The sequence below is a fragment of the Neoarius graeffei genome, chromosome 25 (genome assembly GCF_027579695.1).
Source record: "Neoarius graeffei isolate fNeoGra1 chromosome 25, fNeoGra1.pri, whole genome shotgun sequence".
NCBI lineage: Eukaryota > Metazoa > Chordata > Actinopteri > Siluriformes > Ariidae > Neoarius > Neoarius graeffei.
The window spans coordinates 41,797,459-42,070,361 of NC_083593.1; the positions used below are offsets into that span (position 1 = coordinate 41,797,459).

The following is a 272,903-nucleotide window of genomic DNA, read 5'->3' on the forward strand; positions in this document are numbered from 1 at the left end:
TTGGACAGCTTTGAGGAAAAAAAAGTGTAAGGAGCCAAAAGAGTCAGCTCTTATGAGTGAGCTGAGCTGATTGAACTGACTCATTGAAAAAAGCCATCACAAAGTCAAGCATGCTTCCTTGGTAGGACGGGTCTTTTGGAAGCTAGGCAAGACTCCTTCCTAATACTGGAACTATAGAGTGAGTACACAGGTGTGCATCATGAAAAAGGCCCCACCTTCAATAGTTTCAAAAACTATGGAAATAACAGACATGGTATTGCTGTTTGTGCTCTTCAACTATTTTGTTGAACTGGAGAGTGAAATTGAAATGGAGCATCAGCGTCAGTCACTCTTGCAGGAGAAGGAGCTTGCTGTACTTGTACTGTCAGCACATTCACCAATGACGTGGTCATGAAGTAAAAATATTAATGTTTTATTGTTAAATGTAGGGCGAATGGGTACAATAACAGGCCAGTTAAATATCTTCTATTTGCGATTCCTGCTATTCCCTGCACAATTTAGCAAATCGGAGCTTTTATTCTCCCATGTCAATAAATGAAATTAAGTATTCATAATTAGTTTGTAAGAGTTCATGGGGTGTTTCTCAAAGACAATGATGCTTCCTTGGTAAAACAGGACCTTCTAGCCAAGACTCCTGCCTAGCATTCAAAGAACACATAATGGAACAGTCAAGAACTTGTAGGTGGAAAAATGTCTTTTTTGTAGGGTGGACAGGGAAGTTTCATGACTATTCATGATGCAAGTCCTACCTGATTGGCCCCCGATGAGGTAAGACCTACCTGATTGGCCAGTGAACGTCATAATGTTTCACCCGTTGTGTAGACTTGGGAACCCCATCTCAGAGAACACATCTATGGCAATAAGGTTCAGGTTCGGGTTGATAAACTCTACGATTTTACTGAATTTTCCAACAGAACAACATGGTGAAACAAAAGCCATTCACTGGCTAATCAGGTAGCATGTTCCTCATGAATATTCATGACTTTTCCACTGCAACCCTGCCAAAACAAAATTTGCATGCAGGTGTGCATCATTGAAACGGTTATGCCTTGTACCTGCGCATAGAATTCTGGGTGCTTTAAGAATGCCACAGGCATCATTGAAAATTCTCTGAATGAATGACTTGCTCCTTGATCGAATTTGAAGGAAACTAGACATCAGAACAGTCCTTTGGTGGGACATGATGATGTGGCATCTTTGAATTGCAGCCAGGTAAGGATCCTTCCTTGATGCTGAGAAACACCTCATGTTTCTAGTTGTCAGACTACTTACTGGTGTGGAGAAAAGTTTACCAATGCTGCCTAGTGAAACAGGAAAGGAAGCAGGTTTAAAACCCCCTTTGTAGGCACCCCATCTCTACCTTTTAAAAGGCCACCATGAAGTGCCTGATGGGCGTCTGAATTAGCATCAGATTTGGGTCGGGAAATGTAATAATGTAAATGGACACACGAATTAAGCAAAGGAAACAAGTAACAAATTAAAATCAGACTTAAACCTTCCATATTCTTTATGTTGTGCAGGCCTGTCATTACTGTGCCATCAACCCCACTGTCCCTATGCCCTAGCGGTACTTTGGTAATAAAGACACTCACAGAGACTTCAGGCTGGACAGGGAGGTAATATAGCACCTCCTGGTGACCCTGAAGATGGAGAAACAGCATGGATGGGGCCCAACTTTGGAGACTCTAATGTTCCTGTTCTGGCTGGCCAGTGGCTTTACTTGCGGGGTTGTCTCCAGGGTTTCCGATATGCCTCTTCCGACTGTCCACAGGGTTGTTCATAGGATGGTGGATGAGTGGATGAGTTGGTGGCTGTCCTTCCCCAGTTTGTCTGCTTCCCACGCACACAGGAAGCAGTCCAGGTGGTTGGGGAGGGGGAGGGTTTTGCCTGGTCAGCTTAGCGCCGTGCATTTGTCAAAGGAGCTGGGGTAATAGATGGCTGTCACATTAAAATTAAATGTCCCAATGGCTCTGATGGCCATGACTACCAGAAGAAGAAGCTGTTCTCCTCAGTGGTGCTCCAGGGAATCTGTGACCACCAGAGTCACTTCATTGACAGTCTTGTAGGTGACCCCAAAAAAATCCATGATGCGTACATCTTGAAGAACAGCCCCATCTTGAAGAACAGCTCCATCTATACCTCCACCTGGGCATTTCATCCTTGCTGATCGTGGTTACCCATGTTTACAATAACCCCTTGCCCTTTTCACACCATATAGGTCCATGAGGGTGCTGCTGTTGGTTTTGCATCTTCCATGCCTTGTCCATGGCAGGATACTCATATTCCAAAACAATAAAGACCAAACTTGGCTTGTTATGGCAAAACAGAATTTCTATTTTACTACTATTGCACTTCAGTGGGGCGGCACAGTGGTTTAATGGTTAGCACTGTTGCCTCACAGCAAGAAGGTTCTGGGTTCAACCTCCCTCCTTCATTCTGTTCTAATATTTCAAAATAAGCATTAAAAATATATATACAGTGACACCACTGTCGCCTCACAGCAAGAAGGTCCTGGGTTCGAGCCCAGTGGCCAACGAGGGCCTTTCTGTGCAGAGTTTGCATGTTCTCCCCGTGTCTGCTTGGGTTTCCACCGGGTGCTCCGGTTTCCCCCACAGTCCAAAGACATGCAGGTGAGGCTAATTGGTAGCTCTAAATTGACCGTAGGTGTGAATGTGAGTGTGAATGGTTGTCTGTGTCTATGTGTCAGCCCTGCGATGACCTGGCGACTTGTCCAGGGTGTACCCCGCCTTTCGCCCGTAGTCAGCTGGGATAGGCTCCAGCTTGCCTGCGACCCTGTAGAACAGGATAAAGCGGCTACAGATAATGAGATGAGATGAGAAGATTCTTAGATTTAAATGCATATTGCACCCTCGGCATTACCTTGGTCTTGTTTTGCTCTGTGTGCACAGGATTGTGGTTGCTAAGAACACAGAGGATAGACACAGGCATCCTTGAAAATTCTCTGAATGAAAGACTCAGTCCTTGGAAGAATTCAAAGAAACCTAAACATCAGAACAATCATTTGGTGGGATTTGATGACGTGGCATCCTTGGAATGTGGCCTTTAAAGGACGCATCCTTGACATTGAGGAACACTCTCTTGAAGCCAAGAATGCTTCCTTGGGAGGACGGGGCCCTTCCAAGTCGGGTCCTTCAGAGGCCAAGCAAGGCTCCTTCCGAGCATTCAGAGAATGCATAATGGAACAGTCATTTCAATTCTCAGGCAACGCTGCAACGACTGTAATGATCATGCCAATAAAGTTTGAGTTGAATTGATTACAAAGACACAAAGATAATTGAAATTAATTGTGTAATTTAAACAAAATGAGTGGATATTAAAATTGTATATAACCACGATTTTTCCTTAATTGTTTATTGTTAAAATAACTGTTATAAATAAATTTTATGTTAATAAAAATATAATAGATTTGTTTATTGATCCCACATGGCTGTCTTTAATAACAGATTCTTTTAAACAAGTAACAGATATACACAATAAAAGTCATATATTGACGTACTACGGAAGCCTTCAAGTACCAAACAACTCCACATCCCAGCAAACCCAGTCCAGCTTCTCACTGATCCATGCAGCAGCCGTTGCGGAAACGCAAACTCTCTGATCTTCAAATTATTTACCGGAAGTAGTTTGGGTGCATGACATGTAAATCATCCTAAACCAGTTGTGCTCTGGTAGGCCAGAGCCATTGCTCAGTGTTGCCAGTAACCGATAAAATCCATCCTTGTGCTCTAGAGCACTATATAATTCTATGTACAGGACTGTGCAAAAGTCTTAGCCCCCCTATTTTTTTCATACAAACTTTATTTTTTATTTATTTTATTTTATTAAGCTTCCACCTCAGATACAAGAAATAAACATAATTTTTAAAAAATGGTGAGGGTCACACAACAGAGCTAGGCTTCAATAACAGTGTGCCCTATAATAATAATAATAATAATAATAAAAATATGCATATACATATAAATATAACTAAATAATAAATATAAATACATCATCAAGGTCAATATATGGTGTGAGATGACCTTTTACTTTAAAAAAATAGTAGAATAGTAGAAATCAATACTTTGCTATAGATTTCTATTTTATGACTTCTACATTGGGCGGCACGGTGGTGTAGTGGTTAGCGCTGTCGCCTCACAGCAAGAAGGTCCGGGTTCGAGCCCCGTGGCCGGCGAGGGCCTTTCTGTGTGGAGTTTGCATGTTCTCCCCGTGTCCGCGTGGGTTTCCTCCGGGTGCTCCGGTTTCCCCCACAGTCCAAAGACATGCAGGTTAGGATAATTGGTGACTCTAAATTGAGCGTAGGTGTGAATGTGAGTGTGAATGGTTGTCTGTGTCTATGTGTCAGCCCTGTGATGACCTGGCGACTTGTCCAGGGTGTACCCCGCCTTTCGCCCGTAGTCAGCTGGGATAGGCTCCAGCTTGCTCGCGACCCTGTAGAACAGGATAAAGCGGTTACAGATAATGAGATGAGATGAGAGACTTCTACATTATCGAGTCAGTACAAAAACACTTTCGAGTCCAACCGTTCGTTTTCCAGCACAATATTAAATGTTACAGAAAAACAAAAGTTTGTATCTGAGCAGTATATTACATGACACACCACTTTACAGATTAAAAAAAGAAAACATAATGAAGGCTACTGGGTTTTGGTGCAAAATGAAGAAGCGAGTGTGACAGTCAAAGTGTCCAGAAGAACTGTGGCTGGTTCTGTAAGATGCTCAGTAAAACCTACAGCTCATTTCCGCATAAAACTGCACTCACTGGATCTCATCTCATCTCATCTCATCTCATTATCTGTAGCCGCTTTATCCTGTTCTACAGGGTCGCAGGCAAGCTGGAGCCTATCCCAGCTGACTACGGGCGAAAGGCGGGGTACACCCTGGACAAGTCGCCAGGTCATCACAGGGCTGACACATAGACACAGACAACCATTCACACTCACATTCACACCTACGCTCAATTTAGAGTCACCAGTTAACCTAACCTGCATGTCTTTGGACTGTGGGGGAAACCCACACGGACAACATGCAAACTCCGCACAGAAAGGCCCTCACCGGCCACAGGACTCGAACCCGGACTTTCTTGCTGTGAGGTGACAGCGCTAACCACTACACCACCGTGCCACCCACTATAATTTAATGTAATCAGAATAATACAAAAACAGAGTAGTGGTGCAGTCTCACAGCTCCAGTGTCCCCAGTTTCTCATAACCAGTTACTGTTACTCCAAAGTTTCTGTGCATGTGGTTTTTTTTTAGTTTCCTCCCATCTCTGAAAGACATGCCCAATAAGTGGATTTCCTGAGGAGTGAATGAGTGTGTACGTGCAAGGAGGCCTGTAATAGAATGTCATCCAATCCAGGGTGTATTCCCTCCTGACAGTGGATCCACCATGACCCTGACCTGGATAAAGTGGATCCAGGGGAGAAAAAACAAACAAAAAACCCATGAGGGATAGGTTTAAAAACATTACTCCATGGTAAAATACACAGCAGCACATTGCATTCACAAAAGAAAAACAAATGAGTTACTATCTCATAATTACAGGAAAAGATTTCATGATTAAGAGAACAGATTTCTTCATTATTAGATCAGGATAAGTTGAGGTAGCTTAGTTATCAATCACTGCTAACCTGGGCTACAGGATAAGACAGTAAGCAATGATGGTGCTCTTGCATTTAAAATGTTTTTTATTTCCTTTTCGGTATGAGACACTGGGAAATATTAATGTTACAAAATTTGCATGACATTAATGTCAGTTTGTCAAGCTGAACCCAAACAGGAAATACACGGTTAGCCTGAGCATTCTTTGTCCTTACAAATCAGGAAGTGTTTACATACACAAAGCAAGCATTGTTGCTCAGATATGAAGCAATAAACCAAATGCTTGGTACCTTTCCAGTTTTTCAGAATTATGAAAGATTTTCTTCTAATTTTGTTATAGTAACTCTTAATTATGGGATAAGGTGTTTATTTTTTTTTCTTTTGGGAATGCAACGAGCTTCTGTAAAAAAAAATGTTTGTTATAATAAATGCAATTATTAGGTCAAATTTAAGTCATTTATTTTGTATTGAAGTATTTTAAATTGAGTTAAAATAAATGGAATTCAACTCTATCAATATGACTGATCCTTTGTGGCCAGTAGAGCTTCATCTCATCTCATTATCTCTAGCCGCTTTATCCTGTTCTACAGGGTCGCAGGCAAGCTGGAGCCTATCCCAGCTGACTACGGGCGAAAGGCGGGGTACACCCTGGACAAGTCACCAGGTCATCGCAGGCCTGACACATAGACACAGACAACCATTCACACTCACATTCACACCTACGGTCAATTTAGAGTCACCAGTTAACCTAACCTGCATGTCTTTGGACCGTGGGGGAAACCGGAGCACCCGGAGGAAACCCACGCGGACACGGGGAGAACATGCAAACTCCGCACAGAAAGGCCCTTATCGGCCGCTGGGCTCAAACCCGGACCTTCTTGCTGTGAGGCGACAGCGCTAACCACGACACCACCGTGCCACCATTATTATTATTATCCATCCATCCATTATCTGTAGCCACTTACCCTGTTCTACAGGGTAATGGGCAGGCTGGAGCCTATCCCAGCTGACTATGGGCGAGAGGCGGGGTACACCCTGGACAAGTCGCCAGGTCATCATTAGGGCTGAAACATAGAGACAAACAACCATTCACACTCAATTTAGAGTCACCAGTTAACCTAACCTGCATGTCTTTGGACTGTGGGGGAAACCGGAGCACCCGGAGGAAACCCACACGGACACGGGGAGAACACGCAAACTCCACACAGAAATGCCCTTGTCAGCTGCTGGGCTCGAACCCAGAACCTTCTTGCTAACCACTACACCACCGTGCCACCATTATTATTATCTCATCTCATCTCATTATCTCTAGCCGCTTTATCCTGTTCTACAGGGTCGCAGGCAAGCTGGAGCCTATCCCAGCTGACTACGGGCGAAAGGCGGGGTACACCCTGGACAAGTCGCCAGGTCATCACAGGGCTGACACATAGACACAGACAACCATTCACACTCACATTCACACCTACGGTCAATTTAGAGTCACCAGTTAACCTAACCTGCATGTCTTTGGACTGTGGGGGAAACCGGAGCACCCGGAGGAAACCCACACGGACACGGGGAGAACATGCAAACTCCACACAGAAATGCCCTTGTCGGCTGCTGGGCTCAAACCCAGAACCTTCTTGCTAACCAGTACACCACCGTGCCACTATTATTATTATTATTATTATTATTATTATTGGCGGCACGGTGGTGTCGTGGTTAGCGCTGTTGCCTCACAGTAAGAAGGTCCGGGTTCGAGCCCCGTGGCCGGCGAGGGCCTTTCTGTGCGGAGTTTGCATGTTCTCCCTGTGTCCGCGTGGGTTTCCTCCGGGTGCTCCGGTTTCCCCCACAGTCCAAAGACATGCAGGTTAGGTTAACTGGTGACTCTAAATTGAGCGTAGGTGTGAATGTGAGTGTGAATGGTTGTCTGTGTCTATGTGTCAGCCCTGTGATGACCTGGCGACTTGTCCAGGGTGTACCCCGCCTTTTGCCCGTAGTCAGCTGGGATAGGCTCCAGCTTGCCTGCGACCCTGTAGAACAGGATAAAGCGGCTAGAGATAATGAGATGAGATTATTATTATTATTAAAGGGGATTTTAGTTCAGATTACCTGGCAACCCGTTGACTGAGCCATGTGATAGCACATTGCTAACTGGTTTAGTGTCAGTTCCTCTTATGAATCGGTTTAGCTTCTTTATCTGGCACTAATCGGGTTTATCTAATCTTCCTTTTCATATCCACGGATCTGTGTGTGTAAACTGTCGTTGTCCATTTAGGAAAGAAAATGGCAACGATTCCAGTTCCTGAGAACGTGAGCGTTCTTCTGTTGGACATTGAAGGCACCACGACTCCTATCACGTTTGTAAAGGTAGGGATGATGATGATGATGATGGATCTCTTTGATCAGACCGCTGTCAGTAGTGGAACTGCATGCACATGGGTTGACTGAGGTTCACTTCTCCCTGCAGGATGTTTTATTTCCATACATCAAAGAGAACTTGGAAGAGTACCTGGGTGCACACTGGGAGGAGGATGAGTGCAAACAGGATGTACAGCTCCTGAAGAAACAGGTCATTTACTGCACCATGGACTTCTGTTCACACCTGCTGATTTAGTTACATATTGATTGATTGATTTGTAAACTCACCATAGGAACATGTTTCATGTTCTGTTGCGTTGTACACTTTGTATCAATGCACAATCAAGGGCCATCTGACATTACCTGGTTGGTGGCTCATGCTCTGACATGTTGAGCTTGCACTGGAATTTTAAAGACCCTAATGTTCTTTCCTTCTCTATATACCGCTTATCCGTTGCGGCTGAGCTGGAGACGATCCCAGTGAGAGGTAGGGTACACCCTGGACAGCTAGGTCACCAGTCTGTCATGGACCGACCACGGAGAGAAACAGAGAGCCATTTCACACCTAGAGTAGCCAGTCGACCTAATCCATGTGTCTTCGGCTGCCCTGTGGGAGGAAACCAGCACGCCAGGAAGAAACGCACACACGCACTCATGAGGAAAACATACAAACCTCATACAGGGGCGGTTCTAGCCTTTTTGGGGCCCTAGGCGAAATACAGACATGGGGCCCTCAAAAGTCAGTCTTGAAACACACATACAGAATAATGGTCATCTCTACTTGGCACATGCCATATCTCCTTGCTGTAAATTCAGAAAAAAAGACAGCAAACCGCCACTAACAATGTGCCCCAAATAAGCTCCACAGTGAAACAGGTTTGAGATTACTCCAGCATTTGCCAAAATTCTGACAGTGTTTATTGCTCCGATCAAACCAGAAAGAGAGAGAGTGACAAGGCAAACAACAGAAGAAGAGACAGTAGAGAGAGAGAGAGAGAGAGAGACAATTTTAAGAGTCAATCTCCATATTTTAATAAAACAAGGATATCTGAAATCCAGTTATTATTTTTACTCCACAGATACATATTAGTATCTGTAGCAGACTCGGGCGATTTGAAAAATGTAGTTAGTTTCAGAAGTGCAGCTGCATTGTTTTTGCTTTGTGCCCTTTTTTTCGTTTAGCGCAACCACTCTCATAACTGCGCTTCATCTTGTTTACAGTTCCCTCTGCTTTGGTTTGAATTTCCGTCACGCACCTGTCTACGTCGTCAGATCATGGACTAGTCCAATGTCAAACAACCAGGGTGTGTGTGTGTGCTGGGACAAATACTATATACACATGAATTCGATATTCTGATGCTATTTTGGTGTGTTTTTCCATTTATATCGTTGACTACTTAATATCAGAGACAAATTAAGATTACATATATATTGTTTGGTGTTTACCGTGACGGGGCTGACTGTTAGGGGCCCCCAAATTAGGCAACCGCCTTGGTTTGCCTAATGGTAAGTCCGCCCCTGACTTCATGCATACCCCTTTTCAACCAACAGGGAACAGGTTCTTGAACCGATTCCGTTCAGGGTGTTTTGAACCTTGGTGCTAGCTAGAGAACCAGCCCACGTTTTCACCAGTTTTGATTGGAACTGTTGTAATTATGAATGGAAAGTGTTGTACAATTCACAACGGGAGTAAACAGTAGTTAGAAATGGCGGTGTGCATTGATAACCTGTGGGTCTTTGTTCTGTTATTGCAGATATTTTGTTTTTGTTCCATTTTTTTTTTCTTTTCCGTTGTGTTCTCCATTGCTGTGCTTCACTTCTTTTCCAAACTCATGACATGCCCACTGATGATGTCATGGTTTGCACTGGAAAAACCAGCTATATTTTGGTTCCAGCTGGGAACCAGCATTTCAGGTTCCGAACCAATTTGTTTTTGGTCGAAATGCTCTGAGTAGTTCATAATTTGGTGCGTGAATCAGAACGGGATCCGTTTCCTGTTGGTTGAAATGGAGTAACGGAAAGACCCTGGTCAGCCAGCAGGTTCGAACCTGGATTCTGCTTGCTGTGAAGCAACAGTGCTAACCACTACGCCACTATACCTCTGGGACAGGGACCAATTGATTGGAGGCTCATGGTCTGACCTGACGCTGACTTGGTGCTATGTGGAACTGGTACAGGAATTTTAAAAGCCCTAACATCACTGTTGTCCACAAACCAAAAAATATTCAGCAAACAGCAGCCCTGTGGTCAGTAACTGACACTGATCGATCACAGGTTAAAGGATGAGTAACAAATTGTGCATAAAAATACCAAGGAAAACTGTTTTGCCTGTTAAACAAGCTTTAGGTTGTAATATTTCAGCTAGATTTTGCTGTCACAGACAAAATATCACACATTGTTCAATAATTCTTGTGAGTTGAGGTTGGAAGCCTGAGAACGCATAATGTGACTCGGTCATCACCTTTGGCTGATTGGGTGGCCAAAGGATATCAAGAATAAAGTGCTGGCAGTGTCAGAAATGATTGATTAAAAGCTCAGAATGTGACCACTGCTACAACATGTGTGGAAAAAGCCACCAGTAGAAGAACAGCATAGTATTGGGCAAAACTCAGACTACAGGTGCAAAAACGGTAGTGGCAATGGCGAACCTGAAGTGAAACTAATGCTAATGGGCAGAAAAAAAAAGTCTTTCCCATCCCACAAGGCACCTCGAGCAGCGGTGATCTCAGTTCCTGTAGCTCTCGGCTATTATATAGCCAAGGTTACAGTTACAGTGGGGGGATAGTCCTCTGGTTACCATGAGAGTTTGGTTAGCGTGTCTGCCACTTGACCAGGAGATCATGAGTTCTACTTGTGGTTGGGTTATACCAAAGGCCATCAGAAAAATGGTACAGGGTGCCATCTGGCAAGGCACGCCGCAATACAGATGTCAGCAGGGAGTCGAACTCTCGTGGTAATGGGCAGAAAAAGTCTCTACTAATCATAGGGCTGCTGTTAGATGATCTTTATTGTTGAAGCTAGTATGGAGAACATGATGTCATCCAGTATCCTCCAACATTTAATTGAGATTATCTTGTACAGTGTGATAAGTAAAAATGTTGTGGGGAAAACCAGTTTACCACACACATACAGTACCAACGCCACACACACTGGCACGTCGGAGTCACTGAATGACTCCGCCACCCAAGTAACAAATCTGGCCAGCTGTTGTCCTATGAAGTAAAGGCACGTAGCCAAACATAACTCTGCACCTACGTGGAAGCATCTGCTACGAAACAGCCAATGAGGGTTGATACAACTTAGATCTATCTAATGCATAAACGGCTCTGTATCTTTTATAGGACTTTATTGTTTGTATTTTGGTTCAAAACTGAGCTAACATTAGACTCTTTTAAGACCTCTGTTAGCACACATGTAATTACAGAAAGGTGTTGTTCCTAGTTTTAAGCAAAGCCATAAATGTAATATTCTCCTCCCTATTCAGCATAAATAGATGCTACTGTATTCACTAGGTCTACTAACGACAAACAGGCTGGTTTTTTTTTTTAAAATATAAATCTGCAATAACAAATAACAAACTACTATGTCCTAACTGCTAAATGTGAATCATACAGACCATCAATCATTAAAATGGTACTGCACACTTAAACTTTTTGTGCATGACGGTCCTGTGATGAAACACATCAATGCTGGTGTTAAATTGAATTTCTTACCAAATTTAAAAATCCACATTTATGGGTTGAAAATGGCTCAAAACGCTATCTAGTGTTTAAAATCATCTTGAGCCTTTCAAGGCCCATGCTGACATAGTCAACCATTTGGTACTTCTCTTCGTCATTAAACATTTTTTATGCCTCCGCCACCGTAAGGTGCAGGAAGCATTATGTTTTCGGGTTGTCCGACTGTCCGTGCAGCCGTGCGTGCGGCCGTCCCGAAACCTTGTGAACACGATATCTCAAAGGCTAATGAAAGGAATTTCGCCAAACTTTCACTATTTGTGCGCTTTGGGACAAACATGAACTGATTAGATTTTGAGATCAAAAGGTCTAAGGTCAAGGTCACTGTGAGGTCAAATGTCTGTCCGAGAACCTTGTGAACACAATATCTCCAAGGCAAATCAAAGGAATTTCACCAAACTTTCACCATTTGTGCAATTTGGGACAAAGATAAACTGATTAGATTTTGAGATCAAAAGGTCTAAGGTCGAGGTCAAATGTCTGTCCGCGTGCGTCCGTCCCGAAACCCTGTGAACGCGATATCTCAAAGGCTAATAAATGGAATTTTCACCAAACTTTCACCATTTGTGCAATTTGGGACAAAGATAAACTGATTAGATTTTGAGATCATAAGGTCACTGTGAGGTCAAATGTCTGTCCGCGTGCGTCCGTCCCGAAACCTTGTGAACACGATATCTCAAGGAATTTTGCCAAACTTTCACCATTTGTGCGCTTTGGGACAAACATGAACTGATTAGGGGCGGCACGGTGGTGTAGTGGTTAGCGCTGTCGCCTCACAGCAAGAAGGTCCGGGTTCGAGCCCCGTGGCCGGCGAGGGCCTTTCTGTGTGGAGTTTGCATGTTCTCCCCGTGTCCGCGTGGGTTTCCTCCGGGTGCTCCGGTTTCCCCCACAGTCCAAAGACATGCAGGTTAGGTTAACTGGTGACTCTAAATTGAGCGTAGGTGTGAATGTGAGTGTGAATGGTTGTCTGTGTCTATGTGTCAGCCCTGTGATGACCTGGCGACTTGTCCAGGGTGTACCCCGCCTTTCGCCCGTAGTCAGCTGGGATAGGCTCCAGCTTGCCTGCGACCCTGTAGAAGGATAAAGCGGCTAGAGATAATGAGATGAGATGAACTGATTAGATTTTGAGATCAAAAGGTCTAAGGTCAAGGTCACTGTGGGGTCAAATATCTGTCCGAAAACCTTGTGAGCACAATATCTCCAAGGCGGATGAAAGGAATTTCACCAAACTTTCACCATTTGTGCAATTTGGGACAAAGATAAACTGATTAGATTTTGAGATCAAAAGGTCTAAGTCACTGTGAGGTCAAATGTCTGTCCAAAAACCTTGTGAACACAATATCTCCAAGGCTGATACAAGTAATTTCACCAGGTCAAGATTACTGTGAGGTCAAATGTCCATCCCCAAATCACAACTTAATAAGGCGTGTAGTCTACTGGGCGGAGGCATCCCTATCGACACCGTTAGCGTCGAGTTCTATCTAGTTATATATGAGAGAGAGTACTGTGCAAAAGTCTTAGGCACACATAAAGAGCTGCTGTCGACCCAAAATGGCTTAAAAAAATAATGAAATGTGTTTTTCAACATATAAAAAATTACTATAAACAGCAATCAGCCATAATAAATGAAACAGTCAATATTTGGTGTGAGACGACCCTTTGCGTTGAAAAAGAATAGCAGTCTCGGGTACAGTGAGTGCAGTTTTATGCGGAAATGAGCTGTAGGTTTTACTGAGCATCTTACAGAACCAGCCACAGTTCTTCTGGACACTTTGTCACACTCGCGTCTTCATTTTGCACCAAAACCCAGCAGCCTTCATTATGTTTTCTTTTTTAATCTGAAAAGTGCTCTCTTGTGTAATATGCTGCTCAGATACAAACTTTTTTTCTGTAACGTTTAATTTTGTGCTGGAAAACAAACGTTTGGAACTCAAATGTTTTTGTACTGACTCGATAATGTAGAAGTCAGAAAATAGAAATGTATAGCAAAGTTTGTATGAAAAAGAAATGGGGGGGCTAAGACTTTTGCACAGTACTGTGTTTATATACAGCACCCTTCACAATTATTGGCACCTCTCGTTAAGATATGTTCTTAGGCTTCTAATAAATTCATTTTTTTAAATAATATAGGACAACAATGCAAAAAAAGAGAAAAATCCAACCTTTAATTCAAGTGCATTTATTCAGTGGGAAAAAAATCCCACATTACGAAATAATTCTTTTACATGAAATCATGTGTGCCAAAATTATTGGCACCCCTGATGTTAATACTTTGTACAACCCCCTTTTGCCAATAAGACAGCACTTAATCTTCTCCTATAACATTTCACAAGATGGGAGAATACAGAGAGAGGGATCTTCGACCATTCCTCTTTGCACAATCTCTCTAAATCGTCCTGGGTCCTCTCCGATGCACTCTCCTCTTCAGCTCACCCAACAGGTTTTCAATTGGGTTGAGGTCTGGGGACTGAGATGGCCATGGGAGGAGCTTGATTTTGTGTCTGGTGAACCATTTTTGTGTGGATTTGGCCACATGTTTAGGGTCATTATCTTGCTGAAAGACCCAGTGACGACCCATCTTCAGCTTTCGGGCAGAGGCCACCAGATTTTGATTTAAAATGTCCTGGCATTTCAAAGAGTTCATGATGCCATGCACCCCAACAAGGTTCCCGGGGCCTTTGGAAGAGAAACAGGCCCACAGCATCACCGATCCTCCCCCATACTTCACAGTGGGCATGAGGTGCTTTTCCACATACTCATCTTTTGTGATGTATTAGTGTTTGTTGCCCAAAAGCTCTATCTTGGTCTCATCTGACCAAAGCACACGGTCCCAGTTGAAGTCCCAGTACCGCTTAGCGAACTCCAGACGTTTACGTTTATGCTTGTAAGTGAGAAAAAGCTTTTTCCGTGCATGCCTCCCAAACAGCTTGTTGGCATGTGGATAGCGCCTGATGGTTGTTATGGAGACTTTGTGACCCCAAGATGCTACTCTATGATGCAATTCTCTAACGGTGAGCTTTGGAGAACTTTTACTTCTCTTACCATCCTTCTCACTGTGCGTGGTGGCAAGATAAACTTATATCCTCGTCCAGGCTTGTTTGCCACTGTTCCAGTTGTTTTAAACTTCTTGATGATTCCTCTGACTGTAGATATGGGCCGGTGTAGGCGAGTGGCTATTTTCTTGTAGCCGTTGCCTGACTTGTGAAGGTCGACACACATCTGCCTTACTCGAATGGTGTGTTCTCTTGTCTTTCCCATGTTGAAGAGTGGATAAGAGAAATAGGCCTCTGTGTCACAGCATATTTATACCCCAGAGAAACAGGATGTGAAGAATTATTAATTAAGGTTCCTAGATACTCTGATCAACTTTATAAACTACAGTAGAAATGACAGAAATGCATCAATTACATTTTATCTTCTAGGACTTGTTATGGGTGCCAATAATTGTGGAATAGGTGATTTTATGAAAAATAATTATTTCTTAGTCAAGGATTTTTTTTTTTTTTAATTCACTTGAGTTAAAGGTTACATTTTTCTACAATTTTCAGTGTGAGATTATGCTTCTGGCGGCACAGTGGTGTAGTGGTTAGTGCTGTCACCTCACAGCAAGAAGGTCTGGGTTCGAGCCCCGTGGCTGGCGAGGGCCTTTCTGTGTGGAGTTTGCATGTTCTCCCCGTGTCCGCGTGGGTTTCCTCCGGGTGCTCCGGTTTCCCCCACAGTCCAAAGACATGCAGGTTAGGTTAACTGGTGACTCTAAATTGACCGTAGGTGTGAATGTGAGTGTGAATGGTTGTCTGTGTCTATGTGTCAGCCCTGTGATGACCTGGCGACTTGTCCAGGGTGTACCCCGCCTTTCGCCCGTAGTCAGCTGGGATAGGCTCCAGCTTGCCTGCAACCCTGTAGAACAGGATAAAGCGGCTAGAGATAACGAGATGAGAATGAGATGAGATTATGCTTCTGCGATAAAAATTGAATTTATTTTAAGGCTTTTAACACATCTTAACCAGGGGTGCCAATAATTGTGGAGGGCGCTGTATAAAAGAATGTTAATGCCCCCTGTCAGAAGTGGATAGGCCACTTCCCCCAGTCCCTGCCCTCGAGTGTGAGTCTGTGAAACCGTGCTCATTTTCAAATATATGCTGATCAAAACTAATTCACGAGTTTACACTTTTTTTTTTTGCTAATCCTCTACTTATTGTATTCCAGTTATTTTGGCACAATGGTCCAGACTTGTTCTTTTCACGGCTGTAGATGCACCAAAACTACAGAGTTTAATAAACTTAAAATTAAATACCACAGTTACCATATTTATGATCAAACTAGAGATCAAAACTAGCTGATAGAAATGTCCTAGCATTTATGCACGAGCCTTTAGATACCACAAAAAGACAAAAATGTTTTGTTCTAAATGAGATCCAAGTGTGTGTCTTAAGGAAAATGTCAAGTACTTTTCGAAAGAGAGGAAAAGATTTTGATTGGCTTTCACCCAATTTCGCCTTTTGATAAAGTATCTATTCAACTCAACCCCTTTATTTTGATGCGTTTACACAGCCTTTATCAGGTTACTGCCTGCACTGGGCACACAGCGGGTTTGCGTTTTGAGAACGTGTACAGGGCCCTTGGAGTTCTGAGGTTTAACACGTGCTGCTTATTTGACACTACATAGATTTCTGAAATGTGCCAGCTTAAAAAAAAAGTTCTGTCTGAAAACAAGTTGTGCTAGAAAGATGCCCAAACATCTGTGAAGCCCATGTGGATATCTTCCGTTTAAGAAACTTTCAAAGCACACCACTACCTGCACAATTAGGGGAAGATGGTGAAATGGAGATAAACCAGATGATGATTTTTTTTTTTTGTTTTGTTTTGGTTGGGCACCACCCGAACTGATGATCACATCATTAGCTTTTCTTTGGCTAATCAGACACAAGGTACACCACCATTCTTGCCGGAGCAGTTAGTCCTGCTGATCCAGGGAATCAAACCAGCGACCTTTTGGTCCCAAAGCTGCTTCTCTAACCATTAGGCCATGGCTTCCCCAATAATATCTCATCTCATTATCTCTAGCCGCTTTATCCTGTTCTACAGGGTCACAGGCAAGCTGGAGCCTATCCCAGCTGACTACGGGCGAAAGGCGGGGTACACCCTGGACAAGTCGCCAGGTCATCACAGGGCTGACACATAGACACAGACAACCATTCACACTCACATTCACACCTACGGTCAATTTAGAGTCACCAGTTAACCTAACCTGCATGTCTTTGGACTGTGGGGGAAACCGGAGCACCCGGAGGAAACCCATGGGGATAACATGCAAACTCCGCACAGAAAGGCCCTCGCCGGCCACGGGGCTCGAACCCGGACCTTCTTGCTGTGAGGCGACAGCACTAGCCACTACGCCACCGTGCCGCCCCCAATAATAATAATTTTAAAAAAAATTCTTTATACACAACATATATTTTCTTTAGTGGCCTTATATAAATTTATTTGCTGACAATTTTTCATCTATGCATCCAATTTTACAGTGGTTAAAGCAAAAGGATGTAGGATTTTTGAATTTGTCTCTCTGTAGAAGAAATGGTAGAAAAGAAGAAGCCTTTGTTTGTCACATACACATTACAGCACAGTGAAATTTCTTTTTTTCACATTTCCCAGCTTGTTAGGAAGTTGGGGTTAGAGCACAGGATCAGCCATGATACAGCACCCCTGGAGCAGAGACGGTTAAAGACCTTGCTCAAGGGGCCAGCGGTGGCAGCTTGGCTTGAACCCCCCCCAACCTTGTGATCAGTAACTCCGAGCCTTAACTGTTGAGCCAGCAATGAAATGCTATTGATGTTCTTTTTGTACAGTGGTATGTGGTTTGGGCCGTGGTGCAAGTGTTTATCAGAATTAAAACTTTTACATTGCAGTGTTTACTGTGTATTAGGTCAAATAGCAAAACCTTCTACTTTGAACACAGGTCTGTCTTTTAGCTAAGCTCAGCTCTAAATGTGACTGCTTGTTAAAGCCTGACTGATCATTATAGCTGTGCATTGCAGGTTCTGTGCTTATTCTGTAGCATCATCAACAGCACATATTGTACAGAATGAACAGTGGACTGGAAATAACTGAACTTGTTTTTTCGTAGTCCGGTTTCCATCAAATCCTGCGCTCTGATTGGCTGGCAAGCGGGTCTGTATCCTACGGTATGGACCCCGGTTACGGACCTCTGGCGACTCGCTTGTTCACAACAACAACAAACATGGTGGAATTTTTTGTCAACATTTTTTTTAATAAGGTTTATTTACAAGATTATCAAAAATCTTAAATTTTTGCCAGCATTTCTCAGGAAAATAGCATTAATTTTACAGCATGGATAGCGATAACGACAGTGTTCACAGCGAAAGCGAGTTTTACTACCCTGAGGAAGAAGAAATAAAAGAAAACATTTCAGGAGAAAGCTAAAAACCTGTAACTGTTGCTAACGCCAAGCAAAAACATGGCTGAATCCTGAATGACTCAATGTTGTATAAATAGGGGACTACATAGGTGGCAAAATGTAGTTGTTTTTTTCCTGCCATGGAAGTGCACTTGTATACTGTGGAGGAAGCCGTTTGCATTACAGCCGTGAATGAGGATTCAAAATGGCGGCTAGCCTCGGTTTTCCCTTTCAGGCGTTCTCGTTTTCGGTTAGAATTTGGTAAAGAAAAAAAAATATATTATTTACCAGCTTAAGGTCGGTCCGTATGGTGAAATACCGTGACCTCGGCCTTAAATACTGACCTCGGCCTAGAGGGCCTCGTTCAGTACTTTCAAGACCTCGGTCACGGTATTTGACGATACGGACCTCCCAGCTGGTAAATAACATGTATGTATTTAAAAATAGCTAAAATAAGAAATTCTGGCTAACGGGAACAGCGCGCTGCTTGATGCTGGACCATGTGGTGAATACAAGTATTGTGTGTTGTGTTTTTTTTTTTGTTTTTTTTTTTTCTCCCCAAAGCTACAGGCATCTCCAAGGCTCTGGGTTTTAGCTAGCAACACTGTCAGAAAATCAAGTCCATTACTGTACCTTTATGGATACAATGGTTTGTCACTGAGGCAATACCCTCTAAGGAACTGTGGTATTTGTACCTTTTATACACTGCTTGCGAACATGTACGTACCTTTTTGGCCCTAAAAAGGGACACGCCGTTACCTTGAGGTCCAATAATAAACCCTAGGGGGTCCATGAGTGTAGATTGTACCTTGGTGGACAGAAATGGTCTCTTACTGTAGCCTTATTTCTGACAGTATAGCTAAACAAAAGTGTAGTAAACAACATTCTATCTGGTAGTTAAGACACTGGTGCAGGGGTTAGTACTGTCACCTCACAGCAAGAAGGTTCTGGGTTCAAGCCTTTCTATGTGGAGTTTGCACGTTCTCCCTGTGTCTGTGTGGGTTTGCTCTGGTTTCTCCCCACGATCCAAAGGCAGGTTAACTGGCCATTCTAACTTGTCCATAGGTGTGAATGGTTGTTTCGCAAGTGGGAAATGGAAGGGTTGCGGCAAGAAGGGCATCCGGCGTACAACGGTGTTCCGGTTAATATGATGTGGATCACTTCGCAGCGACCCCACACACAAGTGGGACAAGCTGGAAAAATACATGTACCAATGGGGATATAACCAAGTTTGAGGTTCAGAAATACATGATAACTTGATGTTTAATTCGTACAAATTTCCAGCCAGTTTTGCCTTCATATCCTTGACTGTAAATTACTACTCGGATTGTGAGAATGACTCGGAGCAGCTCAGGAACATCAGATTTCTTTTTATATATTCTTATATCAGAGGATATTTTGTCTCCTGACTCAATCATATTATTCCATTAAAAAAAATGGATGCACTCTAGCTTTAAGTTACATTAGAATGAGGTAGTAATATAATTAGTAGAGGCTGTAATGTTGCAGTTTATCACCTGCATCAGACATACCCTGTGTCTGAAATCACTCACTCGTTCACTACTCACTACATAGAGGACTATATCCTGTAGTAAATTACTATATAGAGGTAAGATGTATAAGACAGTAGTGAGACCATCTGTGATGTATGGATTGGAGACCGTACCCTTAACGAAGAGGCAGGAGGCAAAGTTGGAGGTGGTGGAGTTGAGGATGTTAAGGTTTGCGATGGGAGGTTAGACAGGATAAGGAACGAGCACATCAGAGGGACAGCACATGTGTAGAGCTTGGGAATTAAGCTAAGAGAGATGAGACTGAGATGGTACGGGCACATCCTGAGAAGAGATGCAGAGCATGTTGGAAGGAGAATGTTGAGGATGGAGCTGCCAGGCACACGAAAACGATGAAGGCCAAAGAGGAGATACATGGATGTGGTGAGAGAGGACATGAAAGTGGCAGGTGTAGTAGAGAAGGATGCAGAAGACAGGGAGCAATGGAGACGAAAGATCCGCTGTGGTGACCCCTAATCGGGAGTAGCCAAAAGAAGACGACGACTATATAGTGAGCTCATTGGTTAAAAAAAAAACCTTTCGGACACTACTCTATCGCGCTGTTATTTACATCATTATTGTGGCACAATTAAAACGTGCCAGATCAGTCGGCTGGTGGGTTTTCAAAATAATAAGTACATACTAGTGCATCTCAAAAAATTAGAATATTGTGAAAAAGTTCAATATTTTCCATCAGTTATTTAAGAAAGTGAAAATGTTATATATTATAGACTCATTACACATAAACTAAAATGTTTCAAGCATTTTTCTATTTTAATCAATATGGCATACAGTACAAAAACATAAAAAAAAAAATCTCAAAATATTAGAATATTTCATTTCGAGTTTGAGTAAAACAGTATGAACACAGTGTATCTCTTGGTCTAGTTCGGTACACACAACCACAATCATGGGGAAGACTGCTGACTTGACTGTTGTCCAGAAGATGATCACTGATGCCCTCCACAAGGAGGGTAAGCCACAAAAGGTCATTGCTGAAAAGGGTGGCTGGAAAAGGTGCACAAGCAACAGAGATGGCCGCAGTCTTGAGAGGATTGTCAAGAAAAGTTGATTCAAGAACTTGGGAGAGCTTCACACAAGGAGTGGACTGAAGCTGGTGTCAGTGTATCAAGACCCATCACGAACAGACATCTTCAAGAAAGGGGATACAACTTTCACATTCCTAATATCAAGCTACTCCTGAGCCAGAGACAATGTCAGAAGTGTCTTATCTGGGCTAAGGAGAGAAAGAAATGGACTGTTGCTCAGTGGTCCAAAGTTCTCTTTTCAGATGAAAGTACATTTTGCATTTAATTTGGAAATCACGGTTCTAGAGTCTGGAGGAAGAGTGGAGAGGCACAGAATCCAAGGTGTTTGAAGCCCAGTGTGAAGTTTCCACAGTCTGTGATGATTTGGTCATCTGTCATGTCATCTGCTGGTGTTGTCACCATGTCATCTGCTGGTGTTGGTCCACTGTATTTTATCAAGTCCAAAGTCAACACCGCCATCTACCAGGAGATTTTAGAGCACTTCATGCTTCCATCTGCTGACAAGCTTTTTGGAGATGCTGATTTCCTTTTCCAGCAGGACTTAGCACCTACCCACAGTGCCAAAACTACTACCAAATGGTTTGCTGACCATGATATTACTGTGTTTGATTGGCCAGCCAACTTGCCTGACCTGAACCCCATAGAGAATCTATGGGGTATTGTCGAGGAAGATGAGAAACACCCGACCCAAAAATACAGATACGCTGAAGGCCACTATCAAAGCAATCTGGGCTTCAATAACACCTCAGCAGTGCCACAGACTGATCACCTCCATGCCACACCGCATTGATACAGTAATTTATGGTAAAGTAGCCCCAACCAAGTATTGAATGTATAAATGAATATACTTTTCAGAAGTTGGACATTTTCTGTATTGTAAATCCTTTTTTTTGATTGATCTTAGGGAATATTCTAATAATTTGAGACACTGGATTTCTGATTTTCATGAGCCATAATAATCAAAAGTAAAACAAAAAAGGCTTTAAATATTTCACTTTACATGTAATGAATATAGAATATATGAAAGTTTACCTTTTTGAATTAAATTATGAAAAAAAGGAACTTTTTCATGGTATTCTAATTTTTTGAGATGCACTAGTGTGTATATATGTATATTATTTACCAGCTCTGGGCCTCGGTCAGTATTTTCAAGGCCGAGGTCACGGTATTTCACGATACGGACCAACCTTAAGCTGGTAAATAATATATATATATATATATATATATATATCTTTTTTTTTTTTCTTTACCAAATCCGAACAGAAAATGAGAGCGCCCGAAAGGGAAACCACATTTAGAACAAACTTGCTACAAGCTCGTTTTCGGCTTTCTCCTGAAATGTTTTCTTTTATTTCGTCTTCATCAGGGTAGTAAAACTCGCTTTTGCTGTGAACACTGTTGTTATCGCTATCCATGCTGTAAAATTAATGCTATTATACTGAGAAAATGCAAAAATAAATGTTGACAAAAAATTGCTACTATGTTGTTGTCAAAGAGCGAGTCGCCAAAGGTCCGTAACCGGGGTCCGGATCGTAGGATTCAGGACCGCTCGCAAGCCAATCAGAGCGCACGATTTGATGGAAACCGGACTGCGAAAAAAATAAATGCATGTATTTTTGTGATAAATTCATATTACAGCCCCGATTCCAAAAAAGTTGGGACAAAGTACAAATTGTTAATAAAACCGGAATGCAATAATTTACAAATCTCAAAAACTGATATTGCATTCACAATAGAACATAGACAACATATCAAATGTCGAAAGTGAGACATTTTGAAATTTCATGCCAAATACTGGCTCATTTGAAATTTCATGACAGCAACACATCTCAAAAAAGTTGGGACAGGGGCAATAAGAGACTGGAAAAGTTAAAGGTACAAAAAAGGAACCGCTGGAGGACCAAATTGCAACTCATTAGGTCAATTGGCAGTAGGTCATTAACATGACTGGGTATAAAAAGAGCATCTTGGAGTGGCAGCGGCTCTCAGAAGTGAAGATGGGAAGAGGATCACCAATCCCCCTAATTCTGCATCGACAAATAGTGGAGCAATATCAGAAAGGAGTTCGACAGTGTAAAATTGCAAAGAGTTTGAACATATCATCATCTACAGTGCATAATATCATCAAAAGATTCAGAGAATCTGGAAGAATCTCTGTGCGTAAGGGTCAAGGCCGGAAAACCATACTAGGTGCCCGTGATCTTCGGGCCCTTAGACGGCACTGCATCACATACAGGCATGCTTCTGTATTGGAAATCACAAAATGGGCTCAGGAATATTTCCAGAGAACATTATCTGTGAACACAATTCACCGTGCCATCCGCCGTTGCCAGCTAAAACTCTATAGTTCAAAGAAGAAGCCGTATCTAAACATGATCCAGAAGCGCAGACGTCTTCTCTGGGCCAAGGCTCATTTAAAATGGACTGTGGCAAAGTGGAAAACTGTTCTGTGGTCAGACGAATCAAAATTTGAAGTTCTTTATGGAAATCAGGGACGCTGTGTCATTCGGACTAAAGAGGAGAAGGACGACCCGAGTTGTTATCAGCGCTCAGTTCAGAAGCCTGCATCTCTGATGGTATGGGGTTGCATTAGTGCGTGTGGCATGGGCAGCTTACACATCTGGAAAGACACCATCAATGCTGAAAGGTATATCCAGGTTCTAGAGCAACATATGCTCCCATCCAGACGATGTCTCTTTCAGGGAAGACCTTGCATTTTCCAAGATGACGATGCCAAACCACATACTGCATCAATTACAGCATCATGGCTGCGTAGAAGAAGGGTCCGGGTACTGAACTGGCCAGCCTGCAGTCCAGATCTTTCACCCATAGAAAACATTTGGCGCATCATAAAACGGAAGATACGACAAAAAAGACCTAAGACAGTTGAGCAACTAGAATCCTACATTAGACAAGAATGGGTTAACATTCCTATCCCTAAACTTGAGCAACTTGTCTCCTCAGTCCCCAGACATTTACAGACTGTTGTAAAGAGAAAAGGGGATGTCTCACAGTGGTAAACATGGCCTTGTCCCAACTTTTTTTGAGATGTGTTGTTGTCATGAAATTTAAAATCACCTAATTTTTCTCTTTAAATGATACATTTTCTCAGTTTAAACGTTTGACACGTCATCTATGTTCTATTCTGAATAAAATATGGAATTTTGAAACTTCCACGTCATTGCATTCCGTTTTTATTTACAATTTGTACTTTGTCCCAACTTTTTTGGAATCGGGGTTATACACTGAGCATATTTTCCACATTAATAAATACAAAGTACTTTGTGCCTGCTGCATCTTTCAGTTCTTTTAAATCAAGGCTGAATCCGTTCTTCTTTGCCGCTGCCTTTTATTAAATCAAATTTGAGGCTTCTGATTAATTCCTCGCTCTGCACTCTTTTTTTTTTTTTTTTTTTTTTATTCTTGTATTTTGTCTTATTCCGTTTTAGCTTATTTTCTGTTCTCTTACTATTTTTAATTGTACTTGAATGTCCGTTTTATAATGGGTTTCTTTCAACGTCCATTCACCCCAACACTTTTTTCTAAATTTATTTATTTAAGTGCAACTGCAATGCATGATGGTATATATTGCTTGGTTAGTGACCATCAATTGGACACTACTTTTCATGATGCATTGTGGGATACTTCGAGTGCACTATATAGGGTGTAATAATTCTCACTATACATTCGGACAGCACTACAAAATGGCGAACTCGCTATATAGTGAGTCGTGAGTGATTTCAGACACAGAGATATTTTATCAGAACTTGGCAAAAATTTTTTCCAGACTGAGGAAGACTTAAAGCAGAATAGAGCATGCCCAGTTCATGCCGTAGACCAGACGGTCCACACGGATGAAGAGAAGGCAATCCGAGAGGTGGTGGATAGTGTCCTGTGGCAGATGGCTGCAGACAGAAAGACCACTGCTCTCAAGCAGCTGCAAGGCCACATGTGGAGAGCAGCCTACGTTTCAGGGAAGATTAAAGGCGAGTAAGTATGGAGGAGCTGCCCTTTTTCTTGTGAACCCAGAAAAAGTATTACATCAGGACATTTTTTGCATGTAGACTCATAAGTGGATACAGTTGCCTCTTGTGGACTGATGTGTTTGTGTTCTGACGCAGAGTGTATCAGGATGTGGTTCCTGCTATAAGAAGATGGAGGCAATATGGTCTTAAAGTCTACATTTATTCTTCAGGAAGTATAGAAGCCCAGAAGCTACTCTTTGGCTATTCAGTTGAAGGAGATCTATTAGATGCAAGTTCTAATTTGGCTGCTTTTCATATAATATGTGCTGATTACATTTTAGAAGTTGTAGTATTGAAACATTTTTCTAAATGTCTCTTGCAGCTATTTGACGGTCATTTTGACACCAACATCGGTGCCAAAGTGGAGAGTAAAAGTTATGAAAAGATTGCAGAGAGGATTGGCTGCTCCCCAGAAGACATCATGTTTTTAACGGATGTCACACGAGGTGGGTATAAAGTGTATGTAATTTTGTTTTGTTAGCTTTCAGATGGCTGGTTTCTCCTCAACTCCAAATGAGTTTGGATAAACACCTATATTTGACACAGTTAATCATTCCTTACTTCTGCAGAAATTGGAGCGTTATGGCATAAGAGGTGTTAAGGCCTCTGCATGCTTTTGCGACAAGGCTTTCGCAGATAGCCTTTCGCAGACAGTTGTAATTTATCGTTGAGCGGGGAGTATAGGCGTGCACGATGTTATTCACCGGCACAACGCAAGGGGGCGTGAAGTCGCTAGGAGTAGTTCGTGAGTGTGGTTAGTGGAGTGTTTATCCTCCGGTTACTTATAATGGCTAGAACCGGAGTCGTATAGATGTACGTACTTCCTCAATCAACCGCTCTTCATGCTGCTCCATCTTCGCTCGTGTTTTTAAAAATGCCGGTCGTGAAAACAAAACAAACCGGGAAAGTAGGGAAGCGGAAGTGCGTGTACAGCGGATGTGGAGTGGACCAATCAGAGCCCTCTTGTCTGCGACGCTGTCTGCGAGGCTTCTGCGGTGGTCACAATTTTTGGGAGGTGCGCGCAGAGCGTCTGCGAAGGTGGGGGGGCTACGCAGACGCTGTCTGCGACACCGTCTGCGAGGACTGGGTTGTCAGCATAAATTGGCCTTAATAGGCTTGCGCGATGTTATTCACCGCTACAACGCAAGGGGGCGCGAAGTCGCGAAATCTCTAGGAGTAGTTGGTGGGTGTGGTTAGTGGAGTGTTTATCCTCCGGTTACTTATAATGACTAGAACTGGAGTCGTATAGATGTACGTACTTCCTCAATCAACCGCTCTTCATGCTGCTCCATCTTCGCTCGTGTTTTTAAAAATGCCGGTCGTGAAAACAAACCAAACCAGGAAAGTAGGGAAGCGGAAGTGCGTGTACAGCGGATGTAGAGTGGACCAATCAGAGCCCTCTTGTCTGCGAGGCTTCTGCGGTGGTCACAATTTTTGGGAGGTGCACGCAGAGCGTCTGCGAAGGTGGGGGGGCTACGCAGACGCTATCTGCGACACCGTCTGCGAAGACTGCGTTGTCAGCATAAATTGGCCTTTACACTAAACTGGATAAGAAGTTATTTAAATAACAGATTTCAGTATGCAAAAATTAATAATACTGTGTCACATCTTAGAAAAGTACAGGTAGTCGTCGACTTGCGTACGACCGCGTTTGGTTACGACTGACCGGTCGTAAACCGATCTGGTTGTAAGTCGGCCGATGTTAAATGAATGTAAGTATATTGTGATGTGTAATGATATTGTAATCATCTTAAAGTCTTATTTTATCAACATTTTCTTATTTCATTACCTTGGCTCATTATTTGGTTTAAGTCAAACACTGCATACTACACTGCGTACAGTACAATTCATTTAATATGTGCAAAACAAAAAATACGAAATACAGGTGTGAAAAATAGAAAACATTTTAGTTTTGCCTCGGTCACAACCGGCCGTACGTGCTCCTACAGCCGGTCTACGTGCAAAGAAACACACGGAGGGCGCGCGTGTGACGTGCTGATTTTCGAGCCGTAGACTGGCCGCAGAGGTTCTTTGTCATGTCGAACAAACTCTACGGGCGCTTACGTTTTTTTCAGGTTGCAAGACAAACTTACGGCCTCGTGTGTCTTCCGTACAGCCGACATGCGTCTTTCGTACGATTTGCTGGTGTCAGGTTTGGGCAAAAATGTCAATTTTTTTCGTACGTCGCACTTGCGGACTCCGTATGTGTGTCGTGCGCCCCACATACGTAATTAGTGCGGCCAACGCACGTTCAGATATTTCGTACGTCATCCATGCGTGTCAAGTAAGTTGGCCGTGCATTGGCCATACGGCAAGAGGGCGTCAATTGCACGAAAACTCGGGTATATAAAGCTGCAGGGGTGCCTATGGCCATTTGTACACGTAGGCTTTGATTGAGAGAAAACCCAATTTCATTTAATTTCATTTCATTGCATTGCATCGCTTCAATTCAATATGCCGAAGGCAAAAGGGAAGAGGAGGATAGAAAAGGTGTTGGAGACAGCGGCAGAGAGGGAGGAGAGGGAGACGGCGGCAGAGAGGGAGGAGAGAGAGAGAGGACAAGGAGCAGTGAGGAGGAGGATGAAGACCACGACAGTGGCCAGCAGGCCAGGAGTTTGAGATGAAGTCTTTGCGGAGGGATTGCCATTTTCACAGTGAGAAACCAAAGTATGCCAAAATATATATATATATATATATATATATATATATATATATATATATATATATATATATATACCCCTCTCCAATCGCCGCAGTGCGACAAACGAACGCTGTTGGTACGCACAACATACAGATTGTGCGCAGTTCTTGCAACCTTCATACGAAGCCTGCATGGAACGCACGGTCAGTACGATTAGTGCACGTTTGAAGGTGCGTTGGCTGTACGAATGAAGCGACAGCCGTACGTCCGAGCAGCCTCAGATTTCGTGCGTGGTACGCACGTTCGACTTCCAGGTTGTACGTTGGGTGCGCGGTGATCTTACTCCTTCATGGTCACCACAACTACATTCTCCACAAAAAAAAAAACGCAGCGATTTGGGAAACGCCAAAAATTGCACGGCCAAAAAAAATCGTACGTCTGGTTGTGACCGAGGCTTTTGAAACATACCAAAATACAAATGTAAAACATAGCAAAATACAAAATTTAGTGACCGCTGGCATCACTGTTGCTTGGCTGTGGGTCGTCTACGTCGTCTACGTCGTCATCATCAGCTGTTGCAGCGCCCGGGCTGGCGGGAGGATTTGCTCGTTTCATAAACCAGGAGCTGGGGCGGAAACTGTATGATAGTGTGCGAGGAAGCGCGAGCAGTGTTGCCAGATACTGCTGACATTTTCCAGCCCAAAATGTATTCAAAACCCGCCAAAATGCACTTAAAACCGCCCAAAATGTAAAATGTACTTGATGCCTATCTTGTAAAGTAAAAATATGCAGCTAAAGACCAGTATACTATTTGTAAATCGAACAACAATGCAAACAACTTCTAAATGGCAACATGAGCCCATCAGTGCTGGAGGTGAAAAATCTGCTGTCTGGTACTCGGCTCCGTATGGTTGAATCAGATTATAACTCTGCAGTCATCTGCTGTGTTCTGAATCCTACATGCAGCAGTAGGTGACGCACACGCATAATATTATGTAGGCTATGTTAGGCTACGACGCATATCTAACAACTGCATTGCTGAGGTTATTTATTTTTTATTTGTCTTTTATTTATCTTTTTATTTATCCTGTTTGTTTTATTAATTTTATAGGCCTAGTTATTCTGCTTAATTTATTTTTGTCTACATCCATGTATTTTCTTCATCTGTTATCCTGATTTTTGTGGATTTGTTAGATTGTACCTGTTTTATTTACTTCAATTAAAAAAAAAAAGTTAGGCTATGATGCATGGCTGAATATAACATGAGAAGAGAAAATGGAGAATGGATTGCGTCATTTCTTATTTACTAGTTTGAGTTCAGTTTCTGCACTACATTACACACATTCATATTAATCTTACAGTTATACATTAGTGCTGCATCAAAGTCCTTCTAAGGCTATATAAGTGTCTCTGGCTGCATTCTCACACAGAACGTTGGTGCGAAATATTTATAAACATCTGATAAAAACCCGCCGAACTAACGTCAAACCAGCCCGATTTTTGTCAACCAGCCCAAGCCATTTTTTTGCCCGCAAAATAGAATTCAAAACCGCCCAATCTGGCAACACTGAGCGCGAGAGAGACTGCGCATGTGCCTGGAGCTGGGGCGGAAACCGTTGTACGTGGCGAGAGGCGCTGCTGCGAGCTGGGGCGGAAACTGTCGTACGCTCGGCTAGGAAAAACTTGCCAGTCATAACCAGACGGTCGTAAAGTCGATTGGTCGTAAGTCTCATAGGTTGTAAGTCGACGACTACCTGTAACTTGTGGTGGTCCACAAGGTTCGGTATTGGGACCCAAGTTATTTATACTTTATTTGAATGATATTTGTACAGTATTTAATAAGTTGAAATGTATTGCATTTGCAGATGATACAAATTTATTTTGTTTAGGACCAGATATTAAAGAATTGTTGACAACAGTAGAAAAGGAGTTGATCAGGTTAAAAGAATGGTTTGATATCAATAAGTTAGCATTAAATAAAAATAAAATAGTTTGTGGGGTTAGGGCAAATTGTGAAATTCAATTAATCCTAAATGGAGTCGAAATTGAAAGAGTATATGAAACTAAATTCTTGGGAGTACTTTTAGATCATAAATTCAGTTGGAAGCCACATACAGAATATATAAAACAGAAATTATCTAAAACTATTGGTATTAATTACAAAACAAGCTTTTTTTTTGAGAACAAGAAATGTCTGCGTATATTGTATTTCTCACTTATAATACCATATATGTCATATTGTGTTGAGGTTTGGGGAAGTACATATAGAACATGTATAGACCCTATAATTAAACTCCAGAAAAGAGTTATCAGAATAATAAAGAAAGCGTCCTATCATGAAACCACTAATAAACTATTTATAGAGTCTTGTACCTTTTTTAAAATTCTTAGATATTGTATACTTAAAAACATTAGAAATACTATTTCAAGTAAAGAATAAAAGTCTTCCCACCTGTATTCAAAAAAATTTTAAATTAAGAGAAAATTATAATTTAACAGGGTTGGGTGTCTTTTGAAAGAGGTAATGTGAGAACTAATGTTAAATATCGATGTTTCATTTTTGGGAGTTATATTGTGGAATGGACTTGATGATGATTTGAAATTGTGTAGATCGCTGTTGAGTTTAAAAAAAAAACATTGAAAGGTAAAATAATTAAGGATTACAATGTAAAATGATTGACGTGAAATGAAGAATAATTTAGAGTAAATTTTTTTTTTCTTTGTATTTTGATATTCTGGGTTATTTTATGGATTGTACAGGATAGGCAAAAATAAGCCTCGGCTTCAGTCTATTCCTTTTTCGGTTACGGAGTTTGTTTAAATTTTTTTGTGAGAGAAAATGTTTAGTGCAAGCATCTATAATAATTCTTTGTCAGCTGAGTGCACAAAATTTAAGTTTTGTACTGTAGATTGTAACCGAAATAAACCATTCATTCACACACACATACATACACTACCGTTCAAAAGTTTGGGGTCACCCAGACAATTTTGTGTTTTCCATGAAAAGTCACACTTTTATTTCCCACCATAAGTTGTAAAATGGATAGAAAATATAGTCGAGACATTTTTCTGGCCATTTTGAGCATTTAATCGACCCCACAAATGTGATGAAACTCAATCTGCTCAAAGGAAGGTCAGTTTTATAGCTTCTCTAAAGAGCTAAACTGTTTTCAGCTGTGCTAACATGATTGTACAAGGGTTTTCTAATCATCCATTAGCCTTCTGAGGCAATGAGCAAACACATTGTACCATTAGAACACTGGAGTGAGAGTTGCTGGAAATGGGCCTCTATACACCTATGGAGATATTGCACCAAAAACCAGACATTTGCAGCTAGAATAGTCATTTACCACATTAGCAATGTATAGAGTGTATTTCTGATTAGTTTAAAGTGATCTTCATTGAAAAGAACAGTGCTTTTCTTTCAAAAATAAGGACATTTCAAAGTGACCCCAAACTTTTGAACGGTAGTGTGTGTGTGTGTATATATATATATATATATATATATATATATATATATATATATATATATATATAAATAAATAATATTCGGAGAGTATTTAAAAATGAACCTAAATGCCACTAATATTTTACACAAATTAAATTATATAAAGTGATAAATAATGTATTTTTTTTTGGGGGGGGGTCAACTTGCGATGGCAGTACAGGGGCTTTGAACTGTAACTTCTTGAGCCTTGATCCTATGACCCAGTGATGAAGAGGGTGAAGCTGTGCTCTCTGGTCCGTAAACGCACAGCAGTAAAGACGCTCTTGTAGTCACCAAGTCTTTGTCCAGTAGTGCTGTGTACAACAGCTTAACATGAGCCAAGTCATTCACACAGACGCACACGATGGCGTTCCCACCTTGATTCTGAGTTTAAAGCTTTAAAAAAAAAAATCACAACACTATTTGCAAACACTGTTATGACCAAAGGCTACTCATTCATTTGATGGCCATTCTAACTTATTAGTTGCAACTTCTTACCTCTTAGTGCACGATGATATATTTATCAGTGAAAAAGATTCAATTGAATATAAAAGTTGTGTATATTGCAAATCTTCCTTTTAGCCAACAAAATGGAAAGGTATTACATGCTGCGCGCACACATCCTAAATATATACACTCACCGGCCACTTCAATAGGAACTTGTTCTTGATTCTAAGATTCCTGGTCTTGGCTGGCAGAACTGGAACCCAATGTGGTCTTCTGCTGTTGCATGCTGAGATCCTTTTCTGCTCACCACGGTTGTGAAGAGTTGCTGTATCCTTCGTGGCAGCTCAAACCAATCTGGCCATTTTCCTCAGACCTCTGTTATCAACAAGACGTTTCCACCCACAGAACTGTCGCTCACACTTTTTTTTTTTCTTGCACCATTCTGTGTAAACTCTAGAGGCTGTCGTGTGTGAAAACCCCAAGAGATCAGCAATTTCTAAAATACTTAAACCAGTCCGTCTGGCACCAACACCCATGCCACAGTGAAAGTCATAGAGATCACAATCATTTTTCCCATTCTGATGTTTGACATGAACATTAACTGAAGCTCTTGATTTGTATCTGCATGATTTCATGCAATGTGCTGCTGTCACGGGATTGGCTGATTAGGTAACGGCATAAAACAGCAGGTGGATGGGTGTTGCTAATAACGTGGCCAGTGAGTATTTATACATCCAGTTATACCGTCCGTTCTGAAGGTATTGGAAAGGCAAGGATAGTTGTTTTTTTCTTTCTGTACACTTTAGGCATTTGGGCTTGAGATCAAAAGATGAACAAGAGCTTTCTTTTCCTGATATTTATATCTAGATATATTAAACAATTTAGAATGTCACACCTTTGGTGGTAGACCACCAAATTTGTAGGTGAGCAAAAGTATAGGAACAGATAGCTTTCAAGTAAATGACACTTAATATTTTGGCGCTTGCAATAACCGCATCGAGCCGATGACCCACTGACATCACCGAACTGCTGCAGTCTTCTTTTGCGATGCTTTTCCAGGCTTGTACCACAGCTTCTTTCAGTTGCTGTGTGGTTTGGGCGTTTCTCCATTCAGAAGGTGAAACGCATACAATTGATTTGGCCAGTCTAAAACCTTCCACTTTATTCCCATGATAAAGTCCTTTTGTTGCGCTAGTGGTGTGTTTTGGGTCATTGTCTTGTTGCATGATGAAGTTCCTCCCAATTAGGTTGGATGCATTTCTCTGTAAATTGCCAAGCAGAATGTTTCTGTAGACTTCTGACTTCATTCTTCTGCTATCATCAGGAGTTACATCAGCAATAAAGATTACTTGCCAAATCCATCAAACGACATCCACTGCATGTGATTGATGTTTTGGAACATGAGCAGATCCTTTCTTTCTCCACACTTTGGCCTTCCCATGACTTTAGTAGAGGCTAATCTTGGTTCTAGAGCTTCTGTGGCTCATCTCTGTCTGTATTTTTTTTTTTTGCAAATTCCAGTCTGGCCTTTCGATGTTTACTTCTGATGACTGGGTGCATCTTTTGGTATGGTCTCTACAATTCTGCTCTCAAAGTCTTCTTTGAATGGTGGATTGTGATCCCTTCACGCCTACCCTGTGGAGGTGATGGTTGTTGATGTCCCTGACTGTTGTTTTTGTCATTTGGTTGTCTGTACACCAGTGTTTTTTCTTTTTTAGGACATTCCAAATTGTTGTATTGGCTATGCCCAATTTGCCTCTTTTCTCAGCTTCAAAATGGCTTCCTTTTCTCCCATGGACAGCTCTCTGGTCTTCATGTTGGTTTATCCTTTTCTTTTTAACAACAAATCCAGTCTTCACAAGTGAAACCCTGGGCTCAGACCCAGAGTAGACATTCAGAGTTAGTAATAGTTTCAACAATTAATCTAACAAAGCACACTTGGGCAACGAGAAACATCTGCCAGTCACATCTTCCAATATTTTTGGTCACGTGGAAAACGGATGGGTTCAAACAAAAGGTGCCATGTTCCAAGTTGTTTAACACGACTAGATGTAAATATCAGGAAATGAAAGCCTGATCATTTCAGGTTGATCTTAAACCCGAATATCTTCAATGTATAGCAAAAACAATAGAGTTGGCCTTTCCTGTCCTGCATTACTGTGTATGGTAGCGCAGAGCTACTTTTAGCTCTGCCTACTGCACTGTGTCGTACGAGAGTCTGATACAGCAGTTGTTACACTGAGTGCTTATGTCAGATGTCTAACAGTCAACACTCAATCTTCTCGCCTTGCAGAAGCAAAAGCAGCAGAAGATGCTGGGCTGAATGTGACCGTGGTCGTGCGACCAGGCAACATGGAGCTCACCGAAGAGGAGAGGAACCATTATAGGACCCTCACAACGTTTAGCCAACTGGAACTTCCCAGAAGTGCTTAACAGACAAGGACAGAACAGTGTCGGCACGTCTCAAGTGGACTTTACTGAACGTGGGCTGACACTGAATCACAAAGTTGTAGCTTGTTACTTGTGGGAGGGGAAAGATGTTATGCAGCAAGTGCATTATAGTTGTACCTAATTAAAACTCCAGGTGCTTGCATATGTTTGGTTTTTTTTTTTTTTTAAACAAAACACAATGAAGTTGGTTTATAATCTTGTCATTCTACTTGAATGTTTATTATTATGCTGTAGAATACTGGTGTTAGTAAGTTATGAATTAATTTTCACTGTAATTGTACATCTTCCTCCATCTAGTAAACGTATGTTATGCTCTGATATTTCAAATACCTTTTATTTAAAACTGTTATTGCAGAGAGAGAGACAGAGAAAATGTGAAACGTGGATATGCAACATTTAGGTACACCTAAATGTTTTATGTAGGAACTGTAATGTAGCTCGTCGGCAATTTATAAAGGAACAAAAACCTTAAGGTAAAATCTCATGAATGCATGTGATTTTCAAAAAAAGATACTGATGTGCCCCAGATGACAAGAAGAAAGATAACCGTGCCTACTCTGTGTTTTACAGTAGTTCAGCCCTAGTAAACTAAAGGTCACTGTGCATGGTCATTTGTATGTTTCTTTGGATGAAACGGTCCAGTAAGTGAATAGATTCAGTGTTTTATGAACTTAAACACCTCTGAAGAAAATGTTAAACTGTGATAGAATGTCATTAGGTAAGCTTTTAAATCACAATTAGCTTAATTACAGTATGATTTAAAATCAAAAGATATGCCACACTTTCGGTTGTTACTTTTTATTTTGATCTTGATATAAAATGTGCAAAGAACAAGTGTTTAAAACTGTATACTTAAAACGCCGTTTCAGGCATGGACCTACAGTACGTTTCCATTTATACTTGGTTTCTTGTAGCTGATCTACTATCTGTTCCAAGTAATACAAATGTTGTCTAGTCATATATCTAATATGTACCTACGGTATCTATACACACATTTCTCATGTAAAACACTTCATGGCAACTGCAATACAAAAACTTGCTCTGACTCAGACATGACATCTGTGCTTCTCACAATTTTTCTTCTGTCGTCTACCTGCAAGACACAAACGTGCTCATTTCAGAGAGATTACATTCCACAGACATGCATTATTATTTGACGCTAAGAAATTATGGAAATTGTCGTAATACTGCTATAGAAACAGAACCAGAGGAGTCCTATAGCTGGTCTGATTGGTACTCTGAAACTTCAGAGAAGGTCTCTGAAAGGCTCATTGGAGGCTCCTGGTCATCGCTGCACACAATTTCGAAGTGGTAGTGACGGAACTCGACGGAAAACGTGCCCAGGAAGCCCAAGAAGAACATGACCAGTGCCCACTGTGCCCGGGCGGCGTGCATGTGCAGACGCTGAGCCAGTAGAGCAAAGTCTGGTATTGTGTCAAGATAAAAACAGGTAAATGGATCTGAACTCAAAGTTCATACAGCAAGTGGTGTATTCTCACGCTGGCGCATGCATATAAAATACATTATTCAATCCGCATTCACTGGATAAGAGCAGTCATGCGTGCTGATTGGCTACTCTACTACTAGGCTATCAGCTCATATACCACGAGTAGAGAAAAACACGTTACTGAACCAACCGAGGATGAAATAGAAACTACTTGAAAACAAAACCTCAAATATTTTAAAAAAGCAACAAAATATGGAATAAAAGTATCGATGAGAACTTTTTTTCCAAGGATTATAGAATTTGCAAAAAATAAGAATAAAAATGCTCAGTTTCTCAAAATCCAGTGAATGTGGAGAGAATAAAAGTTATTCCACTCAATCTAGTCATACATGGCTTATAGCCAACTCGATGCTACACGCCTCATCAGCCATCAGCTCATGTACAACTCGATTTCGTGGAATAACAATTATTCTTTAAAAATCTCATTATTATTATAGCATTTTTCACAAATTGCTACTGTCATTTTGCCGGTTTGTTCACATTCTAAGCAGAAATGATTTTGTTGGACGTTTTGTAAAAAAAAGAGTTTATCTCTCCAATTTGCTAAAAATAAAAATGCCCTGTTTCTCAAACTCCAGTAAAGGTGGATAGAATAAAACAGTTATTCCACTCAATCTTGTCATACATGGCTTATAGACGACTCGGTGCTACGTGCCTCGTCGGCTATCAGCTCACGTACGACTCGATTTCGTGGAATAACTTAAATATTCCCAGAAGATATGCAGTAATTCCTATAGTCCTCACTGGTATCTGACTGTACGTAATATATAACCTTTTATGATGAGGCTGCAAGTAAGAAAAAAATGAAACACACCGGGATGTGCTGAAATAGGAATATAATCAATCAATGATGAGGTGGTGTGATGCAGCCACAACACAAAGCAGAGTTACTGCTATCACGTAGAAGTTGATTATTATCCAATAACAACACATCTCAAAGTGTTGTTAATCTTTTTATACAGCAATTAGCCAGTAACTCATCTCATCTCATCTCATTATCTGTAGCCGCTTTATCCTGTTCTACAGGGTCGCAGGCAAGCTGGAGCCTATCCCAGCTGACTACGGGCGAAAGGCGGGGTACACCCTGGACAAGTCGCCAGGTCATCACAGGGCTGACACATAGACACAGACAACCATTCACACTCACATTCACACCTACGCTCAATTTAGAGTCACCAGTTAACCTAACCTGCATGTCTTTGGACTGTGGGGGAAACCGGAGCACCCGGAGGAAACCCACGCGGACACGGGGAGAACATGCAAACTCCGCACAGAAAGGCCCTCGCCGGCCCCGGGGCTCGAACCCAGGACCTTCTTGCTGTGAGGCGACAGCGCTAACCACTACACCACCGTGCCGCCCTAGCCAGTAACTATGATATTAATTTATTTATCAATGACCTCATGCTTTTTAATCACTTACAGGCCCTGCTGAAAATATTGGAACGGAAAGACCCTTTTTTTTTGCGCTAAACACTGAAGATAGCTGGATTTGAGATCATAAGATGTATAGTATGTGATGATAGATCAGAATTTCAGTTTTCATTTCCTGATATAACTATCAAGATGTGTTAACAACTTGGAAATTGAGCAAAAGTAAAGGAACCGACTTTTAAAAAGTCAATAACACTTTATATTTGGTTGCATATCCGTTTCATTAACTGCATTAAACTGGTGACCTACTGATGTCATCAAACTGTTGCATTCTTCTTTTGTGATGCATTTCCAGGCTTGTACCACAGCATCTTTCAGTTGCTGTTTGGGGAGGAGGTGTTCTCCCATCAGTCTCCTCTTCAAGAGGTGAAATGCATGCTCAGGTGATTGACTTGGCCAGCCTAAGGTGGGGTTTACATTAGACCGTATCAGCGGATCATCAGATTAACGTTTTTAAAACGATTAGCGTGCACACAGCAACGCCAATACACAATTCGCGTGCACACAGCAACGCCAATACACGGATACGCTCGGCTCCGCAGGCATCCTGCGCTCCAAATCACTCCGCCCTGAACAGCGAGTGCCCTCTGGAGGGTGCGCACTCCGGCCCTGCGCAGCTCACAGAGCGCGCAAGTGAAGTGCACGAGCAGTGATTCGGGACTGAGCCGCTGTGTGTGAGATCTCAGTGCATATCGGGCATGCGCGTCACTTACCACTTGCAAGTGGAAGGATGGCAAGCCTAAAGACCATCATAACTACACAATGGGCAGTATTTGCATCAGTATTTGCAGTATTTTCATACTTTTATACTCTTTAATGAAAGGTGATACAAGGCGGAAGTCCGCGCCGTTTTTCAGCAGTCGCGTCACATGACCAACGCCAGCGAATCAGGAAGGTGGATGTCACAGTGACGTTGTCCAATGACAACGCCAGCTAGAGCTCAGCACAGCGTATCTGCGTATCTCAATGTTTACACAGCACCGGACCAGACACGATCTGGATTGAATACGTGGACCCTGGCGGATTCCCGTTTCCCGGCGTTTCCAGGCGTTTTAATGTAAACGGACAGTGCATCTGCGAAGAAAACGAGACAGATACGGTCTAATGTAAACTTGGCCTCTAACCCTTCACATGTTTACAAAAAAAAAAAAACCTGCTGTGCTAGCAGTGTGTTTTGAGTCATTGTCTTGCTAAACGATGTTCCTCCCAATTAGATTGGATGCATTTCCACACCAGTTTCTTTTTCAGGACATTCCAAATTATTGTACTGATTATATCCAATTCTTGTGCAATGGCTCTGATCAATTTGCCTCTTTTCTCAGCATCAAAATGGCTTCCTTTTCTCCCATCGACAGCTCTCTGGTCTTCATGTTGGTTTAACCTTTTTAACAATAAATTCCGACTTCACAGGTGAAACTCAGGGCTCAAACCAAGAGTAAACAGCCAGAGCTATTATTTTTTAAAATAATCAATCAATCTTACAGGGCACACCTGGGCAACAAGAAGCACCTGTCTGTTATATGTTTGATCACCTGGAAAATGGGTGGGACCAAACAAAAGGTGCCGTATTGTAAGTTGTTTCACACACCTTGATGTAAGTTTTAGGAAATGTCTGAAATTCTGATCTATTGCCTCATTCAACTTTTGATCTCAAACCCAAAATGTCTTTAGTGTATAGCATAAACAAGAGAATTGGCATTGCCATTCCAATACTTTTGGAGGGGACTGTGGGTTGTAATGCAGATCTACTTTTAGCTCTGCCTTTACATTTAATAACATGGAATGGCTGCATGACAAGTTAACAGCAGCTATAAACAGTGTTTCTTCTCACCAGCCTGTCTTTTAACTCTTTTGTGAAGTTCATAAAATTAAAAAAAATGCAGCTTGTAATGTTGCCGAGTAACCCGTCCTAATGACTCATCCATGGTAAAGAAAATTACTCACTGTTGCGAAGCACTGACACTGGAGACCCCTTCCACATAAATGTTAAATAAATGTCTAGTTTCAGAATTTATAACCACAAAATTCTACAGCTTCTTTTTGTGAAAGTAATACACTTTAAAGGAACAGTCCACCGTACTTCCATAATGAAATATGCTCTTATCTGAATTGAGACGAGCTGCTCCGTACCTCTCCGAGCTTTGCGCGACCTCCCAGTCAGTCAGACGCGTTGTCACTCCTGTTAGCAATGTAGCTAGGCTCAGTATGGCCAATGGTATTTTTTGGGGCTGTAGTTAGATGCGACCAAACTCTTCCGCGTTTTTCCTGTTTACATAGGTTTATATGACCAGTGATATGAAACAAGTTCAGTTACACAAATTGAAACGTAGCGATTTTCTATGCTATGGAAAGTCCGCACTATAATGACAGGCATACTAACACCTTCTGCGCGCTTCGACAGCGCATTGATATCTGAGCTCCGTATCAATGCGCTGCCGAAGCGCGCAGAAGGTGTTAGTACGCCTGTCATAGTGCGGACTTTCCATAGCATAGAAAATCGCTACGTTTCAATTTGTGTAACTGAACTTGTTTCATATCACTGGTCATATAAACCTATGTAAACAGGAAAAACGCGGAAGAGTTTGGTCGCATCTAACTACAGCCCCAAAAAATACCATTGGCCATACTGAGCCTAGCTACATTGCTAACAGGAGTGACAGCGCGTCTGACCGCGTCTGACTGACTGGGAGGTCGCGCAAAGCTCGGAGAGGTACGGAGCAGCTCGTCTCAATTCAGATAAGAGCATATTTCATTATGGAAGTACGGTGGACTGTTCCTTTAAACCTGTTTATCAACAACCTTAGATAATATAAAGCGTCAAATGTCCATGTGAATGAGTTGTCATTCTGGAAACTATAATGTATTAGAATAAGTGTGTTAATATAAAACTTATTTGTACTGTTATCGAAAATTAATTACACTTCATATAAACCTGTGATTTACACGAGGGGAGAACGAGGTTGGTAGTCACACTTTTTACTTTTATTTGAATTCCTCCAAAACTGTATCCTTAATAGTGTCCTTTCTGTAATGGAAGCCTACAGTATCAGGTAGAAATAGAATGCCCTTACTCTTTCAGGTGACAACCATCCCCATTGTGGGGTTATTTTATATTACTTTCATGGGGGAAAAAACAAAAAAGTGGAGTCATTATTAAAAATGAATTTAAAAATGTTTTTCATTGAAATGAAACAACCTAACAATATCCTGGATTGAGGAAACAAACAGTCATTATGTAGTCTGCCAGCTGACTTTCCTGCTCTTCACTGAAAACTAAACGATTTTTCACATAGCCTACTGGGAGGGATGGGCAGATCGCATCTCCAGCAACCTCTGACGGACTTATTTTATTACAGTATCTTGCCAGTGTTCTGTAATTAATCTGAAACTCCTTCACAGTGGCTCTGGTTGTGCAGCTTCACCTCTCTGACTGCCCTTAGCGTTACATCTGGTGGAGTCTGGTCCTGGTTTGTCTTCCTGACAAAATTCCCACCCATTTTTCTATCTAAAAAGAAAAAAAAGGAGTGGATATAAATCACACTAAGCACGTCTATGCCAACAAAGGGGTTGGTTGTCTCATGTGACAACCATCCCCAACTGAGCCGTTTTGCTAATGCTAATGCTAGCATCCATCTGTTGTAACATCCATCCATCACCTGTAGCCACTTATCCTGTTCTACAGGGTCGCGGGCAAGCTGGAGCCTATCCCAGCTGACTACGGACGAAAGGCGGGGTACACCCTGGACAAGTCGCCAGGTCATCACAGGGCTGACACATAGACACAGACAACCATTCACACCTACGGTCAATTTAGAGTCACCAGTTAACCTAACCTGCATGTCTTTGGACTGTGGGGGAAACCGGAGCACCCGGAGGAAACCCACGCGGACACGGGGAGAACATGCAAACTCCGCACAGAAAGACTCTCGCCGGCCACGGGGCTTGAACCCAGGACCTTCTTGCTGTGAGGCGACAGCGCTAACCACTACACCACCGTGCTGCCTTGTTATAACATAGCTAAGAAAAACATATCAAAACTATAGCTCTCCCTTCCGACTATTTAATTGCAATAATTATTTTTTATAAACCCACTGTGTAAAACACTTGAAGAGAAATTCCAGTGTTGAATATTTACATTTTGACATAAAAAACGTTAATATTCCTCTCACCCCAATGGCTCAGCACTTTCTGCAGAAATGTCCTTGTAGGTGACCTCTGACCCCAATTCTGAATTTTTTTTTTCCATCAGTTTAACAGCGCCCTCTAGTGAGTGAGTTTTGATGTGTGGGACAACCAACCCCGTTCTTGCCTACCGTTAACAGCTTGATTCAAAACAAATGTTCCAAGTGCTCACATTCCGTTTGTCTGATTTACTTGCGTGTGTGTGCTTGACATGTGAAGGATACAAAGCAGCATGCAGAAAGTGACTGCTCCAGACAACAGGAAGCGGAGTATACCAGCTCGTCTGCCTTCATTCCTCAAGTTGACCTTTAGAGTCATGAATGACTGGATCCAACAAAACAATGTGCCGAGGCCAAACGTCATGTATGTGCCAATATTGTGGAGCTCCTCATCATTTGACAACTAGATAACAACGAACAAAATTGATCACTTAGCTAAAAATATCATGTAATAAAGCGACTGTTTTATATGAAAACTTCATAAATATTTAACATGACTTAAATACAGTTAGGTCCATATATATTTGGACACTGACAAATTTTGTTTTTTTTTACCTGTTTACTGAAACATATTCAAGGTATAGTTATATAATGGGCATGGACATAAAGTCCAGACTTTCAGCTTTCATTTGAGGGTATCCACATTAAAATTGGATGAAGGGGTTAGGAGTTTCAGCTCCTTAACATGTGCCACCCTGTTTTTAAAGGGACCAAAAGTAATTGGACAGTTGACTCAAAGGCTATTTCATGGGCAGGTGTGGGCAATTCCTTCGTTATGTCATTCTCAATTAAGCAGATAAAAGGCCTGGAGTTGATTTGAGGTGTGGTGCTTGCATTTGGAAGATTTTGCTGTGAAGAAAAAATGCGGTCAAAGGAGCTCTCCATGCAGGTGAAACAAGCCATCCTTAAGCTGCGAAAACAGAAAAAAACCATCCGAGAAATTGCTACAATATTAAGAGTGGCAAAATCTACAGTTTGGTACATCCTGTGAAAGAAAGAAAGAAAGCATTGGTGAACTCATCAATGCAAAAAGACCTGGACGCCCACAGAAGACAACAGTGGTGGATGATCGCAGAATAATTTCCATGGTGAAGAGAAACCCCTTCACAACAGCCATGGTGAAGAGAAACCCCTTCACAACAGCCAACCAAGTGAACAACACTCTCCAGGAGGTAGGCGTATCAATATCCAAATCTACCATAAAGAGAAGACTGTGTGAAAGTAAATACAGAGGGTTCACTGCACGGTGCAAGCCACTCATAAGCCTCAAGAATAAAAAGGCTAGATTGGACTTTGCTAAAAAACATCTAAAAAAGCCAGCACAGTTCTGGAAGAACATTCTTTGGACAGATGAAACCAAGATCAACCTCTACCAGAATGATGGAAAGAAAAAAGTATGGTGAAGGCGTGGTACAGCTCATGATCCAAAGCATACCACATCATCTGTAAAACATGGCGGAGGCAGTGTGATGGCTTGGGCATGCATGGCTGCCAGTGGCACTGGGTCACTAATGTTTATTGATGATGTGACACAGGATAGAAGCAGCCGGATGAATTCTGAGGTATTCAGAGACATACTGTGTGCTCAAATCCAGCCAAATGCAGCCAAACTGATTGGTCGGCGTTTCATAATACAGATGGACAATGACCCAAAACATAAAGCCAAAGCAAGCCAGGAGTTTATTAAAGCAAAGAAGTGGAATATTCTTGAATGGGCAAGTCAGCCACCTGATCTCAACCCAATTGAGCATGCATTTCACTTGTTAAAGACTAAACTTCAGACAGAAAGGCCCACAAACAAACAGCAACTGAAAACCGCTGCAGTAAAGGCCTGGCAGAGCATTAAAAAGGAGGAAACACAGCGTCTGGTGATGTCCATGAGTTCAAGACTTCAGGCAGTCATTGCCAACAAAGGGTTTTCAACCAAGTATTAGAAATGAACGTTTGCACCGTGGGTCAGAGAGGACTGAAATTTCATCTGTGCTGTATGTCGAGCATGTATAGCATATTTGACAATAAAGTTGACTTGACTTTATTTACAATTATTTAATTTGTCCAATTACTTTTGAGCCCCTGAAATGAAGGGATTGTGTTTAAAAAATGCTTTAGTTCCTCACATTTTTATGCAATCATTTTGTTCAACCCACTGAATTAAAGCTGAAAGTCTGAACTTCAACTGCATCTGAATTGTTTTGTTCAAAATTCATTGTGGTAATGTACAGAACCAAAATTAGAAAAATGCTGTCTCTGTCCAAATATTTATGGACCTAACTGTAACCTTAACATATAGACACACACAAAACGGTCCCCAAAATACAAGTGATTGGAAAGATAATCCATACCATACCTGGAAATTCCCAACCAAGGTCATGCCAAAGCAGGCCAGGGACAGAGCTACCAAACTGATAATGTTAAGCCAGGGTTTGGGCACTCTTGGCTTCAGCTGCAAGTATCTGAGGACTCCGAGGATGAAGCCTGGCAACATAAAAGTGGTTATATTAAAACTAAGCTTCTCTGAAAATTGGCAGGGGCATCCTGAAATATAGGCTGCAGTTGAAGGAAGCAGCATTTCTCGCCTTCAGAAGACTGCTCTTTTATGAAGCATCCTTATATATATATATATATATATATATATATATATATATATATATATATATATATATATATATAAATAAAACCTTGCTGAAGTTCAGTGTTCCACATTGTACAAGTGTAGCGACATTAAAATTTCAGTTGCTCAAATCAAAATTGTTCGAGTTTATTTAGCATATATGCTTTATAATAATACACAAACTGGATACGGAAAAAAAATTCTGTATGTACACTATATAGCCAAAGATGTGTGGACAGCTGGCCATTACACTACATTAATGGCATTTAGCAGATGCTCTTATGCAGAGCAACATGCAACATCCCCATAGCAGCCTGGGGAGCAGTTAAGGGTGAGGTGCCTTACTCAAGGGCACTTCAGCCATTCCTGCTGGTCCGGGGAATCAAACCAGTGACATTTTGGTCCCAAAGCTGCTTCTCTAACCATTAGGCTATGGCTTCCCCCTTATATAGACCCATTCCAAAACCATCGGCATTAATACAGATTTAGTCCACCCCTTTGCTGTTATAACAGCCTCCACTCTTCTAGGAAGGTTTTCTATTCGATTTTGGAATGTGACTGCACCAATTTATGCCCATTCATCGACAAGACCATTTGGAGGACCACTGATGTCAGGTGAGAAGGCCGAGCAAACAGTCAGCGCCTGAGTTCTTCTACATCAACCTTGGCAAACCATGTCTTTATGGACCTGGCTTTGTGCACAAGGGCATTGTCATGATGAAATAGGATTGAGCCCTTTAGTTCCACTGAAGGGAATCTTCACACTACAGCATACAAAGAATTACAGACAATTGCATGCTTCCAACTTTGTGGCAACAGTTTGGGGAAAACCCATGTGTGTGTGTGATTGTCAGGCATTCACATACCTTTATACTGTATGTATGCATGTATACATATATCCATTATCTGTAGCCGCTTATCTTGTCCTACAGGGTCGCAGGCAAGCTGGAGCCTATCCCAGCTGACTATGGGCGAGAGGCGGGGTACACCCTGGACAAGTCGCCAGGTTATCGCAGGGCTGACACGGAGACAAACAACCATTCACACTCACATTCACACCTACGGTCAATTTAGAGCCACCAATTAGCCTAACCTGCATGTCTTTGGACTGTGGGGGAAACCGGAGCACCCGGAGGAAACCCACGCGGACACGGGGAGAACATGCAAACTCCACACAGAAAGGCCCTTGCCGGCCACTGGGCTTGAACCCAGGACCTTCTTGCTGTGAGGTGTCAGATCTAACCACTACACCACCGTGCCATCCTATATACAGTGGTGCTTGAAAGTTTGTGAACCCTTTAGAATTTTCTATATTTCTGCATAAATATGACCTAAAACATCATCAGATTTTCACACAAGTCCTAAAAGTAGATAAAGAGAACCCAGTTAACAAATGAGACAAAAATATTATACTCGTCATTTATTTATTGAGGAAAATGATCCAATATTACATATCTGTGAGTGGCAAAAGTATGTGAACCTCTAGGGTTAGCAGTTAATTTGAAGGTGAAATTAGAGTCAGGTGTTTTCAATCAATGGGATGACAATCAGGTGTGAGTGGGCACCCTGTTTTATACAAAGAACAGGGATCTATCAAAGTCTGATCTTCACTACACATGTTTGTGGAAGTGTATCATGGCACGAACAAAGGAGATTTCTGAGGATCTTAGAAAAAGTGTTGTTGATGCTCATCAGGCTGGAAAAGGTTACAAAACCATCTCTAAAGAGTTTGGACTCCACTAATCCAGTCAGACAGATTGTGTACAAATGGAGGAAATTCAAGACCATTGTTACCCTCTCCAGGAGTGGTCAACCAACAAAAATCACTCCAAGAGCAAGGCGTGTAATAGTCGGCAACGTCACAAAGGACCCCAGGGTAACTTCTAAGCAACTGAAGGCCTCTCTCACATTGGCTAATGTTCATGGGTCCACCATCAGGAGGACACTGAACAACAATGGTGTGCATGGCAGGGTTGCAAGGAAAAAGCCACTGCTCTCCAAAAAGAACATTGCTGCTCATCTGCAGTTTGCTAAAGATCACGTGGACAAGCCAGAAGGCTATTGGAAAAATGTTTTGTGGACGGATGAGGCCAAAATAGAACTTTTTGGTTTAAATGAGAAGCGTTATGTTTGGAGAAAGGAAAACACTGCATTCCAGCATAAGAACCTTATCCCATCTGTGAAACATGGTGATGGTAGTATCACGGTTTGGGCCTGTTTTGCTGCATCTGGGCCAGGACGGCTTGCCATCGTTGATGGAACAATGAATTCTGAATTATACCAGCGAATTCTAAAGGAAAATGTCAGGACATCTGTCCATGAACTAAATCTTAAGAGAAGGTCAGTCATGCCGGAGCAGCAGGGGAGTTATGTGCGGATGCTCTTTGTGGATTATAGCTCTGCATTCAACACCATCCTCCCTCACAATCTAGTGGTCAAACTGGGGGACCTGGGGCTTCCACACACTATCTGCATGTGGATCAATAGCTTCCTCTCTGATCGCAGACAGAGGGTTAGAGTGGGCCACTACACATCCACGGCCCCAAGCCTCAGTACCGGCTCCCCCCAGGGCTGTGTGCTGAGTCCCTTGCTCTACTCCCTCTACACACACGACTGCTCCCCTGTCCATCACAGCAACACCATGGTGAAATTTTGAAATTTTCGGATGACACCACAGTGGTAGGGCTTATCCCCGGGGGGGGGCATGAGTGTGCCTACAGAGATGAGGTGGAGCGGCTGTCAACGTGGTGTAGAGCCAACAACCAGCTCCTCAACACCTCAAAGACCAAAGAACTCATCATAGACTTCAGGAGAAAGAAAACAGAGGTACCATCACTAATCATCAACGGGAACTGTGTGGAGAGGGTGGCAGACTTCCGATTCCTGGGAGTCCACATCGAGGAGAGCCTATCCTGGAATGTGAACACCTCTGAGCTGCTGAAAAAGGCCCTGCAGGGACTATATTTCCTGAGAATACTCAGGAGGAACATCACACAAAGACTGCTGGTATCCTTCTACCATGCCTCCATTGAGAGCATCCTAAGATACTGCATGTGTGTATGGTACACCAGCTGCACAGCAGCTCAGAGGAAAGCGCTCCAGAGGGTCAACAACACTACCCAAAAGATCGTCGGCTGCCCTCTTCCCACACTGGAGGAACTACGCAGTTCTCGTTGTCTCAAAAAAGCCCAGAACATTATAAAAAGACACTGACCATCCCAGCCACTCTCCCTGTTTGAATTGCTGCCTTCAGGCAGATGGTACAGATCAATACACGCAAGGACAAATAGACTCAGACACAGTTTTTATCCAACTGCAATAATAACCCTCAATGCTGCTAAATAATGTGCAATACAAAACCTGACTGTGAAACAGACCGATGTAATGACAGAAAGTATGCATGCCTGCAGATGTATGTTCATATGGTTACTGTCTGTCCGTACTGTCTTTTTTTTATGACTGGGTGTGTTCGTAATGACAGGAAGTATGCATGTCTCTAGATGGATGTTCATATGACAACTGTGGGACACTGGGCATACCTAACCACCTGTGTTTTCTTTCCCTCCCCCCCCACCCCAAATCTGTCCCTCTGAGTTACATGGAGTCAACAGGAAATCTTTTGGTGGAGAGGGTGGAGACCTCGACTGGCTATCGTAGCCTGCAGGGAATCGGCCGTCAGACATTCTGTCGCATGTCCCAGACCCGGTGAAATGTAACTGAATTGTCTTGGCCAGCCCTAAGGGTCCCATCTGTATCTCATCATTGCTGAGGAGTGTGCTCCCATCACCCAATCAAGCATCCAGCCAGAGCAGGTCATGATATATTTTACCATATTAACATGCCATTGTTGTGTGTTATGCCTGATGTAAAGACTCTCGTCTCTGCGAGCCTACCACACAGATTTAATACTTGTCATTTTTAGGGCATACCTAACAACGTGTTTTCTTTCTCCCCCCCCAATCTGTCCCTCTGAGTTACATGTTGATCCTGGGATTGAGATGCTGGCCTCTTCTGCCCCTCGGACCTGCTTGATCCATACGTAGTGGATGTTCATTATGTCTAACTATTACAAATATTTTTAAGTTCGTTTCTTAGACAAGGATATTTTTTTAAGCTTGTTACCTTGTTAACAGTTTCGGCGAGAATCTCCCGCCTTCTTCAGAAACAGTCACCAGATGGCGAGTGGTGACGTGCCTTATCAGCTGATGTTGCGTGCAGGAGGCGTGAACGTCCCGCCCAATTTGACAGGTAGTCCACGCCTCCTGCTGTCAGGTCGCTCCTCCAGGACGGCGCTCCAGGTGTGCGACAGTGCGTACGCTCCCTCGTCCCGGTTCATCGTCCTCTGCGCCCGCTTGCGTATCTCCACTGCCTCTAAAATCCAACGCTGGAATCTATTTTCTTCAGCGCGAATGACTCTGGCCTCTTCCCAATTCATTATGTGATTTTGCCGTTTGCAGTGGTCTGAAATGGCTGATTTTAGGTTTTCTTGGTGTGCTTTTTCTTTTTCGGATCTTGTGAGTCTTCTTGTTGTTTCTTTTTCACATTCTATTTTGTGTTCTTTCCTTCAAGTATGGAAGCATCTGCCCGTTTCACCAATATAGACTTTATTACATGAACGGCAAGGGATTTCATAGATGACATTGCATTTATAGTCCAGTTGTATTTTATCTTTGGGGTGAACTAGCAGCTGTCGGAGGTTCTTGTATGGTTTGACCGGGGTGTTGATGTGGTATTTCCTCATGGATCGTTGGATGCGTTCTGTGACTCCTTTTATCACCCCCCGGATATACGGCACACCGAAAATTCATAAACCCGGAGCACCATTAAGACCCATAGTAGACAGTATAGGATCAGTTACTTACAACCTTTCCAAGACGCTGGCAGACATAATCAAACCACTCCTCGGACTTACGGAATACCACTGCAAAAACTCAAAACAACTGGCGAAAGAATTAAAGGAAATCAAGATAAAAAAGGATGAAATGTTTGTATCGCATGACGTCATATCCCTCTTTACAAAAACACCGGTCACAAACACTCTCAACATAGTAGAAAACCGGTTAAAAGCAGACAGAACCCTGAAAAAACGCACAAAACTTACAGTACAGGACATAACAAAACTATTACATTTCATTTCCACTTCCACATTTTTCCAATTTAGAGGCATAATCTATAGACAAAAAGAGGGATTTGCAATGGGGGACCCGCTATCTGCCACTCTATGTAACTTTTTTATGGAGGATCTGGAAACCCGAGCCACAGAAACAGCACCGGATGACTGCAAACCTATCTTCTGGAAAAGATACGTTGATGACATTCTTGAAATAACCAAAACAGGTCACACACAACAACTCACGGATCATTTAAACTCCATAGACAACACAGGCAACATCAAATTCACACACGAAGAGGAAACGGACAAGACAATAGCTTTTTTGGACTTAAAAATACACCACACAGAAGAAGGGAACATTAGAATTACAACATACAGAAAACCTACACACACCGACCAATATCTTCTCTGGACATCTGAACATCCCATCGCACACAAAATGTCAGTAATCAGAACACTATACGACCGAGCACAGAACATCACGGAGGAGAAAGACAGACAGGAGGAGGAACAACACATCCAACAGGCATTAAAAAACTGCCAATATCCACCGTGGGCAATTCGGAAAGGGAAATTACAGACACAAATAAAAGAAAATAAACAAACAAGAAAAAACACCGAAAAAACAAACCGGGGCTTTGTCACACTACCGTACATAAAAGGAGTCACAGAACGCATCCAACGATCCATGAGGAAATACCACATCAACACCCCGGTCAAACCATACAAGAACCTCCGACAGCTGCTAGTTCACCCCAAAGATAAAATACAACTGGACTATAAATGCAATGTCATCTATGAAATCCCTTGCCGTTCATGTAATAAAGTCTATATTGGTGAAACGGGCAGATGCTTCCATACTCAAAGGAAAGAACACAAAATAGAATGTGAAAAAGAAACAACAAGAAGACTCACAAGATCCGAAAAAGAAAAAGCAAACCAAGAAAACCTAAAATCAGCCATTTCAGACCACTGCAAACGGCAAAATCACATAATGAATTGGGAAGAGGCCAGAGTCATTCGCGCTGAAGAAAATAGATTCCAGCATTGGATTTTAGAGGCAGTGGAGATACGCAAGCGGGCGCAGAGGACGATGAACCGGGACGAGGGAGCGTACGCACTGTCGCACACCTGGAGCGCCGTCCTGGAGGAGCGACCTGACAGCAGGAGGCGTGGACTACCTGTCAAATTGGGCGGGACGTTCACGCCTCCTGCACGCAACATCAGCTGATAAGGCACGTCACCACTCGCCATCTGGTGACTGTTTCTGAAGAAGGCGGGAGATTCTCGCCGAAACTGTTAACAAGGTAACGAGCTTAAAAAAATATCCTTGTCTAAGAAACGAACTTCAAAATATCTGCTTGATCCATCCTGGTGCCCTGTGTCTGGTCGGAGTTTTATCGCACCGCTCCTGTGAAGGACGGCCCCATGAGGACAGTTGAGGGTTATACCTGTTAAAACTGTTAATATTATAGTCAGGCTGTCTGTTGTTGCCCAAATGAGGATGGGTTCCCTTTTGAGTCTGGTTCCTCTCGAGGTTTCTTCCTCATGTCGTCTGAGGGAGTTTTTCCTTGCCACCGTCGCCACAGGCTTGCTCATTGGGGATAGATTAGGGATAAAATTAGCTCATGTTTTAAGTCGTTCAAATTCTGTAAAGCTGCTTTGCGACAATGTTTATTGTTAAAAGCGCTATACAAATAAACTTGATTTGATTTGAACTGTGTGTCTGTACTGTCTTTTGTTTTTGCAATGACTGGGTGTGTTTGACTGTGTGTTCATGTATGCTGCTAATACTGTTCTATGTTTTCTATCAGTGGCTTGCACAGACATTTTTGGGGGGCAAGTGCTCTGGGGGGAAAAAAGGGCACTTTTTTGCACATGTGGAACACCTTATTATAAAAGTCTGAGATTTAACTCTCCTCTTGTGTTTGGGTCGCCACTGACCCGTTTTAGTTTTTAAAGGTGTAAAACAACCACTTAATGTTAATTTATTACATCAAGGCTTTTTGACTTTGCCAGGAATCTCTAGTTGAACAAAATAGAAAAAGACATTTTTGTTTTCCTAAATCTGAAAATGGTCTAGCAAAAAATATAATACTTATGTGCAGTTGTTTCTGTATGCGACGGGCTACTTCACGACAAAATAATTACAGCTTGGGCTTAGAGGGCAAACAATACATTTTCACTCGATTCATGTGTTACCTGGCTGGTGGGGCAGGGGAAGAGCTGACTGACTGCCCGATGTGTTGTCTGCGCTACGACAAGGCCGTGGCTTCCAGGACGCTATGCTGCTGCAACCTCACATTGAATGCACTGCACGCTTGTTCACGTGACAGAGCAAGAGAGACAGAGGTCCGGTGTGTGTGCGGAGGGGGCACACATCGGGACATTATTTTCACACATGCTTTTAATGCCGCGGCTTTTCTAAAAGATCATGTCGACATTGGCCTCAGTAAACTGTAAAAAAAAAATAATAATAAAATAATTCAAAAGGGCACTTTTTTGGACAGAGGGCAGAGGGGCAGGTGCTTGAGCACCACCTCGTGTCTATCTGTGCATGCCACTGTTTTCTATGTATTCTTTTTAACTTAAATTATATTTTAGAGATTCAATGAATGAGGCACTGACTGGAGAGCACTTTAAATTTCGTTGTATTTGTGACAGTGACAAAGACCTATTCTATTCTATGCAGCAAGACAACAACCCTAAGCACACAAGTCGTTCTACCAAAGAATGGTTAAAGAATAAAGTTAATGTTTTGGAATGGCCAAGTCAAAGTCCTGACCTTAATCCAATCGAAATGTTGTGGAAGGACCTGAAGCGAGCAGTTCATGTGAGGAAACCCACCAACATCCCAGAGTTGAAGCTGTTCTGTACGGAGGAACGGGCTAAAATTCCTCCAAGCCGGTGTGCAGGACTGATCAACAGTTAGGGCCTCTGCATGCTCTTGCGACAAGGCTTTCGCAGATAGCTTTTCGCAGACAGTTGTAATTTATCGTTGAGCGGGGAGTAATAGGCGTGCGCGATGTTATTCACCGCCACAACGCAAGGGGGCGCGAAGTCGCGAAATCGCTAGGAGTAGTTGGTGGGTGTGGTTAGTGGAGTGTTTATCCTCCGGTTACTTATAATGACTAGAACTGGAGTCGTATAGATGTACGTACCTCCTCACTTCCTCGATCAACCGCTCTTCGTGCTGCTCCATCTTCGCTCGTGTTTTTAAAAATGGCGGTCGTGAAAACAAACCAAACTGGGAAAGTAGGGAAGCAGAAGTGCGTGTACAGCGGATGTAGAGTGGACCAATCAGAGCCCTCTTGTCTGCGACGCTGTCTGCGAGGCTGTCTGCGGTGGTCACAATTTTTGAGAGGTGAGTGCAGAGCGTCTGCAAAGGGGGGGGGGCTTCGCAGACGCCATCTGCGATGCCATCTGCGAGGACTGGGTTGTCAGCATAAATTGGCCCTTAGCGGAAACGTTTAGTTGCAGTTATTGCTGCACAAGGGGGTCACACCAGATACTGAAGGCAAAGGTTCACATACTTTTGTCACTCACAGATATGTAATTTTGGATCATTTTCCTCAATAAATAAATGACCAAGTGTAATATTTTTGTCTCATTTGTTTAACTGGGTTCTCTTTATCTACTTTTAGGACTTGTGTGAAAATCTGATGATGTTTTAAGGTCATATTTATGCAGAAATATAGAAAATTCTGAAGGGTTCACAAACTTTCAAGCACCACTATAAGTACATGATATTTCTACTACATTTTCTTTAATAAAATAACATTGCCAGATAACAATGGTTAGCTGGTTATCTAACTAGCAGATGAAATAACCCTTTACATCAGGACACACTAAACTATTCAACATATTCTTAATACAAGTATCCACGTAGTTTTTTTTTTTTTTTAAATAAGATGATATTGTTAATTCACCTTAAATTATAATAAACAAAGCAACATCTGAATACTACACAGATCGTTGCACTTACCCACAAAAGCTGCCATGTTCGTGACTTGGCTAAAAACGCAGCTGGCAGGTGGAGCATCACCAGCAATGCTAGAAAACAGGAATATATTTTTTAAAAAAAAGTATTAAGGCAGGCTTCCTATTGGAAGGGGATCCAAAACCTAGTCTTGAGAGGATATCATTCATTTATACCTTATATACGGAGGACGCTTTGAAACGGATTTCCTGAGGAAAAACAAATCTATTTGAAGCACATGGACAACACTGGAAAGTGACATTAAGAAATTTTGATACAAGATACAAAAGAAAAACATTAAACTTACTTATATTCAGAGCTTAGTGGTGTGATTTTATCATCCTCCACTGCTATAAAATAGCTGTTTTCAATGTATAAGAAAGATTTACTTCCATCATTCTCTCAAATCTTAAGTCAGTTCTCTTCAGTTCCATTAACACAGATTAGCAGTCAGCAAAAGTACTGAAACATTACAGTGTAACACACATGAAAGTGTAACACGTGGTACAGAATCAACTTCACGGTATACATACATCAAACGGCAGTGCATTGTATGTAACTTTAAAACCAGATACACCATTAGGCCAATAAAGCTACAGACAGAGAGAGCAAACTGGTGTAAATACTCACACAACCCATAAGCCTGCTGCCGTGAAGAATGAAAACATCACAGGAAGAAACGTCCAAGGGCTACACTTTCTCATGGCTCTTAATCAAGCTTGACCTGAAAGAAAACATATACAAAATTCTAGTGAAATAAATTCTCATCTCATCATCTCTAGCTGCTTTATCCTGTTCTACAGGGTCGCTGGAGCCTATCCCAGCTGACTACGGGCGAAAGGCGGGGTACACCCTGGACGAGTCGCCAGGTCATCACAGGGCTGACACATAGACACAGACAACCATTCACACTCACATTCACACCTACGGTCAATTTAGAGTCACCAGTTAAAGGAACAGTCCACTGTACTTCCACAATGAAATATGCTCTTATCTGAATTGAGACGAGCTGCTCCGTACCTCTCCGAGCTTTGCGCGACCTCCCAGTCAGTCAGACGCAGTCAGACGCGCTGTCACTCCTGTTAGCAATGTAGCTAGGCTCAGCATGGCCAATGGTATTTTTTGGGGCTGTAGTTAGATGCGACCAAACTCTTCCGCGTTTTTCCTGTTTACATAGGTTTATATGACCAGTGATATGAAACAAGTTCAGTTACACAAATTGAAACGTAGCGATTTTCTATGCTCTGGAAAGTCCGCACTATAATGACAGGCGTACTAACACCTTCTGCGCGCTTCGGCAGCACATTGATATCTGAGCTCCGTATCAATGCGCTGCCGAAGCGCGCAGAAGGTGTTAGTACGCCTGTCATTATAGTGCGGACTTTCCATAGCATAGAAAATCGCTACGTTTCAATTTGTGTAACTGAACTTGTTTCATGTCACTGGTCATATAAACCTATGTAAACAGGAAAAACGCGGAAGAGTTTGGTCGCATCTAACTACAGCCCCAAAAAATACCATTGGCCATGCTGAGCCTAGCTACATTGCTAACAGGAGTGACAGCGCGTCTGACTGACTGGGAGGTCGCGCAAAGCTCGGAGAGGTACGGAGCAGCTCGTCTCAATTCAGATAAGAGCATATTTCATTATGGAAGTACGGTGGACTGTTCCTTTAACCTAACCTGCATGTCTTTGGACTGTGGGGGAAACCGGAGCACCCAGAGGAAACCCACACGGACACGGGGAGAGCATGCAAACTCCACACAGAAAGGCCCTCGCCGGCCACGGGGCTCGAACCCGGACCTTCTTGTTGTGAGGCGACAGCGCTAACCACTACACCACCGTGCCGCCCCTGAAATAAATTCTAACATTCACAATGCATATGTTCATGAAAATACCTGACCAGCCTCACGGTCCAAGATCAAGGCCTTTCTTCTTTCAGATAAGGCTCAGGGTGAAAAGACAGAAGAAACTGGGAGGATGAACATGTCTAAGAGATTTGCCACCTCTGTACTTTGCACTTGTTATGAAGCTGTTGTTGCATTGCTGTTGTTGTATTTGTGACTTTCTTATTAATAACTGAATGCAAAGTTTTGATAAAGTGTGCCATTCTCATGACCACGACACAAACGATAGAGCCTGTAAAAACAAATTCAGCACCTGAACGGTGGATAGCTCCAACCCCTCAGAATACAACATTTTACCATTGGACTATAGAGATCTTGCAGTCACGTGACCGGAAAGTACACAGCCGCCATCTTGTCGGTCAACAGCACAGCTGAACATTGCTGCACTCGTGTACAGAATGGATCAATTTCAACCGACGGACTACACGGCTCATTTTTCTAATGAACAAATAACTAGATATATGTCTAAAATAAATGATCTACAGATTAGTGACCCTTATGGCTTACCGGACGGAGTTTTCACGACCGTGTCAGTGGATATGGAACTGCCAGAGGTGGAATACCCAGACGTGTATAATTACCTCATTAACTTTCCCTCGCTGTTCAGTGGTGAAGCACTGCGTGCTTATAAATCTCTGGACAGTTATCTTTACAGAAATTCAGGATTTGTCAGCGACTCAGATGTGGCATCTTTGTAAACAAGAAAATGATCCTCACTGGATGGGTAAGTCACTTAAGTATTGAGTATAGCACTGACCAGCCGATTATAGAATAGAATAAGGTAATTCCAGCTGTAATTCCAAATCGTCCGTGTTGTTTACCTGGCGTTGGAGAGGTAGAGGCTTAGCAGTGGAGATTTGAGTGGCTGTTTTCTGAGCTTAGTCAACAGGCCAGCTCTGCAGCCTCGCTTTTGCTTCCTCTCCCGGTGCCGCCTCCTTCGCTTTGCTTCCAATAACAATCTACGGAGACCCCGCTGGTCTCGCTATCTCGTCCGGAATTTTTTTTTTTTTCTCGTCCGGAATGTTGTGCATGCGATGCAAATCGCTACAAACCGTCATTTTCTGCTGGAAACCAATGTCCAGTAAGTCCATACGGTTGTAGTGGATATTGAAGTCCGGTACAGACGAACAACATGCAAAAATACACACAAAATACATAAAAAACGTGCACAGGTAGGGAGAGCTTGTAGCCGCAGCCGTTGTAGTAGAATTGTATATAATAGGGTTTTCCAGAAGAAAAGGTAGAAGTAGAAGCAGAAGTAGAAGGCGGAAATATGGCGTTTGACCGACAAGATGGCGTCTGTCACAATCTGGATCAGCTGTGACATCACAGGCAAGTGCTCCATACCAGGGGTTTTCAAAGTGTGGGAGAGTCAGCCCCCCCTCAGAGAGCAAATAAACAACAGCGCCCCCCCTTACAATTTTTGTTGTTGCTATACTTAACGTTCCATTCGTATTTTTAAAAAAATGGTTGTTGTACACATTTTTATTTTTTTCTTTGACACATTTTAAACATCTGTGCTTTTTGAAAACATCTTTTTTTACACATTTAAACCATATGAGCTTTATTAAAACATCTTTTTTTTACACATTTTAAACATCTGTGCTTTTTGAAAACCTCTTTTTTACACATTTTAAACATCTGTGCTTTTTTAAAACCTTTTTTTTTTACACATTTTAAACATCTGTGCTTTTTTAAAAACATTTTTTTACACATTTTAAACGTGTTTTTTTTAAACCTCTTTTTTTTACACATTTTAAACATCTGTGCTTTTTTAAAACCTTTTTTACACATTTTAAACATCTGTGTTTTTTAAAACATCTTTTTTTACACATTTTAAACATCTGTTTTTTTAAAACCTCTTTTTTATACATTTTAAACATCTGTGTTTTTTAAACATCTTTTTTTACACATTTTAAACATCTGTGCTTTTTTTAAACATCTTGTTTTACACATTTTAAACATCTGTGCTTTTTTTTAAACTTCTTTTTTTTTTTTTTTACACATTTTAAACATCTCATAGCATCGTTAGCTAGCACCTCTTGGCAGACAACACACTGTGGCAGTGGAGCATCTTCAGATCCAGTCCATGAAAATCCAAACTTTAAATAATCGTGGTCATACTTCCTTCTTTTTTTGCTTAGCCCAGACTCTGTCTCCCATGGATTAAAGCAAAAAAAAAAAATCATCTGACTGAAAAAAAAAAGCTCCATGTCGTTGGTCCCTACCACGTCAGCAATGCATCAAATTTTAAATGCCGTGTTGTCCATTATCCCCTCGGCCCCTACTTATAGTACATTTACATAATTTTAACAATGACTAAAGCTAAGGCAAGACTTTGCCATTGTCATTACTGGCTATTCATGATGAAACATCAAGTTTTCAGCGCAAAGTGCAAATTTATTTCAACAATACTTTAGTAATGCACAACAGTGGTTCAGAGAAAAGTGCAAGTGCAGTCGAACTTGAACCATGCTTTCAAAAGAGTGGAACAGAAAGAAAAATAGGAAAATCTGTTGAAATAAAGCCAGGAAACAAGAAAAGTGAAGTGAAAGTTCACTTTTTCTGCTTCTTCGCAGTGAAGCCAAAGGCATCTAGTTTGGCAACACCGGATGCCTGCTTTTGTTTCTTTTTCCTTGGCACAGCAGCAGGAGCTTGCCATTATCGCCCATTTCATTTAGCCAAGCCCATCTCCACTTATTCTTTACCATTTTGTCGATGTCTGACATATCTGTGCCTTCATTTAAAAGAAGCGCGTCCATGCTGGCAAAACCGAAAGTAATTTGACGCGTTCTAGCGATGGAAATCGAAGGGCCTATGTCAGGTGAAATATGGCCTTATACGCAGTACTCGAGTTGAGGGGGGATGCGGGGGGAGGCATCCCCCTTCTGAAATAAAAATCTCAAATCATCCCCCTTAAAAAACGGCCATCCCCATCACATCCCTTGGGCCATTTTACCAATTAATGTGGAAATTAGCCTACTATTATTTTAACAAATATTACTACCATTTCAACATTAGAGGCTTTGCGCAGTGATAGCCTACATATAGCCGGATAAAAAAAACGCATATTTATTTATTCGGTTGCACCTCTCATTCACACCTACAGTACCAGTCAAAAGTTTGGAAACGCCTCTAATTCAGTGGTTTTTCATTATTTTAAAAATTTTCTGAATTGTAGATTAATACTAAAGTCATCGACTTTATGAAGAAATATCTATGGAATTATTTGGTAAACAAAAAAAGTGTTAATCAAACCAGAATATGTTTTATATTTTAGATTCTTCAAAGTAGGCACCTTTTGCTTAGATGACAGCTTTGCACATCTTGGCATTTTCTCAGTCAGCTTTACGAGGTAGTCACCTGGAATGGCTTTCAGTTTAGAGCTGTGCCTTGTCAAGAGTTAATTTCTTGAATTTCTTGACCTCTTAATGTGTTTGAGACCATCAGTTGTGTTGTGAAGAGGTAGAGTTGGTATACAGTGAATGGCCCTATTTGAGTACTGTTCTAATCCATATTATGCCAAGAACTACTCACACTGCAAAAAATAAAAATCTTAGGAAGTTTATTTGTCTATTTTCAAGTCAAAACATCTAGCCACCCTTATTATAAGACATAATTGCCCAACAAGCAAAACCTCATTTAGCTAGAAAGGCTAATTTTTAGACAGTCCATCTTGAAAATCTTGTATAGACGATGGCTACGTTCACACTGCAGGCTGAAGTGACTCAAATCCGATCTTTTCGCCCATATGTGACCTGTATCCGATCTTTTATTGACAATATGAACGACACAGATCCGATTTTTTCAAATCCGACCCAGGCCGTTTGGATATGTGGTGCTAATTCCGATTCCTATCCGCTCTTTTCATATGCGACTTCAGTCTGAACCGCCAGGTCGCATTCATCCGACTTACACGTCATCAACAAGCCACAAACGTCACTATTCTGCGCTGAAGTAGGCGGCGGGTCTCTCAAAAAAGTTACAACAACATGGCGCATAATCACGGGCGCAGATAGAGGGTGGGACGAGTCATATTTAAATTCACCTCGTTCGGTCCCCCCTACTTATAGGGAGGAAAAAACGTCTATGCTGTCTTTCTTTGCATAAGGCAAACCTCACGGAAAAATCAAAAGACTAATTACCATTCGGTTTATTGAGGTGCACAGCAGTGTATACATATAGTTGCAACAACTCACATAAAATAAAACAAAGACTGATATTCGGTTGGTTGAGCTGCGCAGACTGCACAGGTTGCGAGCTCGAGCTTGGTTGCTATGGTTACTAACAACAAGTTTGACAGGCATGTTGGGGTTGGTTTGCTGGCAGCTTTGTCCCCCCCAGTTCAAAAACCGTATCTGCGCCCCTGCGCATGACATCAATGCGAGGGACGCTTCGGGCTGTGAAGGTTCTGAATCTTCTCAATGGAAGGACGCAGAGGTTAGGGAGCTGATTTCCATTTGGGGGGATGCAGCTATTCAAGCTAGATTGGATGAGTCATACCGCAACCGGGCGGTTTTACTTCCGTAAACACTGGCCATGCTCACTGCGTGTGACGTCGTCGTATCCTGCAGTGCGCATGCGGAACACTTTTAGGTCGCTTTTCGTTCATACTGAGGATCACATACAAGTCGCATATATTTGTTAATGTGAACGACCTCACAAAAAAATCGGATTTCACAAAAAAATCGGAATTGAGCATTAAGCCTTGCAGTGTGAACGTAGCGAAAATGTCTTGAAAAAGTCTTATTTGGAGCACCTTTGAAAATAAAAAGTTTTTTTTAAAACAAGTAAGGACATTTTGGACATTTGTCAAATGCAGTTCATCTTGTTTCAAGAAAAAAAAAAAACAAAGCATGCTTGTTTTGGGAATAAATGAACTTTACTGAAATGTTTGAATCTTTCATTACAATTCAACTCCACCTTACAGATCCTAAGTTTACTGCGACTGTTTTCTCAGTCATTCAGAGTGAGCTCCTTCTAGATGCTGTACAGACTCTAGACCAGACAAGTGCCTTCAAAAAGGCTATGAGTGAGTGGAGGGCGTAGGGCTTTTTGGAATGCTGGGAGTTAAGTTCAGTGTTTTTTTTTTTTTGTGCCTGATCTTGTAAACCCCTCGTACACATGAATAGTCAGTGCCCCCAAAATGCACTGTTGCTTTGGCGTTGTGTAAGCACTGTAAGTCAAAATGCGTAGACTTTTTTTTTTTGGTGCCTGAGGTCCTGGGGAAGTGGAATCTTAAGAGATGTTTTAATGTTGAAATGGGAAAAAAAAATAAACTTGTTGCAATGCTACACGTGTCGTCAACTTGATTCAAGATAGTCTCTGGTCTCATATCTAGAGTATTTTACTAATTACAGGTCACAAAAGGAGAATCTTTTAAGCTAGCAATGCTTAGTTGTAGAATTTAACAATCCTAATATTAGTATATTTATCTTAAATTCAGTTTTTACTGCTAAGACTTTGTCATGAATTTAAGTGAAATACCCTTAAAATGAAATAAATAAAAAAAAGACTTGAATGGCTAAATGTAAGAAGTACGATCTTGTTATAAGAACTATTTTGATTATTTTGAGTTAATCAGATCTCGCATGATAAGTTCCCCAATCTTATTTTGGAATTATTTCATCTAAAAACAGGTTAGATTTTTCATCTTACTTTAAGAAATCTTACCAAGTCAAATTTGACTAGTTCCATTGGCAGATTTTTTTCACCTGATTCAAGCAAATATGCTTTGTTTTAATCTTTTATTTCTTATTTTTGAAAGGCCATTTTTTGCAGTGCAACTAAGTAAAGAAAAACGACAGTCCATCATTACTTTAAGAAATGAAGGTCAGTCAGTCTGAAAAGGTTTGGGATGAGTTGGACCGCAGAGTGAAGGCAAAGCAGCCAACGAGTGCTCAGCACCTCTGGGAACTCCTTCGAGACTGTTGGAAAGCCATTTCGAGTGATTACCTCATGAAGCTGATTGAGAGAATGTCAAGAGTGTGCAAAGCTGTAATCAAAGCAAAAGGTGCCTACTTTAAGAATCTAAAACATTTTGGTTTGATTAACATTTTAAAGTTTATTAAATGATTCCTTACGTGTTGCTGCATAGTCTGGATGACTTCAGTATTAATGTACAATGTAGGAAAAAAATGTAAAAATAAAAACATCGAATTTGAAGGTGTTTCCAAACTTTTGACTGGTACTGTATACGGAGGTTTCAGTCACTGAAAACAGCTACTTTTGCAAACTCTGGGCAGAGTGGAGATTTCTGAAAACTCCATCTTCAGACGCGTGTAAATCGGGAAAACGAAGCAGCAGTGGGCGAGAGGGCGCGCGCGAATATAATGAGTCAGAGGTGTGAATCTTTCACCGAATGCCAATTGTCCCGGTTCTTCATGAAATCGCACGTGCACGCGCAAATTCAGCAGGTTAACTTTCAAATAACTGTTCTTGCGCACTTGCGACACCGGAGCCACTTTCCTGAATTTTGAGCTTCGGAGTATTCGCTTCCACTGTTTTCTGACCTTTTGTGCGGAGCGCCGCGGCTCACCTCGGGGTGAATCGCTGGCTGCCAAGTTTGGGGAGGCTGGGACCTCCCCTGGCCGAGTTACGAGCGTGCAAAGTCGGTCTGGAGCCGCCGATAGAAACGAAACTCAAGCCGAGCACCGCGGCTCGCTGCCTACGCCGAGCCTCCCCGGGACTAGACAGTAGCGGAGGCTTTATTTATTTATGCCTATATAGCGCAACAACTTATTCCTTTACATATACTCAAACATAGCACAAGAAAGGGTTCAACAACAGGCAATCACAGCAGCTTGGTGAAGTTCTAAATCACATCGGTGTCAGACATATGGGCCTACCCCCCACTCCATTTTTTTCTTCCTCGGATCTGCATCACTCTCATTATTGACCTTTAGCGCTCCCAGTTGACGGAAATCCGTCGTAGCGACGGAAAACTTTAATCCATGGTCTCCTCACTCACTGTAGCTTTAGGTACTAAAAATTGATCCATTTTGTCTCTGGCAAAGGCTAGCTGAAGTTCGCTAAATGTCCACAATAGTAACTTATTCTGGTTTATTTTTCCTCACGTTGTGCCCCCCCGAAGAACTCTGGCGCCCCCTAGGGGAGGCGCACCCCACACTTTGAAAAGCCCTGGACTATACAATTAAATGCTGCCAATTAAATTTAATTCTAGTCATAATGAAATGGCATTAGCTTTTATTATTATTATTATTTTATAAGGTCAGCTGACTGCAGTCAACTGTTATAAACAGTGTGTCAGGTACGCGCAGAAGTGTTTATATGAACAAAGTGTGATCTATACAAAAAGTGCATGAAACACACAAAGCAAACAGTCCAAATTAGCAGGCAAGGTCATAAACAAGAAAACAGGTAAAGGGTCAATTGAGGCACAAACAGGATGTCGGAGGCAAAACGAGAGTGAGAACTAGAAAATGGAACAGGAGTTGAGAAACCAGGAAAACCACAAACACGGGAAGCAAGGCTCGGTAACGCGCACTGAACGTACACAGCAAATTCAGAAGTGTTAAATTTTGGGTGTTAGTGAAATTTGAGCAAAAGCAGAGTTTATTTTACTCTGACAGAGTTAAATCCATTATATTTGACTTCAGTTGATAAGTAGTTGGTGTCAAAATCGGGTGTAAAAACAAAGCGTCACTAAATCAAACCTGTCAGTGTAATTGTATAAATACTAACTCTGAACTTCTAACTCTCAACTCCGATCCTGGGTTTTACACTTGAAGTGTTCGTGTCACCCCGCCCACTGCATAGACACACATCGATTGGCTGAAGCCAATTACTCTGTCAAACATTACATTTACCGTATTTTCTGGACTATACAGCGCACCTGTATATAAGCCGCATCCGCTCTATTTTTTAAAAAAAATTTAAAAAAAAAAAGATATACAAGCCGCACCGGGCTATAAGCCGCAGATATCTATGTTGAAAAATTAGATATTTACTGCATGTACAGAACGATTTTGTACTGTAAATGTACATGTATGTACCTGAACAGATTCTTTCCGAACAGTGCCTTTTAACACGGCAGCAACTTTGCTGATTAAAACGGAACAGAACCAAGAGAAAATAACCGGTATTTATTTACCTTCATTTCTCCTGTGTTTGAAACCACAAGTCACTTTAATCATCTTCGCTGGATTTGAAAATAATTACCAGTTAGTAATTTGTCGTGCGTGTTCTATCTGCTAAAGATCTGCTAATTCTTCTTTGCATTGATTTTTCGTCTATCTTATTTTTGATTCTACTTCCGGTTAGAGCGCCCCTAGCGGTGGAAGAAAAATCCACAGAATAGCCGCACCTTTGTATAAGCCGCATGGTTCAAAACCTAGGAAAAAAGTAGCGGCTTATAGTCCAGAAAATACGGTAGATCCATTTTCAAATGTTTCAACTGCAAGATGGGTCAGAAATTATGGCACCGAGTATCAGATTGATTTGTTTGTATGCACTGGAACATCCAATGACCTACCTGTATTCAACAAAATCTGTAACATAATATTACATGAACAGCGTGCTTTAATAATAGCCTCTACTGTTGATACACTTTATTTTGATGAACACTTTCATGCATACTGTATACAGGAACAAAGTAATGAACATGCTTCGATTTTTGTGGACCAGTTGACTTACTTTAGACCATTTCAGAAGCAATATTCTAATGAGAGTGAAAGGACATATATTGTTCCATATTGTTACATTTTTTAATGTGACTTCAGTTTTTTGGGGTGCAAACGTTTAAAATAAATGTTGAATTGCAAAACGCAAAATACGTCCACCTTTATTTCAGCAAACTTTAATTTGAAAATCATTTCCAGGAAGAGCTGTATTTACACCTTTTAAGTGTTATGGGGCTAACACTTTTATAGTCAATAAATGATCCTCTGAGAGAGTTAATGTCTAACACTACATATCAGTGTTGAGAAAAACTAACACTGGATGTTGTTAATAAGTGTTAACTTTTAACTCCAAAAAGAGTGAAAAATGACACCAAATTAGTGTTAAGGTACCAACACTGCAAAAAGAGTTAAATTAAGGGTGTTTTCACACTTGGTCCCTTTCAGCCATCTAACCGAACTCAGATCGATGACTCAGCATTTTTTGCGCATATGTGAACACTCCAACCGTACCCAGACCCCTTTAAAGCGAACCAAACTGAGGGCCCGTTTACACAAGGACGCTGTTGGGTAAAAACGACTAAATATTTTATCGGAAGTGCCTTTCGTCTACACGGGGACGGCGTTTCCGAGGCTGAAAAACGGAAAAAATTGAAAACGCCTTCCAGAGTGGATAAGTTAAAAACAGCCCCCGTTGCATATCCGTCTAAACTACCCAATACGCGAAACTCTGCTCGGATCTGCTCACGTCGGGTACGCGTTTACGTCATACATGTGTCATATACTGTACATGCCAGCCCGGGAAGCAAGAAAGTAAGTAAAAAAGTAAGAGCATGTCTGATTACATCGATCCAACGGACCTTCAAGCTGCTCTGGCAGCTTTAATAAACGTCCAGGAGTCCTTCGAACATCTATACCGAATCTGTACATATACTGTTAATGAACAGAGGCGGGTATAGTATGCTCTTACTTTTTTACTTACTTTCTTACTTACCATAGCCAGAGTAGTCAAATGCCGCTTTTCCACTACAAACGCGGCTGAGTCGGGCTGAGCCGTGCCGTGCTGAGTCGAGCTGAGCGGGGCTGTTGGAGTTGCATTTCGACTACAACCGCGCTGAACCGTGCTGGCTGGAAGTGGGTGGACACATTGGGTGGAGTTAGCGAAAGTGGGTGGACGTCAGGTGATGTCATTAAGCAGCGCAAACAGTGACATCAGTGAGCTTTTAAGCGGTAGTCTCACAACCCGGAGAGTAAACAATAAACATGGAGGACATGGAGTCGTTAGTGTTGCTGGTCTTGGTGCTGTGGCTTGTTGTCACCGACAACGCAGACAGATACTGGCAAGAGCGTATAGATGAGGCGAGGCGCATAAGGCTTCAGAAATTCTCGTAATTCGTAATTATTCTCCTTCCGGGTTTGCGGTGTTTACAGATCCCAGCGCGCTCGCGGGGTGTGTGTGGGCATGTGAGGACACTCCTCCTCACCAATCAGTGCACAGGGGAGTGTCTGCTCACGCCCCCAGCCTCACTCGGCACGGCTTGGCTCGCTTCAGCCCTACTCCAAAACGGTGCGAGTTTTAGGGGCTAAGCAGGGCTGAAACGAGCTGAGTCGTGCTGGTTTTTGGTAGTCGAAACGCGAGCCGTGTCGGGCTGAAGTGAGCTGAAGCGAGCTGAAGTGAGCTGAAAAAGGGTAGTGGAAAAGGGCCAATAGTTTTCGCGGCGCAGATGTGCAGATCAGACAAGACGGAAGACGTTGCGCATGCGTGCAGACATAGCGGAGGTCTTTCACAGCACCACCTAGCCGCCCGGCATGCACATCCAATTGAATTCCACACATTTATGCGTCACCATATAGACACAGATTTCCTCCTTGAAAACGGTCGTGTAGACGTGGAAAAAAGTGAGAACGAAAACGGACTTTTGCGTTTTTGTTTCAGACCGTCCCCGTGTAAAGTGGGCCTGAGACCACCTCAGGAGGTGGTCTCAGTACGGTTCGCCTAATCTGCGCATTGTGAACAAAAAGCGCACCGGGTTCACTTCGCCTTTTTCACTGTAGTTTAACCTTCTTCGTTTGACGTAGTTGGTCACGTGACTGTAGCAGGGAAACTCAACTTCCTTTTGGAACTTACCACAGCCGCTGGAATAAATTTATTTTCCTTAATCCGCACTATTTTGATCAAAGAATACAGCAGGGCAAGCATGGCAGCAGACAATTTGATTCAAGAGAAAATTACCCAGAATTCCGTGCACTGGGGGTCTGAGGGCTCTAGAGGACCTGGTGTGAACAGAAAGAGGACTGAGGCCCCATCAAAGTTTAACTGGACCAGAAAGAGAACCCAGTCCTCTTTGTAATAAATTCACAGTGTGAACACAAAAAGAACTGAGTTCTTTTTCTGTTGGTCCACTTTTTGGTCCACTTAAAGAGGACTGAGTCTGGTTCCTTTAAAGGGGACCAGGTGTGAAAACACCCTAACACTCATGGGGTGGACCCATATAGACATTTTAAAAGTGTTGAAATTAAATTTGACAGTGTTAATTTGGGTATGCGGATTTTGCTGTGTAGCATAGTACTTCGCATCGCCTTAGTATCAGCACAGTCCTTAAACAGCCCAACACTTAGTTCACTAAATGAGAACAGGTGCGCCTGTTCACGGCGCGCGTGCTTTTTGGTGCACGCGCCACAGTGCGCAGGACTGACACAGTGCTGTTTATAAGAAATAAGATGGGAGTGTGCATCTCTAACCACTCACATTTGCAATTTAGATCAACATAAACAGTACATAGTAAATGTACCAAAACATGAACTGCTAATAGTCACACTGTATGGATTTCCTTTGGAATGTTGCCAGTGTAAAATGTTTAATTACATAACAATCACTCTTTCAAGGTGGCACAGTGGTTAGCACTATCGCCTCACAACAAGAAGGTTCTGGGTTCGAACCTAGTGGCCGGCGGCGCCCTTTCTGTGTGGAGCTTGCATGTTCTCCCTTTATCTGCATGGATTTCCCCCACAGTCCAAAGACATGCAGTTAGGTTAACCGGCTACACTAAACTGTCCATGACAAAAAGCATGGGTATGAGAGAAATCCATGAGGGATTTCCTCTGGGTTTGCTGGTTTCCTCCCACCTTCCAAAAACATGTCAGTAGGTGACATGTTCCAGCTCTAATTTGTCCCAAGGTGTGAACTGCATGCTTGAACGTATGTGCATGGTGCCTTGTGACGGACTGATGGACAGGCATCCCATCCAGGATGTATTCCCACCTGACACCCCAGTGTTCCCAGGATAGGTTCCAGCTCCACGATGACCCTGACCAGGATGTAGTGGTCAATGAAGCTGAATGAATAATGCATCTTCAAAACTACATAAATATTCTCTTAAATAATGACTTTTACCAACTAAATAGAAAATGGGAGACTGACAGACTGCCAAACGTTTTGGCCTAAATGATTTGATTAAAGGGGCGGCATGATGGTGTAGTGGTTAGCACTGTCACCTCACAGGAAGAAGGTCCTGGGTTCGAGCCCAGTGGCCGGCGAGGGCCTTTCTGTGTGGAGTTTGCATGCTCTCCCCGTGTCTGCGTGGGTTTCCTCCGGGTGCTCCGGTTTCCCCCACAGTCCAAAGACATGCAGGTTAGGCTAATTGGTGGCTCTAAATTGACCGTAGGTGTGAATGTGAATGGTTGTCTGTGTCTATGTGTCAGCCCTGTGATGATCTGGCAACTTGTCCAGGGTGTACCCCGCCTTTCGCCCGTAGTCAGCTGGGATAGGCTCCAGCTTGCCTGCGACCCTGTAGGACAGGACAAGTAGCTACAGATAATGGATGGATTTGATTAAAGGGGCGGCAAGGTGGTGTAGTGCTTAGCACTGTCACCTCACAGCAAGAAGGTCCTGGGTTCGAGCCCCGTGGCCGGCGAGGGCCTTTCTGTGTGGAGTTTGCATGTTCTCCCCGTGTCCGTGTGGGTTTCTTCCAGGTGCTCCGGTTTCCATCAAAAGACATGCAGGTTAGGCTGATTGGTGGCTCTAAATTGACCGTAGGTGTGAATGTGAGTGTGAATGGTTGTCTGTGTCTGTGTGTCAGCCCTGCGATGATCTGGCGACTTGTCCAGGGTGTACCCCGCCTTTCGCCCGTAGTCAGCTGGGATAGGCTCCAGCTTGCCTGCAACCCTGTAGGACAGGATAAGCGGCTACAGATAATAGATGGATGGATGGATTTGATTAAAGGGGCGGCACGGTGGTGTAGTGCTTAGCACTGTCGCCTCATGGCAAGAAGGTCCTGGGTTCGAGCACAGCATCCGACTTTCTGTGTGGAGTTTGCATGTTGTCTGCGTGGGTTTCCCGCACAGTCCAAAGACATGCAAGTTAGGCTAATTGGTGGCTCTAAACTGACCGCGAGTGTGAATGGTTGTTTGTCTCTACTACCCCTTTTCCACCAAATCAGTTCCAGGGCTGGTTCGGGGCTGGTGCTGGTTCACAACTCGTTCAACTTGCGAGCCAGCTGAGAACCAGTTTGCTTTTCCATAGCTTGGGGTGCTAAGGGGAGCCATGTCATTACGTCGCTGTATACATCAGTTACGTTGCTGCGTTTGCATAAACCTTGGCGCGAATATCGAAGCAACAACAACACGGAGAAGAAGCAGCAGCAACAACAACAATAACAGATGACTTTGCGTTTGTACATCTGCTGCTTTTTGTCGCTTAAAAATGGTGACCTTTCGCGGTCTTGCTATTGTTGTCGGTCTTAACTCCTCCACCCCCCGCTGACGTAAGCAGTTCTTTCCTCTGGCCCAGCAAAGAGTTGGTGCTAGCCTGGAACCGGTTTTTCTGGCCCCAGAGCCAGTTCTTTGTCAGTGGAAACAGAAAACCCGGTTCCAAACTAAGCACTGGCCCCGAACCAGCCCTGGAACTGCTTTGGTGGAAAAGGGGCATATGTGTCAGCCCTGCGATGATCTGGCGACTTGTCCAGGGTGTACCCCACCTCTCGCCCATAGTCAGCTGGGCTACAGTTAGGTCCATAAATATTTGGACAGAGACAACATTTTTCTAATTTTGGTTCCGTACATTACCACAATGAATTTTGAGCAAAACAATTCAGATGCAGTTGAAGTTCAGACTTTCAGCTTTAATTCAGTGGGTTGAACAAAATGACTGCATAAAAATGTGAGGAACTAAAGCATTTTTTAAACACAATCCCTTCATTTCAGGGGCTCAAAAGTAATTGGACAAATTAAATAATTGTAAATAAAATGTTCATTTCTAATATTTGGTTGAAAACCCTTTGTTGGCAATGACTGCCTGAAGTCTTGAACTCATGGACATCACCAGACCAGGGGCGTCACTAGACCCAAGACCATACTGGGGCACAAAAGGGGCACAGGAAATGTATGCGAGCGCGCGAAGCGCGCGAGCTAAAAATTTTGCACTATATTTATATTTATATTTATATTTTTTATATAATATATATTACATTTTATGTAATATATATTATATTTTATGTAATATATATTTATATATTGATATTTATATTTAGAAACGGCCTGCTTAAAACTAGTCACTAGAGCTGTAAAACTCAAAATGATTACGAGGACACTGAATCCAGGTCAATCATTTAATAATAACAGTATGAATATTTGCAACATTTGTGATAATAGCAATGTAATACTTATACTGTTGGTAATATTGTAAAAGAACATATTAACATACAATACAACACCGCCGAGTTTTTAAACTCAACCAAGAGTACTTAATGGCCAACAGTATTCACACTTGATACCTTTTAAATCACCAAACATATCTTTGTAAGCACACGCATTTTCAGCATTGAACATCTCTAAACACAATCCAAAAGCCTCTAAAAGCACCACTGTGTGTGTGTGTGTGTGTGTGTTACAAAAATGACAGTGGAATTACTGTCTACTAACCTGTAAACAGTTGAAAAACACGGAGAGATGGTTTCCCCTGCTCTGAATTTCATTGCATCTGAGGGCTGCTGGAGTCTGCGGTCCCCATAGCAACCAAGATGTTACTCATGTCACGCGCACACTTTTTTCACATTGCTTAGTGTGCGCGAGGCCAGCCAAAACTACCAATGTAAAAGCATTGTAGATGGTCTTCTTCGCGCATCGGTTAGCCTACCCCACGTTATGAATTAATTAAATTGCAGCTATTCCCAAGTTTAAAATTCAGAGCGTTTCGTCACTGGATTTTTTTTACTGGGGCACTACAGATCTATACTGGGGCACGTGCCCCAGTAAAATACCCCTGGCGACGCCGATGCACCAGACGCTGTGTTTCCTCCTTTTTAATGCTCTGCCAGGCCTTTACTGCAGCGGTTTTCAGTTGCTGTTTGTTTGTGGGCCTTTCTGTCTGAAGTTTAGTCTTTAACAAGTGAAATGCATGCTCAATTGGGTTGAGATCAGGTGACTGACTTGGCCATTCAAGAATATTCCACTTCTTTGCTTTAATAAACTCCTGGGTTGCTTTGGCTTTATGTTTTGGGTCATTGTCCGTCTGTATTATGAAACGCCGACCAATCAGTTTGGCTGCATTTGGCTGGATTTGAGCACACAGTATGTCTCTGAATACCTCAGAATTCATCCGGCTGCTTCTGTCCTGTGTCACATCATCAATAAACACTAGTGACCCAGTGCCACTGGCAGCCATGCATGCCCAAGCCATCACACTGCCTCTGCCGTGTTTTACAGATGATGTGGTATGCTTTGGATCATAAGCTGTACCACGCCTTCACCATACTTTTTTCTTTCCATCATTCTGGTAGAGGTTGATCTTGGTTTCATCTGTCCAAAGAATGTTCTTCCAGAATTGTGCTGGCTTTTTTAGATGTTTTTTAGCAAAGTCCAATCTAGCCTTTTTATTCTTGAGGCTTATGAGTGGCTCGCACCGTGCAGTGAACCCTCTGTATTTACTTTCATGCAATCTTCTCTTTATGGTAGATTTGGATATTGATACGCCTACTTCCTGGAGAGTGTTGTTCACTTGGTTGGCTGTTGTGAAGGGGTTTCTCTTCACCATGGAAATTATTCTGCGATCATCCACCACTGTTATCTTCTGTGGGCATACAGGTCTTTTTGCATTGATGAGTTCACCAGTGCTTTCTTTCTTTCTTTCTCAGGATGTACCAAACTGTAGATTTTGCCACTCCTAATATTGTAGCAATTTCTCGGATGTTTTTTTTTCTGTTTTCGCAGCTTAAGGATGGCTTGTTTCACCTGCATGGAGAGCTCCTTTGACCGCATGTTTTCTTCACAGCAAAATCTTCCAAATGCAAGCACCACACCTCAAATCAACTCCAGGCCTTTTATCTGCTTAATTGAGAATGACATAACGAAGGAATTACCCACACCTACCCATGAAATAGCCTTTGAGTCAATTGTCCAAATACTTTTGGTCCCTTTAAAAACAGGGTGGCACATGTTAAGAAGCTGAAACTTCTAAACCCTTCATCCAATTTTAATGTGGATACCCTCAAATGAAAGCTGAAAGTCTGGACTTTATGTCCATGTCCATTATATAACTATACCTTGAATATGTTTCAGTAAACAGGTAAAAAAAAACCAAAATTTGTGTCAGTGTCCAAATATATATGGACCTAACTGTAGGTTCCAGTTTGCCTGCGACCCTGTAGGACAGGATAACCAGCTACAGATAATGGATGGATGGATGGATGGATTTGATTAAAGGGGCGGCACAGTGGTGTAGTGCTTAGCACTGTCGCCTCACAGCAAGAAGGTCCTGGGTTCGAGCCCAGCATCCGACGAGGGCCTTTCTGTGTGGAGTTTGCATGTTGTCCGCATAGGTTTCCCCCACAGTCCAAAGACATGCAGGTTAGGTTAACTGGTGACTCTAAATTGACCGTAGGTGTGAATGTGAGTGTGAATGGTTGTCTGTGTCTATGTGTCAGCCCTGTGATGACCTGGCGACTTGTCCAGGGTGTACCCCGCCTTTCGCCCGTAGTCAGCTGGGATAGGCTCCAGCTTGCCTGCGACCCTGTAGAAGGATAAAGCGGCTAGAGATAATGAGATGAGATACCCTCAAATGAAAGCTGAAAGTCTGGACTTTATGTCCATGTCCATTATATAACTATACCTTGAATATGTTTCAGTAAACAGGTAAAAAAAAAAAATTGTGTCAGTGTCCAAATATATATGGACCTAACTGTAGGTTCCAGTTTGCCTGCGACCCTGTAGGACAGGATAACCGGCTACAGATAATGGATGGATGGATGGATTTGATTAAAGGGGCGGCACGGTGGTGTAGTGCTTAGCACTGTCGCCTCACAGCAAGAAGGTCCTGGGTTCGAGCCCAGCATCCGACGAGGGCCTTTCTGTGTGGAGTTTGCATGTTGTCCGCGTAGGTTTCCCGCACAGTCCGAAGACATGCAGGTTAGGCTAACTGGTGGCTCTAAATTGACCGTAGGTGTGAATGGTTGAACGTGTCAGCCCTGCGATAACCTAGCGACTTGTCCAGGGTGTACCCTGCCTCTCGCCCTGGATACGGATACGGATGGATGGATTTGATGAAAGAATGAAGGGAATGTTTTCCTGCACAAACATGTTCCCTATTTCAGGGGACTTCTTTTCCTATCCATTAAGCTTATTATAATGGTGTGTCATGTCTTATACATGATTCTAATTTCGACCTGGAGAACATTTTCCTCTTCCAGACACTGGAACCTGGAGGCTCCCCTGCAACACCTCAAAGTCCTTCTGTGTCCAATGATTCATGATAAAAACAAACAAACACCTTGTTGCTTCGATAATTCGGCTAAACAGTGAGTTCTGGTATTTAGGCTGCAAAATTGTGGAGCGGTGATCATTATTATACCAAACCGAGCATAATGGATGCTGATTAAAACCGGAAGCAGGTCTGTCTGGGTGCCATGCAGATCAGAAAATGGAGGCGAAGCTCGCGCGCTGCATCTTTCAACCCGTATCTAAAGAAATTACTTCCTGGTTAAATTGTACCTTGTGTGAAATCCACTGTAATCCTCGTCTTCTCCTCATTTGATGGAGTCCGGGTCCTTTCTTGTGGTGCCTTGCTGTTCGGGTGGGTGGGTGGGTGGAGGCAGGTGTGTGTGTGTGTGTTAATGGACTAGTGGTTTTCGCATTACAACACAGACAACCTGAGTAGCTACTCCACACCCGTTTTGTGCTTCACAAGTGAAAGTGTTGAATAAACACCTGCAGGCTGAGGAGAGGGCTTATAATCAGGAAATGCTTCCCCTCCCCATTCCGTTCTCTCTCTCTCTCTAGATAGACAGATAGATAAACAAACGAGTTATTTTCGTTGAGTTTGTTCAGTAGGCTAGCACTTCCGGATAAGCTGCAATTCTTTCCTCCGAATCATTCACCTACTGTACGTTTGCGGTTTTTGATTGACATGTCAGCGAGCCAATCAGATTCCTTGGTCGCTTTGATTAGGTTTTCAGTCAGTCGACAGCCAGGGGGCGCGTGCATCTTTAATAGTCATCCCTTCTGGTACCATACATGGTCATCTCATCTCATCTCATTATCTGTAGCCGCTTTATCCTGTTCTACAGCGTCGCAGGCAAGCTGGAGCCTATCCCAGCTGACTACGGGCGAAAGGCGGGGTACACCCTGGACAAGTCACCAGGTCATCACAGGGCTGACACATAGACACAGACAACCATTCACACTCACATTCACACCTACGGTCAATTTAGAGTCACCAGTTAACCTAACCTGCATGTCTTTGGACTGTGGGGGAAACCGGAGCACCCGGAGGAAACCCACGCGGACACGGGGAGAACATGCAAACTCCGCACAGAAAGGACCTCGTCGGCTACGGGGCTCGAACCCGGACCTTCTTGCTGTGAGGCGACAGCGCTAACCACTACACCACCGTGCCACGAGGAGTTGTTATATGTTTTAAATGTACCATTCCATTACTGTAAAATTATCTCATCTCATTATCTGTAGCCGCTTTATCCTGTTCTACAGGGTCGCAGGCAAGCTGGAGCCTATCCCAGCTGACTACGGGCGAAAGGCGGGGTACACCCTGGACAAGTCGCCAGGTCGTCACAGGGCTGACACATAGACACAGACAACCATTCACACTCACATATGTCTTTGGACTGTGGGGGAAACCGGAGCACCCGGAGGAAACCCACGCGGACACGGGGAGAACATGCAAACTCCACACAGAAAGGCCCTCGTCGGCCACGGGGCTCGAACCCGGACCTTCTTGCTGTGAGGCGACAGCGCTAACCACTACACCACCGTGGCACGAGGAGTTGTTATATGTTTTAAATGTACCATTCCATTACTGTAAAATTATGTGAAATAAATATCTCATCTCATCTCATTATCTCTAGCCGCTTTATCCTGTTCTACAGGGTCGCAGGCAAGCTGGAGCCTATCCCAGCTGACTACGGGCGAAAGGTGGGGTATACCCTGGACCAGTCGCCACAGGGCTGACACATAGACACAGACAACCATTCACACATGTCTTTGGACTGTGGAGGAAACCGGAGCACCTGGAGGAAACCCACACAGACACGGGGAGAACATGCAAACTCCGCACAGAAAGGCCCTTGCCAGCCACAGGGCTCGAACCCGGACCTTCTTGCTGTGGGGCAACAGCGCTAACCACTACACCACCGTGCCGCCCTGAAGTAAATATCCAGTACTAAAATAAATTATTGGCCAATGTTCATTCATTCTCTATACCATTGATCCATTGCAGGTCATGGGCGAGCTGGAGCCAATCCCAAATGACATTGGGTGAGAGACGGGGTACACCCTGGGAAGGTCACTAGTCTACCGCAGGGCTAACACAGAAATAGAGAGCCATTCATACTCTTATTCATACATATGGGCAATTTAGACTAGCCAGTTGACCAAATCCACATGTCTTTGGACTGTGGGAGGAAACCAGAGCCCCTGGAGGAAACCCATGCAGGCAAGAAGAAAGCACGGAAACTCCACAAAGAAAGGATCCAGTCAACTAGCAGGTTCAAACCCAGAACCTGCTTGCTGTGGTGCAACAGTGCTAGCCACCGTGCCATCATTCTGCCTTTGGCCAGTGTTAGATATAAAAATAGCCTACAAGTAGCCAGGATTTTTCATAACTACATAATATACAGTTAGGTCCTTATATATATTTGGACACTGACACAAATTGTTTTTTTTTTTTACCTGTTTACTGAAACATATTCAAGGTATAGTTATATAATGGACATGGACATAAAGTCCACACTTTCAGCTTTCATTTGAGGGTATCCACATTAAAATTGGATGAAGGGTTTAGGAGTTTCAGCTCCTTAACATGTGCCACCCTGTTTTTAAAGGGACCAAAAGTAATTGGACAATTGACTCAAAGGCTATTTCATGGGCAGGTGTGGGCAATTCCTTCGTTATGTCATTCTCAATTAAGCAGATAAAAGGCCTGGAGTTTATTTGAGGTGTGGTGCTTGCATTTGGAAGATTTTGCTGTGAAGAAAACATGCGGTCAAAAGAGCTCTCCATGCAGGTGAAACAAGCCATCCTTAAGCTGCCAAAGCAGAAAAAACCCATCCGAGAAATTGCTACAATATTAAGAGTGGCAAAATCTACAGTTTGGTACATCCTGAGAAAGAAAGCAAGCACTGGTGAACTCATCAATGCAAAAAGACCTGGACACTCACAGAAGACAACAGTAGTGGATGATCGCAGAATAATTTCCATGGTGAAGAGAAACCCCTTCACAACAGCCAACCAAGTGAACAACACTCTCCAGGAGGTAGGCGTATCAATATCCAAATCTACCATAAAGAGAAGACTGCATGAAAGTAAATACAGAGGGTTCACTGCACGGTGCGAGCCACTCATAAGCCTCAAGAATAAAAAGGCTAGATTGGACTTTGCTAAAAAACATCTAAAAAAGCCAGCACAGTTCTGGAAGAACATTCTTTGGACAGATGAAACCAAGATCAACCTCTACCAGAATGATGGAAAGAAAAAAGTATGGCGAAGGCGTGGTACAGCTCATGATCCAAAGCATACCACATCATCTGTAAAACACGACGGAGGCAGTGTGATGGCTTGGGCATGCATGGCTGCCAGTGGCACTGGGTCACTAGTGTTTATTGATGATGTGACACAGGACAGAAGCAGCCGGATGAATTCTGAGGTATTCAGAGACGTACTGTGTGCTCAAATCCAGGCAAATGCAGCCAAACTGATTGGTCGGCGTTTCATAATACAGACGGACAATGACCCAAAACATAAAGCCAAAGCAACCCAGGAGTTTATTAAAGCAAAGAAGTGGAATATTCTTGAATGGCCAAATCAGTCACCTGATCTCAACCCAATTGAGCATGCATTTCACTTGTTAAAGACTAAACTTCAGACAGAAAGGCCCAGAAACAAACAGCAACTGAAAACCGCTGCAGTAAAGGCCTGGCAGAGCATTAAAAAGGAGGAAACACAGCGTCTGGTGATGTCCATGAGTTCAAGACTTCAGGCAGTCATTGCCAACAAAGGGTTTTCAACCAAGTATTAGAAATGAACATTTTATTTACAATTATTTAATTTGTCCAATTACTTTTGAGCCCCTGAAATGAAGGGATTGTGTTTAAAAAATGCTTTAGTTCCTCACATTTTTATGGAATCATTTTGTTCAACCCACTGAATTAAAGTTGAAAGTCTGAACTTCAACTGCATCTGAATTCATCTCATCTCATCTCATCTCATTATCTCTAGCCACTTTATCCTTCTACAGGGTCGCAGGCAAGCTGGAGCCTATCCCAGCTGACTACGGGCGAAAGGCGGGGTACACCCTGGACAAGTCGCCAGGTCATCACAGGGCTGACACATAGACACAGACAACCATTCACACTCACATTCACACCTACGGTCAATTTAGAGTCACCAGTTAACCTAACCTGCATGTCTTTGGACTGTGGGGGAAACCGGAGCACCCGGAGGAAACCCACGCGGACACGGGGAGAACATGCAAACTCCACACAGAAAGGCCCCGGGGCTCGAACCCAGGACCTTCTTGCTGTGAGGCGACAGTGCTAACCACTACACCACCGTGCCACCCCGCATCTGAATTGTTTTGTTCAAAATTCATTGTGGTAATGTACGGAACCAAAATTAGAAAAATGTTGTCTCTGTCCAAATATTTATGGACCTAACTGTACCATTGGTGCATTCAAATACGAGAAAATGCTATCTCAGAAGCTAACAGAAGGGTGACGGCAAGGCATCAAGGACTGCTTGAAACTAATCAGGCTTTTGTTTCCTTTCTTGAAAGATGCATTCAAACTGCCCCCAGAGTGTTCTTTTTTTGAAGGCAGCATTGATGTATCCGCGATGCTGTCTATTACCCATAAATCTGTGAATCATCTCCCTCAAGCAACATAAATAAAAAAATAAATGAATGAATGAATGAATGAATGAATGATGGCAGTCCAAATGTCACAGAAAACTTTTATTTGGAAAACTAAGTTTTTGGATTGGTGACCTGCCCCAGGGTGTACCCTGCCTCTCACACAAAATCAACTGGGATTAGCTCCAGTTTTTCCCATAACCCTATTGGGATTGATAAGTGGTATAGATAATAGAAGGATGTAAGCTGTTTGGGCTTTCTTTGCTTTGATTTTTGAAAGGTTACCAAGAAATAAACACTGTGCTGTCTTATATCCCCAAGGCTGTAAGCAACTAAATTTGTTTGATATGATTTGTGATGCATCTGTTAGCCAACTGGCTAACATTAGCTAGCTGTTGTTAGATATATTCTGACATCACACACTCCCAGAAATGTGATCCTAAAATGTCGATCGAAATAATGCCTTCAGTCCAAAGTAAGTCATGCCTAAAAGACGCCTGTTGAGTATGACACTTGTCTTATGAAGACATTTCATAATCTTTATTAATTCAGCTATCCATCCATCCATTATCTGTAGCCGCTTATCTTGTTCTACAGGGTCGCGGGCAAGCTGGAGCCTATCCTAGCTGACTATGGGCGAAAGGCGGGGTACACCCTGGACAAGTCGCAGGGCCAACAGAGACAAACAACCATCCACACTCACATTCACACCTACGGTCAATTTAGAGTCACCAGTTAACCTAACCTGCATGTCTTTGGACTGTGGGGGAAACCGGAGCACCCGGAGGAAACCCACGCGGACACGGGGAGAACATGCAAACTCCACACAGAAAGGCCCTCGCCAGCCGCTGGGCTCGAACCCAGGACCTTCTTGCTGTGAGGCGACAGTGCTAACCACTACACCACTGTGTCGCCCCTTTAATTCAGCTAATTAATGCTAATAATGCACCTAAACTTAATCCGAACCATCATTAACCAAAAGCAACTATTTGGCTCTTTTAGGGTTTTGTGTTTATTTAACTTCTTGTGATCAGTCAAATCTCCCCACAGACATAATGTTACTAAATTGTACTTTTCCATGTTGCTGGATTTGTATCGTTCACTTGGGAATGTGCATTTGGTGCACCGTATTTTTAAAGGTACACTCTATGCGTTCACTCAGATTTGTTGACGGTGGAGTGGCTGCTTTATGTTCCAGGGCGTAGTTAGTCTTGCCTGAGTCCTTGCTTGCACTCTGTAAAAGTGGTCTGGAAAAGTTGTGCAAAAAGAAATGAAATACTTTGCTGGTAGATACAGCAAATGGTTCAAAAATAAATGAAACTTTTCAATTCCAGACTGATGATTGCGATGATCAAGAGAGCAATATTCTAGCTAAGTTAGCTAAATAAGCTCAGGAATGCTAAGGATTTTTAAAATATCAGCCTTTATCTTTCAGAAAAATTGATAACTACCTCAAGGGAAATTTAATACCCCTGTTCCCAAAATGCAAGCTGAGATGGTCAAGGAGATGATCAACAACAACTTGTCTATGTTGTCGCATTAGTAGCTGATGATCTACCAACTTGACCAACCCAACTTATTTCAGCATCTTAGTGGGTGCTTCTGAATTTCTGGTGCTCTTAACTTTCTGAAAAGAGCTTCCTGACAAAATGTAAATCTCGTAAGAGTCTTGCGTTAAAATCAAGTCCGACACATGTCCAAGCTCATGTGTAGGACCAATAACAAGCTGAGATAGATTAAACAAATCAATAAATTGGAAAACCTCTCCAACCAGAGGCTTTGAACAAATCTAATATCGCGGCAAGGTTCAAAATTTGATTAATGCTAGATCTGAGAGAAATCGTGCACAGGGCTAGGCAGTTCCACTTTACGCAGTTGCACTTCAAATCTCGAGGACTATCTGACAGGCTTCATTTGGCATTTAAAGTGCTTTTTTTAACTTTAATTCCCAACATGCATAATAATTGCCAACAGAAATGTTTGAAAGCCAACATTTAGTTGGAAAAAGTAGTTAAAACAGCCCTGTGATGACCTGGCGACTTGTCCAGGGTGTACCCCGCCTTTCGCCCGTAGTCAGCTGGGATAGGCTCCAGCTTGCCTGCGACCCTGTAGAACAGGATAAAGCGGCTAGAGATAATGAGATGAGATGAGAAGTAGTTAAAACGACCTTTCCAATAACCAGAGAAAGTGGAGCCGAGAGACCAGACACACTGTGGAACAGGGCAGCAAGGATAGTCCAAAGCAGGTAATGAAATTCTTCCAAAGAATTTTAAGCGTTAAACAATCCAATGCACAGCTTTTATTCTTCTTCGTATTCATCTTTATATTCAACAGTAAAACACAAACACAGGAGTGTTTGTATGTTGTAAGCTCAGCACACTGCAAAAAATGATATCTTAATATACTTGAAACGATCTAGCATTTCCTATTAGAAGAATAAAGTCAAAGTCCCTCTCATGCCAGAATCTGGCCTTCCCAGGCAGTCTCCTGTTCCAGTACTAACAAACTCTTTAAGGCGTATGGATGTGGTGCCGATTCCGTTTTGATAGCCCTTGGCCTCTCGCCTATACAACTAGGGTTACAGTGGGGGGCTAGTCCTCTGGTAACCGCGAGAGTTTGACTTCCCCACTTGCATCTGTATTGCAGCGTGCCTTGCCAGATGGTAGTAGGTACCATTTTTATGATGGTCTTTGGTATGACCCGACTGCGAGTAGAACTCGTGATCTCTCGGTCAAGAGGCGGACACGCTAACCACTAGGCCAACTCACCGTCTATTAGAAGAATACAAGACACCAATTCTGAGATTATTAAACCTAGTTCTAGATTGCAACCATCTTATTCCAGATGTCTTATCAAGTAAAAATTTATGTTCGTGCGGAAGAATAATTTCACAAGTATTAAGTAATTTTCTCCTTAGATTCAGTTTTCAATTATTTTTTATTTTTTGCAGTGCAGCTGGATAGCACTGGGGGCTACAGTGAATTTTCATCCTGAAAGCATTCAGAAAGCTGCAAGTTCCTCACCACTTGATGTCTTCTCCCATGATTCCACTTCTCTGATTACACCACTGGCTTCCTGCTCAGCAAGAATCAAATTTAATACTGTTGCTCTCACATTACAAACCTCAAAGTGCCATGCATCTTATCTATGTACGATGATTCAGGATGACACACCTGACACATCAGATCTTCAGTGCAGTGTGACTCTCCTAGGTCCTATCCTTACATTTCTGAAGGTACTTTAAAATGTTCTCAGCCTCACCCAGAAACGAGGGGCGTAACTCCTGTTTTGCAGCATAACTGCATACTATACAGCCTTATATCACTGTCTACAAAAACTCAAATGAAAGAAGCAATCAAAGAAAAAAAGGAGAGGAAAGCTTCGAGTTGGCGTGCTGTTGCTCCAGGACAATGTGCCAGTCCACACAGCACAGGTAGCAGTGACAGAAGCAGCCAAATGTGGCTTTGACCTGTTGCCCCATAAACCTTACTCAGCCGACCTGGCACTGTCTGACTTCTGTCTGTTTCCCAAACTGAAATCCCACTCGCATGGTCTCCATTTTCAGAGTGATGATGAAGTCATCCATGCTGTTAAGGAGGATCTGGAGGCTCAAGATGTGACTTTCTTCCATGAAAGGATAGCGAAACGTGAACATTGATGGACCAAGTGCATTCAAGTTAAAGGAGACTATGCTGAAAAATAATGCCAGAACAATCTTTCTCCTGTGACGTTTTCTGGGGGAGGCCGAGAACTTTTTGACGTACCCGCTTAAGCATGCTCATGCTTCATTTTCACTGTTTCAGTTTCTTCCTCCTGTGTTTCCTTTCCTTCTGTAAAGGTAAAAGCTTAAAATCCTTTCCTTTCCAGACATCATCTCATCATTATCTCTAGCCGCTTTATCCTGTTCTACAGGGTCGCAGGCAAGCTGGAGCCTATCCCAGCTGACTACGGGCGAAAGGCGGGGTACACCCTGGACAAGTCGCCAGGTCATCACAGGGCTGACACATAGACACAGACAACCATTCACATTCACACCTACGGTCAATTTAGAGTCACCAGTTAACCTAACCTGCATGTCTTTGGACTGTGGGGGAAACCGGAGCACCAGGAGGAAACCCACGCGGACACGGGGAGAACATGCAAACTCCACACAGAAAGGCCCTCGCCGGCCACGGGGCTCGATCCTTTCCAGACAGTTTCTATGAAAATGATTTTGGCTCTTTTTTCTGCACCCCTTTTGTGTATTGATTGTTCTTTTATTACTTTTTAGGTTTCTGACCTTTGTATGTATACATGTTGTTTATGCACATACTCAATTTGCCACCCAGTTTTGAAACTGACTTTTTTTTTTCTATTGAGTTGAGCACTATTCTGCAGGTACAAACCAACATTAATCTCAAGTCTTGGGGTCATCAACTGGAAGACCTTGGACCTAGATCAAAATAAGTACTTGAATAATACAGGGTTAGTCAAAATTATATTCACACTTAAATGGTAGAAACCATTCATTCACAAAACATGCATCATATGTGCAAGATGATTTACAGGACGGTCTCAACCTGTTCGCCATCATATTCAACACACAAAAACCAGCGAGAAACAAGCCCGGACACACATTTCACGGGGAATAGATGATACCACAGTCCTTGATATCATGACTCATTGATATCATGAACTTTCCTGCTATACACGCGCTCCTTCACCATACCCCATAACCAGAAATCGCAGGGCATCAAATCAGGGGAGTCTGGAGGGCATGGCAATGGTCCACCTCGACCTATCCATCGACCTGGAAATGTGTGGTCGAGATAAGCAAGAACAGTATGGCCAGAATGCAGCGGTGCGCCATCCTGTTGGAAATACCCCGCCAATCAGATCTGTAGTGGAAGTTCACCAATGACGAACTGCTGCACCATCCGTAAGTCTGACGTCACTGTTGGGGTGTCAAAAAAGTAGGGCCCAGTTACGCCAGCAGTGGTAACGGCGCACCACACATTCAGGAGAAAAATAATCCATTAGTGTTAACATAATTTTGACTAACCCTGTACTGTAGCAGAGCTGATAATGGAGTTATAGTTCAGTGACAACGTGTAGTGGCAAATATAGTTCAGCTATATTTTTATATTCACAATAATTTTCGAAACATGATCCGACTTGAGTTCTGTAGCAGATTCTCTTCTGCAGTTTATCAAATGACAGTTAACTTAATTAGTAAATTGAAGCCTGTTCTCAGTTCAGAGACTAGCTACAGGGTTAGTGACATTAGCTCAAAAAAAGTGGAGAGTTTTTACAGACTCATCGATTTTTATCAACCCTTTCTGGTCTGAAGAATGTTTTTGTTCAGAGTCAAAAGTGATGTGAGGCACTTGTATGCAACAAAACCAAACCTCTTTAAATTGTCTTAGCCATAGACTGATCATTAATGGTTAGTTTATGGCTATAACTAAGACAATTTAAAGAGGTTTTGTATAATTCAGTCAAAACAGGATGCAAATCCGCCAAACGACTCGGTGTAAATATAAACAGCGGTATCTCATCTCATCTCATTATCTGTAGCCGCTTTATCCTGTTCCACAGGGTCACAGGCAAGCTGGAGCCTATCCCAGCTGACTACGGGCGAAAGGCGGGGTACACCCTGGACAAGTCGCCAGGTCATCGCAGGGCTGACACATAGACACAGACAACCATTCACACTCACATTCACACCTACGGTCAATTTAGAGTCACCAGTTAACCTAACCTGCATGTCTTTGGACTGTGGGGGAAACCGGAGCACCCGGAGGAAACCCACGTGGACACGGGGAGAACATGCAAACTCCACACAGAAAGGCCCTCGCCGGCCACGGGGCTCGAACCCGGACCCTCTTGCTGTGAGGCGACAGCGCTAACCACTACACCACCGTGGTAAACAGCGGTATGTAAAAGATAATTCGATGCAATAGTTATTACTTCAGTACTTTACAATTCAGCATTCTATTTGCTATTTCGAGGGGATTTAGAAAGTAACATGTGACCTTTACACACACTTTAAGGCCTCAAGATCATCCAGTATCAAGTGAAGAAAATAACCCGACTGAATTGAATCCATTCTTACAGTATTCATTTCCTGATTGTGAGCGATCCTTTATTACATTGACCTCTTAGAATGTGGCTCAGTGCTTACTGCGTGTACTGCACTGTTTCGAGAGGATGTGCCAGTGTTGCACTATTGGACAACCCTGATTCCAAAAAAGTTGGGACAAAGTACAAATTGTAAATAAAAACGGAATGCAATGATGTGGAAGTTTAAAAATTTCATATTTTATTCAGAATAGAACATAGATGACATATCAAATGTTTAAACTGAGAAAATGTATCATTTAAAGAGAGAAATTAGGTGATTTTAAATTTCATGACAACAACACATCTCAAAAAAGTTGGGACAAGGCCATGTTTACCACTGTGAGACATCCCCTTTTCTCTTTACAACAGTCTGTAAACGTCTGGGGACTGAGGAGACAAGTTGCTCAAGTTTAGAGACAGGAATGTTAACCCATTCTTGTCGAATGTAGGATTCTAGTTGCTCAACTGTCTTAGGTCTTTTTTGTCGTATCTTCCGTTTTATGATGTGCCAAATGTTTTCTATGGGTGAAAGATCTGGACTGCAGGCTGGCCAGTTCAGTACCCGGACCCTTCTTCTACACAGCCATGATGCTGTAATTGATGCAGTATGTGGTTTGGCATTGTCACGTTGGAAAATGCAAGGTCTTCCCTGAAAGAGACGTCGTCTGGATGGGAGCATATGTTGCTCTAGAACCTGGATATACCTTTCAGCATTGATGGTGTCTTTCCAGATGTGTAAGCTGCCCATGCCACACGCACTAATGCAACCCCATACCATCAGAGATGCAGGCTTCTGAACTGAGCGCTGATAACAACTTGGGTCGTCCTTCTCCTCTTTAGTCGGAATGACACGGAATCCCTGATTTCCATAAAGAACTTCAAATTTTGATTCATCTGACCACAGAACAGTTTTCCACTTTGCTACAGTCCATTTTAAATGAGCCTTGGCCCAGAGAAGACGTCTGCGCTTCTGGATCATGTTTAGATACGGCTTCTTCTTTGAACTATAGAGTTTTAGCTGGCAATGGCGGATGGCACAGTGAATTGTGTGCACAGATAATGTTCTCTGGAAATATTCCTGAGCCCATTTTGTGATTTCCAATACAGAAGCATGCCCGTATGTGATGCAGTGCCGTCTAAGGGCCCGAAGATCATGGGCACCCAGTATGGTTTTCCGGCCTTGACCCTTACGCACAGAGATTCTTCCAAATTCTCTGAATCTTTTGATGATATTATGCACTGTAGATGATGATATGTTCAAACTCTTTGCAATTTTACACTGTCAAACTCCTTTCTGATATTGCTCCACTATTTGTCGGCGCAGAATTAGGGGGATTGGTGATCCTCTTCCCATCTTTACTTCTGAGAGCCGCTGCCACTCCAAGATGCTCTTTTTATACCCAGTCATGTTAATGACCTATTGCCAGTTGACCTAATGAGTTGCAATTTGGTCCTCCAGCGGTTCCTTTTTTGTACCTTTAACTTTTCCAGCCTCTTATTGCCCCTGTCCCAACTTTTTTGAGATGTGTTGCTGTCATGAAATTTCAAATGAGCCAATATTTGGCATGAAATTTCAAAATGTCTCACTTTCGACATTTGATATGTTGTCTATGTTCTATTGTGAATACAATATCAGTTTTTGAGATTTGTAAATTATTGCATTCCGTTTTTATTTACAATTTGTACTTTGTCCCAACTTTTTTGGAATCGGGGTTGTGTATATATAAGGTTCCCCCCCCCAAAAAAAACCCTGCAAGTTAATCAAAAGAATTTTAATTTTGAACTGGTTTGCCATTTTGACAATGCGTGTCTAGTCAGCGGGAAAACACTAGGAGTGACATTATCGGAGTGAAATATCAGGAAATATTATACATATAGGACACGTTCCATGGAATAAAAACGTATTCTATTCCCTTCTATCAGGTTTCATTCATTTGGTTTGATAGCATGCAATATTGTTATCATATCGCTTATCCTACGTGTATTACATCACTCTACCCAATGGAGAATGAGCGTTGAATATGGTTTACGATATTGCATGGTTGTCAAGACAACATGACATCATACATTGGAACTGACGCGAATATTCAATGAGAAAGTTTTCTGTCGCGCACGAGCAGAAGCATTTCTTTGTTCGCCGGGAAAGAGACAGATGCGTCGAACACCCGAAAGGCTACCAAAACTTCATTATATATTCTTTATGCATGTTTACAAGAGAAAAACATACCAACAGACAATGAAAAACTGGAAGAGAGAATGTGCATGTATGTATAATAATAATAATATTGGCTAGCTATTTTTCGTGGTATATCAGATATATTCCATTCAGCTAGCATGATATTGAACGAGTCAAAGACCCGTTCAATATCATGCTAGCTGAATGGAATATATCTGATATACCACGAAAAATAGCTAGCCAATATTATTTAAATATGTGACTCAGATCCGTGATGCATTTCGTATGAAAAATGCGAGTTTTTCAACACGAGAAGATAAACTTCTTATCTTCAAGCTTATGTGTGTTTTTATTATATAGACACGTTCACAAATAAAGAGTACCCAAATTGATCAAAATGATTCATTGATTTCGTCACGACTGACATATTGAGATTTAGGTCACGGTTTCGGATCGCCATGTCCCGGATGTAGCTCGTATGAAAAATACGAGTGGTGGATTTCCCAGTAAAACACTCCTGTATAAAGCAGTCCTGATAAAACTCTGTCTGATGTGTGTGTTTGGGTGTAACTCCTTCCATACTTGTTTTGAAGTCCTGTTTTGTTTTAACAAGTAGTGCTTAGCAAATTCTAAGCAATACATAGCTACTTGTATTCCTGATTTGTGATTGATCACGATTTCCTGATTAACAATGGACCGATCAGTGATGGGTATTGCATGATGGGATATACACTACCGTTCAAAAGTTTGGGGTCACTTTGAAATGTCCTTATTTTTGAAAGAAAAGCACTGTTCTTTTCAATGAAGATCACTTTAAACTAATCAGAAATCCACTCTATACATTGCTAATGTGGTAAATGACTATTCTAGCTGCAAATGTCTGGTTTTTGGTGCAATATCTCCATAGGTGTATAGAGGCCCATTTCCAGCAACTCTCACTCCAGTGTTCTAATGGTACAATGTGTTTGCTCATTGCCTCAGAAGGCTAATGGATGATTAGAAAACCCTTGTACAATCATGTTAGCACAGCTGAAAACAGTTGAGCTCTTTAGAGAAGCTAGAAAACTGACCTTCCTTTGAGCAGATTGAGTTTCTGGAGCATCACATTTGTGGGGTCGATTAAATGCTCAAAATGGCCAGAAAAATGTCTTGACTGTATTTTCTATTCATTTTACAACTTATGGTGGTAAATGGGGCGGCACGGTGGTGTAGTGGTTAGCGCTGTCGCCTCACAGCAAGAAGGTCCTGGGTTCGAGCCCTGGGGCCGGCGAGGGCCTTTCTGTGCGGAGTTTGCATGTTCTCCCTGTGTCCGCGTGGGTTTCCTCCGGGTGCTCCGGTTTCCCCCACAGTCCAAAGACATGCAGGTTAGGTTAACTGGTGACTCTAAATTGACCGTAGGTGTGAATGTGAGTGTGAATGGTTGTCTGTGTCTATGTGTCAGCCCTGTGATGACCTGGCGACTTGTCCAGGGTGTACCCCGCCTTTCACCCGTAGTCAGCTGGGATAGGCTCCAGCTTGCCTGCGACCCTGTAGAAGGATAAAGCGGCTACAGATAATGAGATGAGATGGTGGTAAATAAAAGTGTGACTTTTCATGGAAAGCACAAAATTGTCTGGGTGACCCCAAACTTTTGAACGGTAGTGTATTATTTGATCTACTGGCCTTCTTGAAACGTTTAATCACAACCCAGGATAAAATTAAAAGTGCAAAAATTAAGTGGTAAACCATAGATCATGTTAATAACAATGAATTAAAAAAAAGCAAATTACACTAGACGTTTAATATCTTGTGACAAAATCCCTTGAAATTATGTTGATCTGTATATTTATGTAGAACTGAATGTGCATTGGGGATCCAGAGCTTTTTTTTTTTTTTCCCTCGAGTATGATGAGTGAGAAAAAGAGATCTTGTTCTTTTATTTACGGGAGCCAACACTGAAATCTGACTATTATACATTGATTTTTTTTCTTGTAAAACAGCACTAGCAATGTACACTTGTGACATCAGCAGAGGAAAAAAACCACACAAAAACTTGTCATAGGACTCCCTCTCTCTCTCTACCTCCCTCCATCCCCAAATCATTCCAAAAGCAATAAAGTCAGAAATGTGTACTCATGCCTTAACGTCAGTAATCTTGTTTATATTTCTATAAGCAGCACTAAAAGTATAAATGCAATTTCGATGACTTAGATGATCACTTTTTATTCATTGTCTGGAAGACCAGCCCAAGGCCCAGTCAGTATAATATATTTTAACAACACTGTGATGAAAATATTGCAAATAATACCTGCAAGAAGAAAAAAAAAAAAAGTCAGTTTGCCAAGAATCTCAAAGTAACTTCATTCTTCTAGCATGTTAAAGACAAAAGTTACATGCACTGATGTACACAGAGCAAAAAGTTACACAGCCACACATTAATGCACTACACATGAAAAACCGTTATGTATGAATGTACATGATGTAATGTATGAAGGAAATCTATAACCTGCTACTCTAAAAATCCTTCATGTCAACTGACGTGAACGAAAGCAAATTATATCTACTCACGTGATGCTTTTTGCAGTATTCTATGCAAAAGGAACCTAAAAATAAGCTAGAAATCAGATATGGAATAAATAATAACCCAGGACTCACCCATGTGACCACCATGTAACAAATATGTATAATCTAGATTTAAAAAGGGGAGACAATACACATTTTCCTTGATTTCCTACAAAATCTGTCTCAACTTTCTTGTAATATGTATTTTAATATTAGAAAAAAAACAAAAACAACCCACCACCTGACTTGGTTTCACTTCAGTTTTTCGTTTTAGTCGTCTTCTGCCATGTTATCTTGCACATAATAGTGAACATATGAGAACATGAGCAGCCATTTAAATCTTAGCATGAACGTGTGTTCAAATAGTGCAAATTTACTCATTATCATTTGGATCAATTCAGCCTCGAGGTCTCGAAAAGCATGAACAACTTGGGCTTTTCTTCTTTAAAGTGCCCGTTTTTCATGAAATTACAAAAAGCAGCAACTTTAAGGCAAAGCCTGCGCATGGCAGAATATAGTGAAAATAAGGTTAAGATATTACTTTATAGGGTAGCACTGGGCAAATATTAACACAACATTAATGTACCGTATTTTAAGTATGCTACAAAATATGTGGATGCATTGGATAATGCTAAAGTTACATGGCTTGCCTAATGAAGGGAAGGAAGGAGAAAAAAAAAAAACCCAAACAAAACACTGGTCACCAATGAATTCTGAAAGATATGCAACAAAAAGATTCACTTTAAAATCTACTCTCCTATGAAACAGCCAAAAAATGTCCACAGGTTCCAACTAAATCTAAGCCATCACAATGGTTCTCTTGTTTATAATTAACTGCTCTGTGACCAATTAGAAGTAAAGACATTTTTAAAGAAAGAACATGACACTCCACTTTTACATTGCTCTTCTGAGATATATATAGATATATATAAGCGGTGCTGAGAGCTCTATGCTGCGTTTGGCTTTCAAGTGCTCCCATCACCTGTCCTTAGCTTCCGAGCTACGATCATCTCTGGTGTGGCTTTCTTCCGGTTGCTGGCGAGGCCGAGCCAGCACATGAGATCGATGAAACACGTGGTGGGGTTGAAGCGAAGGCCAAATTCACTGGCGGCGTAGTCAAAAGGAAACGTGTGATGGAAGTTGTGGAAACCTTCTCCTGTGAGATGAGGAGATACAAAGAGCAATTTAAAAAGAGTCAAGAACAATTTACATAGTCTTGAATCTTAATGAAAAAGACCATTTGTGAATCATTGGCAAAATGGGCAATTTCACAATAGCATGTACAGGGCTCAACATTAAGGACTGCCCGATTGCCCGGGGCAAGTGAAACATGCATTCGGGCAAGTGGGATACTGTATGTCCCTGACATGCCCAACCGGGCAAGTTGAAATGAACATGTATTACGAATTAGCACCACAAAAATGAGGCTTTTTGATATTTTATTTCAGTTCCTAAAAGCGTCCCTCACTACGTATCCGCCATTATGTCTTGGTCGTATTCTTAGTCTCGGTTTCATTTACTGCTTTGCAAGTTATTTTATATCCCCCCGCTGCTGTAGTATGGTACACGTACTGTTTATAGACCCCTTGTGCATGACGTCACGTGATAATTACAGCTGGGGTCAGACAGACACCGTCTTTCATACAAGCAAGGCTTAATCTGTTTTCAATATGGTTAATTTTTGCGCTGTTTTTGCTTGTTCAAACAGAGAAATAGATAAAAGGCATTACCGTCTTCCCGTTATCAAGAAAAACGTGAACAAACAGAAGCAAATGCTTCAAGAACAGCGAGGAAACGAGCGGTTAAAGAATACAAAGAGAGCAGCTCAGCCTGAAAACCAGCGAAATTCACGATTGTATTTAAAATGTATTTTACAAAAACAAAGTCGGAAGTGAGGATGGAAGAGTTTGCTTAAGAATCTTTTTTTTCTGCTGGCGTTCGAGTTAGCTCCTTCATGAAAGTGTTTGATTTTCTTACAGGTGAAGTATGGAATCAATTTTGTGCCAAAATGTTCATACAATACTTTTGAAATATCAAACAAAAACGACAAATCAAAATACAAAAAAAAAAGTCAATTTTTTTAGACTGGCAAACAAATTATTCGTGTAATCATGCAAAATATCAGTCTATTACTCTTCAGAAACCTTTTATTTTTGTTCCGCGTCTTTCTCAGTTTTGTTTGACGTAATTTATTTTGGTTGCGATTCCAGCTTTCTCGTTTGCGCTCCCTGACTTTTTGCTTGCAGTTTTGGCACAAACTTGACGTGTGGGCGGGCTGTCCAGGAATGCATTCCCATTGGCTAACTTGTGTTTGACTGACAGCTACGCTCAGCCATTCCCTACTCGGATTCTGGCGGACTGTTTGATGAGTGACCGATCCATTGACGGTAAACAAGGATGGAGTGGACTTCAGTGGCGACTATGATATTGAATTTACACTTTGTTGAATTAATTCAATATCATAGTCGCCGAAGTCCACTCGATCCTTGTTTACCGTCAATGGATCGGTCACTCGTCAAACAGTGACCGCAACAGCTTCCGGGGGAATGGCTACGCGTAGCTGTCAGTCAAACACAAGTTAGCCAATGGGAATGCATTCCTGGACAGCCCACCCACACATCAAATTTGTGCCAAAACTGCAAGCAAAAAGTCAGGGAGCGCAAACGAGAAGAGCTGGAATTGCAACCAAAATAAATTACGCCAAACAAAACTGAGAAAGACGCGGAACAAAAATAAAAGGTTTCTGAAGAGTAATAGACTGATATTTTGCATGATTACACGAATAATTTGTTTGCCAGTCTAAAAAAAAAAGACTTTTTTTGTTTTTTTGTATTTTGATTTGTCGTTTTTGTTTGATATTTCACAAGTATTGTATGAACATTTTGGCACAAAATTGATTCCATAGTGAAGTCGCTTCCTTATTCGACACAGAAAACCCAGATTGGCTTCAAACAACTTGGACATAAACTCAACATGGAGCGACATGCGCAATAAATCCTGAAAGAACAGAACAGATTAAGAGCAGAGAGCTGGAGGTTTGTTTCTGTTATCAGAGGAACACAGTCCTGTGCCAACTATTTATACATTTTTGTTTTGTTTTTTTGTTTATATCCACCTACCTCTATGTTTAAAAACAAACAAACCCGTGCTGCGTCATGACAGACCGACTGCACTGATTCGGTTACAGGTTACCAGGTCTGTATAAAATCACCCACAACCTCCAAACTGAACAATAATTTTAAACTCAAACATTATCCTGTCTCATGACGCAGCGCGTTTTTTGGTTTTTTTAAACCTAGAGGTGGATGATTAAAAAAAAATTTTAAAAAACAAAAAACCAAGATATATTCTCAAACACAGTACTGTTCAAAAGTCTTGGCACCCTATTGTTTTCTTCACACAAACTTTGTTATAGATTTCCATTTTATGATTTCTACATTATCAATTAATGAACCTACAGTCTGAGAGAGTTCTACACAAACACACTGAACTTTACAACAGCTGCATGCATGTGAAATGGAAATAAACCGACTAAGGCAGGAAAAACTATTTTGGATAAAATTGTTATTGTCCGTTACAAGTAAAAGTAACCAATAACCAAACTTAATAATAAACTTACTCAATAACCAAACTTCAACTCAATGTGTGATCTTCATTTTATGTTGTAATTCACAACTATTCGATGGTTTTCCTAAAAAAAAAAAAAAAGAGTACTCGCAAACTTGGGGCCAAGTGGGTTTAAAAGTTAACGTCGAGCCCTGGTATATTACAACCCCAATTCCGTAAATTTGGGACACTCGGTAAAACGTAAATAAAAAAACAGAATGACGATTTGCAAATCTTGGAAAGCATATATTTCATTAAAAACAGTACAAAGACAACATATCAAATGTTGCAACTAAGAAATTTTATTGTTTTTTGAAAAATATATGCTAATTTTGAATTTGATGTCAGCAATACGTTTCAAAAAATTTGGGACGGGGAAACAAGAGACTGAAAAAGTTGTGTAATGCTAAACAAAACCTAATTTGGTTAATTGGCAACAGCTCAGTAACATGATTGGGTATAAAAAGAGCATCCCAGAGAGGCGGAGTCTCTCAGAAGTAAAGATGGGGAGGGGTTCGCCGCTTTGTGAAAGACTGCGTAGCCAAACAGTGCAACAATTTAAGAATAACGTTCCTCAATATAAAACTGCAAAGAATTTGGGGATCACGTCATCTATGATCCATAATATCATTAAAAGTTTCAAAGATGGCGGGAGCACAGAGTCCGCTATGTTTGCCCAAGTCGACTCGTTTTGGTTAAAAGTAGGTTAAATACGCCCCATGGTGGTCACGTGATATTGTTTCTCATTTGCTTCGGCAATCTCCGGAATCGTAAAATGCAGGATGCGTTTTATCTCAGCAAAACATTTACAACCAGGATATATGGTGTGTGCAGCAGTAAAACATCTTGAAACTCCAACAGCAATAGACATAGAACATTTTGCCCAGAATTCAACTTTGCAGTCAGCATCTTTAACCGTTTTAAAAACCACTGCAATAATGTAAGTAATTTCATGGTAACTATTGTCATTATACTGTTCACTGACTCCACCCCTGTAAATAAGCATGCACAAAAACCCAATCACATCACACTATTAATTGGATGGAAAAATAAATAAATAAATAAATAAATAAATTGTACCAATAGCTCCAAATGTGACGAAGCGGTTTTCTCGAGGGTTGATATTCCTGTTGTAGGGTCGGTTGCCGTACATATGTGCAGCGCTGTTGACTAACCAGGTGATATTGAGAGCAATAGTGTAGCGCAAGACAGAGGCCAGGAAGTAGGAGTTCCACATGCTTTCACCCCAGAAGTACCATGGCACCAGAGTGGGCAGGAAGAAACACATCACCAGCACTGAGATTTTGTAATATCTGGATCAAAGAAAATGCAATAGATAATGTATGATATGGATCTTAATAGTTCATAATGAATTACTTCAGCATAGTTTATTACAAAACAATTATACGGTTAGTTTTTCTCCCCCCTTTTTCTTTAAAGTTTAGCACCTTGCATAAGTATTCCACATTTTGTATTGATACAATCCTGAACTCAAATTGAATGAAGTGTTATATTAGGCATATCAGATGCTTGCCGGCCGTACTGTGTAAACTGTGCATGCAGACGCTCAACTCTTGAATAGTTTCTATCTTTAAAAAGCTGATAATCTCTGCTTTCTAAAGAAATTTATCTCGTTAAGATCTGTTAAGTACTTTGGGAGTAACGGCAAGTTGAAGTTGGTACAACGGAGTGCACTCTCTGCTCATGTGATGTCGGGAAACCACCAGTGATTTTTGAGTCATGGGAAAGTGGTCAGGCTGTCTCTCTCTTCTGATCAGTTTCCAACTGAATTACTTGTGAATAAGATAACTTTTATGGGGATGTTCTCTCACGCTCACTGTTTCTGATGAGGTATTCAGCAAAATTTTCCGTCTGCTAGTTTTGATGTGATGATTCACAGGAGATTTTGAAGCGAGAGTTTTCATAGCTTTACCTACTTATTTTTTTCAAATCAAACTGATTCATGTGAATAAATAACTATTTTAGAATATACAGTGGATATAAAAAGTGTACACACCCCATTAAAATGATATATATATATATATATATTTTTTTTTTGCATCAGAAAAACCTGAGACCATGATAAATAAATTTCAAAACTTTTCCCACTTTTTGTATCGTCACATCTAGACTTGGCAACATTTGCCCACTCTTCCTTGCAAAAGCGCTCCAAATCTGTCAGATTGCAAGGGCATCTCTTGTGCATAGCCCTCTTCAGGTCACCCCACAGATTTTCAATTGGATTTAGGTCTGGGCTCTGGAAGGGCCATTCCAAAACTTTAATTTTCTTCTGGTGAAGCCATTCTTTTGTTGATTTTGATGTATGCTTGGGGTCATTGTCATGCTGAAAGATGAAATTCCTCTTCATAGCAGACACCTGAAGGTTTTGGACTGGTATTTAGAACTGTTCATAATTCCCTCCACCTTGACTAAAGTCCCTGTTCCAGCTGAAGAAAAACAACCCCAAAACATGATGCTACCACCACCATGCTTCACCATGGGGATGGTGTTCTTTTGGTGATGTGCAGTGTTGTTTTTGCGCCAAACATACCTTTTGAAATTGTGGCCAAAAAGTTCAACCTTGGTTTCATCAGACCAGAACACATTTTCCTACATGCTTTTGGGAGAATTGATGTTTTTTTTTTTTTTGCAAAACTTAGCCGGGCCTGGATGGTTTTCTTTGTCAGAAAAGGCTTCCGTCTTGTGACCCTACTCCATAGTCCAGACATATGGAGAATACGGGAGATTGTTGTCACATGTAGTACACAACCAGTACTTGCCAGAAATTCCTGCAGCTCCTTCAGTGTTGCTGTCGGCCTCTCGGCAGCCTCCCTGACCAGTTTTCATCTTGACTTTTCATCAATTTTGGAGGGACATCCAGTTCTCGGTAATGTCACTGTTGTCCCATATTTTCTCCACTTCTTGATGACTGTCTTCACTGTGCTCTATGGTATATCTAATGCCATGGAAATTTTTTGTACCCTTCTCCTGACTGATACCTTTCAACAATGAGATCCCTTTGATGCTTTGTAAGCTCTCTGCGAACCCTGGCTTTTGCTGGAGGATGCAACTGAGTAAATATCTGAATTTTATTTTGGGTTAATCAGAGTCATTTTAGTTGATGGCAGGTGTGAACCCAAAAAGACTGAATGCTGTAATTAAATCAAAAGGTGCTTCAACAAAGTATTAGTTTAAGGGTGTGCACACTTATGCAACCAGCCTACTGTACTTTTTTTTTTTTTTGTGTGTGTGTGTGTGTGTGTGTGTTTTCCCCCTAACAGATTTGTTTGTTTTTCAATTGAATTGTACAGGTTATAGGTCACATTAAAGGTGGGAAAAGTTTTGAAATTATTTATTGTGGTCTCATTTTTTTTTACATCAGAAAAACCTATATCATTTTCACGGGGTGTGGACACTTCATATCCACTGTAACTGTATTGATGAAAAATGTTGAGATCTTAGTGGTCGGAATAATATTTTTAAAAACCGGAAGTCAGAAACGCGAGTGTCAATTTCAATTCAACTAACTGGAATTGTTTATTGGATGCGGATCATACGGTTTTTTCGAGGTTCGCCTTGAAAGCTGTGAACATTAACCGAAATAATCATTTATATTCTTTCATATAAACACTAGTAGGCCCTACTTTTGAGAAATACAAAGGCCTACAGAGCATAAAGAGGGTATTAGAAATATTCTTTTATTACTTTATGTTGATAGAGAATGGTAGATGCGAATGGCATTCAATGCTTATTTACGTATATTTTATAATTGTATTTGTAATTAACGTTGATTTCTCCTTCTTTGTAACGTGTAAATGAGAGTTAAGATCAGCTTTATATTGCACAAATAAAGCCATTTGGTGAAACTTTGGAGGACAGTGTACCGATTTAACGTTTCCCTAATTAGCATACTGAATACTAATTTGCATAATTTGTTTTTACTAATTTTTCAAAAATTTTGTATTCAGTATACATACAGCCGTCTATGTGCCTGCCGATTTCCATGTAAATATCTTGGAAATATAAAAAAGTTATTCAGAAAAAACCATTTGATCTCATTGGTTAACGAGGCCCATTTTGGACCATGTGATCCTCAGACAGAATATTATGGCAGTTTTCTAAAAATTAAGCCATTTTTTCAATCTTTGATTTGTAATATCTCAAGAACGGATAAACATTTTAATTCTGTAAAAATTGTATTTGTTCTGCAACCAATTCTGAATTCAATGAGACCTGTTTCAAGCAATTTGGATTGAATTTGAATTTTCACCTTATATGTCCAGTTATATAATCACCAATCAACCCAAAGTAGCCCACAATATTGAATCAGTAGTTTGCAAAATCATTTACACATATGCAAACATGCACAAATTATGATTGCATAAGTATTCACCCCTGTTACGACTGGGAAAGCTTTTCATCAGCAGGGACTGAAGCAAAATTCAGGGCAATCCCAGTGAAAAAACCTGTTTCTGCCTGGAAGAGACTTGTGACTTGGGTGGACATTCAGCTTCCAACAGGGCAACAACCTTAAAGGAACAGTCCACCGTATTTCCATAATGAAATATGCTCTTATCTGAATTGAGACGAGCTGCTCCGTACCTCTCCGAGCTTTGCGCGACCTCCCAGTCAGTCAGACGCAGTCAGACGCGCGGTCACTCCTGTTAGCAATGTAGCTAGGCTCAGTATGGCCAATGGTATTTTTTGGGGCTGTAGTTAGATGCGACCAAACTCTTCCGCGTTTTTCCTGTTTACATAGGTTTATATGACCAGTGACATGAAACAAGTTCAGTTACACAAATTGAAACGTAGTGATTTTCTATGCTATGGAAAGTCCGCACTATAACGACAGGCGTACTAACACCTTCTGCGCGCTTCGGCAGCGCATTGATACGGAGCTCAGATATCAACGCGCTGCCGAAGGTGTTAGTACGCCTGTCATTATAGTGCGGACTTTCCATAGCATAGAAAATCGCTACGTTTCAATTTGTGTAACTGAACTTGTTTCATGTCACTGGTCATATAAACCTATGTAAACAGGAAAAACGCGGAAGAGTTTGGTCACATCTAACTACAGCCCCAAAAAATACCATTGGCCATGCTGAGCCTAGCTACATTGCTAGCAGGAGTGACAGCGCGTCTGACTGACTGGGAGGTCGCGCAAAGCTCGGAGAGGTACGGAGCAGCTCGTCTCAATTCAGATAAGAGCATATTTCATTATGGAAATACGGTGGACTGTTCCTTTAAAGTGCATATCCTGGACCAATTTCGTGTTGTTGTTTTTTTTTATATGAAAGTCTGTCCCTTTACACACTCATCCAGAAGGGTAATTTTGCACAAGGCCGTCTGTCTACAGCAGAAAAAAATAAAATAAAACGCGTCTAGAAAAATCCCAAGGGAGTCTGGAGCCAGATTCGTGACGTCACCTGCGGAAGCGCCAGCAGGCTGCGCGAGCTTTGCACGGTTTCAGTGCACAGCCTGTGTACACCAAGCGCTCCCATTTCTCTCTCATTGTCCGGTCTTTTGGAAAACGATGAGTACTAATCCCATCAAGCTCGGTGTTGCTACACCCTCCTACGATACATCTGTTAACCATTTTAATAATTACGTGATAACGTTGAAGAAATTTGCAGAAAACCACCAGGTCGTTTTCTCATAAACAAACCAGCGCTGATGTAGGATTCAGAGGGAGGCGTCCCGCACGCGACGTCACGAAAATCAATGTTTGCCGGGAAATCCAAATGCCAAGTTTTTTCAGAGGCGGACCAATTCGCCTCAAATGGCTTGATTTCAACTGAATTTTTCTGGTATTGCGCAAGGTAAAAAAATTGCACAAAATGTGACAGATATTTGACCAAAGTTTAATATAAAATAGGGGAATTACATTGATCTTGCGCCTGAATTTACCCGTGATATGCACTTTAAGCATCCTGCCAAAGCTACACTGGAGTAGTCTAAGAACCTGACACCCAGTCAAATAAGCTCAAACCTCAGTTCAAATGAAAATTTGTGGCAAGACTTGAAAAAAATCACTGTGCACTAATGGTCTCCATCCAATCTGACCAAGCTTGAACAATACAAACTGGCAAAAATATCAGGATCCACATATGCAAAGATGATTGAGACACTTCCGAGAAGCCATGCAGCTCTAATTACAGTCAGGTTCTACCAAGTATTGACCTGGAGGTGTGGTCTACTTAAGTAGTCTGCTTTTTATAAAAAAAAAAAAGTGTCACAATAAAAAAAAAAATCATAATAATCTGCACCTTCAAACGTTTAACTCAAACAGTAAAAATCCCAATTAATTCAAATTTCAATTACAGGTTGTAACAATACAAAACAAAACGTAGAAAAGTTTGAGTCGGTAAATGCTTATGTAGGCATTATCAGTTCTCTTCAGGATTATAGTATAATGGACCTACTTCCTTTGCAACACAACAACAGGGTCAGCCAGCAGATCACTGAGGTCCAGCCGCTTGCCTTTCTCAATCACGTCTTTGTGTTTATGCACCAACAGCCAGCCTACGTGCGAGAAGAAGAAACCTCGCTTTGCATTGTGAGGGTCGGCGTCTGTCTCCGAGTACTTGTGATGGGCCCTGTGATCTCTGGCCCATTCAAAGATATCATTCTGCAAAGAAAATAATGTGTGAAATACACTGAAATCTATTTCACCAACCTTCTGAAGTTTTAGAAGACATCTTGTCAAACAAGTAGCATCTAGATTTAATTGGTGTGGACATAAGAACCATTGAAATGAAATGTTTTTTTTTTTTTTAATAAAATGTTAAACTATAAAATAAGCAGAAAATTCATGATCATCTCTTTTTGCACTTCATTCGACATTAAATACCAAATTATTGGGCATTAAATGTTATGCCAAACAAAATGAAGTTTTCTATACCTTACTGCCAGAAGAGGGAAGGATTGAACATGACTATTCTATTTGGAAGGGTCTAATGGATGGACATAAGTAGTTTTGTCCATTATTTAATCAGACTCTTATGATTTTAATTTCATTTTTTAAGATCTTCACCTTTTTATTTTTCTTAATACATATTAAAAGGAAAGATCATATACATTGTACAGACACTGACTATATAATGGATAAAAAAAAGACCATATAGTTATCAGAAATTAGTATAAATACGGAGGTGATTATAGGAAATCGTGCGCGCTGATTGGTCGAGAGATTCGGATTATTTCTCAATAGTCCGCCAAATCCGAGTAGGGAATGGCTGAGCGTAGCTGTCAGTCAAACGCAAGTTAGCCAATGGGAATGCATTCCTGGACAGCCCACCCACACGTGAAGTTTGTGCCAAAACTGCAAGCAAAAAGTCCGGGAGCGCAAACGAGAAAGCTGGAATCGCAGCCAAAATAAATTACGTCAAACAAAACTGAGAAAGACGCGGAACAAAAATAAAACGTTTCTGAAGAGTAACAGACTGATATTTTGCACGATTACACGAATAATTTGTTTGCCAGTCTAAAAAAAATTGACTTTTTTTTTTTGTATTTTGATTTGTCGTTTTTGTTTGATATTTCAAAAGTATTGTATGAACATTTTGGCACAAAATTGATTCCATACTTATCGGCCTGTTCGGTTTTTAGCCATGTTGAATTTCGTTCGTTTGGTCCACCCACGGCAGGCGTCGCTTATCCGTGCGATCTTCACGAGATTTCGAAACGTGAAGTGTCAGCCAGGTGTCAGTGCCGCCATTTTGAAAACTGTTTTCCAAACGAAATCTTGCACAAAAATGAGTTTAAATGACGATTACTGCCTACTTTTTTCAAACTTTCCTGATTGCTATCAAAACAAACAAAACTTCCGGCTTGATTACATCAGCATTCGAAAGAGCCCGTGCGCATCTTTTGACAACGTCGGCAGATGTCGGTCGCTTTGATTTCCGCTGTACGTTTTACTTCCGTCCTACGAAGTCTCGCACAGGTCTCAGCGAATCTCGTTCACGGCCATTGCTCTGACATATGGACTGATATATTACACGGCATATTTCAAACACTCATAACTTGCTAAAGCAGTGACAAAATAGCTATCAAAAATGCATTTGTATACTTAATAAAATGAGAAACAGAATTTTGATTTAAAAAAAATTGCCTTCAGTTCTCCTTTAAAGCAACATAATATTCATGTTGAAAGGTTTTGCTTGGAGTGTCATATTTCATGCCTGCTTACTCAGTTTTTGCCATTTCCTTACACAAACAGCAGCGTATGTATCATCACACTAAATACTAATCACCTGGAAGGCCATGGAGTTGGCAGCAGCCAGGAAGATCCTTAGAGGCAATTTGGCTTTATAAGACCTGTGACTCCACAAGCGATGAGCTCCAGCTGTAATCCCAAGGGCCGTGATAATGAAACATATATAGGCTGCAAAGGAAAAAACACAAACACGGCAGTCTTCTCATTAAATATCTAAAATATACCTGTCAGTCGAAGACAAAACAGTAATTTAAGGCCACGTTTACGTTAGACCGTATCTGTCTCGTTTTCTTCGCGGATGCACTGTCCGTTTACATTAAACCGCCTGGAAACGCCGGGAAACGGGAATCCGCCAGGGTCCACGTATTCAATCCAGATCGTGTCAGCTCCGGTGCTGTGTAAACATTGAGATACGCGAATACGCTGTGCTGAGCTCTAGCTGGCGTCTCATTGGACAACGTCACTGTGACATCCACCTTCCTGATTCGCTGGCATTGGTCATGTGACGTGACTGCTGAAAAACGGCGCGGACTTCCGCCTTGTATCACCTTTCATTAAAGAGTATAAAAGTATGAAAATACTGCAAATACTGATGCAAATACTGCCCATTGTGTAGTTATGATTGTCTTTAGGCTTGCCATCCTTCCACTTGCAAGTGGTAAGTGATATGCGCTGGGATCACACACACAGCGGCTCAGTCCCGAATCACGGCTTGTGCACTTCACTCGCGCGCTCTGTGAGCTGCGCAGGGCCGGAGTGCGCACCCTCCAGAGGGCACTCGCTGTTCAGGGCGGAGTGATTTGGAGCGCAGGATGCCTGCGGAGCCGAGCGTATCCGTGTATTGGCGTTGCTATGTGCACGCAAATATGTGTATTGGTGTTGCTGTGTGCACGCTAATCGTTTTAAAAACGTTAATCTGATGATCCGCTGATACGGTCTAATGTAAACATGGGCTAAGTAGCCTTCAGTCAGTCTCATCTTGAGCAGGCAACTGGTTAACAACCCCAACGATGTCATCAACCATGAGCACTGACTCCACAACCAATGACTAATATCAAGCTTTTCAGGCTCCGAAGTGTGCTAGACTGATCAAGAGACTGGAACACAAGCTACAGTGATAAGTCAGGTGAATGAGTTTGTCTGGGAGAGGTGGGGTGTGCTCAGTCTCCTCAAGGCCTACGTTTCCATAGAAACTGGACTCTTGCTATTTTTCAGATGTGCAACATTGGATTCAGGGTTGCATACAGACAAATACACACACCCCTGATGGTTTTGACATCTACGACATACACCACACTTTGGTGTGGAATGATGGCCTTGGCGATAGTCGGTCCTTCAGCTAAGAGATACAGATGAAAATGGTTTCGCCCAATACTCGATTCAAAGAATTTTATTTACGGCCAGGACAGCTTGCTTGTTTTATTACCTCCACCAACTGTGTTGGAGAAGGTTATGTTTTCACCACCATTTGTTTGTTTGATTGATTGCCTGTTCCCAATGTAACTCAAAAAGTAGTGAACAAATTTTTTTTTTTTAAGATTTTTTTTGGGGGGGCTTTTTGCACCTTTATTGGATAGGACAGTGTAGAGACAGGAAACGAGCAGGACAGAGAGACAGGGAGGGATCGGGAAATGACCTCGGGCTGGAATCGAACCCGGGTCCCCGGATTTATGGTACGGCGCCTTATCCACCTGAGCCATGACGCCCCCGTAGTGAACACATTTTGAAGAATTTTTTTCAGGAAAGGTGATCCACGGACCAAGGAACCATTTATTTTATTCTATCCACATTCACTGGATAGGAGCAATCGTGCACTCTGATTGGCTACTCTACTACTAGGATATCAGCTCATATACCATGAGTAGAGAAAAACAAAATGGTGGAGCGTGTTATTGAACCAACTGAGGGTGAAATAAAAACCTCTACTCGAAAACAAACACCCCAAAAATACAAAAAAAAGGCAACAAAATATGGAATAAAAGTATTTGATGGTAAGAACATATCTTTTTGTTTTATTTTTCAAGCATTATTAGAGCATTTTTTTTCCACAAACTGCGACTGTCATCTCACCAGTTTGTTTAAATACTAAGCAGAAATTATTTTGTCGGACGTTTTGTATAAAGTTTTTATTTATCGAACTTCTCATCTCATCTCATTATCTCTAGCCGCTTTATCCTTCTACAGGGTCGCAGGCAAGCTGGAGCCTATCCCAGCTGACTATGGGCGAAAGGCGGGGTACACCCTGGACAAGTCGCCAGGTCATCACAGGGCTGACACATAGACACAGACAACCATTCACACTCACATTCACACCTACAGTCAATTTAGAGCCACCAGTTAACCTAACCTGCATGTCTTTGGACTGTGGGGGAAACCGGAGCACCCGGAGGAAACCCACGCGGACACGGGGAGAACATGCAAACTCCACACAAAGGCCCTCGCCAGCCCCGGGGCTCGAACCCAGGACCTTCTTGCTGTGAGACGACAGCGCTAACCACTACACCACCGTGCCGCCTATTTATCGAACTTGCAAAACAAAAACAAACAAGCTCCGTTTCTCAAAATCCAGTGAATGTGGATAGAATAAAACCGTTATTCCACTCAATCTCGTCGTACATGGCTTATAGCCGACTTGATGCTATGCACCTCGTCGGCTATCAGCTCATGTACGACTCGAGTTCGTGGAATAACTTAAATAGTTTGATGCAACTCCAGATACGTACGTAGATCCAGGATTTCTTTTCTGTCTGTTCCCAACGTAACTCAAAAAGCAGTGAACGAATTTTGAAGAATTTTTTCATGAAAGGTGGTCCATGAGCCAAGGAACCATTTATTTTATTCTATCCACATTCACTGGATAGGAGCAATCGTGTGCTCCGATTGGCTACTCTACTACTAGGATATCAGCTCGTATACCATGACTAGAGAAAAAACAAAATGGCGGAATGTTTTATTGAACCAACTAAGGGTGAAATGAAAACCAGTACTCGAAAACAACCCCCCCCCCCCCAAAAAAAAGTAGGAAAATATGGAATAAAAGCATTTGATGGTAAGAACATATCGTTTTGTTTTATTTTTCACAAATTGCTCCTGTCATTTCGGCGGTTTGTTTACATACTAAGCGGAAATGATTTTGTCGACATTTTGTATAAAAGTTTTTATTTATCGAATTTGCAAAACAAAAACAAAACAAGCTCCGTTTCTCAAAATCCACTGAATGTGAATAGAATAAAAGAGTTATTCCACTCAATCTCGTCATACATGGCTTATAGCTGACTCGGTGCTACGCTCTTCATTGGCTACCAGCTCATGTACGACTCGATTTCGTGGAATAACTTAAATATTTTAATGCAAATCCAGATACGTATATAGATCCAGGATTTCTTTTTGGACTGTTTGCAAAAAATAGTGAACGGATTTGGATGAAATTTAGTGTCCATTTTTAATATCCTAGGTTCAAGTGATTTTATCTTGACGCTGATATCGTATGCGGCTTGGTTGAGGTATACACTATTGTGTGCCCTTCTAGTCCACATCTGAGATATGATAAGATAATGCACAAGCATTTTAATATCATGCATGTCCCAAAGGAAAAAAAAAGGAAAAAGGAAAAAGAAAAAAAGAATATTTTTTTCATGATGCTAGGTGTGTTTGGGGTGACTGAAAATGTGTCAGGAATATACAGACACACATACATATATGTATACGTGTCTGTATATTCCTGACACATAAATATTAAAATCAGCATATTGTATGCATGTGCACATACATACAATATGCTGATTTTAATATTTAATGTTATATTACATACAACATTAAATATTAAAATCAGCATGCACGCACACACACACAATTTTTTATATATGCGCGGATTTTAATTTTTTATATATATCAGGGCTTGAAATTCGCGGTGGTCCGGTCGCCCAAGGCAACTTAATTTGTCATTTAGCGGGTAATTCCTGCCAGTTGAAAATAAAAAATACATATGAAGCGAGGATTCAGACTAGGGCTGTGTGATATATCAAATATACTCGATGTATCTCTGAAAATTCTGTGTGAGATACATTTAATTATTATATCGTAACTATCGAGTATTTTATGGTCATCTGCTGACTTGCGTTTGTTTCGTGTTTGTTTAAAACCTTTCCCGGTGGTTTTCTCCCTGTCCCTCAGGCAGTAACGTGAGAGGCTGCCTAAGGGTAAAAAAAACAATAACGTCACGCACTCGCCAACCGATCCCGGGCGACATCTCGGTGCTGAAAGGAACTTGCGGGAAGATTTCCTAGTTTTGGTTTACAGCGCTGACTCAGTTCGTGCAATCGCTGGTGTTGCATAGGCTACTGTGTAAGCTCTGTCAATTTCAGCGACAAATTAAAAATGGAAGCGGACGAATTGGTTCCTAAAAGAACTAGTAAGGGGTCAGTCATCCGGCATGTTTTTGGATATTGCGAAGAGGACATGGAACAGCAAATGCCAGTTTGTAAAGTGTGCAAAAAAAAAAAAAAAACAGTATCAAAATACTCAGGTCTTGAAATAAGTGCACATTAGTCATGAACAATGGTAACTACTCTCTTTTGTGTTATTTTTGACAGAAGTAAAATTCATACATGAACAAATTTTGGCAAGTTGATTTTCTGTTTGGCGAGTTACTTTGGAAGGTAACTAGTCCGGCTGGCTGGTGAAAAAAATATATGAATTTCGAGCCCTGTATATATTAGGGTGCATCAGTTGCCCTCACTTTCATAAAATCTGATGCATTTTTGTTTGGGTGTTCCTTTTCACCAATAAAGACATCCTGTAAAATTTTTTGACCATATTCAAAAGTCTAATGGTGGCACCATGAGGTTCATTTTTTGCCAAAAACCGCTTATTTTATGTTTTCGCGTAAGGTTTGAATCACAATGTTGGACTCCATTTATTGATTTCTTGTGACCCAGAGATCATGTTAAGTACCTTTGCGAGGGATTGAGAAGCATTAATGTGATTCATAATACATTTGTATTGTTTAAAAGTAGTTGAACAATGATTCAATGAACAGCTGAAACTCAAACTGTGCTTGATAATATATTTAGAATATGGACTAAAAATGTGGATCTAAGATATTTGGTATACTCTATAAGGTGCCATAATGTTTCATGAAAAGTGATCGAAATTTTGTCATAAAAGTCATAAAATAGCAGCTTTTTCCATAACTTTGAGCTCCTGGTGCCACCATTAAACTTTTGAATTTTGTCAAAATATTTCACCCAGTGTGTTTTCTTACCAAAAGGAACATAAAAACAAAAATGCATCATGATCGGAGGAACTTTTCATTTTTAGGGGGCAACTGATGCACCCTAATTATATATATATATATATATATATATATATATATATATATATATATATACACACACACACACACATACATACATACAGGGCTCGAAATTCATATATTTTTTCACCAGCCAGCCGGACTAGTTACCTTCCAAAGTAATATATTATATATTAGGGTGGTCCTGAAATGTATGGGAAAATTTTTTTTTATACCAAAACATTCCGACCACCTTACCATTTTTTTACATAGGCTAAAAGAAGGCAACAAGCAAAATTTCAGAAAAATTGGTTAATATTTCGAGGTGCCACACGAGGTTGCAAATCGGGTTAAGCCATTAACATTAGTTGGTGTGTAGACTGTTGCAGAGAAGATCTCAAACCCCCAAAACGTCACAGTTGTAGAGGGAATATGCCACTTCTATGAAAAAGAAGAGGCAGGAAGAGTTTATAGACTGATAGAAGGTTAACTTTCATGCACTAAGGGGTTCTTAAACAATGAGCACTGATCGTAATATGCTGATGAAGTTGTGAATGTTTTTCTTTCTATGTTTTTCAGATGGCTAGTAACAGTAATACAAGTAGTACCGGTGGTGCAAAGCACAAAACCAGAAAGGACAATTATGTTTGGTTAATTGGTCCCACTTCCAAGGAACTGTCTGGGAGAACGCTTCCTTCTGCTAGGGAAGTCCTTAGTGTGTTCTTTTATCTCCACAAGATACCAGAATACCGAAGGGTTTAGAAAATCACAGACAAGTTATTTTATATTGTGTCTTGAGTGAAAACTTTAATGGCTTTGTGGCACCTCTAAACATTGTTCAATCTTAACCAAATTTTGCACAATAACTTCTTTTAGGCAATGTAAAAAAAAAGGTAAGGTGGTCATAACAAAATCCTAAAAAAAAAATTTGGGGGACCACCCTAATATATATGCATATTTTAATGTTATTATATATTTTATATACACTAGGGTGCATCAGTTGCCTCCTAAAAATGAAAAGTTCCTCCGATCATGATGCATTTTTGTTTTTATGTTCCTTTTGGTAAGAAAACACACTGGGTGAAATATTTTGACAAAATTCAAAAGTTTAATGGTGGCACCAGGAGCTCAAAGTTATGGAAAAAGCTGCTATTTTATGACTTTTATGACAAAATTTCGATCACTTTTCATGAAACATTATGGCACCTTATAGAGTATACCAAATATCTTAGATACACATTTTTAGTACATATTCTAAATATATTATCAAGCACAGTTTGAGTTTCAGCTGTTCATTGAATCATTGTTCAACTACTTTTAAACAATACAAATGTATTATGAATCACATTAATGCTTCTCAATCCCTCGCAAAGGTTCTTAACATGATCTCTGGGTCACAAGAAATCAATAAATGGAGTCCAACATTGTGATTCAAACCTGATGCGAAAACATAAAATAAGCGTTTTTTGGCAAAAAATGAACCTCATGGTGCCACCATTAGACTTTTGAATATGGTCAAAAAATTTTACAGGATGTCTTTATTGGTGAAAAGGAACACCCAAACAAAAATACATCGGATTTTATGAAAGTGAGGGCAACTGATGCACCCTAATGTATATATATGCATATTTTAATGTTTTTTATTATATATTTTATATACACACACACTAAAATCAGCATATTATATAACAAAAAACAAAAAATATAAAATAAAATAGGAGATAATATATATAATTATCTATGAATGTCTGCATATTCCTGACAAATTTTCAGGAACCCCAAACACACCGAGCATCATGAAAAACTACTCATCTCTAGCCGCTTTATCCTGTTCTACAGGGTCACAGGCAAGCTGGAGCCTATCCCAGCTGACTACGGGTGAAAGGCGGGGTACACCCTGGACAAGTCGCCAGGTCATCACAGGGCTGACACACAGACACAGACAACCATTCACACCTACGGTCAATTTAGAGTCACCAGTTAACCTAACCTGCATGTCTTTGGACTGTGGGGGAAACCGGAGCACCCGGATGAAACCCACGCGGACACGGGGAGAACATGCAAACTCCACACAGAAAGGCCCTCGCCGGCCCCAGGGCTCGAACCCGGAACCTTATTGCTGTGAGGCGACAGCGCTAACCACTACACCACCGTGCCGCCCAAAAACTATTCTGTCATATATATTTATATATCTATGCTGATTTTATTGTTAGGTATGTAAGTGTTTGCTGCTAAATTATTGATAAGAAGTGGTTTAGGAAAAAAAAAAATCACAGACAAGTAATAGCTATGGTTACTTTGAACACCCTTACACACAGCACATACACCAAGTCTGTGCACCTTACCTTACTTCATAATGTGTAATATTTTATTTTATAATGTGACTCTCTCGTGCAATACCTCACTCCATAATGTGTAACACAACACATACACCTCAGACTGTGCACCTTACCCCCCTTACACCCCCCCTTCCTCTCTCCACGCTGTTTGCACTGTTATTGGAGATGCTTTAATCTCATTGTACATGTGTATAGTGACAATAAAGGCATTCTATTCTATTCTATTCTATTCTAAAATGGCTCGTTGTTTGCATGCAGCTGATGAGCGTTTCCGGATGCTGAGGGAGATGTGAGCAGAGGCCCACTGCACTGCTCAGCTCAGCTCTCCCACTCCCACACTTACACCAGATCCAGGTGAAGGGATGCGAGCTGGGGATGATGATCAGGGAGTAAAGCGCGCCGGTATGAAGCAGACCCATGAGAATCACGTTTCTCCAGACGATGCGCTGCCGCTTGGCTCCGACCAGCTCGGGCTTTTCAGCGCCATCCGGTCCGGCTCGGTCCGCCAGCTCACAGCGCTCACCATCCGGAAGTGCGTCCATCTCGAAAATTCTCAAATCACCAAAACGACGTGTATTTCCAGGCGTCCGAGAACCAAAACAAACCAAATGCACGTCAGTTGATATCCATACGGGTTTAGATCGCAACAGCAGCTGCTCAGCGCTCCGGGTGCTGATGAGCGCAGACGCACAGGATCCCGGTTAGATTCGACACTCTAACGCGTATGGAAGGCCATAAGTGTCAAAATGGAAGCAGAGTGACGGCTTCGTCAGTGGAAACCAGAATCAAGTTTTATTGCCAGGATGTTCTCACATACAAATAATTTGGTTTGAACTAGACTGCCTTTTAGATTTTTCAAACATAAAAATTTTTTTCCTTGACATGATGGTGGTGCATACCTGTCAACTTTGAGGTTTGAAAAAAAGGGATATTTCCCAGATTTTTAACTCAAAATAAGGGAAAATGGGCAGCACGGTGGTGTAGTGGTTAGCGCTGTCGCCTCACAGCAAGAAGGTCCTGGGTTCGAGCCCCGTGGCCGGCGAGGGCCTTTCTGTGTGGAGTTTGCATGTTCTCCCCGTGTCCGCGTGGGTTTCCTCCGGGTGCTCCGGTTTCCCCCACAGTCCAAAGACATGCAGGTTAGGTTAACTGGTGACTCTAAATTGACCGTAGGTGTGAATGTGAGTGTGAATGGTTGTCTGTGTCTATGTGTCAGCCCTGTGATGACCTGGCGACTTGTCCAGGGTGTACCCCGCCTTTCGCCCATAGTCAGCTGGGATAGGCTCCAGCTTGCCTGCGACCCTGTAGGACAGGATAAAGCGGCTAGAGATAATGAGATGAGATGAGAATAAGGGAAAATTTCAGAAAGTCATACCCTTCACCAAAAGTGGGTGTGTAGTTGAATGGGGGGCAATTTTCTATCTAGTATTTGTGATTTCCTGTACTCTGGTGCATGTTGGTGATAGCCAAGACCCAAACTCAATATGCTTATGGTTTATAGAGTGCATTTATGAATAAACTATACATTTATTTTTATTTGCTTTCAGTGGTACCAGTTATTTCCCAAATTAAGGGCTAAAATACATATCTTATGTTAAAATAAGAAAGGTCATTATATAACCAGTCAATAAATTCAATTCCATTGCAATTTATTATGGTTTTACCATAATCATGGCCTCGAAACACTAGATAGATAGATAGATAGATAGATAGATAGATAGAGTAATAAAGAGTAATATAAAATATTAAACCAAGAGTGATTTAAAATAGGTAAGTTTCAGATAGAAAATAAAATAGACAATGAGTGGATAAAACAGTTAATACACCAATTAGTTTACACTAGGCTATTTATGAGGTCTTAGCCAGGACATACTTAATGTAAACATGTGTAGCTTACCTTTGATTATTTGGGAGGCTTTCGTTTTCCCCATGGAAAATTTCTTTGCGAGGGAAGAGTCTGGGAACATTCCAGCCACGCACTTGTTGAAATCATCAAAGAAAGAGAGGCAAATGTTTTTCTTAGCTGTTAGCATTGCCATCTTCACCTCAGACCTAATCAGTGTTGCCAGATACTGCTGACGTTTTCCAGCCCAAAATATGTTCAAAACCCGCCAAAATGCACTTGAAACCGCCCAACTTGGGCGGTAAACCGCCCAATCTGGCAACACTGGACCTAATCACTTGTTCAGCCTCGCCTCCGGATGGAGTTCTGTAATGACTGATGCCTGAGAGGGCGGGGACGTGAATTCATGGCCCGACTTCCTGCTGTAAACTCCTGTCAGAGGCGCGTCATGAATTCTGGACCTACCGACTTTTTTATATTGTGAAAATACAGGACTTTTATATAATGTCAAAATACGGGATATTTTCGGGAAAAGAAAAAAATGGGAAGACAGCGGGAAATAAGTCAAAATAAGGGATTTCCCGGGAAAAACGGGAGGGTTGACGGGTATGCGGTGGTGTAGTGGTTAGCGCTGTCACCTCACAGCAAGAAGGTCCGGGTTCGAGCCCCGTGGCCGGCGAGGGCCTTTCTGTGCAGAGTTTGCATGTTCTCCCCGTGTCCGCGTGGGTTTCCTCCGGGTGCTCCGGTTTCCCCCACAGTCCAAAGACATGCAGGTTAGGTTAACTGGTGACTCTAAATTGACCGTAGGTGTGAATGTGAGTGTGAATGGTTGTCTGTGTCTATGTGTCAGCCTTGTGATGACCTGGCAACTTGTCCAGGGTGTACCCCGCCTTTCGCCCATAGTCAGCTGGGATAGGCTCCAGCTTGCCTGCGACCCTGTAGAACAGGATAAAGCGGCTACAGATAATGAGATGAGATGAGATGATGGTAATATGGGCGGCACAGTGGTGTCGTGGTTAGCGCTGTCGCCTCACAGTAAGAAGGTCCGGGTTCGAGCCCCGTGGCCGGTGAGGGCCTTTCTGTGCGGAGTTTCCATGTTCTCCCCATGTCCGCGTGGGTTTCCTCCGGGTGCTCCGGTTTCCCCCACAGTCCAAAGACATGCAGGTTAGGTTAACTGGTGACTCTAAATTGACCGTAGGTGTGAATGGTTGTCTGTGTCTATGTGTCGGCCCTGTGATGACCTGGCGACTTGTCCAGGGTGTACCCCGCCTTTCGCCCGTAGTCAGCTGGGATAGGCTCCAGCTTGCCTGCGACCCTGTAGAACAGGATAAAGCGGCTAGAGATAATGAGATGAGATGAAGTGTTCTAAATCATAATACAGGTAGTCGTCGACTTATGACCTATGCAACTTACAACCGATCAACTTTACAACCGTCTGGCAAGTGTTTCCCAGCTGAGCTAGTTGAGTGTATGACAGTTTCCGCCTCAGCTCCTGGCCCCGCCCAGCATCCAGCCTCTCGCCGCATACAACAGTTTCCGCCCCAGCTCCTGGTTTATGAAATGAGCAAATCCTCCCGCCAGCCCGAGCGCTGCAACAGCTGATGATGACGTAGACGACCTACAGCCAAGCACCAGTGATACCAGCGGTCACTAAATTTTGTATTTTGCTATGTTTTACATTTGTATTTTGGTATGTTTCAAACTAAAATGTTTTCTATTTTTCACAACTGTATTTCGTATTTTTTGTTTTGCACATATTAAACGAATTGTACTGTACGCAGTGTAGTATGCAGTGTTTGACTTAAACCAAATAATGAGCCAAGGTAATGAAATAAGAAAATGTTGATACAATAAGACTTTAAGATGATTACAATATCATTACACATCACAATGTACTTACGTTCATTTAACATAGGCCGACTTACGACCAGATCAGTTTACGACCGGTCAGTCGTAACCAAACGCAGTCGTAAGTCGACGACTACCTGTAATCAATTCTACTGGACTGTCAAAGACTTTTTATCATGGATAAATACTAACTGGAGCACCCAGGTTGCTTTTTCTTCTAAATTATGGTACAACAGAAATGTTGTAATGAAAACAAGTTTCAGTTTTCACCCATATTGGAGCGCCAATATTTCAGTATCTCAAGGTTGCATATAGGTTATCCTTCAGGTATCGTTTACCATCAACCAGATGAAGCATTTTGTTGAGTTTTTAAGCTGTGTGTCATAAATTCAGTGCATTTTGTTAGCATTTGAAAATGCTTTCATAGGCCATGAATGCTGTGCATGTATGCGAACGCCACATTTTCAAAAAATCATTTTGCAAAAATAAGGCAGAACACCATCACAAATTTTGGATATGTTAAAAACAGACATCTAATCTTTCTAAAACAGTCAATTTTATGTTGGTGGATGCTGTCATTTTTTTTGCTATAACATGCCAAAAACGTCACCAAATTAATTTTTTCCATTTTTAAACTTTAATATCTTCTAAACTGCTGATCACAGAGGGGCAGTTTTAGAACACAAAGTACACAGTATATATGGGAAGGAGTATGTGCAATATCAAGCCTCTGTCTTTGAAATTGCACTTTCCACAATCCTTCAAATATGCTGCCACAGAGCGTAGTGTAGAACTTACGAGCAAATTCAAGCCCCCAGAATTCTATGATAAACCAAAAGCACACATGTAAAAGTCCATATTCTACAAGTACTGGTGCCAGATTTTGACCCTTGAAAATTTGAAGGCCCTAGCTTAAATACTTTTCTAGAGACAGCAATCTCAATGTGGCTCCCCAAAAAACTCTGCTCAAAACGGGTCTGAGGTTAGTGGCAAAAATATTTTTTTTATGACAAAACTATAAGGAGTTGGGAGCTAAAATTTGGGACTTTTCCTATTGGGAAGTGTGTGAACCTCCTGGAATTTTTTCAGCCAAATCTGAGATGGTCGAGTGGGAGCATTCGGAGATTTGACATGGAATGACCTCCATAGTCAGCTGGGATAGGCTCCAGCTTGCCTGCAACCCTGTAGAACAGGATAAGCAGCTACAGATAATGGTTGGATGGATGGAGTTATTTTTGTTTAGTGGACCAAGAGCTACTGAATTCGAATCATACTGTGTTCGAAATTGCTCACTCGTTCACTACTCCCTACTCCCTATATAGAGAATTACTATATAGCGGTGGCACGGTGGTGTAGTGCTTAGCACTGTCGCCTCACAGCAAGAAGGTCCGGCTTCGAGCCCCGTGGCCGGCGAGGGCCTTTCTGTGCGGAGTTTGCATGTTCTCCCCGTGTCCACGTGGGTTTCCTCCGGGTGCTCCGGTTTCCCCCACAGTCCAAAGCCATGCAGGTTAGGTTAACTGGTGACTCTAAATTGACCGTAGGTGTGAATGTGAGTGTGAATGGTTGTCTGTGTCTATGTGTCAGCCCTGTGATGACCTGGTGACTTGTCCAGGGTGTACCCCGCCTTTCGCCCGTAGTCAGCTGGGATAGGCTCCAGCGACCCTGTAGGACAGGATAAAGCGGCTAGAGATAATGAGATGAGATGAGATGAGGGCTATATAGCGAGCTCATTGGTAAAATGAAAAAAAAAAAAAACGCTTTCGAACACTTGTCCGTCGCGCTAGTATTTACATCATTACCGTCACACAATTAAAACGGGCCAGATCAGGCAGCTGGTGGGTTTTCAAAATAATAAATACATATATATTATTTACCAGCTGGGAGGTCTGTATCATTAAATACCATAACCGATGTCTTGAAAGAAAGAAAGAAAGAAAGAAAGAAAGAAAGAAAGAAAGAAAGAACAACTTTATTCATCACACACTTGTGAAATTCCTCTCTGCATTTCACCCATCTGAAGCAGTGAACACACACATGCACACACACACACGTGAGCAATGAGCACACACGTACCCAGAGCCTCTGGGCCTCGGTCAGTATTTTCAAGGCCGAGGTCACGGTATTTCACAATACGGACCAACCTTAAGCTGAAAAATAATATATTAATTTTTTTCTTTAGCAAATTCTAACAGAAAATGAGAGCGCCCGAAAGGGAAACCACATTTAGAACAAACCTGATTCAGATAGAGCTGGATACTTCTCTGGAACGACATGAGCGAGGATGGCTCGTACACATCGCCATTTTTCTCTGTTGCGGACATGAAAAAGTTGTGCAGCAACATGTTTAGTTCTTCGCCAGGTATGTGTTCCACCTTTCGACCTTCATTTAGGTTTCGACAGAACTTCCCAAAGACATTGAGGTCGTAGGTCGTCTTTTTTGTTGTATTTTCTGCCCTTTACTCTTCAGTAAACTGCTGGATTTGCTCAGCGTTAGCAACAGTTACAGGTTTTCAGCTTTCTCCTGAAATGTTTTCTTTTATTTTGTCTTCATCAGGGTAGTAAAACTCGCTTTCGCTGTGAACACTGTCGTTATCGCTATCCATGCTGTAAAATTAATGCTATTTTACTGAGTAATGCGAAAATAAATGTTGACAAAAGATTGCTACTATGTTTGGTGTTGGGCGGCACGGTGGTGTAGTGGTTAGCGCTGTCGCCTCACAGCAAGAAGGTCCTGGGTTCGAGCCCCAGGGCCGGCGAGGGCCTTTCTGTGCGGAGTTTGCATGTTCTCCCCGTGTCCGCGTGGGTTTCCTCCGGGTGCTCCGGTTTCCCCCACAGTCCAAAGACATGCAGGTTAGGTTAACTGGTGACTCTAAATTGAGCGTAGGTGTGAATGTGAGTGTGAATGGTTGTCTGTGTCTATGTGTCAGCCCTGTGATGACCTGGCGACTTGTCCAGGGTGTACCCCGCCTTTCGCCCGTAGTCAGCTGGGATAGGCTCCAGCTTGCCTGCGACCCTGTAGAAGGATAAAGCGGCTAGAGATAATGAGATGAGATGAGATGTTTGGTGTTGTTGTGAACAAGCGAGTCGCCAAAGGTCCGTAACCGGGGTCCGGATCGTAGGATTCTGGACCGCTCGCTAGCCAATCAGAGCGCATGATTTGATGGAAAGCAGGCTGTGAAAAAAAATAAAAATAATTATCCCTGACATCCAGTTATTTTTGTTTAGTGGACCGAAAGCTACTGAATTCGAATCACACCCTGTGTCCGAAATCGCTCACTTGTTCACTACTCCCTAATCCCTATATAGATAGTTTTCACATGACGTCACAGAGTCGGGGATTCCCTGGTGGCGGCCATCTTGTGGGGCAAGCTTACCGTACGGGTCACTGAGCACACATTGGTAAGTTATTTAAATAAACAATCAATTGTGTTTAAGTTTGTTTTTGGAAACCAAAACATCGTGTAAACAATCTCTAGAGAATGCCTAACTGGAACCGCTGAGTGTACGTTTACATTGTAATGTACACTTAATATCGCTTGTTTGTCACGTTTCTAAGTTTATACTGACATGGTACTGTAATACCACTAATGGATGTAAAATTTGTCTTAAATCAACTCGATATTACACACACACATTTATTTATATGCAGTGTTGAGAGCTCTAAAATTCCAATGTTTACATACCTTGGCTGTAATTAGGACACGACTGTCACTTGGTTTTATATGGTGGACTTCACGGACCCAGCCGCAGACAAAATAATTGTATGACTCCAGCGACTTGTATGCTTTGAGGTCATCAAGTGTGTAGGCGCTTTTACTATTCACGAAATAGTTCACAATATCAGGGTACGATATGGATGGCAGCCCTGCATAGTCACTTGAAAATGCTTCTTTGTCCACTTCGTAGGGGTCAATTCCCCCAATCAAGGACAGTTTGGCTGCATACCGTTGTCCTGAGATGTCGTCCAATGTATCCATATACTTCCGTTTGCTTGATTTTGCCGACATTGATCTTTATTTTAGAAAACTGACTATATAACTTAATAAATTCGTCCGAGATAACGTAGCCGGTAATGGCGATGGTCCGTTTTGTTTGCCCCGCAAGATGGCGGCTGGGGGGCGTTCCCCGGAATGCCGTGACGTCAGCGAAAACTATCTATAGGGAATTACTATATAGAGGACTATGTAGCGAGCTCATTGGTAAAATGAAAAAACGCTTTTGAACACTTGTCTGTCGCACTGGTATTTACGTCATTACCGTTGCACCATTAAAACGTGCCAGATCAGGCGGCTGGTGGGTTTTCAAAATAATAAATACATATACTGAGCGTATTTCCCACATTGATAAATACAAAGCACCTGCATCTTTCAGTTCTTTTAAATCAAGGCTGAATATTTTCTTCTTTGCCGCTGCCTTTTATTAAATCAAATTTGAGACTTTTAATTTGATTTCTTTCAGCGCAACCACAATGCATGATGGGATATATTGCTTTGGTTAGTGACCATCGGTTGTACACTACTTTTCGTGATGCATTGTGGGATACTTTGAGTGCACTATATAGGGTGTAAATAATCCTCACTAAGGTTTCGGACAGCACTACAAAATGGCATCCTCAATAATATAGTGAGTAGGGAGCGATTTCAGACACAGGGACAGACTTCCTGTTTTATAAGTTTTTTCTTTTTTAAATAGCACAGTTAATGAATTTAGGACCACGTGGCCTGAAATTCTCCGCTATTTTTTCCTGCTTCACCATGACCCAATTCAAGATACCACGTCATGCATCACATGGTGGGCTTTCCCCGTTCGTGCAAGGCATTGTGGGATACAAATTTGAAACAGAAGAGAAAAATGGAGGACGTGAGCGTGCGAATGAAACGTGAAAGACCGACTACAGGAACGGAAAGCGAGAAGAAAAGATGTGATGTTATATACGAAGGAAAGGAAACGCAGGACCAAACTAATAAATATCGGCGGTCAGCGAGCACCTCGGTGTGATCAGCTGTTTGTTTAGCAACCAAATGATATAACTGTCAGTGCACGCTCAAAGGTAAACCTGCGCGTGCACACACGGACTTCCTCTGTCTGCTTGACTGCACGAAGCGAGCGATTTCACGCACATTATTTGCTTTAATCCCCTCAAATTAAATACCTTCCCAGCCACAGAATGGCCTGATATTTTGTGAGATATTACAGAAATAAACATCCATCACAATGACCAAATTTCAGAGGGAACTCAATTTCACAGATTTTATGAAATCGAAAGGCCGTCTCGCTTTAAGACAGAAGAATTTAGCAAAGACAAAAGTAGTTATATGCATAGAATAAGAAATAAGAAGAATCTAAAATATACAATTTTGAAAAGTGGGCATATTTAAGGGGTATATTCAAAATCCCTAACCCTGTGTGATAACTTAATGGAAAATCTTGAGTAGAAAACGTTCTATGAGCTTTTTTTTTTTTTAGATAAACCAGCTCCCTGAAGATATACGATGAAGAAATTGCAATAACTATTATTGTTTTTACTTTGCTGATAACTCTTTTTTTTTGTTAATTATTGACTGTCAGTGTAGCAAATAATATGTCATAAAATATTTTGCTGCCGGTCACATTCTGTGCGCATTTGCGCCTGCATACTTCGAACTCTCACTCACGCGCTTCTGTGCTCTGAGCAACACGTACCTGTCCCGGATTGGAGCAATGGATGCTGATGTACAGTGGTGCTTGAAAGTTTGTGAACCCTTTAGAATTTTCTATATTTCTCCATAAATATGACCTAAAACATCATCAGATTTTCACACAAGTCCTAAAAGTAGATAAAGAGAACCCAGTTAAACACGTGAGACAAAAATATTATACTTGGTCATTTATTTATTGAAGAAAATGATCCAATATTACATATCTGTGAGTGGCAAAAATATGTGAACCTCTAGGAGTTAGCAATTAATTTGAAGGTGAAATTAGACTCAGGTGTTTTCAATAAATGGGATGACAATCAGGTGTGAGTGGGCACCCTATTTTATTTAAAGAACAGGGATCTATCAAAGTCTGATCTTCACAACACATGTTTGTGGAAGTGTATCATGGCACAAACAAAGGAGATTTCTGAGGACCTCAGAAAAAGCGTTGTTGATGCTCATCAGACTGGAAAAGGTTACAAATAAACCATCTCTAAAGAGTTTGGATTCCACCAATCCACAGCCAGACAGATTGTGTACAAATGGAGGAAATTCAAGACCACTGTTCCCCTCCCCAGGAGTGGTCGACCAACAAAGATCACTCCAAGAGCAAGGCGTGTAATAGTCGGCGAGGTCACAAAGGACCCCAGGGTAACTTCTAAGCAACTGAAGGCCTCTCTCACATTGGCTAATGTTAATGAGTCCACCATCAGGAGAACGCTGAACAACAATGGTGTGCATGGCAGCGTTGCAAGGAGAAAGCCACTGCTCTCCAAAAAGAACATTGCTGCTCGTCTGCAGCTTGCTAAAGATCACGTGGACAAGCCAGAAGGCTATTAGAAAAATGTTTTGTGGACAGATGAGACTAAAATTGAACTTTTTGGTTTCAGTGAGAAGCGTTATGTTTGGAGAAAGGAAAACACTACATTCCAGCATAAGAACCTTATCTTATCTGTGAAACATGGTGGTGGTAGTATCATGGTTTGGGCCTGTTTTGCTGCATCTGGGCCAGGACGGCTTGCCATCATTGATGGAGCAATGAATTCTGAATTATACCAGCAAATTCTAAAGGAAAATGTCAGGGCATCCGTCCATGAACTGAATCTCAAGAGAAGGTGGGTCATGCAGCAAGACAACAACCCTCAGCACACAAGTCGTTCTACCAAAGAATGGTTAAAGAAGAATAAAGTTAATGTTTTGGAATGGCCAAGTCAAAGTCTTGACCTTAATCCAATCGAAATGTTGTGGAAGGACCTGAGGCGAGCAGTTCATGTGAGGAAACCCACCAACATCCCAGAGTTGAAGCTGTTCTGTACGGAGGAATGGGCTAAAATTCCTCCAAGCCGGTGTGCAGGACTGATCAAGTTACCGGAAACGTTTAGTTGCAGTTATTGCTGCACAAGGGAGTCACACCAGATACTGAAAGCAAAGGTTCACATACTTTTGCCACTCACAGATATGTAATATTGGATCATTTTCCTCAATAAATAAATGACCAAGTATAATATTTTTGTCTCATTTGTTTAACTGGGTTCTACTTTTAGGACTTGTGTTAAAATCTGATGTTTTTGGTCACATTTATGCAGACATAAAAAATTCTAAAGGGTTCACAAACTTTTAAGCACCATTGTATGTCATTTAAATAAAATTTATTTGCATGTATATGCATATATTAAAAACATGTATTTGTTTTGCATTACAAGGTATTAAAAATACAAGTTTTGGCCTGCTCTGAACAATTGTAAGCATAATTCTATACAGCATAGTAGCATCGCCGAGTTTATTCCAAGTCATTATAAAATTATAGTAGCAGTGAGAAGAATATGGACAATCGTGTAATAATTAACTGCATGTAATAAGTAAACGAGAAGTGTTCAAAGAATAGAACAATGATTAACATGCAACAAGCAGAGTTCAGGCCTACTGTAGTGCACGTTTTAGTCCTTGGTTTTTCTGAAAAAGTCTGTCACTTTCATTTGTTGAAATCTTGTGCAGGCCTGTAGTCGGACGAAACGAAGCGCGTTTCGTAGACGCGTGATGTTCGCCGTTGAAGTATCGTTGCATTCAAACCATCTTCACTCTTCTTCCGAGTCGGAGACTGTTGAGTTCTCAAATGCAGCTGCATAAAGTTAAATTTTGGAAGCCATGAGCTGACCATGTTACAACGGTTTTCGTGTTATAGCGATCCGTATTATAACGCCACGCCACTGTATTGTCATCGTACAAGTACACCTGTGGGGTGCACGGTGGTTGCACTATTGCCTCACAGCAAGCAGGTTCCAGGTTCAAACCTGCTGGTCGACTGGCGTCGGTGTGGAGTTTGCATGCTCTTCTCTTGCCTGTATTTTTTTCCTCCGGGTGTTCTAGTTTCTCCCCACAGTTCAAAGATATGCAAATTATGTCAACTGGCTGCTCTAAATTGCCCATAGGTGTGAATGTGACTGTCTCTCTCTCTCTGTTACCCCTTTTCGACCGAACAGGTTCTTGAACCAGTTCCATTCAGGATTCTTTCAACCTTGGTGCCAGCTTACATTTTCACCAGTTTTGAACAGAACTGTTGCAACCAAGGATGCATCATGAATGGAGGGCATTGCACAATTCACCACAGGAGTAACCACTAGTAGTAAGATGGCAGTGTGCATTGAGTACCTGCAAGCTTTTGCTCCGTTATTGCAGATATTTGTTTTCAGTCCATTCTTTCCGAAGATGTATCCTTTTCTGTTGTGTTCTCCAGTGCTGTACTCCGCTTCCTCTCCAAACTAATCACACGCCCACTGATGTCATCACAGTTCATGCTGGAAAAACCAGCTATATTTCGGCTCCAGCTGGGAACCAACTTTAAGCTCTGAACCAATTTATTTTTGGTCGAAATGCTCTGAAAGGTTCAAAACGTGGTACGCGAGTTAGAATGGAACCTGTTCCCTGTTGGTCAAAATGGGGTGCGTGTTCGTCCCCTGATAGACTGTCCAAGGTCCTTGCCTTGACTGTCCTGCCTCTTGCCCAATGGCAGCTTGGATTGGCTCCAGCTCACCCACAACCCTCAATGGATAAGCAGTAAGCAGTAAAACTGTCTTACATCACTAACATTTACATGCAATAGAAAATCAAAGACAAAAATGTCACTAGACAAATGTAAACACATTTTACTATACAAAAAAACCAAAAACATATCAATACATGTACATACATTGAAATATACAAGTATATATACGTATACACAGTGATAGTTCTTCTAAGTGGGTAGTGCAAAGGCAGTGTCTCTCGTACCCCTTTCCCACTGACACTCCATCCATCCATTATCCGTAACCGCTTATCCTGTGCAGGGTTGCAGGCAAGCTGGAGTTTATCCCAGCTGACTATGGGCAAGAGGCGGGGTACACCCTGGACAAGTCGCCAGGTCATCATAGGGCTGACACAGAGAAACAACCATTCACACTCACATTCACACCTACGGTCAATTTAGAGCCACCAATTAGCCTAACCTGCATGTCTTTGGACTGTGGGGGAAACCGGAGCACCCGGAGGAAACCCACGCGGACACGGGGAGAACATGCAAACACCACACAGAAAGGCCCCTGTTGGCTACTGGACTTGAATGCAGAAAGTTCTGGGTTTGAGTCCAGCACGTCAGATCAGTAAAAGATTCAGAGAATCCAGGGAAATCTCTGCACATGGGGAACAAGGCCAAAAAAACAACACTGACTTCCTGTGATGTTTGATCCCTCAGGTGAAACTGCATTAAAAACCAACTTGATTGTATGAAGCATGTTACTACATGGGCTTGGGAACACTTTGGAAAACTGTTGTTGGTAAACACTTTAGTCGCTGCATCTACAAATGCTAAGCGAAAGCCATATCAAATCAACATCATTCAGAAATGCCACCAAATTCTCTGAAGCCAAGCTCATCGAGAGATGGACTGGCGCAAAGTGGAAAAGTGTGCTGTGGTCGGACATGTGCGCATTTTGAATTGTTTTTGGAAATCATGGACATGGTGTCCTCCAGGCTAAAGAGGGAAAGGAGCATCCAGATTGTTACTAGCAAAAAGTTCAACAGCCAGCATCTGTGATGGTATGGGGGTGCGTGTTAGTGCCCATGGCATGAGTAACTTGCACATCTGTGAAGGAACTGTTAATGCTGAAAGGTACGTACAGGTTTTGGAGCAACACATGCTGCATCTTTTTCAGGAACGTCCCTTCTTATTCCAGCAAAACAATGCCAAACCACATTCTGCACGTGTTACAACAGCATGGATTTGTAATAAGAGTGCAGGTGCTAAACTGGCCTGCCTACCTCTCATTGAAAATGTGGGGGGTGCTATGAAGTGCAAAATACAACAACCGAGACCCCAGACTGTTGAGCAACTGAAGTTGTATTTCAAGCAAGAACGGGGAAAGAATTTCACGTTCAAAACTTGAATAATTAAAATTCTCAGTTCCCATAACCAAGTTATTAAAAAAAAAAAGGGGACATAAAACACAATGGTCAACAAGCTCATGTCCCACCTTTTTTGGAACATGTTGCAGGCATCAATTTCAGAATGAGTGTATTTTTACACACAGTTGACCCGTTTGAACATTAAGCATCTCATCTTTGTATTATATTTGATTGAATATTGGTGGAGGATGATTTGCAAAATGATTGCATTCTGGTTTTATTGATGTTTTACATAGCATAAAACGTTTTTTTTTTGGAATTGGGGTGGTACATCATATTTGGTCTTACGTTTTACACCACTCATGGAAAAATCATTAACAGTAAGACTTCTCCACCGACAGGTTAAAGGATAAAGGCTATACTAGAAGAATAGAGATGAAAGCAGCTGCTTTTCATAGCTTCTTTCATTAGCTCATCTCTCATTCATTTATACTAAGTTTTGTTAGGAGACCACATGGCTGAAATCAATCCATCCATGATAATGTCCAGGTTTCACGCTCAGCCCCTAAAAAAAAAAAAAAAAAAAAAGAAGTTTCTTTGCTCACTCAGGCTACATCCACACAACGAGATTTTATTTAAAAAAATATCGCGTCCACATGGGCAACGGATCAGTAAAATATCAGGTACATACTGTATGGCAACGCAACGCTTGCTGAAAACGATGCAATACACATGCCACATATCTACGTGCGCTGTAAGACGGTCCCATCGGAGACACCAGGACAATAGAAGTAGTAGGACGCATGTGCATAAACCCCTTCTTCTACCCGGCGTGAAGCACTCACAGGAACAAACACACAACAAGAAGATGGCTGCGACTACGCGAGGAAATCGTGCCTTCTGTGTGTACAAATTAGTTTTATTAGTGTGCATAGTTTTATATAACTTAATTTTCTTATTGTGTGAACATTTTGAAAAGCATTTTTATATAATTTAGATAACTTTTTATATTGTGTGTGAACATTTTGAAAAGCAGTCTTATCCAATAAAAAAAAGAAATTCAAGAAATGGTTCAGTTACTTGTTTATTTAAAAGAAAAGCTGTATACAAAAGTGAATGCAATGCAGTGGTTCATACAAAACAGCGAGAGTGCTGCTTGTTCTAGTCATGTGGTTGTGACGTCATTGTAAACAAATCCATTCTACTCATCCAGACGACTTCGCAACGGCGCCGTTGCCAGATTTTTCCACTCTGGAACCCGTTCTCAAAAAAAATATCGTTTTGGGGCACCCAAAATGCCGGTGCCGTGTGGACGCCAGGCCGAAACGATAAACAATTTTATCAGATTCACCTGAATCCGTTGCCGTGTGGACAGCCTCTCACTTTTAGTGAAGACAGAAAACAAAGTTCCAGAACGTTCTGAAACTCAAAACTCTGATTGCAGATACTCCGCTTGGCGAGATAGTGATTTAAGAAATGGCTAACATGATGGCATGAACGTTGGAGACTTCGAACTTAATTTAAACAATATTGTCGGACAGACTAAAGGCCTCTGCATGCTCTTGCGACAAGGCTTTCGCAGATAGCTTTTCGCAGACAGTTGTAATTTATTGTTGAGCGGGGAGTAATAGGCGTGCACGATGTTATTCACCGGCACAACGCAAGGGGGCGCGAAGTCGCTAGGAGTAGTTGGTGGGTGTGGTTAGTGGAGTGTTTATCCTCCGGTTACTTATAATGACGAACTTTTTTTTTTAATTTTTATAATGACTAGAACCGGAGTCGTATAGATGTACGTACTTCCTCAATCAACCGCTCTTCGTGCTGCTCCATCTTCGCTCGTGTTTTTAAAAATGCCGGTCGTGAAAACAAAAACCGGGAAAGTAGGGAAGCGGAAGTGCGTGTACAGCGGATGTAGAGTGGACCAATCAGAGCCCTCTTGTCTGCGACGCTGTCTGCGAGGCTTCTGCGGTGGTCACAATTTTTGGGAGGTGCGCGCAGAGCGTCTGCGAAGGTGGGGGGGGGCTACGCAGACGCTATCTGCGACAACGTCTGCGAGGACTGAGGTGTCAGCATAAATTGGCCTTAAGACACAAGCACCGCTGCATCGCTCTTTTCAGGAGCATGGCACCACTCACTCACTGTCAGCAGGAAGTCAAATGGTAAATTTAGGAAACCGTTAACCAAAGTTAAAACAGACTGTAAATGAAACCCGTTTCAAATACTAAATTTTGAACAATGATAACAGGACAAAAATACACCCAGAACAGCTTGAATCTGAATCTTTAAGTTTAGAAATAACACCAAAGCTGAGAAATATCGAGCACTTTATTTGACCACTTCATTAAAACGCAACACCCTCCTCCAATTTGTTTACAATGGTCATTGAAACATTGTGCATTGATTCCCCCTAAAATTATAGGGTACAGAATTCGTATACAAAAGAAGGGTTTAAACAGGAGTGGTGAGAATGATTACATTGATGTTACCAGTGGCTAGTTTTCTCGGTCACGTCCTCCTTCGTGTTTAAACCAGCAGTGCGTCGAGAATACCATGCTATCGGAGAGTAGATGATATAAATGTCAAACTATCGTGAATGGTAGGCGAGATGGAGCACTAAAAATGTTCTTTCCTTTCAAACAAAATTCCTGGTGTAAAAGAAGAACTACAGTGAGCCGACCACGTTCATTCAGTCATTTCTGCAGAAGGCAGCCGTGATACTTCAAAAGCATTTCAGACATTTAACCGGCATTAGTTTTCAAATTACTACAGAAGTAAGTAAAACTAGACAGCCATATAACTAGGCAGTCTTGGTTTGCTAGTGCTGTATAGTTACGGATTAACTCAAATCTTAAAAGATTTAAATAAATAACATTTATTGAAAATATTTCCTTGTTACCAAGACTGTATGTAGATCTTGGTAAACGGATAAAATGCAATTACATTTTTTTTTTTGCAAGGATATTGCATTGAACATCACTGAAATGGCAAGGCTTCTAATTAGCACAAAAGCAACGACCTAAAATTCTTACTGACAAAAACTTGAAGGGGGAAAAAAAAAAAATCTAAAAATGATAAGCCAGAGTACAATTTCATAATAATGAATATCTGACAAATCCTATATGACGTGATTGATTTCTCCAGGCTGAGAATCCCATGAGTTTCCAAAAAACATGCACTGACCAAGGGGTGGAGGGGGAGGGGACACGGACACACCCACATTGCACTCTGCTCTGCCACAATTACACATATGAAATAATGGCAACAAAACACATACAAGGAAAAAGAAAAAAACAGTAAATAAAGCCTGTAAACTGGAATGCCCTATTCCAGATTTAAGACTGGCGAAGCATGTCAATCCAAGTTGGTCCTTATTGACTGATGGCTTGTGTTGGAGTTGCGGGAATACTGGTGAGAATTGAGGATGCGTGACATCAGACACCGAGCTTATTAGCCTGCGTTAGCACCACCTTCAAGACTGGCATGAAGGCGGAGGTCTCGCTGAAGTTACTGTTACTGACGATGTGCGTGTGGATGTTCAGGCTGTCGGTATAGGCGCGGGACTCGATGCTCCGAGCCATGTTGTGCAGGCCGCCCACGATGGCTGGAGAAAGCTGGAGAAACAGTGGAGGCGATGTTCAATAAATATAGAAATTTACACATGTCAGCTTTCTATCAAAAACAGAGTTCATTATGGTTATACAGTTATTTAAAAAAAAAAAAAACGCATGTTCAGTGCGGGGTAGAAATCCCAGAGTCCCCCCCATCAAACGTCTAATGTTAGCATTAGATCTTGAATTTACTGTATAAAGTTCAGATATTTTTGCAATGAACTAAAATGTTCTTTAAATGGCACTCATATTTGTGAAAAGATATTATCAAGTTGAAAAATATCTGCTTGGACCTCAGTGAGAGCTGAAAATCTGTAAGGATGTTCTTCCTACGCTGGAACATGCATCGTGAACTTATGTCCACATGCACTGGATTTTGAGAAAACGGAGCAGTTTTACTTTTTGCAAATTGCAGAAATAAAAACTTGCGACAAAACCGTTTCTGTTCAGAATGTAAACAAACCGGCGAAAATAATAGTAGCAATTTGCGAAAACTGCAGTAATTCTTGGTTCTTACCATCAAATACTCGTATTCCATAATGTTCCATATTTTGTTGCTTTTTTTTTAATATTTGAGGGTTTTTTTTTTTCGAGTAGAGTTTTTTATTTCATCCTCGGTTGGTTCAGCAACAAGCACGGACGTTTTGTTTCTCTCTACTCACGGTATACGAGCTGATATCCTAGAAGTAGAGTCGCCAATCAGAGTGCGCGATTGCTCCTATCCAGTAGCCTGGCAAGCCAGACTAAATGTGAATATTTAGTCTGGCCTCGATCCGTAGACATTTCCGAAGCGGGTAGGAGGAACAAACCGCTGTCTTTCAAACTGTCTGTGCGCGTATAGGCCAATGCTCTGACCAATCAGCGCAACAGTGACTGTGACGTAGTCAGAGCGACAGAAAGCAGTGGGGGAGGCCTTGAAATTAAATAATTTTTCAAAATGTGTATTAATTAATAAACAGGTTCTAGATATTAAGAAGTTTGGAGATAATGACCACAAGTTTGGAGTCTGTACCACATACACATTTTTTTCAAAGTGTTTTTCAAGGGTTTGCTTAAACTGTTTTTGAGAGTTTTTATTTAGTGGTGTTTGGTGAAATAATTTCCCTTAAATTTAAAATGACGGGAAAATAAGAAACAATCAAAAAGTAATGTTTCAAAGCTGTTTATTAATTCTTCGTACTGCACAAACTAGCCCCATCCTTTTGGCTACGAGCGGAGCCAGCTGGTAGATCAGACTTTTGCCATAGCCGGTCGGCAAAACAGCGAAAACGTCCTTCTTGAAAAGGAATGAGCGGAGAGCCTCTTCCTGCTCATGTTTCAACGAAAACTCCAAGTCTAATTCTTCTAAAACTGATTCCAAAGCAGAGTCAAACGCGCGCTGTTCACTAGCCGTAGCCATCTTTCCTGTTGCGCTTTCTCCAGCGTCGCGCAGCTTTGTCGTCACTCCTGCAAAAGCCCGCCCAAAGAATCCGAACAAAAACCTTGCGTTGTGATTGGCGGGCACGATTTGATGCCCGGGGTGTTTTTGTTTATATGGTGCGAGGCTAGACCCATTCGCTAGGTAAAAATATTTTTGGCCGCTAGGCGGGTGGGTCTAGTTTACTAGGCTACCTATCCAGTGCATGTGGCTAGAATAATCTATCCTCACATTGCCCATTCTACTGCAGAGGCGCTTTCACTTCCTGAGTGTTAGGGTGTTTTCACACCTGGTCCCCTTTAAAGGAACCAGACTCAGTCCTCTTTAAGTGGACCAAAAAGTGGACCAACAGAAAAAGAACTCAGTTCTTTTTGTGTTCACACTGTGAATTTATTACAAAGAGGACTGGGTTCTCTTTCTGGTCCAGTTAAGTTTTGATGGGGCCTCAGTCCTCTTTCTGTTCACACCAGGTCCTCTCGAGCCCTCAGACCCCCAGTGCACGGAATTCTGGGTAATTTTCTCTTGAATCAAAATGTCTGCTGCCATGCTTGCCCTGTTGTATTCTTTGATCAAAATAGTGCGGATTAAGGAAAATAAATTTATTCCAGCGGCTGTGGTAAGTTCCAAAAGGAAGTTGAGTTTCCCTGCTACAGTCACGTGACCAACTACGGCAAACGAAGAAGGTGAAAAAGGCGAAGTGAACCCGGTGCGCTTTTTGTTCACAATGCGCAGATTAGGCGAACCGTACCGTTGATTTTTAGCGAACCGTACCGAGACCACCTCCTGAGGTGGTCTCAGTTCGGTTCGCTTTAAAGGGGTCTGGGTACGGTTGGAGTGTTCACATATGCGCAAAAAATGCTGAGTCATCGATCTGAGTTCGGTTAGATGGCTGAAAGGGACCAAGTGTGAAAACACCCTTACATTCATTACACTTTACGCTACTTTTTTGCAAATAAGGACCATAAAACTACGATTTTAACGAAAATTGCAGCCGCAGCTAAAAATCACGACGCCATGTAGTTGATCAGTCCGTTTTGCATTCCACCCATTTCATAACTCATGTTACTAACGATGTCAAGTCTGAAAGCGAAGGCTTAGCAACGGAAGACAATATTTCAGCAACCCAACAAGAGTCTGTACTCTCGAGAGGAATGATGCATCGAGAATAAATGTGATGCCACCCGCAAATATATGCTCAGTCCCAGACAATCACTTAACTCACATGCTAATTATGTGAGTGATGCTCCAACTTAGAAAGGAATTGCGATGGAATTTTCATAAATACTCACAGTTTGCTCTCTCAGTTTGTCATAAAGGGACTCTAGTCTCTTGTTAGCATCATCCAGCTTCCTCTTGGTTTGCTTCGGAGAGGACAGGAAGCGTTTGGTTAGACACGCAAAGCAGAAGTGGCGAGACACAAACCAGAATCTTATGAGAAGACGAATTTGGCTGAACTTACAGGGTCTGTAGCAGCAGCCAAGCACTTCTGGATCAGGCCCTCGAACGTCGTCTTGAGAATGAGGTGCTCATCTGGGATGGGCTTCTTCATGATCTTCTCAGTCGGGAGGGACTGCATTGGCTTGGGGGGGGGCGGAATGCAGATTTACTTGAAAATAAATCAAACTTCCAAGTGTTCACTGTAATTTTTTTTTTTAAATCATTTGAACTGGAATCTGAGCAGGCAAGGACTACATTACCCAGAGGCAAAAAAAAAAAATGCTCACAGTACATATTTTAAATCAGACAGCTTATCAACTTCAAGGTACATCTGAGTGCATGCAACTTTTTTTTTTTTTTTTTTTGACACCTGTATGACATCCCCAGTGGGTGCCCCTGGAGGCCCCTCCACAGGCATGCTGGGTATAGCAGGGTTTCTGAGTGAAGGAGCCACTGGCTGCTGTTGGATGGGGTTGAAGGGAGCAGGAACACCAGCTGGCTGTGGAGGAAGCTGTTGTGGCTGAAGAGAAGGCTGCATGGTGGCTACAGGCTGCGGCTCTCCCAAAGGAGCCATGATGGGCGCGGTGATTGGAGCAGGAGGAGTGTAGTTTTCTGGGACCTGGAGACACGATTTCATAATTAAAAGAAAAAAAAAATATATCCATGGTTCAAAATTTTACATGCCGAGATGTACATTGTGTACAAATTATAATCAAATCAAATGCATAGAATGGTAAGCCGTTGGCAAACATTTTCTGCATGTATTACATTTGTAACATAACACCAGTGGCGAAGCGTTACTATTAGAGCTGGGACTTCAGACGCACCAAAAAAGCAACAGGGCGAAGGATTTTGTAAGGGGTTAGCGTCAGGCTGCCAGGTCACTCTGTTGTATGTAGTTGTTGATGCTGATTTTAAAAGTAACTCAGTAAAATTAGAGGGAAATGAATACTTAAGTAAGAGTGAAAAATACTGTGGCGAGCGTGCAGCATGGGAAAAGAGTCTGGAGACAGAAATCTTGGTTTCTCGGTCGTTAGCCTGTGCTACCTGCTCTCGATAGCGCTGGCTTGACCGCTTTATTAGCGTTCGCCAATACTACTGATGAACACTACACCGGCTGGAAGGTTACTTCACTGGCACGCTAACAGCTAATGTTGGCCTTCGAGAAGGCCTCGGGCGATACATTTTTGGTCCCTCCCACTATAAATCAATCAATCAATCAATCAATCAATCAATCTGATTAGTTAATTCACCTGTCACTTCCTACATAAACATACACTGCCATGGCCTTCTGTCCCGGCAATGAAGTCCTAACCAATGAGTGAGGCAGCTCTAAGCTCTTCTCAGCCTGGAGACAACAAACAAACAAACAAAAAAAATCTAACTGGATAACTCTTAATGTTTTCAGGACAGGAACCCTTACATTTCTGAAGCAAAGTTGATAGAAAATGAGGCCAAATTAGAATAAGAAGAGAATAATGATAATGAAAAATTAAATAGAACCTTTGAAATGCTGATATATTTGGGCCTTCTCTGAAGGCCAAGAAGGCCCTGACAGTTCCCCTCTGGATAATACAGATGTTATCAAGTTACAGAACTCTGAAAACTGGGTGGCGTTTCACTTGCGGAAAACACTTCTGTACAGCTGTATGTAAAGTACACTACCGTTCAAAAGTTTGGGGTCACTTTGAAATGTCCTTATTTTTGAAAGAAAAGCACAGTTCTTTTCAATGAAGATCACTTTAATCAGAAATACACTCTATACATTGCTAATGTGGTAAATGACTATTCTAGCTTAGCCTGGGCCCGCCCATCCTAAGCGTGACGCAACACGAGGGCCTGTTGCGAGCTTAGTCTGGCCAGGCGAGCTATCTCCAGCTCTTCCAAGCTCCCGAAAAATCGGGAACCAATCAACTTTGAGCATCTCCAACGGCCCTGGGTAGAGGCGTGTTCAAGGCACTGACGTAGTAAAACTGCGACCGGAAGCCATAGACTGTTTACAGAATCTATGCCGGAAGCGCTTCATTCACGCTTCCGTTTCTATTACGCATAGATGCTGTATTGAAAGCATTCAACGGGAAGTTCTCATTGAAAACGGAGCAAAGAGCAGCCCTGGAGGTATTTATTGAAAGGAAGGACGTTTTCGCCTTGCTCCCGACCGGCTTCTATATTTTCTATTCATTTTACAAATTAAGGTGGGAAATAAAAGTGTGACTTTTCATGGAAAACACAAAATTGTCTGGGTGACCCCAAACTTTTGAACGGTAGTGTACATTTAAAAAAAAAAAAAAGTCAGGATATCCGTGTGTCAACGACCATAGCGGCTCATCATCGATAACATCATACCGGGTTGTGCCGTTATTTATTTTCACTCAGCAAGCGTTACCTGTAGAAAACTACTCTCACCTGGCTAGCTTTTGCTGCAGCACTGGTAGGCTTAGCGCTGCTAATAATAAACTCTTTAAACATAAAACTTCTCATGCTGAGTTTTATCACATTACTAGTATTGTAGGAAGATGCTATAGATCCTCCGCTTGACATTTTTGTACAGCACACTTGGCTTTGCTTACAATCATTACATAGAAATTGCTGCTGTTGTGTCACATCCGTTCATTAGCGTGACAAACTAGCAGGGCACTCAGAGTGTCGAACTCCATTAAGGACAACAGTCGACGCTGATCTGCATATCTGCCACTCCAGCCACTTTATACATCTGGTTACATTTCCAAAACTATTAGAACTAGCCTACATGTAGATCCCACCGCGAGTTGGCCTAGTGGTTAGCGTGTCCACCTCTCGATTGGGAGATCGCGAGGTCTACTCACAGTCGGGTCATACCAAAGACTAATCATTTAAATAAAAAAGTGCCTACCACCGTCTGCCAAGGCATGCAGCAATACAGATGCGAGTTACCCCGCAGTTACCAGAGAACCAGCCCCCCACTGTAACTAGCTATGTAATAGGCGAGAAGCCGAGGGCTACGGAAACAGAGATCGGTGCCGCCACATGACGTGGAAGGGACTTTGACATGTATATCACAGAGGATTACTTGTACCTGCGAATGTGCTTTATGCCATGGAGTCGTCAGATTTCTACACTGGTTTTGTTTTGTTGCTTCTGAACTTCGCTACCATCTACTGGATTTTAAGAGGTATGGCATTCTTGAGTGCAGACTTCTCCCAAGGACAAATCTCGCAACTTTAACGGAAAAGAAGAAACTAAATCCGTGGATCTGCGCCAAAATTTAACGGGTTCTTCCTTGGCTCATGCGACACTTTTCCACCTAGTTTCATAGAAATTGGGTTGGTAGATTTTGCGCAATCCTGCTTACAGCAGGCAAACTGCATCAGAAACGTAACCTCCTTGGTGGAGGTAACTATATCGGCTCAAATCACACGGTATTGAATGCCGGTATAGCAATTTTCTCTGCATCATTACCAAAACCAACAGAATTAACTTTTCTATAAGCAAAGCCATAAACATGAGACTGGATAGTGCTTCATCAGACCCACCTTCTTCTTTTTGGATGCTCGGCTGAGAGCGGGAGGATCATTCCAGCCGTTCTGGGGCCCTAAGTCAGAACAGAACAGAAGATGGATAACGTCATTATGTTCACAGTCAATGCTACACTACCGTTCAAAAGTTTGGGGTCACTTTGAAATGTCCTTATTTTTGAAAGAAAAGCACTGTTCTTTTCAATGAAGATCACTTTAAACTAATCAGAAATCCACTCTATACATTGCTAATGTGGTAAATGACTATTCTAGCTGCAAATGTGTGGTTTTTGGTGCAATATCTCCATAGGTGTATAGAGGCCCATTTCCAGCAACTCTCACTCCAGTGTTCTAATGGTACAATGTGTTTGCTCATTGCCTCAGAAGGCTAATGGATGATTAGAAAACCCTTGTACAATCATGTTAGCACAGCTGAAAACAGTTGAGCTCTTTAGAGAAGCTATAAAACTGACCTTCCTTTGAGCAGATTGGGTTTCTGGAGCATCACATTTGTGGGGTCGATTAAATGCTCAAAATGGCCAGAAAAATGTCTTGGCTATATTTTCTATTCATTTTACAACTTATGGTGGGAAATAAAAGTGTGACCTTTCATGGAAAACACAAAATTGTCTGGGTGACCCCAAACTTTTGAATGGTAGTGTACATTAACTTTGTTTTATCTTAATTCAATAAGCTATATGAGAATTTCTGACAGCATTTCATGAAGATGCACGCATCAAAAAAAAAAAAAAAAGCTGGTTAATGCATTTAAAAAAAAATCTGATTCTGTAAGCATTAATCAGGATAAACAGGTGTGCGGGAATGATACTGCTTCGTCATCTTAAACGCATGCTAAAAATAGTGAAGGAAAATGGCCTTGATTTGACATGGCAATTAAACTGCTAAATTTAGAAGAAAACATACATTACAGGGCTGAAAACTGGAACACCCACAGCTCGATTTTCATCACGGTAATAGCTGACCTACATTACTCTTCATGCACAGGGCTGATCAGCATTTAATAACGTCTGTGCTCATCAGTTATGAATCTAGGACAGCTAGTGATCATCATTACGCCGTTCCAGTCTCAGAAGGACCGATTAAAGCTATAAACTGATGGCTGGCATTATTTGCCCCAAATTTCCATAACAAGACAAATTTTTTTAAATATTTGATTTTTGCATAATTATTTCATCCCATAATTATCAGGACAGCACAATTACAGTGCATTATACAATACTATGCACTACAACCAATATGAAAATTCACCTTCCAAACCCCAGGTTTCATCTTGGGTAATTATGCCTGTGGATAAGACAAGATCAAAATGTGCTTTCTGGAAATTAGCTAGATCCAAAAGTTACTACTTCTATGCAGTGCACAAGAAATCAGGGGAGAGGGCTGAATTAACACTAGCAGTCCCAGCATTTTTCTGTCTACCTAGAAGACCCACATAGGGGCCATTTGGCCCGACCGCTTTTCCCCAATTCAACTCATTTTGTTATGGTAATGAGGCTGTTAGTGGCAGTGTGTGGGGTGAGGGGGTCACATTTCACACACTTCACACTTCAGTGGTGAAGTCATGTTGGCTACTTCTGTGTGAATGTGAGAATGAGGAATAAAAACACATTCTATTCTAAAATGTGAACATGTGAATGTCCCATGTGACCATAACGACTCATGTGACTGCAACCAGACAATTGTTTGATGGATAAATACCTCAGTGCACATGGACTATCGCTTCAGTTCCCTCAAGAATTTTGTGGTGAAAGAAGCTCCTCTCCAAGGAACGAAGATGCAGAGATTCAACATTCAACAGGCATTGTAAGATTTCATTTCTAAGCTGTAAGGTAACTAACAGCCACATTTCCATAACAAAATGAATGTCTACAGGGAGGACTTGGGGCCAATTGGCCCTCTTGTGGGTTTTCTAGGTAAAAAGGCCAAATGGCCCCTCTCTGGGACTTCTAGTTTAATGAATGACTAAAGCAGGTTCCTAAGAAGGGACAGTGTGTTCTACATATACAGTACTGTGCAAAAAAGTCTTAGGCACCCTATTCCCCCCCCCACACACACTTCGTTATAGATTTCTACATTATTGATTCAGTACGAAAAACATTTCGAGTTCCAAATGTTCATTTTCCAGCACAAAACTAAATGTTACAGGGAAAAAAAAATTTTTTGTATCTGAGCAGCACATTACAGAAGAGACCACTTTTCAGATTAAACAAGATCAACTGTGAGCTCTCGCTTATATCAGAATGGAAGCAATAGGACACGATTATAAATGTTGACTTCAACAAATAATTAACCCTGAAACAAGTAAAGAGCAGGGTCTCTCCCCAGGGATTTCAAACAGCATCCTGGTGAACTGCCGTTTTGAAACAGCGTCAAAACCTACCCTATACGTTTCGTAAATACATTCAATCGGTAAACAGGAAGTCGATGTGCGACAGCCGTGAAAACGGTACACATGGTATAGAACCCCAAGCTGAAGCTCGGTACCAAATATCAAGCAGTTGTGATTTGTAGTTGCTGAGAAAAATGTTACGAAAATGTTGTAAATCCGCGCTATACGTTTCGTAAATGCATTCAGTCGGTAAACAGGAAGTCGATGTGCGACAGACGTGAAAACGGTACACACGGTATCGAACCCCAAGCTGAAGTTTGGTACCAATTACCAAGTGGCTATGATTTGTGGTTGCTGAGAAAAAGGGTGTTTCGGACAGACAGAGGTTAACCAGTATACCCCCACCCCCTTCATTGGAGTGGGGGTATTTATTAAAAATAAAAAATAAAAATAAATAAAAAGGCTACCGGGTTTTGGTGCAAAATGAAGAAGCGAGTGTGACAAAGTGTCCAGAAGAACTGTGTCTGGTTCTGTAAGATGCTCAGTAAAACCTGCAGCTCATTTCCTTATCAAACTGCACTCATTGTACCGGAGACTATTTTTATTTTTTAAATAAAGCAAAAGGGTCGCCCCACACCAAATACTGACCGTTTTGTTTATTATGGCTTACTGCTGTTTACAGTTTTTTTCTCTCGCTCCATTTTATTAAGCCATTTTTGGTCTACAGCATTTTTTACATGCACCTAAGACTTTTGCACAGCACTGTATGAGAAACAACTTCACATTTTACAAGGAGAACAGACTGATATGATGAGTATCAATCCAGTGGTTTTACTGCTACTGAGGTCTTGTTGTGTGATGCCGGTTTTCGTTAACTCGTATTTCTTACGGAAAGTCCCTGCTTTGCCCTTTGGACCTTTACGTGGTTATGGAGACAGCGCACAGAAAATAACTGAACAAGTGCCTCCTAATGTCCGAGTGCTGCGTTATGTCAATTTGGACAAGCATGTGAAACTACCTTTTTTTTTTTTAGCTGTTCAATAAAATGACTAATAAATTTAACTCGCACTAAAAAGCTTTGCAAAATACTGCATCACTTCCCATGCAGCCCTTTCAACACTGCACAAATATTGTTTCTTTTTTATCCCAAGCTATTGCTCAAGCAAGTGTTTTATTAGTAAATCTCAACTTTGTGAACACCTATTTCCCCCCCTTCCCTAAAAAGACTTCATTCAATGACTGTGAAGATTCTCAGTCATCCAGGTCATGGTAAACTGTGGGTGGTAAGAGAGAGCAACTGGACTTGCTTGAAGATTCTTGAAGGCCAAGTTTACATTAGACCGTATCTGTCTCGTTTTCTTCGCGGATGCACTGTCCGTTTACATTAAAACGCCTGGAAACGCCAGGAAACGGGAATCCGTCAGGGTCCACGTATTCAATCCAGATCGTGTCTGGTCCGGTGCTGTGTAAACACTGAGAACACGCGGATACGCTGTGCTGAGCTCTAGCTGGCGTCGTCATTGGACAACGTCACTGTGACATCCACCTTCCTGATTCGCTGGCGTTGGACATGTGACGCGACTGCTGAAAAACGGCGCGGACTTCCGCCTTGCATCACCTTTCATTAAAGAGTATAAAAGTATGAAAATACTGCAAATACTGATGCAAATACTGCCCATTGTGTAGTTATGATTGTCTTTAGGCTTGCCATCCTTCCACTTGCAAGTGGTAAGTGACGCGCATGCCCGACATGCACTGAGATCACACACACAGTGGCTCAGTCCCCAATCACTGCTCGTGTGCTTCACTCGCGCGCTCTGCGAGCTGCACAGGGCCGGAGTGCACACCCTCCAGAGGGCACTCGCTGTTCAGGGCGGAGTGATTTGGAGCGCAGGATGCCTGCAGAGCCGAGCGTATCCGTGTATTGGCGTTGCTGCGTGCACGCAAATCGTGTATTGGCGTTGCTGTGTGCACACTAATCGTTTTAAAAACACTAATCTGATGATCCGCTGATACGGTCTAATGTAAACCCCACCGAAGACGTTTCACCTCTCATCCGAAAGGCTTCTTCAGTTCTGTCTGACTGGTAGGGAGCATCAGGTATTTATCCTCTCATGGATGAAAAGCTCATCTAAGGTGTCGTTGAGTCATCCTGTTGGTGTGGGTCACTGGGGGCTGGGTGTGAACGGCCTCGAGAGTCGTTAGGATGATCAATGGATTGCCTGTTAGGGTGATCAATGGAATGCTGATTCTCTCTGTCCTCCTGTGAAGGCCTCTGCATGCTCTTGCGACAAGGCTTTCGCAGATAGCTTTTCGCAGACAGCTTTTCGCAGACAGTTGTAATTTATCATTGAGTGGGGAGTAATAGGCATGCGCGATGTTATTCACCGCCACAACGCAAGGGGGCGCGAAGTCGCGAAATCGCTAGGAGTAGTTGGTGGGTGTGGTTAGTGGAGTGTTTATCCTCCGGTTACTTATAATGACTAGAACCGGAGTTGTATAGATGTACGTACTTCCTCACTTCCTCGATCAACCGCTCTTCGTGCTGCTCCATCTTCGCCCGTGTTTTTAAAAATGGCGGTCGTGAAACCAAACCAAACCGGGAAAGTAGGGAAGCGGAAGTGCGTGTACAGCGGATGTAGAGTGGACCAATCAGAGCCCTCTTGTCTGCAACGCTGTCTGCGAGGCTTCTGCGGTGGTCACAATTTTTGGGAGGTGCGCGCAGAGCATCTGCGAAGGTGGGGGGGCTACGCAGACGCTATCTGCGAGGACTGGGTTGTCAGCATAAATTGGCCTTGAGTCACTGAAAACAGCTGGGTTTTGGTGAGCATTCAGTTGTCTGGGAAGTGTGCCAAGGACTGCATTGTAGGCGGCTGATAAAGAGAAGGAGCAGAATCCCATCAAGAAAGCACTTGAGAACTGTGGGTATCCCAACTGGCCTTTCCTCAAGAGCAGAAAAAGGAACAGAACGGACAAGGAGGATAACAGGAACAAACGCAAGACCATTGTCATTCCCTACATTTCTGGTCTATCTGAGAAACTCAGGAGGATCTTCTACAAACACAACATTCCGGGACATTTCAGACCCAGTAACACCCTGAAGCAGAAACCGGTCCACCCTAAGGACAGAATAGCCAGACACAAACAGGACAACGTAGTGTATGCAATTCAGTGCAGTGAGGAATAGACGGACTCGTATATTGGGGAGACAAAACAACCGCTTCACAGGCGCATGGCTCAACACAGGAGAGCCGGTTCCTCAGGCCAGGACTCTGCAGTCTATCTTCATCTTAACAACAAAGGACACTCATTGCAGGATTGCAACGTACGCATTTTAGCCAGAGAGGATCGTTGGTATGAGCGAGGAGTTAAAGAAGCCATTTTTGTCAACCTGGAACGGCCATCACCGAACAGAGGTGGTGGTCTTAGGCTACATCCACACAACAACGGCAACGAGATTTAAAAAAATATATATATATCGCGTCCACATGGGCAACGGATCAGTAAAATATCAGGCACATATGGCAACACAACGCTTGCTGAAAACGATGCAATACACATGCCACACCTCTAGGTGCGCTGTAAGACGGTCCCATCGGAGACACCAGAATAATAGAAGTAGTAAGGATGCATGCGCATAAACTATTATGCGCGAGACTTCATATTAGCTACAGTCAGAAAAATCTGTTCGTAAAATTACGTTATAATAATGACCAAATACAATGAAAAGTATTTTTCCAGTCTCACCTGTGAAAGGTAATCCCATGTGATCTCGTTTGGACGGTAAACCTGTTGGTACAGTTAAACGCAGCACATGAATGAGGCATTTTTATTCTCCGCTTTGCCCCATCCAATATGGCGGTGAGGATGATGCATGATTCTACGCGGAAGGCGGTGCCTTTAATGGTCCGGAATAAATTGAATGCTACACGTTGATGGATTAATTTGTTCTTCTACGCCCTTTTTGAGGAATGTATTGTAGGACTTAAACCAACATCTGAAGAGGTGAGATCGCTCCTTTTTTTCCCCTATTTTTGCTGGCGGGATTGACTCTGCCCTAAGGGCTATTCTCTCTCTCTCTCTCTCTCTGCACCATTACACAATAAATATTCACAGTGAAAATATTTTGTAAGCGCGTTTCATGAACCAAGTTATAGGATTTGTTGACAACTCGCATCGAGTTCGTTACACTTCTACCCGGCGTGAAGCACATGTGGTTGTGACGTCATCGTAAACAAATCCGTTCTACTCATCCAGACGACTTCACAACGGCGCCGTTGCCAGATCTTTCCACTCTGGAACCCGTTCTCAAAAGATTTCGTTTTGGGGCACCCAAAACGCCGGTGCCGTGTGGACGCCAGGCCGAAACGATAAACAATTTTATCAGATTCACCTGAATCCGTTGCCGTGTGGACAGGGCCTAAAGGCCTCTGCATGCTCGTGCGACAAGGCTTTCGCAGATAGCTTTTCGCAGACAGTTGTAATTTATTGTTGAGCGGGGAGTAATAGGCGTGCACGATGTTATTCACCGGCACAACGCAAGGGGGCGCGAAGTCGCTAGGAGTAGTTGGTGGGTGTGGTTAGTGGAGTGTTTATCCTCCGGTTACTTATAATGACTAGAACTTTTTTATTTTTATAATGACTAGAACTGGAGTCGTATAGATGTACATACTTCCTCAATCAACCGCTCTTCGTGCTGCTCCATCTTCGCTCGTGTTTTTAAAAATGCCGGTCGTGAAAACAAACCAAACCAGGAAAGTAGGGAAGCGGAAGTGCGTGTACAGCGGATGTAGAGTGGACCAATCAGAGCCCTCTTGTCTGCGGCGCTGTCTGCGAGGCTTCTGCGGTGGTCACAATTTTTGGGAGGTGCGCGCAGAGCGTCTGCGAAGGTGGGGGGGCTACGCAGACACTGTCTGCGACGCTATCTGCGAGGACTGGGTTATCAGCATAAATTGGCCTTAAATGCACACCAAAACCCAGCTGTTTTCAGTGACTCACAGGAGGACAGAGAGAACCAACAACCCACTGATCACCCCAACGACTCTCGAGGCCGTTCACACCCGGCCCCCAGTGACCCACACCAACAGGATGACTCAACGACACCTTAGATGAGCTTTTCATCCATGAAAGGATAAATACCTGATACTCCCTACCAGTCAGACAGAACTGAAGAAGCCTTTCGGATGAGAGGTGAAACGTCAAGAATCTTCAAGCAAGTCCAGTTGCTCTCTTTTACCACCCACACTTCATTCAATGACTTCAGAAAGGAGAGATAAAACGTGAACGATCAAATGAAATTCCTTTTAAGCTAACTGCTCTTTCGTTTGAGCCACCGTCCCAAGTCACTTATTAAGCAAACACCGATTGGGACACTTTAACCATAGTACTGAGGTGCATAAATTATGTCTAGCAGTTGTTTCGGTGAGAAAAGGATATTCATCTGGTGCAGTCATGACCACAGGGGACCAATAATGCACAATTTAAAAAAAAAAAAAAAAAAAAAAGACTCTAAAGCTGTCAGAATAAAACACTTCCACCTGAAGCTAAACAAACGTAACCCTGTCCGAGGCAAAAGTCTACTGACACTTTTATTGCTCACATTTGAAAATAAGTTACCTAGTTAGCTAATGTTCCTATGCTTTTGTCGAATTCAAGTCACAGAAGGACTGCATAATCGCCCAATTATGCAACGAGGCAAAAGCAGCAGGCATGCTGGATTTTAACGCCGCTCCTACATGTGCTCAACTACAATTAAACCTCACCCACGAAATCCAAATAAGCAAAAAGGACCGCTCTTGCGACGTCAAATCCGTAGTGCCACGAGATGCGGTGAGCTGTCCGTGTAGAAAGTGGCAGGTTTTGGAAATGTTTGAAGAGAGTTTTAAGTGAAGGCACTGTTGTGCAGACCTGTTCTCTGGGAGGCTGCGATCATGTCGGGCTCAGCCTGAGTACCTGAGGCTCCGGTTGGTGGAGGTGGGAGGAAGGCAGTGGGAGAACCCGGCCCGCCGTGCTGGAACGAGACTCCCGAGGAGAAAGGAGGCGGAGAGAAGGAGGAGGGAGAGGTGGAGGAGAGAGGGGGTGCAGTAGGAGCCTGCTGGCTTGCAGAGAAAGGAGGTCTGGGGAAGGCCGGCGGTGCAGCCTGAGACGAGGCAGGAGGCATGAACCGAGAGGGGTAGAAAGGAGCAGGAGCAGAAGATGAAGGTGGAGGAGGAAGAGGAGCAGATGTAGAGGACGGGTACTGGACAGGCTGATAGATTGCTGGTCCCCCAGCACCAGGTGTGAACAGCTGGACCTGGGGGTAGCCTGAGATTTACACAGACAAGACAGAGTCAGCAAATGCAGTCAAAACACGTTCCAAAAGGACAAACATGCAAAGAGATATCATTTAAAACAAACACGGGGGGGAAAAAGTTCCAGTATAATTAGTATTTGCCATGTTATTTAGCATTCAGAAAGGGCCGATTACGAAAAATATACGTTCTCATGCAGAAACTGAACACCGGCCATGTCAAAATGTTGAACATTTAGCTACTGCGCATTCCAACAGAGCTGAACTCCATTCTCTTACGAATGGGGGAAAAAAAAAAAGCTCCACAAACATTGCAAAATGTTTGGCAGTTCAGTCAACAAGCCTGAGAACCACTAAGCACGTGCAAACGTGTCTGAACACTTACTCGGATACTGCTGCGGGTACATGACTGCACTGGAGGCAGCAGGACCTGCGCTCACTGGTGCCTGCACAGGGAAAGCTGCTGGTTTGGGCTCAGCCTGCACGAGAAAGAAGAAAAAGAAAAGCAGGAGAGGTATGATAATTTCATAACCGACTCATCATGACCTCTGTTCTTCGTGAAAGGAACCCAAGTTTCATCCGGCACCAACACCTACGATCAAGGTCATGTCAATTCAAAAATCAAAAGGATTTTTAACCACTTTATGCAGTTACAGAAGCATGGGATCGTAAATCATCTTCGTACACGGATAGTCTACAGGTCACACCTGCGTCGTGTGCACCGTAGATTAGATAGTACTATAAAGCTGTGTTTTATATGACAAGAATAAACAGCCTTTAACGGTTGCAAGTTTCACGCAGTACATACAAATCTACAGAGAGGACAGGAAACGTAAAAAGATATTTTATTGATTTTTATGCAATTTTACATCACACTAAATGAGGCCTGCAACTTAAGACATTTTTGCTTGACAAAGATATTGATCATCTGTATTGATCGTGATGGATTGCTGTTTGATCGGGCTGCAAAATATGCACAATTATACTATCCACATTCACTGGATATGAGCAATCACACGCTCTGATGGGCTACACTACTACTAGGCTATCAGCTCATATACCGTGAGGAGAGAAAAAACAAAACGGCGGCACGTGCTGCTGAACCAACCGATGACGAAATAAAGACGCGAAAACAAAACCCCAAAAAATACAAACGCAACAAAACATGGAAGAAAAGTATTTGATGGTCAGAATGTCTTATTTTTCAAGAATTATTATTATTATAGCATTCTTCACAAATTGCTCCTGTCATTTCGCCGGTTTGTATAAAGTTATTTATCGAATTTGCAAAAAAAAAAAAAAAAAAAAAAAATAAATAAAAATGCTCGGCTTCTCAAAATACAGTGAATGTGGATAGGAAAAAAAAAAAGTTATTCCACTCAAATCTCATCGTACATGGCTTATAGACAACTCGGTGCTACGCGCCTCATCAGCTATCAGCTCATGTACGACTCGATTTCATGGAATAACTTAGAGAACTGAAGGCAAATTTTTTTATCATCAAAATTCTATTCCTGGGGGCGTCGTGGCTCAGGTGGTTAAGGCGCCATACCATGAATGCGGGCGACCCGGGTTCGATTCCGGCCCGAGGTCATTTCCCGATCCCTTCCCGTCTCTCTCTCTCCCGCTCATTTCCTGTCTCTACACTGTCCTATCCAATAAAGGTGCAAAAAGCCCAAAAAAAATCTTTAAAAAAAAAAAATTCTATTCCTCATTTTATTAAATATCGGAATGCATTTTTGATAGCCATTTTGTCACTGCTATAGCAAGTTATGAGTGTTTCAAACATGCTCTGTAATACATCAGTCAATATGTCAAAGCCATGGTTGTAAATGAGATTCGTTGAGACCTGTGCGAGACATCATAGGACGGAAGTAAAACGTACAGCGGAAATCAAAGTGACCGACGTCTGCCAACGTTGTCAAAAAACGCGCGCGCCCTCTTTCGAACGCTGATGTAATCAAGCCGGAAGTTGTTTGTTTTGATAGCGATCAGGAAAGTTTGAAAAAAGTAAGCAGTAATCGTCATTTAAACTCGTTTTTGTGCAATATTTCGTTTGGAAAACAGTTTTCAAAATGGCGGCGCTGACACTTGACGTTTTGAAGTCTCGCACAAGTCTCGTGAAGATCGCGCGGATAAGCGACGCCTGCCGTGGACCAAACGAACTAAATTCAACATGGCTAAAAGCCGAATAGGCCGATAAGTATAATATTTAATTGCAATTAGTTGCCAATACGGGTCACGATCTCAGGTTACTAAAACCGAAAACGTAATTGGATAACACGTTAAGAAATAAAGCAAGTTTAAAAATGACTTCAGTTCTCCTTTAAATATAACAATGCAGTTATATTGTAAGATACTCTGATTGCAGTATAAAGCCAAGATGGGTCAAAGTTGCAGTTCGAGCTTATTTGTTATCCCACAAACTTTTTTTTTTGTGTCACACTAAAGTCAGCCAATCAATCCTCACAGAAAACTCCAAAGCCTATTATTTACATATTGCTGCCTTCTGTGATACCAACAGTGCGAAGGTCAACACTGCCATAACCATTAACAAACATAATATAACCCTACCATCTGACACGCAGTACTGTGCAAAAGTCTTAGGCACGCCATTTTTTTTATACAAACTTTGTTCTAGATTTCTATTTTATGACTTCTACATTACTGAGTCAGTACAAAAACATTTTAGAGTCCAAACGTGTGTTTTCCAGGACAAAATTAAATGCTACAGGGAGGGGGGAAAAAAAAAATTATTGTTCGTAATATGTCTGAGCAGAATATTACACAAAGAGAGCACTTTTCAGATTAAAAAAAAAGAAAAAAAAAAAACACATAATGAAGGCTGCTGGGTTTTGGTGCAAAATGAAGAAGCGAGTGTGACGGTCAAAGTGTCCAGAAGAACTGGGGCTGGTTCTGTAAGATGCTCAGTAAAACCTACAGCTCATTTCCGCATCAAACTGCACTCACTGTACCTAAGACTACTTTTTTTTTTTTTGTTTAAAAAAAAAAAAAAAGTGTGAACTCCAAATATTGACCGTTTCATTTATTATGTGGGCAGTGGCTAGACCTAGCTTGGCACCCGGTCTAGAATGGAGAAGTAAGGCAACTTCTTCCCTTCACCATTAGCCTGGTGCCCCTTTTCCACCAAAGCGGTTCCAGGGCTGGTTCGGGGCCAGTGCTTAGTTTGGAACCGGGTTTTCTGTTTCCACTGACAAAGAACTGGCTCTGGGGCCAGAAAAACCGGTTCCAGGCTAGCACCAACTCTCTGCTGGGCCAGAGGAAAGAACCGCTTACGTCAGCGGGGGGGCGGAGTTGTTAAGACCGACAACAATAACAAGACCGCGAAAGGTCACCATTTTTAAGCGACGAGAAGCAGCAGCTGTACAAACGCGAAGTCATCCATTATTATTATTGTTGTTGTTGCTGCTTCTTCCGCGTTGTTTTTGCTTCGATATTCGCGCCAAGGTTTATGCAAACGTAGCGACGTAACTTCCGTATACAGCGACATAATGACGTGGCTTCCCTTAGCACCGCGAGCTATGGAAAAGCAAACTGGTTCTCAGCTGGCTCGCAAGTTGAACGAGTTGTGAACCAGCACCAGCCCCGGAACTGATTTGGTGGAAAAGGGGTATGGGTGGACACCTTGGGCAAGTGTTCTCACACCCATGCCTCCCTTGGCCAGGGATACGGCCTTGGCGGATCCGTTACGTCAACTCTGTGACTTTTCCGGCAACTGGCAGTCCTGTAGGTCAACTCGGCTGTAGCTCTGGTAGACGACAGTGCGGTTTTGTCAACTCTGCAACTGTTCTGGCAAACGCAACAGGTATTTCCTGCAACTGTCTCAGCACTACTGTCCAGTCAAATTCCAGGAAGTACTTGCCAAGGGACACCATTTTGTGCCATTCGTGTCGACACGCTTTTATGAGAGGAGTTTATCAAGAGAGAACACTACTGCGTTCAAGGAAACCAACGCGCCACGATCTATGGCAGTGGTGGAAAATAGGCAAAGTCCATATGATTATGTTCTAGCATCCAGGATATCGAATACAAAAGTTCACGTGTCGTCAAGAGGACGACACGCGAAGAGAGGGACGAAACTAACTGACGAACTGGCTTATTTTCTTTTATCCATATGTATTGTATGATGTCCGTATCGGGCTTGAAGCGTTGTTGGTTTCATTTATTATGGCTTGCTGCTGTTTATAGTATTTTTTTTTTTTAAATGTTGAAACATTTTCATGATTTTTTAAGCCATTTTTGGCCTACAGCATTTCTTTACATGCGCCTCAGACTTTTGCACAGTCCTGTACCTCAGCACATCATCTGTTCTACAGTTTGCTTTAAAGGAGAACTGAAGTCATTTTTAAACCTGCTTTAAGTTCTTAAAGGGGTACCAAATATAATATATACAGTTGCTGATGTGACAAAGTAACGTATTCTTAAGTATTCTATCAAATTTATATACTAGAAAACAACGAAATATCTTGATAATTGTAAATATAATACTTTATACGCTAAACCACACAAGAGTCGCCATTTTTAAAAGACCGTGACGTCAGCGCTACCCACTGCACTAGCGGAACTCTCCGAAATAGAGGAGAGAAGCGTGTAATCATGGCGTCGGGCGCATCAAGTGAAAGCGACAGCTCTGTCGAATCATACGAAGAGATCCCGCAAGACACACTGCAAGCAGGCTATGGCTTAGAAGGGTACCAGTTTGAACCTAGGAGAGGTACTATGTAGTGGAAGTTCATTATGTCTAACTATTAAAGCCATTTTAAGTTCGTTTCTTAAGACAAGGATTTTTTAAGATGTTACCTTGTTGACAGTTTCGGCGAGAATCTTCCGCCTTCTTCAAAACAGTCACCAGATGTCGAGTGGTGACGTGCCTTATCAGCTGATGTTACGCTACGGAGGCGTCAACGTCCCGCCCAATCTGACAGGTAGTTTACGCCTCCTGCTGTCAGGTCGCTCCCCCAGGACACATCTGGTGACTGTTTTGAAGAAGGCGGAAGATTCTCGCCGAAACTGTCGACAAGGTAACATCTTAAAAAATCCTTGTCTTAAGAAACGAACTTAAAATAGCTAGGAGAGGTACTCTCGACTCCGGTGATGAAATAAGAGAAGAAAGCTCGGATGATGGCGAGGATGAGACTGATGCTGACCATGGGCATGGCGAGCGTGGGGCAGAGCGTCTGCGTGCAGGTGACACGGCGTGGTGCTCGTGCGGAAAATGTAACGTGGAGTTGCTCACGAGTCCAGCAGAATTTATTTGCTGCAATGAGATAGGCGCCACCCGTGGACTTGCGAAATCGTCGCAAGAGGCAGAAACAGGTATTTCACACGTGCTATTCCCAACCTCAATGAGCCAACACAACTGGGCACATACATACGTCATGAGTGTTACGCAGAGAAAATGAACGTGCATTCTGATTGGATAAAATTAATATCATGGCAGGCTGTTCAAACTGCGGAAATAGTTTGCTCGAGCTACTTTCAAAACGCTATAACTTTCCAACCTTAGAACAAAAAAAAAAAAAAACCTTTTGTAAGTCTTGAATAAGGTTCTTTAATGTGTGTTTTATTGTTATATTTACTCTATATATTGCCCTCTGTTCCCCTTTAATTAACGTGTTATTCAGTTACGTTTTCGGTTTTATTAACCTTATATCGTGACTCGTATTGGCATATTATATTACATTACACTTATCGGCCTTTAGCCATGTTGAATGTAGTTCGTATGGTCCACGGCAGGCGTCGCTTATCCACGCGATCTTCACGAGACTCCAAACGTGAAGTGTCAGCGCCGCCATTTTGAAAAAAAAAAATATGCTTACACAGCGGCCAGATCGCAGTGTCATTCCAATTTAGATTCATTTCGAGATTTACCAGCTTCATCAGTGATGGAGATTATTCCATACGACTTCGAACCAACGTAGAGAAGAGTTGGAAAGACGACAGGATAAGGACGAGTCCGTCACGCTGGTATTTACGTCATTATTGTCGCACAATTAAAACGTGCCAGATCAGGCGGCTGGTGGGTTTTCAAAATAATAAATACATGCATGCATTTTTGTGATAAATACTGTACATATTATACTGAGCGCATTTCCCACATAATCCTCACTAAGGTTTCGGACAGCACGACAAAATGACGTCCACACTATATAGTAAGTAGGGAGCGATTTCGGACACAGGGAAAACTTCCGGCTTGATTACGTCAGCATCTTTTGACAACGTTGGCAGATGTTGGTCACTTGGATTTCCGCTGTACGTTTTACTTCTGTCCTACGATGTCTCAACGAATCTTGTTTACGGCCATTGCTTTGACATATGGACTGATATGTTACATAGCATATTTCAAACACTCATAACTTGCTATAGCAGTGACAAAATAGCTGTCAAAAATGCATGCCGATATTTAATAAAATGAGAAATAGAATTTTGATGATAAAAAAAAATTGCCTTCAGATCTCCTTTAATTACCACAAGGTACATGGGGTGGGGATACAGGAGGAGGGAGAGAGAGAGAGGGAAAAAAAAAAAAAAAACCCAGAATGGATTGAAAACCCTTGGGACGAGTCGTGTATGAATTGCTGCTTAAGATATTCATGGCCTAATGTGAGGACAGAGAAGTGAAATCAACATGCAGTGGACAGAGTAATCTTTGCAAAAAGATCAGAAGAGCTCTTGATCAGCGGCTGCTCCTGGCACAGCGTGAAAACCGATGAAATCAAAAGCACAAATACGTACAGACGTTACGGGAAACAAGACGGACATGCAAGCCTCGTGATGGATTTAAGCATGAGCGTGGCATGATGGACAGTGGGACATGGTGCATCCTACTGAGAGCTGAGGGGATATGGGGCTGGGCTTGGGCGTGGCGAGGAGACAGTGCTGTGATTTACTGTGGCAGATTTTGGGTGAGGGTATCTAGATGTAGTAAATCTGAGTCAGTATTGAGGTCATCACAAAGAAAAAAAAAAAAACAAAAAAAACAGGAGAGTTCAGTTTGTTAATGACTTTCCGAAATGCACTTAAATAGCAAACAAGAACAAAAAGAGAAGGATTCTTGTTTAACTAATTCGCAAATTAGTGGCTGCTATTTAGGATCTACAAAGTAAAGGTGCTTTCACACTTGTCATTTTTCTCCTTTTTCAAAAGCGCCACATTACCGGAAGTCCAAGAGGGCGTAATTAGCCATGCTGTCTGGATGGGAAGGATGGCGTTACTCTCTCCCATGTCAATCAGAGCGATACGAAACAATCGTGAGCATCTGTGAGCTCGCGAAAGAGGACAGCGGTTGCTGCTTTCCACAGAGTATATTCAGCTGCCCTGTTATGCAACATAAGTGGATTTAAGAGTTTTATTCACTCACTCGCTAACGAGACAATTGTTTCCACGAGCGCCACATCGATGCTTGTTTTTCAGCTTGACTGGTCAAGGATAAGCAAAAGCATGTGACAATCTGCTCTATTCTGGCAAGTTTAATTTGTCAACTTTGGAAACTCCTGGGTGAACAAAGGTTCGAGAAAAAGCTCCTATAGGATTAGATGTAAAACTACAGAAACGTATTGCTGCCAAGGGAGAAAAAGAAAAACAGATCAGGATCATGTTCTAACAAGATGTGTCGTTTTTTCCATTTTCGGTTGAGAGTACGCCGTGCGCATTTGGGTTTTTTTGTTTGAATGTTTTGTCCCCCGGTTGTGGCGTAGCTCTGGACCCAGCTTTGGCGGCGGTTCCCTTAAGGCCTTGGTGCGCCGTGGGTGATGCCTTGCGATGGACTGCAGTGACCTCATTGCTCTTTTTCAAAACAACAGGGTTGTCCAGCGCTCAGTGCAGGAGTGCTTTTGTGCTTGGTGCGGTGCTCCGAGTGATGTGCGCCTGGTGGGACTGTGTTAGCGACGCCATTGGAATTACATCCTGACTCTTTTGGTGGACAGCACTTTCCCCTCCCTCTGTATCATGGCTGAAGTGCCCTTAAGCAAGACACCGAACCCCCAACTGCTCCCCAGGTGCTGTAGCACAGCTGCTCACTGCTCTGGATATGTACGTACAGTACGTTCACTGCTTCAGATGGGTTAAATGCAGAGAAGGAATTTCACTGTGCTCAAGCGTGTTCATGTGACAAATAAAGGGTACTTCTTCTTCTTGATGAACAGTATATTGCTATAACAGGAAAAGTTTGTCATAACGTGAAGTTTGTATGTCGTAATAACACGAAAAAACATCACCACAATAATCTTTTCACTTGATATCGAACTGTTTTTCTTTTTCTGGCATGGCAGCGATAAACTGCTGTATAAAATGCAAATACCTTGTGTGAAAGCACCCGAAGATGTTTTTTCTTTATTAGAACAAGTCAAGGTGAGAAATACAAAGCAGGCAGGATATTAAAAACTATATAATCTTCAGTCATTTTAATTTTGCATAACGAAGCTATTTAAAGATTAGTGAACAAGGATGGAAGTAATAGGAAAGTGCTGGAATGTTGGAAGATCACCACACAGCACAGAAGGAAGACCGGTTTAAAACAATTATAATGCACTGCTCTCATCTGCCTTAAACATGTCTCTGGCAAGAACACATCGAGAACACTCCAGTTTCCTGGGAAAAAGAATAACGCTATGTTGTATGTTGTGTTGTGCATGTGTGTGGTGCGGGCACAGCTCCGTCTGTACCTGCAGGTCTTTGGCTGGGGCTAGCGGATGAGGGGCACTGGGCAGAAAGGTTGGGGTTTGGTTACTCCAGGAAGTGACAGTAGAGGCAGCCCTAACCTGAATACAACAGAGACACACACACACACACACTCACACACACTGTGGCTGCCGTCGGATGAGGAGAATGGATAGGATGCAAATGAAATTAAGGAAGGACGACAAAATGATTCGGGGCGGATGCTGTAAATTAAGGACTAATGATGGTTATCTAAAACCCCTCATGGGAGTGAAATTTCACCGTTAAGAAAGAAATTAACCAATTGTACAGGCAATATTGTTTGAGTTTATTAAAAAAAAAAAAAAAGTGCCAGCATGATGGATAGATAGATAAATAAATAAAAAATAGCTTCTGTATGTGAAGTCTACTTTATTATCCTGAATATCCAGTAATTGACCAAGAAGTCTTACTGGTCATGGATCAAGCTTGGACTTGAGTTTTAATCATAAGCAAATTTAAAAAAGAAAAAAATAATAATCAAGTATTTCATCTCGGAATATTTATTTTGGATCCAGCTATTGTGGATGTTTGATAGGAATGTGCGCACGCATGCGTGTGTGTGCTTAGTACCTGCTGGTAATACTGGTGTGTAGGAGCAGCAGGAGTGGGCTGAGGAGGCAGTGGTTGAGTTTGAGGTTGGATTGGTGTGAAGGCTTGTCGAGGCACAGCAGCAGGAGCCGCTGGATGTCTGTTTTGTACAGGTGCTGCTCCGTGCTGACCTAGCGCTCTGCTCAGGCGCTCCCGCAATTGCTGCACTGCAACCTGGGAGGGGGAAAGAAACCATGCATCACTTCAAGGAACCATCCCAGACATCCAGGTGATTTTACATGCGTCTAATAACAGTATATCATCCCTTTCACACGTATTAGTCCGACACTGGTTTCGAGCAAAATTGATGCTTTTGGTTTGGCTTGTTTGCACACTGAACAAAACAAGATCAACTGTGATCTGCTGCTCACTTACATATCATCCCCTCCGCCCCACCCCACCCTCGCTTATATCAGAACACAATCGAAGGAATAGGACACTTATTATGAATGTTGACTTCAGCAAATAATTAACCCTGAAACAAGCAAGGAAAGAGCAGTGTCTCTCTCCCCAGGGATTTCAAACAGCATCCTAGTAAACTGTCACTTTGAAATCGTGTCAAAATCCACCCTGTGCGTTTCGTAAATACATTGTCGGTAAACAGGAAGTCGATGTGGGACAGACCTGAAAATGGTGCACATGGTACACAACCCCAAGCTGAACCTCAGTACCAAATATCAAGCAGTTGTGATTTGTAGTTGCTGAGAAAAGTCTCATCTCATCTCATTATCTCTAGCCGCTTTATCCTGTTCTACAGGGTCGCAGGCAAGCTGGAGCCTATCCCAGCTGACTACGGGCGAAAGGCGGGGTACACCCTGGACAAGTCGCCAGGTCATCACAGGGCTGACACATAGACACAGACAACCATTCACACTCTCATTCACACCTACGGTCAATTTAGAGTCACCAGTTAACCTAACCTGCATGTCTTTGGACTGTGGGGGAAACCGGAGCACCCGGAGGAAACCCACGCGGACACGGGGAGAACATGCAAACTCCGCACAGAAAGGCCCTCGCCAGCCACGGGGCTCGAACCCGGACCTTCTTGCTGTGAGGCGACAGCGCTAACCACTACACCACCGTGCTGCCCGCTGAGAAAAGTGTTACGAAAATTTTGTAAATTCACGCTATATATGTTTCGTAAATACATTCAGTCGGTAAACAGGAAGTTGATGTGGGACAGTCCTGAAAACAGTACACACAGTATAGAACCCCAAGGTGAAGTTTGATACCAAGTGGCTATAATTTGTGGTTGCTGAGAAAAAGGGTGTTTCGGCTAGACGGACAGAGCGGGGGTGGTATAATTTTTAAAAATAAATAAATAAATAAATAAATAGTTAACAGAGAGGCTGAAACACACAACTCTTTCATTCATTGGTCAGAAATACAGCGAGACGAAAACAATCGCCCAAACAACCCAAGCGTTTTGAACAATGAGCTATTGTCATTTGCTTACAATGCTGTGTGTAACCATGCAGCTTTTATTTTCCCTTTTTGTTTGCTGGGGTGACCCTAATATCCAGAATACATCACGACATTTCTGCAGAATTACAGCTCTGTCCTTTGGCTCACTTTTGCAGCACACGTCGAGTTCAGATTGCTTCAGGGTTGAATCGCTTTCTCACTGCGATCGAACCATGCTCGGGTTCATTTGGTACCAGATCAAGACCACCTCCCTCAAATGCTCTCAAACGGTTTGATCAATGTTTGTGTGTCAATGTGTTCTTACCCGCCTAAACAAATCACCATGAGGGGGGAAAGCACACCAGGGTTTGAGTCAAAACGGACTAAACGCCACATATATGAAAGCACCCTAATCGAACTAAATCAGATCTTGATGTCCCAATACTCATTTGAGAAGCTTCACAATACTAAGACATCCAGTCACAAGGACTTCATACTATTTGACAGCAGAGTAGAACATTTGACGATAGACCTCATGAACATTCATAGTTGCTAAACAAAATATCTTTCACACACACAGTAAAACAATCAAGTGTTCTTCTGTACAATCTACAACCCCAATTCCAAAAACATTGGGACGCTGTGTAAACTGTACACAAGACAGAATGCGATAATTTGCAAATCATGGAAACCCTATATTTTTCATTGAAAATGGTACACAAACAACGTATCAAATCAGAAAAAATTATTGGTTTTTTTTGAAAAACACATGCTCATTTTGAATTAGAGGTCAACAACACGTTTCAAAAAAGTTAGAACAGGGGCATGTTTACCACCATCACCTCTACTTTTAACAACCCTCTAAGACTACGTTCAGACTGCACCCTGAAACGACCCATATCTGATTTTTTTGCCTATATGCGACCTGTATCCGATTTGTTATTGACAATCTGAACGACACAGATCCGATTTTTTCACATGCGACCCAGGCCGCTTGGATATGTGGTCCTAATTCCGATGCATATCCGTTATTTTCACATGCGACTGCAGTCTGACCGGACAGATCGCATTCATGCGACCTACATGTCATCAACAAGAGACAAACGTCACTATTCTGCGTTGGCTAATCCCGCCTCTTTGGTGGAAAACAACATTTGTACAGTTTTCAGAATTTAAATAGACTTTTATAGAATTGATCAAGCTAATGGTGGATTTGGTAGGGACCTGGATGTTAAATTATCCTGTATTACAAGATAAGATTGTTCTGGAAATTTCCACTAATTTGACACCTTCGGTCTCATTAGTCTGCTGCCCACATTAATCAGATTGTGCGAGTTCCGCCGCCGCCACAAAAACCACATCGCCAGGTCTCACCTCATCTCCATGCTTTACTTGCAAACTTGAAGAGTGCGCTTTTTTTTTGTTTACGTATTACGTACGGTAGATGTGCTTATTACGTGTCAATTTGCGCATGCGGGACACTTTTGGGTCGTTTTCCGTTCATATTGGAGATCGCATACAAGTCTCATATAATTGGTAATGTGAACGGCCTAACAAAAAAATCGGATTTCACAACAAATCGGATATGGATCGTTTCAGGTTGCAGTCTGAACGTAGTGTAAATGTTTGGGAACCGAGATGACCAACTGCTGTCGTTTTGAAAAAGAAATGATGTCCCATTCTTGCTCAACAGTTTGGGGTCTCCTTTGTCATATTTTGCACTTCATCATGCGTCAAACGGAAGACAGGTCTGGACTGCAGGCAGGCCAGTTTAGCACCTGGACTCTTACGATGCAGCCATGCAGTTTTAATATGTACAGAAAGCGGTTTGGCATTGTCTTGCTGAAAGAAGGGCCTTACGTGAAAAAGATTTTGCCTGGATGGCAGCATGTTGCTCTGAAACATATCAGTCAGCATTAATAATGCCTTCCCAGATGTACAAGCTACCTGTTGCCAATTAAGCAAATTATTATTTTTTAAGCATTACACAACTTTTCGGTCATTTGTTGCCCCTGTCCCAGCTTTTCTGAAAACATGCTGACATCAAATTCAAAATGAGCATATATTAAAAAAATAAAAATCAATTTCAACATATGTTGCCTTTGTACTATTTTCAATGAAATAGGGTTTCCAAGACTTGCAAATCTTCACATTCTGTTTTTATTTATGTTTTTCACAGTGTCCCAACTTTTTTTGGTAAGTGGGGTTGTATATGAAGTAGGGCTGTGCGATATATCGAATATACTCGATATATCGCCGAAAATTCTGTGTGCGATACATAAAATTATTATATCGTAACTATCGAGTATTTTATGGTCATCTTCCGACTTGCGTTCCTTTCGTGTTTGTTGTGTTTAAAACATTTCCCGGTGGTTTTCTCCCTGTCCCTCAGGCAGTAACGTGAGAGGCTGCCTAAGGGTAAAGAAAACAATAACGTCACGCACTCGCCAACCAATCCCAGACGACATCTCGGTGCTGAAAGGAACTTCCGGGAAGATTTTCTAGTTTCGGTTGTGTTGCCAGATTGGGTGGTTTTAAGTGCATTTTGGCGGGTTTTGAACATATTTTGGGCTGGAAAACGTCAGCAGTATCTGGCAACACTGCCGGCGGGAAGATTTCCTGGTTCCGGTTTACAGCGCTGACTCAGTTCGTGCAATCGCTGATTTTGCATAGGCTACCATGTAAGCTCTGTCAATTTCGGCGACAAATTAAAAATGGAAGCGGACGAATTGGTTCCTAAAATAACTACTAAGGGGTCAGTCATCCGGCATTTTTTTGGATGTCGCGAGGAGGACGTGGAACAGCAAATGCCAGTTTGTAAAGTGTGCAAAAAAAAACCTGTCATCACGAAAGGCGGCAGCCGGAATTATACACATCTGAGAGGCAGAGCCAGAAAACATTCAGTTCAAAAGTGTGCAAAGAGAAAAATTATGTTTTGCAGATCTCTCTCTTCTCTCCCTCAATCTCTCTCTCTATTGTGAATGTTCCAGTGGTTCTCAGTAGTCAGGTTAATAGCTTGGAGATCTATTTTTTTTAAATAATTTAATGAATGAGCACTTTTCTTATTTAGGCTAAATGTCTTTCTCAGTGTTGAGCTTGCACTTTATTGGTTTGAGTTCTGAGCAGCTCTGTATTATTTTGCCCCTTTGTTGCAATTTTCAAGATTGTTTTTGCAGTCTGTGCGACATCTTTGTTGAATAAAAATAGTCTTAATTCAATTGTGATTAATCACTAACATGAAAATTTAAAATGTGTTGTTGAAAACCACCTGTAAAGTTAACCAAGAATGTTATTTAATCTGCAGGGATTGTAGTGAAAACAGTAAAGAGTAAAAATTAGATTTCATGGGGTCCTTTAGAGGAGATTTAAATATATCGAGATATATATCGTATATCGTGAAATGGAGAAAATGTATCGGGATATTCATTTTTTTCCCCATATCGCACAGCCCTAATATGAAGTAGTTTTTCTAGGATTGCTACTGACCCAAAGAGAGTTTGATGATATGAAAGTGAGCAAGTATTATGCAGTGCGCCGCCTCCATCTTTATTTATTGCTTATTACTTGTTGCACAACTGGGATTAAAGAGCTGTACAGCAAACAAGAGCACGTTTCTATGTATCAGGGGTTTCCAAACCTTTTGAACAAATGGATATTATCGATCTTCCAGAACCCTAAGGCGTTTTGGTGTGGTGTGATACGGACCAAAATGAAGCAGAGCAGCAGTAAATGTGAGCATCATTATCATTTACACACTCGCTGCATTAACTCATGTACAGCCAGAAGATTTCGAAGCAACATCCAGTAAATGGCACCAAACATCCTTGTCGGTCAGGTTTCCAAGCAAAGTGATTTTATGTACATTTATGACTCATCATGATTATGAGCTGCACCTCAAATTGAAAACTCTGATTTTACATTGAAAAGTATTCAAGGCAACATGAACGATTTATAGGAAAACTGGGCAGTATTATTACTTAACAGTCTACAAAAGCGCATAGACAATTTGAGACACAACACGAGCGTGTTTAGTGGGGTTAGATGGACAGGGAAATTAGAAAAAAAAAAATACTTTTTTTTGCACATTGACTCATGCAGGGTTGCTTAATTTTTTTTTTACGCCCCTTTTTTACGCCCACTGGGTTGGGTTGACTGGTAAAGTTATCAATTAGTTAAATTCATACTTAAAAGATAGAAGCTTCTTTGTTACCATGGGAAATTGTTCCTCAACGTCAATGTCCTTGACCTGTGGTGTCCCCCAGGGGTCGATTCTTAGACCATTACTATTCAACAGGGCTTTGAACCGGAATTTTTTTCCTATTGGTTCGTTCCGAACAGAAACGGAATTTTAACGTTTCCGGTTTTGGGTTCCACCATTAAATAGACGTTCCCGAACCGGTTAGAACAAAAAAATTTCGTTCCCGGAACGGTTAATTACGTTCCCTGTCAGCGGTTTAACAAATAGCTATAAAATTATGTCTCTGTCTCATCCAGCTTAAGCCAAATATAGGCTAATTCTATTATAACCTTCATTAAATAAGACAAGAAATAATTCAAAACAATTATTTCAAATGTTGGTGATTTGGATTCTCAGTATGTCTTCCCATCTACACAAACAGAAAAAGTGCCAAAAATGAAAGATAATTCGTTTAGTATGTTACCAAAGGCTAGTCAGGCCCTATAGAGGGCTACCGCATGACGTCACCGCGCCGCGAGATTTTGTTAGGCGCCATATTGGAAGACCAAGTACACATCTATGCAAGTACATACATAAAACAAACTACACCTGAAATGTAGCCAGGGCCGGTTCTGCCCTAATCTGGACCCGGGTGCAACATCGCGCAACCCCCCCCAAAAAAAACCAGTCTAAATCAGGACAACCATCACATAACTATAAACATTTTATATCAACTATTTTAACTAAATGGGCTATAATAAATAAGCCTGCAGGCAGCCACAGCGGGCTGCCTCAGAAAAGTAACCATTTGTCCTACCTTAAAACTCGTTTTGCATTTTCTGCCTCCTTTTTTGTATTTTCGACCCTCCGTTTATTTTCTTTCCTTTTCTGAAAATCCGATTTGTGTCCAGACATTTTGTTCTGCTACCAACGAACTAACTCGTCCGGTCTCGTCTCTCGAGCCCGCGATGATTCCCGTGGGAAGGGCAACAACTGATACATTTTTACAAACAGCCAATAGGGAGGTTGCATCGTTCAGGCTCTTCTTTGCTCAGACACTCAGTAATGCACTTACTCACTAGTAGTCCACCTTCCCGCTCTCTCCATTCAGTCAGCGAACGTCACACAGGAAGTGAACCCCAGCGGGTCATAGAAACTTGCGCAGGAGAAGAATGACTATTTGTAGGCTACAGAAACTTTGAGGAACGAAATAAAAACCGGTATTAACCGGTTACCATTATTTTTAATAAGCGTTTCTGTTCCGGAACATAAAAAATAATAAAGTTTCTGGTTTCGTTTCTGTTCCACGTGAAATAGAAAAAGTTCCCGGTTTTCGTTTTCGTTCCTTGAACCGGTTCAAAGCCCTGCTATTCAACCTTTATATGCTCCCACTTGGGCAAATTATCAATAACAATTCAATTTTGTATCACTGCTATGCAGATGACACCCAAATTTATTTTGCTTTATCACCTAATGATTATGCCCCCCCTGAATGTCTCTACCAGTGTATCGATCAAATCAACAACTGGATGTCACAAAATTTTCTTCAGCTGAACACAGATAAAACAGAAGTAATTCTATTTGGAAAAAAAAGATGAAAGACTCAGGATTACCACTATTCTTGACACAAAAGGGATTAAAACTAAAGAAATGGTTAAAAATCTTGGTGTTTTCATTGACAGGGAGCTAAACTTTGACAGTCACATGAAAGCAATCACTAAAACGGCATTTTATCACCTAAAAAACATTTCCAAACTAAGAGGACTTGTGTCAAAAAATGATCTAGTAGGGTTGATTACTGCAATGGCCTTTTCACAGGCCTGCCAAAAAAGACCATCAAACGACTTCAGCTGGTTCAAAATGCAGCGGCTAGGGTTCTCACACGAACAAAAAGAACAGAGCACATTACTCCAATTTTAAGGTCCCTTCACTGGCTTCCAGTAAGCTACAGAATTGACTTTAAAGCACTGCTGCTGGCGTACAAATCTCTAAATGGTACAGGGCCCAATTACCTCTCTGATATGTTGCAGCGGCCTAACCCAATCAGATCTACCAGATCGCAACAAAAAAAAAAAAATTACTATTAAAACCTGTTAAAACAAAGTGTGGTGAAGCAGCTTTTAGCTACTATGCAGTGCAGCTATGGAACCAACTGCCAGAGGACATCAAAAATGCTCCTGCTGTTGGCAGCTTCAAATCTAGGTTAAAGACCAAGCTGTTTTCAGATGCTTTCTGTTAAATAATTAATATTGTCGTCTTTACATTTTTTATAATCTTTACTTTTACAGTCTCTGCATGTTTCAAATTTTACTTAACTTTTATTCTATTTTATTCTGCTGTTTTTTTTTTCCCTATTTGAACTTCTACTTCATTTTATTATTTTATTTCTACTATTGTTTAATTCTTATATTTCTTCCCATTTATTTTATGTAATTTTATTCTCTATTGTTTACTGTTTTGCTTTTACTTCTGTAAAGCACATTGAACTGCCACTGTGTATGAAATGTGCTATATAAATAAACTTGCCTTGCCTGATATCAAAGCTTGACTGATCTGATATATGGAGTCTGCTTAAAAGGTGTTACTATGAGGATGCTATATTTGCCAGTGTTTTAGTAGCTCATAATCAGATTCCTCGTGCTTGCCTGATCCGTGTTGGTGGGCAGGTAGGAAATGGCGGTTTGCAGGCTGCCTTGGGAGGCCAGCAGGTTGGCATACTGACTCATCTTTTCTGCTAACAGAGTGCCTACAACAGGGGCCACTCCACCCTGAGTCTTCTCCACAGCCTGCCGCAGTATCACCACTTTTTCCACCAGGTCCTACAGGAAAAATAAAAACAGAGTCAAGTCACCTGTGGTTACATGTTTTACAACCCCGATTCCAAAAAAGTTGGGACAAAGTACAAATTGTAAATAAAAACGGAATGCAGTGATGTGGAAGTTTCAAAATTCCATATTTTATTCAGAATAGAACATAGATGACATATCAAATGTTTAAACTGAGAAAATGTATCATTTAAAGAGAAAAATTAGGTGATTTTAAATTTCATGACAACAACACATCTCAAAAAAGTTGGGACAAGGCCATGTTTACCACTGTGGGACATCCCCTTTTCTCTTTACAACAGTCTGTAAATGTCTGGGGACTGAGGAGACAAGTTGCTCAAGTTTAGGGATAGGAATGTTAACCCATTCTTGTCTAATGTAGGATTCTAGTTGCTCAACTGTCTTAGGTCTTTTTTGTCGTATCTTCCGTTTTATGATGCGCCAAATGTTTTCTATGGGTGAAAGATCTGGACTGCAGGCTGGCCAGTTCAGTACCCGGACCCTTCTTCTACACAGCCATGATGCTGTAATTGATGCATTGTCATGTTGGAAAATGCAAGGTCTTCCCTGAAAGAGATGTCATCTGGACGGGAGCATATGTTGCTCTAGAACCTGGATATACCTTTCAGCACTGATGGTGTCTTTCCAGATGTGTAAGCTGCCCATGCCACACGCACTAATGCAACCCCATACCATCAGAGATGCAGGCTTCTGAACCGAGCGCTGATAACAACTTGGGTCGTCCTTCTCCTCTTTAGTCCGAATGACACGGCGTCCCTGATTTCCATAAAGAACTTCAAATTTTGATTCGTCTGACCACAGAACAGTTTTCCACTTTGCCACACTCCATTTTAAATGAGCCTTGGCCCAGAGAAGACGTCTGTGCTTCTGGATCATGTTTAGATACGGCTTCATCTTTGAACTATAGAGTTTTAGCTGGCAACGGCGGATGGCACGGTGAAATGTGTTCACAGATAATGTTCTCTGGAAATATTCCTGAGCCCATTTTGTGATTTCCAATACAGAAGCATGCCTGTATGTGATGCAGTGCCATCTAAGGGCCCAAAGATCACGTGCCACCCAGTATGGTTTTCCGGCCTTGACCCTTACGCACAGAGATTCTTCCAGATTCTCTGAATCTTTTGATGATATTATGCACTGTAGATGATGATATGTTCAAACTCTTTGCAATTTTACACTGTCGAACTCCTTTCTGATATTGCTCCACTATTTGTCGGCGCAGAATTAGGGGGATTGGTGATCCTCTTCCCATCTTTACTTCTGAGAGCCGCTGCCACTCCAAGATGCTCTTTTTATACCCAGTCATGTTAATGACCTATTGCCAGTTGACCTAATGAGTTGCAATTTGGTCCTCCAGCTGTTCCTTTTTTGTACCTTTAACTTTTCCAGCCTCTTATTGCCCCTGTCCCAACTTTGAGATGTGTTGCTGTCATTAAATTTCAAATGAGCCAATATTTGGCATGAAATTTCAAAATGTCTCACTTTCAACATTTGATATGTTGTCTATGTTCTATTGTGAATACAATATCAGTTTTTGAGATTTGTAGATTATTGCATTCCGTTTTTATTTACAATTTGTACTTTGTCCCAACTTTTTTGGAATTGGGGTTGTAGATGCTAGAATGTCTGCCATACAAGCAGGACAAGAAAGAAGAAGAAGAAGAAAAGTGTATTTATAAACGTCCAGGGGCAAAGACAGGTTTTTAATTTGGGCATCATGGCGAGCGTAGCGAGCCTAAAAATTTTATAATAGCTTATGCTATATTTTGTAAGCCTAATTATGATCACAGCATCTATTTGGGCGCACATCTATTTCAATTGAACTTCCAATATAATTTGGTATAAATTAATTTGGGCATAAATGGGATAAAAATAATTTTCACTCAAGTTTAAAAATAAGCTGGTACAAAGCAGATTACATAAAAGTCTCAAATAAAATGTAATAAAAATCCATAGCGTACCTGGCAACTGTAAGGCAGCTGTTGCAGACGACAAGTCAATGACCTCGACCTTGTCAACAATATCGTCTGATGTCTTCTGACTGTTCTGTCGTGTGATAAACCTCCCCATTCCCCTGCCTGTAGACTTAATAATGCCATCGATTGTGCGTTTTCCATGAATATATGAACTGCTGTTCTTATGTGATTTACCAGTTGTCTTAGGTCTACCATGACCCGGCATGACGACCACTTGTCAATGTATACTATCAACAGTATCATAAACCGACAGCCACGTGTTAGCATGAATTGTTGAGAATTTCACAACAAACAAAGGAAGTACATTTTACGACATTCAGACGTCAGAGACTCATGCCCCTTTTCCACCAAAGCAGTTCCAGGCCTGGTTCGGGGCCAGTGCTTAGTTTGGAACCGGGTTTTCTGTTTCCACTGACAAAGAACTGGCTCTGGGGCCAGAAAAACCGGTTCCAGGCTAACACCAACTCTCTGCTGGGCCAGAGGAAAGAACCGCTTACACGTACGTCAGCGGGGGGGGCGGAGTTGTTAAGACCAACAACAATAACAAGACCGCGAAAGATCGCCATTTTTAAGCGACGAGAAGCAGCAGCTGTACAAACGCAAAGTAATTTATTATTGTTGTTGCCGCTGCTGCTTCTTCCGTGTTGTTTCTGCTTTGATATTCGCGCCAAGGTTTATGCAAACGTAGCGCCGTAACTTCCGTATACAGCGATGTAACTGACGTATGCAGCGACGTAACGACGTGGCTCCGCTTAGCCCCGCGAGCTATGGAAAAGCAAACTGGTTCTCAGCTGGCTCGCAAGTTGAACGAGTTGTGAACCAGCACCGGCTCCGAACCAGCCCTGGAACTGATTTGGTGGAAAAGGGGTATCAGACACGGTTTACGGTAATCGCTAGACGCATTTCATGTTCACTTCATGTTATGAAGCGACTGAACAACAAATTAAAATATATATGTCAAAAAATGACGACATTTAACAATAATTTAAAAAATATTTTGGGTTCTCCACCCTTAAGAAATAGGATTTTGTCTTCTAATTTGGGCGATTTTCTTATGTTCTATTTTGGGCCTTTTGACAAGCCCGTAATTTGGGCGCCGTTATACGGTATGTAATTGGGGCTGTATTTGCCCTTGACGTCCTTGCATGCTTTGGACTGGTGCCTTACCTGCAGTGACAGAGGGCTGCTAGAATCTTGTGCTTTGGACCAGCAAGACACCAGCTGCTCTACACTACCAGCACAGATGTAACAGAGACAGGCCTGTGCCTGTAGAGCAGAGTCTTCAGCAGCCTCCAGCCTTGAGCCCAGCAGCCCTGTAGACAGACAGACACAGCCATGGTGGAGAAAAGCTTAAAGCTTCGATCTGTCTACACTTCAGACACAACATGAACATTACAAATGTCATACCACAAATATGATCTGAATACATAACCAGAACAGTCAGACTGGAACACAGCATCAGTCAAAAGTTTGGACACACCTCCTATTCTAATTTAGTGGGTTTTTTCTTTATTTTTATTAATTTAAAAAACAAAAACCCCTTCATATCTTAAAGTAATGATGGATGTCGTTTCTCTTTACTTAGCTGAGCGGTGCTTGACATAATATGGATTCGTACAGTTGTGGAATAGGGCTTTGTATTTTTAATTATTTACCATTTGATCTCAAAAACGCATTAAGTCAGCAAGAAATTGCACTAATTAACTTTTGACGAGGCACTTGTTAATTGAAAAAAACATTCCTTCATGAGGTGACTGCCTCATGAAGCTGGTTAAGATAATGCCAAGTGTGTGCAAAGTGTCAAGATAAATGCTGGCTACTTTGAAAAATCCATATATATATATATATATATATATATATATATATATATATATATATATATATATTTATTTATTTATTTTTACCACATATATGGAATTATGTCATAGTTTTGATGACTTCAGTATTGTTCGACAGTGTAGAAAATAGCCAAAATACAGAAAAAACTCTGAATGAGTCGGGTGTACAAACTTTTGGAACCGTACAGGTTTTCTTTTCTCCCCAATGTATGTACATTTATCACTGCTGGCATGTTTCTGGACCTGGCAATTATTGACAAAAAATCCCCACAAACCCCTCCACACACACACACGCTATAAAACAGATTTTTTGCCTTTTTACGTTCTACAGAATAATTGCAGCAAAGAAGATAATTTTTGCAATAAAAGCTTCTGTTAAATTGCACATATTGTGATAATCATGTCTTGTCCCACAGATTTGACATTTATTGTACGTGTCTGTTGACTTTAAAGGAGAACTGAAGTCATTTTTAAACTTGCTTTATTTCTTAATGAACGTGTTATTCAATTACGTTTTCGGTTTTAGTAACCTGAGATCGTGACTCGTATTGGCAACTAATTGCAATTAAATATTATACTTATCGGCCTGTTCGGTTTTTAGCCATGTTGAATTTAGTTCGTTTGGTCCACGGCAGGCGTCGCTTATCCGTGCGATCTTCACGAGACTTGTGCGAGACTTCGAAACGTCAAGTGTCAGCCAGGTGTCAGTGCCGCCATTTTGAAAACTGTTTTCCAAACGAAATATTGCACAAAAACGAGTTTAAATGACGATTACTGCCTACTTTTTTCAAACTTTCCTGATTGCTATCAAAACAAACAAAACTTTCGGCTTGATTAAATTAGCATTCGAAAGAGGGCGCGCGCGTCTTTTGACAAACGTTGGCGACTTTGATTTCCGCTGTACGTTTTACTTCCGTCCTACGATGTCTCGCGCAGGTCTCAACGAATCTCCTTTACGGCCGTTGCTTTGACAAAAGACTGATATTACATAGCATATTTCAAACACTCCTAACTTGCTACAGCAGTGACAAAATAGCGATCAAACATGCATTCTGGTATTTAATAAAATGAGATAAATAGAATTTTGTTTCTAAAAAGTTTTGCCTTCAGGTCTCCTTGAATAAACCTCCACAATTACGCAAGACCCCTTTTGTTATTCTTTGGATTAATCGGAGTGTATGCACAACCAGAAGGAAATATTCAAGATGGACAAAAAGTGGAGAGATCAATTACTCATCCTTACATTCTAGTCCACATTATACTCACCACACAGGGAGGAAAACTCCTCAGGTTTGGCATACGTCATGACTGCAGCCAAAGTCTCCTTCCAGTTCTGAACATCACACGTCTCGAGTACATTCAACCAGTCCCTCATAACCACAGCACTGATGATCTACAAGGTGAAAAGCAGAAAGATTTTGATGCAGAGCTGTTTATCAGATCAAGAAGTTCTTGGCATTAGAGCCTCGACCTTACTTTTAAACTTCCTGTTCGCAACAATCAACAAACCTTCACAGAAATCTCTATTGTGTCGAAAAGCTTGATGAACCTCTGAGAGAACTCCAATGTCTTTTCTCACCTTGCCAATTTTGCTTTGTGTTCTGGTCAAGTATTTCTTCTGGGTCTTTTCAAGAAGATCTGGTCCACCCGCGATGGCTAGGACGATTGCATCTGCCATCCGGTCATCGTGGAGACAAAGGTTGACAGCAGCCTCAAAGTCCCCAATGAGAAGCGCTTGGGTGATCAGTCCATCTACATCTGGAGCAGCAAATCAAATCAAAACCACTAGGACTATTCGAAGAGCACAATCAGTAACTTAAATAGAAGCTTAAAATTCATCGGAGATGAATTTTACTTCTCATTAACGTTGAATGGCACGGGTCTCCAATTTCTAATAAGCGCTTGCCTTGGTTAACTTTGACGTTCGATGGGATCTGCTGAACAGGTTTCTCTGCAAGCTCTGGGCTCTCCTCAGCTGCACAGGCATCTTCTGCTGTAAGGTCTCCATTCTCTTCCACCTAGGTGTACGGCATTCAACTTACCAAAGGCTTAGAAAACCAACCTTTCTACTTCACTTTTAAACTTTATTAGTTAACTTTTGTCTAAACATTAAAAAACCCTTAATACTTCAGCATAAGAAAAAATTTTCAACACAGCTACACTGATAAAAACCCACTTTGCGTAGTAGGGTTGAACCAAACGTTGGCCACCAAATACATTTACCAAAAGTGTTCAGCTGGATTGCAATGATGCTGAATGTTCTGATTGAACGCGTGACTGTTTTTGTTATTCTACTCCATTTATTAATGCCTCATTCATACGACTGTCCAGTGCAGAAACTTCCTACCAAGTGAGTGCACAACACCCTGATCAATACATTTTCAGTGGAATTTGCAAAATCATTTAATATCAGAAGCAAAAGGAGGTGGAGCAGAGCAAAAAAAATAATAATAAAGCAGCTTTTAAATACAGGCTTTAGTGAGTATGTTTGATAGATTTTTACTTTGAGCAACCAATGACAATGTCATCTACAAGCATGTTATTTTCTTCAAGACAAAACATGCACAATGAAACTAAAGCTAATAGTTTAAATTCAGTAGGTTTACCGGGCTTAATGGATATACACCAATTTTGTTCAATGTGCAATAGACCCCTTCACAGTAAACGTCATTCATACGTAAGAGGAAATTGCGCGCGCAGCCTGGACCCAAAAAAGACTCAGAAATGCCTAGTTGCTGTGTTTTCGGGTGTCAGAATCGTAGCAGTGATGGGGTTAAAATGTTCAGAATTCCAGCAGGATCTCACCCATTCCACAAAAAAAAAGGAAAAAAAAAGGGGGGGGGAAAAAAAATAAAAATAAAAAATCGCCGACGTCTATGGCTACAAGCCATCAAACGTGTAGATTGGGATGAAAGCACTGTCAAAAATGCGGTTTGCAGCGCCCACTAGAGCCCTGTACTCCCGCGGGAGTCCTGCCGCAAAGCAGTGCAGCGCGGGACAAATTTTGAAAGCTCATTGCGGGCGCGGGCGGGAGCAGGAGTGCACATATGCGGGCGCGGGCAGGAGTGCACATATGCGGGCGCAGGCGGTGATAAGCTGCAGTCCCGCTAACTAAAAACGTGTTTAAAATAAAATTTATAAATTATTAATTTATGTCTATCATATAAAATTTGTGCTGGACATTTTATTTGGTATTAATAAAAACATTTTAAGATGCCTAAATTTGCAGGGAGAGTCAGATTGCCAGATTGAGTGAGGAATGGCATCTTAAATTTGCCATTCATCACCCTAACGGGAAATCCTTTGATCACTCTAATGACTCGCCGTTCACACCCAGCCTCCAGTGACCCACACTAAGGTGGGGTTTACATTAGACCGTATCAGCGGATCATCAGATTAACGTTTTTAAAAACGATTCACGTGCACACAGCAACGCCAATACACGGATACGCTAATCACATGACTAATTCGGCATGCAAGTTGAAATGTGTCAGTGCGGCTCATCGCTTCCTCCTCAGCGGCTGCGCTCCAAATCACTCCGCCCTGAACAGCGAGTGCCCTCTGGAGGGTGTGCACTCCAGCCCTGCGCAGCTCACAGAGCGCGCGAGTGAAGTGCACGAGCAGTGATTCGGGACTGAGCCGCTGTGCGCAAGTCACTTACCACTTGCAAGTGGAAGGATGGCAAGCCTAAAGACCATCATAACTACACAATGGGCAGTATTTGCATCAGTATTTGCAGTATTTTCATACTTTTATACTCTTTAATGAAAGGTGATACAAGGCGGAAGTCCGCGCTGTTTTTCAGCGGTCGAGTCACATGACCAACGCCAGCGAATCAGGAAGGTGGATGTCACAGTGACGTTGTCCAATGACGACGCCAGCTAGAGCTCAGCACAGCGTATCCGCGTATTCTCAATGTTTACACAGCACCGGACCAGACACGATCTGGATTGAATACGTGGACCCTGGCGGATTCCCGTTTCCCGGCGTTTTAATGTAAACGGACAGTGCATCCGCGAAGAAAACGAGACAGATACGGTCTAATGTAAACTTGGCCTAAGGGTACATCCACACGGCAACAAGATGTTATTTAAAAAAATATCGCGTCCAAATGGGCAACGATCAGTAAAATATCAGGTCCATATGGCAACGCAACGCTTGCTGAAAACGATGCAATACACATGCCACACCTCTAGGTGCGCTGTAAGACGGTCCCTTCGGAGACACCAGAACAATAGAAGAAGCAAGGACGCATGCGCATAAACTATTATGCGCGAGACTTCATATTAGCCACAAAGTCAGGAAAATCTATTCGTAAAATTACATTATAATGACCAAATACAATGAAAAGTATTTTTCCAGTCTCGCCTGTGAAAGGTAATCCCATGTGATCTCGTTTGGACGGTAAACCTGTTGGTACAGTTAAACGCAGCACATGAATGGGCATCTTTATTCTCCGCTTTGACCTATCCAATATGGCGGCGAGGATGACGTATGATTCTACGTGGAAGGCGGCGTCTTTAACGGTCCGGAATAAATTGAATGCTACACGTTGATGGATTAATTTGTTCTTCTAGGCCCTTTTTGAGGAATGTATTGTAGGACTTAAACCAACATCTGAAGGTGAGATCGCTCCTTTTTTTCCCCTATTTTTGCTGGCAGGATTGACTCTGCCCTAACTCTCTCTCTCTCTCTCTCTCTCTCACTTTGCACCATTACACAAATTTTCACAGTGAAAATATTTTGTAAGCGCGTTTCATGAACCAAGTTATAGGATTTGTTGACAACTCGCATCGAGTTCGTTACACTTCTACCCGGCGTGAAGCACTGACAGTCATGTGGTTGTGACGTCATCGTAAACAAATCTGTTCTACTCATCCAGACGACTTCGCAACGGCAACGTTGCCAGATCTTTCCACTCTGGAACCCGTTCTCTAAAGATTGCGTTTTGGGGCACCCAAAACGCCGGTGCCGTGTGGACGCCAGGCCGAAACGATAAACAATTGTATCGGATTCACCTGAACCCGTTGCCGTGTGGACAGGGCCTAACATGATGCCTCAATGACACCTTAGATGAGCTGGTCATCAGAATTCTGATTCTGATCCAGGAGAGGATAAATAACTCTCGTACGTTTCCGATTCCTTTCCTCTTCCGTGTTTGAGATCTCCGATCATGGCAGAAGAGCAGAGCTCCTTTACTGAAGCTCACAGTGCTTCAAAAGTAAGTGCTGCTTTAAAAAGAGGTACATTTTCCGTTAAAAAGTCAAGAGTCCTGAAATCGGACATTTTAGTTAGAAATGCTTTACAAATGTAAACTGGGTTAGCCTAATGTTTTGTATGGCTGAACAATAAATATACCAAATTTCCACTTGGAATTACGTGCTCGCCTGTCTTTTTTTATTGTTTATTATCATTATTAATATTAGAGACACTGACGAAGGCAACAGCCAAAACGTTTGTCTCCTTCTGCTGCTAAAAACAACTGAAAAGAAATGTAACTAAAAGAATAAGTTCAAGAGTGCGATCCATCTCTCCTTTCACACTAATTATTCATAGGAGACGCACCACGGGAGAGCGCATACTTAAATGATTAGCCTGCTTAAATATATTATTATTATTATTATTATTATTATTATTATGTCTACATGCTGCCATTTCAACATTCTGAATTCAGAAACAAGGTAAATAATAACAAACGTGAACGTGAGCTGTAGATATTTATGCTCAAATCCACTCAAAGTACGGGGCAGGGCACCATCACGCTGTGTCAAGACAAGAACTTTCCTTAGAAATAACGCGAACGTCTGCATCATGCGGGATTTGCGGGCGGGAGCGGGACAAAATATGGCAGGCGCGGGCGGGACTGAAAATCATAATTCTTTGCGGGCGTGGGTGGGACTGAAAAATCATAATTCTTTGCGGGCGCAGGCGGGAGCGGGACTGCACAATGCGGGCACGGGCGGGAGCAGGACTGAAAAATCTGACCTGCGCAGACCTCTAGCACCCACTTCATCACAGGTAAGATCAGGCTATTTATTAAATCTTTCTTTTTTATTCTTTCTAGTCTTCGTTTATTGATGTAGCAAAATACTTTGGTAACGTTTGTCTGATTAGCTGGGTCATAGTTACACAATGTAATGAATATTGTTAGCATGTTAACTTGGGTCTCGCTTGACTCAAGCAGTCCAGATTTTGTGCCATCATTATTTGTGTATGCCGAAAATCACAATTTTAAAGCAAGGATGGAAAGGTAAAATTGTGTGCCCTCACTCTAAATGCCAACTTACGTTGACTGCTCCAACCTAGCTCCCGCCCCGTTCGGTTTCATTTCTGCTCTCTGCCTCTCGCTTTTTACGCAGCTCTGATTTCTCTTAGCTGCACTCTTTACACTATCATTCCTTTCATGCCATTACCTCCTGCAAATTGCTGTTTAGTGTTGGTATTTGCTGTTGTAGCTAAAGCCACAGTGCCATCACATCACTGGCATAATTTGATTAAAACAAAATGAATATGAATGTCCCATTGTTAATCAAGTTGTACATGCCCGCACATAACAATCATATGCGTCTAAAGACTTGTAGGCACGAAGTTTTTCGTGGGTGTACACTGAAGTCTTGTCAATAAGGTACGAGTATATATCTGGCCATTGTATACCAGGGAACTTACTAACATCGTCCGTCCTCTCTTTAATTAAATGCGGATCCGGTAGGCGATGTCCACTTGTTAGAGTTAACTTATTTATGTAGCATTCTCGATCTTGTAACGACAATTGTTTGGCATAATCTGACAGCTCATAATGCCGGTCTATGGGCAGCGCCATTGTTTCTGGGTCCAGGCTGCGCACGCATCCTGGCAACGGTCAGTTTGTTTACGAACATGCGAAGGGGTCTATAGATTATGGGTTTAAGGGCTGGTATCCCGGACCAAAATAAAGAACATTAAATTAGGCTCAATCCAGGTCCAGGAAACTACCAAGAAGGAATTTAGAGTGTTATATTTTAGTTTTATAATTCACAGGGCATTCCCCAAAGCACGGATGTGTGACGTCAGTACCGCGCTGTCATTTGCGCACCAAAAAACAACCCACGCCACCAATACCATAAATTGAACAATGCAGAGTATTTTCCGCACCTAAATATCTCCTATTCCCCTCTGAAAATGAGTAATAACTATAGAAATAGGAAGATATTGTTACCTATAGGTCTAGACTATCCTAGTACTCAACCCAGAAGTGAAAATCAAGGGTTTCGCTGCATGCACTGACTGGCATTCGCAACCATACATAAAATCATGTTCTAGGTGCTTGTCACTAGATGGTGCTGTTGTGCGATTTGACCTTGATTCTGTTCCTGGCATCCTGAAATTGGAAAATGAAGATTATCTGGTTTACATCGTCGTAGTTATTCTCCTGTTCTCGGATTAGTGTTGGTGGGTCTGGGTCACCTCTGAACCTGTTCTTGTCAAGAGTTGAGGACTTGAGGCTTTTGTGTGTGACTTTTGCCTGTTGGGTTGCAGGTCTGTAGTTGACAGCCGTAATACTAATATTCTAATTTCAGCTGCTATATTGTTCAATATTATGCATTTTTTGTTGTGCAATAAATAGAGATGAAAGTGGAGCAAAGAGGAAAAAAAAAACCTGAACTTCTGAAAGTCAAACTAAGATATGGGTTGTTTTACAATCAGGGTACGCAAGCTCAAAATCACATTTAACACTTATCTTCAATATCAAAAGGCTTGACTAAATAAACTTGGTTGTTTATTGTAGCCCTGTGATAGCTCTATTTACCATGCAAAAAAAAAAAATTTGGTGATAACGCTATTTTTGGTGAATGTATGGCAATATGTGTCATATTTAGCAGAATTACTCGTGTCATTTAGAAAAAGTGCTTTTTTGACCACAGGTAGCTCCAAAAGGGATGCACTTAAATCATTCTTTATACCATAAAACACATATTTGGTTCCATATCACTGGAAACATAGTTAAGTTTTAATGTTGAATGCCAGTAAGTTTTCAGACTATTTTGATCAAATTAGTATGGAATTGTGTCAAAAAAAAAATGTCCTCTCCGAGACAGCTAATTTTTCAATATAAAATAACATATCTAAAATGATTATTTTCATCCTAAAATGTGGTCACGATATTGGGACATAAATATTAGAGAGAACTAACACAAAGCTTACAGCCTTATATTTAAAAGCACTATGGAAGTAGCGGATTTAAAAAAAAAAAAAAGTCCTCTCCGAGAATCACTTCATTTGTTTCTCCCATCTTATAGCGGATTACACAAAACTACCATACATGTCAAAAAATTACCTGAAATCTGTTCTTTAACTTGTCCTTCACTTAAAAACTGGTACAAGAACCAGTTGGAATCAATTTGAATTTTGGACCCCTGTGACACAAACTTTGTACCCTGATTGTAAAACAATCCATATATTTGGGGGGGGCGCAACGTCCCCCGAAAAAATTTTAATAACATAACGCACAAAACCCTGCATTCTAGTGCATTTTAGTACTTATTTTCACTAAAACAAGTTATAACTTTTAAGCATTTTTCTTTCATGTAATTAATGATTAACATGTCAAAAATATCAAATTTAATTCCCCTAGTTAATGAGTAATTTTCAGGAGTGCATTTAGAAAACACGGTGATTTTCCTGCTACACAGTTCATTACTTTGAAAAATATCAGACAGTTGAAGGTAAACTCAGCAAAATCCCAAAACAGTCCTGTTAAAAAGTAAAGGTCTGTTAGAGTTTCTAAAGCTTTCAGGTTTCAATGTTGGGGGCATTGAGCCTCGTTTATCAATCTTTTAGTAGAGTTGTGTGTTTGCGTAAGCTAAAGTGAACTAAACATTTCCAATTCATATTTATGCGAGTTGAAGCCAATTGTTTACATTAGTTCGTATTGTCTGTAAATTTAAACACATCAATAAATACCAAATTTCTCATGGAAATCAGAGGCGTAGCTCGGATTTTTCAGGGTGTGTGTGTGTGTGTGTGTGTCACACACTGACTGGCAGCCTGAGTACATTATGTAACAAAAAAATTACCATTGCTAGTTTTAGGTAGCTTAGAAACCGGCTCTTCCATTATTGCGGTTTCTTCCACGTTTTCTTGATGTTATGTTCTAGAAACTGCACTAAAACTTAGCTTCGAAGCTACAAAATGCAACTTTGATGGAAAAAATAAAAAATATAATAAATTGCTTACCTTTCTTCACGTCGAAAGAAGGAGGAAAGTTTCGCTTGTTTTGACATGGTGAATTATTAACAAAAAAGGAAATACTCGTAATTCGCAACTAAAAAGACTGCAGCTACACTGGCAGCTTGACCATGCTTTCTAGTGTGATTGTGTTGCGCTTGCGCAGAACGGTGTCAGTCCTGCGCGCCTTAGCACGTGCACCTGAAGGCGAGCGCGCCTAACGAGCTCCGGCACGTGCGCCGTTAACAAAGAACACCTGTCTTTAATCAATAATCTGGGCTATTTAAGGACCGCGCCCATGTAAGGACAATGCGAAGTATTACGCCGCGTCTAGGAACGCGAAAAATTCGAAAAATAAATTTCTCCATTCGGAAAACCGGAGATCAAGAGTTTTGTCAAATATCCGGGTATTTCCGGAAGACTTTCATCCCTGAATAAAATTAAATACATTTCTCTGAATTGACCGTTTCCAGTGTTTTCATTTCAAATCTAATTTTGCCCCTTGCATATTTGACAAGGTAAAAATAGCAAATTTAATAAAATGCTGAATGGTGCCTAAATCAGCCCGAGACGCCATCAGAATGCACCATTTGAAGTCTCTAATTTCAAAACATTCTGGGGGCGCATACCCCCAACACCCCTCTAGGGTCATCCAGGCCAGCCCAACCCTTCCAGGCTGGGCTCTGTATCAGTAGCACTGCTCTGATACTTTTTTTTCTGGGGAAAGCCCTGATTCAGATATGCTTCAAATTTGGCATTATTTAAGTAGATGCCCTTATTTAAGAAAAAAACCCACACACCCAACAATATTGATACCTGGGATTCAGAATTTGGTCCCAGTACAAACTGATCCAACCAAATGTTGGGGCTTCATGGCTAATCTTCAATGACTTAATGTCATACCTGAGCTAATTAAAACATAACGGTCAGGGAAATATAAAGCATGTCAGTATTCCTGTGTGAAACCCCAAATGATATTTCAGAACATTTAGCCTTAACCTTAATCCAAAGAGAAAATACAGCTAGTATTTTGCAGTGAATGAAGATTAGCAAAAGAGAGCAGTATCATGCTATCTATCACACAGGGATGCTAAGGCAGAAGACTGGACTACGGCAGGCAGGCTGAGGGTACCTCCTCCGGCAGAGATGGCTCGTCTTTACTTGTATTGGCGGCTTGGGCCACATGCTTGGATTCCTCTTCAGCCAATGGTATAGTACTCAGATCCAGCTCAGATTCTGGCTGACCGTTAACAGGAAGACTGAAGTCCGTCTGAGGTGCAACGTCTAACGCGTCTGCTGGATTCAAGCCGACTTCGGGTTGCTGTGACATAACGGGTGGTGGAAACATGGGAACAGGCTGTGGGTCAAGCTGAGGTAAAAAGTTTGATACATGCTGGAGGGATGCTAGAGTTGCAAATTCTAACTGAAGGCCAGCCTCATCTGTGAGGTCAGGAGAGGAACGAGACCGTTGCTGATCAACAGGACGTGCCAACACTGGTTCTGCCGAATCAGCAATTGTAATTAACGGTGTAGACTGTGGTTGGTCAATGATCGGGTCTAGAACTGTTGCTGATGCAAAGAGGTCATCGATGCATGGTGGAACTACTTCTGATCCAGGATCACAACTTTGATCTAAAGCTGGTCCTGTCAGCTCAAGTTCGACTACCGGGAAACCTCTCTCAGACCCTTGTGGAGCCAGGGCAGGCGCAGAGGGAGTTAAAGCCTCTTGATCTAGAGAAACCATATCATATTCTGGCTCACAGAACGCACCAGAAGGTGCAATTAGGGGCACCAGGTGTGGCTGGGCTTCAGAAATAAACTGGTCAACCTGCTGGGTGATATCAGGAGATGATTCGACAGGGTATGTTGGCACGAAAGCAGATACAAGATCAGATGGTGGGATGAGGTCAGACAGTGGGGTGAAATCAACAAGAGAGACAGATGGAAGGGAAGTCTCGGGTTTGGCTTTGAGGTCAGGAACGTGATTGACAGTGGCACCAGGCATGAGATCAAGCAATGGTTTATTCAGAACCTGCACACCAAGCTCAACCAATGGGTGGTATACAGGTTCGCCATGTAGAATTTCAGAATGTCTGAGAGGAGCAAAAGCAGAGAGGTCAAGCTTGGGGAATGGAACGATATCTAGTCCGGGTGTAGGACCGCAATCAGGGTCGAGTACACAAGTGGAGGAACTCCACACATCCACACCAGGTGTACGGATGGGAAGATGTGTAACAAAAGGTGAACAGAATTCAGCAAATAAAGATTATACGGCAAAAGTCCGAACATAAGCATGCAGGTGATTGTTGAGCCTTATCTGATGGCATAGTAGATCTGAATTGTCAGACAACGAGCAGAGACTGGAACAATCATAGATTTCCATCAAATTAAAAGAGACAAGCTCAGCGTTAAAAACATGACATGGAAGACGGCATGCAGAGAATTGGTCAGAAATTAAAAATTTTGATTGGGGCAGGTGCATTCATGCCAGACATGCTAGTTTCTAATAATCTCCTTTCTAAACATTAGAAAGATCAGGAAATAAAATGACATGGGAGCCCAAACGTAATGCCTTAATCTTTAGTACCACATACGGCTCAAACTCCAAATTAATCTTCTTCGGAAAGAAAGAGATACCATGAGGCCCACCGATCTTCAGATAAATACTCAAAATTTATCAGGTTGTGATCAGTGAACGAGTACAATTTTGAAATGATTAAAAATCGCATGTAGTTTAGTTGAAAAATTGTACGAAGGACCTTACCTCGTTGCCTTCATCGGACTTGAGGTCTTTCTTTTCCAATGCTGAAGCAATCTGAAAACACAACGTATTAGGAGTATTAGTCTGAGACTCCAGTGAAGGCTTGCAGCTAATCAACTGGTTACTGAACACGGCTTATACAACGACACCTACAAATGACCCTGGAACACAGCACTATTACAAACAAGAGCAACTCCAGTTAATTTCATGAAAAAAAAAAAACGTAACAGAACAACAGGTTATACAATACCACGGCTTGGGAAATAGTTCTGGCTGTCACGTGACCGACAGGTTCGTATTAATAGGCTTGTACTAATGTGTTACTCTTTCTATAGTAACAGTTTATACAAAAGGAGTTGTACGGCAGACGCTCCACATAAAACGCAAGGCTAATAATTAGATGGATTTTTAAAAAAGGTTGTTTAATTTAATAAAATGTATAATCATTGATGTGAGTTTCAATGAGGCTACAAAACAAGTCAGACACGGAGCCATCTTGTTTCTTGGATGTTCCACAACCTGAAATCCAACTATAAACCTTTCAAATGTACACTACCGTTCAAAAGTTTGGGGTCACCCAGACAATTTTGTGTTTTCCATGAAAAGTCACACTTTTATTTACCACCATAAGTTGTAAAATGAATAGAAAATATAGTCGAGACATTTTTCTGGCCATTTTGAGCATTTAATCGACCCCACAAATGTGATGCTCCAGAAAGTGAGGCTACATCCACACGACAACGAGATTTTATTAAATAAATAAATAAATATCGCGTCCACATGGGCAACGGATCAGTAAAATATCAGGTACATATGGCAACGCAACGCTTGCTGAAAACGATGCAATACACATGCCACACCTCTACGTGCGCTGTAAGACGGTCCCATCGGAGACACCAGAACAATAGACAGGGATGCGATTTGGGGCTGGTGAAATTATCTGAAAATTTTAGCCGGGGGGCTGGGGGCCGCAGGCCCCCAGCTGGTCCAGGGCAGCGGCCTGGTGGGGGGACAAGGGGGGAAGCCCCCCGAAGCTTCTGGGTTCTGGGGTTTTCTGACTTAAAAATTGGACTAAAATGGCAAGCAAACATACAAGAAAAAAAACTTGTCATGATTAACAAATTCAAGCCAATTTAATGGTCAACATGCAACTCTGACACACACTCTCGCTCACTCTCACACACACACACCCCCCCCCCCCCCCCCAAAGAACCAGCGCGAGCAGGGCCCGCTAGCCCCGCGCCTTGTGACGTAATTCGCCCCGAGGCGAGCCGCGGCTTTTCTCCAACCATTCCTAGCGGAACTTTTTTTTCACTATTCTGTCGATTTCTTTAACTCGATTTGCATCTTTACGCTCGATCACGGAGGCTGCCATCTTTCAACTCTTTGTTTGAAGCGAGCTTACGTACAGCTATCTAACAAGCGCGTTCATTGGTTGTTACAGAGCGATGAGCCAATCACGTACCTCGTTTCATCTCAATGACGTAATTACGTCATTTACGCAATTACGTCATTGACATGAAACGAGGTACGTGATTGGCTCATCGCTCTGTAACAACCAATGAACGCGCTTGTTAGATAGCTGTACGTAAGCTCGCTTCAAACAAAGAGTTGAAAGATGGCAGCCTCCGTGATCGAGACGTAAAGATGCAAATCCGAGGCTACCATCTTTCAAACAAAGTCGGAACGAATAGGATACGAATGTGGATGAGGGAAAAACCGGAAAAAAAATTTTTCTCCAAGTTTTGAGGTGAAAAAAAGCAGAATTCCGCGAATTCGCGGAAAAATCACATCCCTGAATAGAAGAAGTAGGACGCAAGCGCATAAACCCCTTCTTCTACCCGGCGTGAAGCACTCGGGAACAAACACACAACAACAAGAAGATGGCTGCGACTACGCGAGGAAATCGTGCCTTCTGTGTGTACAAATTAGTTTTACTAGTGTGCATAGTTTTATATAACTTAATTTTCTTATCGTGTGTGAACACTTTGAAAAGCATTTTTATATAATTTATATAACTTTTTAGATTGTGTGTGAACATTTTGAAAAGCAGTCTTATCCAATAAAAAAAAAATTTCAAGAAATGGTTCAGTTACTTGTTTATTTAAAAGAAAAGCTGTATACAAAAGTGCAATGCAGTGGTTCATACAAAACAGCGAGAGTGCTGCTTGTTCTAGTCATGTGGTTGTGACGTCATGGTAAACAAATCCGTTCTACTCATCCAGGCGACTTCGCAACGGCACCGTTGCCAGATTTTTCCACTCTGGAACCCGTTCTCAAAAAATATCGTTTTAGGGCACCCAAAACGCCAGTGCCGTGTGGACGCCAGGCCAAAACGATAAACAATTTTATCAGATTCACCTGAACCCGTTGCCGTGTGGACAGCCTCTCAATCTGCTCAAAGGAAGGTCAGTTTTATAGCTTCTCTAAAGAGCTCAACTGTTTTCAGCTGTGCTAACATGATTGTACAAGGGTTTTCTAATCCTCCATTAGCCTTCTGAGGCAATGAGCAAACACATTGTACCATTAGAACACTGGAGTGAGAGTTGCTGGAAATGGGCCTCTATACACCTATGGAGATATTGCACCAAAAACCAGACATTTGCAGCTAGAATAGTCATTTATCACATTAGCAATGTATAGAGCAGAGGTCACCAACCCGTCGATCGCGATCGACTGGTCGATCTCGGAGGCTTTCCCAGTCGATCTTGGGGGATGAGGAAAGAAATTGGAAGATTATACAGAAATACACTGCAGTATATCTGATTGCCGTTCATATTACATGTCTTCCGATAGGCCCACTACAGCTTTCCCCCTCTGTGTCGCAGGGTTCTTTTTTTTTTTTAAACTCCTGCTGCTTACGTCTTACGTCTCTGAGCGTCGTCACCATGGTGATAGCCTCGCAATACAGTTCAGGGTTCTCCACGAGGGGTTTTAGAGGTGCGGGCCGCCCCCCTTTCTGTGATTCCCGCCCTCGTTTAATTTCTGCCGCCCCTTTACAAAAGGAAGCATGATATTGCCTATAAAACCGTGAGGATATAACCTGGCTGTCAGTGTTACTGTAGCTCTTGAAGTGTTTCCGCGGAGTGGTGGATCGGACTCGAGCCTGGCATGAACCGCTCCGACGCGCTATAATGACGCCAATCTATCACCAGCCAATCAGGAGACTTAATCAAACGCATCCCCCGCCCACCAATCTATCACCAGCCAATCAGGAGACTTAATCAAACGCATCCCTCGCCCACTTGTGTCTGCGTCTGAGACGTTGAATTTTCACAGAAGGAGGGAAAAAGTTGGCTGAGGTAAGACTGTGTGATAAATTAACGAGCGAATAAGAGAGGAATTTCAACATATAGGGCTTAAGTTTGTTACCGTTAAATAAGCATTGCTTGTACAGTCACGTTATATTGTTACAACGCTGACCCACTTTTAACGTGCCGAGTACCGACTGTAGCCGCCAACATGCTAATTAGCTTGCTGTCAAGTTTGTCCTTTGTCGAGCTTTAAGCGCAAGGTCATGGATGTTACTACTGCTTGTTCCTGCCCTAATATAATACGTGATATGAACCTAACTATAAGGCACTCACTGACCGTGTTCAGTCACAGCCATCACACTGACTTGAGTTGCGTGATGAACTGTAACCTCTGTAGCATGACAGCAGTCATTGGTAGTAGCATCACTGCAAGTTCATATTTGTCTTTATTGTGTATGCATGGTTAAAGAAAATCAGTTCATGTTGAATTGAAGTTATTTTGTCACTCAAGTTACAATTTGTGATATATCATCACTGTTGTGTTGTAATTTCAGTTGACAATTTCCATTTTATGTTGCTGTGAAATTAATTAATTTAGCGTTACAATACAAACAAGACAGTGCAGCTGATGTTAACAGTTCAGCTTTCTCATTACAATATTACTAGTTGATATTAATAACAATCTGAGTCATTGGTGGTTCATTCATTCTGCTCACTACAGATATAGGCCTATATATTTTTTGTGTATAGTTAATTTCCATTGTATGTTGTACTGAAATTAAGCTGGGGTTTACATTAGACCGTATCAGCGGATCATCAGATTAACATTTTAAAAACGATTAGCGTGCACACAGCAACACCAATACACGATTCGCGTGCACATAGCAACACCAATACACGGATACGCTCGGCTCCGCAGGCATCCTGCGCTCCAAATCACTCCGCCCTGAACAGCGAGTGCCCTCTGGAGGGTGCGCAGTCCGGCCCTGCGCAGCTCAGAGTGCGCGAGTATAGCGCACGAGCAGTGATTCGGGACTGAGCCGCTGTGTGTGTGATCCCAGCGCATATCACTTACCACTTGCAAGTGGAAGGATGGCAAGCCTAAAGACAATCATAACTACACAATGGGCAGTATTTGCATCAGTATTTGCAGTATTTTCATACTTTTATACTCTTTAATGAAAGGTGATACAAGGCGGAAGTCCGCGCCGTTTTTCAGCAGTCGCGTCACATGACCAACGCCAGCGAATCAGGAAGGTGGATGTCACAGTGACGTTGTCCAATGACGACGCCAGCTAGAGCTCAGCACAGCGTATCTGCGTATCCTCAATGTTTACACAGCACCGGACCAGACACGATCCAGATTGAATACGTGGACCCTGGCGGATTCCCGTTTCCCGGCGTTTTAATGTAAACGGACAGTGCATCCGCGAAGAAAACGAGACAGATACGGTCTAATGTAAACTTGGCCTATGTCATTTCGTCAGCTCTCACAAGAAATTAAAAAGTTGGACCAGGGTCTTAAATCTTATTCAGTTAAAATTAGGCCAAATAAAAAGCCTCAACGGCGGCACGGTGGTGTAGTGGTTAGCGCTGTCGCCTCACAGCAAGAAGGTCCTGGGTTCGAGCCCCGTGGCCGGCGAGGGACTTTCTGTGTGGAGTTTGCATGTTCTCCCCGTGTCCGCGTGGGTTTCCTCCGGGTGCTCCGGTTTCCCCCACAGTCCAAAGACATGCAGATTAGGTTAACTGGTGACTCTAAATTGACCGTAGGTGTGAATGTGAGTGTGAATGGTTGTCTGTGTCTATGTGTCAGCCCTGTGATGACCTGGCGACTTGTCCAGGGTGTGCCCCGCCTTTCGCCCGTAGTCAGCTGGGATAGGCTCCAGCTTGCCTGCGACCCTGTAGAAGGATAAAGCGGCTAGAGATAATGAGATGAGATGAAAAAGCCTCAACTTGAAACAGTCTAGTCTGGATTTCTTTTTCTGTCAACGCTTCAAGGGGTAGATCTTGCTTGCCATCTAGGCAGAGGTTAGGGATCTCGGGCATAAAAAGGTTGGTGACCACTGGTATAGAGTGTATTTCTGATTAGTTTAAAGTGATCTTCATTGAAAAGAACAGTGCTTTTCTTTCAAAAACAAGGACGTTTCAAAGTGACCCCAAACTTTTGAACGGTAGTGTACGACGTATCATTCATTAATTAGTTAAACACTAATTGTTGGTAAATCGTTGTGATATAAGCAAAATAACACTCCAGAGTGTAACGTTATACAAAAACATTGCACATCAACAGGGCAATACAAACACATTAACCCACACTAGTGATATAGTTTCAGGTGGGGTTTACATTAGACCGTATCAGCGGATCATCAGATTAACGTTTTTAAAACGATTCGCGTGCACACAGCAATGCCAATACACGGATACGCTAATCACATGACTAATTAGACGGCACGTCACATGATCCCAGTGCATATCGGGCATGCGCAAGTCACTCACCACTTGCAAGTGGAAGGATGGCAAGCGAACACCTTCTCCAGCAGATAAACACACCTGGCTGTGATGTTCATGTTCTCACTGAGTTTAAGCGCCTGAAGGAGGTAAATAAGTTGAAACGTGTAAATAAACCCCAGTGCGGCTCAGCGCTTCCTCCTGTGCTCCAAATCACTCCGCCCTGAACAGCGAGTGCCCTCTGGAGGGTGCGCACTCCGGCCCTGAGCAGCTCACAGAGCGCGCGAGTGAAGCGCACGAGCAGTGATTCGGGACTGAGCCGCTGTGTGTGTGATCCCAACGCCAGCGAATCAGGAAGGTGGATGTCACAGTGACGTTGTCGAAGTGACGACGTCAGCTAGAGCTCAGCACTGCGTTTCCTCGTTCCTCAATGTTTACACAGCACCAGATCAGATACGAACTGGGTTGAATACGTGGGGCCTGGCAGATTCAAGTTGTTCCGCCTGTGGAGTCGTTTCCCGGCGTTTTAATGTGCACGGACAGTGCATCCGCGACGAAAACGAGACGGATACGGTCTAATGTAAACACCACCTTAGAGGCCAGGCTGTAGTAGGGGAGCGGGTTTAATTGTCGGCTACCTTACCTGCAAGTTATACAGTATGTCTTAATATATAACTTCTTAAAAGGATCCCTCCAGCGAGTTGAGCCATTTTAAACCAAGATTGTAGAGCACGCAGGCGCGCACACTTTCTGTAGATCAGGTTTAAAATCCAAATAAATAAACATTTGCAGCATGAGGTCTCGTATCTGATCCGGTTTCTCTTGGTGACACTGTCACAGCTGAGCACTTCGCATTTTCTCTGTGGAAACGCATTCTTTTTCGCATCATTGTGGCATTTATATGCTACACAAATGAGGCATACTTATTCAAAAAGTGATAAATTCGGTAAAAATACTTGCAAAACTACGATGCAAACAAAGAATATAAACAGCCAAGTTGCTCCAAGCAACCGCTACATGACCTCATCGCATACGTCAAATTCAGCTGGCATTTTAAAGTGCATATCACAGGACGGGTAAATTCAGGAGCAAGATCAATGTAATTCTCCTATTTGATATTAAACTTTGGTCAAATATCTGTCACATTCTGCATTTTGTGCAATTTTTTTTACCTTGCTCAATACCAGAAAAATTCAGTTGAAATCAAATCAAGCCATTTGAGGTGAATTGGTCCGCCTCTGAAAAAACTTGGCATTTGGATTTCCCGGCAAACATTGATTTTCGTGACGTCGCGTGCGGGACGCCTCCCTCTGAATCCTACGTCAGCGTTGGTTTGTTTATGAGAAAACGACCTGGTGGTTTTCTGCAAATTTCTTCAACGTTATCATATAATTATTAAAATGGTTAACAGATATATCGTAGGAGGGTGTAGCAACACCAATCTTGATGGGATTAGTACTCATCGTTTTCCAAAAGACCGGACAATGAGAGAGAAACGGGAGCGCTTGGTGTACACAGGCTGTGCACTGAAACCGTGCAAAGCTCGCGCAGCCTGCTGGCGCTTCCGCAGGTAACGTCACGAATCTGGCTCCAGACTCCCTTGGGATTTTTCCAGACGCGTTTTATTTTATTTTTTTTCTGCTGTAGACAGACGGCCTTGTGCAAAATTACCCTTCTGGATGAGTGTGTAAAGGGACACTCTTTCATATAAAAAAAAAAACGAAATTGGTCCAGAATATGCACTTTAAAGCAAATACGCAGAACCTTTATTTTTAAATACATTTCTGAGTGGATAGTGTCTCCATCCTTGACTCTTGTATGCTGCATAAATGGGAATTTAAAAAAATATATTTGAGAGTTAAAATCGACTGTAAAGTTGGTATTCGAGCTGCCCCGCTGAGCCAGCCAGCCCCGAGTGCGTGACGTCACAGCGGTAACCAGTTTTAAGGCCGAGGCCTTTGACAGCTATAGACCAAAGTCATATAAATACAAATTTAAGGTGAAAGTAAGAAATATCGTTACCGACTTGCTCAACTAAGACTGATTTGACTTCATTAATTGTAGGTTGACTCTCATTAAAACAGGATAGGTGTTATAATTTATGCAACATACTGTACATGCATGCATTTTCACTGATAAACCGTAAAAGGCGAATTAAATAATCAGATGAACTGAGACAATCACATTCTGAAGCAAATTAAATAATCTTATACCGGTAATTTAAACACACAATACAAGTTACATGTATTAATCTAAATGCAGGTAAACAACGTGTTGGAGCTTACCCGTCTGTGTTCTCGCTTCTTGAAGGCCGATCGTTTTGAAACAATCCGACTTTCAATTGTTCGTTCAGTTCTCTGTTCATTCACTTCTTCCACATAAGGGCGAGATGGCAGCAATATCCAGTTTAGAAATAAGGTCTCGTACGAGTCTTCAGTAAAATGTGCAGAGCAGAGGAAAGACCACTTCATAGCCGCCCAATGTGCCCGTGAATTTCTCGCAAAACGCGTCCAAATCTTTGCAGTTTGAACATTCTTGGGCCATGAATGCAACGTAAATCCACCTTCTGTCGTGTTGCTGCACCCGCCAGCAACACATCTACGTGGCACGGCGATAAATTAGCTCAAAATGGAGGATCGGAGTTGCAGTCAGCTCTGTGTTTTAGTATAGCGGAAATGGCGATGAGACTGATAGACTTCCTGCTGTGACGTCACAGACGTCAAGGTCATTCACTCAGACCGCTACCTATATGAATCATTTTAATCGTAAAAATTACTATATTGATTTATTGTTAACGCTTAAAACTATTCCTGTGCCATTCTTGAGGTCTCAAAGCATTTATAAACGAAAGGCTCTGCGTATCTGCTTTAAAGAAAAAAAATTTTTCCCCCCTCGAACACTATTTGATCTCTGAATACGAAAGTTTGATTTTTGAAATCTGCAACTGCTTTTACTTAAAATAAAAGTTTGAGAATAAATCCGCTGGACATGTTTTCTTAAACTCCTTATGGCTATTGTTAATTCACATTTTGTTTCCCTTTTCTTTTTTATAGGTTTATTTTGTGGTGTGCCGAATCCAGAAGTAGGTCAAGTAAAACTCCGTCAAACATTGACCATCAACTGAAGTTCTGTGCCCAAAAAAAAAAAAAAAACAAAAAAACCACACAACCAGAAACCATCTTATTGTGTACATAGCCACTTTTGAGGAGCTGAGTTTTGTTCTGGGCGATAGATAGAACTAAAAAAAAAAAAAAAAAAAAAAAAAAAAAAAAGATATTATAAAAAGTATAACTGCTTCTCAGAATTAACACTCATTTTGTCTGATTAATACTTTGTCTATAACAGGGGTCATCAAACTACGGCCCGTGGGCCGACTCCGGCCCGCCACCCCCCTTTGACCGGCCCCCAGCCCCTCTGCCCCCCACCACTTGAACCGGCCCTATGAGGCAATCCCCAAAAGTGGTCATGGCCTATTTTTTTAAATTGCTTTTTGGCAAATAATAACATGTCTGCATCTTGTATTTTGTTGATTTTATCAATTAAAATTGATATTTAGTTATAAAATGAGCTATTCATATTTTCCGAATTTTCGTCATTTGCTCGCGATCAAGCAGTGACAGGCAGCGCACGCGCAGAGAACTGTCAGTGTTCAGGACAGCAAAATGGCTAGCGGTCAGCGAAAAGCTGACAGAGTGCGCAGAGTTTTTAAAGAACAGTGGACCACCGATTATTTTTTCGTTCAGTGTAAGGACGGTACAGTTTGTCTTGTATGTAAAGAAAGTGTGTCGGTTTTCAAAGAATATAATCTGTGTCGTCACTACGAAACCCGCCACAAAAAGTGTGCTAGTTTGCGAGGGCAAACAAGAGAAGACAGGATTCGGAGGATGAAATGCGGACTGGCTGCACAACAGAATGTATTCCTTCGCCAAACCCAGATCAACCAGGCTGCTGTCCGAGCTAGCTATAAGGTAGCTCACCTACTAGCTACCCATGGAAAGCCGTTTACTGATGGGGACTTTGTTAAAGTATGCATGCTTGCTGTGGCCGAGGAGGTGTGTCCCGACAAGAAGGATGCGCTCAACGCGGTGAGCCTCTCCGCACGTACTATGACCAGGCGAACCGAAGATTTGGAGGACAACGTGTATGACCAGCTGAATGAGAAAGCGTCAGAATTCGAGTTTTTTGCTTTGGCCATGGATGAGAGCAATGACGTGCAGGACACAGCACAACTGCTGTGATCTATTGATCTAATTATTATAATTTCACTGTTTTTTAAAATGTATTTATTTTATAGGCCTATTTATTTGACCTTTATTAAATGCTGCACACAAGTATTATTAATATTATTAATAATATCAACAGGCCTACCTACAATTTATAATTTTTCACTCACCTTTGCCAGTGTCAATCACCTCAACTAGGCAGATGTTTCTTACCTTGACAGCTTTGATGTTATTTTTATTAGAAAATAAATAAATGGAATATCTGTGGTATTTCAAATTAAAACAAAGTGTGAAGACTCGATTACTGCTTTTGCAAACCACTAGTAAAGATAAACAAATATGTGCCAGGAATCAAGTGTTGATATAGTAGTGTGGATATAGTAGTGGGGATGGCTGTGCCAGGCTAGTAATCTCTACGACACAATGAGGCCTGCTGGTGGTCATACAGTATTTGTCTGGGTCATACAATTCTATGTTATATAGCTGACCCGACCCCGGCCCCCCATCACAGTCAGGAACAACAATGTGGCCCCCAGAGAAAAAAGTTTGGTGACCCCTGGTCTATAACAACAAGCCAAATAAATGAATAAAAATGCCACAACTCTCCTCCTGACTTTACTTGATCTTTAAAAAGAGCGCTGATGATTATATGAACTCTATTCAATGATGTTATAAGGATGCATAAGAAACACCTTAAGTGCCAACTCCTCCTTCTTGTATCCCAGAAGTTCCAAGTATTTGCCCCGGGCATCATCTTCAAAGTGGACCTGAGGATTACAGGCATTAATTAATTAATTAATTAATCCCTCTGACTCGCCCCGAATGGTGTGTACCACAAATCATGTACGATGAAAGCTTGAATATGGCTCTCTCTTCTAATAAGCATGACTCTACTTCCAGCTAGAACCATCTGACTGCATATATCCAATATCTTACCTTCAGGAAAGCCCAAATAGTCTTCTCAAACTCGTTCTGTGTCGCTTCGATCTTTCTCTGGCAAAATTCCACAAAGCTTCCAGCAGTGAGAGTGGCCTGAAGTTGGTTTGAGCGATCCAAAAACTCTGTATCAGTGACAACCTGGCTAACGTGGACGACGTGGGCCATGGGCTGCTGAGGCGTTGCTTTGACGTTTTCCAATGAGACAAGTTTACCACCAAACTGACAGATGATGAAAAGAAAACGAAACTGGTTAGAGACTACACCAAAGTAGCACAAATAATTACCAATAAATACGCAAAACTTTCAGCTCTGTGATGGATTCGAATAAAACTTACAGCGAAGGAAGCCCCCACTGGTCTACTGATCCATTTGGGTGGTTTCTTCAGTGGTGTGACGGTGCTGTTCGCACTGGTGGACTGAGGCAGCTGTAGCGGGGGCAACGTTTGGCCTGTGCCAAAGGGATCCATGTTGGCAAATGAAGAACTTATCTGTAAATCCAAATCATCAGATCATGAAAATGTGATATAGACCCCTTTCACTGACGTCACCCGAAACCAGAAGTAAACAGACCCTGCGCCATATTGGAAGACCAACAAACTCGTGATTAGGGGGAAATAACGGCAGCGGTATGTGAACCCACGAGAATAAAGTGGAGTGGCAAACGACTTAAACAAATCTGAGCTGTTTTATTTATGATTTATTGGCCCAACAGTAGACTTGAAAGAAACCTGTGTGAGACTTGGCAAAAAACTGGATATAATGGATAAGTCTGTGCATGATCTGCGGACACTTTGAGGTAAGCAAACGCAAGAAATTCAGATTTAAAACATGCTAAATTGGCTCCAAGTTGATAACTGTATGAGCAGCAAGCCTCCCAGACTTCTACAATTTAATAATAATAATAATAATAATAATAATAATAATAATAATAAAGGATGGTTTGGGGCTTGCTCTCCCTCCTATTATATAAATAAAGCATAGTTGTTGTGTAGGCATATATCACAAATGCATATGTATAATTTGGATAAATTAACCTAAATTATGGATACCTTAATAGTAGTGCTGTCAAGCGATTAAAATATTTAATCGCGATTAATGTCGCAACTGTCATAGTTAACTCGCAATTAATCGCAATTTAATCGCACATTTTTGTCACATGAAAAACCATTGCAATTCTCTTATCAGCATAAAAAAGTGAATGGGCTTGCTTTGTGCCAATGTTTTTTTTATTGCAAAGCATAACACGTCTTGACACAGCCACTGCAAAGTGAAACCTAAGCCGAGCACCGGGGCTAGCAAAAGAACCATGAGTGAAGTGAGACAGGTTACACAGTGACGGTAGGCTTGACTTGCTTGATTATAATATAAAGTACACTATTATATTAAGTTTAAGTTGTTCGTTGATAAATATTGCATTGAATCTGATCGTTACTGTTTCAGCTCACTTAACACATTTTGTACTTTTACACTTTCTGCCTGTTGATGCGTCGCGCTGTCCAATCAGAGGCGGCCAAATTTGCATATTACAGGAAGGATTTCTGGGATAGCATTGAGTTTACAGTTCAGAGGGATCTGGCTTCTTTAGACGCTGTCTTCTTAAAACTGAATAAATATTTAAAAAGAGCCAAATGAGCCAGTCTTTTGAACGGCTCTTTTCAAAGAACGGATCACAAAGATGCGGATCCCATCAAAGAGCCATAAATCCCATCTCTACTAGCGCGCCCTGCCCGCGCTGGTTCTTTGGGGGAGGAGGGCAGAGGACTCTGGCTGTGCGGTGCAGTGCATTACAGTCTAGCTGCTATGCAAAGTCTCTGTTCCAAGTTCCTGGCAGTTTCAAAAGCTTATGAAAAACCTACATCATGTCACAGAGCGTTAATCTCGCGATAAAAAAAAAATTATCGCCGTTAAAATTGAGTCAAGTTAACGCGTTAATAACGCGACATTTTTGACAGCACTACTTAATAGTAACAAAAAGTATTAATTTTTCAACTGAAAAGATATATTATTAAAAGGTAAATATCAACAAGATTACCTTGGCCATAACTATGTGTAGGTTATTCTTAATAACAGCTGTAATATCACGAACCAAGCCGCTAACATAATTGTAAGCCTGTAGCCCTTTGTAGGCTTTCAAGTCATCAGCAGTGTAGGCAGTGTTCGAACTACGGGGGTACTCGGGGGATCCGAGATCCCCTGAAACAGACAAGATCCCTTGAAAACATGATTTGGGAAATGTTGGGGGGTCTCTAAAATATTGGCAAAATCATGTTTATTGACATAGCAATCGTGTGTAACGGGAAGCATTTGCATATCCGAAGTGTTGTGTTTCCATCAAAGATAAAATAAACCGATATGACAACGATTGCTGCTGCCAGGTTGGTTGTTGAGTAGCCTGACTGTTTTTTTTTTTCCTTGCGTGTGGTATCATTGTTGACGCGAGGTTATTTTTTGAACATGCCAATGCGGACACGATTTCCCCTGATGAGTTATGACTTCAGACGCGATGCGTGCGTGGAGGTGTGGAGTCCGCGTGATATGTGCGCAAGATAGGCTTCTCATGTGTTTGGAGATCCGCGCTCCGAGACAAGCGCAAGCACCCCCCCCCCCCCGAAAATATCGGCATAGTTCGAACACTGAGTGTAGGCACTGGGTGTAAACAACAAATAGTTTACCGTATTGGCCCGAATATAAGACGACCCTGAATGTAAGACGACCCCCCCTTTTCCAAGTTCATCTTTGGGGAAAAAGTTTTTTGAAGACCAAATGTTCATTCATATAACGCGTATTTATTTCAAAATTCTGTTTAAAATTAGAGGCTTTTGTTTTTCACATTTAAATAGAGGTCATTTCAGTCTCATTTCCGTGAACACTTTTCATAGAAGTAAAAAAAGAGGCTAAACTGCAGGCTACTAGACAAGCCAAATTAAAACATTTAAATTGCATTAATTCAACAAATTTGTCAGGTTTAGATTGAAAGTTCATAAACTTCAGAATGTCAATGCATTAACTTCCCATAGCCTACGGGTATATGGAATAAATTTGCAGAACAGTGCAAATATTTTAAACAATGCATTAAACAATACATTAAGGTTTACAATAATAAACAACTGAAACAATGGAAAGGGTAGTTTGCTAAATTACAGCTACTCAGCACAGAGATCCGCAGCCTCACTTTGCTCACTCTCACTGTCCTCACTTTCACTTTCGTTTTTGCCGGCATTTTGTCTAGTCCGCGAATTTAAGACGACCCCCCTTTTTAAGAGCTATTTTTTACAACAAAAACACCGTCTTATATTCGAGCCAATACGGTACAATGTCTGGGTAGCAAACAGATGGCAGAATTGGTGTCAGGTCCTCATGTTTCCATTCTCCCTTGCCGCGAGTCTTATCATATGGGTCAAACCCATCTATCACAGCCAGTTTCTCCACATACCGTGCCCTTTCTGCAGCTGGTAATGTACTCACATAACCAGAATTATCAGCCATCGTGTCACTTTACTCTCGCTCGTACTTTGTTTTATATTGTGAGTGCATGTACTTGGTCTTTCAACATGGCGCCTAACAAAATCTCGCGGCGCGGTGACGTCATGCGGTAGCCCTCTATAGAGGATAAACATCATGTGACCACTCGTTGCAGTAGAGCTACCTGATCAGCCTGGGCACTGTTTACAGCATCATTATTGCCTCCCATGATTGAGTAGATGCTGATATGGCCATCGAAAGAAGCAGCGGACAGAACAGCTGGATTCCTGGGGCACCACTGGATGTCGAAGCACCATTGAGTGCTCGGGAGCTCATACAGGACCTGGTAGAAAGAATGAATCACACAAAATAACTAAAACTTCATAGATTAACATGACAAAAGAGGCTCTGATCATTAAGTAGCACTGTTGTAAGTAGTCAGGACACTACTGCAGTAATGCTCAAGCTATCGTGAAAGGTACAAGTATTTTTCATGACCAAGAGTCTTGATTTGGTTTGATGGTGGTTTGTTTTTGAGGGTTTCACATGTGTATGGTTTAGTCTATTTCAATCAAACCCTTACTACGTTACCCCTTTATTATGGTTTGTTTGGACTGGTCTGAGCACATTAACTGCACTCGGTGTGGACCAAAACTTCTCTTAAAGCTAGACGGCCTTTCGATTTCATAAAATCGGTGAAATTTAGTTCCCTCTGAAATTTGGTCATTGTGATCAGGGTTTCCCATACATAGACCACTGTGTGGCGCTGCGCCACACAATGGATTCCTATCGCCACACAATCAGACTCGCGATTTTGAAAAAAAAAAAAAATTCCGTTGTGCATCATTCCGTTCATTCATAGTGCTCTTTCTTCTCGTTCACGCGTGCGCACTAGGGCTGTAACGATACACCCAACTCACGATTCGATTCGTATCGCGATTTTTGACCCACGATTCGATACGCCCACAATTTTTTTAAAAATGTTTTTTTAAAGTAGTAAATTTGACTTAACATTTACTTACTTACATTAACTATTTAATAACAGATAATTCAGACCACTGCAGAGAATGAGTAATATGTATGCAAAAATGAACAAATGTATATCCAAAGATTGTTTTATTTCTCAAAATAATACTGTTGAGCCGGAAGCTCTGTTTTTTTCGGTTCTGAAAAAGTCATTTTTCCAAATCGTGTAAATCTGTTAAGATTTTTTTTGGGGGGGGGCTCTCTAACTGTCTCACTCTCATTGGGCCAATGATTTTCTGTGATCGCGGAAAACAGATGGAAATTCCGGAATTTTTATGGTGAAACATGGCTCGCGTGTCAAAATGTAACTGCCGCAGAAGGCTTCCGCCCAAGCAGACATGCCTTCAGTGTTGCCAGATATTGCTAATGTTTTCCACCCCAAAATATGTTCAAAACCAGCCAAAAAGCACCTAAACCTGCCCAATCTGGCAACACTGCATGCCTTTCCGGTCAAGTGATTGTGATTGGCTTGTGGCACACCTAGCCAGCCAATGAGCTGCTTGTTTACAGATTCGCTCCCCGCGTCGCAACCAGAATGGCAACCGCTTAAAAGAAATGAATGCTCTGCCAGTGGCGAGTGTGGACGTTGCATGACTCGCAGAAGATTGTCGCAGGTCGGCGAAAAAACGACTTACTAATAGATATAAAAAATAAAAGTAATTTAAGTAAGTTTAAAATGTAATTTAAATAAAAAGTATTCATAAATTGAAGTTTGGAAGCGCCTCTGTTTTTGGGCTGAGAAGTTTGAAAGGGTGTACCGCGATTCTGCCTTCTTGTATCGCGATACGGATCGTGGCTCTGCGTATCGCGATTTCGATACGCATATCGTTACAGCCCTAGTGCGCACACACCCACACAGAGAGACAGACAGACAGACAGACAGAGAGAGAGAGACATGTACACTAGGGTTATGACTGTGAAAGTGTTTTCAAAATTTCTACTTTCCTGATGTTGCATTTGGTGAACTTTTACTCATATGTTACTTTTTTGAAGTTATTTTTATTGGGTCATGCAAAAACCTCCCGCACCCAACATCACCTCACTTTTGATAAATAAATAAATGTATATTAAATAAATAAAATCATGATTATAAAATTAATTCATTGAAAGATGTGTAAAGTACTTTTATATAACAATAAATTGCTTAACAATTGTTGTAATAATAATTATAGTTGTTAATTAATACAATTACACATTTTTCAATGAATTTATTTGACACATCTTTCAATTAATTTATTTTATAATCATGATTTATTTATTTAATATACATGTATTTATCAAAAGTGAGGTGATGTTGGGTGCGGGAGGTTTTTGCATGACCCAATAAAAATTACTTCAGAAAAGTAATATATGAGTAAAAGTTCACCAAATGCAACATCAGGAAAGTAGAAATTTTGAAAACACTTTCACAGTCATAACCCTAGTGTGCACAGGCCTGCCGTTGCGCATATACCCGGACTGCAAGTCTGCCTGTTAGGCTAATTAAAAATAACGCAGCCTTCCCGATTCGCCTTCCGACCCCTTATTTTAAAAGGTAGCCTACGTCGTGCTCGTGATGAGCTTCATCATAGCCTTCTTGGCTTACATGAAACGGACATCCCTGAGTCAGGCTATAAACCAATTTTGATGCATACAGTAGCAGCTTGACGCGAGGAACCGGCCTTATTGCATTATCCCGTTTATCCCGCTTCAGCATTCATGCAAGTTATTAATAATGGCTTGACGTTCACAATAAATAAGGATTTCCCACTAGCCTAAATAAAATGATGTTATACTCGTGGGGATGCCTCGTTGATGCTATCTATTTTATTATTATTTTGTTGTTACATTATACTATTTATTTCATTTTAGTATTGGTTGAGGTAAGTGTTGAGTTCAATATTTAAAATAAAACCCTCCAGCTTGTTTTTTGCAATTTATTCCTTGAATGTCAACTAAAGAATGATTGAAAGATTGCCACCAAAAAGGCAAAAAACTAAACTTTAACTTAAATTTTAGTGAGTAATTTTCATAAATTTAAAAAGACAGGTTTTCCACCAACATCAAGCCCAGCAAACTAATGGCCTGCCCTGTAATGCAAAGTTGGGTCGAGGAATGAAACCAGGCAGGGTTCTGGGAAAAATTGTTTTAGCTGTCTTCTCTTAAAGAACTTAAAAGAATTTAGATTGTACTGAATAATCTCAAATGCTTCTTGTAGCTTTAAAATAGTCCCAGCAGGTGACTCTGAAGAAAAATACTGTGTGTTTGAACACCGCCCACTGTAAACACTTTGCATACACCCCAATGACCGACTCCACCGACCGCCACGACACCACCGCGCACGATTCCCTCATCGGCACAGTGGAGCACCACAAATTGCTACCTGGTCTGTGGGAAACACTGTGATACATGTTTGTTTCTCTAATATCTCACAAAATATCAGTCCATTCGGTGGCTTGGAAGTTATTTCATTTGAGGGGATTCCAGAGCAAATAACGTGCATGAAATCGCTTGCTTCATGCAGTCAAGCAGACGGAGGAAGTCCGTGTGCGCATGCGCAGGTTTATCATCATCATCTTTTGGGTTTTACAGCAACTGGCATCCACAGTGATGCATTACTGCCATCTACAGGTTTATCTTTGACTGTGCACCGACAGTTCCATCATTCTGTTGCTAAACGAACAGCTGATCACACCAAGGTGCTCGCTGACCGCCGATACTTAGGAGTTTGGTCCTGGGTTTCCTTTCCTTCGTATATAACATAACGTCTTTTCTTCTCGCTTTCCGTTACTGTAGTCGGTCTTTCACGTTTCATTCACACGCTCACGTCCTCCATTTTTCTCTCCTGCTTCAAATGTGTACCCCATAATGCCTTGCGCGAACGGGGAAAGCCCACCATGTGACGCATGATGTAGTATCTTGAATTGGGTCATGGTGAAGCAGGAAAAAATAGCAGAGAATTTAGGGCCACATGGCCTTAAATTCAGTAATTGGCCTATTTAAAAAAAAAATCTAATAAAATCGGAAGTCTGCGATTCGAATTCAGTAGCTTTCGGTCCGCTAAAGAAAAAATAATTGCATGCCGGGGAAAATTATTTTTACGACCTACACTTGAAAAATCCAAAAGGCAGTCTAGCTTTAAACGAGTGTACCAAAGTAAACCAAATATGTTGTGAATGCAAGCTGCTTACGAGATCCACAAGGTGCACAATGAGCCAAAGGTCAGAGCAGACGTGCTGCAGAAATATGGACCAAAAGTGACAAAAACCAGATATACTACACAATGTTTGAGGGCTAGTACTAAGAATCGAGGTTATAATTTATCAGTTACAAGATAGGTGATTTCTGCGATACATGAGCTTACCAAAAGGTTTCACTTTATCGCTGTATTTAACAACAAATAAAAGGGTTTAGTATAAAATACGGAGGTGATTATAGGAAATCATGCACTGACTGGTCGAGAGATTCGGATTATTTCTCGATAACCACCTCGAGCAACTTGGCAAAACGCTGTCCGATCGCTTCGTCACAGTAAGCGAGGAAGAATTACAAATTATAGGAAAAAAATGCTGTTCCTAAAACAGGGCTCGACATTAACAGTAGCCCGATTGCCCGGGGCAACCATTCAATAGATTCGGACAACCAGACTCTCACAAATGCTTGCCCGATCGGGCAACTACCCAAATATGTCAACTTATGTGAAAAACAATGTTTATTCATTCATATTATGATGAAATTCCATCACGATTTGCGATTGTTTGACTCGGAAAGACCGCGTCCATGTTATCATTACGGGATGTTCAACAACTAGCGGAATTCACATTTGCACATCGCGGGCTCGCAATGCAGTTTCCCATTGCTAATAATTATCACGTAGTGCAGACCTGGGCATTTTACGGCCCGCGGGACGCATCCGGCCCTTTGGTTCATTCTGACTGGCCCGCGTAAGGTTAATGAGAAATTACAAAATAAATGTATTTTCTAATTTTACCTCATGCACGGACCGAGTGTGCATTGCTTTTATTTTGAAGTTGTGTTCAACAAAAATGCAATGTGCGCGACATGAACATGACATGAAATCCCACGAAACCTAATCCTGCGATAACTACTTCCGTAATTTGTCCAGACCAACCACAAACTTGTACGTCATCCTTCAAACGGTCCAGCCAATCACATACAGTAGTGTGACGTCACCAGCAGGCGCCGGAGCTGATCTCCGGCGAAAAGCACCAAATGAGGTGATTAGACTACAAATGTGGGCATCATTATTATAATATGACATATCTTGCTTGATATTTGGAGTAGAAAGACAATATTGTGATGTCTTTATTGTGTTTTGGGGTGAATGTGACTGGGGGGGGAAAAAAAAAAAAAGGTACAAACGTTCATATTTTGTTAACCATTGTTTTGGGAAATTTGATTGAATAAATGACATTTTTTGTAAGGCAACCTCGTTTTCTCCACACTCTTAGCAGTCTTAGCAGCTTGTAAAAACAATGTTATTTACTGCTTTATATAAAGAAATACAATTAATATTATGCAGAATTTAGTTCAGCCTTATGGTCCGGCCCTCCACAAAACTTTCTGTTTCTCATGTGGCCCTATGGAAAAAATAATTGTCCACCCCTGGCGTAGTGCATATTCAGTGTTCTATTGGTATGTCCTTCACTACATGACTAATTACCGCATTACTCGCATGGGGCGCTAGTGTCGATGCTTATTGATACAGACAGCGTCTGAGAAGGTTGAATAATAAATAAAAAAATAAAATAAACATTAAAGTCACAAACTTTGGCATTATGTCTGGTTTGGAGAAATTTGGTTTTAAAATAAAGACAAGGAAGAGAAGGAAAAGAAAACCCAATCAAGCTCATCAGTGGATTCAAAGAAACTGTATGAGGTGAAAAGGCAAAGAACTGTTATTCCCAGCTGGTATTCAGAGTTTCCTGGATTGAAGTTGGTCAAACCTGAGAATGAACCTGGGCCACCCAGCAAACTCTCCAAAGAGGATCCCAATTTGGATGTTGAATCAGATGAGCCCAGAGCTAGTACCAGCCATTCAACTGATACTGATAGGAATAATAATAATGACACTGCTGACCAAGGGAAACTGATTTGCTCCATATGCCTGAAGTACCCTGCCCTGGCTGATAGCGGCTCATCCCTAGTGAAAGGCTGTTCCACATTTAGGAAGGATTCCTTAAAGAAACACTGGCAGTCAGTTACACATACCAGGTACAACAACGACATAATTGAACCCAGAAACCAAGGGAACACAAAGAAGGATAAGAAAAATCAACAAAATAAGCTTTTAAGAGGCATTAGTAGAGCATGCGAGTGAACATTGTGTTGTAAGCATGTGTGTGTTTGTGGCATATTCAAAGTAAAAAAAAAAATGTAATATTTGGGCAACCATGTTCTGAGTTCAGGCACCCAGATTTCTACAAATGGATGTCTCAAATTTAACGTAGAGCCCTGTAAAAGCACAAAAGATGCTACGAAGTTTGGTCTAAAACTATTCAAAAGTAAGGTGGAGTTGTGATTTTTTTTAATCGATTTCAGAACGAAGTATTTTATGCAAATCGGCGTAGATAAGTCACAAGTTTGCGCCGAGACATTATTACATTTACATGTTGCGTTTGAAATTTGAAACGAAAATTTTTAATAAATAATCACCTGTGCATTTATACTAAAACACTGATCCACCTCAGACTCGGTGAATAATTGTTCTTTTTTTTTTTTTTTTCACGGTGTGGTTTTCATCAAATCCTGCGCTCTGATTGGCTGGCAAGAGGGTCCGTATCCTACGGTACGGACCCCAGTTACAGACCTCTGGTGACTCGCTCGTTCACAACAAACATAGTAGCAATTTTTGTCAACATTTATCAGATTTGTTTATAAGATTTTTGCCAGCATTTCTCAGGAGAATAGCATTAATTTTATAGCATGGATAGCGATAACGACAGTGCTCACAGCGAAAGCGAGTTTTACTACACTGAGGAAGAAGAAATCAAAATAAATAAATAAAACATTTCAGGAGAAAGCTAAAAACCTGTAACTGTTGCTAACACCGAGCAAAAACATGGCTGAATCCTGAATGACTCGATTTTGTATAAATAGGGGACTACATAGGCGGCAAAATGTTTTTTTTCCTGCCATGGAAGTGCACTTGTATACCGAGGAGGAAGCAATTTGCATTACAGCCGTGAATGAGGATTCAAAATGGCGGCTCGGCTTTCCCTTTCGGGTGCTCTCGTTTTCTGTTAGAATTTGGTAAAGGAAAAAAATATAAATAAATAAATAAATAAATAAATATATACACACACACACACACATACACACAGTATAGGGGCGGCACGGTGGTTAGCACTGTCACCTCACAGCAAGAAGCCACGGGTTCGAGCCCCGTGGCCGGCGAGGGCCTTTCTGTGCGGAGTTTGCATGTTCTCCCCGTGTCCGCGTGGGTTTCCTCCGGGTGCTCCGGTTTCCCCCACAGTCCAAAGACATGCAGGTTAGGTTAACTGGTGACTCTAAATTGACCGTAGGTGTGAATGTGAGTGTGAATGGTTGTCTGTGTCTATGTGTCAGCCCTGTGATGACATGGCGACTTGTCCAGGGTGTACCCCGCCTTTCGCCCGTAGTCAGCTAGGATAGGCTCCAGTTTGCCTGCGACCCTGTAGAACAGGATAAAGCGACTAGAGATAATGAGATGAGATATTTTATTTTTATAAAAAAAAAAAAAAATTTTTACCAGCTTAAGGTCGGTCCATATGGTGAAATACCGTGACCTCTGCCTTGACTACTGACCTCGGCCAGTACTTTCAAGATCTCGGTCATGGTGTTTCACGATACGGACCTCCCAGCTGGTAAATAACACATTTATGGAGTATGTTTTAAGCCAGGGTTTCCCAAAGTGTGGTGCGCACACCCCCGGGGGTGTGTGCAAGATAAAAAAAAATGTAATGGCGATTTTTAACTCTTCTTCTACGCCGTAACGGTTCTGCAGTAGTTTGTGGCTTCATTCATTCATTCGCGATGCTCAACTGGTTGAAATCGGCAAAACTAAATGTGCCACCATAAATCAGGGATGAAGGAGGAGAAACCCCAACAGATAGGGAGGAATCAGGGGCAATTGGTGAGGAGAGAAGAGAGGGAGACGGGATTGCAGCGGATATGCTCCTTAATTGTTGTATCTCTTAAATGCATATGTTCATAATTATCATTGCTATTTTTACTGTTATTATATGTTAACTTTTTTGCAAATTAAATTCATTCTCAATTCATTTTCATAACCTTGTAATGACAGGGTTGTGTTGCTAGTGTTTTAAACGCGGATGAAAATCATATATTTTCCCCATATCCGGCTGGTAGACTACATGCCTCGATGTGATCTCCCTTTGTAATGAATTTGCACATTTACCGTGTTGCAACGTTTTAAAACTGTTACATTTCAATCAAATTCTATTTAATTCAAATACGAGAGCGCATAATACCGTATGTTAAGGTGATTCGATGTTCTCATTCGAGCACGACGTGCTGCCTTTGTTTTTTTTTTTTTTTTTTTCACTTTTGTGGTTTCCTGCAGGTGTGGCAAACGATGTTTATCATCATTTTAGCACGATTAAAGATGCTACCTTTATAAGAAAGCGTGTGTTTTTTGAAACTGGGGAACTGGGGGTGCGTCAATGCATTAAAAAAAAAAAAAAAACTTTAGTTGAGGGGCATTTATGAGGAGACACGGCTTAAAATTTAAGCCGTGTCTCTTCATAAATGCCCCTCAACTAAAGGTTTTTTTTTAATGCTTTATGTGCAGTATTAAAGCAAATCAAACAGCAAAATAACCACAAGCATCAATCTGGATGTCGACTAAAGGCCAATTTATGCTGACAACCCAGTCCCCGCAGACGGTGTCGCAGATAGCGTCTGCGTAGCCCCCCCACCTTCGCAGATGCTCTGCACGCACCTCCCAAAAATTGTGACCACCGCAGAAGCCTCGCAGACAGCGTCGCAGACAAGAGGGCTCTGATTGGTCCACTCTACATCCGCTGTACACGCACTTCCGCTTCCCTACTTTCCCGGTTTGGTTTGTTTTCACGACCGGCATTTTTAAAAACACGAGCGAAGATGGAGCAGCACGAAGAGCGGTTGATCAAGGAAGTGAGGAAGTACGTACATCTATACGACTCCGGTTCTAGTCATTATAAGTAACCGGAGGATAAACACTCCACTAACCACACCCACCAACTACTCCTAGCGATTTCGCGACTTCGCGCCCCCTTGCGTTGTAGCGGTGAATAACATCGCGCACGCCTATTACTCCCCGCTCAACGATAAATTACAACTGTCTGCGAAAGCCTTGTCGCAAGAGCATGCAGAGGCCTTCACACATATGAAATTGTCCCAAGAATCACTAACCTCAGAAGTGTTGGGGTTCCAGCAGAGGATTCGGTTATCTTTACCACAACTCAGCAGCAACTCAGGGTCGGCTAAACTCCAAGCAATAGCCAGAACACCCCTGGTAACACGCACATTATTTAAAAAAATAAATAAATAATAAGTCATTAAATACGGTGTTAAAAGGAAACAATGCAACTAACGGATGAGCTCGGGTTCTAGCCATTTTCATAGTGCATTGAGATAGAAAATAAGAACATCTAAAGGGTTGACGTTGTTTTGCTTGAGAGTACAACATGATATCAAATTTTTCTACCTCGTGTGGTTCTCAAGGACTTTGAGAGGAGAGGTGGCAAAGCGCAGATCCCACATTTGGATGACAGGCATTCGGTCATCTTCAGAGGCTAAAATCAGCTGAGTGGCAACATCTGGGTTCCACGCCAGACCGGAGCAATGCATCTAAACACATCATTTGAAATGTTTCCTTAAAAGTTACGACATTTTCAAACATCTCAAGCATATTAAAGAGAGAGAAAGAGAAGCAGTAGTGACGGACCCTGTTGCTGTGGTCGCTGACTTTGATAATGAGATCATTTTTCCTCAGGTCCCAGATGGAGGCTCTGCCGCTGGGGCTGGCTGAGGCGAGGATGTGCTGCACCTGGCAGTTCCATGCTACGCAACTAATATCCTCCAGAGGCTAATAATAGCAACAAGAACAACAGCCAACAAAATAATCAGGAAAATAAAACTAAGGCTTGCAGGGGCGTGCACGGTCCTTTATACTGATTAAATACAAGAGCGACTAAATTAATAACTCGTGCTACGATCGCTGATTTTTCCACATGAACTTATTACGAGACTTCAAACACAGGAGACGTGAACAGTGTGCGCGCGCACCTGTGACTTCGGTCCTGGAGTCATTGGGGTACTGAAGCTGTTCAAATCCCAGATGTAGATCTCGGACTCATTACCTCCAGACGCGACCAGGTTTGTCTTAAAAAAAACAAAAAGGTTTTATAGTCTGACCAACACTTCTCTCTGAAATATGCAAAGATGTACATGGTATATCGTAGGAGCCAAAACACAGACTAGTTATTACCTGAAAGGAGTTGACATCCAGCGCTCGTACAGGCCCGGTGTGTTTATCACTCTGAGTGATGACCACGTCACTGTCACCAGCAATGATCTTGGAGGGATCATAGAGAATTATGTTCCCGGTCTCTCCTCCAGCTATGAGCATACCAGAGGGCAGGTCCTGATCATTGATGCCATGGGGTCCCCAAACCAGCTTGTGGTATCTGGAAAGAACAGAAAGCATGAAGGACTTGAACCTGTTATTATATACGTTACAGTGCCCTCCACAATTACTGGCACCCCTGGTTAAGATGTGTTAAAAGCCATAAAATAAATTCAATTTTTAAATCGGAGAAGCATAATCTCACACTGAAAATTGTAAAAAAAAAAAAAAAGTAACCTTTAACTCAAGTGAATTAAAAAAAATAATAATAATTATATTTTATATATATATATATATATATATATATTTATTAAAAAAAAAAAATCTCCTTCTCACCCCCGGCGGGGGGGGGGGTGGGGGTGGGGGTGTATCCATGTCATCCTCAAGCTCGGGTCCTCTACCAGAGGCCTGGGAGTTTGAGGGTTCTGCGCAGTATCTTCGATGTTCCTCGGACTGCGCTCTTCTGGACTGAGGCTTCAGATGTTGTTCCTGGGATTTGCTGGAGCCACTCTCCCAGTTTGGGGGTTACTGCCCCAAGTGCCCCCACTACCACGGGGACCACGCAACCCTTGACCTTCCACATCCGTTCCAGCTGCTCTTTCAACCCTTGATACTTCTCAAGTTTCTCATGTTCCTTCTTCCTGATGTTGGCGTCAGCTGGGATCGCCACATCTATCACCACCACCCTCTTCTGCTCTTTGTCCACCACCACTATGTCCGGTTGGTTAGCCAGGATCTGTTTGTCAGTCTGGAAGCTGAAGTCCCACAGAATCTTGGCCCTGTTGTTCTCAGCCACCTTCTGTGGTATGGCCCATTGGGACTTGGGTATTTCTATTCCATACTGGTTGCAGATGTTCCTGTATACTATCCCAGCCACTTGGTTGTGCCTCTCCATGTACGCTGATCCAGCTAGCATCTTACACCCTGCTACTATGTGCTGGACTGTTTCAGGGGCTTCTTTGCACAGTCTGCATCTTGGGTCTGATCTACTCTGGTAGATCCTGGCCTCTATGGCTCTTGTGCTGCCATGATTAGTGCCTCTGTGCTGTCTGTCAGTCCTGCATTATCCAGCCACTGGTAGGATTTCTTGATATCAGCCACTTCCTCTATCTGACGGTGGTACATGCCATGTAGGGGTTTGTCTCTCCAGGTTGTCTGTTCCTCCTCCTCCTCTGCACTCTCATCAGGGTTCTGCTGCCTGAGACATTCACTTAGCAGTTCATCCTTTGGGGCCATCTTTCTGATGTATTCTCGGATTTTCGATGTTTCATCCTGGACCGTGGTCTTGACGCTCACTAGCCCTCGGCCTCCCTCTTTCCGCTTAGTGTATAGTCTCAGGGTGCTGGACTTGGGGTGGAACCCTCCATGCATGGTGAGGAGCTTTCTAGTCTTGATATCTGTGGCTTCTATCTCCTCCTTTGGCCAGTTTATGATACCAGCGGGGTATCTGATGACTGGTAGTGCGTACATGTTGATGGCTCGGACCTTGTTTTTACCATTCAGCTGACTTTTCAGGACCTGCCTTACTCTCTGGAGGTATTTGGCTGTGGTTGACTTCCTTGTGGCCTCTTCATGGTTTCCATTAGCCTGTGGGATGCCAAGGTACTTGTAGCTGTCTTGGATATCACCTATGTTGCCCTCTGGTAGGTCAATCCCTTCAGTCTGGATCATCTTGCCTCTCTTTGAGACCATCCGGCCACACTTGTCCAATCCGAATGACATCCCTATGTCATCGCTGTAGATCCGGGTGGTGTGGATCAGCGAGTCTATTTCTCGCTCATTCCTGGCATACAGCTTGATGTCATCCATGTAGAGCAGGTGGCTGATTGTTGCCCCACTACGGAATCGGTACCCGTAGCCACTCTTCGTGATGATCTGACTGAGGGGGTTCAGGCCTATGCAGAACAGCAATGCATATATAGCGCATCTCCTTGGTATATGCCGCACTTGATGTTGACTTGGGCAATGGGTTTTGAGTTGGCCTCTAGGGTTGTCTTCCACATTTCCATTGAGTTCTGTATGAAGGTCCTTAGGTTCCTGTTGATCTTATACAGTTCCAGACATTCCAGTATCCATGTGTGTGGCATTGAGTCGTAGGCTTTCTTGTAGTCAATCCAGGCAGTGCACAGGTTGGTCTGTCTCTTCTTACAGTCTCGGGCGACTGTTCTATCGACCAGTAGCTGGTGCTTGGCTCCTCTGGTGTTACTGCCAATTCCTTTCTGTGCCTCGCTCATGTATTGAGCCACATGCTTACTCATTTTTGCCGCAATGATGCCTGACAGGGCCTTCCATGTTGTGCAGAGACAGGTAATTGGCCGGTAGTTGGATGGGATGGGTCCCTTCTGGGGGTCCTTCATGATTAGGACTGTCCTGCCTTGGGTTAGCCATTCTGGGTGGGTTCCATCCCTCAGCAGCTGGTTCATCTGTGCTGCTAGGCGTTCATGGAGTGCAGTTAGCTTCTTCAGCCAGTACGTATGGATCATATCGGGGCCTGGTGCTGTCCAGCTCTTCATCTTTGACACTCTTTCTTGGACGTCTGCCATTGAGATGGTTACTGGTTCTTGTTCTGGGAGGTTGCTGTGGTCAGCTCTTAGGTCCACTAACCATTGGGCATCATGGAGTTGCATGGTGAGGAGCATCTTTCCCATATGTCTTTCCCACCTCAGCTCTTGGTGGGTCTGACCGGTTGTTGTTCCCCTGCTGGTTCAGTGGAGAACAGCTTGTTTATTCTTCTGGCCTCTCCTTCCTTGGTGTATCTCCTCAACCGGGTGGCCAGAGCTGTTAGTCGCTGTTTGGCAGTTTCGAGTGCCTCTGGTATGGAGAGTGAGTTGTACTTCCTGGGCGCCCCTTTATTCACCATGTTCCCTTTCTGTAGTTCAGCTAGCTGGCTAACTTCTCTCCTTGCTGCCTTTATCTTGGCCTCTAATCGTCTCTTCCATGGTGGATACTGTTTGTTATGTCCCGAGCCCACCTTGTGTCCAAGCATCTCCATGATTACTGTTGCTGTACTGTGTATCAGCTTGTTGGTCTCAGTGATGGTTCTTGTGGAGATTGTCTTCAGAGCAGCATTCACATCTACTAGTAGATCTTCTGAAGGTACTTGGCAACTCAGCTTCGGTATTCGTCGGGGGCTCCAGGTTTCCAGTTGGGTCACGACCTTCTGTTGATCAACTCTTGTGCAGCTACCCTTTGATGCAAGCAGCTCTTGTGTTGAGGCTGTTAGCTATTGGGGCTTGGTACCCAATCTCTGGTTGTGGGGATGATGACATCTCCCCGCTGACCTGTCTTCCTGGCTCCCCCTTGCCGTAGCATCGTTGTTGTATTTCATTAATCTCTAGTTGTGATAGCAGATTTCGATTATGGATGTTGGAACACTGGGCTAATAGCTGTTTGTTAGCCTTGATTGTGTGTTTCGAAGTATGTATCCCCTCTCTCTGGGATTGCTTGTATAGTAGCATTCCAGCAAATCCGTATTTTCTGTCCTCGTCCATCGATGTCTTGTTCCAGTAGCCCATTTCTCATCAGTTTGCCCTGGTTCCCTAGCAACTGACGCAGACCTTGTTGACCCGGGCGACGTCTGAGCCGGTATGACTCTATCAGTTATGTTTTCACTCATTCCTGAGGTAGGCTGATATATCATGAGGGGTTTTGCCAAAGGACCCTTACTGGATGATGTTTTGCCCCGACCGGGATTCGAATCCCGATCTCCTGCGTCGTAGTCAGTGAGCATTACCACTGTACTATCCAGCTGAGATATATATATATATATATATATATATATATATATATATATATATATATATATATATATATCCCCCTGACTAAGAAATAATTATTTTTCATTAAAAAAAAAATTCCACCTGTTCCACAATTATCAGCACCTGTAACTCCTAGAAAATAAATTTAGTTGAAGCATTTCTGTCATTTCTACTGTGGTTTATAAAGTTGATCAGAGTATCTAGGAACCTTTAATTAGTAATTCATCACATCCTATTTCCCTGGGGTATAAATATGCTGTGACACAGAGGCCTATTTCTCTTATCCACTCTTCAACATGGGAAAGACAAGAGAACACACCATTCGAGTAAGGCAGATGTGTGTCGACCTTCACAAGTCAGGCAATGGCTATAAGAAAATAGCCGCTCGCCTACACCTGCCCATATCTACAGTCAGCGGAATCATCAAGAAGTTTAAAACAACTGGAACAGTGGCAAACAAGCCTGGACGAGGATGCAAGTTTATCTTGCCACCACGCACAGTGAGAAGTAAAAAGTTCTCCAAAGCTCACTGTTAGAGAATTGCATCAAAGGGTAGCATCTTGGGGTCACAAAGTCTCCATAACAACCATCAGGCGCTATCTACATGCCAACAAGCTGTTTGGGAGGCATGCACGGAAAAAGCTTTTTCTCACTTACAAGCATAAACGTAAATGTCGGGAGTTCGCTAAGCGGTACTGGGACTTCAACTGGGACCGTGTGCTTTGGTCAGATGAGACCAAGATAGAGCTTTTTGGCAACAAACACTAATACATCACAAAAGATGAGTATGCGGAAAAGCACCTCATGCCCACTGTGAAGTATGGGGGAGGATTGGTGATGCTGTGGGCCTGTTTCTCTAACAAAAGGCCCCGGGAACCTTGTTAGGGTGCATGGCATCATGAACTCTTGGAAATATCAGAACATTTTAAATGAAAATCTGGTGGCCTCTGCCCGAAAGCTGAAGATGGGTCATCACTGGGTCTTTCAGCAAGATAATGACCCAAAACGTGGCCAAATCTACACAAAAATGGTTCACCAGACACAAAATCAAGCTCCTCCCATGGCCATCTCAGTCCCCAGACCTCAACGCAATTGAAAACCTGTGGGGTGAGCTGAAGGAGAGTGCATAGGAGAGGACCCAGGACTCTGGACCATTTAGAGAGATTGTGCAAAGAGGAATGGTCAAATATCCCTCTTTCTGTATTCTCCCATCTTGTGAAATGTTAGAGGAGAAGATTAAGTGCTGTCTTGTTGGCAAAAGGGGGTTGTACAAAGTATTAACATCAGGGGTGCCAATAATTGTAGCACACATGATTTCACCTAAAAGAATTTTCTTAATGTGGGATTTTTTTTTTCCCCACTGAAAAGAATACACTTGAATTAAAGGTTGGATTTCTCTCTTTTTTGCATTGTTGTCCAATATATTATTTAAAAAAAAAAATTATTAGAAGCCTAAGAACATATCTTAACGAGGGGTGCCAATAATTGTGGATGACACTGTATATAGCGAAAGAGTTATGGACACCTGACAACCAGACTCGTACGTGGGCCTTCCACAAACTGTTGCCACAAAGCTGGAAGCACAGAATGTTTTCGGATACTTTCGCATGAACATTTCCCTTCACTGGAAGCAGTGCTGTAGTCAAGTCACTAAACCTCGAGTCCAATCTCGAGCCCTCAGTGTTCAAGTCGGAGTCAAGACCAAGTCATTTAAAAAAAAAAAAAAAAAAAAAAAAGAGTGAGAACAGGACTCCAACCGCACCATTTGACGGTGGCTGTTTTAGCGCCATTAACATTAGTTTGCTCCTGAACATGACGTATGAACAGGTGAACGCGTGTTCTCTTTACCAGGGAGTGCGAAATATTCCGTCAGAGATGGTTGGGAGACGGATGTACCGTAAAACGCAGAAAGTGCGTTTATTAACACAAGTGAAAAACAATCCAGAATGGCAGGCAAAATCGTGAAACATGCAATAGGTCGAGTGAGACACAAACAGGCTATCGTAGACTCAGCAGAATCAAAAGACGAGAATCAGGAAACCTAATAAGAAAATACGGCTCGGTAACGTGTCAGCAATGCAACTCAATACTTCAAAAAGTGCATGCATTTTCACAGTTTTTATATAGGCGCGCGCTGACTGCGCAAGTCGTTTACGGAGTGTGCGCGAGAGTCCGCTTGGCGCACGCGCTGTCCGGAGCGCGCCCAAGAGTTTATCTGACGCACATGCCAAGGTGTGCAGGTGTGACATTCTTGCTCAAAATTAGTACAAAAATTCATCTCATCTCATTATCTCTAGCCGTTTTATCCTTCTACAGGGTCGCAGGCAAGCTGGAGCCTATCCCAGCTGACTATGAGCGAAAGGCGGGGTACACCCTGGACAAGTCGCCAGGTCATCACAGGGCCGACACATAGACACAGACAACCATTCACACTCACATTCACACCTACGCTCAATTTAGAGTCACCAGTTAACCTAACCTGCATGTCTTTGGACTGTGGGGGAAACCGGAGCACCCGGAGGAAACCCACACGGACACGGGGAGAACATGCAAACTCCGCACAGAAAGGCCCTCAAACCCGGACCTTCTTGCTGTGAGGAGACCGCGCTAACCACTACACCACCGTGCCGCCACAAAAATTCATGTAGGTATAAATATCTTATGCCAAATTATTACAGCTTGTGACAAAAAAAAAAGGGAGGGAAAATAAATAAAGTCCTCGTCTCCGATTTACGAGTCCGAATGCAGTTAATGCACGAGTCAAGTTGAGTCATGAGTCAGACTCGAGTACTACAAGCCTGACTGGAAATAAGGAGCCCTCGTGTTCCAGCATGGCACAAAGCAAGGTCCATGAAATAATCTTTTGCCAAGGCAGAAGAGGAAGAACTTGAACAGCCTGCACTGAGCCCTGACTTCAAACCCATCACACGCTTCTGGGATAAACTGGAACATTGACTGAGGCCCAGCCCTCCTCACTGAGCATCAGTGCCCGGCCTCACTAATGCTCTTACGGCTGAATGTCCAAATCCCCACAGGCATGCTCTAAAATACAGCGGAAAAACATCAGTCTGCTGGGAAGGCTTATAACAACAACAACAACAAAGTGGAACTAAATCCGGAATGGGATGTTCAACAAGCACGTATGGGTGTGCCAGTCAGGTGCCCACATACTTTTGGCCATAGAGCGTCTAACACTTGGAAAGCTCACTCTCCTAAAATTTCTATCTAGTGCCAGCACCAACAAGGCAATCCATTTTCTTTATACAACCCCAATTCCAAAAAAGTTGGGACAAAGTACAAATTGTAAATAAAAACGGAATGCAATGATGTGGAAGTTTCAAAATTCCATATTTTATTCAGAATAGAACATAGATGACATATCAAATGTTTAAACTGAGAAAATGTATCATTTAAAGAGAAAAATTAGGTGATTTTAAATTTCATGACAACAACACATCTCAAAAAAGTTAGGACAAGGCCATGTTTACCACTGTGAGACATCCCCTTTTCTCTTTACAACAGTCTGTAAACGTCTGGGGACTGAGGAGACAAGTTGCTCAAGTTTAGGGATAGGAATGTTAACCCATTCTTGTCTAATGTAGGATTCTAGTTGCTCAACTGTCTTAGGTCTTTTTTGTTGTATCTTCCGTTTTATGATGCGCCAAATGTTTTCTATGGGTGAAAGATCTGGACTGCAGGCTGGCCAGTTCAGTACCCGGACCCTTCTTCTACGCAGCCATGATGCTGTAATTGATGCAGTATGTGGTTTGACATTGTCATGTTGGAAAATGTAAGGTCTTCCCTGAAAGAGACGTCGTCTGGATGGGAGCATATGTTGCTCTCGAACCTGGATATACCTTTCAGCATTGATGGTGTCTTTCCAGATGTGTAACCTGCCCATGCCACACGCACTAATGCAACCCCATACCATCAGAGATGCAGGCTTCTGAACTGAGCGCCGATAACAACTTGGGTCGTCCTTCTCCTCTTTAGTCGGAATGACACGGCGTCCCTGATTTCCATAAAGAACTTCACATTTTGATTCGTCTGACCACAGAACAGTTTTCCACTTTGCCACAGTCCATTTTAAATGAGCCTTGGCCCAGAGAAGACGTCTGCGCTTCTGGATCGTGTTTAGATACGGCTTCTTCTTTGAACTATAGAGTTTTAGCTGGCAACGGCGGATGGCACGGTGAATTGTGTTCACAGATAATGTTCTCTGGAAATATTCCTGAGCCCATTTTGTGATTTCCAATACAGAAGCATGCCTGTATGTGATGCAGTGCCGTCTAAGGGCCCGAAGATCACGGGCACCCAGTATGGTTTTCCGGCCTTGACCCTTACGCACAGAGATTCTTCCAGATTCTCTGAATCTTTTGATGATATTATGCACTGTAGATGATGGTATGTTCAAACTCTTTGCAATTTTACACTGTCGAACTCCTTTCTGATATTGCTCCACTATTTGTCGGCGCAGAATTAGGGGGATTGGTGATCCTCTTCCCATCTTTACTTCTGAGAGCCGCTGCCACTCCAAGATGCTCTTTTTATACCCAGTCATGTTAATGACCTATTGCCAATTGACCTAATGAGTTGCAATTTGGTCCTCCAGCTGTTCCTTTTTTGAACCTTTAACTTTTCCAGCCTCTTATTGTCCCTGTCCCAACTTTTTTGAGATGTGTTGCTGTCATGAAATTTCAAAATGTCTCACTTTCGGCATTTGATATGTTGTCTATGTTCTATTGTGAATACAATATCAGTTTTTGAGATTTGTAAATTATTGCATTCCGTTTTTATTTACAATTTGTACTTTGTCCCAACTTTTTTGGAATTGGGGTTGGAGACCACAACATCCCTTTCTCTGCTATTGTGAAACCTGAAACATGGAAGTAACGTGACAAGGTGGAGCAATCTTATATTTATTTAAAAAGAAAAAAAAGCTACATAAGAACAGTTACATGTCTACACACAGTTAAGTCTGCATGTGAATCCCAGTGGAAGTGTTTCGGCGAACCAGAAATAACATCTGGATTGGAAAATTAATTTTCATGGCTGACCAATTAGATCAAACTCCGTTCAAATGGCTTTGGTTTGTGACAAAACCCGTAAACACTTGTCAAGACTAAACTTAAACTAATATACACTGATAACTGTACTCAAAATGCAATAAACCACATTTACACCACAACGCTGTTGAATTCTCTAATCCGATTTGGTCAGAAGGTGAGGCCATTATTAAAAAATGTTCTGTTTCCGGTCCACCGGCCGGATGAGTGACGTTTGTGCGGTTGAATTTTTTTTTTTAACGCCAGTTTGACATTTTTTTCGGGTTCGTAAATCTAAAATCGAACTTGACATTTCTGCATTCCCAGAGCTTTCCACTAAGGCTCATACTAGCCAGCCATGACAAATAAGTAGCCAGCCGGGGGGGAGTAAACACAAAATAAACTCCTGTGCACGCAGTTCCCAGGATTAAATGTATTTTCCACAGACCATTTATTCACTTTACTCAAATACAAAAGTAAAATAGCAGTAAATCTTTTCTTTTCTTGCGTATTGCATCATGAGGCATTCCTGGCTTGTAAATCTCTTATTTTCGGTGCATGACACATTCACACAGCTGAGCATGCTATGAATTAACAACGACAGCGGTCTGCAGTGGGGCTACACAATTAAACACTCAGCGAACATTTCTCCATTTGTGTATGAAAATACACTCCAACCACTCAGTTTGGTTTCATTTACAACCAACGGTGTCTTTTGATCCCAGCATGTAATTGAATGAGAGAAGACTGGTTTACCGGAGACAAAATAAGCGTCATCTCTGCTTCTGTTCCCTCCGATGTCGCCTCCGACGGCCCCGACACACTACTGCCTCTGCTGAGTGCGCGCGCACACGCACCGCATGTCGGGGCCACAGATGAGTTACTCTCCCTTGATCAACCAAGTCGGCGGGGAATTTGTGGTTATTATTGGTACAAACAGCGCGAATCACAACTTAAATGAGTGCGGTTCAGTTTGACATTATTGTCAGTCTGTTAGATAAAAACATTTAATTTTATTAAAATCGAAAATTAATATTTAGAGCCTGTGGGCTACAAAAATAATAGTCATTAAAGTAGCCGGCTGGACTTAATTGTGTAGTCGGCTGTATGGCCGGCAGCCGGCGCTTGTGGAAAGCCCTGCATTCCACGCAGAATATAGAATTGAATCAGCTCTGCGCATGCGCCGTGCGGCACAAAAAAATGGCAGCCACCATGAAGGAAGGAGATCCGGAGTTTTCTAACATTTACTTAAGTGTGAAATCGCAAAATGGTATTCTAGCGAACAACAAAATAGTAAAGATTCAGAAAAACAAATCATTCAGTGATCATTTTAATAGTGTAATTTCATCCGAACTAGGCCTCATCTCATTATCTGTAGCTGCTTTATCCTGTTCTACAGGGTCGCAGGCAAGCTGGAGCCTATCCCAGCTGACTACAGGCGAAAGGCGGGGTACACCCTGGACAAGTCGCCAGGTCATCACAGGGCTGACACATAGACACAGACAACCATTCACACTCCCATTCACACCTACGGTCAATTTAGAGTCACCAGTTAACCTAACCTGCATGTCTTTGGACTGTGGGGGAAACCGGAGCACCCGGAGGAAACCCACGCGGACACGGGGAGAACATGCAAACTCCACACAGGAAGGCCCTCGCCGGCCACGGGGCTCGAACCCGGACCTTCTTGCTGTGAGGCGACAGCGCTAACCACTACACCACCGTGCCGCCCCCGAACTAGGCCTAACGGTCGATTTAGAACTACAAAAAGTCCGTGTGTCGGACATTTTAAGTACCTTTGTAAAAGTTTTGCAAATGTTGCAGTCAGCATTTAAAATGCTAACTTAAAGTTCTTGTACAAGTTTCAGTTGATTAAACTGTCATTTTATTAAATGTGTCTGCTTTTGTAATAAAAAAAGTACTGAAAGAAAAAGCAAACACAGCCTTGCGATTTCTTATCCGTCCATATTAAAAAAAATAAATAAATCCCTCCCTCCCTACTGAAAATTTTTTTGCTCACCCGGTGGACAGGAAACGGATTTTTTTTTTTTTTTAAGGATGGCCTGATGACTCAGTTTCTCGAACAGTTCTGACAGTTGTGCTGGCTGTAATTAAAACTAAATATACCATAGGTTTATATTCATGTGCTCACTAATACATTAGCGTTTCGATAGTAACGACTCCTTCACAGGTGCTCGGACGGCCGATGATCTACATCATCTCAAGATAGTGATAAGTTTTAAAAAATTATGAAAAAGCTTTCTTGGTCAGTAGTGGGCCTTTTCCACTACCCTTTTTCAGCTCACTTCAGCCCAACACGGCTCGCGTTTCGACTACCTCAGAGCAGCACGACTCAGCTCACTGCAGCCTTACTCAGCACCCAAAACTCGCACGGTTTTGGAGTAGGGCTGAAGCGAGCCAAACCAAGCGGAGTGGGGCTAGGGGCGTGAGCAGACACTCCCCTGTGCACTGATTGATGAGGAGGAGTGTCCTCACATGCCCACACACGCCCCGCGAGCACGCTGGGATCTGTAAACACCGTAAACCCGGAAGAAGAAGAATTACAACAAAGAAGATCAGAAAACTAGAAGATGGAAGTTCCCTCTCTTTCTGAAGCCTTATGCGCCTCGCCTCATCTATACGCTCTTGCCAGTATCTGTTGGCGTTGTCGGTGACAACAAGCCACAGCACCAAGACCAGCAACACTAACGACTCCATGTCCTCCATGTTTATTGTTTACTATTCGGGTCGTGAGGCTACCGCTTAAAAGGTCACTGATGTCACTGTTTGCGCCGCCTAACGACATCACGTGACGTCCACCCACTTTCGCTAACTCCACCCAATGTGTCCACTAGGGTTGGGCGGTATTACGGTAAGAAGGTATCCCGAGTACCAACGGTATCGGTCTCATTACCGTCATTTTAAAAAAATATATATTATCTAAATAAATATGGAGTACATGAGGTCATAATATAAAATAATAAATTGAAGATCATCCCGAATAACTGTGTGATCGTATTTTCACTAATTCTATCAATTTCCTAAAGAAGTTCTCATCGCGGGCGGCACGGTGGTGTAGTGGTTAGCGCTGTCGCCTCACAGCAAGAAGGTCCTGGGTTCGAGCCCCGGGGCCGGCGAGGGCCTTTCTGTGTGGAGTTTGCGTGTTCTCCCCGTGTCCGCGTGGGTTTCCTCCGGGTGCTCCGGTTTCCCCCACAGTCCAAAGACATGCAGGTTAGGTTAACTGGTGACTCTAAATTGACCGTAGGGGTGAATGTGAGTGTGAATGGTTGTCTGTGTCTATGTGTCAGCCCTGTGATGACCTGGCGACTTGTCCAGGGTGTACCCCGCCTTTCGCCCGTAGTCAGCTGGGATAGGCTCCAGCTTGCCTGCAACCCTGTAGAAGGATAAAGTGGCTAGAGATAATGAAAATGAGAAGTTCTCATCGCGTGCAGGGTTGTTTATGTCGTTGCCATGGCAACCCTGCGTGACATTTGGAGTCTGACAGAAAGCTTCGCAAGAGACTGAGACCAGGGGTGTCATGGCTCAGATGGCTAAGGCACCGTACCATAAATCCAGGGACCCGGGTTCGATTCCGACCCGAGGTTATTTCCCGATCCCGTCTCTCTCTCCCGCTCATTTCCTGTCTCTCTATACTGTCCTATCTAAAAAAAAAAAAAAGAGACTGAGACCGCGGTTGAAAGATGGCAAGTCAAGATAACGAGTTAGTGGCAAAAAAAAAAATACAACATCGGCAGTGTGGCAGTATTTTGGTTTCAAACCAAACGAAAAATCTAATATGTCCCCTAAGGCACACCATAGCCTGGGGTACTCCACTTCCACGAGATCTCTCCAATGAGTTGTGTTTTGAGTAGGTTACATGAGTAACAACAAGGTAAAATAATATAACGTATGACATTTGGGATGTGGGTAATAAACGTTTGAAATGTCATCTACTGAAGAAACGGAAGAAAACATCGTAGCGTAAACTGTTCGGTTTCTGGTGGGAATTAGCAATGCGCTTGCTATCTTTGTTGGGTGTGTTAAACCGTATGGATTTAAGTGGAATAATTGTAAGGAGTTATGTGATCAAGACAACGTTTTAAGCAAGGTAAGGCCATTTGATTCTTAATTTCCCCGCCATGGCATGACGTGGGCCCATATGATTTTGCCTTGTGCAGCTATCACGCATTTGAATTAGGTTCGCCTCATTTGCGCTGAAGAATATGGTTTATCGCGCAGTCTAAACGGACTTGGGTGTTGGTTGATTCTTTTTCTTTTTTTTATTTCCCATGCTTGAAAGGGTATGATCCTGCTCATCGTGTACTTTTTTTTGATGGAGTAGGTGAAATAGTGCTGCAAATGGCGTTTCAACGCAGACATGTGTAAACGACAGTTGAATGCTATTTTCAAGATGAAGGAAGAGTTGCGTGATGCTTTGAAATATCTCTTAATCCATTCATCAATGCACAAAATTCGCTTTGCTGCTTAATCCATACCACAATGCACACAATTCGCTATGCTGCTTTTAAATAGTACATTTGAGGCATAGGCGCAGGTCTGGACAAGGTCCGCCGGTATAGGCGCACGTTACACAGTAGGCCGAAACAATTTTTTTTTCTCTGTAATACCGTATACCCCGGGAAAACACAGAGACAGTTTAAAGGTATCAAAATTTGGATACCGCCCAACCCTAGTGTCCACCCACTTCCAGCCAGCACGGTTCAGCGCGGTTGTAGTCGAAATGCAACTCCAACAGCCCCACTCAGCCCAACTCAGCATGGCACGGCTCAGCCCGACTCAGCCGTGTTGGTAGTGGAAAAGCCCCATAAGTTTTCCATCACAGGAGAGAAGGGAGGGGGAGAAAGAGAGGAGGGGAGAAGAGAGGGGGGGGAAAAAAAACAAATAGAAAATAGATCCTACAAAGTTAGTTATAACGTTTCACAACATTGAATGTAACTATATTTAATTTAAAAAAAAAAAAAAAAAAGGCTGTCAAAGTTAACACAATAATAACGCGTGACACAAATCCCTTTTAACGCCACTAATTTTTTTGACGCGTGATGAACACGTGCGCATTCTGTGCCCCCTGCCCCGTAGTTTAGGAAATCAGGAAGTGATGTAGCGCGAGCGAGTGATGTCACAAGTAGCTGGTCAGCGTAAGTCGTTATAAAGTGCGCTCATGTACAGAATCAACTTGTATTATTGCATTCTGACCGTTTACATAAAATGTGCCTTTTTTTTTTTTAAATATATGCTTTGATGATCCAGAGGAGAGAAAAGACGTGTTAAGGATGAAGTGTGTGTTGTGTTGCGAGTTCTATAAGTGTTTATAAATGCAGTTTTTGCTCATGAATATTCTGTATATTTACCAGCGAGTTACTGCGTTTTACCGGAAAACGTTTATGAGCCGTGCGGCTTAACGAATGTATTTATTTGGGTTTTGTATTTTTATTTTCTTTATTTAAAGATGGCCACTACTGTTGTCGACACTCCACTTCACTGAGTTTGTGTAGTTTAGTTTATTATAGTTTGAGAACTGGAGGAAATACTATACTGTTTTGTTCACACCGAATTGTGCGAAGCCCTCAAAATTATAAAAACTTAGAGGAGAAGAGGAATAAAATACCCACAACAATCATTTTTGATGTGTCCAGCCTTATCTTTCCCGACCTGGCCCCACACATTTGCCAAAAATGTGGAAAATATCCCTTTAAGGTACATTTAGAACAGATTAAAAATAGTGCTGTCAAAGTTAACGCGATCTCAATTTAACGCGATTAAAAAAAATTAAAAAAAGTGCTGTTAACGCAAATTCTAATTTGGCCCTGCGAGTCACCCGTAGTTCCTGTTGAGGCTTGTCGCGCGCTGCTTCAATAAGAGTACGTGTGAGTGATGGAGAAAGGCATAGACATATAAACATCCTCGCCGCCATATTGGATGGGGCAAAGTGGAGATTCTTCAGCCGTCTCTGGTATAGCGTCTAGACAGTAGCCGAGAATAAAGATGCCTCATTCATGTGCTGCGTTTAACTGTACCAACAGGTTTACCGTCCAAACGAGATCACATGGGATTACCTTTCACAGGTGAGACTGGAAAAATACTTTTCAATACTGTTCCTTCAGTTTCCCAGCTCATCTCCACCGGGTAGGTGTAGAGTTATAAGCAGTGAGAATTAGAGAATACAGTGCCACACTATGATGAACGTTTTTGAACGTATGATGACTGTTTTTGTTTTTTTCTTCTTTTATGGCAAATACTTCTCTTCAAAAGAAACTAATGAAGAGTAAAATAAAACATTTTTTTATTTTCACAGTGATATGCACTTTATTTTTCATCCCTTGGTTTTCTCATCTAATATGGAAGTTATGGATGTCAGTGGTTGTGACAAGACGTGTTATGCTCTGCAATAAAAAATAAATAAATAAATAAAAATAAATTGGTACAAAGCAAGCCCATTCACTTTATGCTGATAAGAGAATTACAATGGTTTTTCATGTGACAAAAATGCGCGATTAAATTGCGATTAACTATGACAGTCGTGAGTTAACTATGACAGTCGCGACATTAATCGTGATTAAATATTTTAATCGCTTGACAGCACTAATTAAAAATAATAATAACTAGAAAAGCACTCAGAGCGCAGACCTCCGCCAAGAATCCTTTAAAAAAAATCCGGGATCCAGAAGGTGATCCGGATCACCGCCAAAATTTAATGGATTGTTACTTGTGCCCAGTCACACCTCTGGAAAAAATTTCAGAGCAATCCATTCATTACTTTTTCCATAATGTTGCTAACAGAAACAAAAAAAAACAAACTCTACTGAAAACATAACCTCCTTGGCAGAGGTAATAAGATTCATTTGCGATTAATCATGAGTTAACTATGGACAATGTGCTTAATCGCGATTCGAGATGAGCGAGTACAGCATTATCTGTATCTGTTAACCATATGAATTATCTGTATCCGTACTCGGAGTGGGTGGGGCATAACCCGGAAGTGGGCGGGATTTAACCCGGAAGTGGGTCTGGTTGTCTTGAAACGGGCGGGGCTTTAACCACTGTTATTTTAAGCATGCGATTGATATGGGTTGATCAGAAATTGTGATATTTATTGCTGATTAGAAAACTATTTACAGGACAGCATCAGCACTGAGCTTCGATCAATGGTTTTGATCACGATAACAAACGAACTATTTACAGAACAAGTTTTATAACAATGAATACAACACATGCGGTTGCAATTATGAAATGAACAAAAGTTTTCATACTCAATTTCTTTTTTTAACTTTTAATTTTTTTTATGATCAGTGTGATTTTTTTTTGGTTCTTTTTAATTTTTTTTTATTTCCACACCAGGTGTGTGTGTAGCTTAATTTGTAATATTATTTATACCACTACTACCTAGAAAGTGTCAGACACTCAGTGCGTGAAGTAAAATAAAACTGGTTAGAGCCAACTGATGGTTTAAAAAAAACAAACAAAAAACTCCGACGACCGGCAGAGAGAGAGAGAGAGAGAGAGAGAGAGAGAGAGTGTGTGTGTAGCTTAATTTGTAATACTTATAACACTACTACCTTTATTTTTACATGAATTACAGCAAGAAAGTGTCAGACACAATGTGTGAAGTAAAAAAAAAAAAGTTTTTAACTGACGGTTAAAAAAAGAAAAAAAAAATCTCTGACAGGCAGACACGCAACGCTTTCTACCAAGCACCACGTCTGAACGAACCCATGTTTACCAGAACTCTACTGGTTATAAATAAGTACAAACTGAAATAAAGTTGAAGCTGAAGAAATCTGAAATGTTAACGGAAAAGAGCCGCGAACCTGAGTGACTAAGGGAGAGACAGAGAGCTGTTCTGTGTGAGTGAGCAGAGCGGTGTGTGTAGGGGAGGGGCGCTGTGACGCTGTGTGAGGATTTTCATCCAGTCCGAGCACAGATATTGACTTGTATAATACTCGTACTCAGCAAAAGTGCTTTATCTGTACCGGATACTCGTTTCAGCCGAGTATCCGGCTCAACTCTAATCGCGAATGAATATTTTAAAATAAAGTGATTTTATACTAAGTAACTTTAAAAACGCACAATGGAATTCAACACGATATCACTTTAGATCCATGCATATATTTGAAATTTATGATATTGTATGTAATGCACACACATCTTGAAACATCGATAAAGGACATTTATTGTCAAACTCAAGAATTAATTCACAATAAAAAAATTCAAAGTGACAGTTGGTCCATGTTCGGACCGTCACGCTGGAGATTCTGGGTCTGTGTCGTCCAGGGGTCTCAGCAGCAGTGACTGAGGGCGTCAGGAATCTGTCACGGAGGTGAGCTAGCCTGATGTGCTGATCCTGAACTGGCGTCGTGACTCGAGGCTGACCAGGGCGTGGACGATCCCTGGTGCTCCCTGTCTGTCTGTAACGCTGACTCAAACGGGAAATGGTCGAATGATGAACACCGAAGTGCCGGGCGACCTCCGTCTGTGTACTTCCGGCACGCGACATCCCGATGGCCTGTTCACGTTGATTTTGGCTTAGGCGTGGCATCTTCAATAATGACAATTTTCCCATCATTTCCCCCGGGTATTTATAGGCAAGATTGTGTGTGTACAGTGTATGCAAAATTTGTTTGAAAATTAAAGCCTGTCCATGTCATTGACTACCCGAGTCATATTGTACGTTATCGAGTACAACTCCCTTAAATTCTGATTTGAGCACAGATTTGGAACTTATTCGGGCGGAACGAAGTTATTTTTCCATTGTGATATATTTCTTTTCTTCTTGAGAGAAACTCAGCAGGAATTCAGCAAGTTTTATCAATGTGCGTTTTTCAAGTTACTTAGTGTATTAATATTTTATTAACAGCCCCCCCCCCCAAAAAAAAGCAAGGGGGAAAAAAAAAAAACAGTTTTCATTAATAAATTAAAAACTGCAAATTGTGGCAAGTCTATGCAGTGTACGAGGAATGAACAATTAGAATATACTGCGATTTGAAAATAAAATCATCCACAATGTTGTGATTATTTTCCCATAACGTCACACACAGACAGATACCTACCTGTGGGGTGAGGAGAAAGCACCACATGACTTCATGGCCAAAGCAGGCTCAGCCAGGTCCAGTTCGAAGATCTCCAACGAGGCATTGGTGCTAAACGTAGCATCAAGCTGCTGAGCAGAAGTTCCTTTGGAAAACAAAGGAACAAGAAAGAAAAAAATTTGCTTTGAACCAAAACACACAGTCGAGAAAGGAAATGTTTTTAACCCAGCCACAGCAAAGCGTGAAACATCAATATGAAGAAGAGACGTCGTACTGTTTCTGATGTCGCTTCTGTAACCAGCGATTACAAAAACACACTCAACTTTCCCTTGTTTTACTCACAGGAAACATCCCTTTAACAAATACTAGCGTTATATCCGAGTGGTGCACTCAGAGGCTCGAAGAATAAGTGTGTGTGTGTGTGTGTGTGTGTGTGTGTAAAAGTTACCTGCAGCCAGGTAAATCGGGTGGTGCTGAGCTGGGCTCCAAGCCTGGATGGCTGTGCGGTTTATCTCTTTTAGCTTCATCCTGAAAGTTGAAAGACTCCGTGACACAAGTTCTCCTTTTACATTACAAGAGACCTCTCTCTCGCTCTCTCTCTACAGGCAATTTTACACGTTCACCTACAATAAAAAAAAGGGACTTGTGGCCTTTATGCAAGTGGAAAAAGAGCTGCTGAATTCAGTCAAATTTAGGGTGTATTCAGACCAGGATAGTTCGATACTTCACTTGCTTTGGTCCGAACCAAATGTTTTTTTTTTTATTTTTTCATTTTGGTGCGGTTCGCTTTCACACTGTACATTTTAGTAAGCGGACCAAAATCCGTCAACAAAGCCACGCGCCCTGAGGTCGTTCAGCTATTGGTCAGAGACGACACGCGCACAAAGCGTTAAGTTGAAAAGTAGTCATGGAGGCTTTCCGTGCTGTTATTCTTTTTAATGTCATCAAAGCTATATGTTTTTTCCACTTTTTACTGTTTTCACAATTGTGCGATTACTATGCCGTTGTACAAGTAATTTATCAACGACGACAACAAAGGGCAAGGCGGCTACGGAGGATAGCGCTGATGAGCGCACATCATGTTGTGACAGTTCTGGCTCTTCACGCAATAGATGAATTTCTTTTTTGCGTCGCTAGTACCGCCACTTTTTGAAAGAATGTCCCTGATTTTAATGTAGGTCTGACGGAGTTTCTTCACTTTTAGCTGACATTGTTCTGGGGAGCGCGTGAACCCCTTCTCCTTCATTTTCTCACTGAATACAGCAAACACGTCAGCATTTTTGTGTGTTCTCTCCAAAAGCTCAGATATGTGGACATCTGCCCATATATCCACAAGGGTACGCGTTTCTTCCCCGGCCCACGTTTGCCCCCTACTCGTTTTTTGTACTCTGTAGTCTAGCCTACCACTGGTCTGAATGACTGAACGACTGTTGTAAGGTTCCCTTGACAACCGAAACAGTGTTTGCGCTTTGCGGTGGAGTGTCAAGACTCTGTTTCCCATAATGCTCGACAAACGACGGAAGCTCCCGAGGTACAAAAAAGCGAAACTGTCGGATTAGGTCCGGTCTGCTTTCACACCTCCAAAAGATCCGCACCAGGGTTCCTTTGGTCCGGACCGAGTCCGACCTTGCAGCTCGGTCTTGGTCCACTTGTTTGGTCCGGACCAGAGTTCGGTGGTTTGTATTCAGACCAACCCAAAAGGTCCGGACCAAGGGAAATTTGCTTCGTTTGGTCCGGACCAAACAACGTAGGTGTGAATACGCCATAAAACTTGAAATCGGAGTTTAATGGCTTGCAGCTCTGACCTCTAGAAACATGAGCCACGTTAACACTAATACGATTCGTCGCTCCTGCCTGTTTATCCGCCCGTAAAAATACGCTCGTCTTGTTGTTCTGAGCCACACCCAGACGACAATATTCAGAACGCAGAAACACAAAGCCTCGAATCTGAAAAACACACTCCCGTATATATGAAAGAACGAATTAGACGACATTTAGAGTTTAATTTTCACATTACTTTCATACTAGAGAATGCATTCAGAGTGCTCGAGATGACGTACATCAACATTTACTGACTGCCCCAATAATCATGCTTAGATATTCCTTTCAGTTGACTACCTGGTTATTTATTTAATTTTATTTTAAGTGCTGAGAAAAATGTTGATATTCTCGTCTATAGTCAGCATTATCGTTTCTCTTTTGGCCCGTGCTCAGCCTTGGGGCCCATCTGCTCTGAAAACTGCTGCCTAAATCCTAGGTCACAACCGGACGTACGATTTTTTGGCCGTGCGATTTTTGGCGTTTCCCCAAATCGCTGCTTTTTTTTTTTGTTCGTGGAGAAAGACGCACGTTGGGCGTAAGTTTGTCTTGCAACCTGAAAAAAACGTAAGCGCCCATAGAGTTTGTTTGACATGACAAAGAACCTCTGCGGCCGGTCTACGGCTTGAAAATCAGCACGTCACACGCGCGCCCTCCGTGCGTTTCTTGCACGTAGACTGGCCGTAGGAGCACGTACGCCTGGTTGTGACCGAGGCTTAAATTCTGTTTTCTTCATCATTGCTTCCCTAGCCTGCTGCCGATCCACCCCCGATAACTCCTCAACCCTAGACCAGGTCCTCTCTGGTGTTCTTTTGTCAAACAGGACTTGTTTCTGCAGTGCATCATTTTCCATGCGGCAGACATGGCCGATGTACTCAAGGAACTGCACGTGGCAAAATTCCTTGATCAAGCTGGATTTTGTAATCTCGCGTAGTCTTTGGTTTGAGATCTTGGAAGCCCAGTCAAACTGTTCTTCAGCTTGACCTGCTGTGTCCACACCCTTTTTACGCTCGCTGTGGGAGGGAGCATTCTTTCTGGCACGACACCATTCCAAACAGTTTCGATCTTTTGGAGATCTCCAGCCGACAGTTCACACGCCTGGATCCCATGTAGTCAGCAGGATCTCACGCACGCTGTTAGGATCTTCATACGCATACTCGGGTAGAGTTACCTATTGGTCAAACATTGTTCGAGTTCGTCCCACTTTTGAAAGACCGATGCAATTCTCGAGTGCACTGCTGAAGACTTCGTTGTGTTGGTTATCACGTGCCCGGACATGTTGATTGGCCATGTATTTTCGAACCAAAGCTGATCCAAAAGGCCAGAAATTAATGGAAAATCAATAAGAGCAGCCGATTTCCACGGAATCTGACGAGACTGATCTGGAAGATCCCAAAGGGGTGCGTGACGTCACATGTGTGACAATCCAGGTATCAATTTCATTCATGTGTGCAGCAGTGGTTAGACCAGTCTCGATATGGAATCACGTTTTGGAGAGAATTCTGACAGGGATTCTTATGTGTCGGATGAAGGGGCAGATGATTATCAAGGATATTCTGGAATAAACGGTTATCTTTTCGAGCCCCCAAGATGAGAAACTGCCAGTTCACGACAGTCCCGCTCACCGCCAATAGAGCACCACCAGCCAGAGAGAACTGGAAACACAGATTGGTTTGTGGATTTTTATTTTAAGCTGGCCACCGCAAAACATAGGGAAAATATTTGCATGCACCTCAATAAAATGCAGAAATATCTTTAAAACGCACACTTATTCAGTGTAATTATTGAAAGAAAATATGAAGCGGGTTGGGGGCGTTGTGGCTCAGGTGGTTAAGGCGCCATACCATGAATACGGGCGACCCGGGTTCGATTCCGGCCCGAGGTCATTTCCCGATCCCTTCCCGTCTCTCTCTCTCCCGCTCATTTCCTGTCTCTACACTGTCCTATCCAATAAAGGTGCAAAAAGCCCAAAAAAATATATCTTAAAAAAAAAATAAATAAAAAAAATAAAAAATATGAAGCGGGCGATAACAGGGGACTCGACGAACTGTCCAAATGTCAGATCAAATGCCATTTATTAATTAAATCAATGGGTTTCTTTTTTCGCTCCAGTAATTCCCAGGTGGTCGTTCTGGTGGTAATGAACACTTGATGAATCAGATTCATTATTAGTAGGCGACACGAAATCTGCCCGCTTCGCTGGCACAAACTTCACCCACTGTTGCTTTAGTGTAATTAGTGTAATTTCTTGGAACTTCGTGAACTGAATGTCCTGTTGGATATGGATTTGAACCTCCAAACACAACGCAGCGCTTTCCCATCGTTATTTTTGTAAGATTCCAACAACAATATCCGATTTCAGCGAGTAAATAAGCACGGAGTCAGATGAACCGAAATGACCCAGATAACCGGGGTTCCACGCGTGATGTCATGCGAGATTAGCCCTGGAGCAAGGCTGCCTTTTTCCAGGATCCGTAAACCACGACTGATCAATAGTTTCGTGCTTGATGATAAAATAATTAATATTTCCCTCCTGCTTTATTAATTAATTTTATAGCATTACAATAAGGCATTACATACACTTTAAAGGGATAGTTCGGGATTTTTGACATGAATCTGTATGGCATCCCCATCAATAGTGTCGTGCAAACACACTGACTTACCCCTGACAGCATCCTGGGAGTCCAGTTCTTGTCCAGTTTTGGTCCAGACGAAAGTAGTCCGGCAAGTTTGTTGGGGTCACGAAAGTAAAACGTTTTTCGTCTCAAAACAGTATGCGTTCAAAAGAGTGATATATTTGCATCACAAAACCGTTGCCAAATAAAAAGTCAGACCTCGAAATCACTTGGCACTATTTTCTCTCCCTTCTTATCACTGCGCGCTGCCGCCAGGTGACAGCCACGGCCGTTTCATTCATTGTTTACTGCTAGCAAAGTTAGCGACAACATGTCTGACTACGACAGCGACGTTGAAAACATTGACTTCATCTCACAGCCAAAGGGATATCTTTATGAACCCGAATATACAGATGAAGAAATTCGCCAGATGGAGTTAGAACGGGCAGAGAGAGAAAGGGTGGACAGAGAAGTGGAAGAAGGTGAAGCTGGAGCCGCAGCTTGTTAGCGCCGCTGATCTGAACTCCTAATCACTGCCAAACAATGGGAAAGGTGTTGATTCCTGCGCAGATGTCAACATGACAGCGCGCAGTGATACCGAGGGAGACAAAATATAGCGCCAAATAATTTCGAGGTCTGACTTTTTATTTGGCAACGGTTTTGTGATGCAAATATATCACTCTTTTGAACACATACTGTTTTGAGACGAAAAACGTTTTACTTTCGTGACCCCAACAAACTTGCCGGACTACTTTCGTCTGGACCAAAACTAGACAAGAACCGGACTCACAGGACGCTGTCGGGGGTAAGTCAGTGTATTTGCTCGACACTGTTGACGGGGATGCCATACAGATTCATGTCAAAAATCCCGAACTATTGCTTTAAACGTAGACTGTACTTGAGTATTAGGGTGCATCAGCTGCCCTCACTTTCATAAAATCCGATGCATTTTTGTTTGGGTGTTCCTTTTCACCAATAAAGACATCCTGTAACATTTTTTGACCGTATTCAAAAGTCTAATGGTGGCACCATGAGGTTCATTTTTTGCCAAAAAACGCTTATTTTATGTTTTCGCGTAAGGTTTGAATCACAATGTTGGACTCCGTTTATTGATTTCTTGTGAACCAGAGATCATGTTAAGAACCTTTGCGAGGGATTGAGAAGCATTAATGTGATTCATAATACATTTGTATTGTTTAAAAGTAGTTGAACAATGTTTCAGCTGTTCATTGAATCTCAAACTGTGCTTGATAATATATTTAGAATATGGACTAAAAATGTGGATCTAAGATATTTGGTATACTCTATAAGGTGCCATAATGTTTCATGAAAAGTGATCGAAATTGTCATAAAAGTCATAAAATAGCAGCTTTTTCCATAACTTTGAGCTCCTGGTGCCACCATTAAACTTTTGAATTTTGTCAAAATATTTCACCCAGTGTGTTTTCTTACCAAAAGGAACATAAAAACAAAAATGCATCATGATCGGAGGAACTTTTCATTTTTAGGGGGCAACTGATGCACCCTATTGAGTATGTCTAGGTTAGATTTTGCACTCGGCAGGCGCTTTGTCGAAGGTGGTCAGGTTTTCGCCTCTCTTCGCTTGGTTGTTCCCAACATAACTCAAAATACAGTGAACAGATTTTAAGGAAATTTTGAGGAAAGTTGGGCCATAGACCAAGGACCAATTGATTAGATTTTGATACAAAACTGGATATGTATGTGGATCCAGGATTTTTTGTTGTTCCCAAAGTAACTCAAAAAGTAGTGAACGGATTTTGATTAACTTTGGTGTGCAGCTTTAGCATTACCCTAGGTTCAAGTGCTTTGGGGAAGCCTCGGCTTAACGGTTAGAGAAGCAGCTTTGGGACCAAAAAGTTGCTGATTAACCCCGCCGACAGTAGTCGGAGGGGTTATTATTTTCACCTGCGTCAGTCTGTGTGTGTATCTGTCTGTCTGTCTGTGTGTCTGCAAGATATCTCAAGAACCAATGGATCGATTTGGACCAAATTTTGTACGTGTTGCCAATCACCCAGGAAGGAAACCATTAAATTTTGGAGGTCAAAGGTCAAGGCAGAACTTCGAAATTTTCGCCCAATGTATTTTAATAGGGAAAAGGCGGGGTTTGCACTCGTTAGAGTGTCCCTGTCTAGTTATCAGTTCGGGCAGCGCCTGGTCAAAACTAAAAATCAAATCACCTGTTTACGTTAATAATATAGTATGTGGCCTGGGGGCGGTATACACTCTACTGGGTGCTCTTCTAGCTCAGATGTGTTTTTGTGATGGATTTGGCTATACATGCTCTCGGACCAGACAAAAGCACTATGTTCTGAAGTGACACTCATATTTGCATAAGCAAGTTACAAATGTAAACAGCACGACACAAAAGCATAAAAAGTACCACACACATCCAATCTAATGCCGCTTTTCCACTACATACGCGGCTGAATCGTGCTGTGCTGAGTCGGGCTGAGTGGGGCTGTTGGAGTTGCATTTCGACTACAACCGCGCTGAACCGTGCTGGCTGGAAGTGGGTGGAAACATTGGGTGGAGTTAGCGAAAGTGGGTGGACGTCACGTGATGTCGTTAAGCAGCGCAAACAGTGACATCAGTGAGCTTTTAAGCGGTAGTCTCACGACCCGAATAGTAAACAATAAACATGGAGGACATGGAGTCGTTAGTGTTGCTGGTCTTGGTGCTGTGGCTTGTTGTCACCGACAACGCCAACAGATACTGGCAAGAGCGTATAGATGAGGCGAGGCGCATAAGGCTTCAGAAATTCTCGTAATTCGTAATTCTTCTTCTTCCGGGTTTACGGTGTTTACAGATCCCAGCGTGCTCGCGGGGCGTGTGTGGGCATGTGAGGACACTCCTCCTCACCAATCAGTGCACAGGGGAGTGTCTGCTCACGCCCCCAGCCTCACTCGGCTCGGTTTGGCTCGCTTCAGCCCCACTCCAAAACGGTGCGAGTTTTAGGGGCTAAGCAGGGCTGAAGCGAGCCGAGTTGTGCTGTTCTTTGGTAGTCGAAACGCGAGCCGTGTCGGGCTGAAGTAAGCTGAAAAAGGGTAGTGGAAAAGGGCCATAACACCCTTTTCCATTCATTACATTACAGGCATTTAGCAGACACAATGTACCCAAAGCAGCCTGCGGAATAGTTGGGGATAAGGTGTCTTACTCAAGGGCACTTCAGTCATTCGTGCTAGTCCAGGGAATCAAACCAGCAACCTTTTGGTCCCAAAGCTGCTTCTCTAACCATTAGACCATGGCTTTCCCAGAACTAACTAACTAATTAATACACACAATTATTAAATCTTCAGCTTTAAAAGATAAAACCACTCAATTTCGTGCATAATTTATTAAACCAAATAACATTTTTTAGGGGCTTTAAATACCTCAACGACAAAAAAAAAAAAATCCTCTACATCCAAAGGAAGGGCACTTCAGCCATTGCTGCTGGTCCAGGGAATCAAACCAGCAACCTTTTAGCTCCAAAGCTACTTCACTAACTATTCATGGATTCCCCAGAACTACACACACACCCTCTCATTAAATCTTCAGCTTTAAAAGATAAAATCACTCAATTTCGTGCACAATTTATTGAACCAAATAACATTTTTAGGGGCTTTAAAAAGTGCATATCACGGGTAAATTCAGGAGCAACATCAATGTAATTCCCCTATTTTATATTAAACTTTGGTCAAATATCTGTCACATTTTGTGCAATTTTTTTACCTTGCGCAATACCAGAAAAATTCAGTTGAAATCAAGTCATTTGAGGCGAATTGGTCCGCCTCTGAAAAAAACTTGGCGTTTGGATTTCCCGGCAAACATTGATTTTCGTGACGCCGCGTGCGGGACGCCTCCCTCTGAATCCTACACTACCCTTCAAAAGTTTGGGGTCACCCAGACAATTTTGTGTTTTTCATGAAAAGTCACACTTTTATTTCCCACCATAAGTTGTAAAATGAATAGAAAATATAGTCAAGACATTTTTCTGGCCATTTTGAGCATTTAATCGACCCCACAAATGTGATGCTCCAGAAACTCAATCTGCTCAAAGGAAGGTCAGTTTTATAGCTTCTCTAAAGAGCTCAACTGTTTTCAGCTGTGCTAACATGATTGTACAAGGGTTTTCTAATCCTCCATTAGCCTTCTGAGGCAATGAGCAAACACATTGTACCATTAGAACACTGGAGTGAGAGTTGCTGGAAATGGGCCTCTATACACCTATGGAGATATTGCACCAAAAACCAGACATTTGCAGCTAGAATAGTCATTTACCACATTAGCAATGTATAGAGTGGATTTCTGATTAGTTTAAAGTGATCTTCATTGAAAAGAACAGTGCTTTTCTTTCAAAAATAAGGACATTTCAAATGGCCCTTTTCCACTACCCTTTTTCAGCTCACTTCAGCCCGACACGGCTCGCGTTTCGACTACCTCAGAACAGCACGACTCAGCTCGCTTCAGCCTTACTCAGCACCTAAAACTCGCACGGTTTTGGAGTGGGGCTGAAGCGAGCCAAACCGAGCTGAGTGAGGCTGGGGGCGTGAGCAGACACTCCCCTGTGCACTGATTGGTGAGGAGGAGTGTCCTCACATGCCCACACACGCCCCGCGAGTACGCTGGGATCTGTAAACACCGTAAACCCGGAAGAAGAAGAATTACGAGAATTTCTGAAGCCTTATGCGCCTCATCTCATCTATACGCTCTTGCCAGTATCTGTTGGCGTTGTCGGTGACAACGAGCCACAGCACCAAGACCAGCAACACTAACGACTCCATGTCCTCCATATTTATTGTTTACTATTCGGGTCGTGAGACTACCGCTTAAAAGCTCACTGATGTCACTGTTTGCGCCGCCTAACGACATCACCTGACGTCCACCCACTTTCGCTAACTCCACCCAATGTGTCCACCCACTTCCAGCCAGCACGGTTCAGCACGGTTGTAGTCGAAATGCAACTCCAACAGCCCCGCTCAGCACCGCACGGCTCAGCCGCGTTAGTAGTGGAAAAGCGGTAAAAGTGACCCAAACTTTTGAATGGTAGTGTACGTCAGCGCTGGTTTGTTTATGAGAAAACGACCTGGTGGTTTTCTGCAAATTTCTTCACCGTTATCGCGTAATTATTAAAATAGCTAACAGATGTATCGTAGGAGGGTGGAGCAACACCAATCTTGATGGGATTAGTACTCATCGTTTTCCAAAAGGCCGGACAATGAGAGAGAAACGGGAGCGCTTGGTGTACACAGGCTGTGCACTGAAACCGTGTAAGCTCTCGCAGCCTGCTGGCGCTTCCGCAGGTGACGTCACGAATCCGGCTCCAGACTCCCTTGGGATTTTTCCAGACGCGTTTTGTCATTTTATTTTTTTCTGCTGTAGACAGACGGCCTTGTGCAAAATTACCCTTCTGGATGAGTGTGTAAAGGGACAGACTTTCATTTTAAAAATTGGTCCAGAATATGCACTTTAAATACCTCAACATCCAAAAGAAGGGCACTTCAGCCATTCCTGCTGCTCCAGGGAATCAAACCAGCAACCTTTTGGTTCCAAAACTGCTTCTCTAACTATTAAACCATGGCTTTAAAAGACAAAACCACTCAATTTCGTGCATAATTTATTGAACCAAATAACTTTTTAGAAGCTTTAAATACCTCTGAACCACAAATAATCCTCTACATCCAAAATACCCCATTAACTCCAGATACCTTTAGTCAGTTTATTCATTACAGCACTAAATCCTACAGGGCCGGTATTAAATTCAAGTTAAAATATATGAGACAATATTTAAGCACACGTACTAGGTTTATTTTTATTTATTTTTTTTAAAAAACGCGTCAAAATTTGTCCATACAGACTATTTTTACATAAACAACAACAAGTTAACGGTACGTCACTAGCTAGTAACGCACTCACACTCGGCTAAGTGATTAGCAAGGCATGCTAGGCTAACACACAAAACATAGCTTAGTAAGAAAAACAGTCCAAGGTTTTTTTTTTATTTTTTTAATTTATATATTAGAAATGTTCCTATTCCACTTTGTGTAAAATTCCGCCATTGTGAAAGCCAGTTTAGCAACAAATTAGGGATACGCCACTTGCTAATCCTGTCAATGGTTAGCATGAAACTGAGCAAAAGACGGCTGAGGAGGAAGTCAGAAAGGAGGTGAAAACAGTAAACACTGATGTTATTACTCGGTTCAACTGCGTTTGTTTATTTTTGTAAAGCAAATCCTCATTGTATATATGTGTTGTAATCAAAGTAAGCCAGTGCAGCGGATTTGCAACAAGTTTTTTTTTAATAATCTGTCTCCTAAACTTGTGCTCGTCCAGACAAGTGGAAAGAAGTGACGTGGACCGGTTAAGGTTCATGTTACAGAATATGAGTGATGATTAAACACCTCAGGCGGCTCCATGAATCAGGTTCAAGCTGAAAAACATCCCGAACATCGCTGATACAAGACAAAGTACAGCCCCGTTGATATAAACGTGATTAATGATCCACGATGATTAGCATCTACAAGCTAGCTACTGCAGCAGAACACAACACGTCCATCAGTGCCTTCACATAACACACGCAAATACAGATCAGACTCGATTTCGATCGTTACCGCGATACCAAACGTCCAAAGATGGAAGAAAATCATTCACAGGAGCTAAAATGAGTTGGGAAAAGGTACCGCAAAGCTAACACGGCTACCTCCTGATCACACTCAGTGCTTACCTTCCGTCTTGGCACTGCTCACAAGCATGCACAAACTCATCCAAGCCGCCTCAAAACGGGTTTAAAACTTTAATCGGCAACCTAATGTTTGCCTTTCGTGGTTGTCTAAGATGCCTGATCAGAGTTAGCGGCTATCCCGGTTGCACAGGGAGAATTCCACGTCTCCACTGGTCTCCATCAACGTGGCACAGGAAATCCCGCCTCCGACGCCAAGCACTTCCGGTGGACATTACAATGATGGCGGCGTCCACAGTTAAATCTCAGTGTCCGAAAAGCCCAAGAGGTCCATGAATCATGAAGTGAAAATCACAGCCACATTATCAGTGATAATTAAAGTATCAAAGTTCTAATGTTAGATTAGATTAGATTAGATTAGATTAGATTAGATTAGATAGAACTTTATTGATCCCTTTAGGAGGGTTCCCTCAGGGAAATTAAGATTCCAGCAGCATCATTACAGGATAAACAGAGAATAGGAATAGAGAAAAAAACTTCTAGATAGATCAAATTAAGTATTTACATATACAAATATATGGGTGGCACGGTGGTGTAGTGGTTAGCGCTGTCGCCTCACAGCAAGAAGGTCCGGGTTCGAGCCCCGTGGCCGGCGAGGGCCTTTCTGTGCGGAGTTTGCATGTTGTCCGCGTGGGTTTCCTCCGGGTGCTCCGGTTTCCCCCACAGTCCAAAGACATGCAGGTTAGGTTAACTGGCGACTCTAAATTGAGCGTAGGTGTGAATGTGAGTGTGAATGGTTGTCTGTGTCTGTGTCAGCCCTGTGATGACCTGGCGACTTGTCCAGGGTGTACCCCGCCTTTCGCCCGTAGTCAGCTGGGATAGGCTCCAGCTTGCCTGCGACCCTGTAGTACAGGATAAAGCGGCTAGAGATAATGAGATGAGATGAGAACTTTATTGATCCCTTTAGGAGGGTTCCCTCAGGGAAGTTAAGATTCCAACAGCATCATTACAGGATAAACAGAGAATAGGAATAGAGAAAAAAACTTCTAGATAAATTAAATTAAGTATTTATATATACAAATATATGGGTGGCACGGTGGTGTAGTGGTTAGCGCTGTCGCCTCACAGCAAGAAGGTCCGGGTTTGAGCCCCGTGGCCGGCGAGGGCCTTTCTGTGCGGAGTTTGCATGTTCTCCCCGTGTCCGCGTGGGTTTCCTCCGGGTACTCCGGTTTCCCCCACAGTCCAAAGACATGTAGGTTAGGTTAACTGGTGACTCTAAATTGACCGTGAGTGTGAATGGTTGTCTATGTGTCAGCTCTGTGATGACCTGGCGACTTGTCCAGGGTGTACCCCGCCTTTCACCCGTAGTCAGCTGGGATAGGCTCCAGCTCGCCCGCGACCCTGTAGAACAGGATAAAGCGGCTAGAGATGATGAGATGAGATGAGAACTTTATTGATCCCTTTAGGAGGGTTCCCTCAGGGAAATTAAGATTCCGGCAGCATCATTACAGGATAAACAGAGAATAGAAATAGAGAAAAAAACTTCTAGATAAATTAAATTAAGTATTTACATATGCAAATATATGGGTGGCACGGTGGTGTAGTGGTTAGCGCTGTCGCCTCACAGCAAGAAGGTCCGGGTTCGAGCCCCGTGGCCGGCGAGGGCCTTTCTGTGCGGAGTTTGCATGTTGTCCAGGTGCTCCGGTTTACCCCAAAGACATGCAGGTTAGGTTAACTGGTGACTCTAAATTGACCGTAGGTGTGAATGGTTGTGTGTCTATGTGTCAGCCCTGTGAGGACCTGGCGACTTGTCCAGGGTGTACCCCGCCTTTCGCCCGTAGTCAGCTGGGATAGACTCCAGCTTGCCTGCGACCCTGTAGAACAGGATAAAGCGGCTAGAGATAATGAGATGAGATATACAAATATACTCAACAAAAATAAAAACTTTACACTCATTTCAAAGTCAATAATTTGAACATTTTGGAAAATAGGTTTGAAATAACGATTGTATTCAATTATCTTGTCATTAAAGATGCTATAGCATACAGATCATGTTTGTCATGGAATCGGTTCCACCGGAAATGCGACGACAATGTCCATGATCAAAAACTGTGAGTCACAACTTAATGAAATCATGTCAATATCGCGTGTGTCCTCCATGGGCGTTCACAACTGCGATACAACGTCTCCTCATGGATTGGATGATGCGTCTGAACACAGCTTGGGGAATGCGCCGCCATATTTGTACCAACATGGCACCAAGCTCCTGCGAGTTCTGTGGAGGGTTCCTTACGGTCGGCTGTGGTGCCAGTTTGATGGAGACGTGTCTGGAGATTATGGACGGTCTGTCTACTGCATCCCATAACCCTCGCAACGTCAGTGACGAATGTTCCCGTATTCAGCATGCCAATGGCACGTTCACGCTGAACGTTTGACAGTCGTGGCATTGCAAATTAACGAATAATTAACCATAAAACCTTGTTTTTCTGAGATGACACTCTACTCTGCTCCCGTGAGATCAATTGCACGTGTATCAATAGGTCACGTCACTTGTGTCACGTGGAAACGTGATTTTAGCGTGCAGTGCTCTCGCACGTGCTACGTAGGCCCGACCAGTAGAATGAATGTGTGACGTAATGCCCTTGACAATGCATTTAACCATAATCACAACAAGAACTCTTTCAAGAAAAGTTTCTAAACACTATTTGAAAAATAATGAGTGTCAAGTTTTTATTTTTGCTGAGTATATAAAAAGAATAAGATAGGGGGAAGGGGGGAGAAAAAAAGGCTAGGCTACTGCTCCTTCCCGTCCTCTGTCTTCCTGTTACCCCTCCTCCACCCCAGAGAGGAGTTGTACAGTCTGATGGCGTGAGGGACAAAGGAGTTTTTAAGTCTGTTCGTCCTGCATTCTGTCACTGAACAGGCTCCTCTGGTTGCTGATGATGGTGTGCAGAGGGTGAATGGCATCGTCCATGATGTTCAATAGTTTGTCCATAGACCTCTTCTCTGCCACCGTCACCAGAGAGTCCAGCTTCATGCCGACCACAGAGCCGGCCCGCCTGATCAGTTTGTCCAGCCTGGATGTGTCCTTCTTGGATGTGCTGCCCCCCCAGCACACCACGGTGTAAAACAGGACACTGGCGACCACAGACTGATAGAACATCCACAGGAGTTTCCTGCAGATGTTAACGGACCACAGCTTCCTAAGGAAGTATAGCCTGCTCTGTCCCTTCCTGTATAAGTGATTGGTGTTGCAACTCCAGTCCAGCTTGCTGTCCAGCCACAGCCTGAGGTACTTGTAGGAATCCACAGCCTCCACCTCGACTCCCTCGATCAGAACTGGTCATGACCTTGATCTGGACCTCCCAAAGTCAACGAACAGCTCCTTGGTCTTCGAGGTGTTGAGCTGCAGATGGTTAATGTTTTCTATCAGTGAAAAGTTAAGAAAAAAAATCTCTAAAATACAGGGTGTTTCAAAAAATGTGTTATCATTTCACAATCGAATACATTTGAACCGTTCGATTGACCGCAAATTTTACCAGCGTGTATGGAAATTTTGACGTTTAATGTTTTTTGTTTTATTATCTCTGGAGGTATATTCACTGGAAAAGAAAAGGGTAGTTAGCACTGTCGCCTCAAAGCAAGAAGGTCCTGGGTTTGAGCCCAGCGGCCGGCGAGGGCCTTTCTGCGTGGCGTTTGCATGTTCTCCGCGTGTCTGCGTGGGTTTCCCCCAGAGTCCAAAGACATGCAGGTGGCTCTAAATTGACTGTAGGTGTGAATGTGAGTGTGAATGGTTGTTTGTGTCAGCCCTGAGATACCCTGGCGACTTGTCCAGGGTGTACCCCGCCTCTCGCCCATAGTCAGCTGGGATAGACTCCAGCTTGCCTGCGAACCCGTAGAACAGGATAAGCGGTTACAGATAGTGCACGGATGGTATAAAAATGCCATTCACTGGAAAAGAAAAGGGGGCGACACAGTGGTGTAGTGGTTAGCGCTGTCGCCTCAAAGCAAGAAGGTCCTGGGTTCAAGCCCCGTGGCCGGCGAGGGCCTTTCTGTGTGGAGTTTGCATGTTCTCCCCGTGTCCGCGTGGGTTTCCTCTGGGTGCTCTGGTTTTCCCCACAGTCCAAAGACATGCGTTTAGGTTAATATGGGACGGCCTTGGGCTGAGGTGCCCTTGAGCGAGGCACCTAACTCCCAACTGCTCCCCAGGCGCTGTTAGCATGGCTGCCCACTGCTCTGCATATGTGTGTGTGCTCATTGCTCACGTGTGTGTGTGTGCATGTGTGTGTTCACTGCTTCAGATGGGTTAAATGCAGAGAGGAATTTCACGTGTGTGATGAATAAAGTTGTTCTTTCTTTCTTAAACACAATGATGGTGTACTGCTGCCCCCTAGTGGTTGTAGGAGACACATACACGCATGCATGCAGTATTTTTGTCCAAATATCACCTAAACCCCCAAATTTTGAATATGATTTTAGTCCAGAGAAGAAACATCTCATCTCATCTCATTATCTCTAGCCGCTTTATCCTTCTACAGGGTCGCAGGCAAGCTGGAGCCTATCCCAGCTGACTACGGGCGAAAGGCGGGGTACACCCTGGACAAGTCGCCAGGTCATCACAGGGCTGACACATAGACACAGACAACCATTCACACCCACATTCACACCTACGGTCAATTTAGAGTCACCAGTTAACCTAACCTGCATGTCTTTGGACTGTGGGGGAAACCGGAGCACCCGGAGGAAACCCACGTGGACACGGGGAGAACATGCAAACTCCGCACAGAAAGGCCCTCGCCGGCCACGGGGCTCGAACCCGGACCTTCTTGCTGTGAGGCGACAGCGCTAACCACTACACCACCATGCCGCCCGAGAAGAAACATAAAGGTTGAAAATTAAAGAGTGTAACACAGCATATCTCCTGTGATTCAAGACATTGATGACAAATGTCCAATATGAAAATATGTACAGTCCTGCGCTAAAGCCAGAGATCAGACTTTTGTTTTCAAATGGCCATTCAGTACTTATTATTATTAATCATCTGGTGGCAAACAATAATGATGGGAAAATATACAGTACATTAATTATATTATCACTCAAACAGCCATGAAGTAGTTATTTATGCAGGTTAATATTGAAGTTCAATATTACAAATAAAATATTTACAGATAGGGCGGCACGGTGGTGTAGTGGTTAGCGCTGTCGCCTCACAGCAAGAAGGTCCGGGTTCGAGCCCCGTGGCCGGCGAGGGCCTTTCTGTGTGGAGGTTGCATGTTCTCCCCGTGTCCGCGTGGGTTTCCTCCGGGTGCTCCGGTTTCCCCCACAGTCCAAAGACATGCAGGTTAGGTTAACTGGTGACTCTAAATTGAGCGTAGGTGTGAATGTGAGTGTGAATGGTTGTCTGTGTCTATGTGTCAGCCCTGTGATGACCTGGCGACTTGTCCAGGGTGTACCCCACCTCTCGCTCGTAGTCAGCTGGGATAGGCTCCAGCTTGCCTGCGACCCTGTAGGACAGGATAAAGCGGCTAGAGATAATGACATGAGATGAGACATTTCCCCATCATTACTGTTTGCTATCAAATAATTCACAATAAGTACTGAATTATTATAGAATTGAAAAAAAAGGCCTGTGACTTTAGCATAGTACTGTACATATTCACTTTTCAACTTGGATATGTAAAACCAGGTGGAAATTTTGTCTGCTGCACCAACACGCTAACTAACATTAACCGAATCATCAACTTGTACTTAGCTAATGTTTTCTTAATTATCGATTGACAGGCCTCCTGCAATTCCAGGATAGTAGACATGACCTCCACAACAATGGCACCCTGTCTTCTTCTTCTTGTGGGGTCAACACGGATAGGTTGAGCCAATAGGACTAAGGGCCTTACTCAGGGGCCCAACAGTGGCAGCTTGGTGGTACTAGAGTTATTGTAATGATCTGAGAGTGAGATCACAGTGTATTGATTAAACTCCATTCAATTTAAACTAAACAACAATCTGACAAAATTAGTAATCAATAATTTATACAAGGGGCGGCACGGTGGTGTAGTGGTTAGCGCTGTCACCTCACAGCAGGAAAGTTCCGGGTTCGAGCCCAGCGGCTGACGGGGGCCTTTCTGTGTGGAGTTTGCATGTTCTCCCCGTGTCCGCGTGGGTTTCCTCCGGGTGCTCCGGTTTCCCCCACAGTCCAAAGACATGCAGGTTAGGTTAACTGGTGACTCTAAATTGACCGTAGGTGTGAATGTGAGTGTGAATGGTTGTCTGTGTCTATGTGTCAGCCCTGTGATGACCTGGCGACTTGTCCAGGGTGTACCCCGCCTTTCGCCCGTAGTCGGCTGGGATAGGCTCCAGCTTGCCCGCGACCCTGCACAGGATAAGTGGTTATGCATAATGGATGGATGATACAAAACAGTTTGTTTAATTAGTCTTTTGACATATTACATGTGAACAGTGACATCATAAAGCATAAAACTGTTAACTGGGTTGTGCCAAATTATTTCTTTACAATAAGGTCGTACTCAAACACCACCCATGCTTATCCATTTTTACCTCCGCTAACTTTGTTGGAGGAGGTTATGTTCTGCCTCCAGTTGTTTGTTTATTTGTTCCAAATGTAAAACTCAGAGTCGTCAGGAGATTTTGACGAAACTTTGAGGAAAAGTGAGCTACGGGCCAAGGAACAATTGATTCGTGGTGGGTTTCTCAAAAGCCTCTTAACGCTAAGAGCAACTTAACTAGGAGAGAGAGCGTTCATTGTGCTGCTCGCTCTACCATTTAACGATCTTTGCGCTACGATGCTTTTGGGAAATTCGGCATGATGCAAATCCGGATACGTATGCGGATCTGTGGCTTGGTGGAGGTATGCACTGTACCAAGCGCCCTTCTAGCTACTTTTGTTTTCAGGGAACAGTTTCTCAGTTACGCAATTGAAAAAACAAAAACAAACCAATTAATAATAATAAAGACCAAACTGTGGAATTTTCCAATTTTATTTCAATTTATAAAATATCCATTTTTAATAAGAAGTAAACATTAAGATGGGTAAAATACATACTTATACACAAGTCACATTTGTAATGTGATACAGAAAAACACGCCATGTCCTGTCGAACAAATATTCCCAGGTTATACGTATATGAACCCAAATTTATTTTAAATTAATACATTTTTGTAATTATTTTAAAAATATAATTTAAAAAAAATTAAACAGCCACGGAGTAACATTTGTACGGAAGCCGAGAGAGGCCCTTCATATAATCCTTTTTTTTTTATTCACCTTGTTATCCCGAGATAACGACATAATTAATTCAGGATGTCGAGAAAACAACACAACTAATTCGAGATCTCGAGAAAACAAAACCGTTATTCCGTGATCTCGAGAAAACAAAACTGTTATTTCGAGATCTCGAGAAAACAAAACAATTATTTCATGATCTCGAGTAAACAGCTGAGAAATGGTTCATTCAGGTGCGCCAAGAGACTTGTGATATGCTGACTTTGGGGCTATTTCTCATTCCGTATAGACGCAACTTTGGTCATTAGAATGTCTGGAATAATCGATCACCTAATAAGGCAATATTTTGATCAGGGGTTGACTCGAGATCATGAAATAATTGTTTTGGTTTTCTCGAGATCATGGAATAATTGTCTTGTTTTCTCGAGATCACGGAATAACGGTTTTGTTTTCTCGAGATCTCGAATTAGTTGTGTTGTTTTCTCGACATCCTGAATTAATTATGTCGTTATCTCGGAATAACGGTTTTGTTTTCTCGAGATCTCGAATTAGTTATGTTGTTTTCTCGACATCCTGAATTAATTATGTCGTTATCTCGGAATAACGGTTTTGTTTTCTCGAGATCTCGAATTAGTTGTGTTGTTTTCTCGACATCCTGAATTAATTATGTCGTTATCTCGGAATAACGGTTTTGTTTTCTCGAGATCTCGAATTAGTTATGTTGTTTTCTCGACATCCTGAATTAATTATGTCGTTATCTCGGAATAACGGTTTTGTTTTCTCGAGATCTCGAATTAGTTGTGTTGTTTTCTCGACATCCTGAATTAATTATGTCGTTATCTCGGAATAACAAGGTGAATAAAAAAAGATTATATGAAGGGCCTCTCTCGGCTTCTGTACATTTGAAATGTCTCTTGATGCTTGAAAGTATGAAGTTTTATTGTCTTCATCAGATTCCTCCTAAAAAAAAAAAATATGAAAGAGAGATGAGGTTATTATCTGGGATGAAAGACATCAGACTTGGGTTCTTACAAAACTAGTGAGGTGATTTTATAGACTGAACCCTCATATACTAGAGAAAATAATCCTTCCCATAGCCAGGGTCAGATGGGTAGTGAGTTTAATCATTGGGTCAGTCACTTTCCAGTCCATTTCAGCAATCACATTTATCAACAGGTTATTAATCCAACCACGTGGTCAACTCCTCCACGTGGCCAACACTGTTCAGTTGCTGTGTAATGCAATTCATCATGAATAAAGCCCACAGATTAATTGTAATGGTAAAAATAAAACTGTAATTTATTGTTTTAGATACTACTACTACTATTTTTATTATTTTAACATGGCCAACATTAATAGTCTATCTTAAGTGCATTACTGTCCCAAGTAAAACATACTCTAATAATTTTCTTCAAGTTATAAATCTCAATAAAATGAAAAAAAAAAGCATGAATTTTCATCTATATTCCTCAAACAATTTTATAAACACTCACCTTAAATGACTAACACTGGCACTGCATGAACCCTCCTCACTAAAGACAGGAAGCTGAAACACCCACAGCCTGAAAACAGCTACAGCTATCAGAAAAGTCCTCTTATTTTTTCCAAAATAAAAGTCCCAATGCTCTGGACTGGACAAAACACACACACACACACACAAAGGTCTGATGAGACCAAAGCGTGGCTTCATGACCTTGGCACAAAGCTCTTGACAGTGAAACCTGGTGGTGGTAGCATCATGTTGTTGGACCGCTTTTCTTCGGAACTGAGCATGTGGTGAAAAGATGAAAAGGCGAGATGGATGGGCCAAATACGGGGCGATCCCAATGGAAAATCACTTACAGGTGGAGGTTCACCTTTCAACAATACAATGAGCCTAAACATACTGTGAAAGCTACCTGGAGTGGTTCAAAACCAAGGGTCACACTGAATGTATTCGACTGGTCAAGTCAGTGGCCGAACCTCAGTCTGACTGAAAATCCGTGGCAATATAGGCGGAAAAGGAACTATGGAAGGAAAATATGAAAGAAAAGAAGAAATAGACATAATAAGGAAATCTTTTGCCCAGACAGTGATGGACAGTACTGGGCAAAGGGCTTTGGCACCCTATTTTAAGACAGATTTTGCTATAGATTTTTATTTGAGGGGCGGCAGGGTGGTGTAGTGGTTAGCACTGTCGCCTCACAGCAAGAAGGTCCTGGGTTCGAGCCCCGGGGCCGGCGAGGGCCTTTCTGTGCGGAGTTTGCATGTTCTCCCCGTGTCCGCGTGGGTTTCCTCCGGGTGCTCCGGTTTCCCCCACAGTCCAAAGACATGCAGGTTAGGTTAACTGGTGACTCTAAATTGACCGTAGGTGTGAATGTGAGTGTGAATGGTTGTCTGTGTCTATGTGTCAGCCCTGTGATGACCTGGCGACTTGTCCAGGGTGTACCCCGCCTTTCGCCCATAGTCAGCTGGGATAGGCTCCAGCTTGCCTGCGACCCTGTAGAAGGATAAAGCGGCTTGAGATAATGAGATGAGATGAGATGAGATGAGTTTTCCAGCACAAAATTAAATGTTACAGAAAAATGTTTGTATGTCAGGAAAGAAAGCCATAAGAGACACTTTTCAGATTAACAAAGAAAACATAATGCAGGCTACTGGGTTTTGGTGCAAAATGAAGAAGCGGGGGTAGCACGGTGGTGTAGTGGTTAGCACTGTCGCCTCACAGCAGGAAGGTCCAGGTTCGAGCCCCGTGGCCGGCGAGGGCCTTTCTGTGCGGAGTTTGCATGTTCTCCCCGTGTCCGCGTGGGTTTCCTCCGGGTGCTCCGGTTTCCCCCACAGTCCAAAGACATGCAGGTTAGGTTAACTGGTGACTCTAAATTGACCGTAGGTGTGAATGTGAGTTTGAATGGTTGTCTGTGTGTCAGCCCTGTGATGACCTGGCGACTTGTCCAGGGTGTACCCCGCCTTTCGCCTGTAGTCAGCTGGGAGAGGCTCCAGCTTGCCTGCGACCCTGTAGAACAGGATAAAGCGGCTAGAGATAATGAGATGAGATGAGATGAGATGAAGAAGCGAGTGTGACAGTCAAAGTGTCCGAGAACTGTGGCTGGTTCTGTAAGATGCTCAGTAAAACCTGCAGCTCATTTCCTTATCAAACTGCACTCGTTGGACCTTTGTTGGAGGAGGTTATGCTTTCGTCTCCATTTGTTTGTTTGTTTGTCTGTTCTGAATGGAACTCAAAAAGTAGTGAACAAACTTTGCTGAAATTTTGAGGAAAGGTGAGCCATGGGCCAAGGAACAATGGATTAGATTTTGATGCAAATCTGGATATGTATGTGGATCCAGGATTTTTTTTTTTTTTAATTTTTGCCTGTTCTCAACGTAACTCGAAAAGTCATGAACAGATTTGGATGAAATTTGGTGTACAGCTTTAGTCTTATCTTAGGTTCAAGTGATTTGGTTTTGATGTTGATAATATGTGGCTTGGCAGCGATATGCACTCTACCATGTGTCCTTCTAGTTATTTAAATCAAAGAGTCATCACATCAAATATAGTTTAATGTTCTTTATAGTATTTGGGGTGGCATGGTGGTGTAGTGGTTAGCACTCTTGCCTCACAGCAAGAAGGTTCTTGGTTTGAGTCCAGGGGCTGATGGAGGCCTTTCTGTGTGGAGTTTGCATGTTTTTACACGTGTCTGCATAGGTTTCCTCCGGGTGCTCCGGTTTCCCCCACAGTCCAAAAGCGTGCAGTTAGGTTAACTGGCTACTCTAGAAGAAGAAGAACAACAACTTTATTCATCACACGCTTGTGAAATTCCTCTCTGCATTTAACCCATCTGAAGCAGTGAACACACACATGAGCAATGAGCGCACACACACATACCCAGAGCAGTGGGCAGCCATGCTAACAGCACCCAGGGAGCAGTTGGGAGTTAGGTGCCTCGCTCAAGGGCACCTCAGCCCAAGGCCGCCCCATATTAACCTAACTGCATGTCTTTGGACTGTGGGGGAAACCGGAGCACCCGGAGGAAACCCATGCAGACACGGGGAGAACATGCAAACTCCACACAGAAAGGCCCTCGCCGGCCGCTGGGCTCAAACCCAGGACCTTCTTGCTGTGAGGCGACCACTGTGCTGCCCAATAGATTAATAAATTATACATTTTTAAATAATAAATTGCCCATAGGTGTGAATGGTTGTTTCCCAAGCCCAGAAATGGGTTCGGTTGTGGCAGGAAGAGCAGCAGCGTAAAACTATGCTACAATTCATATGACGTGGATCAGTAGGGTCCACATGGACCCCAACCTGACAACAGTGCTCAACAAGGGAGAAGAAGTTAATAATGTTCTTCCATCCATCCATTATCTGTAGCCGCTTATCCTGTTCAACAGGGTCGCGGGCAAGCTGGAGCCTATCCCAGCTGACTATGGGCAAGGGGCGGGGTACACCCTGGACAAGTCGCCAGGTCGCAGGGCTGACACATAGAAACAAACAACCATTCACACTCACATTCACACCTACGGTCAATTTAGAGTCACCAGTTAACCTAACCTGCATGTCTTTGGACTGTGGGGGAAACCGGAGCACCCGGAGGAAACCCACGCAGACACGCGGAGAACATGCAAACTCCACACAGAAAGGCCCTCGCTGGCCACTGGGTTCGAACCCAGAACCTTCTTGCTGTGAGGCGACAGTGCTAACCACTACACCACCGTGCCGCCCAATAATGTTCTGTATACTGTAATATTTCTTTAAAATATACAGTAGAAACATTTAAAGCCATGGGCGGCACGGTGGTGTCGTGGTTAGCACTGTCGCCTCACAGCAAGAAGGTTCTGGGTTCGAACCCAGTGGCCGGCGAGGGCCTTTCTGTGTGGAGTTTGCATGTTCTCCCCGTGTCTGTCTGGGTTTCCTCCGGGTGCTCCGGTTTTCCCCGCAGTCCAAAGACATGCGGTTAGGTAAATATAGGATGGCCTGAGGTGCCCTTGAGCAAGGCACCTAACTCCCAACTGCTCCCTGGGCGCTGTTAGCATGGCTGCCCACTGCTCTGGGTATGTGTGTGTGTTCACTGCTTCAGATGGGTTAAATGCAGAGAGGAAATTTCACAAGTGTGTGATGAATCAAGTTGTGCTTTCTTTTCTAAATGCATCTTCACAGCATTTCTCTGGATGTGCCTCAGAACAATACTGTAGTTTAGTTTTACGCAGTTGAGCCAATGTCTTGCGTCAAGAAAAAAGCAAAAACGCTGGAAAATTAAAATCCTGTCTCAGTTCATTATTACAACTAAAGGGCCCCATACACGTTCAAAAAAGTCGTCAAAATTTTGTATCAAAATTTTGATACAAAGTTTGATCGTGTGTAGGGTGTTTTGATGTCAAAAATTTGATGTCAAAATTTTGAACCCAAATTTTGACATATCAAATCACTTTGATATTTTTTGAAGAGTCGTCAAATTATTGATGCGTGTGTGGGGGGCTTCATTGTTTGTTGACGCTTCAGACAAAAGATGATGGCCTCGCAAGTTTCAATAACTATCTTTCCAATTGCTTGCGGAGACGTTGCAGTCAGGAATTTCAAGTCTTCAAAAGAATTTCCAGATGCCAGGTACCTCAGTGTGATGGACAAGCGTTCACTTGGTGGTATAGATGAACGCATCACAGTGTCTTCTTTCAATATCAATGGCTTGACAAGGTCCAATAATTCATCGAAGGATGGGGCATCCATCCTAAGGAAATTACGGAAGTCCTCTGGTTCTTTGAGACGAAGTTCTCTGAGGAGGTTGACGTGACCGTACGTTCGCCGTTTCAAAAACCAGTCTTTCGACCATTTCCGTCGATGCCGAGGCGGTTCATTGTCCAAAGCGAACACGAGTGCTACGGCCACTGCTGCGTCCATGTCAAAGTTTTTGACAATACTGAATTTTTGATAGAAAAAACATTGAATCGTGTGTGGACATTTTACATCAAAATTTTGTATCAAAATTTTGATATCAAAATTGTGACGACTTTTTTGAACGTGTATGGGGCCCTTAAGTGCTTTTGTTCTTGTTGCAGATGGTGCGTTTTGTACAAATCTGGCAACCAGGGAGATCCAGGTTGACGTCCAGTTCACTCTTTTGTCCACGTGACCATAAACAAATCGTGGACAATGTTGGTAAATATATATATATATATATATATATATATATATATATATATTTTAAATCGGATATCTATAAAATAAGAGAAAATAATAGAAAAATACTACCAATGATTTACAAATTAAAAAAAAATCACAGTGTTTAATTATGTAATTATGTAGCGTGTTTAATTTTTTTTTATTTATATTATTTCCGCTTGTGCGTGGTGGACTTCCGGTAGTGCGCGTTGCCAGTCAGCTGACAGATGTTCACCGCTCGGGTTGATGAGGTGTTGCTAGATTCTCCAACCACCTGAGGGAGGGAAGATAAAGTGATTTCTTTTGTGGTGTATTTTTTTTTCCTTTCGCTTGCACAATGAGTGCTGGCACGCCAAAATCTCTGCCTTCTTCGGGCCAGAAATCTCTCCAGGACATCTGCCACCCGCTATCAGCCGAGGAGTGTGTCCTCACACCCAGCCCAGATGCAGCAAACACCAGCAGCAGCATCGGCCACAAGGTAATCGGTTCCATCCCTACAGCAGGGAACCCTGTCCTGATCAGCACACTGACACGGTTTGGGGCATTTTTCTTTTGCTCCATGATTTTATCAACCCAGTCTTTGCATTCTGGTTTGCATGTGTGTGCATGTGTGTGTGTATTTGTTTTGTGTTCACTCACTCACTGACCTGGAAAATCCAAACTGATCCTGAACCTAAACATTAAACCTCTTCTCATTTAATGTTTCTTGATAAACTTCATATAATTGTTCTTTTTAGCCTACACTCACATGGCACAGAGAATCAGATTTGGTTTGGTTTGGTTTTTGTTTCACGCAGCGTTGGTTGTCTGGATTGGCAGCCCATCCATTATCTCTAGCCGCTTTATCCTGTAATACAGGGTCGCGGGCAAGCTGGAGCCTATCCCAGCTGACTATGGGTGAAAGGCAGGGTACACCCTGGACAAGTCGCCAGGTCATCGCAGGGCTGACACATAGACAACCATTCACATTCACACCTACGGTCAATTTAGAGCCACTAATTAGCCTCACTTGCATGTCTTTGGATTGTCGGTGAAATCCATGCAAACTCCACACAGAAAGGCCTTCGTCAACCACTGGGCTCGAACCCAGGACCTTGGTGTGAGGCGCATCTCATTATCTCTAGCCGCTTTATCCTGTTCTACAGGGTCGCAGGCAAGCTGGAGCCTATCCCAGCTGACTACGGGTGAAAGGCGGGGTACACCCTGGACAAGTCGCCAGATCATCGCAGGGCTGACACATAGACACAGACAAACATTCACACCTACGGTCAATTTAGAGTCACCAGTTAACCTAACCTGCATGTCTTTGGACTGTTGGCGAAACCCATGCAAACTCCACACAGAAAGGCCTTCGTCGACCACTGGGCTCGAACCCAGGACCTTGGTGTGAGGCGCATCTCATTATCTCTAGCTGCTTTATCCTGTTCTACAGGGTCGCAGGCAAGCTGGAGCCTATCCCAGCTGACTACGGGCGAAAGGCGGGGTACACCCTGGACAAGTCGCCAGGTCATCACAGGGCTGACACATAGACACAGACAACCATTCACACTCACATTCACACCTACGGTCAATTTAGAGCCACTAATTAGCCTCACTTGCATGTCTTTGGACTGTCGGGGAAACCCATGCGGACATGGGAAGAACATGCAAACTCCACGCAGAAAGGCCTTCGTTGGGGGCGTCGTGGCTCAGGTGGATAAGGCGCCATACCATAAATCCGGGGACCGGGGTTCGATTCCGACCCGAGGTCATTTCCCGATCCCTCCCCCACTCATTTCCTGTCTCTACACTGTCCTATCCAATAAAGGTGAAAAAAGCCCAAAAAATATCTTTTTAAAAAAAAAAAGAAAGGCCTTCGTCAAGTGCTGGGCTTGAACCCAGGACCTTCTTGCTGTGAAGCGACAGCGCTAACCACTACACCACCTGTATTGGCAGCCATGTTTTAAATTAAAAAAAAAAAATCAAGTGACCATAAGCAGATCCTCTGCTCTTAGTGAGCCCTTGAATCTTCAAGGGTTTAAAACCCAAAATGCCAGGATCAGACGACACGACACGATATTTTTCTTTCACGATGGTCAGTATGTCTGCTCATGGTGCCAAAACTGAACCTGACTTGCAAGAAGTCAACTGAACACCTTTAGGATGAATTGAAACACCGTCTGAACCCCAGGCCTCGTCACTAACCTTAGTAATGCTGTCGTGGCTGAATGGCAAAAATCGCACTGCCAAATCTAGTATAAAGCCTTCCCAGAAGAGTGGAAGTTATGATTATAAGAGCAGAAAGGGAACTAAATCTGGAATAGGATGTTCAAAAAGCACAAGGGTGCAACGGTCAGGTGTCTACAAACTAGCCGTATAGCATATCCATATGGACACGAGTGTTTTACTGGGAAATGCACCGCTCGGCCCTGTGATGACCTGGTGACTTGTCCAGGGTGTACCCCACCTTTCGCCCGTAGTCAGCTGGGATAGGCTCCAGCTTGCCTGCGACCCTGTAGAACAGGATAAAGCGGCTTGAGATGATGAGATGAGCTACACCGCTCGTATTTTTCATACGTGCTCTATCCGGGACGTGGAGATCCAAAACTGTAACACACATCTCTGTGCCACTCAGGAAGAAATTGATAAATTGTTTTGATTAATTTGGGGGACTTTTTGTTTGAATGTGTCCTATATAATAAAAAGAAAATCACACGTTGGGTTGAAGATATGAAGTTTGTCTTTTTGTGTTGGCTTTTTTTTTTTTTTTAATTTATATTTCTCCATTCGGCTCGCATGATATCGAACAAGTCGAACATGAGTTAAATATCATGCTAGCTGAATTGAATATGTCTGATATACTACAAAAAAAAAAAAGCCAGCCAATATTATCAGGTCTTTTCAATTACATAATTTGGGCGACACCCTCTATTTCTGAATTTGGGCTTTTTCTGTCGTGATGCAGGGTAATTTGGGCTTTTCTGCTTTTTTTTTTTAGCTACAAAGTTATGAATAAATAAAGAAATCTGAGTATTATTTTCACCTTTATTGCAAAATGTCGAGGAGAACCTGGAGGAAAGGAGCGTGGGAATGAAAAAGCAAGTTTTGCACTGTTGTCGTCAAAGAGGCAAACCTGTAGCAGGCCTGCGACACGAAAGGTTTTTCAGTCACGTCACAAGAATCGGCAGCGCAATTCACAGGATGTAGTCCGGTAAAAGATCCGAGTTTAAATGAAAGGCCAATGTCTAAGACTATCATCAACAAGAGGACCAAGCTCCAAGTCACTGATTCCACCCACACTTACACAACTGCGTGGATTTAAGATGCAAGATCAGCTGTATCTTAAATACACACGGTTATGTCCTGAATAGCTCTCTTTTATTCAGTCTTTTACCTGATATTTAAATCACGGCACTAGATATCGGAGAGATATTGCAGTTGAGGTCAGATAATGTGGGATTTCGGGCTATTTCAGGTTTTTAAATGATACAAGAATTATTAGGCGAATTTAGCACAAACATTCTGGTTCACACTCCAGTTCAGAAGGTGGCGGTAATGCACCTAAAAGCGGTTTGCCAACTGCCATAAAACAATATAAAAGAAGAAGAAAGACGCTTTACTTAAAGGGCATATGACGCGGTACGCGGTGGTCCGGATCACCGTATTTTCCATACAAAACGAGGGCATTAATTAATTATTTTTCCTGGATTGTGGTCCGGTTCACCGTATGCTGTATTATATTACGATATAAATAAAAACTTACCAAAATCATACTGTGTTTGTCATTTAATACGAGTTTTTTTACAAAGTCGTACATCATTTGTTATTTTTTCTCAAACCGGAAGAGAAATGCATGCGTAAAACACACGCGCAATAAAAGATACCAGTTCTAACGCATGTAAAAAAGCGGGAGCTGCCACGAGGGAAGTGAAAAATAATTTTACCAACTTTCGTCATTATGTCTCAGGGTGGTTATGAACAGCTTCTAAGGAATAAGAAAAAATGTGCTAGAGACTACAAAGCAACAGAAGAAAGGGCAAAGGAAAGAATTTATTCTAAATGAGGGGAAGAAGTAGCTGAAAATTTAAAATTTATTTGTCTTCTGAACTTGGTGGTCTGGACCACACCTGAAAACGGCGTGGTCCGGACCACAACGGTAGTCCGGACCACCGCGTACCGCGTCATATTCTGGACCAATTTTTTTTTTAAATGAAAGAATGTCCCTTTACACACTCATCCAGAAGGGTAATTTTGCACAAGGCCATCTGTCGACAGCAGAAAAAAATAAAATGACAAAATGCGTCTGGAAAAATCCCAAGGGAGTCTGGAGCCAGAATCGTTACCTGCGGAAGCGCGAGCAGGCTGCGACAGCTTGCACGGTTTCAGTGCACAGCCTGTGTTAGCCTGGGCCCGCCCATCCTAAGTGTGACGCAACACGGGGGCCTGTTGCGAACTTAGTCTGGCAAAGCAAGCTATCTCCAGCTCTTCCAAGCTCCCGAAAAATCGGGAGCCAATCAACTTTGAGCATCTCCAATGGCCCTGGGTAGAGGCGTGTTCAAGGCAGTGACGTAGTAGAACTGCGACCGGAAGCCATAGATTGTTTACAGAATCTATGCCGGAAGCGCTTCATTCACTAGAAACATTACGAACATGGAGCAGCGGCAAGCCTTTGACACAGCGGTAGATGCTGTATTGAAAGCATTCAACGGGAAGTTCTCATTGAAAACGGAGCAAAGAGCAGCCCTGGAGGTATTTATCTTCTTCCTGTTACTCAAGCAGTTTCCGTCGCGTCACATACGTCAGAGGAAAGAGTGATGTGATTGGTTTAAGCTTCGTCACAGCCTTTTCTGGCTTCGACCAGTAGCAAACTGAGGCATTTCAGGGAGGCGGGTCAACCACGCGCTTTGGGAAACGGTTGGGCTTAATATCTTTGCCAGACCAATGCTCGCAGAGCTTTGAAGTTGCGTTAGCCAGACTAAGCCTGTGTAGACCAAGCGCTCCCATTTCTTTCTCATTGTCCGGTTAACGCTTAAAGGAACAGTCCACCGTACTTCCATAATGAAATATGCTCTTATCTGAATTGAGACGAGCTGCTCCGTACCTCTCCGAGCTTTGCGCGACCTCCCAGTCAGTCAGACGCGCTGTCACTCCTGTTAGCAATGTAGCTAGGCTCAGTATGGCCAATGGTATTTTTTGGGGCTGTAGTTAGATGCGACCAAACTCTTCCGCGTTTTTCCTGTTTACATAGGTTTATATGACCAGCGATATGAAACAAGTTCAGTTACACAAATTGAAACGCAGCGATTTTCTATGCTATGGAAAGTCCGCACTATAATGACAGGCGTACTAACACCTTCTGCGCGTTTCGGCAGCGCATTGATACGGAGCTCAGATATCAATGCGCTGCCGAAGCGCGCAGAAGGTGTTAGTACGCCTGTCATTATAGTGCGGACTTTCCATAGCATAGAAAATCGCTACGTTTCAATTTGTGTAACTGAACTTGTTTCATATCGCTGGTCATATAAACCTATGTAAACAGGAAAAACGCGGAAGAGTTTGGTCGCATCTAACTACAGCCCCAAAAAATACCATTGGCCATACTGAGCCTAGCTACATTGCTAACAGGAGTGACAGCGCGTCTGACTGCGTCTGACTGACTGGGAGGTCGCGCAAAGCTCGGAGAGGTACGCAGCAGCTCGTCTCAATTCAGATAAGAGCATATTTCATTATGGAAGTACGGTGGACTGTTCCTTTAAAACTATCCCTATGCCGTTCTTGAGGTCTCAAGGCATTTATAAACAAAGTGAGGTCACGGTTCTGCATACCTGCTTTTAAGCACGTCTGTCATTCTGTAGTCTAACATGATGACCATATGATGTTTTATCACACTGTAATCAGATCGTCCATGTGATGAGTAATAAATGTGAAAGCCTGCTGATCTAGCACAGCTTAAAACTGATTTGGCACGCACAGGATCACTAAAAGAAACATTTCTTGAAGTCATGTTTTGAGGCCACAGTTTGAGGTTGGTAATATGATGAGCGATAAAATTGCTGTTTTGACATCAGGGATGAACGGTCAGTGTGTTTACATGCACATAGAGAATCGAATTTCTGCCGTAGCTCGACTGAAATCGAAGTTCTAAATGGCATGGAAACACCTTAGCTCGGCTGAAATCGAACCGAACTGGATTTCTCGTAATCGAGCTACGCGACCTAGGCTACGTTCACACTGCAGGCTGAAGTGACTCAAATCCGATCTTTTCACCCATATGTGACCTGTATCCGATCTTTTATTGACAATATGAACGACACCGATCCGATTTTTTTCAAATCCGACCCAGGCCGTTTGGATATGTGGTCCTAATTCCGATTCCTATCCGCTCTTTTCATATGCGACTTCAGTCTGAACCGCCAGGTCGCATTCATCCGACTTACACGTCATCAACAAGCCACAAACGTCACTATTCTGCGCTGAAGTAGGCGGCGGGTCTCTCAAAAAAAGTTACAACAACATGGCGCATAATCATGGGCACAGATAGAGGGTGGGACGGGTGGGATTCGTCCCACCCAGATTTAAATTCACTTCGTTCGGTCCCCCCCACTTATAGGGAGGAAAAAACGTCTGTGCTGTCTTTCTTTGCATAAGGCAAACCTCACGGAAAAATCAAAAGACTAATTACCATTCGGTTTATTGAGGTGCACGGCAGTGTATACATAGTTGCAACAACTCACAAAACAAAACAAAGACTGATATTCGGTTGGTTGAGCTGCGCAGACTGCACAGGTTGCGAGCTCGAGCTTGGTTGCTATGGTAACCCACAACAAGTTTGACAGGCATATCGGGGTTGGGGTTGGTTTGCTGGCAGCTTTGTCCCCCCCAGTTTTTTGTCCCCCCCAGTTCAAAAAACGTATCTGCGCCCCTGCGCATGACGTCAATGCGAGGGACGCTTCGGGCTGTGAAGGTTCTGAATCTTCTCAATGGAAGGACGCAGAGGTTAGGGAGCTGATTTCCATTTGGGGGGATGCAGCTATTCAAGCTAGATTGGATGGGTCATACCGCAACTGGGCGGTTTTACTTCCGTAAACACTGGCCATGCTCACTGCGTGTGACGTCGTCGTATCCTGCAATGCGCATGCGGAACACTTTTAGGTCGCTTTTCGTTCATACTGAGGACCACATACAAGTCGCATATATTTGTTAATGTGAACGACCTCACAAAAAAATCGGATTTCACAAAAAAATCGGAATTGAGCATTAAGCCTTGCAGTGTGAACGTAGCGCTAGATTATGCGATTGTCTCCGAGCTACTTGGTGCATGTAAACCCTATCGAGCTACGTAGTCGAGCTACTTACTTCAGCACTGCCCCTTCCGGAAGTGACGAGTGACGAGACCACAAGCGGGAAACACAACAGCCTCGGTCGGCATGACAACAGTAGTAGTAACGAGCAGCAGAAGAGGTCAGGAGGAACAAGGAGAACGAACGTCGTCGTTCTTCTTGTGAACACGGAACTGATAACTTTGTTTATACTCTTGAATAGCTCTTCTTCATGACGACAACCGGAAGTGTACCAACACGATGGGGCGTGTAGCGCCACCTGTGGCTCGGGTGCACAATGTACCTCACACAATAGCTCGATTTCCTTGTGTGCATGTAGGATTGGATTTCTCTGGCACCCCTGCTGGGACCCTTAGCTCGATTACCGACAGTAGCTCGATTTGGATGTGCATGTAAACGCACCGACAGCAGGCCCGTGTTCAGCTCGTGGCCATGTCTTTTCGAGCTGCTTGTTGATTGTGTCATTTGGAACAAAGATGAAGATTTGGCTTTTAAAATTCTGCCATGGCTGCGGACGTCCAAAACGCTGCTGATTTAACACTGTCGGATGCAGATAGAAGAATTAAAATTGTGAACGACTATAGGTCAGAAGAAAAGCTGAACATTTTTGCTGCACCATCGTTATTCCCTCAAAGTTGTCCCTGGAAAAATAAAACCGCCTCATTATGATTTGTCTCTCACTTTTGAGGATGTAGGTTCAAGCCCACCTGCAGATATTTTGTCAGCTGTGTTTTTATTTGGCTAGTCTTACAAAAGCATGACAGCCTTTAAAATTTTTTTTTTTAATTTAGTATTTTCAGCGTAATATGGAACAAGCAAACAATAAAAAACTGACAAAGAAAAACCATGTTTGGGCACCTCAGTTTGTGGTGTTGATTTATATTATGACCACTGTCCTTAAAGGGTAGCCTGGCAAGCCAGACTAAATGTGAATATTTAGTCTGGCCTCGATCCGTAGACATTTCCGAAGCGGGTAGGAGGAACAAACCGCTGTCTTTCAAACTGTCTCTGTGCGTATAGGCCAACGCTCTGACCAATCAGCGCAACAGTGACTGTGACGTAGTCAGAGCGACAGAAAGCAGTGGGGGAGACCTTGAAATAAATAATTTTTCAAAATGCGTATTAATTAATAAACAGGTTCTAGATATTAAGGAGTTTGGAGATAATGACCACAAGTCTGGAGTCTGTACCACATACTTAACGTACTCATTTTTTTCCAAGTGTTTTTCAAGGGTTTGCTTAAACTGTTTTTGAGAGTTTTTATTTCGTGGTGTTTGGTGAAATAATTTCCCTTAAATTTAAAATAACGGGAAAATAAGAAACAATCAAAAAGTAATGTTTCAAAGCTGTTTATTAATTCTTCGTACTGCACAAACTAGCCCCATCCTTTTGGCTACGAGCGGAGCCAGCTGGTAGATCAGACTTTTGCCATAGCCGGTCGGCAAAACAGCGAAAACGTCCTTCTTGAAAAGGAATGAGCGGAGAGCCTCTTCCTGCTCATGTTTCAACGAAAACTCCAAGTCTAATTCTTCTAAAACTGATTCCAAAGCGGAGTCAAACGCGCGCTGTTCACTAGCCGTAGCCATCTTTCCTGTTGCGCTTTCTCCAGCGTCGCGCAGCTTTGTCGTCACTCCTGCAAAAGCCCGCCCAAAGAATCCAAACAAAAACCTTGCGTTGTGATTGGTGGGCACGATTTGATGCCCGGGGTGTTTTTGTTTATATGGTGCGAGGCTAGACCCGTTCGCTAGGCAAAAATATTTTTGGCCGCTAGGCGGTTGGGTCTAGTTTACTAGGCTACTTAAAGGGCATATTCTGGACCAATTTGGTGTGTGTGTGTGTGTATATATATATATATGTGTGTGTGTATATATATATATATATATATATATATATATATATATATATATATATATATATATATATATATATAATAATTAATTTTTTTTTAAATTATATGAAAGAATGTCCCTTTACACACTCATCCAGAAGGGTAATTTTGCACAAGGCCATCTGTCTACAGCAGAAAAAAATAAAATAACAAAACGCGTCTGGAAAAATCCCAAGCGAGTCCGGAGCCAGATTCGTGACATCACCTGCGGAAGCGCCAGCAGGCTACGAGAGATTGCGCAGTTTCAGTGCACAGCCTGCGTAGACCAAGCGCTCCCATTTCTCTCTCATTGTCTGGTCTTTTGGGAAACGATGAGTACTAATCCCATCAAGATTGGTGTTGCTACACCCTCCTACGATACATCTGTTAGCTATTTTAATAATTACGTGATAACGTTGAAGAAATTTGCAGAAAACCACCAGGTCGTTTTCTCATAAACAAACCAGCGCTGACGTAGGATTCAGAGGGAGGCGTCCCACACGCGACGTCACGAAAATCGGTGTTTCCCGGGAAATCCAAATGCCAGGTTTTTTCAGAGGCGGACCAATTCGCCTCAAATGGCTTGATTTTGATTTCAACTAAATTTTTCTGGTATTGCACAAGGTAAAAAAAAACTACGCAAAATGTGAGATATTTGACCAAAGTTTAATATAAAATAGGGGAATTACATTGATGTTGCTCCTGAATTTACCCGTGATATGCACTTTAATTGTTCTTTGTATCCCATGTTCAACTAGCGTCCTCTACCCCTTTGGCTTAAGCAGTTCATTTCTCCCATTTTCTGGGAAAGATTGCTCCTCTGGACCTGAAGCAGTATGTCCTCTCCATTGCATAGACTTCTTTAACTCTGTCTATCCACTGATTGAGGCTTGGGGACTCTGCTTTATACCAATTCATTGTAATTTTTACAGGTTGACAGCATTTTCTTCAAGCGTACAGCAGGCTTGTAGTACTTGAGTCCGACTCGTGCCCTAATTTTAAGGACTTGTGATTTGACTCGGATTTTTTCTTTATTTTTTGTAACATGCTATAATAATTTCCATCAAATCAAAGTCCTTCCCACGCCACGTGGTGCATAGGGCGGCGCCTGATGTCTGTTTCCGTAGCCCTCGGCTTCTCACCTATTACATAGCTAGGGTTACAGTGGGGGGGGGCTAGTCCTGTGGTAACCGCAAGAGGTTGACTCCGCACTCGCATCTGTATTGCAGCGTGCCTTGCCAGACAGCAGTAGGTTCCATTTTTATGATGGTCTTTGGTATGACCCGACCGTGAGTAGAACTTGTGATCTCTCAATCGAGAGGTGCACACGCTAACCACTAGGCCAGCTCGCGGTGCCATAATAATTTGGCATAAGAGATTTATATTTACATTAATTTTGTACTAATTTCATGCAAGAGTGTCCCACCTGTGTGCCTTGGCACGTGCATCAGAGAGACTCTTGGGCGCGCTCCGGACAGCGTGCACCCCAAGCGGACTCTCGCGTGCACGCCGTAAATGACTCGCACCTGCACAGGATTAAGGCGCAATCAGCACGCCTATATAAAAACTGTGAAAACACACTAACTTTGCAAAGTATTGAGTTGTGTTGCTGACACATTACCGAGCCTTATTCCTTGTTTTGTTTCTTGATTTCCTGTTTCTCGTCTACGATAGCCTGTTTGTGTCTCGCTCAACGTATTGCCTGTCTCACCGTTTTATGATTTTGCCTGCCGTTCTGGATCGTTTCGGTCTTCACTTGTATTAATAAACACGCCTTCTGTGCTTACATCCGTCTCCCAACCATCTCTGACAGAATACTGCACACTCCCTGATAGAGAACGCGCATTCACCTGTTCAGGAACAAACTAAGGCCTTCCTTAAAAAAAAAAAAAATCCGTTTCCTGTCCACCGGTGAGCAAAAAAAATTTTCAGTCGGGAGGGAGGGATTTTTTTATATATATATGAGAGAGATAAGAAATCGCAATGCTGTTTGCTTTTTCTTTCAGTACTTTTTTTTTATTACAAAAGCAGACACACATTTAATAAAATGACAGTTTAATCAACTGAAACTTGTATAAAAACTTTAAGTTAGCATTTTAAATGCTGACTGCAACATTTGCAAAACTTTTACAAAGGTACTTAAAATGTCCGACACACGGACTTTTTGTAGTTCTAAATCGACCATTAGGCCTAGTTCGGATGAAATTACACTGTTAAAATGATCACTGAATGATTTGTTTTTCTGAATCTTTACTATTTTGTTGTTCACTAGAATACCATTTTGCGATTTCACACTTAAGCAAATGTTTGAAAACTCCGGATCTCCTTCCTTCATGGTGGCTGCCGTTTTTTTTGTGCCGCACGGCGCATGTGCAGAGCTGATTCAGTTCAGAGTGCGCGCGCACTCGGCGGAGGCAGTAGTGTGTCTGGGCTGTCGGAGGGAACAGAAGCAGAGATAACCCTTATTTTGTCTCCGGTAAACCAGTCTTCTCTCGTTCAATTACGTGCTGGCATCAAAAGACACAGCTGGTTGTAAATGAAACCAAACTGAGTGGTTGGAGTGTATTTTCATACTCAAATGGAGAAATGTTCGCTGAGTGTGTAATTGTGTAGCCCCACTGCAGACCGTTGTCGTTGTTAATTCATAGCATGCTCAGCTGCGTGAATGTGTCATGCACCGAAAATAAGAGATTTACAAGCCAGGAACGCCTCATGATGCAAAAAAAAATTTTCAACCGCACAAATGGCACTCACCTGGCCGGTGGACCAGAAACAGAAAATTTTTTAATAATGGCCTAATGTTAAAGGAACAGTCCACCGTATTTCCATAATGAAATATGCTCTTATCTGAATTGAGACGAGCTGCTCCGTACCTCTCCGAGCTTTGCGCGACCTCCCAGTCAGTCAGACGCGCTGTCACTCCTGTTAGCAATGTAGCTAGGCTCAGCATGGCCAATGGTATTTTTTGGGGCTGTAGTTAGATGTGACCAAACTCTTCCACGTTTTTCCCGTTTACATAGGTTTATATGACCAGTGACATGAAACAAGTTCAGTTACACAAATTGAAACGTAGCGATTTTCTATGCTATGGAAAGTCCGCACTATAATGACAGGCGTACTAACACCTTCTGTGCACTTTGGCAGCGCATTGATATGGAGCTCAGATATCAATGTGCTGCCGAAGGTGTTAGTACGCCTGTCATTATAGTGCGGACTTTCCATAGCATAGAAAATCGCTACGTTTCAATTTGTGTAACTGAACTTGTTTCATATCACTGGTCATATAAACCTATGTAAACAGGAAAAACGCGGAAGAGTTTGGTCGCATCTAACTACAGCCCCAAAAAATACCATTGGCCATGCTGAGCCTAGCTACATTGCTAACAGGAGTGACAGCGCGTCTGACTGACTGGGAGGTCGCGCAAAGCTCGTAGAGGTACGGAGCAGCTCGTCTCAATTCAGATAAGAGCATATTTCATTATGGAAATACGGTGGACTGTTCCTTTAATGGCGCTGAAACAGCCACCGTCAAATGGTGCGGGGATTAGTACTGGACTCGACATGTGGTGGTTAGCGCTGTCACCTCGCAGCAAGAAGGTCCGGGTCCGAGCCCCGTGGCCGGCGAGGGCCTTTCTGTGCGGAGTTTGCATGTTCTCCCCGTGTCCGCGTGGGTTTCCTCCGGGTGCTCCGGTTTCCCCCACAGTCCAAAGACATGCAGGTTAGGTTAACTGGTGACTCTAAATTGAGCGTAGGTGTGAATGTGAGTGTGAATGGTTGTCTGTGTCTATGTGTCGGCCCTGTGATGACCTGGCGACTTGTCCAGGGTGTACCCCGCCTTAATTTCGCCCGTAGTCAGCTGGGATAGGCTCCAGCTTGCCTGCGACCCTGTAGAACAGGATAAAGCAGCTACAGATAATCAGATGAGATGAAGTCAATATTTGGTGTGAGATGACCCTTTGCTTTAAAAAAAAAAAAAAGTAGTCTTGGGTCCAATGAGTGCAGTTTGATAAGGAACTGAGCTGTAGGTTTTACTGAGCATCTTCCAGAACCAGCCACAGTTCTTCTGGACACTTTGACTGCCACACTTGCTTCTTCATTTTGCACCAAAACCCAGCAGCCTTCATTATGTTTTCTTTTTTAATCTGAAAAGTGTCTCTTGTGTAATATACTGCTCAGATACAAACATTTACAAGCTGGAACTAGACTGCATTTCCACAGAGAAAATGCAAAGCGTGCCTGCTCAGCTGGAACAGTGTGTCACCGGCAAACTGGATCAGACATGAGACCTTGTGCTGCAAAATCTTTTTCTTTTAAACACATGCTCTACAGATTGTGTGTGTATGGCTGCACACTAAAATTTCTGTTTAAAATGGCTCAACTCGCAGCGTGACATGACACGTCATGCTCTAAAATCTTTTATGTTTAAACATGATCTACAGCTGGTTCTGGGTAGATTTAACGGGGAGTGTGGCGTGGTTTAAAACCGAGATTTTAGAGCGTGCGGCGTGACGTGACTGGTTTTTCTCCCAAAATTCCATTCATTTGAATGGTGGAAGTGAATGGGAGGGGGAAGGGACGAGCGAAAAGAAAGCAAAAGAGGAGTGCGGGTCAGAACCGATTGCATGCATGTGTCAGGGGAACTGGTCTGAGGCATCACGAAGTTTGGTGGATCTCTGATGAAGCGTGTCTGAGCAGGACGAGTCGATTCGTGAGCCCCGTTCATTGTCTATGGGGGGAATGATAGGAGAACGGGTGCGTCGATCCAAAAGCTATCTACAAGCAGAGTACACTGATTTGAGGACACTGCAGATCGTTAAAAAAAGATTTGAGCGCGTGACGTGTCATGTCGCACTGTGAGGTGAACCGGTTTCAATTTTAGAGCACACAGGCTACACGCGCTACGCTAGAGACGACGATTTTGCGCTTCGTAATTCAGGCACTTTTTCCGTTCCAGTTTTACTAAATTCCATTTCAACACCGGTTTCAGGTTTTCCTGTATGACGGGCATATTTTAAGGACTGGGGACTGCTTTAAAACACTTTGTGTGGTAGATCGAAAACAAAGCAATACACTTGTAAATTACATTTTGATTTCTATTTGTAAGGTTTAATAAATGCCGAATTCATAAAAATCATCAGTTCTTAAATTGGCACATTCAAAAATTCAACAGACGGAATGCTTATTTTCTTAGTCTGGCTAACGTGACTTCAAAGCTCTGCGAGCATTTGGTCTGGCAAAGATATTAAGCCCAACCGTTTCCCAGAGCCCGTGGTTGACCCGCCTCCCTGAAATGCCTCTGTTTCCTACTGGTCAAAGCCAGAAAAGGCTGTGACGAAGCTTAAACCAATCAGATCACTCTTTCCTCTGACGTATGTGACGCGATGGGGCTAACTGGTAGATTAAACTCTTACCGAAGCCGGTCGGGAGCAAGGCGAAAGCGTCCTTCCTTTCAATAAATACCTCCAGGGCTGCTCTTTGCTCCGTTTTCAATGAGAACTTGCTCCATGTTCGTAATGTTTCTAGTGAATGAAGCGCTTCCGGCATAGATTCTGTAAACAATCTATGGCTTCCGGTCGCAGTTCTACTACATCAGTGCCTTGAACACGCCTCTACCCAGGGCCGTTGGAGATGCTCAAAGTTGATTGGTTCCCGATTTTTCGGGAGCTTGGAAGAGCTGTAGATAGCTTGCCTGGCCAGACTAAGCTCGCAACAGGCCCTCGTGTTGCGTCACGCTTAGGATGGGCGGGCCCAGGCTATTATTTTCTAGTTTAATACAAAGAATTTTGTAAATTTTATTCATTTTCCAAAGAGTCGTTTTGGTGAACTTCTCATTTATACTACCGTTCAAAAGTTTGGGGTCACTTTGAAATGTCCTTATTTTTGAAAGAAAAGCACTGTTCTTTTCAATGAAGATCACTTTAAACTAATCAGAAATCCACTCTATACATTGCTAATGTGGTAAATGACTATTCTAGCTGCAAATGTCTGGTTTTTGGTGCAATATCTCCATAGGTGTATAGAGGCCCATTTCCAGCAACTCTCACTCCAGTGTTCTAATGGTCCAATGTGTTTGCTCATTGCCTCAGAAGGCTAATGGAGGATTAGAAAACCCTTGTACAATCATGTTAGCACAGCTGAAAACAGTTGAGCTCTTTAGAGAAGCTATAAAACTGACCTTCCTTTGAGCAGATTGAGTTTCTGGAGCATCACATTTGTGGGGTCGATTAAATGCTCAAAATGGCCAGAAAAATGTCTTGACTATATTTTTCTATTCATTTTACAACTTCATCTCATCTCATTATCTCTAGCCGCTTTATCCTGTTCTACAGGGTCGCAGGCGAGCTGGAGCCTATCCCAGCTGACTACGGGCGAAAGGCGGGGTACACACTGGACAAGTCGCCAGGTCATCACAGGGCTGACACATAGACACAGACAACCATTCACACCTACGGTCAATTTAGAGTCACCAGTTAACCTAACCTGCATGTCTTTGGACTGTGGAGGAAACCGGAGCACCCGGAGGAAACCCACGCGGACACGGGGAGAACATGCAAACTCCGCACAGAAAGGCCCTCGCCGGCCACAGGGCTCAAACCCGGACCTTCTTGCTGTGAGGCGACAGCGCTAACCACTACACCACCGTGCCGCCCCATTTTACAACTTGTGGTGGTAAATAAAAGTGACTTTTCATGGAGAAAACAAAATTGTCTGGGTGACCCCGAACTTTTGAACGGTAGTGTATATGAAAATTTGTCTCTTTTTCTTTTGTTAGTTTTAAAACTTGAACAATTATAAAACGACGTCTTGTCTGTCGTCCCCCTTGACAGATCCCACCGCTGTTTAGGCTCAAGTCATTCAACTTTAGAAGGTTAGAGTAATATTACAGGAAATGAATAAAAATGTTACTTAAATTTTCCACCAAAGAAAGAATATAATGACTAGTGAACTAATTGACCCTTCCACACCAGCGAGAATATTCAGGACGCTTTCTTTCGTCGGCTGTTATGCAGACCTTCTCGTTGCTGATGATTGATTTCAAAGCAGTGAAATGTTCCTCAAACAGACGTGGTACGTATATCTCCCGCAACGTCTGTGCCTGTGGTCAAGTTTCACGATAAACGGTTTCGGCTTACCGGTCTTCTGGAGAGGAATATCTGCAACTGTACACGTTTTTCCAAAATCGAGCACAAATCGTTCCCATAGGTCTTTGGATTCAGTTCCCTGAACATATGTTTTAAGCGTCACCGGTCTTGGCCCATCGCCGGCATCCGTACCACTGCCGGTGCTAGGCCTTGTCTTGAACTTGGGTTCTTTGGATCGTTGGTGTTTTCTGACTTTTCAGGTGGTCTTTTATCGTATCGAGGCGCACATAATCTATCGAGTGTTGACAGTATTTGCAAAATAAAATACCACTGTTTTTCATATAGTTCATCAGGAAATTGATTCACTCTTGATGCATTTGATGTCCGTACAGGCGCTGATCGTTTCACGTGTTTAAATGCTGGTCCGGTCGCCATTTTTGTTCACTTGGGCACAGCAACGTAAATGCCGGTTTCGATCAGAGCAGCGACGCTATTGGATAGGACACCCAGCTCGGATACCAAACAGCTAATAGCTGGGTTTGACGTGACGTCACATCCGCCTCGTTAGTTATTCAAAACTTTACCTGGTGGTCAACCAAAGCTCAGTTGACAAAGCGTTTGTACGGAGAAGGTGCTTTGCTTGCATGAAAAACGCCTTACGCTTGCGTTGTTTTAGGTTGTTCGAATCAATCAAACCGTCAAACTGAAGTTTCTTCAGGGTTCCGCATGAACTAATAAAGGGTGAACAAACAGGATTTCACAAAAAGACGTAGAGAAAGGTGGCGTTTGAACCTCTCGCTGAAATCGAAGGGAGCAGAGTCGAAGCATGCTCGAGTTTGCAGTGATCGCTTGGCGAAAGGTTTGTACTTCCCTCTCGGCTGCGTCCTTAGTGTTTTCTAAGTACTTTTCTTGCTACGTGTCGTTATTTTACGATACTTTTTTTTTTTTTAGTCACGAAGCGCTGAAGTCCCCAGCTGTTTCTTTGTTTCCTCCTCACTCCTTACAAAGTCCATGTGCATGAAGGTCGCGACCATGGGCGTCGCCACCATTGAATGTGAAGGGGACGTGTCCCCCTCACATTTCATAATTCTTCGTTTGGACCCCCCCCACATTTAACATAAAATATGAGTTCACCCAGCGCCGTTTCATTGCTTCGTGAAAGAATCCATTCCACTTGATCGATAAGAGAATACACAGAGCACTGAAAATCCACTCCGGGTTTTCCGGGCGTTCCCTACAACAGCTTGCCGCGCGCGAGTGAAGTGAATCTCGGCGCGAGCACAGAAATGTTGGTGCAGCTGCTGGAAAGTGGAGGTGGTGACGTCATCCCCATTGCAACCTCACAATGTCTGGCTTTTGCTAAAACCGTATTCTTTTGTTATACGCCCTCAAAATTAACCCTAGGCCACGTTAAATTAATATTCAACTAAACAGTGAAATAAGCTTAGCCTAATGGGGTATTCTTGGTTGATGATGAATTGTTTGCAGTATTTGCTCCCAGACACAATGGACATAAGGACATTCTTTACAAAGAAGCGGAAAGTCAGTCAAAATTTCCCCACAGGACAGGTTTGTTTTTTTTTTTGTCCCAATGGAAATGTTAGTGCAGTTAGCTGGCTAGTCAATGTTAGATGTATCAGCTAGCTTAACGTTAGCTATCATTTAATTCAAACCCAGTAGGCCTGCCTTAGGCCAAGTTTACATTAGACCGTATCTGTCTCGTTTTCTTCGCGGATGCACTGTCCGTTTACATTAAAACACCTGGAAACGCCGGGAAACGGGAATCCGCCAGGGTCCACGTATTCAATCCAGATCGTGTCAGCTCCGGTGCTGTGTAAACATTGAGGATACGCTGATACGCTGTGCTGAGCTCTAGCTGGCGTCGTCATTGGACAACGTCACTGTGACATCCACCTTCCTGATTCGCTGGCGTTGGTCATGTGACGCGACTGCTGAAAAACGGCGCGGACTTCTGCCTTGTATCACCTTTCATTAAAGAGTATAAAAGTATGAAAATACTGCAAATACTGATGCAAATACTGCCCATTGTGTAGTTATGATTGTCTTTAGGCTTGCCATCCTTCCACTTGCAAGTGGTAAGTGACTTGCGCACAGCGGCTCAGTCCCGAATCACTGCTCGTGCACTTCACTCGCGCGCTCTGTGAGCTGCGCAGGGCCGGAGTGCGCACCCTCCAGAGGGCACTCACTGTTCAGGGCGGAGTGATTTGGAGCGCAGCCGCTGAGGAGGAAGCGATGAGCCGCACTGACACGTTTCAACTTGCGTGCCGAATTAGTCATGTGATTAGCGTATCCGTGTATTGGCGTTGCTGTGTGCACGCGAATCGTGTATTGGCGTTGCTGTGTGCACGCTAATCGTTTTTAAAAACGTTAATCTGATCCGCTGATACGGTCTAATGTAAACCCCACCTTACTGTAATGCCAAGAATGAGGTCAAGTCTGCTCTGATGATATTTATTGATTCCTTGTTTTGTCTGGTCTTTGGCAGTTTTCTGGAAAGTAAGATGGGAAATCAGTGTATGGGGAAGGAATAGTAGAAAGGAAAGTGATGGGGAGAGATGGATGTTATTCCAGGTGGATTGTGAAGGAAAGGGGGATAAAAGTTATGAAGTGGTAGAAATTGTGGTGGCACCAATGTAAGAAGGAGTTCTATCTATAAATCTATTTGTGATACTAATCTGTAAATGCTACTGTAGTACCACCATTGCATGTAGGTTGACAAAACTGCACTTGTTCATTGTGTGAAGTTCTCTTTAATGTGTCATTGCTTGACCCAGTGTAATTTTGTTATGAAGACTGCATGATGCCATGCCATTTTTATGAGTATCGATAAATCGGAAAAAAGTAAAAGGCACCCACTAAAGTCACTGTTGGTGGTGAACAAAACTGCACCTGTTCATTGTGTGAAGTTTTTATGTGTCACCGTTGCTTGACACAGTGTGATTTTGTGTTATGAAGTTTGCATGATGCCATGTCATGCCTGTTCATTGTGTGAGATTATGAATATTCTTATTTTTAAACATACAGTTGAGTGTCGCTATTGCTTGGCCCAGTGGCATGTTGTGTTATATCTAAAACTAAATAGAAAACACAAAATAAAAAGTAAAATGCACCCATAAAGTCATTGTTGGTGATAAATTGTCACATTCATCTTATTATCTTAGGCAGAGCGGTGGGTTTAAAAACAGGCTGATGAATATATGGACTCGTTGAATGAGGACTTATTGTTGAAAATTAATTAAAAATTTTCTGGCGGAGGACCCCCCGCCAGTGTCCCCCCCCCCCCCCCCCCCCCACATTAAAAATGCTTCTGACGCCCAGCCGTACAGTTACAATGCGCCGTGATCACGTCTCCGTCCTGTTTAACTAAGATCCAGGTCTTTTAAAGGGGTTTCTGATCTTTGTGAGAGATAAGAGCCAACACAAGTGAGAATCAAGCCAACTGTTGGTTGCTTACACTTCAACTCGCAGCACTCTCTGACCAATAGCTGGACGACCTCAGGGCGCGTGGCTTTGTTGACAGATTTTGGTCCGCTTACTAAAATGTACAGTGTGAAAGCAAACCGCACCAAAATGAAAAAATAAAAAAAACATTTGGTTCGGACCAAAGCAAGTGAACTATCGAACTATCCTGGTCTGAATACACCCTTAAGTATTGAGTACTAGTACTGATACCATATGGATATACGGTACTGTAATAAATAAATGGCGAACCTGAGATGAAATGGTCACTGCACAGGCGCCAGTGATCGTTCTTTCCAGTCGGTACCCATGCCTTGTTGTTGTTTGGATCGGCCCGGCTGATAGCAGCAATCCGTTTTGCACGCCTGTCAGGGTCCCGTGGCAGCCTATGAAACTTTCTTCCCGATTTCTGACCTTTCCTGTTGTGGCATTTATATGCCACACAACTCTCCGGCATTGTGGCACGGTAATATTTGCAGATTTGGGCGAAAAACAACGAAAGTCAGTGTCGGTAAATTGCGATGGCGGAAATATGGCGTCTGTTTTACAATCTGGATCGGCTGTGACGTCACATGCAAGTGGACTATAGGCACGCGATTTATGCACGCTACGGGCGAGCCTCGGGAATTCCCCAACGAAGTTAAAGGCGAAGTCCGACACTGTAATGGCTGCTTTGATACAAAATATTCAGTTTTAATTTGTGCAAATAAACTTTTTGGACATTTCGGTTTCAAATACTGGATTCCGGGTTTTCCGTCCATTTACCGCTATCGTGGAAAACCGTCATCTCTACACTATGCACAGTCCCCACACGCAATCTGTAGACCATGTAAAAAAGATTTTGCAGCTCGAGCTTTCATTTCTGATCCAGTTTCTGTCCGTCACACTTTGTTCCAGCTGATCAAGCACACTTTGCATTTTCTCTGTGGAAATGCAGTCTTGTTCCAGCTTGTGCTTTTCTTTTTAGCATCAGAGACATTTAAAAACCTGACAAATTCGGTAAAAAAAAAATACTTGTAAACAGAGAATATAAACAGCCGACTTGCTCCAAGCGACCACTACCTGACGTCATCGCATACGTCAAGCCCATCTGGCGTTTTAAAGAAAGTTCATTTTTCTCGAGCGCTGTTTGGTCTCTGAAAAATGCAAGATTGATTTTATTTTTTGAAATCTGCGACTACTTTTAGGGTGTATTCAGACCAGGATAGTTCAATAGTTCACTTGCTTTGGTCCGAACCAAATGTTTTTTTTTTTTTTTTTTTTTTTTTTTTTTTTTCATTTTGGTGTGGTTCGCTTTCACACTGTACATTTTAGTAAGCGGACCAAAATCCGTCAACAAAGCCACGCGCCCTGAGGTCGTTCAGCTATTGGTCAGAGACGACACGCGCACAAAGCGTTAAGTTCAAAAGTAGTCATGGAGGCTTTCCGTGCTGTTATTCTTTTTAATGTCATCAAAGCTATATGTTTTTTCCAGTTTTTACTGTTTTCACAATTGTGCGATTACTATGCTGTTGTACAAGTAATTTATCAACGACTTCAAAGGGCAAGGCGGCTACGGAGGATAGCGCTGATGAGCGCACATCATGTTGTGACAGTTCTGGCTCTTCACGCAAGACGGAGGAGGGATGTGTCGGGATATTCGCCTTATCCATCGTAATAGATGAATTTCTTTTTTGCGTCGCTAGTACCGCCACTTTTTGAAAGAATGTCCCTGATTTTAATGTAGGTCTGACGGAGTTTCTTCACTTTTAGCCGACATTGTTCTGGGGAGCGCGTGAACCCCTTCTCCTTCATTTTCTCACTGAATACAGCAAACACGTCGGCATTTTTGTGTGTTCTCTCCAAAAGCTCAGATATGTGGACATCTGCCCATATATCCACAAGGGTACGCGTTTCTTCCTCGGCCCACGTTTGCCCCCTACTCATTTTTTGTACTCTGTAGTCTAGCCGACCACTGGTCTGAATGACTGAACGACTGTTGTAAGGTTCCCTTGACAACCGAAACAGTGTTTGCACTTTGCGGTGGAGTGTCAAGACTCTGTTTCTCATAATGCTCGACAAATGACGGAAGCTCCCGAGGTACAAAAAAGCAAAACTGTCGGATTAGGTCCGGTCTGCTTTCACACCTCCAAAAGATCCGCACCAGGGTTCCTTTGGTCCGGACCGAGTCCGACCTTGCAGCTCGGTCTCGGTCCGCTTGTTTGGTCCAGACCAGAGTTCGGTGGTTTGTATTCAGACCAACCCAAAAGATCCGGACCAAGGGAAATTTGCTTCGTCTGGTCTGGACCAAACAACGTAGGTGTGAATACGCCCTTCCTAAAATTTGAGAATAAATTCACTGGAGGATCCCTTGAAGTATTTTATTCCCTACATCCTTCAAGTGCAGCCATAGACCCTGCAGTCATCCTTTCACTGTACCGTTCAGCTCCATCACTAGTAGATGATTGACATGGAGATGAATCCGAGCCACACGACTACGTCGTAATGCTGTATTTTCACAGGTAAATGAAGCATAAAGCCGCATCCCAAGACTTTGACCTGGGGCTTTTTCTCTCTCTTCTGCTCAGTCATCATGAGGAAGGAGTAAACCATGAATTGCCCATTTTGACCTGTTTTACTTCCTCGTGAAGACTGTACACACGGTTTTAGTTCATTAGTCATGTAGAATATTCAAAGCAAACTCTGAACGCTCTGTTTTGAAATCCAAAGTGCTTTTGCAGACACCCTGGACGTCATGAATGAATTGCCTGGCGCTCAGAAGCCAACGTTCTTTCCAAAATGCTGCCGTTCCAGACCTTGCTTTTTTCTTTTTTTTTTCTTTTTTTTGTGGTTTTCGTTTAGAGATCAGGCTGGATGGTCTCATAGCTGACTTCCTGTTTAACATGAGATTGTATCTTGTGGATTTAATTTGCTTAATAGCAAGTTTCTCTTCCATCTTGTTGCACTGCAGCTTGTACAGATCTGCAGCTGGACAGTGTCAATACATGGGGGGGGTAGTTTGAGTTTTTTTTCTTTATGTGGGCATGTAGTCAGGAAAATGCTGTCACCGTTTCCAAAGAATGAGGATGTTGGCGAGAAGAATCTGTTTTTGCAGCAACTTTTTTTTTTTTTTTTTTTCCTTTGCCTCAATAGAGGTCTCAGTTTGTCTTCAGTGAAATGTTCCGTGTCCGCGTGGGTTTCCTCCGGGTGCTCCGGTTTCCCCAACAGTCCAAAGACATGCAGGTTAGGTTAACTGGTGACTCTAAATTGAGTGTAGGTGTGAATGTGAGTGTGAATGGTTGTCTGTGTCTATGTGTCAGCCCTGTGATGACCTGGCGACTTGTCCAGGGTGTACCCCGCCTTTCGCCCGTAGTCAGCTGGGATAGGCTCCAGCTTGCCTGCGACGCTGCACGGGATAAGCGGTTATGGATAATGGATGGATGGATGGATTTTCGGTCTCCAATCCCCACACACACTGTTTTATGAAGGTTTTTGAAGCTACCTTTTTAATTTTTGTGTTGGCAGAAACCGTCTCGTCTCGTCTTCTTCCGCTTATCCGGGACCGGGTCGCGGAGGCAGCAGTCCAAGCATGGAAGCCCAAACTTCCCTTTCCCCAGACACCTCAACCAGCTCCTCGGGAAGAACACCGAAGCGTTCCCAGGCCAGCTGAGAGACATAGTCCCTCCAGCGTGTCCTGGGTCTTCCCCGGGGCCTCTTCCCGGGGGGACATGCCTGGAACACCTCCCCAGGGAGGCGTCCAGGAGGCATCCGAAAAAGATGCCCGAGCCACCTCAGCTGGTTCCTCTCAATGTGGAGGAGCAGCCGCTCTACTCCGAGCTCCTCCCGAGCGACTGTGCTTCTCACCCTATCTCTAAGGGAGCGCCATAAATACTGAGATCACAGCATCAAATTATGCATTGCCAGTTTGCCCCTTTCCCAAATCCCAGCACACGTTGCATGCTGGGAACTTCCAGTGGCTTGGCTTATGTTGCCGATTTAACGGTACAAAAACAAATATCGGGCTATAAAATAATTTTCTATGTTCAAATATGGGCGGCACGGTGGTGTAGTGGTTAGCGCTGTCGCCTCACAGCAAGAAGGTCCGGGTTCGAGCCCCGTGGCCGGCGAGGGCCTTTCTGTGCGGAGTTTGCATGTTCTCCCCGTGTCCGCGTGGGTAAAAAAAAAAAGAAAAGTGGACAGTGAGTGCAGGGTGTTCAGTAAAGAATGGACAACTAAGTATTTTTTTTTTTGCTGAAGTCCGATCAAAGGCTGTATGCCTTATTTGCAAAGAAACCGTTGCAGTTTTAAAGGAATAGAACATCAAACGGCACTTTTCCTCCAAGCATGCTAATTATGCTAACAACCAGTCAGCGCAAGCACGGACGAATACAGCTCAGCGGTTGCTGAGTGAATGTGAGTAACACACTCTCTCTTTTTAAAACTATGTTGGAGCTGTAATAAGATGGTAGTCACATGTTTACAGACATAATATAATATAAAAAGTATAACTCTTAGTAATTTTGGTTGTCGTGGGTGGCTGCTGTAGTGCTGGTGTTTGTTTTTAAGTACCGTGTGCTTTTGGGTGTCTGCTCCGCCCCTCATTTATGTCCCTGTCTGCTATTATGGACCCTTTTCATGTGACGTCACGACAAACGCGGCCGCCATTTTGGACATGTACTACCAGTAGTTTACCACAGCCAGCATTGAGGAACGGCAGCAAAGAAAGTGTTTATTTTCAGCAAGACTTCCATCATGCCACTATATTGTTGTGCACCTGGATGTAGTAACAATCAACAAACAAGGCAAGGGTTATCATTTTATTGGATCCCGGTAGATGCTGACCGACGGGGAAGATGGATAGTGGCCATAAACAGGAAAGATTAGCAGCCCTCGGCATACCAGCGCTTGTGTAGTGACCACTTTGTTGGAGGTAAGACGAATAAAATTAGCCAGAAAAGGCATTACATTGCTGTTAACATTCTGTGGCGGCGAGTGTGTAACCAAATAGGCTAAAATAACCCATTGTAACCTCTTTGTTCTTCTGTAGTAGCTATTAGCTAACGACATTAGCTAGCGTTGTGTTCCTTTGCTGTTGGTAGACTGTAGGACAGATCAGAGGCAGTGTCCTACAAACAGCGCTTAATTTGAGGGGGAGCAAGCCGGAGCGCGCTCCGGAACCTCGGGCGTTGGCTCCGGCAGCTATTTACACTGGATCCGGTGATCCGAAACCTCTTTTGACTATGTAACAAAAAAAAAAACCCAAATAAATAAAAAAAATGCAAGTTTATTTAGTGTTATGCTGCATTCATGTGCTATGGGAAGATGATATTTTCCAGTTGGGAAGTGGTATTTACCAGTGTGTTGTGTTCACATGCTTTTGTTGTTGTTGACAAATTAAAGATGGTGGACCAGATTCAAGTTAGCAGTAGTTAGTTAGCTATCGTTAGCAATAGCGTCTGCTCTGGATAGGTAAAAACAAACCATGACACGTTTTTTAAAGGAAACGGATTTCTAACGTATTATATTACACTTGTTAATGACGCAACATTGCATAGACACCAAAAACTACCCGCTAGTACTAGTAAAAAAAAAAAACTTTAGTAGCGTACAATGCTTAGCATTCAAGTGTCTTGTATCGCTCGCCGCCATGCTGAAAAGGTTAAAGTTCATCTCATCTCGGCAACTCGTGTATCAAAATTTTCTACGAGTTGCCCAGTGGAAAATACCACGAGGGGGCGTTCATGTGTGCTTTCCATGTCGGCGTTTGGTATTTACCATGATTCCCATAGCACATCAACGCACCATTAATGTCTGATTTTGATATCTGTCTTGTTGGTGATTTCTCTCATGAAACGACAGCCACAAAATATCTGCAGATGAACTTAATTTGCAGTGTTATTACAAAACATGCCCAGAAGCGCAGCGCCGCGCCCCCCTCCCCCCCTCTTGTTTTCTGCACCGGAGCCGCTCATCCTCTGCGCTCCGGGACCTCCCACTTTACAAATTAAGCACTGCCTACAAATAAGTGTTCAAAATAAGAGGAACATGTATTTGTCTCTTAAATCCAGGCCGTTCCCTGTAATCTGTAACAACGGTTGGAGAAAGTAATGGCAAATAGTGAGTGCACAAACCATAGAAGGTAAACTGTACACAGCACCAGGGCAGTGTGATAGCATGTCTACTTTTAGATCCTGTTAGCTTATCAATGAACACACTCGTCGCTCGACGAGTTTCACGTCTTTACGACGGATACTTTAATGTGTGTTAGGTATTATTGTTGCAGGCTTCGTGTACTTCCGTACGTCTGTAAACAATCCAGGCGGAAGCAGATAAACGTCGCTCTCTAAGCCTGCTAACCTCAATTTTTGAAAATACCTCTCCCTCTGCTCGCCCTGTAAATGCCCTACGTTGCTGGATAGCGAAGGTGTTTTCTGCATCTCGCTCCTTTTTCTTGCATGTTCTCCGTTTGTCGCCTTCCTCGCATTCAAACCAATTCGAGCCGAAGTCCGCTACATGTCCAAAATGGCGGTCGCGTTTACGAAGGTCACGTGACTGAAAAGGGTCTATAGGTGTATTATGAGCAGCTGACCTTGCTTCTGCTTATATCTGTTCCTGGACTTTTGCCTGTGGAGGTTATTCTGATCTATGAGTGGCCTTTTGGAATATGAAAACCTGTTTGGAACCTGTGTTTTTGATTTTTTTGAGGACTGGAAATATTTCAGTGAGTGACTTTGAACCTGAAAACCAGTTTGGAGTTTTTTGCTTTCTTGAGCCGTTTTGTTTGATTTTGTGGGCTGGATGGATCCAGTGCCAAACCACTGAACTGCAAACATGTTGGCATGGTGTGGTACCCAAACTGTTGAACTGCAAACATGTTGGCATGGTGTGGTACCTCTCCTACTAATGGTGGTTGGTTGTACTGGCAGGCTGGAAGTGGATGGTTAAAAAAAAACACTCAGGTGTAAATCTACGAGTTCAGGGGGCGTCGTGGCTCGGGTGGATAGGGCGCCGTGCCGTGGATCCGGGGACCCGGGTTCGATTCCGACCCGAGGTCATTTCCCGATCCCTCCCCGTCTTTCTCTCTCTCCCGCTCGTTTCCTGTCTCTACACTGTCCTGTCAAGTAAAGGTGAAAAAAGCCCAAAAAATATCTTTAAAAAAAAAAAAAATCTACGAGTTCAGTGACATGTACAAAAATGATATGTACTGATATGTAATTTAGTTCAATTTAATGATATGCAATTTAGTTGTATGTATAAAATGATACAAATATACAAATACACTGGCATCCTGCTCATCCTGGCAGCTCAAAGATATAATTTAAGAATTAAGTGTGCTACTTTTCTTACTGTCGTGTGTGTGTGTGTAACTTTTCTGGATGGATCCAGTGCCAATCTATTGAACTGCAAGCATTTTTCTGCTCTGCCTTTGTTGACTGAGAACTAAAATAAATGTCAATCTGATCTGCATTTGGGTCTCTGTCAGTGAAGGCCTTACAATAACACTAAAGCTTTTCCAGTTTATGTTCGATATGTATGAATTTGGTGTTGGCCCGGCCCGCCTGGCAAATTTCAAAAGTCAATGTGGCCCCTGAGCCAAAAGGTTTGCCCACCCCTGGTTTAGAATTTGGTAAAGAAAAAAACAAATATATTATTTACTGGCGGCACGGTGGTGTAGTGGTTAGCGCTGTCGCCTCACAGCAAGAAGGTCCTGGGTTTGAGCCCCGGGGCCGGCGAGGGCCTTTCTGTGTGGAGTTTGCATGTTCTCCCCGTGTCCGTGTGGGTTTCCTCCGGGTGCTCCGGTTTCCCCCACAGTCCAAAGACATGCAGGTTAGGTTAACTGGTGACTCTAAATTGACCGTAGGTGTGAATGGTTGTCTGTGTCTATGTGTCAGCCCTGTGATGACCTGGCGACTTGTCCAGGGTGTACCCCGCCTTTTGCCCGTAGTCGGCTGGGATAGGCTCCAGCTTGCCTGCGACCCTGTAGAAGGATAAAGCGGCTAGAGATAATGAGATGAGATATGAGATTATTTACCAGCTTAAGGTCAGTCCGTATCGTGAAATACTGTGACCTCGGCCCAGAGGGCCTCGGTCAGCATTTTCAAGACCTTGGTCACGGTATTTCACGATACAGACCTCCCAGCTGGTAAATAACGTATATTTTATTGGAAATATTATGAAATACAACTTGTCTAACACTTAAAATGAACATATTTGTAACTTCCACTCTTCTGGGAAGGCTTTATACTAGATTTGGCAGTGCGATTTTTGCCATTCAGCCACGACAGCATTACTAAGGTTAGTGACGAGGCCTGGGGTTCAGACGGTGTTTCAATTCATCCTAAAGGTGTTCAGTTGACTTCTTGCAAGTCAGGTTCAGTTTTGGCACCATGAGCAGACATACTGACCATCGTGAAAGAAAAATATCGTGTCGCGTCGTCTGATCCTGGCATTTTGGGTTTTAAACCCTTGAAGATTCAAGGGCTCACTAAGAGCAGAGGATCTGCTTATGGTCACTTGATTTTTTTATTTTATTTTTTTAATTTAAAACATGGCTGCCAATACAGGTGGTGTAGTGGTTAGCACTGTCGCCTCACAGCAAGAAGGTCCTGGGTTCGAGCCCAGCGGTTGATGAAGGCCTTTCTGTGTGGAGTTTGCATGTTCTTCCCGTGTCCGCATGGGTTTCCCCGACAGTCCAAAGACATGCAGGTGAGGCTAATTAGTGGCTCTAAATTGACCGTAGGTGTGAATGTGAGTGTGAATGGTTGTCTGTGTCAGCCTTGTGATGATCTGGTGAGTTGTCCAGGGTATACGCCGCCTCTCGCCCGTAGTCAGCTGGGATAGGCTCCAGCTCGCCTGCGACTCTGTAGAACAGGATAAAGCGGCTAGAGATAATGAGATGAGATGGCAAGGTCCTGGGTTCGAGCCCAGTGGTTGACGAAGGCCTTTCTGTGTGGAGTTTGCATGGGTTTCGCCGACAGTCCAAAGACATGCAGGTGAGGCTAATTAGTGGCTCTAAATTGACCGTAGGTGTGAATGTGAGTGTGAATGGTTGTCTGTGTCTATTGGCCCTTTTCCACTACCCTTTTTCAGCTCACTTCAGCCCGACACGGCTCGCGTTTCGACTACCTTAGAGCAGCACGACTCAGCTCGCTTCAGCCTTGCTTAGCACCCAAAACTTGCACGGTTTTGGAGTGGGGCTGAAGCGAGCCAAACCGAGTCGAGTGGGGCTAGGGGCGTGAGGAGACACTCCCCTGTGCACTGATTGGTGAGGAGGAGTTTTTTGCTTGTGAAAGCTTGCGGCTTTCATGTAACTGCCGCCTAGCAACGAGAGGCAAAGGGTAAAGAGGGTAGGCTATCATAGATTCTATTCGGAAGAGATCAACACAATTCTAGACTCCCAGAAGAGGAAGAGCTAGCACTAGAGAGTTCACCGGCGTTTTCATGCGCCATTTCCATCGAGTAGAACCAGAGTAGAACAGCCAGTGAACCGCAGCGTGTTCTTCCGCTGACGTCACAACATGGCCGCGAGCCACGGACCCAGTTTTCTTGCGCTGTGCAATTAAAAGTTGGATATTTGCGTAACAGCTTCTTTTCACATAATTATAACAGAAATCTAACATGTTTGCCATGTTGTATAGTTTATTTAAGAAATTGCATAGAGTCATGTTCGTGTCATCAGCCCTTTAACCCTGAGTTTAGAGAGGGCTACGGAGACTAGGCTACATTGCTTTTTCCATTATCCTGGTGAACATTTCCAATGAGCGCTGAAAGGTGTCTGTGCCTTACAGTCAACAGATTTTTTTTTTTTTTTTTTCCCTGTGCATTATTCCTACATTTATAGAGATTGAAACTACCAAAATGGATACCATTAAAAGAATCAGTAATTGAATTTTTGGGTTCCTTTTTGAGAACACTGACCAAAAACGTCATTTGGCATAACGACGGATACATTATTAAAGAACTGCGAAATTTTTGCCAGGTGATAAATGAGTTCTTTGTATGCATAGATTAAATTAAGCAGAGATACGACGTTATCATTTCATATCAATCTTATAGCACCAAATGTACTAGAAATGTGGGATTTTGTATATGTACAGTGGAACAGTAACATGCCAAAACGGCCCTAAAATGGACCAAAAAGGCATAAAAAATGAAAATCAACATGGAAACAAAATTTAAAGTGTTGTGGTGATCCGATGACACTAATGTAAACATAAGTTTAATACAAGAAACTTGACTCTTTTTTTTTTTTAAATACACCTGCATAACGTCTTATTTCTCCAAATGTGTACCCTGAGTGGAAAAATGCCGAATGTCTTAAAAGACTTCTTTCAAGCCAGAAGGATTCATATTTTCTCCACCTGTTATGGTTAACGTCTCGGGAAATCCTCTGAACGCCGTTTCTACATCTAGGGAATGTTTTGGATTCTTGGTTTAGGTGGTGTATGCGGTTTCGTTGTGCTCCGGATCCTGTTGCACTTTCAGTGTCTGAGCGTCAAGGTGACTCCGATCCAACTGTGACTGGCTTATGGAGTTGGTGTTGGGTTTTTTTTTTGTTTTTTGGTGTGTGTGTCAACATTGACTGACTGTCTTTCAGTCCCTGTTCGAGCATACCCTTGAGGTCCGGGAGCCTGTAGTGTCTCATTTCTCAATTTGGTTTTCAAAAGGATGTGCACAAAAGCCTTCTACACACCTTTTAAAATACCCTATTGTCAGGCCAGTGTAGAATACATGATTTCATTTTCCGTTCAATAAAATTCAAGACTTTTTAAATCCAAAGTCACTTTTGCATACATGTCAACCTTTAGTTCCCCATGCCCTTACAAAATCTGTACTTTTCCCTTACATACACCCATGAGGCCTTATACTGTACACGAGAAAAAATTCCAATATATACTAAGTAACTTTAAAAACGCACAATGGAATTCAACACGATATCACTTTAGATCCATGCATATATTTGAAATTTATGATATTGTATGTAATGCACACACATCTTGAAACATCGATAAAGGACATTTATTGTCAAACTCAAGAATTAATTCACAATAAAAAAATTCAAAGTGACCGTTGGTCCATGTTCGGACCGTCACGCTGGAGATTCTGGGTCTGTGTCGTCCAGGGGTCTCAGCAGCAGTGACTGAGGGTGTCAGGAATCTGTCACGGAGGTGAGCTAGCCTGATGTGCTGATCCTGAACTGGCGTCGTGACTCGAGGCTGACCAGGGCGTGGACGATCCCTGGTGCTCCCTGTCTGTCTGTAACGCTGACTCAAACGGGAAATGGTCGAATGATGAACACCGAAGTGCCGGGCGACCTCCGTCTGTGTACTTCCGGCACGCGACATCCCGATGGCCTGTTCACGTTGATTTTGGCTTAGGCGTGGCATCTTCAATAATGACAATTTTCCCATCATTTCCCCCGGGTATTTATAGGCAAGATTGTGTGTGTACAGTGTATGCAAAATTTGTTTGAAAATTAAAGCCTGTCCATGTCATTGACTACCCGAGTCATATTGTACGTTATTGAGTACAACTCCCTTAAATTCTGATTTGAGCACAGATTTGGAACTTATTCGGGCGGAACGAAGTTATTTTTCCATTGTGAAACATTTCTTTTCTTCTTGAGATAAACTCAGCACGAATTCAGCAAGTTTTATCAATGTGCGTTTTTAAAGTTACTTAGTGTATAATCCAAAGCACCGATTGTTTTATTCCACGTTATACACTCCTATTGTAATAGGCATATTTATCACACTGCATCAAGTTCAAGGGATGAAATCTGCATGTACTGAATAAAGAAATTTTAGATCCCAGAGAAAACAACTGAATTAAAAAAGACTATATGTACAGTCAAGTAAACAATTATCTACTAAAGAGAATAACCGAACTATAAACTTAATTATTTAATATACATTGTATCAGTAATACCAGAATTATTGATGTAAATTTTTTGCAGATAAAATGTATTAATGTTAAATAGTTGATAAAAATTACACAAAGTTCTGTTTGACAAGTGTTGGCATCACCTACAATATTACATTCCACCAAAGAAAATTACCTGAAATATAACAGCAGTACTAAGTAGGTATAATTAAAATAGTAGGTTACATGTAATAAATTTCTATATAATCATGTCAAACAGTAAATGAAGGTTAGTCAAAGTTCCATTTGAGGAAAAAAAGTGTTGACACCACAAGCAGTGTTAGATCCAACTAAAGATGACTGAACCACATCGGGTATATTATGTAAACAAGGATAAGTGACATGATTTTTTTTCGCCGTGCAGTTTCCATCAAATCCTGCGCTCTGATTGGCTGGCGAGCAGATCAGTATCCTACATTACGGACCCCGGTTACAGACCTCTGGCGACTTGCTCATTCACAACAACAAACATGCATAGTAGCATTTTCTTTTTGTCAACTTTTTTTTTTTTTAAATAAGATTTATTTATCTCATCTCATCATCTCTAGCCGCTTTATCCTTCTACAGGGTCGCAGGCAAGCTGGAGCCTATCCCAGCTGACTACGGGCGAAAGGCGGGGTACACCCTGGACAAGTCGCCAGGTCATCACAGGGCCGACACATAGACACAGACAACCATTCACACTCACATTCACACCTACGGTCAATTTAGAGTCACCAGTTAACCTAACCTGCATGTCTTTGGACTGTGGGGGAAACTGGAGCACCCGGAGGAAACCCATACGGACACAGGGAGAACATGCAAACTCTGCACAGAAAGGCCCTCGCCGGCCACGGGGCTCGAACCCAGGACCTTCTTGCTATGAGGCGACAGCGCTAACCACTACACCACCATGCCGCCAGATTTATTTATAAGATTATCAAAAATATACATTTTTTGCCAGCATTTCTCAGGAGAATAGCATTAATTTTACAGCATGGATAGCGATAACGACAGTCTTCACAGCGAGAGCGAGTTTTACTACCCTGAGGAAGAAAAAATAAAAAAACATTTCAGGAGAAAGCTAAAAACCTGTAACTATTGCTAACGCCGAGCAAAAACATGGCTGAATCCTGAATGACTCAATTTTGTATAAATAGGGGACTACATAGGCGGCAAAATGTGGTGTCCCCCCCAATGGAAGTGCACTTGTATACCGAGGAGGAAGCCATTTGCATTATAGCCATGAATGAGGATTCAAAATGGCGGCTCGGCCTGGTTTTCCCTTTCGTGTGCTCTCGTTTTCTGTTAGAATTTGGTAAAAAAAAAACAAGTTATCTACCAGCTTAAGGTCGGTACACCTTAAGGTGT

At 42.5% G+C, this 272,903-nt stretch overlaps 5 protein-coding genes across 17 annotated transcripts in view; 2 read left to right on the forward strand and 3 right to left on the reverse strand.

Moving 5' to 3' along the window:
• The first annotated feature begins 7,726 nt into the window (after window positions 1-7,726).
• enoph1 (enolase-phosphatase 1) lies at window positions 7,727-34,080 on the forward strand. The gene is made up of 6 exons (XM_060909077.1): window positions 7,727-7,969; window positions 8,070-8,171; window positions 24,499-24,701; window positions 24,833-24,965; window positions 25,059-25,182; window positions 33,605-34,080. Exons 1-6 carry the CDS (start codon window positions 7,886-7,888, stop codon window positions 33,742-33,744), a joined length of 786 nt encoding a protein of 261 aa, XP_060765060.1. The 5' UTR covers window positions 7,727-7,885; the 3' UTR covers window positions 33,745-34,080.
• Window positions 34,081-34,544: 464 nt separating this feature from the next.
• Window positions 34,545-72,493, reverse strand: tmem150c (transmembrane protein 150C). Of its 3 annotated transcripts, XM_060909079.1 has the most exons (9): window positions 72,112-72,493; window positions 53,215-53,308; window positions 52,892-52,945; window positions 52,761-52,793; window positions 52,591-52,658; window positions 43,229-43,356; window positions 41,107-41,284; window positions 34,968-35,186; window positions 34,545-34,855 (listed from the first exon to the last, which is right to left on the reverse strand). In XM_060909079.1, exons 2-8 carry the CDS (start codon window positions 53,286-53,288, stop codon window positions 34,978-34,980), a joined length of 744 nt encoding a protein of 247 aa, XP_060765062.1. In that variant the 5' UTR covers window positions 53,289-53,308; window positions 72,112-72,493; the 3' UTR covers window positions 34,545-34,855; window positions 34,968-34,977. The 3 variants fall into 3 exon arrangements, with proteins under 3 accessions (XP_060765062.1, XP_060765061.1, XP_060765064.1); XM_060909078.1 differs by having other exon boundaries at window positions 34,545-35,186; window positions 72,112-72,492; XM_060909081.1 differs by lacking the exon at window positions 72,112-72,493 and adding an exon at window positions 69,049-69,139 and having other exon boundaries at window positions 34,545-35,186.
• A 14,447-nt stretch (window positions 72,494-86,940) lies between these two features.
• Window positions 86,941-107,473, reverse strand: LOC132873045 (stearoyl-CoA desaturase 5-like). 4 transcript variants are annotated; one of them, XR_009651517.1, is made up of 7 exons: window positions 107,099-107,473; window positions 99,161-99,291; window positions 97,328-97,533; window positions 91,986-92,218; window positions 88,282-88,455; window positions 87,306-87,592; window positions 86,941-87,045 (listed from the first exon to the last, which is right to left on the reverse strand). XR_009651517.1 is itself a non-coding variant. In XM_060908252.1 (7 exons), exons 1-7 carry the CDS (start codon window positions 107,295-107,297, stop codon window positions 87,010-87,012), a joined length of 1,014 nt encoding a protein of 337 aa, XP_060764235.1. In that variant the 5' UTR covers window positions 107,298-107,473; the 3' UTR covers window positions 86,941-87,009. The 4 variants fall into 4 exon arrangements, 3 of the variants coding, with proteins under 3 accessions (XP_060764235.1, XP_060764234.1, XP_060764236.1); XM_060908252.1 differs by having other exon boundaries at window positions 87,306-87,340; XM_060908251.1 differs by lacking the exon at window positions 86,941-87,045 and having other exon boundaries at window positions 87,054-87,340.
• Window positions 107,474-122,805: 15,332 nt separating this feature from the next.
• sec31a (SEC31 homolog A, COPII coat complex component) lies at window positions 122,806-226,761 on the reverse strand. Of its 7 annotated transcripts, XM_060908301.1 has the most exons (29): window positions 226,575-226,761; window positions 215,866-215,945; window positions 215,439-215,562; window positions 197,433-197,631; window positions 197,231-197,326; window positions 196,890-197,030; window positions 196,650-196,792; window positions 196,355-196,454; window positions 187,119-187,277; window positions 183,808-183,960; window positions 183,470-183,691; window positions 183,226-183,300; window positions 172,607-172,662; window positions 170,980-172,039; window positions 162,550-162,661; window positions 162,223-162,401; window positions 161,910-162,036; window positions 159,973-160,118; window positions 156,629-156,802; window positions 148,385-148,576; window positions 147,778-147,873; window positions 139,479-139,572; window positions 138,712-139,107; window positions 131,724-131,759; window positions 130,473-130,531; window positions 127,331-127,579; window positions 126,983-127,102; window positions 126,813-126,884; window positions 122,806-124,109 (listed from the first exon to the last, which is right to left on the reverse strand). In XM_060908301.1, exons 2-29 carry the CDS (start codon window positions 215,942-215,944, stop codon window positions 123,930-123,932), a joined length of 4,839 nt encoding a protein of 1,612 aa, XP_060764284.1. In that variant the 5' UTR covers window position 215,945; window positions 226,575-226,761; the 3' UTR covers window positions 122,806-123,929. The 7 variants fall into 7 exon arrangements, with proteins under 7 accessions (XP_060764284.1, XP_060764280.1, XP_060764278.1 ...); XM_060908297.1 differs by lacking the exon at window positions 170,980-172,039 and having other exon boundaries at window positions 138,757-139,107; window positions 172,612-172,662; XM_060908295.1 differs by lacking the exon at window positions 170,980-172,039 and having other exon boundaries at window positions 172,612-172,662.
• A 13,371-nt stretch (window positions 226,762-240,132) lies between these two features.
• snx30 (sorting nexin family member 30) overlaps window positions 240,133-272,903 on the forward strand; it is a 66,262-nt gene continuing 33,491 nt past the window's right edge. For both annotated transcript variants that reach the window (XM_060909261.1, XM_060909262.1), the window contains exon 1: window positions 240,133-240,382. In XM_060909261.1, coding sequence (XP_060765244.1) covers window positions 240,242-240,382 — 141 coding nt within the window. In that variant the 5' untranslated portion in view covers window positions 240,133-240,241. The remainder of the gene's footprint in view (window positions 240,383-272,903) is intronic.

What these genes read in the sequence shown, in the direction of transcription:
- tmem150c (XM_060909079.1), bottom strand. Translation starts at nt 53,288, where the DNA reads ATGAGAAAGTGTAGCCCTTGGACGTTTCTTCCTGTGATGTTTTCATTC. An exon ending in GCAGCAGGCTTATGGGTTGT is followed by an intron (nt 52,946 to 53,214) that starts GTGAGTATTTAC and finishes CATTGAAAACAG; the next exon opens with CTATTTTATAGCAGTGGAGG. An exon ending in CCACTAAGCTCTGAATATAA is followed by an intron (nt 52,794 to 52,891) that starts GTAAGTTTAATG and finishes GTTTTTCCTCAG; the next exon opens with GAAATCCGTTTCAAAGCGTC.
- LOC132873045 (XM_060908251.1), bottom strand. Translation starts at nt 107,297, where the DNA reads ATGGACGCACTTCCGGATGGTGAGCGCTGTGAGCTGGCGGACCGAGCC. An exon ending in CCAACTCCATGGCCTTCCAG is followed by an intron (nt 97,534 to 99,160) that starts GTGATTAGTATT and finishes TTTTCTTTGCAG; the next exon opens with AATGATATCTTTGAATGGGC. An exon ending in GTTGTTGTGTTGCAAAGGAA is followed by an intron (nt 92,219 to 97,327) that starts GTAGGTCCATTA and finishes TCTTTGATCCAG; the next exon opens with ATATTACAAAATCTCAGTGC.
- enoph1 (XM_060909077.1), top strand. Translation starts at nt 7,886, where the DNA reads ATGGCAACGATTCCAGTTCCTGAGAACGTGAGCGTTCTTCTGTTGGAC. An exon ending in TTGAAGGAGATCTATTAGAT is followed by an intron (nt 24,966 to 25,058) that starts GCAAGTTCTAAT and finishes TGTCTCTTGCAG; the next exon opens with CTATTTGACGGTCATTTTGA. An exon ending in TTTAACGGATGTCACACGAG is followed by an intron (nt 25,183 to 33,604) that starts GTGGGTATAAAG and finishes CTCGCCTTGCAG; the next exon opens with AAGCAAAAGCAGCAGAAGAT.
- sec31a (XM_060908301.1), bottom strand. Translation starts at nt 215,944, where the DNA reads ATGAAGCTAAAAGAGATAAACCGCACAGCCATCCAGGCTTGGAGCCCA. An exon ending in TGGATGTCAACTCCTTTCAG is followed by an intron (nt 197,327 to 197,432) that starts GTAATAACTAGT and finishes GTTTTTTTTAAG; the next exon opens with ACAAACCTGGTCGCGTCTGG. An exon ending in CAGTGGGGGCTTCCTTCGCT is followed by an intron (nt 183,692 to 183,807) that starts GTAAGTTTTATT and finishes ATCATCTGTCAG; the next exon opens with TTTGGTGGTAAACTTGTCTC.